Source organism: Trichoplax adhaerens, genomic scaffold (assembly GCF_000150275.1).
Source record: "Trichoplax adhaerens TRIADscaffold_3 genomic scaffold, whole genome shotgun sequence".
Taxonomy (NCBI): domain Eukaryota; kingdom Metazoa; phylum Placozoa; class Uniplacotomia; order Trichoplacea; family Trichoplacidae; genus Trichoplax; species Trichoplax adhaerens.
The window spans coordinates 4,440,935-4,720,635 of NW_002060945.1; the positions used below are offsets into that span (position 1 = coordinate 4,440,935).

The following is a 279,701-nucleotide window of genomic DNA, read 5'->3' on the forward strand; positions in this document are numbered from 1 at the left end:
TATTATTAAATTTACCCTTTATTTAACAATGTAACTTTTAAGTATCTATTCCGTACCCTTATATTATATTTCTTGTCAAGAATCGTTCATATAGCATGTTATTTGTAAGCATATCAGTAATCGATTTTCTTTTATTAGTACGTACTCATTATGTTAAAATTAAATATAGAAATGACATATGTTGGAATCTTAGTTCTAAAAACAGTTATTATGTTTATATCTATAGTCAACATAGGATCTGGAACAGCAATTAAAACAATAATAATGAAGTAGCATACACGTGTATTAGATTCTAATCCTAAACTACTTATTAATTATGAAGTAGTCAGGGCTGGTAATCTCAATTAACGGCGATAATTATAGTGTCCATGTCAGCTGAGATTCTGAAATTGTACTTGAGGCTATAGCGAATACAGTATATTTCATATTCTAGACCCAAAACTAATTTTCAACTTGAAATAGATAATTTCAGTCAGTAGAGGTAATCTTACGAGTTCGGATAGTCAAACAGAGGGTCTAGTATCGAGATTAAACTTCATAATCGTACTCGTACACGTACAACTGTAGACATTAATATAGTGAACGATTTAACTATTACGTAGTACTGCAACAACGCAATTAACAGTAAGTAGAGATATGTCGTATAGTAATTTGATGTAATGCATTGTTAACAGAATAGGCTTTCCCCTATGCTGATTCAATCATGTTTAAATCAGCTTTCAAATTTTAAATTTCTCTGCTTATTTCTAAATATAGTGCGGTAAATCTTTGAAGTCATTAGTTCACATTAAGAGTAAATTAATCGAATGACTTCTTAAGTAGCATAATGAGGACTGAGTCGGAATTGTCTAAATGTAAAATATACTGATCGAATATGTGGTTCGACTTACTAGTGGCAAACGTACAGCCACATGTACAAGATCGATTAATTAAAGGTTGGTTAGAGTGGGGAGGAAGGAAAAGACATGCATTGTTTTATTAGACATTTACTATCCTAAGCTACTGTTCCGTAGTAATAAGTAACCAAATCAGAAGTATTTGCTATTTCATCTAATGTGATACGAGTATATCTCCTTAAATCTCCTCTTTAAGTTATCCATTAAATATCGCATTCTTCAATAGATATCTGAATACTAATTTTCCACCAGGAGTAATAAATATTAATACTATGAAGTAAAGTATAAGAATATGACTTTACATTGAATATTATGGACGCTAAACTCGATCTTAATACTGGATAGCTATACTAGATAGCTAATAGGCTATGGTATCATAAATTACTGACAAGGCTACCAAACTACGGTAAATGTATTCATGAAATAATCATAATGTATTGCTTAACCAGTTCGCTATTACCAATAGCACGGTAATTGATATGTTGGGCAACTTTAACGTAGTAAATAAATAAACAAGTGCCGTAATAAAATGAAAGATAAAAGTCGAATTTTAGCTGATCAGCAGGACCTGAGATTCTATGTGTGTATCTATTTTCTTATAAGCGATACGTCATGCCCGGAGAAAATTTAATAAGGTTAATAATGATTTACATTATAATAATAAAAATATCTTTAAAATTTACCGTACAATATGCAACAAATCAACTTAATTGCCGTATTAATATTTATTATCTCAGTAATTGAAATGATGACATGATTACAAAATAACGATACTGAGACACGTTCCCCTCATGACGTCGAGATGGGTGAACTTTATTAATTGTCCCTGGAAAGCTATAAATACGGTCAATTTACATCCAAAATTTTAATAATTGTCCAAACGATACTAACGTTATCTGCTCACTAAGCAAACCGTATTACTTTTCCGATCTCTGTCAAGAAATTTTCTATTTACAATACAGAAATTTATTGGAATCTCAAATATGAGTGGATCAAAGCAAAACTTTTCAATTTTAAACGTCGTTTCTCAGCGTACATTTTTGGCTATGATGGTTAGCAAATACTTAGTAAATTATTTTATACTGTATCGTAAACGATATCACATTAATTTCAATATAAATGTTCAAATTTCGAGAGTAGCCGTAGCACTGTAAACTACATTAAGATATCATTTAAGTTGTAATTCCTTTAGCAATTCGCTTATGCAAAAATTTAGACGATATCTAACGTATAATTACTGTCGCTAGAACAAATACTACAATGATAATTAATCTAGAAATTAATAATATATCGTTTCCTGTCGCTAGAATAAATGCTGTAATAATCATCAATCTAGAAATTAATACATTAGTTTCAGTAGTATTCGAAAGGCTATAGAAGAGTTTACCGGATGTCAGAATATGATATGGTTAGAATTAAAATATTTGATCGAGAAAGTATATGAGTATAAGAAGCTATTGTAGAGATAACTACTCGTATTAGCGTAAGAGTATATTATAGTCCTTTTTGCAGTCCTTGTGATACGAGTACTGATTATATATTATCATATATTCTGTACGGTAATGCATCATAGCATGATTCTTCAGTTACAAAGAAAATTTTAGTAAGCTACGTATCAATAGTCCGAATCTACGGTATCCAATCACAATATTTCTTTTCTATAAAATCGGTACTTTATATAATTGTAATATTGGGTACATTACAATAGATGATTGGATTTTTAAGTAGTAAATTAAACTAATATAGTTATGTCTTATTTGCGGTAGTTACGTATTAGAATAAAGTACTATTAATTTATTTTAGGCGTACAGTCAGTAAACACTAATAATAATCTGCACGGTGAAGCGTGCTGAGCAAAGCTAGACTCGCCCGCGCGCGTTTTTCACGGGTATCACGAGGCTAGTTAAATTAATTAAATCATCATTTATAGAAAGGAAATCAAAATACATATGGTATCGTAGATCTCCTTACAATACTGCACCGACAGAGAAAACTAGACTATTTATTATGATTTTCTTTAAAAACTGTTTGTTAAGATCGAGAAAAGTCGAAATATCGAATATCAAGTTAAATCTAATTTCTAGTCTCATCTCTTAATTAAATTTGAATTGATAATCTGGGAGTAATTTTTATATCTTAACTATACAGTATTGCTATAAGTATCGATATTATATAGCGAATTACTGGTATTGATACGGTACAGTATTCTCTACGTGTCTAGATAACTACGAGAGAATTGTCGCTTTTTAGTTTAATTAATAGTTAATTTGATTCATTAAAAATTACGAGTTGCAAGAGCGAGCACACTTCTATTGCTATCAATGTATATCTAGGCTTGAAAAGATAAGTCTTACAAGCCAGCAGGTGTCTAAATCCAAAATTAATCTAACCTTACAAATATATCAAATTCTTTTATTATTTAGATGTTTATGCTATCGATCAATCTTTACGGAGTTCTTCACTGCCACGGCCGCTCTATTATTATTAAGAGAGATACTCCTGAGATGTTTCCTTTGGAGAATAAATTTATACAACCAGAAGTTTGTATCGATGGCGGAAATATTGCCAACGACTATCTTCACCAAATTAGACAACAAAATAAGTGTGCAATTATACAAGAAACAAAGTATTTTCGTATTCATTACGATGACTTCGGTTATCCTACACCGACTGGATTCATGGCGAAAACTTGCCTTCCTATTAACTGCGGAGATACTGAAGACGTCAGCAAAAATTGCAGAAACTATGTTAACATGACCAGTCATCCTCTTTATATCCGTTATTCAGATAATCAGGTTGGAGTAACGCAATATCTTAGTGTCGCCAATTGTATAATACCGCCAACAAATAAAACTGTTATATTTGGTACTTTACAATCTAACAAGACGATCGAATTTCTCGATAATGAAGTTAATACTATAAATACTTGGTAACTCAACACAATTTATTGTAATAATAATAATCACGATATACGAATATATCGAAGATAACAAGATGGTTATCTGTCATATTTATACCTCAAATTTCGATTATTTCGAGTAATTATAAAGTATTTACGTAATGTTCTTCACGAGGATAATATTAAGTATGAGATTTTATCTCAGTACTACATTACTAATCTAAGATATTATGCAACTACTAAATTATATTACTATCATCAACTAATTATTAATCAACTAATTATTAAGCTGCAAATGATAATTTAAATTAATCGAATCGAATAATGAAGTAGAAGTTAATTTTACTATTCTATTTGAACAATTCATTGGGCTATTTATATAGTTTATTAAGTACCCAAAGTGAATCCATAAATACAGTATTATTGTAGTCGAATACATATACTGTATTACGTATTACTGAATATTCTATAAGGTAATCGATAGTAAAATGTATTCCTTTTAAAGTACTTATTTTGGAGATATATTTATTGACGGTGTGTTGATAATGGAATTAGAAATCTATTGTTACTCAATATTTTTACCCTATTTATGTTGCACTATATATCTCGCACATCTAGCTTTTACAGTACTTATTTTGGAGATATATTTATTGACGGTGTGTTGATGATGGAATTAGAAATCTATTGTTACTCAATATTTTTACCCTGTTTATGTTGTACTATGTATCTCGCACATCTAGCTCTTTTGTATTACTAATAAATTTATATTTTACATAATATTACACTTGTCTATCTAAGTGATTTAAATCGTTTAGCGGTTCAACCGATAGAGTAGATATTATTTACGATCGCGTCTTAAGATGTAGATGATATGGATCATATCGAGTAATGCACCCACCTATTTAAGTGTTGAAATTACAGTAAACACGAATAAACAAGCTAACACATGCAGTACTATATGCTTAATTAATCTTGAATAAGAATACGGTTGGCCAGACTATCGATGCTAGTAATTATATTAAGCGTAATATAAGTGATCTTCTTATTTTATTAGCTTTCCTCATTTATACACCGTACAGATCTCAATAAATACTAGCATTCTACAGGGAATAGAGCGTTAGCATTAAGAGCTACATCAAAAATCCATACTAAAACCCTTTATTAAGCATAGAAATACGTACTTTCCCAAAACTTTTATTGCATTTACAGCTGGATACTTTCATTTTAGAGGTAGGAAACATTACAAGTAAACGTATTGAAAGTTTTCTTGAAAGCCCGTAGAGTACATTACATTCGAAGCTATTTAATTTCATCTACCATTTTTTCCTGAAAACGACTTAAAAGCTGATGATACGGGTTAAATTATGTTGAGCCGTTTCAGCTAACTTGAATGCACTACTAATAAATTAAAAAAATTATTAATGGGTATACTACAGGTAACTTTTATATTCATGAAACTAAAATATTAAAGCTGAAGTCTATAACATAACAACATTTGGTCAGCATACGTACGATATACCTTAGGGATATAACATTCCGAAGTTAAGCATTTATCCTTATGCAGCGATGGGTACTAGTTTGTGTTACTCGTATATTGCTAAATTTATTATAAAGAGAGTATTGGAGTAGTCCAAAAATCTTGACCGGCTTTCTCAATGCTGAGGTAAGCGTACAGTAGGCAGCGTGACAAAGGACAGAGGTAGTGTGAGCTCTCTTACGCATAGTACTGCTGGCTAAGAAATATTACAATCAGCTACAGTAATGCAAGTGCTTCCCATTACTTCCCATCTCTACATTTTCATTGGCAAAATTGCACTTCGTAGGCTTTGCAAGCTTTGCATTTGCAGGATACCTTTTTTATATAGCCTTCCCTCCTGCGCCATTGCCTGAAGCTGGCGGCGTCGTGTTGTCGGTCCATCTTGCCGCACCGGCAAGGTACAGTGTACATTGTACTGTAGCATAACTACAATACAATGTACAGTACAGTACAGTACTGTACTCGACGAAGTACAGTACTGCACATTACTGTATACCTTACAGTACAAAGATCTTACTGTATAGTGTGGACTGTGTCCACTGACTTACTAAAGCCATCCAAAATTGTCCCACCTGTAAAAGAATAATTTAATATCATCTACCCTTTAATCAGACTTAATTATTGTTATTCCTTCCATCGTATGGACTTTAGGGTTATGAAATGGAATCATTGATGAATTGTAGCTCTTTTTCATAACAGATCGTTGATAGGAAACTCTCACTTAATGTGCGGTAATCAGGGCATCTGAATAGCAAGAGAAAGAGACCATCACCAGCCTCTTGTCCTCATCAGCAAAATGCAAGACTTTGATGTCGATGCGGATCAGTTAAGGAAGCAGATTTTAACCATCAAGGAAGCAATATTCGATCGTGGAAAGTTATTGACATTGTATCAAGAGAAATGCAATCAAGTTCAAGCTATTCGAAAAGAATTAATCGATGATGCTGCAACACAACAGCGATTAATAAGTGAATTGAAGAACAGTCAGTCATTACAACCAAAGTTAACACATGCAGAAGAAACGATACAACAGTTGCAAGAGGACAAACGACAATTGACATCTTTGCTTGAACAGCAACAAAATGCAACTGCAGCTAGCCAAAAATATGCAGAACAATTACGCTTAGTCATTACAGAAAATGAATCCGCTAGATTCAACCTAAAGTCGGAAAGCAGTAACTTGAAAAATAATATTGACAAATGGAAAGTAGAAGATAAAAAAAATAAAGAAAAAATTGAAAAATACGCCAGTAAAATTGAATATTTAACTAAATTTAATAAAGGTTCGTTGAATAGCCTGACATTTTAAAAATGGATTATTTCAAGCCTATAGGCTGTACATAAGTGACTGTGACATAATGCTAAAATTAGTGTAGTATTCAATCAATAGATGAATAGACAAGTACACTGTACATTTAGCCGAGCACCATTTCTCTTTTGATAATGTATAATTACAATATAATTTATTTCTACGATATTATAATACTCGTAAGCATAGTAAAATAATTACATCAAAATTTATATTTCAATTTATTTACATATGACGTAGTCTTGAAAGAAGAGAAGCAACAGCAAGCTAAGAAAATTAAAGAACTAGAGAAAGAACTTTCCAGGCTAGAAAAATCATCTGCAAACTATAACAATAATAGCAGTAGGAAGAGGCAGCATAAAAGGAATAGCGTCTCTGTTACCAAATGCCACAAATTAGGCAGTCCTAATTTGGTTAATGATAAAGTATCGGATGTACCAGAACCTGAAATTGGCGACTTTACATCATCAGATTCTGATTCTTCTGCAGAGTCTAGAATTGAAAAAGCCTTGGCTGATCCTTCGCAGCAATACTCCGGTGAACAGACATTGAACAGTCCTTGCAAATCAAATAAAGAGGAAGGAGAAATTTCGGACGCTACAGAGGATGGATCACAAAGTGGTCTCGTTGAAGGTCAAAACCATCATATAGAATATGACAACAACGAAATAGACATGGATAATGATCTCGCATCATTTGATCAAACCAAATCCATTGAATTTCCGATACGAAAAGACTCTCCTAAATATATTGCCAACCAAGAAAGTGAACAACACGACATTAAGCAAGATTCAGAGCCATGCACTGTTCGGCATAATCACCGTAAACTATTGACCGATACTAAACATTCTCGTAGACAAAAGCTAACCCGGAGTTGTAAACCAGTTGCAAAGCTGCCAAGTGCTAATCAAATAATTGATTCACTGCCTAATCAAATCACTGATACCTCATCAAGTGCTGCTGGAGTCGATATCATCGATAAAAATAAAAAAGATCAAACGAATGATCAGAATACGAAACTGGTAGGAGATCATGGGTTAAAAAGAAAAAGAGTAGATAAGACTGCTATCGATAAATCACCTAGCAAAATTTTTTCTAACACCAATATAATAGCTGATGCAACACCACCAGTGCCATTAGCGTATCATAAGAATGAAAATTATACGGATATTTTAATGAAGGTGCAAGAAGAGATTGATACAATTGATAATCTTGCATTATCACCGCTATCATTTAATTCTGATCGTGAAGATGATCGCACTGCAAGAGTCTTACAAGATTTTTCAGAATTCTGTTCTGTAATCCTTGACGATACTATCTCACCCATTTCTTCATCATCCAATGAAGAATATCAGGACGGTAACCGAGCAAACTTAGACGCTTGTTCAAACAAGGATCATGCTCAACAAACAAGTAAAATTCATGGCAATTTCAACGTAGATGCAACTAACACCATAGACACTGATGACACTTGTATCAGTAAGGAAGTAGGTTTATCTTCGCTAATTTAATTGAATTATTTATATCATAATACTATATTAAAATATTATTAAGTTTTTCATCGAAATCGATTGCAGGTGTCTTAATAAGAGACCTTACGGAGATTTTATTCGTAGTATTAATAACAAGATTCTTTACTTCGTGTATATATTTAGAATGCGAATGATATAGATAAAGGAACGAATGTAACAAAAGTAGCTAAATTTATAGGAGTATGCCAACAATCAAGAAACTCTTCAGAATCCTCCGAGAGTGATAAACCAAATCGCACTAAACCTGCTTTGCCTAATGAAAATGAACAAATAAACAAAACACCACAGCAACGAAAAAAAAATTTGAAAAATACACGTACGAGTGTAATAGAATACAATAATAATAGTATTATTAATTTTGTATCCTATCTTTTCATCATTTTCTAAAAATTGTGTGGCTATGCTACTTCAATTAACTTTTATAGGCTATAATACTAGACAGCGAACCCGTTATAAAGACACCGACAATGTAGTAAAGTCTTCATCTCATCGCAGTACTAGAATGAACATTAAATCGAATAAACGACAAGTCATAAGTTGCAAGGATCACGAGTCTTCTGATAGTGAAGACGATTTCCAGCCAAAATATTGGAATGACTTATTTTTAGCTCTATACAGTAACAGAGTATCTGTCAGCGCAATAACTGAAAGAATGATACATGATAATGTTTCAACAACTAGGATGGTTTATGTCCTTTTATCAAATTTACCGTCGCTTCTTGATTCAAAAACTGATAGCGAACTGGACCCACTTGAACATTTAATTAACGATGATTACTCTAAATCTATTTTATGTGCACAAGAAAATCGATTTGTTGATGCTGTAATCAAGCTTGAAAGCAAATATGTAAGTCCAGATTAACATTTACTGCGGCTTTTAAAATCTGTGTAACAGAATGCTGATGTCGTACCTTAATGGCATGCTTATGAGGATTGTTTTATCACGAACTATGCATTGTTATCCTTACAGAAACCAGACTCTTCATTTCTATCTCAGTTCTTGCACATCATCTCAAGCTCTGCTTTCAGCCAAAATGACGAATGCAACCAATTACAATTATCCAAATGGTAGGATTACCCGGCAGACAATCATTATTTTTTTATTTTCAATATTAACTGTTCTATAATTTAATACTTCTTGCTTCTATTTCATACAGTCGCTTAATGGTTGATATCTGTAAAAGATTAGGTAAGTAATGCAGCTATGATGTAGATAGCGGTCATGGATTAATAGGTGCATCTAGTAGTCCTTGATAATGACATACTTGTTACCATAAATGTTATCCCATACAGGTTTGATATCACAGTGTATGGATTTTAACTTCTTTTCTATATAGGATTAGCTAAGCCAATTATTGATTTCCTGACAAAAATTGTTAACGAAGGCCATAAATGTAATAGAATTTATTTACAGCAAGTTTTCCTAACAGTATTTATTGTTTGGCCGGATTGTCTTAAGGAGGTGTGTCATTATTGATACAGAGACTGTAATCTAACTTTAGCAGCATGGCAGCAAATACGCGTATACATGGTTTTCATTGTCTTCAATTTTATTATATCGGTCAATCATCAATATACAATATACTTAACGAAATTTCGAAATTTTTTTATTTGACTAAACAAGGATTTACACGTACGTAATGAACACCCATACCTATGGAAAGGTACGTCATTTTTTATACTCGTATAATCTTGTACAAAATTCTTACCTAATACAAGATAATTCTTTGGTAAAAATCACCTTTTTTTACGCTTCGTACTGTAGATCTGTTTGATCCACAATTGGCCACTATCGAAATTATATTAATCTACCTTATCAGTTGCACTGGTAATTTTACTATTCAAGTTAAGGAAAAGGTATGGCTTCTCTTGAGATAAATATTCAGTACTTGAATTCAACTCTTATAATTACCACTGAAATGAAAAATTTTAATTTCTAGATGAAGAAAATACTAAATGTTACACAGACATGGAAAGAGGTTGATTCGTTATCTTCGTTGCTTACCGAGTTATATTATACTGTTATTATAATTCTCATTTATTTATAACCTCATTATTCTACCGAAGGTGATACAGTGTTTGTTCTCGATTTTTTAGTTACACAACCACCGAGATTTGATAATTTTGGTCGTTATGAAATTCTTAGATTTGTTAAATGATCTAAATTTTGGCTCATCTAATGCCTTAACTGGTAAATACGTATTTCTTCTGTTGTTTAATACACCTTAATAGAACCAGGTCATTTAATGATTTTAGTTGTTTATCGACTAAGATTCTTTTTTTAAAGGTGACAAATCTGACCAACAAATAAAGTTATTGGACGATCGTACGCTTGTACTATGCCATTGTATTGAGATTCTATGTTTATATGAAGAACCGCATAAAGTTTTTACGAAAATTATCTCGACTAAGATGTTCCCGACAATAACTCGATGGAAAAGTCATGCCCTAACACAGCGGTGGGTCAGAAGTCAAGCTTCATCACTTATCACAGTTGTATCTATTGTATGGATATTAGGTAAGTATATCTGCTATCATTACAATGTAATAATGATTATGTACAAATGAAATTAATATTTTGAAAATGATTACTACTCTGTGTCATTTAAAGGGAAAATTGGTAAGCAGTGGATTCACGATAACGCAACCACTGTAGACAAAATTGCCGAATTGTTAATTTCTTTACTGTTGGAAGTAGAATTATCCAAAGGTATAGCTCATAATGTTTATACTTTAATTAAATAGTATAACTTGAATAAGCAGCTCTCAATTGCTAACGTCAATGGACTTATGCTCATCGTTAGGTACTTATTCTATTCAAGCAGCAGCCGCTAGATCTTTGTTAGAGTTGCAATTGATGAGAAAAACATCCATCGAGAGGGTAGTAACAACTTGGCTTGATCGTGTGAATAGTCATGTTGACTTTTCTTTTTCTACGCCCTTGAGTATTTCAACCTTTTGTAGTTTAGTCAATTTCAACTGAGCCATAAGGTTAACAGCATCGATTAAAGACATAATACTTCAATCTTGTTATCCTTTTATTATAGTATTTTTAATTAGTGAAAGTGTACAAATTGTAAATGATGTACTTTAACAGGCTTATTTCTGGCATATCTACAAGATACTATCCGTAATTACTTCCAGAATGTGTGTATGCCTTAAGAGATTTTAAATCTTGCTTTTGTGTCATTTGATATTTTTATGTATAATAAACGATCGTATAACTAAACTGCTGCTTCTCTATTAAAAGTGTTGCAATGGCGTCTAAAATACGTCCTTTGTAAAAGTTGATAAAGTACAAAGTTATTTTGTAAAATTCAATCGTACCAAAGCATTACTGTATATCTTTTCTACCTTTTAAAGTGACTAGTGTGCGCAATTCAACTATTATTGTATCACCTTAGGACAGAGTCACATTCTAAATATTACTTTTTGATATATTTATACGATGACCTTAAATCAGTCTATTAAAATAAAATGATAAATGTGTACTGTTGCAATACGGCTTACATCTAATGGAAAGATTCTAAAGTTTTTCTGTTATCAAGCGTCTGTTACAGTTCACAATAGTGTGGTTTATCGGGTGTTGTACTACGGTACAACCTAACAGTTATTATTAATAGTATAATGATGCAGCTTGATAATAGTTTAATGGCTTAACCAAAGCCAAAGTAGTGAATCTGAACATGCTAATAAATATAAATTTTTGAATGTGATTATATTTAAAAGCTAGTTAAATACTTTACTAGAGGCTTTTGCAATTTACTTGACATCATCGACATAAAATGAAATGTGTATTTCATATTAAGTGATGTTATTAAAGGGTATTTAAAGTATTTCATCGAAACAGTAGTCATTTTTGTCGCCTGCGAGTACGATATAATGATCACTTTAACTGTCGAGTTTCTTCCATTAATGATATTATCTATGTTATAAACATCAGATATATCAGTTATACTTCAATAACTAGGAGAAAGGTAAAATTAATTTCAAACGTCACTGAACAAATATCAATTTATTATTCGTCTGCCTTAATAAATGGGCTTGTTGATTGGTAAAAATCATTACATTTGATCAAGTATAGTAAAGAAACAATTTCATAAATGAAATTGTAGGTCTACTCCTTGAGAAGTAAAATATACGAACTACAGTGCATATACAAAAGAGTACGATATTCGTCCATACAAAGGAGGAAATAAACTTATTATAATTATTATAATTATTACTATTATGACTTGTATTAATATTATTAATATTATAGTTGTTATATCATTTCATAAGAACATTTTAAGGCTTAAATGAGGCTCACATAGCAATAGAGAACCATAGTGTATTGTAGGAAAGAGAAAATACGCCAAAATAGATGATAGCACTGTAGTATGGGCTCGAAAATTTATCCTAAAATATTCAGTAATCATATAGTTGTAAACACGAGTTCAAGAGTAATTATTCCTGGCCAAAACTTTTTGCTAACATTACAATATTTAATGGCTTAAGTAACATCATATACAGCTAAAATGGAATACAATAAATAACCACAATATCAAATTTTGAAAAGTTATTGGCGTTAATGACAGATATTATATCAATAATTACAAAAATGTTTCATTTCTAAGACATTGCATTGCAAACGAGAACCATTTATATAACATACAGGGATGTTACTTTTAACTCATGTAAAATTACATGTTAAATTGATTATTGAGCTAAAATGTATTATATGAGTGAAAAGCAGAGTATTCAACATTGCAAATTAATTGCGACAACATCCTTTTATTATAGTACCTATAATGATATATTAGTATAAAAAGGGTTTGATATAGCAATAGTAATTCATACCATCCCATCACGCAAAGTTACTGTACAAGTTAATAATTACTAAAATGTCAATTTATTTTGATCTCGTATGTTTCACACCATACTTTCAAATTACTGCAATATATCAAATATTATTAATAGTAAATGGGTAATAATTGAAGTTCATGATCATGTACTTATGATCATGTCATTATTCTTTTCCAATGATGCAGGTTCATGCCTTGCATTATAATCATCATTTTGGTTTATATACAAGAAATTGATTAAATAATCACGTACAAAAATATGAACCAGATGCGATGAGATTTCACCAATCTTCGCTGCAGAATTTCATCCCATTTACTATTCAATTAAAAAATGACAAAAAAATTATAAATAATTACGCATTATATCAAAGCATCCTATGAGAAATTAAGAGTTATAAAAATAGATTATGAATGTAAAAATGTAAGGGTTAGGACAAGGGATGAAATGAGATTATATTTTCAAGGTCAAGTCTATTTGGAATATTAGTTGAATAGTAACGTTTTTCTGTTATGGAGACCAAAGATGTCAAGGTCGCTATTTCTTAGTTGGGCCCTTTTGGGGCGTGTACAATATGTATAGTAATAAGCGTTTAATGAAAAGAGAAAACTTTTTTTCTTGTTAACAAAATTAGTTAGGGTGAATATGTTGATGAACGTTAAAATTGCTATTGAATTAAATATTGTTGATTATAAAACATCAACATTTATCTTTATTCTTTCAAACGTTAATAATTAATGGGTATGAAACTATTCTTGTTCAACAACATCTTTACAATAGGAAATTAAAACCATCAGCGCTAATTTATATCTATAGTAGCAAATAGAAGCTAAAACTCACTTAATCATTACTTCTTAATCATCAATCGCTTGTTAGTATAATACTTATCCATAACTATAATTAGTTTTCGTTCTGTTTAATTTTTGAATAATTAGTCTGAAGCATTGGAATATTACTAACTCAACTTTGTCACCTCATTTTACGAGATGATACATTATAGAAAAGTTTATTCAAAAAGAGAACATTTATATCTGTCATTTCATAGTAATTCCTAATAAGTGATCATAATCGTAAGACGAATTAAACTTAGATTCCTCTATCAAATCATGATAATTGATTCATTAGCTAATTTAATGAATTGTCTTATAAATTGGATTCACTTAGATTTGATTTTTTCTTATTTTTAGTTTTACTTTCATTTTACTGGCGTTACCAGATCTTTATGCTATGCTATAATTCTATTATAGATACTAGTATATTAGGTAAAGTCACAAATTATAAAAGTTAGGTTAGATTAATATACCACTTCCTTTACTACTTTAAAGACATTACAATCTATAGCTCTCTATTCGCATAAACCATCTGATTGGGCAGTTAGATGTTTATTATTTTATATGATCGAAGATCGATTCAATTTTAAGAATCGATATCTAGTGAAACTATTTTTAGCCTTTCGAAAATGCTACGTGACTTGATAGCGCAGTGCAAGGATAATTAATTAATTTGTAGACTTCAAAACGACAAAACTTATTTTCTATCATTAAAACAATATAAATCAACTAATATTTTAAGCCTTACGTGAGTCTAGAGTACATTGACTACAATAACTTTATCTTTGCAGGATACTGTACGAGCAAGGTTACCCCTAGGTTGTTCCCTAATAATTGACGATGTAAAATGGCACGCATATAGTCAACGCTTGAACTGCGAAGGTCTTCAGCAATGTGTGAATGGGCTTTACAACATAGTATTAATTTACTAGGTTAAATTAATAACGTTCTATTACTCCCTCACTCTTTTATGAATTTGTTATTTAGTTTCATATCTATTTTGAAGGTAAATAATCATTTCCTATCAAGATTAACTAAAAAGAAGTACATGGTATATTGAAAGGAGTTGAAAAATTAAATAAATAAAGTTCCCTTAGTTATTATATTACATGCCATTATATCGAAATAATTTTTTCAGTGTCCAGAATGCGAGAAATCGGATGGAAAACTCTAGCTGCAGTTACCGTATAAATCATTATCATGTCCCAATTACGTTAATGTAAATTAGTAACGACATAGTCAAAATTCTCTTTAGTACTAGAAATATGGTCTTCAACTACCATGTATCTATTTGCATTTGAAGTTTTTTGGAGTCTGTTAATTCACGCTAGATAAATTTCAATCGTTCTAACGGTTGAGTACATATTATACATTAAAAAGTATTACATGTTAACTTAAAACCTGATAATTTATGTACAGTTGACTGGCTACATTTCTACTAATCGTTAGGGATCGTCCGTCTATTGTTCAATTAATCTTTTCATTTCTATTTCTATCTCTACATTAGCATGAAGTAAAAGGGCGGCGGGCCGCTTTTACTTTTATTGACTTAACCAAGGTAATATTCATCGATCATGATTGTTTCAAGTATCTTATAGTAAATGATTTATTTTCTATCATGATTGAGTTTGGAATGAAAATATTGACATCAACATGATGTTTTACTTTTTGAATAGTCCCTCATGACCATGAAGTAGAACATAAATTTATGGAATAATTAAGTTCATCTGTTTAGTAATTTGATATCTTATTACGTTAACTCAATATCATAATGTTGCAATTTACAGCGTTACTATCAAAATTGACGAAAAGATTTCAACTTTTTCCTATTGTCGAATGATTTTAGTCAGTTCCGCTTTGTTGACTACATAAGCGCAATCCTACACTACATTATTTTACAAGAAAAATTGTCGTCTTCGAATACTAAATGAGTCACGATGAGTGATTCAATTATCCCAAGTCATTTTATGTTCTACTGTATGTTGGGCATAGCTAGAGATAAGATTAGATCTTGAAAAAAAATTACGCCATTGTTTGAGAATATCATGGTCAAATAGACTAAGTCTTATGATACAAATCATACAGAATTTGGTTGTATTTTAAAGTAATGCCTACTGGATGATAGTTTAATGAAAGAGCTTTTAAAAAGTGGATAGTACACTGGTCCTTACAGTGCAAACAAGATAAGTTTGGGAGGGGGCACAATTATTATACTGTGTTCAAATTTCATGCAATGTTGTAAGGTATGACGTCGACATAAGCAAAAAATGAGATTTACTTTATACCCATCTTAATTGGATGATAAATAGACTGTATGTAGGTTATAGAGAAAATCATAGTAAATGAATCTTTAGTTCGGATATAAAAATAAAATTCCAACAGGCCGTTAATTAGTGCAAATAAAACATACTCTTTTCCTTTTTATAATAATATAATAGTACTATAGATTTAAAGAGGCTATTGTAAGTTAGCAATTACTCACGAGGCTGATTTTAGGATTTTTTTACGACAGGTGTAAGGGGAAAAAGAAATTACCAAAAATTAAAATTAAAATAATTACTAGTTGTAATCATTAGGAGGACCTAATTGGTATTGACAATCAATTATTGATAACTTCATTACTCATCTACTGTACAATTTGGTGAACTTACGATTTTTCTGGCTTGTGATGCTGTAACCGAATCTTGATCGCCTTCTCCACGGTTAACTGTAAGGCGACGATAGCATAATTTCCATGCAGTTACTGCTCGTTGCAAGCCGATCCAATAACTGCTAGCAATACCAAATGAGAATAAGGCGATATATTTGACAATAAATATTGCTAAATTAGGGGCATTAGCTGGTATACTAGTTGACGAACACGACATTGAGTATCGTCTACAATTTTGTTGTTGCCAATATGCTGTCCAACTGTTTTGATTACTAGCTTCATAGAGGTAGCAGGATATTACAATAATACCCGGGACAACATATAAGAAGGCAAAGATGCCAATTTTCTTTAACAGTTTCTCAAATTCGGCTGTTCCATCGCCTTGACGATGATCAGTTAGCATTTCACGGCGTATACGATAAAACGATATCAAGGTAGCAATTGAAAAGCCAAGCCCAATGAGTAGAAAGATACTTAACGGGGCAATTACAAAGCCATACAAATAATTACTGCGTGTATTAACAAAACAGATACCGCTAAGGACATCGCCTTCAATTTTACCCAAGGCCAAGACTACAATTGTCAATATCGCTGGTATTAACCACGCGGCTAAATGAAAGTAATGCGAGACAGCGTTAATGCCTTCTTCAACCCATTTTTTACCAGCAGCTAGATACCAACCGAGAGAGAAGACTACCCACCATACGCTGGAGGCAATAGTAAAGAAGTAATTGATTAGGAATAATACCGTACAACCTTCTTTACCCGAGCCTTGATGAACTGTTGAGTTAACCGATTGTGTTGATGGATTGCAAGCAATATTTCTTTGCGCCATAAATCCAACGATATAGGTTAATGATAAGACACAGTAACAAAAGACTAAGAATATTACTGAACGCTCAGGATATTCATAGCCTTGACGATCGATTAAAAATGTAATAAAGATCAACAGTGTGCAACAGAAAGCAAGAATAGCCACAATACCAACTACTGATGATGCTAGTTGGATTTGATTACTATTAAAGTAGAAGTCATGGCAAGGTTTTGCACATCCTGGGATATTTAAAAATGTATATTCCGATTTTTGATTTTGTAGAATACCACAAGCACGAGTAGACGGTGATGTAGAAGTGTTGACGCTAGGTGGTCTACTGGATACACTTTGGACAATTGTAAAATTTTCATTAATGCACACTAATGCATTAACAGGGGGAAAATTTTCACATTTAAAGCTATCGGACCATGTTAAGCCAAAGTTACTATTGGACAGAAATTTCTTGCAATCATCTCGAGCTCGTATACATAACGGTCGACACGGTGGTATTGGTTTGGTTTGCGATGTTGGCGATATACACTTAGGCATGTATAACGAGCATAAGAACTGGCGTATAACCGGTGAACAGTTATTGACAATCATTGGTCTATAAACATCCATTTCAGTCTGACTGATACTTTGATCTTTATGATTGAAATAATTGGGGAAAAAGGTTTGGTTGTATTGCAATCCAGAGCACAAATTACTTTGTAAAATTTGACAATTTCCTTTCACAGTTAGGCACCAAGTAAGTAGGTGGAATAAACCTACTACTAGATAATTGCTTGAGTTCAATTTCATCTTGACTACTTTGAATGCAAATAGAATTGAGGATTTTAAATAGCTTGCCAATAAGAATCAGGTACAGATGGAATCTGTTCGACGTTTGGATCGTGTTAGCTTGGCAGAAATACACACACACACACACACACTACGCGCGCGCCCCCCAAAAGTAAAACTAAAGTGGATAAATTCAACGTTGGAACATCAACGGAATCAACTGTGTCAAATAAGCACTGCAATTTCAACTGGATCGTCGTTGAAATCTGTCGTCTCTTCTTGTATTTGTTGATTTTTAGATTGAACAGTCAACATGTAAATTAAACAACGCCTTTTGCATGCAATCAGTTGTGACACGATGCTATCTTCAGTTAGGATATTCTTGTTTGATTCTCTCTATCTATCATGATGTATGGGGAAAAAAAAAAAAGAATAATTAGCAATCAATCACGCCTTGTAGTGTAAAAAAAAGTTTGCTTGTTATCATCCATTGAAAGTGTCTCTTGTCTAATCAATTAACATTGTATGTAATCGGACGTTGCGGTAGTTAAGTGTATACTGACTACCATTGGACTACTTGAGGCGAGAGTGCACTCTAGTCTGCTACCCTGACGTAACTACTGGATCGATTTGAACTGATATATTGGGTTGTATAATATTATGATTATTAAATAAAACGGATAGTTTGAGTTGTAATAACAATATAATAACAAACTTCTCCTCGCTCCCAGTGAGGTAGGGAGAAAAAATGAAAAATCATGAATATACGTTCAGTACTGTGGCTTGTATAAAGAAATACGATCGCTTTGGTGGCATTTTGTTGAAAAGTATTGAATAAAATCAAGACTACCAAGTGGTTGATAGACTTGCGATGATTTCGTCGACGACGCGATGTTACAAAGAGTACAGTATAGGAAAGAGGGTATTGGTGTAGTTTTTGTTGGAGGTATTTTTGGGGGGGGGGGGGAATGTCTAGCATTGGAGATCATTACTGTTCATGATTGAAACATCATGCATGCCATCAAAATGGAGTGTTTGACGGTTACTATCGCTATCAACAACTAGAAAATTGGCCTTCAATAACGGTAAAGATAAAGTTGCGATTAGATAAAAAAAAAATAATAATGTTATCCAATCGGATCAATGTCAGTAAAACAATAAGTTGATCATGGCGTTCATCTGTACTTACTTGATATCGAGTACATGTCAATGGTTGTTGTATCGTTGAAAAAGATACCTTGAAGGATAGTTTTACTCGATCGTTGGATGGAATAGTTAAGACGTTGGATCCACATAGGAAAATAGCTTTCTTGAGATGGCTTGTTCAATAGGGTTTTGACGTTATTGCATTCTATTGCAGCCTTTTTCTACTCGACGTCTTCAATACTCTCTATTATTTTACTCGACTTGTCCTACTGTATGCGATCTCATGATGGCCCACACTACTGGTCGTAACTTGTCAATGGCCCCCTCAAATCACCTAAAGGCATCCAATGGATGTTTGTTATGTAAACTGCAATGACTAGCCACCACTAGATTGCGTTACTGTCGTATAGTCTTGACAAACAAAAGAAGAAGAATGATGCGCAATAGAATTGGGAAATTTCTCACAAATCTTTGTCTATCTATTCTCTACTAGCCAATTAGAATGGTCGCTGCATACAGTTCACGGCATATGATTGACGTATCGGTCTAGTCTGGCGCCGTCGACTGCACCACTTTGTCTTGTAAATGACTCACGGAGAGGTACGATCGCCTCAACTTGAGTTGATAAGCATAGCGATTGAAACAAAAAGGGATGATGTAGCATACCTACAGTGCTGTAGTGTGTGTACACTGTACAGTATACTGTACAGTGTACAGTACGGTAGAGTGCAGAAGGTAAAGGGCTGAAGGTACTGTATACAGTACTGTACAGTTCTGTACAGTACACTGAGTACAGGAGTACAGTACTTTATTGCCTCGTTGTTCTGTACAGTACTGTACTGTACTGAAAGTATGTACTGTAGCGAGTTGGATTGCTCTGTACTGTACTGTACTGTACAGTGTACAGTATATTGATATACTGTACTATACCAATAATGACAATACAGTATCAGATGTGTAAAACAGATGTACATAAAATCGTCAATCTTGAGGATAATATATTACAATACTGTAAGCTGCAACTGTGACATCGATTTTGCAGCAAACGAAAGCCCCTCAAAAATAAAGAATACTGTAGGTAAACTAGTGCTGTACAGAATTGACGATACTGTATCAAATGTGCAAAATAGATATGCATCCATCCTAAAATCGTCAATGTAGAGGATAATACAGTATATTAATATAATGTACGCTGCAACTGTGACATCTATTTTGAACCAAACTAAAAATGTACAGCACAGACTGTACAGTATTGTACCCTGCCACTCTGCCGTTGTACTGTACACTGTACAGTACTATATGACAAAAGGAAGCAAGGTGATAGCTATATAGATATATAGCCATCTCAGCGATGTTTAGTAACTTTGTAGAACTTAGCGTACGATATAACGGTAGATATTCCCTTTTAATGGGGCATACCAATTGAGTAAAAAAAAATAGGCAAAGAATATTAGGAACAGCTTCAAATGTACTATGCCGTTAGATTACACCCTAATCAATAATTACAGTTAATAAACTCCAATTTTCGAAAAAATTGACATTGCTTCCTTTTGTCATAAAACGGCAGCAGTAGTGACTCTACTCTACAGTACTGTACTGCAGATGACAGTATGGACTGCAGAGTACAGTATGAGTGTACTGTACAATACAGTACATCAAGTACGCGTAAATAATAAACACTGTGACAAAATTGAGCTGACTCCATTAAGGTTAACTTAAAGAAACATTTCTCACTTTGAATGCTTCTTCGTATGAAAAATAATCAATAGATAGATCAATTAATCAATAAGTCTCCTCCATACTTGTCCTAGTTCAAATAGCTGATTCTATTATTTTAAGAATAGTCAATAGTTTCCATACCCTAAATTATGATGCAATTTTAATTTGTTTAATCCCAATTTTTTCCCCCATTGCTGAAGATATTAGCACTACTTCAACTCTGTAGTCCCATATTGAACTGTAATTAAAATATGGGAATGAAAATCTCGATCACTTTTGATTTTCCAAAATTGAATATTGTATGGATGTATTATCCATCCATTCAAAAGAAAATAAAAATATTTCAATTCCTTCTTCCATGTTATTGATATTAGTAAAACAGATTCCCCTTGCTGCAGACTGGAGTGCTAAAAGACCGTACGCACAGACAGTACAGCAATTGTACTGTACACTCAACTGTATGAGTCATGATGTCAAGATCGAAACTACTGTACTGTACAGTACTGCAGTTTAAACTGGAAGCCAACTGCAGAACGATAGTATAAAACTTGGGAAAGCTGAACTGCAGCATCATGATGGAGGTGGCAAATGAAATCGTCGTTTCAAGTTGTTGAGAGCCAGTGAGTTCAAGAGAACGGCGTAACTACTTTCCGTGCACCAATTTCATTAATCGAAAGCTGACAGTAAGTAGAAATAGGAAGAATGTACCGAGAATGACGTACTGTACTGATATCTTGCTATGATAAGATGCGAGTATTCTATCCTTGAGCTTACAGTAAAATAAGCGACCAAGTGGAAAGGGCAGTCTTGGAGAAAAGAGACCGTTCAAAAATGAATTTTACCTACTGCCTGCAGTAATGATAGCGGTATACCAACAGGAGTGGCTTGATTAAGCAATGGTAGTGGGGGTAGATGAGTTTATCAGTAGAAATACTCGCATGCTAAATAAGTTGCTTTAAGTTTTTTTTGTATTAACTTCCTTTGTTCATCTTCTTGTTTGTTATTCCTGTCGTATGTTATTGTTCGTTGGGCTTTCATTTTTCTATTCGTTCTTATACCAATAACTTTACCTTCTGCACTGTAAACTTTTCCAAATAATGTTCATCAACTTCTCAAAATTGCGTCGCTCAATTCTATTTTGCTATACTTTTTTGGTAGTCTTGAATTCATATACTGTACAGTATACTGTATATATATTTCTCGTACAGATGCGTACTGTATGTAATGTAGATTAGAGTGTTCGTTATCATTTGAAATATTTCTTAGCCACATGAAATTATTTGCATGAATTTTTTAAACCAGAGTAGACGATGGAGAAAATTTTTTAATTTAGATCAGCGTATTGCACTCGAGCTACAGCTTTGCCATGGGTTCAGTATGTGGAATGATCGCTTTCGATTTGTTTCATTCCTGCATTCCTCAAGGATAACAGTTTTGATCAAGAAGTAGCAGCCTTATTGATTACTACTTAATTCAACCATCTAATTATACCGTTGCAGTATTTTTATTCTGTTCTTACTCCATGCTCACTGAAAGTAGGAGTTCCTATTTTCCATCTGCTCTATGTAGCTTACGGTTGATGGAACAGGTGACGACGTAAAAGCACTGTAGAACGAATACAGTGCAGCACAAGGAGTAAATTCTAGAATAAAATTTACCAATCGATAACACGAGTTCACTACTGTGATTCATTGGTAGCATAGTGGTCTACCGATCGGTGTTTGCTATACTGTAACAAGAAAGTAAGATAGCACGTAGCACTAAACCGCAGTGGACACAGGACAACTACCTACTGTGGCGAGAATTCCCTACCCTTAAGTCCATTTATTGCTGCGTTAGTAGGAATGTACCGCAGACTGCGGTCTTGAAGAGTTGTCATTTAGCAATGAATTAATTAATTTATTTATTTATCGCATTAACTCGATTTAAACATCTTAAGCGTGATTGCATGAGCATCAATTCAATAGCTCACACGTTTAAGTCGCTAGCTTTTATGATGCGGTGTAATGTATTACGATAACTAAATTTGAAAGTTAAAAACTGCGCTCATATTTCGGATCTAATACCGTTTATGGTAGTCATTTAGCCACAGAATTCACAAATTACTAAAAGCTTTGAATTCATTGAAGATTCTCGCGAGAGCATTTTAAAGGTATACTTAATATACTGTACACTGTGCCTTGTACATGATTTAATACGATATACTGTATCTAGTTATTAGTTTTCATTAAACCGACGTACAGTAGTAAAGCACTGGCATTATTTTATTAGTTTTTACTGTCTTTATTATAATATTATTATTATTGTTACCTTATTATTTCTGTAAGTAATTATTAATTAGAATATTGTATATTGTTGTTAATAGTAAGGTTAATACGGTATATTGATCCAGCAAATGGGGGTAAAAAAAAACCTTTCTACCTTTAGAAATCTACCTTGCACTACAGTAGTCACGACTGATGGAGAAAATAAATAAATTGGGTGTGCTCATTTTTTCTATCCAGTCCGCTCATATTGTAACATGGCAATAAAATGGATGGGGCGATTGCGATACTTACATGCATACGTATTAGAAAGACTACATATTTTATTCTTACTAAAAGCCGACAGAACTCTACCACTTTTAGAGTACTGTATCGCACTCTATTATACAGTAATTAGCTAATGTCGGTGTCCTATATCAGCATAAGTTAAACTCGAAATTTTATTGATTTACCCGTATGTGGTATTTGGTTGATAAAATTGTTAATGCAGTACAATGCTCTGATATAAATTGCATCCAACTCTACATCAGTACTGTATAGAATCAACACGACTTTGTAACTTATCTTGGAATCGCAACTTATATAAAGTAAACTTTTCGGCTGATTTTTGTAGGAATACTTTAGTAGAGTACTTGAAATGTTTTATTTATTATAATTATTATTTCTTACATTACTGCATAAGGGGAAGGAAATGAAAAGAAATAATTATGTGCTATGTCCTATATGCTTCTAATTACATTATATAATTGACGTCCCTAAAAAGTTAGTGATAAATGACCGCTAGTAAATTATAACTTAACTCTTATAGTACTACTCAGTTGAATGTAGATTTTAATTTTTACCCAAATTTTTGTACTCTCTAGCTATGCCATAAAGGTACGTGAAATCTATTTTGTACCTATATGCTATACTTCTAGTCAAGATTTTATCCTCTTTTTTTTTTTTTTGTCATCGATCACCTCGAATCTTCTAGTAATTGCAATAGCAGTGGGAAGATAGGATACCAGATTGATAATTTAAAAAAAAAATAGTATCAAGATAATACTAGCCCTTAGAACTTATAGGTAAAGTAGAAAGCACTCAAGAATCGAGCCATCTTGACCGATAAGTGTGTACTTGCTCACTAGATTGATGATGAAACGTGGATTTTAAAGCGCTTACAGTAGTGGGATAATAAAAATAAATAATAAAATAGCGAGCATATCAATGCTATCAAACGCGTAGCCGACGAGATTCCTAACCAATTCTTCTCGTACTGTCTGTACTGTACTGTATAGTATGGAATAAACTGCTTTTATTGGAGACTATTTTTAGGTGGGAAATTAACAGATGATAGTAGTGAATCTATCAATAAGAATAGAGTATCTTGCATACTTTTTCCCCTAATGTCGAATCAGTATGATTAATTATCAATATTATTATCATCGTTCAAGTTAGCTTCAAGTATTGCAATACCGCCTATTAAAAATCGAGTTGAAATTTATGGTGTGTGATAGCCTATTTCAGCAGCAATAACTACCAAATATCTACTACAGTGGAAGAAATGCTTACAAAAATTTCTACTTTTCCAAGTACATTGTACAGTAGAGAGTACAAGTGCAATAGCACTGTGTGCTGAGTAGTAGTGTTTTTATAGGGTAGATAATGAAGAGGAAAGTTGACCATATTTGTTATGTTAGTGTGTAAAATGAAAAGTCCCAACGCCATTGGATTTCTACTTGTTCTACGTAGGATAATAGGATACTCAATAACTAACAAATATCTACTACTGTACAGTGGAAGAAATGCTTACAAGAATTTCTACTTTTCCATATGCATTGGACAGGAGAGAGTACAAGTACAATAGCACTGTGTGCAGAATAGTGACAATATTTTTATAGGGTAGATAATGAAGAAGAAAGTTGACCATCTTTGTTGTGTATTTAGTGTGCAAATGAAAAGTCCCAACGCCATTGGATTTCTACTTATTCTCCGTAGGATAATAGGATACTCAATAACTAACAAGTATCTACTACAGTGGAAGAAATGCTTATAAGAATTTCTACTTTTCCTTATGCATTGTACAGTAGAGAGTACAAGTACAATAGCACTGTGTGTGTGCTGAGTAGTGAAAATATTTTTATAGGGTAGATAATGAAGAAGAAAGTGAACCATCTTTGTTGTGTGTCGAGTGTACAAATGAAAAGTCCCAACGCCATAGGATTTCTACTTGTTCTCCGTAGGATAATACATTATACAGGAGAGAGAGTACAAGTGCAATAGCACTGTGTGCTGAGTAGTGAAAATATTTTTATAGGGTAGATAATGAAGAAGAAAGTGAACCATCTTTGTTGTGTGTCGAGTGTGCAAATGAAAAGTCCCAACGCCATTGGATTTCTACTTGTTCTCCGTAGGATAATAGGATACTCAATAACCAACAAATATCTACTTACAGTGGAAGAAATGCTTACAAGAATTTCTACTTTTCCATATGCATTGTACAGTAGAGAATACAAGTGGAATAGCACTGTGTGCTGAGTAGTGAAAATATTTTTATAGGGTAGATAATGAAGAAGAAAGTGAACCATCTTTGTTGTGTGTTGAGTGTGCAAATGAAAAGTCCCAACGCCATTGGATTTCTACTTGTTCTCCGTAGGATAATAGGATACTGTGGAGAGAGAAGATTGAGCGGGTGACAGTTCATTTTGCGCACGATGAAGCTGTTAATTACTGCAAGTATTCAATTGTAATGAACCAACAATAACAATGGAGGGGTGGCGAGTCACTTATTGTGTTGTACCGTACTGTAGTGTGTCCACTACTTTGCTGGGCAGGGTACAATGTTTGCTGTTCCAAAGTGATGTCACCCTTGTATCCAAGCAGTATCATCAATCGGAAGCAAAACGAATGTCACCATACTACAGTATGAAGTGGTCGCTAATCGGTACACTGCCACACCTACTCTACTCCAATATACAATCCAACACCTGTACCTGTTCACTTTGTTTTCTACTACTTCAGTAGGCTGTATAGAGGGTGTTAGTAAGCAAGCAAGTCCAACGACAATTTACAATTATCCCCCCAAAAACGACAGGCATTGCACACAGACCACCAGCCAATCTCAACAGGCAAAAAAAAATCCCACATTACAATATAGTTTATCTTTATTATTGGTTTTACTGTTTGTAGTCGATCTGTAAATTATCTTGCCTTTGATTGAGCGTATCCATTCTTTTTCCTGGCTTACTGCTTCTTCTGTCCATACAGATTGTCGCTATTATTATTGGACTGTCGTTGACAGACTCAAGGCAGCACTACGTAAGTAAAATGCGATATCCAATGCAAGACTAGGATGATTTCAGTAATGGACTTTTCCATTCCAACTACTCCATTCCTTTCCACTACTGTAGAATAGCTTAAAATCTACCATGGTTTAATTACCAGCAATGATGGTCATAATAATTCTATCTAACGTCATTTAAAAGACCAACTTTAATGTCGTATCGGATGACTAATGTAATATTGAACTACGTTGGATAGGATACGAGCTCTCCATCTTTTGTGCTCTCAACGACACCTCTTTATTAACCACAACTTAAACAAATAATGACAGCATTTTTTCCACATTGGAAAATACTCCATCACTACTTTGAATAATATCGATCTTTTACTCATTTCGTCCTATCTTAACGGAAGTGTGATAGAGAGTTGATGAATTATTGATTCACTCCATTATTTCGAAACTGGCAGAACTGGAGTACCATTTATTATTTTGCTGGTTTTTTTTCCTTTATTCCTTTTTTGCGATCTTTTTTTACACTCTACATATATTGACAATCTTTCGTCATCAATGTTTGAAGATGGCCATAAGTAGAATACTACAGTGTGTGTACTAGATATATCATACACACGTGCATGATATCATCATCATCATCATAGTACTGTACTAACAGCTTTAAATTATCATTCTTTTATTCTAGTCGCCATGAAGAAACTAAGACGTCGACTTTCGGCCACCTTATTAGGATTGAATAGTAAGTAAAAGCGATTGATATCTCCTTCAATTAACCGATTGATTGATTTATTTTCATTATCTTCAACGAGCTGTCCCCAATTGCATTGGCTATAGATTTATCATTAGTTCTACTAATATGTATTGCCTATCAATGCGAAGGGATAAGAAAGCACAATCACAGATCGCCATATTCCCATTTTTCCACATGCTACGATAACATTGATACAGTACTACTACTTATTGGAAGTAACTCTAGCATAACTACCAACTGTGATCGACGGCAATACAAGCTGCTGTTACTTTGCTACGATCCAATCGACGTAAAAATTCTCAATCTTGATTCTGTCTCTTGTTAAATTTAGTTGATAAAATCGTATCATGACTATTTCCAACATATAACGTCATAAGTAGACTGTAGAAATGATCAATCTAGTCTAAAAAAATTAGATTGCAGTAGTTTACTTTATTGATTTAGTATACGAGTATACTAAAATGTACTATTATTGAGTTAATATTTTCCATTAACGTTGACTCTGATAAAAAGTGAAAATATAATTATAAATGTAGATAAAATTACTAGAAAATTTTTATCCGATATACAATATACTGACTTGGACGATACCAATTATTTTTTTTTTCATTGCTCTTGAACACCACTACTAATTAATTTACTATTGCAGTGCTTCGAAGATTTTGGATCAATTTTTCTTTCCTTAATCACCTATTTTTTATTAAATAATTTTTTCTCCTAGCTAGTGGAACTAGCCCCGATGATGATGATCAAGCCAAACCGGAGAATTTAAATCATGACGAAACTAAAGATCGACAAGTAAATAGAATAAAATAGCCTTCACTAATTTAATACAAGTGTATATTTTACAATAGTACAGTACAAATTCAACCTATCTTGGACGTCATGGAATACAGATATCTATCAGTCTGCATTGCACTGCAAGTCAATTCGACCAACTTGTTACAAACTTGGATTTTATGATAATAAATTTTAGCCGTCAATGTATTAATACTATCTAATTTATCCCCCAAAATGAAAACAATAATTTCAACCCTCTTTTCTATCAAGTTAAATGACACCTAATACTACCTATACTTATAATTTACCTCTTTTCAATCCAACTTTTACTACTTAACTATTTTACAAGGAGGACGAACAAACAGTCAATAGGAAAGAAAAAAAAGGAAATAGTTTTAAAATAAAATATCATCGCAATAATGTTTCTAGCCAAGATGATGGATCAGCGACAGGATCCGCCTTTGGTACAAATACCACTTTTAGACCTAAATTATTTCCGTTTCGTCGCTATTCTTCCATGTATGAATCAGAAACAGTTCGCCAAAAAATAAATGCAGCTAAGGAAACTATTGAAAATAGTGGTAATAGTAAGCAGATTTCAAATCAACGGCGACACTCTGCTGCCATCGAATCACCGGTATTGGTTTATTATTATTATTATTTAATAAGATATTTATAATTAGTCGGCGCTAATATACGTTGTGTTATATTGGTATTACAGTTGAAATTACACATTTTTAGGTAGAAGGAATATTTAATGTAATTAATTAATGTATTTTATGTATCATATTAGTCTACTAGTAACGTGTGGATAGACTGACTGTACGCATTGGTACCATTTATAAATTATTGTAATGGTGTGCGTCAGTAATTCACATCTTGTTCCATTTTATGAAATGTTGTAAAAAATAGCTTGAATCCTTATCGTTTCTGCTATTTTCTGTACAGTCTAAAGTGTAATATCTTCACCGAAATGTGCTATTGTCTAATCGAATTGTCTGTTAATGTTATGTATGTATACTACCTATATATTTCGCCACCTGGAATGAAACTTAGTGTAACAGCAATTGCTTATAGTATTTTTATGATTCTAAAGGCCTCAGTCTAGACATCATAATTCCTAGACTAATTTATAATTTATGATGATCTAAGATTAAAGTTTTAAATTAGTCAGTCTTCCTTTAACCAAGTTACCTGAGCACTTGTTAAATAAATTAGCAGGATTGTTATCGAGAAATGAAGACTTTAAATTCAGTGTTTAAGATAAATCAAAAAAATTTTATTTTTTACAATGCTTAGAGCATACCATTTGGTACTGAAGATGCTTATGAAAAGTTAGAACCTTTAGGCGAAGGATCATATGCTACTGTTTATAAGGGATATAGTATGTAAGTCTATTTAATACACTTTTAATCATAGAGAACTCTTATACAAGCATAGAGCATCATTTTTTTACTGATCTATTACATGACAATACGACAAATGCGGTTTTTATTCAGTTCTATTTATAATTACGGTGTACATTTGTCCACCATATATCGCTTACTGACGACGTCGGTAATTTTGCTTTTCTATCAAAAAAACTGTTTACCTAGAGGCCATCAAAAATTGGTAGCCTTAAAAGAAATCACTTTAAATGAAGAGGAAGGAACACCATTTACAGCTATACGTGAAGGTAAACTAATTATTTTCTCATTTCAGCAGTTATTTAGACCTAATTAAGAATTTTCTTTGTTTCATTGTAATCATTGAAAGTATCCTTTTTTGTTTCAGCTTCTTTGCTAAAACAATTAAAGCACGCTAATATCGTAGTTCTTCACGATATTATACAAACTCCAACGAAATTAACCTTTGTTTTTGAATATGTTGTATGTTAGAGCTTCATTACACTATTCATTTGCTACAATCCTGACTTCTTTTATAGATAGATTTTACTAATCTTTACACATGACTATTTTAACAGACAACAGATCTTAGTCAATATTTAAATCTTCATCCAGGCGGTTTAAATATGAAAAATGTAAAAGTAAGCTTTCTGTGTTATTAATTTTAATTCATTCTTTATGATATTCGTAGCGATTAAAAAGAATTGTACTGTATTTTTATCGCATAGCTTTTTCTTTACCAACTTCTAAGAGGCCTTTCGTACTGTCATCAACGAAGGATATTACATAGGTAGTGTAAAAATCTAGCAATCACCTAGGCTATTTACAATAAAATCCAAGGAAAGGACTTATTTCTGTTAATAAATTGATCTTCACCTTTTGCTTTGCCTTTACCTACTATTAGGGATATTAAGCCACAAAATATACTTGTCAGTGAAATTGGTGAAATTAAGTTAGCTGATTTTGGTAATGAATAAAGAAGCAGTGACGGATTTTCACATCATTTTATTACGTTTTAATCATTGGTATCATTACTAAATAAAAGTACATATTTTATTAGGATTAGCTAGAGCAAAATCTGTTCCTAGTAAAACTTACTCACCCGATGTTGTGACTTTATGGTAGGTTAATTGACCCAATTTTTATATAATCCCACGGTATCTGGATTTTAAAAAAATGATGAATTATACTTCAGGTATCGCCCACCGGATGTTCTGCTCGGATCAACAAATTATTCAACTTCATTGGATATATGGTACACTTACTATATCTCTTATTGTGTCAATTGTTGTAGAAAACCTGAATCTCGATATAGTATCAGTATCCAATTGTAATAGCATCTTCTACAACATTAAAGGGGAGTTGGCTGTATATTTACTGAAATGGTATCTGGCATTGCAACATTCCCAGGCGTAAGAAACATTAGTGACCAGTTAGATAAAATCTGGCATAAGCTGGGTACGCCCACTGAAGAAACATGGCCTGGAGTTACAAGTTACCCTGAGTATTGTGCTGGTATTGAAAGATTACTTTGAATAAGCATTTTTATTAGTAATTTTCTTTAGACTTTTAGGTCTTTAGCATCATTCTTAATGTTTCATGTTGCTCATGCGATGTTATTCGAACACATGTGGTAATTTCTACTGTTGTGTAATTATTTTCTGTAGCTGAAACCATGTTTTATGAGTCACGAACCATCGCTGAAGTTATACCAAGGTTACAACTGCTCATATTTTACGGATTTTTATATTTTGAAAGGTATACAATGTTAACAGGCTATTTATCAATTCCATATAAAAATTTAGACTTATGAAGGACCCGGGTGCTGCTGACTTAGCTACTAAGATGCTGCAGGTAAATATAGCTTTAATTAAGTAGTTAAATCACGATAAGTACTTATATGATGTGAATTTCTCTAGTATCAACCATTTAAACGAATATTTTGCCAAGCCGCAATGAATCATCAATACTTTACTGACATACCTGAAGGAATCATAAAGTTACCTCCTAGTAAGAATTAGATTCCATGTAATAATATTTTAAAGCATTTTCTATCTATCTTATATTGAATTACGTATGTTGTTCTTACCTTTTACAGCTGTTTCCATATTCTGTAATGGTTTGGTTAAATTGGCTCCAGAAGAAAATGAATTTGAGGGAGATTCGTTAACCTCTGTGATATCGTAATAATTTATCTACCCATCTATAAATTCCAAAGTTATTCAATAATTATTATTAATAATTGACCAAGCGATTGACATAAACGTTAGTACCAACGTTGGACTTAATGCAAAAGTTTTAAATTACAGCTATAAAAATTGTACATGGTGAGCTGTAGGCTCGTGTTCCCCGAAATACAGTATTTGTATGGGCAAGAAATAACTAATATCTTAAAAATTTCTTATTCTGTTTCAATTTCGTAAAGCTGATATTTTATAATTAACTGATTTGGGCTTACTTCTGCTATGTAACCGACATATCACACGTTACCAATATAAATTAATGGACAAAGATACCATTATGATTAAGTGTTGTATATCATTGTTCTGTTCAATTTTTGTATAAGAAATATTTAACATGTAATAATCCTTTAAGGAAGAACAACCTATTTAAGACTCGGTATATTTCCTTTCACCTAAAAATATTGTTGTTTTACTCAAGTAAGTGGCAATATTTAAAATTCTGACGCTATATTAATTGACGTCATTTAAATATCGGCTATGTATTTTACTTGCTTACGAAATACGCTGTCATAAAATATAGTCGTTATTTTTTACGAGAGAATGATAAAATATAGCTTATCCTAACATTAGCGGTTACTTTTAATAACTAAAGCTGACGTTTCTGTATACAAGATAATGGTCTAATGAAAACATAACGATATTGTACGCATTAACACTCGTGCTAATCATTTCCTTTTACATTTCATGCACGACATTACGTATCGGTGTAAGAGGACGGCTGCTGTAAAATAAATCTATCTCTTTATTTTAATTGCAATTCTAAAGGCGTATTTATATCTTGTTTCTTGAGATAAACAACAGGTGTATCAATCTCAAAATTGTAAGCTCTGCTATTCAGAACATAATCGTTACAATGCGATGATATTTTTTATATTATCAAGTGAGTTTATTGCTCTTAACTTTTTAGGTTGAAATACCTAAATAGTATAGTCCACTTTACTTACAGCTATGTACGCGTGCTTCATCAGAGTATCCTGATGAAAGAAGCCTATACTTACTATTAAAATTGATCATCACCAGTCTATACTATTTAGTACATGATATTTTCATCAAGAATAACCTATAATATTGTTTAATATTGATACTGTATCTACTTCAAGTTTTTACTACCATATACGCATACATATACATACATGCTTACATACGTACCAATCACCTGCAAAACAATACTTAATTCTAGTTGAAAAGGTATATAGATAAATAACATAATTAGATGATACAAAATATTATCTATACACGGTATTATCATTTAATTCAGCTGATAAGCAAATATTTTAGTGTGTGTAAATTATAAATATTAATACTGATTTCAAAAGCCTGCTTCTATCTTAAAAGTGTGAAAATGACCGGATGATCCCCAAAACAGTATTTCAAGTATACGATACTTTCATATAATTTACTAGTCAGATAGACATTTGAATAATGTAAATTGTCAATGTCAATACTGATTTTAAACCTATTTCTAATTAAAAATTTACGAAGACGACCGATATTATTTCGTATAGAAATACCTTGTGGAAGTATCAACGAATATCTAGGGAATTTTATTAGACGTGGCAATGTGTTACCCAGCTGAGAAGCAAAGAATACATAGCCATACTATAAGAGAATATGATACAGCATTAAAAATTATTTGGTCCTACATTTTCCTATCAGTATTAAGCACTGTATATATGAATTATTTATCTGCCAACGTTTAAATGCGATTATGTGACATACATCAGATATGTGCAACTCAGATACTTGTACACAAGAGAGAACTTTTCTATGTCTATATATACGCCAGCATTCAATTCCATCAAAGGTATTCTTTCTTCAGCTCACTTAACTACGTACACGTATGAACATTAAAATGATGTGTAAGTTTTGATATCTAAATTATAATAGACATTCTTTCTTGCAATTTGTATCTGCTATAGCGCTACAATATCAAGCCTATAAATTGATACAATACTTTAGAGGCACGTAGCCTCCAATTATGTAACAGATTTCTTTACGGTAATTGATCTAATATATTTGTAGTATAGTAGTTGAGACCTGATAACACTCACAATACGAGAAAAGTAAAGCTAAATTGAAATTAATATGTACGATAATTCACTTGTACTCTAGATTGATCAGATGTCTACGAAGTTATAATTAAACATGCATCAGCAGAAAATGATATTTTATTTTTTATACTATCAAAAATAGACGCAAATGCATAGTAGATTATTTAAAGAGGAAACCATACAAAATAATGAAATGAAAATATTCAAGCGACGATTAGAATATAGACTAAATATAAAGTTAAATAAGAATGAAATACATGCTAGTTTTTCACTATTGGAAATTGTATTTTGTACTTGTATATAACACGTACAAAATCCAAAACAAAGTAAATCCAACAATGATGTATAGGATCATATTACAATCTTATAACTATAAGCAATTTTTTACTAGCATAAAATAGACCCAAATCAGTTACTACTTAACTTTACCCCTATATATATTTGGAGTAATATATGATATCAACTAATGACATCACTGTCTTATATTCAACTGCGAATTTCTAGTAACTACCTAGATATTTACCGGATATTTTACATATATGTAAGTGAATTATGTAATCACTATTTCAATTTTTAATCGAATACGAGTAAGCCCGTATCATTAAGATATAATATAGTTATGAAAAAGAAGGTAATATGTTACCCAAAAAATATAGAAATGAGGAATACAAAGCTATATCATAATAAAAGTAGTCTACTGTTAATAGCTAATTTAGTTGAATATGAGAACATCCAGAGTACTGCATGAAGAAACATTCGACACAATGCGATCATATCGATGATACGAAGTACAGTCTAGACATGTAAATGAATACATTACTGTAACATCAATTAAAGAGATTATACGAAAGATTCGAATATATGGCATGTGTTAGTAATAGAAATACTATCGCGATATCATGATTTGATGTTCATAGCAACTAATACATATTTCAAAAAATACTTCTAAATGGCATTTCGTAATAACATTACAATAGCCAGTTTGATTGCAATTAAATGGACTCACAAATATCCGGTAGCTTTAGGATATTAATGATAGTAGTATATAGCTAATACATCAACAATGTTGTAAAAAATATACCCTTATTTTGTTAGCCGTTTAGATATAATATTGTTTCACAGATCTGATCATAGGAAAGTCAACGAATTATGAAATAGTAGAGGCAATTGCAAGAGTTTAGAAATAGAGAGCTATTTAGCAGCTGATTAAATTGGTATGATGCGAAATGTTACGTCATTCAATTAAGCAATTCTCAAATTCTCCTGTTATGTTTATCGATAAAAAATACACAAGTTATTTTTAGGTTACAAAGATATGATCACTGCGTTATTTGACATGAAGTTGGTGTTATTTTAAATTCCAGCATGTAGCCAGCTATACGCTTAAAGATTAAAAATTTTATCAGACCATGGAATAATAACTAATGGTAGTATGATGTGGTAAATTGATGGGATACAATTAATTAATGATATATTATAAAGGAATACACTAATGAAAATCGAAATATGAATGCTGGAGTAACTTATATTTGATTTCGTTGCGACAACTCATGTCCATTTTCAAAGCTTTGCATTCAGTACAATAGTTTATAGATATCTTGTTACTGCTTATCGGTTGTACTAACTATCCAATATAGTGTCTTTCAATCTCACTAAAACATAGTTATAGGACATACATCGAATTGATGAAACGGTAACAACTAATTTTATATTTAGGTTATAGTTCATCGTATTTCAAAAATCTCTAAAAGAATGCAGGACTTGATTCTTATTCGGTATCCTGACCTCAAATTATGATTTTAATCCATTTTAGAAGTCTTCACAGTAGTTTTAATTAAAAGACTTGCCTACTGTTTTCGCCATGATTTCTGTTACGTCAATTAATTAGTAACTTTGATTATTAAATCAATAAACTAAATCATTGCTTGACGTATTTGAGTTTTGGCTAGAGTTAGCATTATTGATACTATTTTCAACTTCCAATACCATAGGGCTCGTGACTGAAAGAGTAGATTCGTCAAAGTTGACGGTAACCGTCTTCACTGATTGGCCATTGCCATTACTTACGATATTGGCATCATGATTTCTGTGTTGATTATCAATTTGAGTACTATCGGGCGTTGTCAGATTTGTCTCTTGGAAAGCTGTTTCAGCATTTTCTTGTGCTATATTCTCAACTATAATGTTATTTACCACAGACACTTCTTCATCTGTTGCGTTCTCGCTGTATTCCATCTCATGATTTTCAGAGTGATCTTGATTTATGTCACCATTATGATTTGCTTGTTTAGTAATAATCGTTTGAGCATTTTGTGGAGTTTGTGGAAGTGAAGTAATTAAAAGGTTAGGATTACACCTAGGCGATTGACTCAAGTAATGTCGAACGTCATCAGCTTGAGCTAATCCTTCAAAAAATGGAATGAGATCCAATAATTCATTGTCAGCAGGATCATCGAACCACGAGCGTATAGGAACCTTTACAATAAATTAAATAATATTAAGAAGCAAGTTTAAAAATTAAGTAAGATTAGTTTATTTATTTCTCTCGTCGATTGAAAATAGGTTATTTATTTTAGAAGTGATTTAATCGCTATCTTAATATTTTAGCAGCTATGTACAAATATAAATTTCTTCTTGTTTATCTCATTATTTATTGACTATAAAATAAGTTTCGCCGACGATTGCATAGCTCCGTTAAATGGCAGATTATTAGCTGTGATCAGGTAGATATACATTACTGTGCTATTCAATTTTCTGTTTTCGGATAAAACTCTAATAAAACTATTATCCTATATATCTTTTTAGACTCGTTTTTACGCAAAGACCTACCGCATTCTCGGGATGAAAAGCGTAGGAAGTCGGAGAGTTATCGAGTATCACGGTTGATTTTAAATCGCGACCAAGTTTACTTAAATCCTAGTTGCCATTAAAGAACCAGATGATAAACTTAAATTACAGAAACATAAGTTATAGAATATATGTATGCGTTTAAAAAGGTTCAATCTCTATGGGTAACATTCTTCATAGCGAAAGACTTTCATAAGTAATATTTCGATTATCTATAGATTACTAAAAACGCTACGGTATAATTATTGATTTTCGAACTATTGAGAGCTTGTTACTGTAAATATCGCTTCACTATAACGCAATAGTTAGTTAACTTTATAAATAAAGGAAAATATAAAATGTTACCTTAACATAAAATCCACGATTATAAACGCAAGATTCTCGATATAACTTGTTATCAAAGACGTTCCATTTGTCGAGTAACTTCGATACGGGTTCGGCATACTGAATAAAATATAATGAATTTCAAATTTTTATACCTAGAAAAATCTATAATTATTGTATGAAATATGTCGGACCAAGAGTAAAGCTAGCCACAAAAGATTATAATATCAAAATTATAGGGGTATTACTTTCAATAGTAGTTTTGTTTACATAAACGAGATAGATAAATCTGATAAAGGACTGCAAAATTTATACGATTGTCATCATTCTTCTGCTTCGTACCTTAGAAACACTAGCTGTAAATAAAACACATTCAAACAGCTGACCCATCCGCTCTAAAAACTTGTCAATGTGTGGTCTCTTCAAGACGTAGACCTATTAATTAAAAATAAATCAATACCATTGGAAAGGTGAATTTTATACCAGAAATTGACACAAGTACAGTAGTATCGTGTTATTTATGATACTATAAAATCGCAACTAGATTAAAGAATCATTCATCATATTATAAATCGTATCTGACCAAATATTTTCCAGCAATATACTATCCCAATCATTACCGTGTGAACGATATTGTCAATCTCTACCGGTACGATATAGTCCGCATTTTTAACCGGCTAATTTTTCGATAAAGGAGGCAATGGTATTGGCATTAGTTCAAGAGTAAACATGTATACAACTGATATATTATTAACAAATCGTAGTTTAAACTTCAAAATCGTATTGAATAAGTGGTAGAAATATCAATTCTATCAGCGTTAATAGAACGAGAAATATTGTACTATTCAAATTAAGCTACTTTACTGGTATAATTTATTATAACTTTGGCCTAATATTCGCTTAGTAAATCAATCCATAAGCCGATTGCGTAATAGCTGATCGAAAAAATTATAGTATATAGCAAAAAACGAGTACTGACTCTAATGACTGATTATGATAACTTACAATATTACTAAATTTTTAACCTCCAAACTAATTAAACAACCTTTGTTCTTGACAACGTAAAATATTACTCTTTGCTACTATTAGCCAATACCGCTACTGATTGAACCTCTCTATCGCTAGATAAAATGACTTACTTTAAAAGAGCTATGGACTAATGTTTCATCTAAATCAATTATAACACATTTCTTCTTGTTGGCCAAATCTTGCTGTGGAGGCAGAAGATATCTCTGTTCACCCTAAGTCAATAAATGTCGAGAGAGGGTACCATTTAGAACAATTACTTTATCTAAAGTTCAGCTGTATTCCACTTTTTGACTATACAAATTTATAACGGTTCGTTCCCTTCGGTGTACAATATAGAAATTTAATTTAATTAACAGCCTTTCAATTAGTCAAATACCACCGTGGTACTGGGAGAAGATTTTAAGCTATCTTATTTATCTTATCGTACTAATAATAACTCCGTGTAATCAATTTGAAGTTCATCTGTGTCGAAATTTTCAAGTTCATCTAGGTCGAGATTTTCAAGTTCCTCCCAAAAGGATGTAGGTACATTGCTTGTATTGGCCTCCATCTACGGTAATAATAGCTACATAGTCGTAATCCGCAGGAAAACTTAAAGTTTGGATGGTTAAGGACGCCGTCAGTTATAACAATCGTTTTCAAATATTTTCAAATATTTTTTGCCCGTTTTCAGGATTTCCCTATACAATACTTGCTCGTGTTATGATGCAAATTTGAAGCAACCGTTCCATTTAAATACTTGACCATGGCCAAAATAGACAGGTAATGATCATAATTAGCTATCGCACTTTAAATTGCTTTAAATAGTCATGAATAATGATCTATTTAGTAGCCGGTATAATTGGTATCATTGACGTACGATACTGGCCTTAACGTTTAATGGACACTGCCTAGGATTGTAGACCCATTTTGATGGTAAGAATTAAAGGAATAAACTAGAAATATAATTCTTTTTAATAATCTGTAAGTGGTTCTACTATGATGACTTAGAAACCCCATTCTTCTGAATATTTTACTGGAAAGAGTTTCATATAAGGCAAAAATTGTGATAACATAAGATGGTTATCCTAACCTATGTTATCAATCGAAATGCTCTATTCCTTTTCTATATTTTCGTCAATGTTAGTGTTAAAACTCATTTTAATAAAGTACATCTGCGTCAAGTAACCGGTTAATTTAATTGAGAAATTGACATTGAATGGGAAAATTTCCGATTTGACGCTGGCATATACGCAAGTGTGTATACTGTTCTATAATGATTGATTTTCTAATATACTGTACACATATAGATTCCAAACAATTTTTTATTCTATTCGGGCTATTTATCATTTTCAGCTCTAGAACACCATAGATTATTTTGAAAAAATACAAAGAAGTTTTAGTAGTACATTAAAAATGTTAAAATAGTTGTTTCCAGTAACTTGTACTTGAAAATGGATGAAAAAAACATACAATAACTTTCTGTTCCTGTTATTCAAATAACATAAGGAAATTTTGATACCTCAATATTCCACTGTACTTCAGTAAAAGTGAAATTTTACGACCCTTATTTTTTAGCAAATAGTTTAACATGGCTGTAAATGCTAAATATGGTAGTTTTTATTCGTGCTGAGACAAATCAGAACGGGAACAGGAACAAAGAATATTTTAGAATCTTGTTTCCCTCTTATGTTAATCAATATTTTAGTTACAGTAGAACATTTTTATTCTTGAGAAACGTTATTAATTTCATTAAATTTATTCGTTAAGGATAATAAAAGTAACAGTGACAGATAGTCAACTAATTAGGCTAGTGTATTTCTAAAGTCCAGATAACTGCTATACTGTAAGGTAGATCTGTGCAAACATACAGTACAGTGAAGAGAAAGTTCTATTTATTGTTGAAGATATGTTACCATCATTAGCCTTAATTTAATTTGTTCTTTTTCTGTATTGCTATCGTGAATTTTTGACTTATTTCCTTTGGTGTAGTGACGAAGAATATATTGTTAAAATATAGATAACCGTCTTATATTGTAATAAGGGAAATAACACAAATTCATCATTGAAGACATTACTTCAGATAGTCTTGATCGCTATACAGTACATTAAAAATTGGTTATTTTTATGCATTGCTGCAGTCAACTTGATCCATTTCCTTTATTTTAGTGACTTAGAGTAGATAATACGAAGAATAATTACACTAGAGTATGAATTGACTATCTTATGAACTATAGTAGAGCTGATTTGGATTGCTTGACATGTTAAATTGGTTACTTTTCGTGTATTGCTATCATAAGTTTGATACATTTCTTTTGACAGTGATGACTAAGAGTGACGGATAACTACAGTCCTGTAGCCATCATTAGGGACAGTCATTCAGTTTGCATTGCTCGTCATATATGATTACAGGACGGTAATAGCTTAGCAAAATCAAAATATGGATAGAGTCTACACAACTATCTATATGAATAAATATTGAATCTTTCGAATATTATTAAGGTTATGATTAATTTACATAATTTTTCGAGATATTTTATATAAATTTGATGCAGTTTTTATAGCATAAATAATTAAAGGTAAGTGATGTTTAACAGATTTTTTTACAGTGAATAACACTCAACCGGCTGCAATAATGTTTAGCGTCTAGATAACTTTAATGAAAATTGCATGATGAAACAAATAACTCCATACGTAAATATTATTTTTCCCTTTTTTCTATCAGACGTAACTTTTGACGTATTTTCTATAGCATCCGTAAATAATCGTGACCGATGACGAATAAGTAATCAAAAATAATATCAAAGTGATTGTTCGTCATTGTTATTGAATATCAATTTCTTTGACTTTTATTGTCTTACTACTTCAAATTTCTATTCGTTTCCTATGGTATTATTAACCAATGACGACTGATTGGCATTAAAAATTTATTATATTGAACTTGTTGTTAATCTTTCTAACTTTTTAGAGGTATTTTTTATTTTTTACGTTCTTATTTTAAATTGAATTCAATTTTCATGCTGGTGGCAAATAACGAGTATTAGAAAATCACGCTCACTGTTAGATCTGAGTTTAAACTACTTCTGAATTGTAAAGGGATTGGAAATACCCAACCAATACGTAACTTAGCCAATTAATATCGTAACCATGACAAACAATTGGCAATGCATAACTACATGCCTACTAGCTAGCTAGCAAACCATCAATAAATTACATCGAACTCGATACATAGTATAATATTGGTTTATCGCTCATAAAAATAACCAATAATGAATTTCGATGGTATTAACAGTAAATCAATTCTGACGTCCAAGTATTGAACGATTCCGAACCGCTGATTCTCTTCTGTAACTGTAATACTTAACATAAATTCACTTTTTCCTTCAAATTGTTAAATCAGTGTTTAGAATATGAAAAAAATAGATACTATATTCTGAAAGTAATCCCTACTAGAAATCTTTTGTCACCCTTTTAACTTTCAATGATTGAGAAACACTATAGGATGCACTTTTGAAGGTAAAGTGTCGAAATTGATCGGAAAATTTTCGTACGATCTGCGCGTTTTATAGTAACCTATTTGACAGTAATGAGAGCGAATGGAGCGAATTTACAATTCCCTTTTCAAGATTAAAGTCTTAATATATGAGAATCTTCACTGCCATTTTTTAAATAGCTCTTAATTTAATTTTAAATGACTTATGAGTACAATAATTAATTTAATCTCCAATTTATCCATCCAGTAGCTTTCACTTTATCTTATAATGCGGGAACAACTAAGAGTAATTTTTTAAATAGCGTCAAATTTAGAAATCGTAAGGCATCTTTCTTATCATTTATTCTTTAAGATATTCATATGCCAATGCAACGTATTGAAACAACCCTTGTTTTGGTGCCTGTATGAATACTGTATTGCCTTAGATTGGGCATGTTTTAGTTCTTAATATTATTTTGTCCTTGTTACGAGAAAGACTACATTAGTAGTATACAAAAAGTTTCGATAAAATGCTTCCAGCCGAGCGATATTTTAAGTAGTTTTATTGTACAAATATCTTGATCCTCAAATTAGGGAGCCCTATTCTACCCTATCGGAACTGATTTCGCTGCATGAAATAACTTTAATTTCTTTCATTATCTCCAGATATCATATTATCAATCACAGATGTGGCATTGAAGTCATAAACTTTGATTGAACTAAGTGCTTTGGGGCATCATTGAAAGCATTTGCAAATAGCGCTGACTGGAAGATTAAATGCAGTTACTGTGCTATGAGACTATATGATGCCTTCATCAAGTGCATAACGTAGAATAACATTGGAAGTGAAATTTGCAGGCCATTTTAATCGTAGAATTCAGCTGTTATATTGGCAATAAATCACTCATCATTTTCATCGATAATTTAGCCAAGAGGATTCTTAAGTATAGCACATTCTTAATTAGTAAAGTGGAACAGTAATTGCATTTTATTAACATTAATATGGTAAATAGTTTTAAGATTGGGAGTAATGTTGGCCTATTATTCAATAAGATTATGTGGTGTAATTTTATCTATATGGGGCTATGAATCATTAACTTCGAAGGGTTTTACAAATGTTTTGATTGCTACTTGTGTATTACTATTATCGGTTGATTGATTTATTTAACTTATTACAGATATCCAGTTCAGTGTAAGACTAATAATTTTCGTTAGCCTATTCATTATACTACCGATACTTACATTAGATGGCGGAGGTCTGTCTTCACCAAATTCGTTACGTGGACGTCGCGTAAAAGCACCAGTAAAGCAGCAGAAGATCGAAGCCAATAATTTATGATGTTGCTGTTTTTTCTTTCGATTGGTTTGCTCTGAAGGAAACATGATGAATTAAAATAAAATCCTTAACCAATTTATGTGATAATGCATATATATATTTTTTTCAATCATGAATACTGGTAAAGAATACATTAACCTATTAATGTGGTTATACTGGTATGATTGATGTGAGATATAGACATAATTCTTCCTGACAGTTAGTTTGGATATATAATTGTATACTGAACAATGAAATGGTGACCTTTCGAAGAAATGCTATTTTGATATTAAGTTCAATTTTTGAAAGGACTTTTACTAAGTTAACGTCACTTCCGTACGGTACTAAAATGCTGAAGTCAATGTATAAGATGGGAGTCATCAATAACATCCAAATTGTAAACACCTATGATGTCAGTAATTTTGACCACTTTCTTTTTAACAACTATAAAATTTTCCCATTTCTCTATTTAATTTGGGATTAAATTACTAATGAAGTTGACCATTAGATACATTTAGTAAATTGTATTAGCGTATTAACTTAAAACGGAGATAAATATTTAAGTAGAGTATCATTGGATAGTTAGCCCATCTACAAATTGTTTTACAAGAGAAGGTTATCGCAGCTGCGGACAATTTGTACATTTATTATTTAACACGCAATCTGTTAATAGTATAATGAAATATGCGAATGTTATCTATCGGTGGTATACCGTATACGTATATACCTTCATATTTTGTAATTTTTTTGTTTGTCCCTGATAGCCTTAATACGTAGCAACAATAGATGGAGAGATATTATTTTACTTTTTTCAATTCTATAGTAACCAAATGAATACTCAGCATTGATGTAAGAAGGAACGATTACTACTGTTAAGGCTGGATTATGCTATGAAATAGAAGCTTATTCGATTTCTTTAGTCACGTCGAATGATAAGATAAGTCTGTTTCGTTGAGATTTCTCGTAACCGTGACCCGTAATATACTATCTTGCATATCTGCATCGTTTACGCAATGAAAGCTTCTATTTTTAAAACTGATAATGCTATCCGGATAACGGAAACTGTAGAATTATACTGACACAGAATAATATTGATATAGAAAATGTAATAACCAACATATATACAATGACAGATAAATACCTTTTCAATTTTTTAATATATATAACATATGTCTTAAACAATTTCATACGATACATCGTAGTGGCCTTAAGCTAAATTAACTTCTGAAAGATGGATAGAGTGTAGAATACTCTTTTCACTCTAGGTAAAGAGTTTGATCTCTTACTATCTTTTAATATCATGTATTTTATCTCGCTGCTAAAAAATTTTCATGAAGATATTTTTATAATTCTGTCTTGAAATTTATAATAAGAACGGGTAATGTATAACGTGTAGTATGGCTGTAATAATAGTTTAATCTAGTATTTATTTAAGGTTTTTTTGAGCAAGAAAAGAAATAAAATGATACAGGAAAAATTAAAACCGGATGAGGTCAAAATAGAATTTTAATATGTAAAAGGGTGCTATTAGTCAAAAGTAAAGAGACAGCGATCCATCAATCTACGATATAAGGGATTAGTCAAGAATGGAGGTTTATCGTCTATGTGAGGCATGATTGTATACTAGATTGGATTAGATATTTAAGAACAATAATAAAGTGTTTTGAGCATAGCACAGCCCATCAGTTAATTAAAAAATATACGGCAATCAGTATCAAGGATAAGATGGATAAAATGTTTATGCGTCTTACTGCAAACATGTAGTAGTCATAAAGGTCAGCAGTAGATCATTGACTTCAAGAAATCTAAGATAGCATAATGAATAAAATAGGCGAATTTCACCTGCTCTCTAAACTACGCTACGTATAACCATATATGGAGAATAATATATATATACTACGTATAACATTAATAAAGCCCTTTATTTTTTTTAGAATCAACGCATTAATGAGAATGTATTGGAGGGTACCGATCACTTCCAATATTACTTAGTGTTATTTTGTTTTTACTTCGATAAAAGTTATCTATTTATTAAGACAGTTATAAATATAAGTCGAAGTAGTACTAGACGTGTAATGACTAGCCAGAAAAAGTAGACACAAATATATTTTTATTCAGATAATGAGGGTGTAACTGAAAATAGTTTGTAAAGAATAGACTATAGATCTCGTCAAAAATTCACGGAATTCATAACTCTATTTTCTACATATTAAAGTACAGAAAATCTCTCTAAAATATAAAAGAAGTTGAATTAATTTCAATATTTTAATCTATAAACTGGTTAATGTGCTAAGTAATACTCGATTTTAAATCAATGCTGGTAAACTGATAATGAATAGAAAATCTAATAAACTGTAACAGTAAACAATTACTCTTTGCTGTGCTGAAGAAATAGCGAGAAAGGCATTGAAAATTAAAATCTATCAATTGTATTGTTAAGTAGTCAAATATCACTTTAAGGCGATTTCTACTGGGTCAACCTGAATGCAGAAAATACGATACGAGCGTATCTATTCGTATATAAAACTATTGCGAACATTGATGCAATAATTATTACCAATCATAGTCATACAATCCAATTTGCTATCGTAAGCATTTAGATTGCATCGACCGTAATAAGAGAAATTCACTGATATTAATAAGATCTACAGTAATTAGGATCCTTTTTGAATACTGTACTTGTTTAATTTCAAGATTTGAAGAAGAAAGTAGGAGGGCAGGAGCTAACTTAAAACTGAAAAGAATGCCGTATCTATTGAGCATAAATTATACATATACGAGTATAATTAAATCAATCGTTATCGATGCGAATATAACATACAAAGTATTTTTATTCTTGCTTGCAGCGCTAGAATTATCTCTTTTCATTTTTACTTTACTTAGTTCTAGGTCAAAGTAATGTCGTTCGTTAGTCTATTTCACGTTAGTAGCGATGGCACTGATTGTACAGTATTACAGTATAACAGTCAATTCCATCGATGAATAGTAACATAGTAATCGAATCAAGTATGCCATATAAAATGGGCAAATTAGATGAAAATTAATAAACAGAAAAGAAGTCATTTACAATCGCTTATTCAGGTGTTGCTAACGTTAAAGGTAGTTGTGGGTCTCTTTCTTAGAGTTCTCTAGTTATAAAGTTAATCACTCCTGATGTATAATAGTATAAAGTCATATCCTAAGTTGAAATCGACATGAGTAAGAGAGTAATAAATCAACGTTGAGATATTTATTCTTTCTTTCGCTTTGTCTGGATCAATAAACGTAGTAAGTAAAATGTAAAATTGCTCGCTATGTAAAATTTAAGTAGTGCCGCCGCCGACATTGCTTATACAGTAGAATAGCTCGTAGTTTAAATAAGCAATAAAGTAACCTTTCGTATTGTTCATTTATTCAAATTTTTTTTTGTTGTAACTTTCGCTCATTCTACTCCTTAGTAATTAGAACAAGTCATCAGTTAGTTTATCAATGTCCAAATAATTTTGAATAAAAAAATAAGCGGTGATAACTTTGCTAACGCGTACGAGGAGAGAAACATTTTCAAGACGATTGCTAATTAATGGTCATAAAATAATATCTAATAATACATAATTTTTACATTAGCGATAGACACACCTCATGATCAACGAGATAGAGAATACAGTATTGTGTCATCGAATAATAAAGTCAATGTTAGTATTTACAACGAGACGTTCATGATGTATTGTAAGATAAATTCACCGTGTAAGGGCAGAGAAATAGAAATGCAAAAGAGAAAAAATGACTCCATTACATAGTACTACCTATAAGTATCATTGTAGTTGAATGAAAAAGAAAGATACTATTCCAAAAGTCTACAGTAGATGGAAATAAGCTTGCAGTCCGTATATCGAATGGTTGTATGACCGCAATATAAATAGCTAGGATAAAGAAGTATTTAATCTTTAAAAATATAAATAGAGATTTGAACTTTCAGCAAGTAAATATAAATACTTACTATAAATTTATAGCAAGACGCTAAATGTTTATGCTAACGATATGCGTAAGTCATTAAGCAAAAAAAATTACCCACATGAGAAGAAATAGCTGCAAACTCTTACCAATGTGAAGTAAAACAGGAAACGTTGCTATCAATTTTATATATAGATAAACAATTCGTATTCCATTTTAAAGTGTAGGAAGAAGGCATGGTTACTAGAGGAAAAAATACTAACTAACTGTAGAACTTCAAAAGTTTCAGAGGAAAATAATACTAACTAACTGTAGAACTTCAACAGTTTCAAGTTTACATGACTACGTCGCAAAGTTATCAATAGTAGTTCCGTAATTATAGTCGTTTGTAAATTTAAAGAAACAGATACATGTCTATTTTAAGCAGTATCATTAGGCATTTGCCGAATGCATGACCTCTTTCGAATGGCTACTTCATTAATGCAATAACAGGCAGAGCATTTTCTCGAGTTCTTATTTTTTTGATTTTGCTTACTCGCTGGGTGTTCATTCTTATTAATAAGCAATTCTTAGGGCAAATTATAAAAATTCCATTCTAAAACGTTATTGTCAGTGATATCGGGTGTCATTAATACACGAACAGGAAAGATTGCAAATATTTAAAATCTTTCGCCCCTGACATTTGATTCTTAATCCGCCCTCAGGGCTTAGAAGATTTTGTGTACTGAGTAGTTTTAATGATGGTTTACAGATCTACAAAATAAAGTAAATAACTTTACGTAATTTAGCGCTAGTAACTGGAACGGATCTAAACCAACGTAGATGTTAATCGGTATCAAGGCGATCTCAGCAGAAGGTTATACCGTTATACTTGTATCGCTATACTATGATAAAAATAACGTTCATGTTCAACTTCGCTGTCTTACACATATCATGCAGTACATTGTAATTTAATAATTCATCAAGTGAGTAACGAGTTGGAGGTCATTTTTTTTACTTGATATTGTTAACATCTTGTCCGTGTAGAATAACTTGAGCACTCTATAAGATGGGACTGCATTGAGTGTAAAAGTATCGACTTGGCATACAAAGTCGTATCATGATAGGGATGAGATGGAGTTTGTAGTTCAAACAAATCAGTTTTTCAATGGTACGACATCGTGCCTTAATTGCTTCTCTATTACAATGATTTACGAAACGATGACGATATAAGCTTAGTACACATTGGACTACACCAATCTTAGCCTATCGTATAAGCTATTGATGGTACTTGCATACTGGCTAGAGTACCTTCAAGACGATGATAGCATGAATTTTTTTCTTCATTTCCAAAAAATAAAAAGTAAGATATAGATAGAGTAATATTTAGCAGCTCTTTACCTTCCCACTTGGCTACATTAATTAATTAATATTGATATGGCAATCATAACAACTTACCTCTTTGAAGATCAGAATTGGATTCGCTGCTCATATCTCGTAACGGTTGCTGGTCTTCATTTTCCTTGCTAACTTGTGCAATAATGGATGTTTCATCATCCATTATCTAGCATTAAAATGTTTCAAATAATTCTAGTTTATTCTTATCTACTGTAATAAGTAGAGAGATAAATAGTGATTTTCAACGGACAATTTTTAGTGGGTGGAACGCAATCCAACAAGGTAAAGGTACCGTTCCGAACTGTAATTTTCTTTTGTACGATTGAATCTTATCTACACATTCACTCACTCCAACTTTGTTCAACGCCCCAAAACTGTAGACGTACTCTTCAAGCGGATCAAGAATTGTTGAATGTTGAAAAATCGATCCACTACGAGCTTAATGACTACTGTAAGCTACGACTTGAAGGAGCCAATTAAAAAAAATAATAATAATAGTGCGGGGATGCTTGGGAACTCTTCTACGTCGCGATCGCTAATATTGATTAATTTATTTATTATGCAGAATATTATAATCATGATGATATTGTAGTGCACTGTGGCGCGGTCCGTCGAGCACAGTGGTGCACAGTGGTGCACAATAGTGCGCAGTAGGTACACCACATTCGTTGTTACATTGCATTGCTCTTGGCTACTGTACTCTGGCAATTGCACGAGACTGTACACTAATACAATCACTATTGCAGCTAGCTGAATTCACTGTCAACAGTGACATTGTTTTTGGCCATGGATTAATGTTCTATTCACATTTTGAGAATTCCACCAGCTTCTAATGGTTGTAATATACCATCGTCGCCACTGTAGTGGCTAGCAAAATTAATGTCACTATTATTACCAAACAGTGGAAAGTCAGTCGCCGTGGCCATGGGGTGTAACTCTACCGTACGGACACTACAGTACTTATACTGTACGTTGTGTTACGCTGCAGTACTGTACTTTTAGCAGGCCTTCTTGGCAGAATCCTTGGCAAAATGGCTTAACTGGACATGGACTATTGGATGTTAATCCATGTGCTGCGTTACAAAACTCAATTTACGATACTTTTAGATTACTCTTTAGTCGACGATTGAACTTAGATTACTACTATACTGTACACTACAGTCATCACACAAGTCAACTGTCTTGGACCGTTGTGTACTGTACTGTACTATACTTATCACCGAATAGAATTAAATTCATTAAATAACTGGAAAAGATAATCCAGCAGCATCTATCAGCAATAAATAAGGTTCATCAACTGTAAATAAATACTAATCATCTACGTTGTAGTCATAGATTGTCTAAAATTGATGGCTAAATATTAACGAAACACACATTCTTCGTTGTATTGCAATACTTGCAATAACTGATCATGGTATTTAATAATAACATCATTGATCAAGCTTTTATCACTATGCGTCTTGCTGTGTACAGTCAGAAGCTTCTGTGCGTTAAAGCAGCAAAATTAAAGCCAAATGTTTTTATTTTCTAACAATTGCTAAAAGATTACAAAAAGCTGTATTACCGCAAATTGCAAAATTCTAAATTTTACTCTACTGTACTTTTAAAAATCCAATGAGAGTATCATGAAATACTCATATATCTGGTTAATGCTGTACTATTGGCATGTAATAATTTTGCAAAAGCATCCATCGAAGATGGATATCCAAGATATTTAGCCCAGCAAAGGATAAAGTACTGTACCTTTACTTTAGATTAAGTTTACTGTTGTGTCAAGTTGTACAACTTGGCGGAATGTAAATTATATTACAGTAAGCATAATAGATATATACGGCATTTTTTTATTTACTGTATATGTTTTAAGAACTTGTTTACGTAGCTGCATCTACCTACTCAAGAATATAACTTTTAAAATGTACAACAATTAGCAGCTGAAACTATTAGAATAATAAACATAGTTAAATTGGACTCATGAAAATAATACATACAGAGTGTAAAGAATTTACAAATCCACGAAAAGTGATGTTTTTAGTAAATGAGATAATGCCCTTCATTAGCCAATCTTACAGTCTCCATGAAACAAAGATCTTAAACGGCTATCATTCAAATAATAGGCTTCGGTTGCTTTAGACCTAACGCAATCTAGGCGGTGGCACTCATATCTTCAATATTAATCTCTTCGTAGGTTGTCCAGCCTATAGTTTAAGTTGATTATACAATCATATCAGTATGAACAGTACGTGTATCCGAATGAAGATCCGTCCAAAATAGTAGCAATCACAGTATTAACTAGAGAGCTAAAGAACGAAATTCAATTTAGACAGCCTGACATACCTGGCTTGTAGGTCTGCATCTAAATCACTATTGCCACCACCACCAGCAGCAGCAACCTGCGGTTGTTTTGCTGCATGGGATGCTGAGTTCAAGGAAGTGCTGCTTGCTGGAAGGTCAGCAAGCTAATAAAATCGAGGTAGAAAGGGTTAAAACTATAGCAGCATAATTTTTAGAGGGAGTGCATTGAATCATGTAATAGTAACACAATTACCTGATCGGTAAGCGTCAATCCCAGTTCGTCAAAAACTTGAGCCACTATAGCATCGCTAATAAAGCACAAATTTGACATTACATTTAAAGTTTTTACTCGTAAAAGTATTGAAACGCTAAAAATTTAAACTGCAGTTTTGATCACACCTTTCTTCATCATCCTCTTCATCGCCTATAACATCATCGATAGCGTCATTCATCATTTCTTCCTTCATATCCATTACTTCAGATTGCTTTTCAAATTCCATCATAATCTTTTGTATTTGTGGCAAGTTTAGCTGCTTATTCATTCTACCTAATGCTTTAGCTACGCCTTTCATAGCTTGCGCCATGGAATTGGTTGAACGAAGAGTCTATAAAATCGGTAAGTACAAAAGTCTTTTGTTAGGCCAGTTTAGAGTTGAGAAAGATTGCAATCTTTTTCATGAGAGTTGAGATGTCATCAACATACCTGTATTTTTAAAGAAACCGCCTGCAAATTGGCTTTCATCATTATAAATTTTTTAACATATCGACGTGTTCGAACTAAATCTTTGGCCATGATTTTGGTAGCGTCCTAAAAGATGGGTAATCAAATAAATTGGTTCAGTATGGCTGCATCTGTATGCGTGTCGACGTGAAAGGTACGTAACTGGGAAGTGTACGTCTATATTTGTCACATCGTTTGAATCATTGCATTTTAGCTTCAAATTTCACATATCGTAGCGAGCCAATAGAAATATAATCTATGTAAAGAAATTGATTACTCATAGTTACCATTTGTCCAGCCTTCGCCATCTTTTTAATATCAGCAATGACTTTCTTCTCTTGTTGTTCTAATTTTACTCTTTCCCGATCTAAATCCCTTTTAATATTAAAACAGAAACATTAACACATTGATAAAGGAGGCAATAAAGATATTATTTTGCACATACTAAAAGATACTTTCTGAAGCTATATTAGAGGTCCAAAAGACTAGAGTACGAGTTTACACTTTGCAGTACGGCGTAACTGTAGTCTATAGCTTGATATTTCAGTCGAGTACCATAAATACTATACATACTGCACATGTAAAGATTCATTGATATGAGCGAAACTAAAATTTACAATTGTTCCATGGCAACAACATCGGCTCATCAACTCCAAAGACTCTACCTCTACAATTCTTCGTTTTGTTTCAGTAATTTATCTGAATCTAGTATTGCATGTAGCACAATGTGATATTCGCCAACGAGTATTGTAGGTAGGCCATCGCTATCGATATTTACTGTCAATATAAGGTACTAGTGGGGGCTACGTAGTTCTTTACGTTTTGTTGATCAGATAAGGTTCCTAATTGGCCAAGAGGGAAGACTTTCAAGGCTAGTAGTAATAACTACATGAAAATTAAATTACAATTTGTGATTTATTATTCATCTATCGTTAGTACCTACATATGTATTGTAAATAGATCATGAATTCTTCGTTGGAGCATATTAAACATGACTCAACATCCATAATGCAAAATTTTAGCCTTGAGGGGTATTTCATTTACATGCTACAGCAGTCACATTGTTGATGAAAGTACAGATTTTGTCAGTGTCCTCACTAATGACTAATTTCAATAGCTTCGGGTAAAAATAACAAGAGACTGGTGTGACTAACCGGTGTACGCAATAGAACTGAAGATTCATCTTGATAATATTTTACTCTACTATACCTGCGCCTTGTACTGTTATACTGTCGTGAATCCGCATATGAAAGTTTATACAGATCAAAATCAAACAGCGTAGGTTGTAAATTATTGTATTTTATCAAATGTCGAACTGTGAACATTGGAAGAGGATCCCCAAGTTTCCCTGATTTTATGCGAAAGGGTGAGGTCGGAAAATCAATATTTCCCCATGAAATATTTCATAGTTAACTGTTAGCAATATCGATCTGGTTGTAGCCAGTGGACATTGCAGTATTTATTTGAATGCTAACTTTGCGCTATACGTAGTTGATATACTGTAGTTTTATTTGGTATTGGCTATTACGTTTCTTTGGAAAGTCGCTTCCTTGATGGACAACTATTGTACATTGCATCAAGCTTTCTATCTTGCTGTACAGTACATAAAATGTTGTTGCTATTACCGCACTGTTTAGTGATAAACCTACCGAATCGCTTTATTTAAAGCGCGCTGGTTTTGCTTCAATAACTCTTCGGGAGTTTTCTTTTTTCCAAATAAAAATTCCAGTGGCATGTCGTATTATTGTGGTAATGTTTTGTAGGATAGTTGAAATCAGCAGTAGAATGGAATCAGCCCAAGTTAGCAGTAATATTGGACGATCAAGTGAAGAACCTTTTAGCAAGAAATTGGCAACGACTTGGAAGTCAATATAGTCCAGTCCAGTCCAGTAGTTTGAGAAATGTGGCGATTGGTTTCAGTACCTGAAGTTATACGTACTGTACAGGTACGGATGGTTTGTTCGACTTCTGGTACTGTACAGTATAGTACTTTTGGAGGGTCTGTACAGCACCCTTTACTGTACTGTACAGTGTACAGTACAGTAAGTACAGTGTACAGTACTGTACAGTACTGTACAGTAAGTACAGTGTACAGTACAGTAAGTACAGTGTACAGTACTGTACAGTACTGTACAGTAAGTACAGTGTACAGTACAGTTCATTGTAGTCAATTGTCAGCATACTGTACACTGTACTGGATAAAACCTCTACTGTACTGGATGACTGCGAGCGCGATGACGACTGATTCTATTTTTAGGTCTATACGTCAGTTGTACCATCCCCACCTAGACCTGACCGAGCCCACCAGGCGGAGGACTTGGCCAAACCTAGTGAAAGTGTGCATTTTGTTGATACAGACTCATACAGTTCTTTCACGCCACGGACGGACCACTGGAAGAATGTGGACACTACACTATAGGACATGATTTACTTCTGGCGGTCTAAGGTATTACAAGTCTTGCGATGGCAACATGATGTTTGTTCTAAAATATCTGTATCACAAGTGATCAAGTTGTAGAGAATTACGATTGCATATATCGATATTGAGCACTGCAAAATTGGAGAGCAGAAATGCTGTAATGTCGCCCTCAACCATGGTTTGCAGTTTCTTAAGGTGGCTGTGAATGTCAAGGTTGACCCTGCACTGCAGCTAGGACTTGCAAATAGAGGATGACGAGGGTAATGGTTTTTCTTTGAGTAATGCCAAAGACTACTCAAACTTGCATTTTTCCACGTTTTTTTCATACAAAGTACTTTAACCTTAATTGGTATTCATGGTATATTCCTGGCCAAAGTTAGTCCCTTACTCTATAGAAACATGTTACGTCTCTGACTCATGCTATTATTGCTATCGTTGTACCGCATAGTGGGTCTAGGACAATTAGACGCCGACAATTGACTGCTGTACTGTACATTAAGTGTACAATGGAGTAGTATAGGATGCAAACAATATCAATCTCGATTTGATATAACGAGGATGAATTGATTACTTTGCAGCGTTCAATCCTATACGCCGTAAAATGAATGAATCGAATGGAGTAAAGTATCTCTTTTGATAGGATGAGGGTGGATTGACTATTTTACAGCATTCAATCCTATACAGGGTCCAATCAATTTAATGGAGTAAATAAATAAATTATCCCATTTGGTTGTAGATTGTACCATATTAGCTACATGTCGTATCTACACATTCAACTGGACCAAACTGAGTAGGTTTAATAGGGTGGTTTAGCATCGATTTCAGACAGTGACCTCATTCGAGGTCAAAGAACAGACATTCTACAGTACTAATGCTACAATACTAATTCCAATGAAGAAGACGCAGTACAGTACAGTACAGTACGTAATACAGTATACTGTACTAATAATAGGAATTCTACAGTACTTACTCTACAGTACTTTCGCTACTGTACAGTGTACAGTACGATCCTCAGCCCAGCAGAATGTTAACTTTTAACCGTACTGTACACTGTACAGTACAGTACTTTAACCGCTATCATTATTGTGTAAAGTCAACTGTAAATTAACAAATAAAAAATTGACAATATTCAAATTCTTATTTCCAGCTTAGTGTTATTAGAAAGCGACTAAAAAAAGGAAAATGAGTGGCTGTCTAGATGATATTAGATGTATTGAATGTGATATTGGCGAATATAGGAATCCCATCGCTGCTTCGATTGCAGGAGTTTTGGTAAGGATATAGAGTAGTTGCAACGATCAACATACTCGCTCGATTAGAAAATAGCTGTTGTACACTGTACGTAGTAAGTAGATGAGGTAATTTTATTCTCCATACTTTATACTCAGTACAAACATTGCTTTGGCCGTACCAACTACAGTCAATGAGTGCCTGGTACCAGATATGAAAAATTCTATTTCCAATTTTGTTAGTTTATAAATCTGAACCTTGACAACTTGATTCAAGTATATGACGATAACATATTATCAACATTGCCAATACTGTAGTCATTTTTCTCCTTTTTCCAACAAAAATACTCATCATACGGTCGAGTGGCAATAGTGTCGAAGATGATGCTATCAAAAATAGGATATTATGAAGCTATATTTACAGTATGTTAACCTTGCATGGATGATGACGGTGGACATATATGGACAATATATGGAATATGGTACCGTCTTGATAGTTCGTAGATGTTGACTTGGTACTTACTTAAATTAGAATTATCGGTCTTGTTTCTACGTGATATAACATTACATATTTTTATTCATTGGCCGTCAAGAGAATTCTTTATTTTTTGATACGTTTTGTCCTGATCAATGTACTGTAGACCGTATTGATGATAATGCAATTATTACAACTGGAAGGGCGAACCTACGAAATTGGATAGTCAGTTTGATGTAATCCGATAAAGTCTGGGACGCGGGCTCATAATTCACATTATTACAGTACTACAGTATACTGTATTGAATAGCAATTTTTCTGTTATCGACATTACCATAGAAATTAGGCCATTAAGTTCTGTCTAATAGATGCCCTTCAATTATCAATGTACTGTAATGTGAGGTTATACCATATACTGTACACTAATATAATCTTATCACGATTATTTTACTAATTATAAAGTCGATATAAATAAAAGCACGATATTGTACATTTTGGAGCCTAGAGAATTGGATAGAAATCTCTGATAATTAATTTACTACGACAATGCAACTGAACACGATATACCTGAGTCAGTACGAGTTGGATTGGAACTACAGGCAGTAGTGCATGGATATTATAATGCGGTAACACTGCACGAGTACATATACACGTATATCGTATTAGCTATAACTATAAAAATCCTCTATCAATCTCAACCTCTGTTTAACGAAAGTGTATAACCGGAAAGAACGAAAAACTTTATAAACAATCCAGAGTTTAACGTATACTCGTGTGCGTATCGCTTATTTACGTCAAGTTCTGGAATATAGGCCAATATGGGTTCATTCTTTATCCAATATGAAAAGTAGAACTTGAGTATGCGAAGCGTAAAATGATAGATACGATTTATTTTCATAAGATTAATCTTACGGTATTAAAATGTAGTCTATGCTTGTAGATGGAACAACTTTCCATATGAAACATTGCCTTTATTAAATTGAAGCTTTGCTGTGATAGTAATTTAGCTGTGATCACCAAGGCAGTAGTTTAACGTTTTATACACTACTTTAGATACTGAAATGTAGATAGCATCGAAATAATTATTATCAGTACCTTATGCAATTATCTATAATCTATACTGTGCAATTTACAGCTATTATCTAATTGTATGGATCATATAGGGAGCCGCCGGATGGTGGGTTTTTATTGACGCTGCCACCACAGACCAATTCAATCCAGCATTTTGTGTTTGTGGGATAGTTTCTATGGTCGGATTGCTTATGTAAGTTTCGGTATCCAATCTATAATGATATAATTAGAACAGAATGTGATGCTGCTTAAAATATGCTAGTATCATATACTGCAGTATTTAGGCGCTATTGATCTAAATTCTCGTATACGTGTATAATATCTAGGTATTTTTGATACGGCTAATGCAGTGTATTGCCATGTATAGTAGGATTACTGTTGCACGTTTTATATGTCCGTCTTGCACTTTAAATAGAAGTACTCAATTAGGATTTTCCCTAGTTTTCGATATTAGTTTATTATATGCGGAAGCAGAAATTGCAACCAAGACGATACGCGTCTAGATCATTTCTTTAGTCAGAACTCAGACATCTTAACTCTATTCTATATGATCTATACTGACTGTAGTATATGATTGAAGTCTTAAATGTAGTATGAAGCGATTAGCTATTATACTATATCACTTATTTAGTGAATTAGTCATTAAGCTAACTATATGATCTACTATTATATAAAATATCATAAAAGGATCAATGCTATTTCGACTGGACAGTTGCACGGAGATGCTTATTCTGGTGGATGTTTAGGACAGACGGGTAAGATTGCTAGCTCATAATTTGAAATCGCCAGAAAATTAATGCTTATCAAAAGCTATGTCCAACGGATTTGTTAACATGTGACCTATTTTAATACCTAGTATTGCGGTAGTACGCTATAAAGATAAATTTTCTGAATAGTGTCTCAGCTGTTGTATATTTTGCAATGCGATAGCTTTATAGTATCGTAGGTACAAGGAATTAAATAGTGTAAAACTATACGGCAACAAACAATTCAGAACTTACAGAAACTGCCTTTAACGCAATAAGTAGTACTGTTTTGCTAGATAAGTATTTGTTAGACCAAAAATTGGACTAAGCTCCCGTTGTAGATCTATGCCTATTCCTTTGAATATCATGCTTGCGAAACGCTATCAAAATACGTATATGTACACTGTACAGTAATCTTAAATTGACGTAATATACTCGTTCCTAAATTATCTAATTATATCTTAGGTTCACGTATATGGTTCATCTTTGGATTTGGATGCCTTTTTGGAGGTTTAATATCATCTGGATGGATTTTATTTGCCTCTTATGTTGTCCCCCGTAAGTCATAAATGTATTCATACTGTCAATATTACAGTACACGAGTTTCAAGATTGTATTCGTAGTTATGCTTTACGCGACGTGTCACATATTTCGGAATGTAAAAGTTGATCTTTAACTAGTATCACTTTTGTCATAGTCTGATACTAAATGCATCGTCTTACTCTTGTTAGATGCAAAAGATGTATGGCCCGGTGTTGCTGTCTTCCTCCAAAATGTTCTGCTGTTTTTCAGGTAATATGAAATTAAACACTTTCTGAACAATAATTAATGACACTATTTAAAGCAGTATCAAGAACTGACATTGGTATATTCTTATCTTATGTAGCGCTTTAACGTTTAAATTCGGCCGAACGGAAGATCCATATAGATTTTAGATGGTTGGTTTGGCAGTTAATTATTGTAAAGTAGTGCATTTTCCATTACCAAAAATGCTATTTCAAGGTAGCATGACTATTGCTTCTTCTAATGTACAGCAAGAATTAATATCTTGTACGTTTACGCATTTATTACTATACGTATACGATCTTCTTGTGTAAATCCGGTAAGATAGTATATGTTTGTGGAGTAAAATCTTAAGGGTACGCTACTCCATTCTATGAAAATTAGTTTTAAAGAATGTTCCATGTTGAACCGTCACCAGAAAGTAGAGACTCTTGAAAATAATTGATCGTCTCTTTTTGGAAATATAAATTGCGTATAGATTAAATTCACAAAGCGTTACGAATTAGGTTTATAATTAAACAAGAAGGAATCAGAAATACTGATCCTATTTCCTTTTATATAGATCTCTATTCTGTATGTTCTAAAGATTAAATATTCCTAACACATAAATTAGCGATTGGTAGAGTGTAGATTATCCATTGGGTTATTGTACAAGTTGCAATTTTTTGGTAATTTTTACGGTTATATTTCGCGCATAATATTGAACACTTCAACTGTTTATTATAGTATATCGTTAAGTTCTATTATAACTTCTTATCAACTTCTGTAATGTATAAAGAACTATAAATCTTTGTAGACTAGATAGAGATTGAGACCTTATGGTCAGTTATCTTACATTTTATCAAAAAAGCTATTACTGGAGTGCGGTAGCTTACGTATATAATCACGTCTATCTGTGTATTAGCTGGGAATTCAGGATAAATTATTTCATAACTTCGTATAAAACCGCAAATACAACTATTAAAAGTTTTCGATTTGCACACTTCATGACTTGCAGCGCTCACTGGTATAGAAGGAATTAATGCACTACTTATACATGTACAGTATATTATAATAATGATAGTTATCAATTCATTTATCTTTGGCTTGATATTAAAACTTGCAATTTGCGGCAAATTTTATATGCTTTCTTTGCAGCTGATACAGCAAGACTGACCTGTTAATTAGGGATAATCGACTTAATTGGAGTATGGTCGAACTGAATACTTTATCGAGCTGCTAATAACAAGTTGTAAAAATGTTTAGCTAACTACAGTACTATCTCTAGTAAACAATACTGTACGATCTACGAGTGACAACTATAGTCTTAAGTAATCTGTAAAATATCCGTAAGTATAAATCGACTGTTGTAATAAGAGGTTTATAAAACTATACAAACAGCATCCCAAAATCCTAAGATTTTGATATTTAATTGCATTCATGAATCTACTGTACTGTCGTAGATTCAATTTTGGTATCTATTTCATTACCGTCCACTTTTACAGTATTTAAGCTTCGTAACTTGAAATTATTGAATGTGCCTCATCAATCAGCCATCATGCAACCGGATAAAATGATACAAAGCCAGTAAAATATCATTGGCAAGCACATCATGATAACTATCACTAATTATTTTCATACAGTACAGTATATGATATCCTGCAAAGCATATTAACTGTACAGTAGTTCCACGATAATATCTTTAAGTGGGAACAAAAACTTGCATAAAAACACTATCTACAACTTACGTTTGAATTAGATACGCCTATCAGCAAATCTCAACTGTAATTACTTATAATGACAGCTACTTTATTTGTATAAAGCCAAGAAATAACTTCAAAAGTAGAGAAGATATTTTTGAAATTTTATTTGCAATATATTTTAGGTCAACAAAATCAGGGATCGCTTAAAATATCTACAATATTTCTTTTTAAGTAGAGATGATAGCAATATACAATACAATTGCACATCTTTAATAATTATTACTACATAAACATTCGATTTCATAGTCGCACGGTAAATAGCATCGCTGCATGATGGTTGTTAGTATGCGTTATTAATAATGTGAAAATTGCGAATTGTAGCATGTTTAGATAAGAGGGTAGCTAGCATTTGTAGCAATACCACAGTTGTTGCTTCTGTTACGAGACATTTTGATGTAACCATTCATTCCCCAATCGGTACCCCAGCTATTAGAAAATAAATTGGATCCAATTACTTAAGCATATTTTGACCCGTGTTGGTAATAAATTATAAAGTTGCAATTTGTGACAAACCTGTTCTTGACAAGCCAGTAATCTTCGCCATTTTCGGTACCGTATCCAACAACCAAGACACCGTGACTAAAGAACGAAAGAGAACGTCAATTGTTGTCGTCACCGTAAAAGTACATTAATAATACTACGAAGAGTATGTAATAATCATTTAATGCTAGTAGCTTATACATACTCTAATACAGTTTGGCTGCATTCAGGTTCGTGATAAACTCCAGTGTGATACATGTGGAATGATTTGTGGCTGGCATCAATAGCAACAGAGATAGGTCCGACAGTAGCAACGGCAGCTTTGAGATCGTCTTCACTATATTGTTTGATATCCATATAGCCAGTATCTATGGCGCCTTTGTTAGTTTTCTTATATCTGCAAATATCATCCTATGCGAGCACAGCAATGGAAAACGGTAGAGTTAGGCTAATTCAGGTTGCGATTTCAAGATAATAAGTTTACAATATCTGATCATAGGTAATATTCATAGCAGTTCTTACCCGGCCCTCATATGGGTAACTAGCCTCAGTATCGATACCGTTATTGAGCTTGATATATTCGAATGCGTCATCCATAAATCCACCTCCGCATCTGCGACATAACGTGAATAATGTTATTTATGCAGGACTGAAATATTGATACTGTATTGTGTTTGTTTTGAAGGTTCAGGAATTTTACAATTTACTTTCCGGGAAAATTATGGATTAGAAACGACACTACTATCTACATTAAGTCCGTTCAAATCAAATATATAGATACGATTTCAAACATAGTCATTTTAAGTAGGCGCATCAAACGATCTTCAAAGAAAATATCGCAACGGAGTGTAGCAAATCATAGCGAGCTACTTACCCATCATTTCCTTCAGCTGCAGAGCAATCGATAAGATTTTGTTCGCTAAGGGAGACCAATTTGCCTGTTTTCCTGAAATGTTGTCCTTCTAATGAGCCAGTAGTACTGAAAGCCCAGCACGAGCCACATCTACCTTGATTTTTAATAGGGGTAACATAGCCTTCTTTACGCCAATCGACTTCAGTTGGCATATTGGTATTTAATGGGGCCATAAAAGTGGATGGCTTATTTGTGGATTTCTTCATGCTTAAACGATAGCCATTGTAAGTTTTGACAAACTCTTTCCTCGTCTAAATAGAGAAGGTAATCGTAAGAATAATACTAACCCTGCTAGGTGAAAGTGATGTTCACATGTTATTATAAATACTACTAACCAAATCGGAAAATTCGTTGATAGCCATTTTAAATGTACTTTTGGCATTGTGAGCGGCAATGGTTTTGATGTTTTGCAAAAAGACGTAGTGACGGAAGTCATCTTCGCCTTGATTATGATATTTTTTTCCATGGAATGACTTCCAGGCTTCCCAAGATGGGTCTTTCAAAGGGATTGCAGAAACTACAGCCAAGCAGATGGCTAGGAAAACACTAAGAGTCTTCATGATTGGTACTGTATCAATTGTCCTATTTTTACGAGAGATGAAAAGTTGATGAGAAAAAATGGCCATGTAAAGTTTCTGGTAAAATTGCAGGCATACTGGTACTAATTTCAAATGATATTATATTCACTTTTCTACTTGTTTAGTTACTAAGCTTCATACAATGATGGCACTATAGCTATCTGACATGAAGAACTAGCAAATGATACAAAGTAATCCAAGTTAATTTTCACAACTACAGTATCCGCTCCACAAGGTAAAGGTGATCAACTGCTTGTATTGATATTGTCCACTACTGTAGCAATCGGGAGTCTTTTTCACCACAACAAAGACATTATTACAGTATGAAACTTTGCAATCAACGCTATACCACTTCTCCATTTCATCTTTATCGCATAAAATAGCAATAGCTTAAAGAAATTAAAGTCTAAATTGCCAATTATGTCAGTAAAAAGTTGTTTTGCATCCAGAACTACTTACGTGGAATGCGGGAAAGAGGACAAGCGACCGTATACCAGAATGACGCCAGCAATGGTCTGACTTCACTTTATATTGATCGTTGACGCCGCTGTAAACAATGCATTGGAGCACAAGTCATCCGCTTTTAGCATGACTTGCTTGTGGAGAATTGTTTCATCATCACGCTGTTCATTATTCAATTGCGTACTGTGTTTCTGCGCAGCATCCTCAAACCCATGAAAGTCACGAGTTTTTCACGCTTCTGTTGAAGTGCGAAGTGAGACTGTTAGCCGTGTTACTGTACGCATGTACAGTACTGTACATGCGTACAGTACAGTATGCATATTTGAACGGTACAGTACATTCATACAGTACATTCATACAGTACAGTGTACAGTAGTACTGTACTGTACTGTACTGTAGTAGAAATTCATGGAGTTTCTACAGTACTGTACTGTACTGTACGTAGAGTCTACGATATTCATACTGTACTGTATTCATATTACGAGTGCTGTACTGTACAGTACAGTATACTGTATGATAGGGTATGTACTGTACTGTACTGCATGACCTGTAAATCTGTAATTCTCCATAAAAAATATACTGTACAGTACAGTACAGTACAGTACTGTACTGTACTGTAAGAATTTTTTACGCTGGCAATATTCTTTCCATTGACTCAGCAAATATCCAGTACAGTACAGTACGTACAGTACAGAATGTCTCGTGTTGCATTGCACGCTGCAGTGAGTGTGTAAATAAGGTAAACAACTCTGGTCAGTCAGCCAGCTCGCGACATGCACAAGTTATTATTATCCAACATGAATGTCGTCATAACAACGACGATCAAGTAATACTATATTCAAGCTAGTGAAATCGGAGAGCCACCTCTCCCTTTCCTCTTGCCTTCCAAATTTATAATATATTCATCAAGCAATACATTACTGTACAAAAAATCGGAAATTAAAACAAGAGCGATCATCAGTTGAACTCATGACTTACACATGCATCTATCACAAATTTGCGAAGTAATGGGTGGATTGTTGCAGGAGGATCGACGCACAGGTTGTAACGAGATTAGATTAGCAATACTTTGCAATGCAGGCATTGTAAAGAAGAATTTCCAAACTACCTAAATAATAAAATCAAATCGAATAGCAGGAATATCAATCACTGCTAGAAACTGAGTAATACTTGTGAATTGTAATAACGTGACAGTTGAGGTATAGCCAGGCGCCAGGGCCTGAACAACTATAAATAAATCGACTCTCGATAAACCGATGCTACCAATAGATTGACGGTATGACAAGCCCATAAATATATATGTCACGATATACTGTATACAGAAAGTAGAAGCCGATTTTTATGTAATACCATCACGGCCAAACGAAGAATAGGAGGAGAAAACTATGCATACCTCTGAAATCAGCATTAAGCGTCGATATTCCTCGTCGACTTTAAAACGCCGAAAGAACTTTGATAAAAAAGTTTTAAAGCTCTAAACTGCTAACTCTATAGTCAAGCAGCGTGAAAAGCTACTTGAAAGTTTGGGCGATAATGCTCGGCTACGCGGGTTGTGAACATAAATGCCATATACATACTGTAGATATTTTTATGTCAAGTAATAGATTCACACGTTTTCTGCAAAAATACCCGGCTACCGGGCTTATACTGGCTAGTAAAGCATATCGTGGAAATTATGTTCCATACAAATAAGACATGCCGGTATTTCCCAAATCATGTCCATGGATCTATACGAAATTAAGATAGATTCGCGTAGTTTACAACGGATTTACCTCTAAACCCTGAAAAAAGCAGCCTTTTGAATGGTGGAAATAGAGGAAATTTCCTCGAATTCAGTTGAAATTAAATCAACAAGGAAAGCAATACTCGTATCTATGGTTGTGTGTGTATATTGCACAAGTGATGATTATAATTGTATACCAATATTAACCTTAATGTTGTGAATACGACTTCAAATTTATACTCGTAAAAGGCCCTACAAATACATTCATGTCGCAGCTAAATCGAACAATTTGCAATGTACTGCTAAGTTGACTGTATAAAAATAAATGATTGGCGTCATGTTTGAGTTGAATAATGCTTGCTAAAGGGTTGTAACATTATTTATTTTTATCCGCAAATGGAAACCTTAAGCCATAACTATACTGTCGTGGATACTTGAGCACAAATTTATTCCCTTATAATTATCCAAAATGCTCATTATCTCTTGTAACTAACTGTTCGATAAGCTATTGCAGAGATGGTACTAGTTCTCAAAGTAAGATTGCTTTTAAATTATTATAACACTTTGTTGTATGATGTGCTTCCTTAGCTTGCATTCTAAAGTACAATCTCTTGAGGATACTGCGCAAACTGAGGTAATTAAGTGACAGAGAGAAGCGATAATAATTATAAGAATAATGTGCTCATATGATCATTGCGAATAATGGAACAACTTCTATTTTCATTGTAATCTTTACGATTCGGTGCCATTTCGTTTTTGGCAAAATCTTCCGCAAGACGTTACAATTGCCTTTGCTCCTGGTTAGTCCAGACGAAGCTGTTATGTATGATAGACTGGTAATGTCTAGGAATTATTGCGTGATTGACCTAGTATCGCGATAGAGAACATAACGGAAGCTAGCGATTTGATTAAATCTGTTTTATTTTATATTGATGTAAAGAGCGTTGACTGTTCTACAGCGTATATTTGTAATATTGAGTACAGCCTTTGAGCATCTGTAGACATATACTGTACTAGTCAGCAACATATATCATGTAAATTGAGTAGTAATGCATCGATATCATGTTAGCCGAGTGACTGAGCGGGATGGGACAAGTTTATGAGTAGCTGGAAATTGAGTGGACCGATCATTTTATTGGTCATTTTACTAAACTGTCATCGTTCACGGTACATCGTACTGTGCACTAGCCCAGGGCAATTAAAATGTCCAGTCAAAAATAGTAGTTGGCGTATTAACTTAGTAGAATTTTCTCATTTACTTTTTGTGTGTACATTCCTGAATGACGAGTGGAAAAGGAAGGAAGTCATCGTTCACTGCCATGGTTTGTCTGTCCGTCAAGTTTTCGGCAGATACTATCAGGGAATCCTGAGACAAATACACTGTTTGAGAAGTCCTTGGTATTTGTACTGTACAGTACACCAAAGTCAATTATTTTGGATAGCAAAATCAAAAAATAAATTTGTATATGCTTGTACACCTAAATTCAATGGTATAAGTTTTATGAGGGAATTCCTGCAGATTTTATAATTAGATTGACGCTGTCATTTATCAAGGAAAATAATCACCCTAGTAGGTTATTGATTTTCCTTGCTGTACTGTACAATATAGTGACTGCGCACAGTGTACAGATTGAGGGTTCTGCTGTATTAGAATAAGGAAAGAGAAAGTCTCTTGTATTCGTTCTTGACAAATGAATGACAGTACTGTTGAAAGACAGTTGTACATTGTACAACCAGTGTGGACGGGAAATTTTCAGTGATTAATGTGAAAATATATACAACTGTTGTGCTTCTTGAACAAATTTTCTATCGAACGATAAGAAAGAATTAATTTAGACTGTACTGTAACAGACTCGCCAAGTGGGAGAACTTGGAATCGATATGGCACAGTTACTGTACATTTGAGTGTAGAACAGTAAGCAAAGATTTTGCGCACGAGTACACTGTACACGGAGTGTACAGTAGTCAGAAGAGGGGGATTTGCCGTACGCTAAATAAAGCAGACTATGATCCACACTAGAGATCCTTAGAGGAGGGTCTCTAATCCACATCACAAACAGTATAGTACAGTAGTCTGTTAGGCCCAAAGTAGATCAATTCTATATGTTCTACGGGTATATACAGTATAAATATTATACAGGAATTTGAAGGAAATCCTACTTTGATTTTTAAACGAAGAGTGCCATGGAAAATAGCGATTGATCAGAGTCAGTGTACTGTACAGTACAGTATAACAAGTAATACAAATTAGCTACAGTACAGTGTGGACGGGCTAATTTCTATGATTTTTGTGCAAATAGATGGATCTAAATTTATTTTTATTTTTTTGACAAATTTCATATCAGTCGATAGAGAAAGAGTTCATTTACACGAATCTATCATTAAAATTCACGTACGGCGTTTACTTTCGTCGTAATTATGAATTAAAGCACGCGAGACGCTACAGTACAAAGTAAAAATGAAGGTTTTGTAACCCTGTACAGTACAGTACTGTACTGTACTGTAGTAGTACTGTAGCTTTCTCCACGACAATTGTACTGTACTACAGCAAGGAAAACTTGCTGTCATTTTATTTAGGGACACTTAAATATCATCCAATAACGTTATTAAAACCGGAAAACATCCATTGCAACGAGATTGATCATATCCATAGTGCAAGTAATCTGCCCAGGTTGTAGTCGTGTCATTTCTAGGTATCATTAGTGACTAAAACGAGACTATTTGCAATGGTGAATTCATACTAATCGAGAAAAAGATTATAGCTGCTCCGATGAAAAGTTGAGATCCTCCTGATAACCTGTTGGCCTCTGTCAACCCAATGGAGAACGCAACCAGCAATGATCCTATTGAAGGCATTATTTGCCCGGAATGCTTGTCACGATTTGACACCATTGATCATTTACTTTGGCACTTTGAATCGATCCATCCAGAAATCCAAGTATCAGCAACACCTAGCGATAATGACGATGATTTAATCGATGTCACACACTCCTCTACAGGAGAAGAACAACAATCTCAGGTAATTGAAATAGCTTCCGCAAAGTACCCTTCCAACCAATTCCAAGTAGTATTCAACTAATGCATTAAAATCATCCTCTTTCAGTGTACTGTATGTATAGTCACCAGAATACAATCCAATCATAAGTTATAGTTTAGTTGGAGGCTTAGCCGTCGATTGTCCAAAGTACAGTGCTGTATTTAGCAGGATATTATAAAATACTTAGAAAGCGTCAGCGATCTTGCTATATCAATAATCGACTGGATATTTCCCTAGCTTTAGTTGCTACGATAGGCGTCTTTCAAATTCAATGCATCGTGCATAAACGTTATGTATATCGATTTTATTCTAAGTTTCATAGCGTTAAAACTTGGTAGTTATTCTGTGATCGTTAAGGAAGACATCAATCTGACATTGGATTCAGTTGGTGGGATATACTACTGTAGTTTTGTGACTATACTTGACCCAAAACAGCATGCCTTATTTTCGTAACGTCTCCGCCAAATAGCCATAGTTACATTATCCTGCAACTGCTTTGAATGCTTCTCACTGATTCTATTCTATTTCAATGACACCCAATTGCCATCTCTTTTATTTGGTGGTAATCATTTCCAACGATCTTATCCATGTGTTATCGTTTTATTACTTTGCAATGCTAAGGACCTAACATGAAATCACAGTTAGGATTTCAATCATGTCCCACTTCTCAAGTGCATGCCACGTTCATACAAGTGTTCACCACTATAAAAACGCTCTACTTGAGCCACGCGTGTTATATGAGTCTTACATCCATTTCCTTTTACTGCCTAATGAGGCTTAACATTTGAAGTCATCCAGTTTATCGGTATATCTTGAATTAGGCTTTACTTTACATTGTAATAATATTTTAAAAACCAATATTATTCCTTAACATCAATTAGCACAGTAGAATGAACGTTATCACAATAGAATAATTCAATCGTTGTAGGAAATAAAACACAGTTTTTACTGAACTGTGTTGCAATCATCGATAGAATAGAATCTGATTATGACTCTATACTCTACTCGTATTGATTTGCTATTATTTTACTGTCATCAATGCCCTTCGATGGGTGTTATTACTTTTTTGAGCTAGTACTGTACTTTAGCAAGAGCTTTTCAAAAGTTACAAGCATGCATTCAATTACAGTAGAATGTACGCGCCATTTTGCCATCCTGACTACGTTTACTCAATCCTTCAACATTTGTAGTATTCGTTCAAATTATTTGCAAATCTAGTAATGACGCACTACAGTAGATTGTTGCATACCCACTGCGTACAATGATGCAAACCTTCTTTGACTGATTCTGTGCAATTTACTTTGGATGCAATAGACGTACCCAAAATCAATCAATACTACCGGTAATCTTTGCTGTACCATCCATGCGATCCTTTAAGTTTAATTTATAAATTGAAATAATATTCCACTATGATTGCTCATTTGTTTTATTGTCAATAGATTACTGCATACGAACGATACAAATCGGTCGATCAATCTACAGATAACCTTTACTCTATATTGATAATTGCGAAAACTAACAATGTTATTTACTCGTATACAAGACTCTTCCTCCTCCGAAAAGTGTCTCAAATCTTATTAGACGCATTATAGCCAGGTAAGCAATGCTAAGCGTGAATTGCAGTAGCGTTGAGCGGATTGTAATTAAAAATAGAGTTATCTCAAATAATTTCACAATAAATAGTAAAAAAAAATAACTACAGTATTGCAATTTAGGTTGTATCGTATGATTTCGTAAGGATCAAATTTTATTATTGAATTAGGGGAAAATATAGATACATTGGTGATTCATATGACTTAGATTTAACTTATATTACGGACAGAATTATTGGTAAGTGACGAGATAATCCAATGTCTAAATTTACTGTACATCTTACCTCCAATAGTAACAACGAGTGTTTTTACGTGCTAGGCCTCTTATGAGTGCTTATTGATTTTAAATTTAAAATGATTAAAGCTATTATACAACCTAAATGCAGTTAGATGCCTAGTAATTAAAATTATATAACCTTGTACTTGTAAAACCAAAATAGTCATGTCAATACCTGGTGAAGGAATCCATGCCTTATATCGTAATAAAATTGAAGATGTTGTCGGATTACTTAATCACAAACATGGGAAGAAGTATATCGTATTCAATCTATCCACTGAAACTTATGATTTTAATAAGTTTGACAACCAAGTCTTAGAATTTGGTTGGCCTGATCATACAGCTCCGCCTTTAGAGAGATTATGCAGGTCAGCTCTTTATTGTTACTCATTAAGAATTACATACTTTTGACTCTTTACAGATCATAACAATAATGCTATTTATGTATAGCTTATTTTAGTACAATTAACGTAAGTTTGATGCTTTTTACAGCATTTGTAAATCCATGAAATCGTGGCTAGAATCTGATGATGAAAACGTGGTTGTTGTACATTGCAAAGTAATCTATTGTACTCATTATCCCGTCTATGTCTTGTACATATTTTGTAGCACAGCTATACATACATTTAGCATAAATCAAGCCATTTATGTTAAGTTAATGGATAAACATTTCATAGAATTTGGCATCGTTTGGCTTCGTAAAATACTGATGCTATACAATGTTAATATAAGTCGTTATTATATAACTATATTGAACAGGGTGGTAAAGGAAGAACTGGTGTCGTTATAGCTGCTTACTTGCAGTATTCCAAAGTTTGCTCAACGTAAGGATCAATTACGGCCTAGTAGTTAACATATTGTACTCAATAAATATAGCAAAATAATCACCTTAGATACAATCACTCTTTCTTTTATCGAATATGTCTACATTCCAACGATATCCATCTTTATTAATACAGGCCTGAAGCTGCTTTGGAAGTTTTCAAGATGAAACGATTCCATAATAAAAATGGTGGTGTAACTCAGCCGTCCCAAATTAGGTAAAATTTTTTCTATCTTTGGCGGTAAAGCAACTTTCAATAATGCATCCGGATTTATTGCCAAATATTTCTTTACATTAAAACTGTTAATTGTAATCTTTTCTCTTGCTTTATTCAAGATATGTTGGCTACTTTCATGATTTTATTTCTGGAAAAATGAACCTGCATAAAAGGTAAGTAAAAGCAAATTAAATCAAATGATACCATGGCTAACTAGCCTTGCTTAAAGAGAAACATTTTTGATTAGCTTTGAAAGTTTTTGTATAGCTTTTAGTATTGCGATGTTTTGTAAATTACAATTATCTCGCAGTATTAGGGTATCTTGCTGACTACTGTTGATGAGATACTATATAATCATACATTTTTATTGTTATGGCAGCCCTGTCTATTTGCGACAAGTAGTTATCCATGGTGTGCCAAATTACGAACATAAAGGTAGTAAACTTAATCAATAATTCATAAACTTACAGCTGGCAATTTTAATTCTTAACAATACTTACTCTAATATAGGCTGTCGCCCTTATGTTACTATCATGGACAACCATTCCGAACACCCGTACGAGACTGAAACTCAGTAAGGAAGATAATATTCTATATTCATAATTGCCACTGGTTTACTAACGACAATTTGGAATAAGTGACTTAGAACTTTAAGGCTGTGAATACTGCATTTCTTTAATAGGATTATTACAGAAAGGGATACGACAATTCGTTTTAACTTTCCTCATAATTTTAAACTGTTCGGTGATGTTATTGTAAGTGCTAGCATTGATTTAGTTCGCGCTACTGAGTACCGTATTAGTGGCCAGTTTAGACATAAGTACAAAGTATATAAAGTGGTTGTATTCTAATTTCTCGTTAATATGATTTCTTGGAATAACAGGTCCGCTGTTATCATCGAAAATCACGTGCAAGTCCAGAAATAATTTTTAGATGTCAATTCCACACTGCAATGCTTTCAAAATTTCCATTGGTGTTAGGAAAGCATGAATTAGACGATGCGCGCAAAGACAAAAGATTTGCCAGTAACATAAAAGTTGAATTTAATCTAGTCCCGTCAGATATCTCTGAAACTGGTGCTGAAATTTTTTACTTTTGGGAACGCCATTGCGTACCTAATCATGATCTATAACTTTTCTGCTTGCAAAATTCTTTACTATTTACGTATGGCTATTTTATAATAATTAACAATAGATGCACCCAATGATGACAGCAATAAAAGAAATTCGTTATTATATTCTCTCGGAATCTCTCACGAAGAAGGTACAGGTAAGCATAATAAAAATACAGTATATTTAAATATTAGAATATATTACACCTATGAAATGTGTTACTGAATTACACGTACGTTTGTTATTTCTGCTACGGTTTTTTGACTATAATATAAGATATCGACCAAAATTCGAAATCAGCTAATAGTGAAGGTAAGTTATTGCCATATTAGTTTTTACAATATAGGTACGGATTTATTATTATTAAGGTTCTGCTTAAATTTTCAGAAAATACCAACAGTGAAATTGCAATAAAGAATGAAATTGAGCGCTTAATCTCGTTCGAAGAGCCAAATATCGATTCGTTTTCAGAAACTGTTAGTCTTCAGAATAAAATCCAGAATAGTGGATCGTTACAATACTAACTAGATATACGAAGGATCTCACTACGGCTTACATTACCCTTAATAGCAGTGCAATATTTATAACCAGTTCCATAGCTTAAGTATTGAAAATGACCACGCAATCATGTTAAACTTGTCAATTATGCATGCAGGTTTAACAACTTAAATAAGATGATACTTTTGTCATGAAGAAAAAGGGATTTATTGTATAGACTTTACCCTAAATTTATCAAAAATATCAGCTGCCTTATATTCGTTACAATTTTCTGCAATAGTTGATATTCTTTATAGACAACTATTGATTTTAATTCGTATGGTAATCAAGTTCATATTAGACTAGTAATACGCATTATGTAACCTCTAAAATGTTGTTTTAAATGTTTGCAATTCTAGAGCGATGCTCACGTAGCTGCTGTTTTGCAATCGTGTTCAAGCGAGCCTTTGAAACCATCTCGGACTTCGATTAGCAATGACAATAATAACACTATTTCTGCGTCTACACATGTAAAAGATGTGAATTCAGATAATAGGTTATTTAATCATCGCCAATTCCAGTCTAATCTTTTGAACGAAACTGGATTGTCCATGATATCTGGATCGGTTACCAAACGAAATATTAACCCATTTCGCCGCAATTATGATAAAATAGAAGACACAGGCACACTCGATAGCACTAAGCCATTTTATTTTCCAGATGGCTTTTCCGCAGCCACGACGACGTACAACCCAAATAATCCTTTTCTGGTTGATGAAAGTGCTGACCAAAGTACTAGAAGTTCATCAAGTAGTTTTTCGCACGGACAACATTCACAATCAGATGCGATTTCAAGCGATGGCTACGATCACTTATACTCACTGCCAATTTGGAACTCTCCATATAGCCCGATAGCTCAAATAAATAGCAGCGATTCGAAAAGGTTAGTTAGAAAAGTTTTAATTTTAGTTCTTAATAATCTGGCCATCCTTTACGTCCAATTTTATCTTTGTATCAAATAGACACAGTGGTAGCTTTGTTTGTGGAGAGAACAGTTCAAATTGGAGCAATTCGCTATCAGAACCTGTTACTGAACTAGATAGATCTCTTTCCAATAATGATTTGGTGCGTTCTAAATCGGGTGATATAAATTATAACATCAGTGATGGAGTTGATAACTCCTATGGTAGTGAGCAATACAAGTTGGAGAAAATGATGACAGACGATAATAATAATAAAAAGGCATCAACAAAGAATGACAACCAACTAACCGAAGATCGGTCAATAAGATCGTCCGATAGATTTGATTATGAAATGAAAAATGATGTGCACAATAATAAGAATCAACTGAATACTTCGCAATTAAATGAACGAGATCATCGTGAAAATTCTTCACATAGTATGAATAATTTGCTAAGAGAACTCAATGTAGAATTTGTAGATCTTCCTAGGATAGAACAAGAAAATAATCGATCCAGATCTAGAGGTAAGTTTTCTAGCAGATTTCATTTGTTCTTAATCATTTCCTGAAACCACTATGCCAGGAATATTTTAAATGTTATTTCTGCTATTGCAGCAATTTCGTTACCAATTGTTTGGAGTCAGAAATCTAAAACTGATAATATACTGGATACACAAGATATGTCGATGCTCGTGAAAAATGCGTTGAACTGGTACAAACCAACGTTGAGCCAAAAAGAGGGTAGGAATGTTAATGAGCTCTTTTCCAGTTCACTTATGCAATTTAGTACTTATATGGATCGCTTAGCAATTAACCTTTAAAAACTTGTTTCATGATCAATTACTAACACCGGAAAAGTTGTTGTTTTCATATTTCATTTACATTCTGTATGTCTTGCCATTTTAGTCACGGATATCCTAGGTTCATCTTCGATAGGTTCGTTTGTTGTCCGTGATAGCACGAGTTTTAAGGATGCCTTTGACTTAGCGATAAAATCAGGTAATGATAAGATATATACTGTCTTTAAAGTAATTAAATCCAACAACTAGTAACTAAGTAATACACTTGTAAGGGCTCACATAAATGCACAAGTATATAATGTTTCATTTTATATGTTTCCAAATATATTACAACAGTTTTTGTATTATCTTGTTAGGTTTCAACAAAACAGAGCATTTCTTAATTGAGCCTGTGGAACTTGGTGTACAAATAAAAGGATACGACAACGAGCCTGCCTTCTGTTAGTAGTAGATAATGTCATTGAATTTCATTGTTTAATTTGAAAAGTAATAAAGAATTCATTAAATATTTATACATGAGATATATTTTGGATTTACCGTATAACTATAGGCAGCTTATCGGCTCTCATACAGCAGCATACACTGACCAGTTTAGCTCTTCCATGCAAATTATCAAGACCTGAATCAGGTACGGAATTTAGATTAGTAATATTCGATGACTGTAATTTGGAAACATATCATCATCTCTACGATTTAAGTTTTATTTTTAACTGTTCTACTTTGTAGCTAATAATGTGATAGAGTCGAAGTTCAAACATTATGGAAGTCCAAGTCACATAGAGCGGACGCCTGAAAGGCTCCATCAAGGAATCGGCACGTTTACTATTTATAAATACATTAAGAATAAATCGCATAAAATATATATTTGTGTTTCTAGTCATTTTTATTTTCTTAACTGTGCTATGTTTTTTTATACAGCATTTAATGTTATGTATCTGGGGTCAATAAATGTCGAACGTGTAAACGATTCAGAGACTTTAAACTTGTGTATAAGCAAATTTATGTCTTATTCATCACGTGATGAACCGATTCCTGTTAGTTTTAAAGCATCACTGGAGGGCGTAACTCTGACAGACGTCAACAAAATGTAAGTAGCATAAAGTAAAACATGGCAACGATGACAGATTTCTCATTTTACAATTGCAACCGTTATGAAATTTAGACAATTCCTTCGGTTATTCTTCCCGATACACTCAATAAGTTATTGTGCAGTTGATCCTAACGAGAAAAGGTATGAAGTAATATCGACACGAAGATAAAATTTTGTAATTTTTTGCAACACTTATATCTTTATACATACTTGATAATTTATCATTCCTTTGAATCATGCTGTAGGCAATCTGATGTCTTAAATCAAGCGACAAATAATATAAATCCAAAAAAATTACAAGCTTCGCAGCATTTTGGATTTGTTACAAAGGATGTATCACAACTTTTTGATACTTGTTGGTTATTTACGGATATAGATCCATCAGAATCCTCATCGACTATAGCTGAGCTTGTTAATTTCCTATTGCCTTTTCATACAAGTTGAAAAATAGCGTGTATAAAATGCTTGATTACTTTGCACTTTAGTAGCAAGCCTCCCGAGAATCCTTTATCACTGTTTTGCAAATTACTAGTTTCTGTTAGCTTAGATGAGATTTTGAAATAAGTTTAGATTGATAAGAAGGGCTTGTATTTACTCGTTATGTGGCCAAAAATATTGAAAAGTATATACATCCACATTGTATCAGTTATAGGATTCATTGTACAGAAATTCTCTAAGCATCGGAATCACTGGTTCACTTCATTGTTATTTCAAAAGTAATGAATGAACTTTATTAACAGTAAAAATATTCGACACAAGATCTAAGTATTTAGGTTTATAGCTCGTCTTTTTCAATTAGATCAAAAAGTTGATTATCTGCAATGCAATTATCACGTAATACTGTATTAGTATATTTGGTTGAAAATGCAAGTTGCGATGATATATTTACCATATATTCTTAAAAATATTAATTATTATCGTCTTTATCTGTATGATATGCAATAGATATTATCAGTTGTCAAGACGATAAAAGACAACATATATAGCCACATAAGCTGTATATGGTATAAACAAAAATGTATGTTTATAAATATAGCCTATATATATATACAATGCACAGCAATTTATTTAGTGTCTAGAACACAAGACAGTATATCGTATACGCCGTATTTTGTCTATAATGAACATTTCTACTTTGAAGTACAGTAAGTATCACCATGACATTATATCTTAACTTTCGTTAAAGTTCAATTTATATAGAATTTATATTTATTATTCCGACTACTATTCACATCACGTGCTGTCTTACCTGGTAGAATTATGAACAATAATGCGGAAATAAAATCGTTTTTAAAGCTGCAAAATAGTTTATCTTGTTTGCTTACGGATAGTTTTAAAATATAACCGATTGTTTAAGCTAATCTAAGTCAATGCTAAATATATAATGGATGGCAAATTTCATTTACTCATCTGGATAATTATTTACTATTTAAAAATGCTGCTACGTTATAAGTTGAGCTTTTATTGAGTTTCAGTTAATTTGTACAACTTATTCATGGCTACGCTGTATAATCTTTAATCTTTATTATAATTAGTTCACATCGAGAACAATTTAAGCCAACTTTTGTACTTAGAAGCAGGTAGTAGAGCATTTTAAGGCTAATAGTAGCGTCACAGAATGATACCGCTCCAAGTGATTTAAATATGTAATTTAAAAGTTACATAAAAGTCGAATTTAGAGTTGTCTTAACCAAATGCACATACTTAGTAAAAATTTCCTAAAATCAATAAAGCTTCACGTTATTTATACGGTACATACAACATAATTAAAGTATAATAAGTAATGGTAACGAGTCTTGCGTAGCAGGAAAGGATTTTAAAGATGTAACTACTATTTTAAAACCGTTACAGATAGCTAGATCGCAGAACTGATCCGATACAAAAATTCCAGTGATCCACTTTTGGCCATTTTTGCGTCGTCCTTATGATTATAATTACTTTAGCGCTATTACAGTGTAAGAATTTTATATTATAAAACAAAGTTACCTTCATCTCAAGTAATATACAAAATACTAGATTTTATGCGAACTTGATAGGCACTGCACTTTATAGCATTATATTAACAACGGTTGAAAAATCAAGTTTACTCCTGTACAAATGAATGCAGCATAATATATATACTTTGTTGTAAATAAGTGTAAATAGTTGATAAAAAAAATAACGAATCAGAGATTTGACGTTGTAATAATTTGCTATGATCATACAGCGTTTAGTCCAACTGAGAGTCAACAATTATATCATATTTAAGTGTTGGAGATGGCCCTAAGAAGTCATAGTCAGTTACCAAAAGAAATGATAAAAGAAAGAGCGTTAATATTGCTATTAATATTTTTGAATATTGGTATTGCATGCATAACACCGGTAAATCGATCGTTACATCTTTGTTCCAACTAAAAACTATACTATCACTATGGCAAATAATTCTATATGGATATAACATCAATCTTTACTTACCCCAGTGCCACACAAACAAAGAAAGCAATAAGAGCCGCGCCGAGATCCAGTCCAATCAGGTGCAGGATTTGTCGGATTGGCCAGATGGTAATTACTTCTAGTAGTAGCTATATGTTGCACATGATTTTCATCGCTTTGACGCTGGCACAGTCGCTTCTAAAAGCATAATAATCCAGTAAAATAATATATTGGTATTACTTTAATTCAAATACTGTACGTAGTCATTCAACATAGGATAAAATATCGTCAATTAGCAATATGAAAACGTAGTTTATCGAGATACGCGTAAATACAATTGGATTATGATTATTAAATCAAATAATAACCAGCCCTAGTCTTGGTGCTTAATAGTTATAGCTATATAACGTGATGTACAGCACATCTTATGAATATCAAACTGTCGAATCCAATTATTCTATACTGATTTATAACTGGTATTGATTCAACTATCAGTAGATACTATTGTGTCTTTCTATATCTGCGTAGCTGGACTCCAAAAGCTGTTTTGACTTTCAGCAACAACAGGGCATTTGTACTTAATCTCAATATACTATAGTATTCTTTTAGAACAATGATACAGAAAATCTATATGATATGGCGTCATTTTGATTCTTATAATTTTTATGTGCTAATAACTTTTAATGTACGGATATTACAGTATCGTGATAGTAGATATATTATATATAGAGATATATGGTTTGATTCAAAAACATCAAGCGTGCTTTTCGTTGAATTTACATAAATATGACGCCACTAAAATATTGATGAAAAATCATGTTAAAATGGCGTATGAGGTAAAAATAGGTAGAAACATAATGAACCCTTACAGTTATAGCCAGTAGGTGTAAGAATTCTATTAGGATGACATCGACACTGTTTAAAAATTCTAAAATCGAATAATTTCTGGATTGCATAATGACTCATGAGCTACCAATATCCTAGTATACAGTGACTGTGTAGTAGTAGCGTCAGTAACGACTGTGTAAACAAAATGACAGAAGTAAAGGAACTATCAATATTAGATAGTCTTAAGGGATAAAGTGCATAGAGTACTATCGTTCTAAATAGTTAATTATTGAATAAGTCTAATAGGACTAGTTTTGCTGCTATTGTGAGTGATACCCTTTAGTAAAATAGTCTTATTTCTTGATCTTGATATCAATATAGCCAATAACTACAGTACACTTGTCTATTTGCTGTACAGCCATGCCAACGGTACAATGGCGCGTTGTATACAGTACAGTAATTATGCATTTATCATTGATTCATCAAGTTCAAGCTATTCAATCACCTTTGGCAATCTCATTTTATAATGGTCAATAAAATACTGACTATCAAGTATAGTTAATGGGCTAAGTAAATAGGATTCTACCTCATGGTGTTATTAATGCTACTGATGTGTGTAATTAGTGAATTAATCGGATGTCAGTAAAGTGGGAGATTAACTCGTCCATGGCTGTTTCATCGGTCAATACTAATGTGTTAAATAATGCTTTAATCGTCTATCAACAATTCCTACACATCCAGTTAGCCACTAATATCAAAAGATAAGTAGTAAAATGGATTGGATCGAGAAAAAAAAAGCTAGGATGCGCCTGCATCTCAAGTTGGAGTGCTGCAGCTGTTTACCATGAATTCAATATTCACATGTGTAGACAATCATTTCCCATCATAGAAAAGTAGCGTATCATTATCATTTGGTGATGGTAAATACCATATCTATCAATCTATCTATATTTACATAGTACATACGCTATTTTGCAGAGGAATGTGTTCATTTATTTCAAATGATCTCTTATGTCTGCGAAGATTTTCGACCATCTTTTTCCAGGAAATGCTACTTGGCGCTCAAAGGCAGCAACGCTTTGTTTTGGAGCTTATCACTTACACTGCAGTCGGCAGGTCTCACGCCGCGTCGCATCAATCAATGGATTGTGCCCCCTGTGGACACGCGGACATACAGACAGAAGACTACAGTCCATGCCGTACAGTGTACAGTCTACAGTACAGTCTATTCGTACTGTACAGTACTATACACTGTACTGTACACCCTAATAATGGTGCGGAGGTCCGAGAATCAGGAACTTGAGGCTTCACAGTCCTTTTTTCAATGTAATTAGTAGTACAGTACTGGACATGGGTAATTCTAAATTTTATTTTATTTGAACTACTTCTTTTTTTTAAGTTGGGTAACAAGTTACTCAAAGCTACTGCCACCCGGTGAATGGAAGCCGCTGTTAACTAGTCCTACAGCATACTCGTAAACTATGACATGGACTACTGTACTTCACTGTACTAGAGTACGACCATGACTATGACTACTGTAGAGTACTGTACTGTACTTGCAACATTAATACTGTACTGGATCTCACGACATGGAGCCGTGACAGACATTTTTGGTTGAGTACAGTAGTCGCTGACCTGACAGGGTGAGTCTCAGCCCGACGTATTGATTGACGTCCAAGGTCATGAGATGATATCGATAATGATGGTTGCCAGTCAAGAGACTTGACGATGCGTAAACGCGCTCTTTTCACACTGCAGCACTATACTGAATGTATAAGTATTGCAACTTTTACAAGACACACATGATGTATGTATGTGTCCCTTTCTTTTTAGTAGTCTCTGCTTAGTGTACACTGTGTACAGTGTACATTATTATAATGTCACTGACAGTCTGCCATTATTACTGATGTACTTTTACCTTTCATCTTAACAACCGCTATGTACACACACTGGACAGACGGCCTATCCTATCCTGATGGCACATTTGCCAATGAATTACAGTACTGTACTGTACAGGAAAACTTTTCTCAAGACTTGATGTACTGTACAGTACTGTACGTCACATTGCTGACGACTGACCAGTGACCACCAACCAAGACTCAGACGCCTCTACCGTGTACAGTACACAGTATAGCAGTGTACACTGTACACTGTAGACTAGGACCGCCTGCAGTTATCATAACTTGGTACTAAAATAGGGTAACGCACAATACGAGTTCTTTCAACGAGTCATTCCTTTATATCAAAATTGTATAAAACCTATCAAAAAGCATCTAATGTTCATTTTTACTTTACAGTACTAACAGACAGCCAAGGAGGTTATCAAATCAACCAAATCACGGTAATAATGTTATTGCAGCCTTGTTTCACTTTAATAACTTGCCATTTCAATGGATAAAAGTCTATTTAATGACACTGTGGTTGATTCGTCCTTATTTTTATCAACTTAGCTTACAGAAATGAACGCATAGAAAGCTTACCAGCCTGCTGTATTACTCCAATGTCAACGGATTCAAAGGAAAACAACGCAATATTACTGCCATCTCAAGCAGCTTGTCCTATACTGTCGTACACCTACAATTTCATACTATTCAGCAAAAAAAGCCCTTTAGAAAGGAAAAAAGTTAATTAACTAACTGTTTTTCTAAAAAAAAAAGTTAATTAAAGTCCAATCGTTGGTGTATCTTCATTGACAATTTCAAGAAACGTCAATGCTTTCGATACAGTGAACATATGACTTGGGCGTGTTTATCGTACGCTTGGCACTCTCTTGCACTTCCATACTAATACTGTAATAGTATCACTAAACCGCGACGGTAGATTGCACCTCATAAACACACCCTGAAACGTATCGTACGTACAGCACAGTAGATGTCCCAAGTCGACGTACTACTGTACTACGCGGAATTCAATATACCCCCACCCAGAAAAATTCAAGAATAAATAAATACAACCGCCGAATAATTATTAATTTAGTGCTATCAAAACAGCATTCAATCTTCTAGTCATCCATTTATCAACTTGCAGCTTAAAGACGTAATGACATCTTTTCGTAATTTAGCAATGTCAGTCGGCGAAGACCAAGATCAAGAAGAAGAAAAGAGCATTTTCCATCATGGTACCGTCAACAATTTGGCCAAAATGTTTGGTCAAAGTACATCTAGTCAAAGTTATAATTCTCGACAACGTAAAGTGCCAAACGTTGGTGGGGAACAATCTCCAATGAACAGAAATGTAAAATCGAAGATCAATGCTACAAATTCCAATACTTATTCAAATCCGCCATTAAACCATTCTAATTCTAATGATGATGAAAACATCACCCGAGAAAACTTTAGACCATCTACTCGAGTTAAAAATGGAACTCAACTGTTGACCAAGAATAATCCTGATAGCGTAACCGACAACGTAGCAGGACGCAAAACAAACACTAATGTTAATGTAAAAGGGAAGAACAACCGTTTACCTACTAAAGTAATCAATCACTTATCCAATCAAGATAATTCTCCAAGTGTTTTTAAAGTCAAGTTAAAAAAAGTCGGTATTGAGAAATTATTACAAGAAGACGAAGAGAAAAGGAAAGCAAGTGTTCAAGATGAACAAATGAATCAATCGTCCTTCGATACTGTGAATGCCAAACTGAACTACCAAATACCGCAACGAACAAAAATGGATGATGATGATGACCATAATAGATATGTGATAGCAAGTAAACAATCACCAAATCAACTTGACCATGATATGAATTACAATTCAATCCGGACTAATCCAATTACGGATAATACCGATTCAAACATTGAGAATAAAATGATAGAAGAGAATAACACTATAAGTGAGGATAAAGAAAGTGCAAAAGATAATTCTCAGATAACCTCATTGCCTCCTTTGGAAAAGAAAACAGCAAAGCCTGATAATGTTGATATCACTTCAGGTCTATCAGTTTACACTAAAGGCAAGTATGTACCTCCTCCTTCAGTCAAAGAAAATTATGACCATAATCAATCCGTTAAACCCAACAGTAACGATTTTACCCCCTCGCTTGGTAAAAAATCCAACACTAGCGCCAGGTTAGCCTACAATTTTGCTAAAACTGGGAAAAAGAAAACTTCAAAAGACAATACACCAATTCTTCCAAAGTCGCAAAATTCAGCCTATCAATTTAGTAAAACTGCATCCAGTCCTAAAAATCAACCAACCAGAGATGATAACCAAGACGAAATAAGCTATAGCACTTCTAATATATCATCATCTAAATCTGTGACTGACGCGAATAATTTTGGCCATTTTATCAAAAAGAAGTCGAAAAGCGTGGATAAAAATCCACGCATAGTAGAACAAATTAATTCCAATTCAATAAATGAGCAAAACAGTGACCAACAGTTACCGGCATCTGGTAAATCGATTCTTAAATTATCATCTAATTCCGATAAAAAGGTTCCTTCTAGTGTCAAATTTTCCAATGATCAACCCCAAATTAATTTTACGCATTCTGCTGACGACTACGAACGAGTCATTGATATCGATGCTGCATTAAACGTAGCGCAAAATGAAATTGAAAAAAGCCTACGTAATATGGATTTAGTTCCCGTAGAATTGGCTAAATGTAAGTATTTTAAAATATTCATAGTGCAAGTCTGTTACCCTGTAAAAATTAATTAATTATGGATAGTACAAGTCAATAAATTCGACTTCGCTTCCCAAATTTAAAGAGGTCCTCTTTTTACTTTTTCTAATTTAGATTATAATTATCGATCTAGTCTATACATTCGAGTTATAGGCATTAATTAAATTATTATTCTTGGTAAAAAATAGGAATTTTAAAATACGTATAAACAATAAATTTTATTATTTACGGGTATATAGCTATTGTAATTAATTAGCGTTGTGGTTTAACTCAAAAGGTAGAGTGCGGCATACCCAATCTTGATAATATGTGAAGTATATTATAGTTAAATTTTTTATTTTATAAAATACAGTAGTTAAAAATCAATCACGTTATTTCACAAATAGAGATCGACCGAAATATATCTTCTGTTTTACACAATGATAATTAATCTATGAATCAATCATTAATCCTACGTGTGCGTATAAAAGTGTATATCTCTCTATTCTTTAGAGTGCAATAGCATTGTTATTCATATTCGATCTTTGACATAAATTATATTATCTTATCGATCTATTGTTAGACGATAAACCTTTAGGTGTAACAATCAAGAAAGTATGGGTTGGAGAAAATGGCGAAGGAGACGATTTATTATCTGTTTATATAGACTCAATTGTGCCTGGTGGAATCGCCGATCGAAGCAAAAAGTATAGTAATCTTTTTTAAGAGTTTAATTTTAAAACGCAACTATTATTCTGCTAAATGTAACTAATACAGTGGCCCGATTGATAAAATCTTAAATCTACTTATACAGTATAAACATTGTACTGTGCTGATAGGCGCATTTTTTTTATACGTACGAGACTAGGGACCGCTCAAGAAATATTTATAATCCCCATGTTATATAGGGAGTGTAACCGGGAGAAAAATTTCTTGAGAGGTCCCTGACAAAATATAGGATTGGAAATTTCTATGATACGCGTATATCATCTATAGTCATACAGTTAGCATAAATATATCCATTGAGAATGACGTCAGTTAGATTTTTATGCTGCTATACAATTATTTGTTATGTTAATTTAAATTTCCGCCAGTTACTTCCATCTACAAAGAATCATTTAATACCTGAATTTTTTTTATACAGAAATTCGATCTGATTTTATCCATAGTAGTCCTTTCTATATCTTGGCTTTAATGTTAGCAAGAGAGCGTAGTCAAATAACAGTCACTGTATCATGCGTGAAAATGATGTATACTTCACTACTGCTATTATTTTTACCATCAATAGACATACAACGCAAGCGTAATCATTTATATCCTGTAATATTTGTTTAAGATCAACTAGGCTTAGGGAAAACGAACTATTAAGTTCTATTCAATTCTACAATAATTGATGAATAGATATCATTTTTAATTATTAAAAGAGATTTATTTGATTTCATAAACCCCCTTACTTGTATTGAGTTATTATTGCTATTTACGGATATATCAGAATAGTATTCATATATGCTAATAATAGTATTGTATGATAATCGCTCACGATTCATTAAAAGTCTCATTTTTGACGAAATAATTTCATTTTTCCTCTATCAATGATTTCAAATCTGATGTATTTTCTTTCTTAATTTATAGTGTTCGTGTTGGCGATTTAATCGTTCAAATAGACCAAAATTCACTTATAGCTGCGACTGGTAGTGATATTGGTAAAGCTTTAGCAGGACTTAACGGCATAGTAAAGTAAGTCTATACTGACTATTATAGTCACAAAAACGATTCTGATTTGCACATAAAAATGTTACAAAATTTCCTTCTTTGCATGATCATCAATATACCAATATATCGGATTTGATGTACTGTACCTTCACAAATTAACTATTGCATGCTTATCTTGTACAATAATGAAAGAAAAGACGAAATAAGAAATCGTATTAGTGCTGGTTATAATGTTATCACTATGTACTTTCTCTCCCATAAAGTTACTTATGGGGGAGATAAAATGTAGGGAAATGAACAAAAATTTCATACCTATTTGGTTCATTTTTTCTTTTAATATATAAGTCAGTTAAATAAATATATAAAATAGTTTTGAGATAAGTATAATTCTGGAAAATTAATTCATTGTCCATTATATCTACAATAGATATATCATGTAACATTGTTAATGAAGCAAATTTTGCTCTTACTAAATTTATCAACGTTATCAACAGATTTGTTTTTGGTCGAGAAAAGCCGAAACAGAAAATTAGTGACACTTATTCTGTGGAAAAACAGACGATTAAGAATAGTCAAGAGGTTAAGCAGAATTCAAATACCGTACGCTCCGTGCCTACAAAGACAAAACCTATTCCTAATGTATCGGTACCTCCAGTTGATGAATCTTCAGATGAAGACGATGGAGACGAATCAGATAGTAGCGTTGAAGGTGCTTACCACTTTGGAAACGCTGACAGTGATGGTAGTGTAGATGGTGATAAAGAAGTTGGCAGAGTCCCACCTGTACAAATCACGGAAAATAAAAAGAATCTTAAGGCAGATCCTATCAAAGTAGCGGCATTGAAGCAAGTAAATAATACTAAACAGAATGCTACGATAGGTATCACTGCCAAGAAGGAAGAAGAGATCAAAATTAATGCACCTTTAATAAGTCAAAAAGAAAAGAATATAGAGAAGAATAACACCAGTGCAATGGTTAATACACCTAGTACGCCTGCCATTCCAATTTCCGAACAAACAGCAAAGTTAGAGCGAGTTAAATGTCTAGAAAAGGAACTGCAAGAGGTACCCTTAAATCCTATTAACCACACATATAAAACAGTGATGAAATCCATTGCAATAGCTATTTTTAGACAAGATTAAGTAATTTGATGTTTTACGATAGACCAAAGCGATGTTGAATGTTGCTCAAGATAAAGTTACCAAAAATACCACGAATGTTGAACAAATCAAATCACTAGAAAAAGAATTACAAGAGGTTAAATATGTTCTCATTATTTGCTATTACAATTTAAAAGTTATGTTTATTTAGCTGATCGTATTGTATGCTTACAAAAAAATGAAATATTGATATTCTCATCCAATAGACTAAAACGACATTGGATATTACTGAAAGCAAATTAACAGCTACTACTAATAAGGTCAGGACAGAATTAATGAACTTTACTCGATTGTAGCTCGTTCAAAGGCATTGTAGTATATTGCGGAAAGAAATTTAAGAGCGATTAATACATACAAAAATGATACATATCTAAAATTATCTTAATGCTGTACTTTTAGCAATTGATTAACGTTTGATTTTCATGTCATCACTTAACAGATCGCTGAATTTGAAAAATCGAGTAATCAAGTCCTAGCATTAGAAAAAAAATTATTAGAAGACCAAATAGATAGATGGAAAAATCGCGCAGAAACTGCTGAAAAACGCTTGTCTGTAGTTGAAATCCAATGTGATAATTTAAGATCTGACCTTCTCGAAACAAAACGACAAAGTACCTTACTGATGGAGCAATTCTCCTTATTGAAAGAGCAAGTCTTCAATACTAATAAGTGAGCTTAAATCTTCCAATTTTCGGGCGCTTTTATAAACGTTAAGCACTAGTGCCAACTCATTATTTGCAATGATTATTTTATTCATCAAGATATGATCCGAAAGATAAAGAATCAATACCTGATGATAGTGACGTTAGTCCTATTTAAGCAACATTTATAGTATTAAAAGCCGTACATTATTTGATCTTATAGCGTGATATTGTAATACTTTAACATTTCAACAGGAGAGTTCAGCAAATGGTTCTTCAGAAGAGAATTCTATAGGTCCACCAAAGCCTCCTCGAGGTAAACGTGCTGCTCCTCCAATACCGGTTTCGTCACTTGATAAGGATGATCCCGATGAAGGTTTGTATCTTGAAATAGCTTTTCGTTATTCGTAAATAATCTGTTAGTCAAATTAATTCAAATCCTTCACCTTCTAAAAACCCATAAAATTGAAGCAATCGATTCTGAATCAGAGTTGGCAGTAAATTCATCTGAAGAGCAACCTAACAATGTACCGGTATCCGCGCGTGCAAATCAAATTCAGGTTACTTTGACGGTTTAAACAAAACTGCATTCTCTTTTTTTCAGGATTAGTACAACACTTCTTAATTAATTATCTTTCAACTTCATTTTAGCAGCCAAGTTCTAGCACCGATTCATTTCAACACTATAGCAAGTCTCATCCCGATATGTTTGTAGAAAAGAAAAAGAATATTTTTCATAAACTTAAGTTTGGTCGTAAATCCAAGAAAACATACAACTTTGACGGAGGTAAAATGTAGTTTTGATCTTAAATGATCAAGTTAAGCTAATATTATAAGTAGCTGATTAATTACAAAGAAACTGTCGTAAAGCTTTATACTAGGTTTTAATGTTGTTTATAATTTGACGGAAATGATTTCTTTCTTTACAATAACTTATAGCTAATAGCGAGGTTGCTTATGTTAATGAAGATGCCCCAACGGTTGCTGTCGGGGAGATAACTGTGAGAAGAAGTAGAGATGACCTTTAGATTTTCTTCCTATCATGTACTTGCGTTGGCCATACGCTCAAGAATCGTTTATTTATACGATATAAGTTTTGAACCTAATCTTTCAAGACTGTGAAGAAAACATTTTATGACAATATTGAACTTTGTTTACTTTTTACTGAAACTAATGTTTGCGTTTTATGAACATGGTAGACAGTCAGCGATTGGCAGGATGGCAAAATTTATACCGTATAAACATTATTTAAATTAAATGTACGCATGATTCAAGGTTTTAGTTATAATTATGTAATGCTTATGTTGAGTAACCACCGAAATCTTTTTGCTGATACTATAAACACAGTACTACGCTATTATTATAAGAGAATTTCGGTTGTTTGATTGGAAATATGAAATATTTTTACCTATTGATATATACACTATGATATGATATTATATAGCTAAAGCTGTTTTCTTTAATAACTACGTTAACGCGTATAAATTGGACGACTGAAATTGCAAATTGATACTGTACAAGGTTGCGCAGTACGGCCTTTTTTGATATATTGTTGATTTGTATTACAGCTTTTGTACATTTATTCTAAATTTCAATTAAAATATTATTTCTGGTAATTATCAGAATAATTAACGAATGAGACGTTATACGTATTAAATGAAAAATTTTCTATTTCTACTTTGTTGTATTAGCTTAAGATTGAAATTCATGTACGAATGTTATATTTGGTATTTGCTCAAACATCAACAGTATAGCCAAAATTTATTAAGAATTTTCAATCGTATGTTACATAAATGGTTGTAATTATCCTGTAAGAATACTGGGAGTGATAAAAATTCTTGTAAGCGAAACGCATACAGCGAGCATTTTTTATTTCTGTTACGTAAAACAGCTACTTTAATTTTGATGGTAAACATGGATAGGTGAAAAATGCTTTAAACCTTAGCAATATTTAATAAAGAGATTGCCGTGAATTTATATTGCTAACAAATAAACGCAGTTCATTGATAATTATAGTAATACAACATCTTTATGTACTGTATGTCGTTTTCAGTATCAAAAATGTTTAAGCAATTAGTAATTAATTTTTGAATACGCGTAAAGAGATTAAATAATGCATTATTAAATCAATATTAAATCATCCTGTAGTTTACGCGTATATCTTAGTAGTCCCAGAAAAGTCAAATTTTCATTTCTATTCTGTTTTTCCATAATTAGTAGATTTGAAAGCTACTAAATGAGCCAGGAAGGATAAATCTTCACCTTGAATAAACCGAATTTGAACAGTTTTATAAAAATTTTAGTAAATTCTTTACAAAAAAGGGAATAGAACCGCACTACGCTAATTAGTTTTATATACCAACCTGTGTGAGAAACTGATAAATTAACCCAATCGCGAAGCCAATTACGCATTTCATCATCTGTTAAATTCGCTGCATTTAGGCCTCTATCAAAACATGCCTAGAGCATTTCGTTGCGACAAAAACAACATCATTACATACAGTCGATGAGAAGTTAAGCGTTCTTGCTATAAAATGCTATAAACTGATTTACTGTGTGTACTCCAAATAGTAAATGTTAATTGCATCTACTATACTACAACATCGTCTAAGGTAAGAGTGAATTGTACTGAACATGAATAGTACGGCAACATCCAAGTGAAAAAAATTGTTATGTATGAGTATAACAAAGTGTAGAAACCTTTTCCAGTTCTTTATGTGAAAGATCGGTAACGTTCTCTCTAGATAAGGCTTGATCATCCAATTTAATTTCTTTTAGTAAACCCTTTAAGCGCCAGGCAAGAAGCCCAGTAGGTAAATATTGTAAAAGGAACCAGGATTGGCTCAATACCGACTAGAATATAGAAAGTTCAATTATAAAAGCAGAAAATTAATATGGGATAAAAATTTGATTTCAGTAATTGACGCAATCCATTTTTATCCTTTCAAAAATGATAGGTTAAGCACACAGCCTACAGAGAACTGCTAACGTACTAAATGTTTATAAGGTAGCTTGGAAAGGCTTAATGATGAATCTTTGAATGACTGAGCTATCTCTTCGATTTCTTCATTTGTCGGATCATGTTTTTCTAAGATCTTGTTGAGATTACAGATAGATTAGACATTAAACATACAAAGATAACAATGAATATACAGAAAAATATAACCACTTAGCCAATTATGATAATACCTACAGCCATTCAAGACCTTTATTTGATAAGAATTGACAATGGTAATTTACCTTTTTGCAGATGGTAGTCAAACGATTAGAACTGATCTTTTCTCCAATTTCTGATAGATTTTCTAAAGTTTCTGGATAGCCTTTACGTCTGGACTTTATATCCAATTGAGGAAAGTCGACTCTCTGCCTTTCATTGTAGAATTGCGGCGATAGAGCAAGCCTGGGACTTATAATGCTAGAGAATCGTTGAAAATATCATCAGACATGACGCACTGCATGCTGGGCTTTATAGATGGATTAGTTCCATTAAGTAAGAGCTAATTACAAGTTGTAATGATTTACAACTTTAGTAGAAAGTAGATATACTGTAAGTACTGTACATACCGAAAGAAGGCGATAATACTAATTTCTATCAGATATTTCTACTAACATGAATAATGGTGCAAGGTAAGCTCCACTTGCAGGTAACATAAAGATAAATACTAGTGGGAAGGCTTTGCGAAGATCTCGGCTAGTCTGAAAATTAAAATTAATACAATTCATGCGTATTCCTTCTAGAATTACGGGTACTGTATATCAGTTCATTTATCTATCGATTACAATGACATGATGCCACCATACTGCAGTACATAAATAATAACTCTTAGTCGAATTTAAAAAAGCTGACTAGTAATTTCAGCAAGCAATATTAAATAACGTAAGGCCATTTCTAATACAAATAAGCGCCTATAATTATTGGTTAACATTTAAATGAAAAATAATTACGATTTTTCTTCTAAGAAATTATGGAAAGCTTCTGTAGAGTGAAAATATTGTATAGCTATTAAATGAAACTGCATATTCAAAATCTGTTTGCTTGATTTCGTAATTATACTCGTAAATATGATTGACCTATTGTAAAATAAATCGATGTATGAAACTATGATTTAAGTATAAATTTGCCTACTGTCAATTTTTCAGCGTATAACGCACGAAATAATTATGAGCAAAAGTACGAAAATGGCTTTGAAATATGATAACTATCCTAATAAGTTAAAAGTATATCATAAGTTATCATAAGTTATAAATTGACCCCTTCAGCAATAAGTAATATTTTAGCAGTATACTTATCTTTATCAATTACTGCATAATATCTACTTCATCTGTTAATTGGCTAATTAAATAACTGAGTTTTACAGCTGTACAATATCAGCTCACTGTTGCATGTTTCGAAATTCGAAGGCTGCTGACTAATTATTATTGCACAGGCTATAAATAATTGTTGCATTCAAGTATATGTAGTGTTTTGAATTGCAGACTACATACGAGTATGCACGTACTGTATATTAGGCGCAATGCTATCAACAGGAAATATTTATTTTTCATTTAACTTACACCTCTGAGTCAAATTTTTGTCTATAACGATGATGTTTAACATTTGATTATAGAATGATATAGGCTCATCATTGATTGATTATAACGCCTTTGTACAATAATGACAAAAAGAGGATAGTGTAATTCTAGTTGTTAAGTAATTCAATGTTGGAATGCTGAAGAAAGTATGTCTTCATTTTATAAGGTCTACTCTACAACGTTGTAGAATATGGATCGGTTACTAAGCTATATAATTGGTATTCGATTCTTTAGATAAAAACTCATGTAGTAACGTCCACATGATTGATTCACAATCGGTTCATCAAGACATTCAAAATGCAAATACTGAAAATAATTTAAGCAAATGGTGTGGACACATTGCTTTGAGCCTACCTGTACGATTTTGTAATACTCAGCTCTCGTCAATTTGGTATAATCATAGTTATTGGCTTTTAATTTCTTCTTATTAGCTCTGGAAGCTTTATAATCATACCACAATTCTTTACAGCCTGGTATTAAAACGTCTTTCACCATCGACTTGGCAGCACCAAAAAAACCTTTCTTTTTAGGTTCTGTCGGCTTATTCGTATCAGTTGGTTTTTCTTGACTAGCAGGTTTGCTTTCTGTGCTGTAATATTGTCTAGGCAAGGTTACAGCCAGAATTGGACTAGCATCCAAGAAGAATGCATTGGTGTTAGGACTGTGAATGGGTTTTGTCTTGGTATTTAGTCCAATAACAGTTAGAAAGCGTACTTGATTGATCTCTCCAATGTGCGATGTACATTGATAGGCTTGAGTTAAAGCAGCAGTTGACGGCAATCTTTGTGACTTTGCAATGTTTAAAATACGAAAAGCGCTCATTTTGCAACTTGTAGTAGGGCTATATCAAGAATAATGTAGTCTATTATAATTAAAACCTGACTTTGAAAGTGGTTCGAAGCAAGTGAAATCTGCAAGGACGTATATAATGTATACGAAGGAGAAAAAATTTGACAACTTTCGATTGCAACTGGTACTGTCGATTCAATGACGATTATATTTTAATCTTCAAGGTATCAATGGTAGAAAAGCTGGATAGAAGTAATGAGCGGTTAAATTCTAAAGGTGAATATCAAAGTATGCTATCGATTGCTGTATAAATCTTTCAACGTTCAAATTCGTACTTTGAGCTTTAAGTTGGCCTTCATTGTTTACATTGACCACATTGATTAAGGCATTGATTGGTTAGAACTTGTAGCAAGCGACAGAAGAGCTCGAAATGATTTTGCATACCGCAGAGACGCTACGTTGTTGTTTTTATAATCCTTTTTAAGCATAATAATATGTATGCATTGTAACTATACATACATGCAGCTTCAAATTTGCTACAGCAGTGCTCTCTTTTTAGATTTATAGCTTATATATTGTACATTATTAGAGACCCTTCAAGAGTCTCTACTGGACATCAATCCATCATTTCGCTGGATAGACAAATCTATCCAAGTGGCGAGAGTCCAAGTGTTCAAGGTCACGCCATCCGAACATCCATATACACTCAGGTCTAGACCCAATCATGAAGATCTTTTTACACAGTGTACAGTACAGTACAGTACAGTACAGTACAGTACAGTGTGAACCAGTTCGAATCAGAGTACTTTAAGGTATCCTAAAATCACGAGTGTGAATCAAAATGTAATAAGAATTATACGAATATAAAGCTGAATAACTTAGTGACGAGAGTCGAACTGTGAAAGGCCACGCCATCCGAACGTCCATATGCAGTAAGACCCAACCATGAAGATCTTTGTACACAGTGTACAGTACTAACACTCTGACAGTACAGTACCGTACTGTGCACTGTAGCGTTTTAGACAGTAACTGTACTGTACTGTACAGTACAGTATCACGAATCTGCGATAGAATGGGACGAAATGATCGAATGAGTTGAACTGTGAAAGGTCACGCCATCCGAACATCCATATGGGACCCAAACATGAAGATCTTTATACAGTACACAGTGTACAGTACTGTGCTACTGTACTGTACTGTACACTGTAGCATTTTGGACAGAAACTGTATCACACGACTCTGCGATACGCAGACGAAATGATCAAATCAGTTGAAGGTGAAAGGTCACGCCATCCGAACATCCATATAGGACCGTGAGTACACTCAGTACAGTACTGTAGGACTCTGCTACAGTGTATAGTACTGTGTTACTGTACTGTACTGTACACTGTAGCATTTGGGACAGGAACTGTATCACGACTCTGAGATAGAATGGGACGAAATGATCAATGGCAAAAGACGATAGAACCCGAATGGGATGGAAGGAGAAATAGCACACACTACTGTAGGTAATGTAGCTGTGTGCTGGTAGAGTCAGCTGGGCGAGTAAAAATAAACTGTCATCCGTTGTCCTCTGTGCTAGGAATATCTTTCTGTCCATGAGTAAAGAAGAAAAGGTCAAAAATGAACTGTCATTCCTTTTCATCTGTGCTTGGAAAAGAGCTCTCTGTCGGTTGGTAGAGAAGAGCAACAATGGCAATAACCTACTTTGCACGCTAGTGATTTAAGTACGTTTCATTTAAAAGTTCTTGCTTGCAAGGGATAATTTTTCCTCTTCACTTCTGACAGTACGCGTACTGTCCTATCACTACATATCATTGCACAGTCTGCACTATACCATGGACTACGAAATTAATCTTGCGAGATTCATTTCGTAGTCCATAGCCTGCCTGTACATCATGGAGAGAGAGCCTACAATACAATATATATTGTTCTCAGGCGGATGGACGGGCGGATAAAATGCACCTGTCACTTCTTCCATCCAGTTTTCGACTACTTTTTCATGGATAGGAGGGCCGCAATCGCAAGATTGAAATAATTATAATTGTTGAAATTATTCTACTATATGATTTATACTATACTAGTGAATCGAGCATTATACTATCTGTACTCTTTATCGAGTCACCAATCCACTCTTGGCAATAAGGATCGACTCAATAGTAGACGAATGGGTGGTATTGTATAGCTTTCGGCAGCTCAATCAATACCTGTATTTCTCCAGTATTTGATAATCCTTTTATAGCCTTTTCGTGGCCATTGATCTGACTATCCTCTTGCCATCATAACAAATAATATCCATTTCCACTTACTTGCTTCTTCTCTTGGCCCTACTATTAGCTATAAGCACATCGATGTTATTATGATGATCGAGTAGACGAAGAAAGACTACTGTACATATTGATCGGTTGAATAACATTTCCAGTCAAGAATCGAAAATTAATGACTACTATTATTATTGTTATTATTATGGATGAGTGAAATTCCTTTTTCCATCTTATCAATCCTTTTCATTTCTTCAAATTGCATCATTCCACTGCTGTTCATCGTAATCGAGTTTCCTTCCATTGCTTGGGAGAAATAATCATCTTATCCACTCTTCAATCCGTATACTATTGATTGTATTCAATATTCCAGTAGGCACTTGGATTAGCCAATCATCAAAATTGCCGACAGTTATTGATCGAGGCATCAAAATTACTGCCTAATTTTATCTTTATTGCAGTTCAATTTAGCAATCGCTTGGCATATTTAAAGTATTGATTATTATTCTAAAAAAATTATCAACAAGAAAATTGACAAATATAAAGTAAAAAGAAGCACTAGATAGGGATATTGTAGTTTACTTGTTACCTTGCTATTCAGTGTCAACAACTGGCGTGACTGTTGTTAGCCAATTTTGGGGGACGATCCATTATATATTATTATCATTCTACTCATTTAATAGGAATATTCATTTGGCGATGTAAATCCGTTATAAAGAAAAAAAATTATCGACAAGAAAATTGACAAATATTCAGTAAAACTAGATAGCTCCTCCATAGGAATATTGCAGTTGACTTGTTACCTTGCTAGTCAGTGTCAACAACTGGCGTAACTGTTGTCAGTCAATTTTGGCGACGATACATTTTATTCGTATGATATCAAATAGGAATATTCATTTGGTGATGTAAATCCGTTATAAAACAATTTATCGACAAGAAAATTGACAATTAATAAGTAAAAAGAAGCACTAAGTAGCTCCTGTATTGGAATATTTCAGTTGACTTGATACCTTGCTTGTCAGTGTCAACAACTGGCGTAACTGTTATCGCTTCATTTTTTGGACGATAGCTTGATTATATACTATCATTCTACTCATTAAATAGGAATGTTCATTGGGTGATGTAAATCCGTTATACATTAATCGAACACTTATACAGTTTCTTGTTGTAAGTTTATTGTGCCGCGCTTGAGTTAACATCGATCGATTTCTATTCGACTCAACAAAAACATCGTGGATAATCGCTTCAAATTGGTAAAAACTACACTCATCGATTGATGAAGTTCAAATTATAATCCATCATTATTCTATTGGCATAATTTCCCTTTTCACATCAAGCATTGGATAAGTTTGAAGTCAGTAAACCAATATCGTAGACACAAAGTTAGAAAAATAGCAACGTCTACGTCTAACCATTTTGGATATTATTTACAATTCAATCGATATCAACCATTTTTCCCCCTTGCCTATTCTAATGGTAATTGTATTGAAACAAGAAGGACAACAGTGATAGAAAATGCTTTCAAAAATTTGAGACAATAATATTCTTTATTATTTCATCAGATTCTACTATCAATACTATACACTTGGACAAGGACAGAAGAGTATTGATTATATTGGCTAAACCTCGGTACAAAGTATAGACAGCAATAGTAGCAATTATAGTACCGACTACGCAGTGATACTGTAGTAAAAAAGCGATTGTCAATCCTTTCTTGCATTTTCATCAATACGACAGCTACGAGAACACCAGTCCAATCAAGACTGTAGACTGATTCAACAATCATCCCCTTATCCAACTCTCCAACTGGTGTCCAACACTGTAGATTGAAAAGTAAACTGCAAACAATTTGGACAATAGATTTTGGACTCCCAACCGCCATCGTCTAACGTCTATATTTAAAAGATCTCATATAATCGGATAGCTATTCCATTCAAGAATAAATAGGACTGCATAATAAAATAATATAAAATGAAAGAAACTAATGGAAAGGAAAACGAGGCCAATAATAACGACAAGCAAGAAAATGTTTCGAGTGAATCTCATAGTTATTGTATTGAGCAAGGCACCAATGCTGGACATAATTATCAAACGTTTTTATTGCAAGAAATGAATGATGATCACGATGAAAGAGTAGAACTATTGCGAGAAGATCGATATTCATGTGTATCACATAACGACGATGGTAAGTACTTAATCCATATCGTAATACTGTATACCTAGACGAATGTAGCCAAGAAAAAAAGAAAGTAAAACTTGCTCTCTTAACTGAAAAATTGAATGAAATTCTTCCTTTAAATCCATGACTAGATCATACTTTACTTGAATACCGACCGTTAAATTCATTTTAATTAATATCGATGGTTACAATTTGTTTTATTGACTGCATCAAGACTTCATTAGTACATTATCGGAGTCTATTAGTTATAATAGCATAGTTTCTAGCCGACGATGAATTTATCATGTGTTACATGGTTGAAATAATCTAAAATACTTCTTTAACTTAAATTGAAATGAGAAAAAAGGATGGCAATGACTTGAATACTTCAATTTTTTCATACTAATCCTCAATACACACAACCACATACAGCAGACTAATAGCATTCAACTTTATTTGAAGTAAAATAGGGTTATAACGTGGAATAAAATTAATTCTATTATTTCTTACTCAACAATACCAAATACTTGTCGTAAAACAGTATCGGTTCTGGGTAAGAAGTGATCAGTCTGAGTTACCGGGTATTGGTCTTTCTTAATTTTATACAAGTAAAAATGAAATACTTCAACTCAATTTCAATAAGACTCTAGCCTCATTAACTTAGGCATTAGTAAATTACGACAGAGTTGTTATTGACTCCAAAAATGTAAGCTATAAATTAGAAGAAATATTCCAATACTGTTATAGAATACTTGAATGCTACTACAGAAAGAATAGATATTCAAACCTGATAACTTAGGTACTGGCTTCAGGAAGCTATAATATGCTAATGTTGTAGTGAAAAACGTAAATGCTACTTCAATACTTAATTTCGGGCAACTTCAGCATTGACTTCAGTACAGTAGCTTGTAATAGAAAATTCTACACTGATAAAGTAAGCAATTCTATAATTGAAAAACTGTAACGTTGTAGGTAGAACTTATTCAGCTAACAAAAATAGGATATATATCATTTCTCTCACAGCATTGACTTTTATCTTACTAGAACGAGTGCTCTGGCTTTTAAAACTCCTTCATCATCTCTACATATGTATAAATATACGTAGACAGTAGTAAAACATATTTCTTACTAACCCACGCTATTAATACTTTCTTGTTCATTCATTATACTGTACGACAATCAATATCCAATTGGGCGGTAGACTTTTTCCATAATAAAGGAAAACATCGATTACCCGCCAATCAGGCAAGAAGATGGCGTCGTGCGGCACTTGGTGTCTCAGCAATTTCTGCTATTGGTACCGTTATTGTTGGAATCATTTCTATTGGTAAGAGCACTCTTGAGCAATCATCACAGAGAACTTGATTATCTATTTAATGTACCCAATTTCCTACAGATGATCATCATTGCAACACTGACCAAGTATGATTCTTTAATTCAATTGTCCTATTTTCACTACCGGACAATATTCATAAATCCAACCGCTATTGACTAATCTAATTTCGTGATATCCATTCGACGTTCTAAATAGTTACGCTCATTATAAGCATGCGAGTACATTAATACCGAGTGCTTATAGTTTTGTTTTATTGTAGACTAAGACTTAAACCATAGTAATCTATAATAATTCTAATTACTGTCACGATAAACAAGAATCAATTAATTTACTCGCATTTTGCCAGTTGCGTAAAAATTATCATCAAACTATAAAAGTTTGCATCTTCTCGACGATAGATATTCCATCTTGGTTGACTATATACTGCATGAGGTTATTTTTTATGTTGCTTTACTATACATGTTAGTGTTGTAAGATACTCAAAAAATTTTTCTATTCTCTTTTAACGAGAAAGGAGATAAATATTCACTACATTAGTACTTTTTACTATACTATATACATCAAATATATCATTAAAAATTTATATTAAGTAATGATCTATTTATATAAGACATACATACGTATAAGCCTATGTGATAGTATTAGTATTATCCTTCTAGTAGATATCGATATATGCTTATGGTAAATAATAATGTAATAAAAATTTATGTACAGCCAAGGTGTTAGTCGAATTAAAATAAGAAACAAATTTATTATCCTTATTCATCGTTCAATTCGGCTTACTCCTACAATTCTCATTAAATCTGATATAATACAATTCGTATACGCTTAAGTCTGCACCTAGCAATTTTCTAGATTCATCAGGCTAGCAATATATCACATTGCTAATACCGTTCATACTTCTATAGTTTTACTATCTAGCCCCTTATAATTCCCCTTCAGGTTATAAAACGGTATAAATTTAATTATTAGTAATCGTTTATTTTTTGCCTTATCTAAATAATAAAGTCCATTTCGTAAGAAAATATGATAATTAATATATTATTGTAATAGCAATAACAACCTCTGATGATTCTCAATAAGTATGATGAGGTTGATAGAATACTTGAAATTGTTCAAAACTTCGGTTTCGTCAATTTCTTAATTTCTTAGTATCCTTATGTAACTGCTTTCTCTCGTATTTACTCCTTTTAGTTCTATCGACCTCTTTACATAGTCCTGCAGCTTTTGGATTTGCGGTGAGTTTTAGTTGAAAATTTTTACTGAATTAAAGCTTACCGGTATCATTAACCCTTTAACTAATCCTTGACATAGATGGCTAATCCTCATAATGATATTTAATAGCATTATCTTTCACAGTTTTCATATCTGTATCTTTCTTTTTAGTTTGATGCCTTTTTAGATGCTATCGCCGCTACTGTTGTCATATGGAGATTTTATGGAAAAGAAGGACAAAGTTATTCTTGGAACCGCGAGAGAAGGTATTAACACTGAATTGACATATAATAATTTTTGGCACAAGTAAAGTAAGAGAAAATTGGACACAATTTCAATTTTAATCATTATATTAGCAATTTAATCTCAAGTGTCACTTGCTGCTGCTATTTAAATAAATTCCACTAAATAAGATGATTAAAAATTTGCACTTAGTCCATTACGGGTAAAAAAAGTTACATCTCAAGCGAACACATACATGTTAATATATCAAAAATATGGTAGTTATGCAATATTTACAGTACAGCGTCAGCTTAATCTTTCATATTTTTATTCCTTTCTGGTAAAGGTAACCTTTATAAAAAACGATTTGACGTAGATGATTTCATGCAATAGCATTTTATAAATAGTTAAAAATTTTAAACCAGTTTGTGAATCATGAATTGATCATAAAGTAAAGGTATTATGCGTATATTGGAATATGAGACGTGTATACTCGTACGTACGTCAATAATGTTAAAACTTTTTTCCGTTCCTATTCTGCTAGGGCTTGCATTGTTATTGCTGTTCTTTTTCACATCTCAGCTCTCGTAATCTTGATCCGCGCAATTCTAAATGTATCTCACCATAACGGAAAAAAAATAGTAAAGGTAATTTTAAACAATAGTTATTGATTTTCTTGACATCACCTACTAGCAGACTATCCAAGACACTATTATATAATTATACTATAAATCACTCTAATATTCGATGTTGATATGACTGTTATTAACTATTCTAGCAAAATTTCTAGCGTTTGAAAATTTACTGTACGGATATTATATATTATACATCATTTTAAATAATCGTTTTTGCAATTATTCCGATTGCAACGATATTTAACTTGGTGTTATACAGCACCACCAACTTGAAAAGCTAACGATATGATATTGTACGTTTTTACTTATTTGTTAATACGAACTTCCTTACTATTAATAATAATATTTTCTAGTACGGTCTTACGAGAAATTACTACAGTATAAATAATGCTAAATTGCCATATGTATCGCCAATTTATATCACAGATTTTGTAACGGAATGATATCCTGCATGCACATGCAGACCTTTAAAATAATTCTTGGTTCTACTCTTTGTACGTAATAGGGTGAGCCATTAATAATTCTCGCTATAGTAAGCGCAGTCTTGTGTTTCGTTCTGGCTTGGTTAAAATTTGTTATTAGTAAGCGCCTAAGAAGCAGATCACTACGTACTGATGGTAAGATTGATGTAATGTACACTTATACTAATTTAGCCTTTTAATTCTGTGTTAAATATCCTTGTGAAGCAGATTCGGTAAAGTTACGAACCCACGAAAATTTTAATTTATACAGTACGATATGATATAGCATACGGTTATGCTTCATACAAATTTAAACAAATTCTTCCTAATGGGATGAGGAAGCATAAACGCTATACTTCACACAAGTGTAAATAAATTGTCCCTAATAGGATGAGGAAGTACAAATGCTATTTATTCACCTATATTATCTACCAAGGCTCTACTAATTCATTTATTAAAAATCTATCCTACTGTTCGGGAACATTGCTGATATATAATTAATCATCCAGAACTGATAAATCAAGCAATAATCGAAATTTTAATTCGAGAAGAAAAATCGTTGTATTCTAATATACGTTTACTCGTATACTACTTAGACAATATTTTGTTCTCGGATATTACTTTAAATTTGGTTATATTCATAGTATGGTAATAATTGTTTGATTGTTTTTTCAGCTATAAATTCGTTTCTAAGTGGTATTATGAGCATAACGATAGTTGTCAGCGAAATTATACAAAATACCTATAAGGAAGTGTGGTATCTGGATTCGATCGTTGCCATCTTCATAAGTCTGTTATTGTGCTATCTTGGCGCAAAGTAAGTTATAAAATTGTCATTAAGTATTTACATAGCATAAGATGATTTCTAGATACTTTCAGATATACTCATTGTGGCTTTAAGTACCGTATACGCGAATGTCAATGTTCTAATCACTCAATATGGTATTAATCCTGCTTAAATACTCATTTACTTTTAGGATCTTGTATGAATTGCTTTCTCAAGGCAATAGAGAACCACTTGAAGAAGAAGGCGACGAAGACTAAAATATTAACTTACTAGATACTGATCCACAACTAGTTCCATGTTATTTATCATTCTTCAATCATGAGCTATACAATTTTATAGAGTATAGTAAATTTGCTTACTGTATACGCTGCAATAAAATCATTACATTGCAGTTCAATTTTACTCCGATAGTAAATTTATTTATTAGATAAAATTGTCATCAAATCCTATTAAATTATTATTTAAACTGTTTGCGTGCAGAATTGCAGACATTAAGCCTTTAAAATTATTTACTACAGACTTGTATAATAGCTCGAACGAAAAACTTTTCTTTCCTCTATTCTTATGACTTTTACTAGAATTATTGATATAATAGAGTTCCTGTAGTAATTTACTTAAGCTTTGTTAGTTAGTTTAGTTTTACCATGAATAGCCCAAGTTACATTATAAATTACGTATGAATTAAGTATTTTTATATTGATGTTATATGCGGTACGACGTACAGAATACGCCTTATTACTCTTGATATAAAGCAATGTGTATAACTTGACTTTGTACCGTTGGAATTACCACCGTAGCCCGCTTTATTTATAATGAAAAATATTAAAAAGTGATGTCTTCATAACAATGTACAGTTATTCTTAAAAGTTTACGAAGGTCCAGACGAATATTTCGATGGTACAAATCTTTAGCTACTTTTGTGATGGGAGAAATGCAATTAGGTAATAACACCGTAATATTGTGTTATGCTGTGCAGTACTTGCACAAATACCGCAAGTGTGATAAATACGTAAGCTCATCAACTTGATAACGTTCCACAAAAATACATCCTAACAACATGTAGCGTTAGTAAAAAAAATACACTTGAAATAAAACTGCGGTACTTTCATACCACGAACTGTATCTCAGTTCTGTCTTGTGCCATATCAACACTACAACGTGTAATAACAATTGCTATAAATTGCAGTAATATTAACTGCGTAAAAATATGTGCACCATCATGCACTTAAATTCTTACTCAATAATAAACATAATTAAACACTTAAGAAAGATATTACAGTATACACATGTCTGGAGTAGAGCTGAGAAAGATTCGGTTATCGGAAGTTCATCAGACCATATCGCCCACATAGGCAGTTATTAAATTGCTAATTGACGCACTGTTTCAACTATGTTATCTCTACCAGCTTTAATAAACTCAATATTCTATGATAATAAGTACTGAACATAAATATTATTCTATAAAATAAGAAATTTTGGTATTTTTCTTACTCTATGAAGGAAAATTAAAGAGAGTTTTAAAATTAAGTCAATATATATATAAAGTCTGCAGATTATTAGGCACAAACTGAAAGCAAACCCAAGAGGAGACGTTACCTTTTTCATTTTGGTAGCAGTAACCTTTCCAATCTCTTTTAGAGATTTAACATGTGTGCCTCCACAGGGACATTTTACGCCAGCAATATTCACATACCGAAGACCTAAACGAAAAGATTGGTTATCGAAGTGCAAAAAAAAATCGCAGACCTTCATCAGCCAAACCTAAAATTATCATAGCCACACGCTGCACGTCTACTAACCTTCCTGATGCGATACTTCTACAGGAAGATTTTTCTAAAATAATATCATGAATAATTAATCCCATGATTAATATATCTATTAACAAACGTTATTAATTTTCTATATCATGCAAGCACTGATCTTACTGCTATAAGTTTAGTTGTTTCCTCATTTAACAATTTAACAATTTCTTCTCGTTTCTCTACAGGAATGTTGCCAATGTATTCTAATTAAATCATAATAGAATAATGTATGAATAATAAGAAAATGGCATAATAAATTAGAAGTAATAGGATCTTTTCTTGCATCCATAAAATTAGACCTACCGACATAGGGATTATCGGGAAAGTGGTAACCCTTCAAGAACAAATTAAAATTTTAATAAAAAACTAGAAAAGAAAACACTTTCTGACAATAATTATGTAATAGGGACTTGTAATATTTTTACTGTTAATACTAAAACCCTACATTAAATTGTCGTTATCGTTAGACAATTTTTGTAATCGTGGTAAGACTTGGTCTAACACTTACGTGTTTTATGCTATAATTTACATCCTACCTTACTACCAACAAGTTCAGTTATACCAAGATTTTGTAGAGCTCCATCTAGTAGGTGCCCAGCGCTATGAAGTCTAGATTTTTGTTGTATACGAAATAAAAAGCGAAAGCTATTATATTGCCAAGAAATAACATAGGATCACTGATAAAGAAATATCTATGCATGAACCTCGCATGTAATCGTCTTTTGGCTTCATCGATTTGCATGATAACTGGGTCACCAACATCAAACCTTAAAAATTAATAGGAGTTACGCATATTATTAAGAAAGGTGCATTTTCTTTACATGCAAGATGGAGCAGGATGATCCAATTTACCTTCTGATACTGCTTTGGCTGTATTTGCCAACGTGTTCGATAAACAAGGCTTCTTTTGATGGTTTCTGCACATGATGAACCTATTATTCAATTAAATAATTATCAAAAAGATGAAAATTTAAAGTCAATTGTAGAATGTATAAAGATTGACAGACTCGTAAAGGTACTAACATATTAGTAAATGCTAATGCTGTCCTGTAAGTGTATACCGGCAGTAGATTAATACAAATGTAAACATAGACATTATTCTGGATTAAGATCTTAAAATATAATTCAAAAATTGCAATGACACATTTCTTGCATAACATACATGAAATACAACATCTTCGCCTTGATTTTTTATTAAGCCCACGTCAGCAGGTTGCCCACCTGAGGTTAGTAAATAGTATATTAAATTCAATATGAAACCGAGTTTTTAGGAAATAATGGTTATTATTTTAATATTGAAATACTAATGATAGCAATCTAAATAAATACATAGATATACGATTATATGTATAGCGTTAAAATTCACGACCTCTAGTATACTGTACAGTGTACATCTGTTAATAATCGCAATAAGGTTATATGATTATTAGCAATACATAATAACCGAATGAAATGGGTACATAATGTGAATTTTTTTCAATCAATCATAGTCCCAACTCCTATAATCATCCTGAAAATAGGCATATACGTACAGTAGAAGAATCAATGTGATATTCGCTCAAGTAATACTGTAAAAGTAATAAATTCCTCTAGATCTGCAGCTCTTTTAAATAATATCGATTACGAAGTAGCATGAACCAATTGGAAAGGTCGCGCAATGTGCATTTTTTTTCAATCACGCATATATTGTAGAAGGATTAACGACATGATAATTCCTAAAATGATACCATAGTAACAGCAGGATCGTCCAGATCTGCAGCTCCTACATACGATTGCCAAGTATGGAAGAGCGTAATGTGTATTTCCTTTTAATCATATGCACAGCGTATAACTCATAAAGTGTATTAAAAAAAGGTTAATGATATAACATCCGTTTAAATGACTACGTCGTAAAGTATAGTAACAATCGAAGACTATAGTAACGATTAGAGGCAACAAGGTCCTATGGAATGAATATAGGAGAGATCTCTTATCCTGCTATTACATGTTACTACTGTAGAAGGATTTATTAACGATATGATAATTCTCTAAAACGTACCATAGTCATTCTTAGCTTTTAATAATCTCCTACATATGAGTAAAGTACCCTACTATAGTAAATAGCAGCAATGATCTGAAAAGGCACTTGTGCAATTTCATTCAATCTTATACTGTAGAAGAATGAATGATGCGATCGGGTATCCACTTGAATAATGTCGTCATAGCAATACGGCTTTTTGGAATTCCACCATTCCTATACGAATAATTCCCATTGCTAAGATGAATAGATTGAAAGCAGTAGGATCTATTAACGCTGTAATAATGGACGTCATTGGGCTAAAAATACTATATCGTAGTAGGAATAAGGTCTTTTAGGCAATGGGTCTCCAACTGTTCTACTACCCCTTACTACAGCAGTTCAACATAACACAGAGCATTTACTATTCGGAATAGTGTAGAGCAAAATTTATTTGCAGCCTTCTGATCATAGCCATTGGTATACTGGCAACGCTGGCCCAATTGCAACCATTGCTATAACATGGACTACTAAAATAAAACCGAGCAGTCCATAGCTATCGGCATGCTATAGCTATGCAACTTACCACCTTGCGGATGCATGACTGTATTATCGACAACGATGATATATTCCTCTTCATCGCCATCCTTTTTGGATCTAATATCCGTGATAGTACCATTACAGTTAAAGCTATAAGTATCGTCCCAAAATAAATGTTTAGTTTCCATTTTCAATCATCAACAGTAGATCAAAGCGCGATATTTATTGCCTTGCACTTCCATAGGCAGCTAGCAAGCCTCGAATAGAGAGCAAAAGTAGTATAGGAGTAGGCGAACGATAGTGGCTGTACCATACTGAGTCAGTAAGCCTCGGGCAGATTACGTCATACGCCATACGTTTTATTAGGCTTTGATACAATTTCCTATAACGGAAGTCCTTTCCTATCATCAATCCATGTACTACAGTTATACTAGGAAGGCCGACACAAGCAGAATATTATGGCTGGCGTAACCAATGTAGAAGAATTTCGGTAAGTTTTCTCCTTAATCAATGTCGTAGTCATCAGTCTTGGTCATGGCGAATCGTTTTGATTATAATATTTGCCTTCATGAAACGTACTAGTAGTATCCACGTACAATTTACTGTATACCAGTCGTATGTTTTGCTAAATTGTTACTGCTAGTGTTGACATGGTGATGGCTTTCCAGTTTTCCAGTTACTGGATTGCTAGAGTTATTGCAAGGTAGTCATGAAGGAAGAGTCGCGAATTCATGCGTTCTAAGAATGTTAGTAACTGACATAAAGTTGAATTGGATGTCGAACGCAAGTAAAATGGACTACTTTAGAAGGACGTTTACGTGTAAAGTACAGTAGGCTGCAGTCTTGCCCCATATTTCGACTTTCTCATCATACTGCACATCTCATTTTAAAAGTACTTTATAATTATAGAATACTAGCCTTCCTTGGTGGTCTTAGTTCAAGCTTGATAAAGGGCAAATAAACCTCTCTAATTTAGTGTTGAAACTAGCATTCGAAGCAAGCCGAATACTACTTTAAATACAATAAGATAATTGGCTAGAGTATATATTGAACATGTGTAAATCTGCATAGTTCAAAACGTTGAAACGAGTCTTCCAAGTCAAATCGAATACAGTACTACTTCAAATGCAAGAAGATAATTGACTAGAGTATGTATTGAACATGTGTAAATCTGCATAGTTCAAAACGTTGAAACGAGTCTTCCAAGTCAAATCGAATACAGTGCTACTTCAAATGCAAGAAGATGATATGGTAGAGTATACCCTCTACCTGGCCAATCTGTATGGTTTTAAAGGTTAAAGATGGTATTCAAGACGAATTGAATATACTACTTCGAATACAATAATCTAGATGATATGCCAAAGTATACATTAAGCATGATTAAATCTACATGATTTAAAATATTCAAATTAGCGCTCAGGCCATATCGAGTACTGTAAATGTAGCAACATAATATCCTTGATTGCACTTGAAAGATGAACTTAATTGACCTGGTTTAAAACGTTGAAGGTGGTATTCAAGGCGAATTAAACATCACTTTAAATACAGTAAGATGATACTCTAGAATATACCTTGAATATACGTAAATCTACACAACTTAAAATATTGAAACTAGTATTCGAGGAAAAATCAAATATTACTCAAATGCAGTAAGATATCGTACTAGTATTTGCATTAAGCACGAGTAAATTTGCATGATTAAAAACATTCAAACTAGTATTCAAGGCGAACCGAATACTACTACAAGTACAGTACAATACACATTAGTGGATCTACTAGAGTGTACATTCAACACGGGCAAATTTGCATTGGCTGGAACATTGACTCTAAGCCTAACATTGAAACATTCAAATGAAATGTGATAATGTACTAGAGATAGCGTCAGAATCGAATATTACTAATGCAAAAAGATGATAAGTTAAAGTATATGTTAAATACGAAACACTATCTATACCTAGACTACTCAATCCTTGATTATTATCTCAAGAGCGAATCGTATTATTGACTACTATTACTAATTCAGTTTTTTTCTTCAGTAAACTATTAAGAGACCCGGAAATACAACGTAATAAAGCAAAATATGGGTTAATCATCCGAAAAGTCATTGCCTGTATGACGCTAGGTATGGACGTTTCTTCCCTATTTGGCGAGATGACGATGGTAAGAACATACGTGTGTGCATTCAGTAACCTTAGTGTTAAGCCCTAGTAAATTTACTACCTAAATGATGTAATTTTCCTATGAAATAGCGACTACTTTAGTCAATTTAATACTAATACGTAATGAAAGCATACAATTCTCATCTGCAAAAGTGATACACCTTCTTCGTAGCACACTTTATAGCATATATACTAGTAAAACATAGCATATTAGCATCTTGATTATCGCATAGGCATACATAAACCAGTAATTATCTATGATTCACGACTTATATTGCAGTTTTAATGCCAATAATAATCTACTGTATATAATATATCAGTAATGGTTTATAGGATGCTTTGATTTTATAGTCCAAATTGATCAGCTGTTCAATGATTGAACGATTAATGTTCATTTTATATCAAAATCAAATTAAATTACCTATCGTATGCCTTTTAACTTTTCAGGCTGCAGCAACTGATGATTTAATCCAAAAAAAACTGGTTTACATGTACATTTGTCGTTACGTTGATCGCTTCCCAGATTTAGCAGTCTTAACAATTAATACTTTACAGAAAGACTGCAAGGATAACAGTGCCATTGTCAGAAGCTTAGCTCTTCGAAGTCTTTGCTCACTAAGGTAATGCCAATGATAATTATAATAATGGACAAGACCAAAGCTCCTATATTTATAGTAACGGATGACTATTTCCTACGCTAACATATAGGCTATCAAATTTAATTGAATATATACGAGAACCTTTATTAAATGGCTTGACTGATGACAACTACTACGTTAGAAAGACGGCTGTAATGGGCTGTGCTAGTATATCTCAATTTTCACCCAAATTGATTAAAGGTTATCATAAAACTTAATATACTTTATCAATATAAATTTTATATTTAACATTATGTACTCCCTTGCTAGATTTAGGAATAATAGATAAGTTATACGCAATGCTTAACGATCCTCATCCATTAGTAAGTACTTTCTGCTACATTACATGCCATAAATTATTTGTAAATTTATAGTTATCAATTTACCCTTTGAATAAGGTTATCTCTAATTGCGTTGTGGCGCTGGATGAAATTATGGTGGAGGAAGGCGGCATTGCAATCAATAGAAATATTGCAAATTATTTACTAAATAAGTAATTTTGATCTTTCTTACTAGTAAAATTTTTCAAGAATCTACAATAATAATGAAATATCTCACCTATGTTATTAAATAACTCTATTCAATTTATTGATATCATTAGTTTAAGGCACTTTAACGAATGGAGCCAATGTTATATCCTCGACATATTAAATCGTTATAAACCAAGCAGCGAAGAAGAAATTTGTGATATTTTAGTAAGATTACTAGTTGTAACATATGCTGATACAATCTTATAAAGCAACCAATTACAAAATGATATTTCTTACCTATTTCTTTTAGAATCTAATTGACGATCGGCTACAACAGGGCAATAGTGGAGTCGTATTTTCAGCAGCTAAACTATTTTTAACGTTAACAGAGTATTTTAAAGACATTCGTGATCATGTATTTCGTCGATTAAAAGGTATTGCAGTAATTTTAAGTAATAACAGCATCAAGACGAAATCTGTATGAATATATATACAATATTGCGAGCCATCTTTATAACTTACATAGTTTTAAATATTTTTTATGTGCCGTAGAACCTATCTTAACTGTAATATCAGCTGGTCGTCCAGAGCTCGCTCATGTCTGTTTAAAGCATATCGAACTTTTACTCAATCAATCCCCGCAGTTATTCAGCAATAATTGCGATAGCTTTTTCTTCAGGTAAGTATATCCGTAAAATATCATATGCTACCTTTACATATATATATGCATAGTGTTGAACTATTCTGCAATATCGTTAGGTATAACGATCCGAATTATATCAAATTACAAAAATTAAATATTTTAAGAAAGATTACTACACCGAATAATGCAAATAACGTCATCAACGAATTAAGGTATAAATTAAGCACATCAATACTGCTTTAACGTTAATAATGTGAAAAAAACTCTTTTTTAATGTCTTAGTAATTTCTATTTACTTCTTTATAGCTCCTATATTACCGACATTGATATTACAATTGCACGTGAAGCAATCATTTGCATGGGTCAAATTGCTTTACAAGTAACTGAATGCTGTGAATACTGCATACAAAAGTTGCTGTCTTTACTTTCACTAGAAATTGATTTTGTAACATCTCATACCTTACGAGTAATTAAAGGTATTGTTTAGATTTGAATTTCTTCAGCTTTATGAACTATAAATTTAAAAGTATCTTTACAACTATTTCGTCAATTATCGTACCAACCCATTAGATATACTAAGAAAATATCCATGGCTAGGCGATATGGTTGCCCCAGAAATAGATCAACTGGATGATATATCGCAAGATCCTGATGGAAAATGCGCTTTGATCTGGATGTTAGGTGAACTTGGAGAGGTTTGTAGCATTGAAACAAACACTATTACAGCATAAATTTCTAATTCATAACAATAGACAATAACATAAATTGCAGATAATAGAAAAGAGTCCGTATTTACTAGAAGAGATTATAGAAAATGTTGAAGAAGAAAGTTCCTCGGTAGTTAAGTTACACTTAATGACAGCAGCCATGAAATTGTTTTTTAAAAGACCGCCGGAATGTATTGCTTTGCTCGGTAGATTGCTCGAACATATTATAAGTAAGTTTTCTCTACTTTTAAAATTGTGCTACACGCACCGGCTTGCGAGCTTAATTATGAATTGATCCATAAACGTAAATTAATAATTATTTGATGACTAGACGAAGAATCTGACGTGGATGTTCGTGACCGAGGATTATTTTATTACAGGCTTCTAAACCATGACATCAACAAGGTTACATAAAATTGCTGTCGATTATTTGTTTTCACTATTCGTAACATAACTTAGCTTTTATTACTTTGTATAAAATGTAGGCTGAACAAGTTATTTCTACGTCAAGAAAAGAAATTTCAAGATTTACAGAGGATGATAATATTGATTCAAAGGTAGATCTGCGGCGTATATTTCAGTGCAAATTGCGCACTGTTGAATGCATCAACAGCGAATAAATGATAAATCTTCATTTTAAGGATATGAAGTCATCAAGCTTCAACACTCTAGCTGTTCTATTCAATAATAAAGATTTGCATAAGGAGCTGAATGCTCACAACCAAGCTGTGAATATTTCCTTACCAATTGAAAATATTGATCAATATCAAGTAATTATTGCAGAACTGTTACTCTAGTACGGCATTCCATCATATAACTAGCTCGTCACATCCTGATATCGACACTGAAAAATCTTTCACAGAAAAAGGAAGATCTACCGGATATATTTTCTCTGAACTTGCAAGCTAAACTATCGCCGGCCGAATTTGAAAAACAGTGGTTTTCTATATCTCATAGGTCTGTATTTTATATATTATATCAGTATCGTTTTACATCACCGGTTTATGATTACAATACGTACGTAATTACATTATTAAAAATTTCTTGGACATTATCCTCAATATACAGCATTACAATTACATATAACTTGAAAGAAAAGAAGACTCCACAGGAATTTGAACACTATTTTACATCTTTGGGAATATTCACCATTGCAGCCAGTAAGCCTGATCAATACCCAATAAAATATTTCTTTTTTGCACAGAAGGTAAAAACTCGTAAAGCAACTTGAAGAATGACTTAAACATTAAATGTGTATTGATCATCTTCATAATCCAGTTGCAAATCGTTTTTCAGGAACCAAGCGAAGAAAATATCCTGATAGAATGCAATGCTGACTTTACCAATCTAACTGTATCTATGAACGTGAAATGTCCGAATTCATCAACGATTAACGACCTCCAAATTTTTATAGAAAATAAGCTGCAGATAGCAAATTGGCTAGTAAATTGAAGAAAGCGTGAGTGATATTGTGATTTACTAAGAAATTAAACTATATTTGTCGAGTACATTTAGCATCGCGAGAGATCAAAACTTCCTTGTGGCATCGACTTTAATTTGAAGTCTTCGCTAATTAAGCGACTTTCATCAGAAAAACTTTCCACGCCATCTCTCGCTTTCGATAACTCAGCCAACATAGCTATCTGTGTTTGTAAAAGTGTTTTTACTTTATTATTTTGTAATATAGGGAATTGATCACTATCTAATATACTAAATTACTCTTAAATTATTGACCAAATCAATCCTATTTTAAGGTTTATAATTTATTCGTTACCTTTGATGAAGTTTTCGTTGTTCTAATAAAATGTTCATATTTTTTTAACTTCTGGTTGTCAACAGTATTGTGAAATGCTTCTGCTAATCCCTACATAATTCAACACTCATTTAGGCAATTTAATCAAGCCACTTACGAAAATGAATAAATTTTACACGCGCATGCATGAAATTGAAGATACTAACAAGGCTTTTAGAACTGCGTTTAGAATTGCTTTCAAATCCCACTGAATTCGTTGTAGATTGCTGACGACTTAGTGAAATACTGCCAGTACTAGTTGATCTTATTCCCGCACATAATATGCATACAAATTGCCTTGAGGGTAACGAAATTTCTAAACATTTGATATGGAACATGTGACCGCAGCTACATTTATGGTAATGGAATATTTGAAAAAAAAAAGAAGTCGTAAGATTACATATTATCTTACAATCATACAGTAATACCGTAAAAGCGATAACTCAAAGATTAAGCTTACTTAAAAACAGCCGCTTCATCATCAAGCCGTTCTTTATCAGATAAAAGTGTTCGCCTGCAAATCTCACAAAAAAATCGACCAGGTTGAATGCCTTTTTTGTTATTGACCTCAAAACTTCTCAATGAAGTATAGAGATCTTGCGACAATAGTTTAATAGTTGATGTCAACAATGTCTACAAGAATGTAATACAGATTTAAAAATTAAAAAATAACACTCAATCACTCAGTAGAAAATTGATAGATCTTACTTCCTCGTAAATATACGTATCCAACAATCCTAGTATTAAGGATTTAATGTCTCCAAATTTGCTATTATAAGAAGAGTCCTATACGTATTTTAAATCGGAATAATAAATTGTAAAATACTTGCTCTAAATGACAAATCAATGTAAATATATATTTATATAATGAGTTACCATCATAATTTTTCGAAGAACTTGCGGAATCGAAATAAAACCCATCATGTTATTTAAAACAATATTTGCCATATTCATAAAGACTTAAAATAAGAAATAGACAGATATCGACGTTAATAATTTTGTTAATAATGCTAACCATATATCACTAAATAATAAAAGATCGTATCCGACTTACCTTCAATAGAATCTTGGCTAAAATTTTCCTTTATTGCCTGGGGTACAAGCACAACATCCAGTAATTCAAACCAAATAGCCTAATACATTAGTGAAGGCAATATATAGCTTTTGACGGATATATTTCATATTATAAGTTTTGTAGCTTGGTATAAAACAATAGTCTTACCTCTCGTCGTGCTTGAACAATTTTATTAGAACCTCGTTTGCAGAATTTTACAATGGCATGTAACATGCTTTCCGTTTGAGTGATAGATTGATCTAATTTCAGTTCATCGAGAAATCATTATACTTCACGAAACCGTTTACTTATCTATTAAGGCTTCTTGTGTATAATCTTAATTAAAATCTCTCGTTCCCCTATTACAACAATCTTAATATCCATCTATTCGTCTAAATTACCCATATTTTCTCTTGAAAGATTGCCGACTCTGCAGGCTTTCGTTAATTCCGAAAACTTTTCGTTAAAATCCTAATATTCCAGAGGGCAATATAGTTGACATATTTATACATATCTAGTCTATACTGGTATTTTATTGACATAAATTTACTAAATACATACCTTAATAATTAAGTGAAATGCTTCTTCAATTTCTCCAATAAGTTCAAGTAAGTAAGCCGTAGCGTTCATTACCTTGAACTGACGACATATCTAGATATGAAATATAACACAGTCAATATAGTCATTATCAGGTTTTAAATCCCATTTAAATCGCTGTTACCTTTAGTGCAACTTCCGGTCGGTATCCTTCTATAGCTTTTAAATGTGGATAAACATCACCCGGATTATATCTACATAATAACTCGATATATTTTTCATGAGACTCAGGATCAGATACGATGTCGGATTTCGTAGCCAAAACACCCGTACTGAATATACCAAATAACATGTTAGAATAGAATTTAATGTGCTCAAATGTAAAGATCCTGCTATAAGATATAATACAATAACACTAACTTCCCATTATAAATACCATCCAATAAACTAAACAGAACTTTAGACTCTCCCTGAATAAGACGAATCGATGTGAGGATACTCGTGGATAATAACATACCAAAAAACATAACTTAAAATCGCTCTAAATACAAACCATTAATTGTATCATAAGAGTAGGTAAATCAATCTTAAAATCAACAGCAAGCAAGCGCGCTGCAGCTATATTGTCTACACTTAATAAATCCTAAAAAAGAAATTAACTTCAGTTATTTCTAGAGCTACTATAATGAAGAAGTAACATCATAAGTGTACCTCAATATGTGCAAGTACAATTTTTTTCATCTCAACTCTATCGAACTCGATAATTTTTTCATCTTGAAGAAAGCCATTGATATAATCAAATACTAAATCCTGGGTATTAAGATACATTTATATCAATTATATGTAATTAATGAAGATGACTAAATAAAAATCCTTTTGAAATAACTCTTACACCTCATAATCTTTTCATACCTTACGACTATCGTCTCTCCAATAGCATGATAATACATTAGCCAATTGTCCTTTTTGCTCATATATAACCTGACATACCTGATAGCTAATGGAATACAATTACAATATTTATGGTACACCATGCATTTCCCTACCTACTTATTTAATCAAATTTGCAGAATACGTACAATCTAGCACTCTCTGCCAGATAAAGCAATTTTTCTTCGTTATACTGCCGTAGACAACCACTAACTAGCAGATCCAGCAAAGCCTGTGAAGATACTATCGTAAGTACTTACAATTAATTACTAATAATAATTTGCTGAATAGATACCTGCTGACGTTCCTCCATTCTAGTCTTATCCATAGCATTACATAAATACTCTAAGACCTAAGATTTGTTCGAGATAAGTAGATTTAAATATCAGCTTCACTAAAGTTGTAAGTCCTCAATGTACTGTACTGTAATTTTTAATTACTCACCTGATCAATAAGATGGCTGCTTATTATAATGTTAGATTGTGGTTTTGCAACTTGTCGAGCTATAAATGTAAACAGATTCCTAATTTCTTCCACCTAGACAAATTTTAATTTAAAAGTACTGAATAAAAATTTGCAACACGTGCAGATGAATGTACAAGGTAAACAAGGTACTTACATTACTCTGCGTAGGCTCAAGCATCACTTCTAGTAAGATATCAATAACAAGTTGCCGTCCATCAATGGCTCTATGAAAATTCAATTAAGAAATGAGGTGTTAGTATACATCAAGCTATCAATCCCATAATTATCCTGCACTATCTCTGACATACACAAAACCACTCTCATTAATCCCAAAGTCCTCGTCTTCAAATGCCTGACAATTTTAATTAAAATCAACAATTAATACCACCTATTTATTATTAACCAGCAAACTTATGAAGAGTAAACTTACTAAAGCCAGAACGTTAAGAAATTCACGGGAATCGAACTTTAAGAAAGTACGAAAGCGTGGGTATGATTTCCTTTCTAGATAGTTTACGCGTATTGATAGTGACAAGATCAAGATTGACATCAAAATTGACATTATAATTTAGCTATAAAACACCGTACCGTTGCGATCATCTACTGTTTTCAAGATCAAAAAGTGAAAGACCTGAAAAATACATCAGCATTCAATTACTTACTTTCGAAAAGATCAAGTAGTATACTGTATATCTTACAACTCCCAATTAAACTTAAAATACCTGACTCTTCACAATCTTAGCCAGATCATCGTCAATTGTACCAACCGGATAGGCTCTACCAGCAAGGCATGAGCTTATTGTACCATAAGAAGTATTAGCAAGGATTAACCAATGTTAAGGGCATTAAATGAAATACTAAAACTACATCAATAATTATTAATTACCTAATAAAAACGAGCAATTTGTAGCCAATTTCACATTCTTTATCTAAAATGAAAGCTCCCAATAAATTTTACTCTAATAATAGAACATGATACAGTTGGTAAATAGTTTACCCGTTAAAATTGGTACTCCAGAATTCAATTTGTTCCGAATAATCTTGTATAATTCCTGAATATAAAATAAAAGTATAAAAGTGTGTCATAACTTTGAATCTAAACACCAAACTAAAATGTTAGATGTACCTCCACTGGTGTCATGTAATCCTTTAGTCCTTGAGCGTATACGTAGATGATTGCATCATATAAGCCGTACGTCCAACATAGATTCACAATCTGTGCCGAATAAATCAGGCAAGATTATTAGTTCACAGTGTCCGAAGTCACGATGAAAGCGTATATTAAGAAGTGAGTAATATAACCTGATGAAAATCCATTGATGTTACTTGTAGATGAAGTATACACTGCTCAACTCTATCCAGCATTTCTCTGTTTTGATAATATTCTATAAAAGGTAAAGAAAAAATTATTATAAATGTCACTTGAAGCTGAAAGAAAGTATCTAAAACTTGCCTACAAAATCTTTCATCACAATTGGACTAAGACAAACCAACCTGAATAAGAACGAAGGTAAAGATATTAGGAACAGCAAACTACAGTACTGTACGCACTATAAGCAGAATTTAGAACAATATTACTTATCAGCCAATATATAAGGTTCCATGCTTTCCAAAAATAATTCCTGATACTGAACGCTGCCAATAAACCTTCCATAGATCTCTCCAAATAGGAAATCACTGCAGAGCGAATAAAATCGAAATCAACTGAATATTAAACACTTGACTTTTCTGTCATGAAGATGTAGACATACGTTCGATTTATCATTATGCAGTAGTCGAGGCATGTTGGTAAAATATGATCCTATATAGTAATAAAAGGCACATTACCACTCTGTCAGTGCAATACGAATTTGAAATTGATATAACTCTATCTTACCGCAAAATACAACTCAGTATCTGTCCCTTCAACAGTTTCTTGATGAATAAACTGTAGTGCAGAATCGACAAACTGCGAGAGCAACTTGATTATCTGTAGTTAATAGTTGTCAAAATAGTTTGTATCATTTGTTATAATTAAATCGATGGTGATATGGCATTGTTATATCAATACTGTTGTTTAGAGCTACGAATAATCTAATTTATTAATGAGAATAATCGAATTATAGCATCCTTATACCTCATCGGCAATAATAGCCTGTCTTTGTTCATCATTACTTGGTAAGCCTGTAATTAATAGCGCAACATTTCGATAACAGTTTAGATCACTGCATAATGTTGAATACGCAAATTCTGAAATAGAAATTACTTTTCAACTTCCTACCTATAGTACATTTGGCTCTGTCGTCATAGAAAGCTAAAGCCTGTGCTAATGCCTCTGAATATTTATTTAGTTCTACGAAATAATCTATCCTCTATAGAGCAAATAATATCAGATTAAGTAAAATTGAATAACAAATCGTAATATAATTTCATTAATTACCTCTTTCCAAGTTCTCAATCGAAGAACGTAAATAGCCTGAGACAAGTGTTTTTTACAAAATCAATATAGCATTAACGTGAATATCTTTTAACACTATATATAACCATTAGTAGATTTTATTATATTCCATATTACCTTAGTGCCTGCAAGCGCGATCTCTCCCCGAAACGAAACGACAGTGCTAAAAAATGCTCGCCTATGACAGGCAATCTATGCAAATAAAATCAAAAATTTTACGCGAAATTAATCAACCAAAATCTTTCAAAAATACTAAATTTAATAAAAATATTATACCAATCTCTCACTGATCCCTTCTACTGACGTGGAAGATCGTAAATAACTCGGCGTAACTAACTCTATAGCAGCGGTGTCAATAATCTAAAAAAGTTTGATCGTATATAAATTATATTATTATATATATACATATATATTTCTATATTCGTGACAATCATCCCTACTATAAGTTACCCACCTCTAACTGCTCTTCTGATTTTATATAAATTACTCGAGCCTTACGATTAACATCAACTATTACTAATAAATGAGGCGTCATCCACTAAATTAGATGAAGAAGGCGCAATAAATGTGAGTAGCGGAGCAATCTACAATTACTAAAAATAAAGTTAATGAATTTAAATTAAAGTACATGGATAGTCGATAACTTGACGGGTAATCCAAGTTTCTTCAATTGGAATAATCTGATGTGATATCTGTCATCAAGAACAATCTATCGAAATAATAACATTATATCAAGCATAGTACGAGTACATCAATTACAGTATTGACCAAGCAATTAAACCACCTGATAAAATACTATCATTTGGCCCCTTCCGACGGCTAAGACCTATTATTTATTACAATCGATTAAAAATTAATTATTTTCTAATAATACTGAGCTGGTCTTAAGTGAATACTTAAACAATAAACTAAATTCATAATACAGTATACTGTAGATTGTAGAATGTTTACAATTTCTGTCAACATACCGGCTCCATAACTTCACTATTTCCATCAGTTTTAATTAAACTAAACTGCCAAGATAAAGCTGGTATATCATCCTCATTAGCTTTAATAGGAATTGTAAGCAACACTTTAGGCTCAGGCTTTAGAGCTACAAATACGATCTAAAAGAAAAATATAGCGTTAGCTACCTCCTATTTCCATGAAAATATCGTATCTGTTAATTTTTAGCTTATTCAATCAGAATAAATTAGCACCAAAAAAGAAACATTCGTACTCGCAATAATGTCGTCATAGCAACAATTTGTAGATTGCTAGCTCGGTGATTTTTTCTTTTCTCCTCTATGTGTAAGGGTTCCAGGGAACAAACAGTGGCATCACTGCGTGATATTTAAATTAGTCGCTTGTTAAAATCGAACGTGATCGAGAGATACTTTAATATATTCCGATAATTATCTAGTGCTATCATGGTGGAAACAATACCTTCCATCTACAATAATTCTTTTATTGTAACCACGAATCCCCATTTTACGGCTAAACATTAAGTACATGATCAGATAGTAGCAACAATATGAATTACGATCATCTAGGACAGCCTCTCAACTACTCACGTAAATGACAAGGTATATGCAGACCCGCTTGCATCACTAAATATGGCTAGAGTTGGGTCATCCGTAAACTAAAATCGAAAGAAGCAATGATGTGAGAGCAAATCTAACTTGAAATACTTACACAATAATAATAATAAATGCTATCAACCTTTAATTGTAAAACTGTTAGAGGAGGGTGAGCGCTTGTTAAATTTCTTATAATTTCCCCTTTTTGAGTATCCCACATAAAAATCTAAATGGTTTTAAAATAGTTTTCATGAATTTTTAGTATACGGTATTACTTATGCCCATAAGCGCTAAGAGAAGAACACTAATTAAAGCAAACCTGCCCATTCTGATAACCAGTTAACAACCTTGATCCATCAGTATTAAAATCAACGGCAGTAACTGACCCTAAATGTATTGCTAGAAAGTAACAGAAGAATTGGTATACGAGTACACAACAATGAAATGGAAGGATACGACTATTTAAATATACCAGATTTTTTCCCTCCTAGAACATGCTTTAAGTTTTCACGTAGATCAAAGACTAAAGTTAAACCATTCATTGTTCCAATTGCAACCAGAGATGACAACGCCTAAATAAGTTAATATTAAGAACAATCTATAGAACTTTACTCAGCTCAACACATTGCTCAGTTAACAATAGGTCAACAGTCATTGTTTTTATATACTGTACTCACGACGACAGTAGGTGCTCCAACTTTCTGTACTGACTATAAATTGAGAGAGTGTTGAATTCATGTTTAATCATGTAAAGCAATATGGTAATGAAGTGAAAACGATTTTGCAATAACGATATTTCAATTATATCTATATTACCGATTTTTTGCATATTTGAGCAGTTAAAGTCTGTAACTTAGACACTTTGACAATTGAACCAGAGACATCATGCTTGACCAATAACTTTTTTCCATGCCTTTTAATAACAATTTTTTAGTTATCATTTAATTCAATTTTAAAAGGCAAAAATCTTTAACCATTACTTTATCCAACAGAATATTGTATGCTGTCTACAAGTACATACGATTTATGTCTCCGACGCGAATCAAATGGAGCAGCAGATGTGCTTGCTCCAGATTCTGAATTGCTATGCCCAGATTTAGCAGACTGATTATCAGAAGTTTCTGATCGAATATCAAATCCTAACTCATCTGTAAGGAAAGGATCATCCACTGACTAATAATATAAAAGCTTCAATTAGACAACATTTATGCTTGTACTCCTTAGTAATAAAAACTATATTCAATTCCGTATTTACTAATACAGACTATCTAGTAATAGAATTAAAAGTATCATGAGAGTAATTATGAAATCTATAAGGAAATAATGTAGCCTACAATACAGATGGAGGGAAAGTTCTGATCATAGATCTGAGATGTTATCTCTATATTATTATAATACGAATAGAAGTCCAGAAAATACCTCATTTAGTATACTATCCAATGTAGGCAAATCTTGCATCGCCGGTAACTCAGCCTCAAAATCATCTGGAGCCTATATGAAAATAGTGGATATTCCTTTAGCATCATATACGAGTATTATTCTAAGCTTCTTCATTAAATTAATGATGTAATCAACTACGGTCGGTACAGCAATTACAAATACTTTCTCCGTAACAAACATCACATACGATTACTTCGATAATTATATTACTGTATCGGATATTTATTTCATACGTAAATAATATTATATTTGCAAGATCATTCATTCATTAAAAATAGTACTTTGGTAAGTCATCGATTTTTAATTATTAATAAACAATCACATGCGCAATAAGAATAATCCTGTAATACTGTACCTGTAAGATTGAATCTAAAGACGGCAAATTGTCAACCTGTTGTAAATCTGATTCAAAATCTTCTGGCTGTTTATAAAATGCATAAAAAAAAATTATCAAATTTCAATCTTAGCAAAACTTGCAACCTAGATCAATTCCTACTGGACTTTGAGCTAACTTACAATATCATCGTCTGCTTCCAATAAAGAGGTCAGGTCAGAAGCAGGGTCGTAAGTTGTCGTAGTTGTTCCTCCAGCTGAAATAGCTAAACTAGCCACATCGTTTTCAAGATCGATTAAAAATGGATCTGCTTCGTTAGACTCTTGAAGAATCTCATCAGCAGTCTGCAATTCTTCTTCTGAATTAAAGTAATCTTGACTGAAATCGGGCAAAGCAGTCATGGTGGCCGTCTTATTTCATTATTTTCACCTTCGATCAGCTGGCAATCCACTCCTCTGCCTCCTTGTACTCGGTACTGTACACTGTACAGTGTACAGTACTGTACAGTATGCAGTATACTGTACAGTACAGTACAGTACTGTAGTACAGAATCGGTAGATGGAGATCTTACTACAGTGTACAGTACAGACTAAGTACAGTACAATGTACATTCCAAATACTGTTCGGACAGATGGACTTTTCTTTACCAAATGAGGACGCAAATATCGAAAAATGGCTTGCTTAGTATGGATCTTTCGTGTTTGTTTTCTAAATCACTGGTACTAAATTTAGATACCATTTACAATCTTATGTAACTATTTCCGAGCAGAACTTAATAATGGATAATAGTAGTACTGTCATAAAGAAGTGTTTGAAACAATATTTTAACGAGATGAAGCGGAATAGGTCTGTCCGTCCAAGAGTGATCAGTCCAGGTCTTCTTCTAGTTTCCATGGTACAGTGTACTGAACTGTCGCTTCATAACACTGGACTGTATTGACTGAACACATTAATGCCGCCTCAACCAGTGTTATGCGACAACAACGTACAGTACTGTGCACTGTGCAGCAGTCCTGATACTTTACACTGTACAGTACAGTACTGTACTGTACTATACGGTGGACAGTACTGTACTGTCAGGGTTACAGAAATGTTATTTTAAAATACTCGCAAGTTTGAATTTACTACAATTATAAATTATATTATATATTGTACAGTATAGGCAGTCTAGAAATTAGCTAAATTACCAATATGCCGAAAAAGAAGAGTGGAGCTAGAAAAAAAGCGGAGAAACAAAGAGATAGACAGCGATTAATACGGGCTCAAGCAGGAGAACGCCAACTGACAGATTATCCATGTAATTTTACTATGGTGAGCTTGTATGTCGTACTGATGCAGCTTGCAGCTAGTGCTCTTGCTAATGCTTTGATCTCTTAAAATTTCATTCTTTTATCAAATATCCCTTTCTACAGTATGTACTCTATACTCTATTGCATAGCAATTATACCCAATATAGCATTACTTTGACCTTTGATAGTACTATATCACGACTGAATGAAAGTATACGCGTATGCGTACAGTATTTCCAACACAGTAATGAACAAATTACTTAAGAATGTTGTACTATAGTGCAATTGAATTCCATTAGGCTAGACATTACAACGTAGCAACTAATTTTATAGAAGTAAATATACCTCCTGTTGCTCTGCTTAATTTTAACATAGCATCAAGTTATTTATTACGCTTTTATGACAGATTACTCGTAAAGGGTACTAAATTTGTATATCTGTTGTTATTTGTAGGAATGCGATAAATGTCAAAGGTAAGTCCAAGTCTAAGGATGTCTACCTTATATTATATATATATATATATAAGTCAATATAAGCTAACTTGCTACTTATCGATCTACTAAGAGTAAATTATGTACCGTTAAGTATATTAATAACATCTTACGTATATAGGCGTCAAAAGAATAGAGGCTTTTGCTATTTTTGCCAATCACTGCAAAAATTACCCGTATGTGCACAATGCGGTAAGGAATTTCACTCAAAAAATTAGACTCAAACCTGGCAACAGTAATATTACTGTACTATACCGTTTCTTGACGTAGTGTTAAGCATTATTGTACGTAAGCATAAGGAATATATTCCTGTTTATATAGACCTTACTGTACAGTGTACATCCTAAACATTAGTAGGGTATGTTGAACACAAATCACATGACCAAATATCCAATTTTCTTACGCCTAGAAACATAACCTTACATTGTGCATTCCAGTTTTATCCACTTGTGGAACACATTGCTTAGTCATGAGAATATCTGAAGCTTAATATACTGTACTCTAATCTAGCAGCATGAAGAACTCAATAAACACTAATCAATATTTAATAAATATTTATAACATTAAAATTTACTAAATTGGATTGCACAAATGATTAATTCTTCACTCGTTGTAAGTCATGTAATTGACTACATATTTTAAATCTTCCATTTCCTAATTTCAGGAAAAACAAAATGCATGGCTAAAACTGGCGATTGCATGGTTAAGCATACCGGTATAAATGCAACTGGAATGGCAATGGTTGTAAGTAATCTTATACATTAGACCTTTAAATGTATCTAGAAAAGCAGTGAAGTAAATATGGAATACTTACATTACCAATTGCTAAGAGATTTTATATGATGATGACTAAGTAGCTATATTGAAAGAACGCACGTAAATGATAATTAGCCTTAAAATATAATCACTTTTCTTAAAGGGTGCAATTTGTGATTTTTGCGAAGTCTTCATTTGCCATAGTAGGAAATGTCTAACAACACACCCATGTGAATGCCCTTTACAAGATGTTGTGTGCATATCATGTAAAAGAGGTGTTTGGAATCAAGGTATTAAAATCTAAACGCTTTACAACTTATCAAATATTCGTACACATCAAGATATCCCCTTCTGTCACAATTTAATAGGTGGAAGAATATTCAAGTGTTCATTCTGTAACGAATATTTATGTGAAGATGATCAATTTGAACATCAAGCTAGCTGTCAATATTTAGAATCAGAATCATACAAATGTAAATCTTTTGTGCTTGAAATAATTTATCGAATTTCTTTACTTTATAATCATTGTCATTAATTGGTAATACGTTATATTGCAAACTTAGGTGTTTCATGTAATAGAATAGGACAGTATTCATGTCTTCGTTGTAAGGTATATAATATAATATCTTAATTTGGACTATTTTGGACGATATCAAATTTTATCTCTACGTTAGCATTTCGTTGTATACCATAACTTGTCTAGAACTTAATTTTTAAGCTTCAAATTATTAACAGGCTTGTTACTGTGAAGACCATGTTCGCCGTAAAGGAGTTAAATATGTTAAGAATCAAGCGATTCCGTGTCCAAAATGTGGACAAGAAACAAAGGAAACCAAAGATCTAAGTGTATCAGGTGATTTTTCGCGGGACTTTACTAGTACTACATTCTAAAATGATAATATAGTGTACTAATGTAGATAAATCTAATATCTTATATACATATTTTTATCTTAGTGAGGAGATATGACTACGGAAGACAAGAATATGACGACGATACCGGCTACGATGGAGTAGCAGATACTAGTTATTATGGGCAATACGGACTTGGATTACATGACGAAGAAGCAGATAATAATAGTGACGAAATTGAAGATGATACAGCAGCGCCTTTTTCCAATATGTCCCTTGATAATACTTATTCTTATGAAGACCACATAAATGATTTTGCTACGGATGATTAAATGAAAGAAAATAGATAACGTACTATATAAATTCGTTGTTTTATATATTCGTTATAAATAGTATGCGATTTTTATACGCCTTCTCTGCCAAGATATCTTACATTGGTAAGAATACACGAGAAAAATATATTCTAAAGCACCTAATAAAATTAATAACTCTTTTAAAATCTACAGAATAATTACAACTTATAGTGTATGTCGTATCGTATAGTAGCTACTGTAAGTATCTCTATTAACGTTATACAGCATATACTCGTAAGTGGCAACCTTATAGATCTGTAAATAGCGTTACATATAAGTAGCTTTCTCGCAAACCACAAGGCGAAGAAATCATGTCATATTCCTACAACTTATTAGTCCGTTGAGTCCTATCTTATTTTCAAATGCAGTAGCGTTATAGAAATACTTGCGGTAAAGAAAAAATTTTAGTCCTAATTGAGCTAAGCACTTAGCCTGCTAATTTGGCGCTATAATGTATAATCACGGATTTCAGAAATCTAACCCTAGCCCTAACATGTATAGAAACTAATTAAGTGAAATTAATTAGCCTAATTGACTCTTCGATTGAAGTACGAATATGACAACGTCTTACAGCCGTATTATTGGTGGGATTCTTATGTAATTATGGATTTCTTTGAGCTTGTGGCCAAGGTGATACTTAGACCTATAGTATCTGAAGTGTACTTGGTTGACAGTATACCTTACTGTCCGTACATTTTTGATATGCTGCTATGGTGCTAAGGTATTACCTACTGTAACTTTGATATAATGTAGAATTGCAGTTGTTTTATTTATTTGAATACATAATAGTATCAAGTATCAATATTTAAGAAAGGTAGAATAAACTTTAATGTAAGGAATTGCATGGAGACGCCCATGATTATCACCAGTGATATACTGGTGTTAGTATAACTTTATCTTCTATAACATTGCAAATGTGAAGCATTAGATCCAATATTAGTACTACTACTCTATATCTATAGACCGTTACTGGCACTTGACTGAGTTCCATTTTACCATCCTTATGTAAAAGCATACATTAATTAATTAATCAAGCATTTGCTAATCATGTAATCTACTGAACACGATTTATTGTCCATCAGCCGTAATTTGACAGTGTCATTGCAGTACAATAGTATATTCAATCTATTAAGAAACGACCCTACAGTGTTACAGGTAGTCCACCTAATCTTTACTGTACGGGCAAAATATGGAATAACCTTCTCTTTCTGTATACTGTTCATAATAAGTTGCGATACTATTACTGTTTGCCTACATTTCTGTCATTTTGATGTTTATACTATCCGATCAAAATAAAGATGACGTAACATTCCATTAGAAAAAATAGCTGTAAACAAGCCGTATTTCAAGGTCATTCTATTTGGAATAACATAGATGTTGCAAATAACTTAGCTACAAATAATGCTATAATTATACTACAGTGACTCAGCATTACTATGCTGTTGTAGTATTAAAAGTCTGAGCTAATCACGATCACCAAATATACAGAAAACAGTAACATCAAAATAACATACTATAAATTGTTATAAAGTGCAGAGAATGGAAGGGCTTTATAATTTACCTATATCTACTACCATATGCCTTATATAAGTTTATTTGTTGTTTTGATGCATATCAGTCGACATCAATCTAATGCAGTCCATCACATACAAAATTGAATAACTGCTAACGGTATACTGTAATTAATAAATTCTGAACCCGTTAAAATACATTAGGATATTTCAGTAATTATTGTAATATCCTTGATATGATAGGCTACATCTTTAAACTTTAGCTAATAGGAACAATTCAAATACACGTATTGATTAGTAGTCGGCGATAGAAACCAAAGTCACTTAATACGCGAATTTATTGCGCCGTAATACATTATAAGCAGTAATATTCACTCTTCTATTATAGAGCACGTCGAAAGTTGTACAATTATCACACTGTCAGATCACCGTGAAGTGTAAATTTATTGTTTTGATTATTATAAATAACTAGCAATTAAGGTTACAGACTAGTTCATATACTATAGAAATGTTTATAGGTAGAAATGGCTGCGATAAATCCGCAACCTTTGCATAGTAACATGTTTAGGTTATGTTGCTAATACATAATTTAGGAGATAGATTAGGACTTATTTTAGTTGTATTAAGACATATGGTTATAATTTCATATGCTCGCATGTGTTAATTAGCGCTATGTAACAGCAGTCACTTTAATTTAGATGCAGTAATGTATTATCAGCCTCTGATGGCATTACTCCGGTTTCATGATTTGTGCGGGTGATGTTGCATGAAAATATATAAATATTATTTAAGTTTAATGCACAAAGAAGTAAATTAAATTCAATACCGTAATTTATCGCTGATGTATAAGAGGTTAGAATTAATTAAAAGAAAGTAGCGTACGATTGTTACAATATGCTAATCTTAAGATGCGTAATTCAAATTTTAAAGAATACCAATATACCTCTTCTGCTCGTAATGTATTTTTGTCACAAAAATTGTACATCTATTGGTGATAGTAATACACTTGAGATTATACGAATAAATGTAGACTAAGAATTATAGCTTCAGAAATAATCATAGCATAGATGTGCTATAAGAAAAGAATAAATATAGAACAGAATTAATTACACACAAATTGTCTTCAATTAATTACTGAATAATTGATATACCATTTCTAAACAGAGCCAGATTAGGGTAGGTTCTAAATTAGATATAACATAGCAGAGACCTTTGCTAAGACTGTACAAAAACGAGGATAAGTGATAACGAAGTTACTTTTAATAAAGCTCTACGACACAGCTTTACATACACCTCATGCGAACAACAATCTGTCGTAAGGTTAAGTAGATGTATACGGAAATCTATTTATAGATTATCAATTTATAATAATTCAGATTATTAATTTCAATGATGGTCTGAAATAGGATAGAAACTAGGTTCGTTTTATATGATGACATGTTGTGATAGCTGCTGAGCGATTATATTTATAACTTTATCTGTATATACTGTATGCCTGATACTATTATCTCATAATAAAATCTTTCTGAAATTAAATTATATTACTTCTATTTTACTATTTTATCACCTATCCATTATGATTGTAGACCTAGAACTGTACGAAAGACATCACAGTAGCTTTACCCATTTGTTATGCAGACCGATGGGCGGTGACTACGTCATGTATTTTTATGCATATGTAATCCTTATATAATTAGAAAACTCGTATCTGCTAGTTGTATTGTATTAAATTCTCAAAAGCGATTGATTTATGAGACTGTCATTATAATACATACTTCAATTAACCTAGACTTCCTATGCAACAGTAAACAATATGTTTCTATGCATCTATACAAAAGGAAGGGCATATCACCTCAATAGTAAATGCTATCTATAGGCGAAAAACCCTAAAGCAAAATTTTAAAATTTCTTAACATACTGCATAATAAGATACAGTTTATGTCCTCGGAAGCAGTTGTAGAATGATAACCACCTTATTTATCCATAACAGTAATCCAATTGATCAATAGCTATTATAATTACAATGTAGCATACAGTACCATATCTTCACATCACCGTGCACAGAATAATATAAATTTTTATATTGTGTCCCATCAACAAGATGCATTACTACAGGGCGTCGACCCAGGGAGAGGTGATTAATCTGATGCATTTCTAAAACATGTATCGTACAACTGATAACGAAAATTAGATCAGTTCTATAGTAACTTAGCTTCATATTAAAAATACTTGGCAAACACAAGCTCCATCTACCGTAAGGCATATGAACGAAATTGCCTATAACTTATAAGCCAAGACAACGATACAGCAAAATCACTACATTGATGAAAAAGATAAACTACGAGAAATATAAGATTTGCGAATATAAGTGTTACAATTTACAAGTACTACTTTAGTAATCAGAGTTAAAAATAATAAATTACATGCCTTTCATAGCTAAAATTATAATTTAGCTGAAGAGCGGCGACTAATAATCACGTTCAATTGAAGAAAAATTAAGAATCTGTTAGCTTTTTAATTGCCCGGCGTCTAATCTAACGCGGGCTAACTTCTGTTAGGAAGCTATAATTACTTTATTGTTAAAAATTGTTTAGTAGCAACAGCCTATATAGAATCGATCCATTGAGAGTAATTTTAATTTCTACTTGTAATTTATTAATCAATCAAGGTGGCTTAATCAATTTAATATCAGCCCACGATACGCTCATTTTAAAGTACTAGAGCATCATCAAATATTTTCCTAACTCACAGTTAAATAAATAAAAACAACTAACAGTAATATCAATAATGATATTATGCGTCTTTAAATAAGAAGTGATCACTCGTAATTCTATACTGACATTAATCTAATGTATACCACTAACTCCACTGGTATCTGTAAAAAGTGTAATGAAAACTTTACTTTTCTGATCTATAATAATAATACTATGTCAATTTCAGTTTCGTATTCTAATTTAAATTACTATCGTTGTAAAACATAACATATTAAAGACTACAGTTTATTCGCTAAGACAATTAATGCTATTAATTAAACTAAAACCTTAACTGTCACAGTTATATACCATATCTCAATTAGAAAACTCGGAATAAATATGGAGAACTTGGAAGAATATTGAGATGGAAAATATACAAAAAATTTTTCTGAGCACTTAAACTACAATTTATTCCAATCTCCTATCTTACGAAATCAACGTAGAGGAAACAGAATCACTTTAATAGTTTTAAAAACTAATTTTAAAAGCTATCTAGAAGGAATAAGGCGATTTATGCTTATTTGACATTAATAATAGCTTTCACAACCAATGCTGCTGTCTTCAAATGTAACCTTAAAGCTAAGACTTTTCTAATTAATGAATTTTAGAACCGAAATAGCAATACTTCTCGCGGCACGGTATTCTTAATACCCATATCTTTCTCTAATCCTATTCTAGAACTTCTGAAGACGATAAAATACAGTACATTCTACGGTACGATCTAATAATTACAATTATTACCTCAAAGTAACGACTTTATCCTCTAGTATGATCCTCCAAACGTGTACAATAATAACTAATCAAAATACTTATGTTTATTTTTAGATGGATAGATAATGTCGTAAAATATTACAGAATTAGCGACTCACAGAAGCAGATAAAATTTTTTTAAGATAGTTAATAGTATATAATTAGCACAGGCATGAAATTGCACTTCTTGATTGGCTGCTATATTTTATAATCATCGATACAATTATCCCTTATTTTTACGATAGTAATTATATTTTTCTTTAATATTAGTCCGTTCAATTACATAATCAAATTATAACTATAGCTTATAGTTACATGAACAAGGCTAATCCTACAACAATTCACATATTAAAATTAAAATTATTACATCATTAATTAGCTCATAATTTTACTAGTCAATAGCTAACGATAGGAGAAATATAATAACTTTAATTTTAAGAACAGCGTATCACCGCAAGTGAATCATAAACGTAAGTAATGATATTTACATACATCACCTTTCAATTAATGCAGTGCTAATGCTATAAAGAACTAAAGATCCAATAGTTTATTATAAACACTTCAATATTGTAACAGAAATTTTTGTCTTTATTACATTTCATGTAAATTAAACTAATTGGTCATAATACAGTAATTCTAAACGTATCGATAAGCATCGTTAAAAAAATAACATTTTCCCATGTAGTTTACTTGTAGAATTAAAAAAATGATCAGAAACAAAGAAAGAGCCGTAATATACAGGGAAATTTTAATCATTGATGACCTTGAATTTACATTGTACAAGATCGATATGCGGTTTATTAAGAAAAAAATGGAACTGGTGGATGGAAAATTTGTTTAGGATATGACTTGATTAAATGATAATTAAGCAATTATCAACATCAAACTTAGCGATTACTAAAAAAATTCGTCAAAATTCATTATTTATTAAACGGTTTGACGGCTAATACAATATCTATTGAAAGTTTATGAACTTGAAAAGCGTTATATAATGGTTTAGATATCATATTGAATAATATTTTTTACGCACCTTCCCATCAAAATAAATAATATAAATAGTGAGTATGAGTGAACCCTCGTTGAGAAATGCTGCTGTTTAGATGGTAATGCATCTTGTTTCTTCGAAGACATCAGAATCTCTATTCCTTTTGAAACTATCGCAAATATTTGTTGTCATTTTGTTAAGTCACGTAACCAAGTATTACTCTGATTATTTATCTGTTGATATTATTGTTGACTTCAAAGAGAGTAAAAAAGTATAGTTTTCAAAGATGTTGTTAAATTAAGTTTCATTGATCAAATGTTTTAGAATAACAATGAACAGCGGAAGAGAAGGAACTATATTAAAGTATTACAAATTATTTAACTGACGATAACAGACTTGGATAGTATCAAAATTATAGTTATGATATGTTCGATTTTGATCAAGATAAACATATCAATTCTTCGATAGATACCGTATTTGTTAAAATAAATATCAATCGGTCACTACCGACAATTTTTGCTAGCATTGAAATCAATAATATGACACTCAATTAAAGATAACGCTGATACAACAAAGCCAAAAATTCTTGCTTAATATCGATGGGAAAATGATCATGGTAAGTAATTATATTTGCATTGAAATGCCAGCATTAACTTAGCTTGTTGACATTTCGATCAATTAATTAAACTGGTAATTTAAGGCTACGTTGATACTTCGTCAGCACGCGTTTGCGGCGCCACGCTACCAGGATTAAGGGAGTACGATGATGGTTCCACGCGAGATGAATTGCATCTTCGAGCAATACGGCGTATCCATTTTGGTGCATTATTTTTAAATGTTTTATTAAAGTAGCCGTAAATAATTGCGTTATATGCGATGCAAGTATAGTTTAAAATAATCAAAACGTTGATCACAGTGTAGATCAAGTAGAAATCTCGGATCACAATTAATTGAAAATCCACTAAGACAAAGATCAAGTAATAGGGTAAATTGGTAACGATAAATAAGACAAGGCAAGTAATAAAGATTTTAACTACTCGTCTTTTAGCTTTTAACCCATGATTCTCTTTAGTAAGTGTATCACGTCGTCCACCGGTCGTTGGTCTTGTACCAACTGGTGGTACCGTATGCTTATCGCCCGGTCCTGTTTGCCATAATTTTCTAACAATAATTGCGTACAAGGTTGTCATAATGATAGCCGGTAATAGAAAGACAAAGATGATAAAAAGTAACCATATTATCATTTTTGAGAATTGTAAATAATATACGGATTGGTTATGAGAATCAGTAATATTAATGTCCAATTGAGGATTTTGCGGCCAAGTTGGGACACAACGTTTAAAACCGCCGTTTAAATGGAGGATGTCAACAAAAACTCCATAAGGTGTCCAAAACAAGAATGATAATAACCAAGATGCCGGAAGAAATATATAAACTTTTACTAATGTCATTCGTAGATGGCGCTTTGTTGGATATATAACTGAAATAAAGCGATCGATGCAAATAGTCGTTAACGTAATAGATATGGACGTGATACATGATGCCGGTACAATTTGAGCCATTTTACATACGGAGGTGCTAAACGGGTAAAAGAATAGCGTCTGAGTAGGATAGATTAGTTCGTAAGTTTTAATCGGCATTCGTATACATGCTAACAGCAATCCGGCAAGAGCCAAGTTGCATACCAATAAATTGGTCGGTGTTCGCATTTTTTTGTTTGCCAATGTAATCCATAAAATCAAAAAATTACCAGGTATAGCTACAATCATAACCAAGATATATACAACAGTAATAACGATGAAAGCTGTTCGCATCGCTTGTTCACCAGGGCTGATAGTTGCAACAACCCCACCTGCGGTAGTTGCAATCGTGCTATTGATGGTATTATTAAAACTAGAATTCATATTGACGTTCTGTGATGTGCACCTACCGATAATTTGATAGACGATTTCAATTTCTAAAGCTATAAATTATGATTTAATGAATTTATTTGCGAGATTGGCGTTAAAGAGGAATACAGAATAATACGATAATTAAGCAATTAGCAATTTGAAGCTTATCAGGAAAGTGGTTTCTTAATCCTTCACTCTTACTGTACACTCTTCTTGTAGGATGCTATGATTTTTTTCAATTAATCAAGACGCTGCGGTCAAGTACAGTACCCTACCACGCGAAGTTCGATCACAAAATGTCGAAAATAACCTCTTTCACTACTATTTTGGTATAATTTAAGGCTATAGGATCATGATTTTAACTATAGGCCCGGTGGAACTAAAAAAATTTACTTGAAAAGGTAATTATACGTAATAAATAATATGATTTCAATAGATCTATTGAATTGACTGTCTCGAAATTGTATATTTATTTGCATTGTCATAGTTGTTTATGCCCGGCCATGATAATAAAATTATTAATTATGCAGAATACTATATTCTTCTGTAAGTTTATAATTGGTTGCCAGATATGTCAATACATGGAGTAAATTGTTTGGGAATACGAAGAATTATCATCCTTCAAAGAATTGACAATAATCGGATAACCGCAGTATTGTATATCAAATTCAATAGGATTCAGTCGTTTAAGAAACGAACCCTTTTACCCGACATCATAACAAGCTATAAAATATTATTTGAAGTCTGGACACACATTGTAGCCCACTTGTTGACAGTGCTTAGGAAGTAATTTTCGTATAAATGCATACATACTTGTTTATCTCTCATATCAATTAGTACGTAACACATACGTAATTACCATTGATATGTTATACGGGAAATTACATTTAATAAGCTACTCGATGTCTTGGCACATCCTTTAATATCGATCCGGCAAATTTTTTATTTCAGTAATGGCTTGTAACATCACGATTATCACAATAATTTAATATTATTCAATCTGTAGAATCAGTCGTGATGCTCAGTTTTATGAATTATCTAATCTACCTTTATCAAGTTTATCGACATGGTTATTGTAACTCTTAACTACGGCTGTCATACGATACAAAAACAACATAATAATAAGATTCGCATGATTTAGCTAATACAATGAGCTTATAAGATGGATAATGATTATCTTTTGGCGTAATTAACAGCCATCTTTTACGTCATCGCCTAGAATGGAGACTATCTATTGACAATAGTTGAATATCATGCCATAAGACTTTAATAATTCAATATTGTTGATTTAATGTTTATGACAATCATTTCATTCATTAAATAGGTTGTGATTTCATACTACATTTGATATAGCTAATTTTAATATACACCCTACTGTCTCAATAATCAATTACAAACCACATCACATAAATTTATTATAACAATAGCTTAGTACAAATTCCATGATCTAACTGAAATAATAATATTAGTTATTCTTATCATTTTATTTTAAGTATATCCGGTCTAGTTATGATTATTTAATTGCATTTTCTGATAAAATTGATCTCTATTTTTAGATAATCTATCATAATACTTTAATTAACAGTTAAATACCCCATCGTGTAATGATTTTGGTTCATAAAACTTGTTTGAGTGGTAGCTATGCCTGCTTTCAAAACAATCCCAGCAATTTATTTTCATTCTAGATGTTATCAGCTGATTCCATGAATTATAATAATGCATTATTGTACTGTAGAATCCTGCTACATACCTATACATTTTCTGTTTGACACTACCATTTAGATCACAAAAATCAAATGTATTGGGTATACGTGGTGAAAAATAAGCTATGCATCAATGTAAATGTATAACTGGAATATTAAAATAGTTTTTGTGAGCATTACGGATAAACAAGAGTTGTTCGTTATTAAATGTTAGCTTAATAGGAAGATGAACGTTTATATCATCAAAACAATGCTGTTTATAATCCTTAGTTACATAGATTGATCTCAAAAGGGGCCTTTTATTATAGCTGCTATCGATTACAAGAGACTATATAAAGAATTAATCAAATAGAAATGCGCAATTTCTATTTAATAATCTTGATGTGTATCATTCCCGTATTTCGTAATAGCAACTACTAACTGCTTTTTTATAAGATTTACGCAGCCCTAGAAAGTAAATGATCAACGTAGGTTTCCAAGACAATATAAAAATTGATTACACCATGATTGTGAATATCGATTTGGTCGGTAGTCTTACGCGACAATATCGACAGTACTTTTTCTTAATTTATATGATATAATTAGTGATTAACATATGTAATCAATAAGTAATGCTTTATCGCTGGCAAATTTTAAACAAGCTACTTGGTACATTGATGTCTTAGAAAATGCTTTCGAATTTTCAGCATCTGCTTTAATCCTTTGCAAACTTACACAACGTGATTTGAGAAATTTTTTCTTTCTCTTAACTATAAAATTAAAATATTTACAAAAATTGATCAAACAATTAATGATAGTGTAAATATTTGTAGGGTTAAAACCAAATTTTAGAAAGGATACACTTATCAAAGATTACCAATTTCTCGAAATATTTCAAAATCTTTGATGATATTCTAGCTAAAAATTCATTGGTTAAAAATAGAAATAAACGAAAACTATCAATTCACATCCATTGGAACTTAAGTTTGTAGTTACCAATATTTATACTAATAAGACTTCTTTAACCTTGATGAGGTTATGCTATTTTAAAATATTTTTCCAATTTAGCTTATTTTACTTCGTGATTTCTCTTCACTAATGTGTCATAAATGGTAAGTATTTTCTCAATAAAAAAGTATTCTGCCTGATAAAGTATGTAACTCGACCGGAAATTAGTTTCATAACGTGTACAACCTACTGTTCTTAAAAGTTCGCAATTTGAGATCAACAAAATCAACATTGGATAACTATTGTATAATTATACTACTTAACAACGATAATAAACAGTTTAAATCTCTAGCATTTTTGTGCATAAAACCCTATCCTGTCATTTCAAACATTAGTGTATCATCTTTGTATCATATTTATATGCATACAATTGGCTAATTTAGGGTATTAACTTTCACAGGTACAGGCTAATTCTCCATTATAGTTTTGCCGGCAGCAATTGTCGCCAGACATTTTTCACTATCATTCTTAACATCTTTATTGCACCTGCTACGTCCAATTTTGGATGTCTGTTAAGAGCTACCAATGCTTATCCTACCTGAAATCTTTCATCCAGAGATAATACCATAATACAAAATGATATTTACATGTTACTTGTTGTTAATAATTAGGACTACGACTAATATGATAGAAATGTTATCGCTGGTGCTTAAATAAAATAGTAATATACTGATAAAATGACTATGAGGGCATACATGCTACTATCACGATCAAATACCTTATAACTGAAATGCTGAATGAAGATGGAAAGTTCGTTATTAATATTAATGATGTAAAGTATAAAGTTTTTATAAAGACCGTCTGGATGACGCAATTTTTATTTTTATATATAAAGCAATCTTGTTGAAATGACAAACCATGCGTTTTAAAGAAAACCGCAGCTATGTATAGATTGTTCTTTTCTCTAAATTTTAGCCGAGGATCAATAGTCGTTCTTTAGATTTGTATTAATTAACTTTTTGCTTAGTAACTCTACTGTAAATGATGGGAAGACAGTAAATAAAAAACCCACAGATATTCAAGGGTATTGACGATCTAGGGGCCCTTCAGGCACATTTCTCCTTGTTAACTAGTACAGATAGACGATATTTTATGAGTATACAAATTGACATAGGAGTTTGTACTTAATGCAGAACCTATTATTATTTTAATAACAACCCAATCACCAACAAGAGCAGGTTTAGATATCAAAATCAGACAAAAACAGATTTCTTATCTAAATTATTATTAATTCAAGGAACTATGATCTACTACTTGGAAATATACAATTTATGGACAGAATTAATAAATAATGATATAGGCATCGAAGAAAGTAGTTCCGTTATACTTTAAGAAAATAACATGGTATTCTATCATGATTATTAATAATCTTTGTTAGTATATATTAAATTTTCAAAAGGTTTACATTTTTTATTAATGTTTTCAACTATGATCCTATAATTACAATGCAGTGCTTCGTCCACTATGTAAGAAAAATAGATTTTCCTATTTACTTCTATGACATCACCTGTGCTGCTTAATTATTATATTATGTAGAAGTGAGCGTAGTCAAAGCCCCTTTCAAACCGTATTAAGCTCCAATGATTGTATTTACCTCATTATGAGATCATTTCCTTTATTGATAAACTATTCATGAAGTCAATATCTCTTAGGATAAATATCTACCGTACATTATACTACACATGGCTAACAGTCTACAATCACAAATACTAAGTTACATTACATAGACCGTTACAGAAAATGAATACGAAAAATTTATTATACACTCGTATTCATATCAGACAACTATATCAAATTGTTATTCACATCTAGCACTGCAATAATCTTCCGTTGAATAGGAAAATGGAATCGGTAATAGTATTGCTCTCCATTGCATGACCGATTTCAGCTCTAATCTATACAATACTATACTGGGGCTTGGTAACGAAAAGACCTTGATTCAAAATTTCACTTCTAATTGGTATAGGTGTAGAACGAACCTCTTTCATGAAAGAAGTGACATTACAGGTGCGCGCACGCTGGCATATGGAATACGAGTATACTCGTATTTCCAGTAGTTGTGATGTAGATAGAGATACTACGGAACAGTCTAATGAATCTGATAAAAGAAAACCCGAAAAGATCTGGGTTTAAAACTCTACTTCCAGTTAGTATATACTGGAATACCATCATCTCATCACACGAGAAGCGCTATTACAGACTATGATTTACAGTTACGCGTACGTTGTTGTATGGAATACCTTCTCGAGTAGCGTTGTCTTGTAGATATACAGTACAGTAATATAATACCCACAATACCCAGAATACAGTATGTAGGGGAAATTGTTGTATTGAACTACCGTAATTATTAATTAATAAATACAGACAGTGCTGTACTGTAGAGCGAATAGCAATCATGTGGAAGTTTATTTTACCGGTGCGCTTCTACTGCACTGTACTGTACACTACAGTACTCTCAGTTAGTGCTTGATGCGGAACGCTACAGTGCGCTGCTACAGTAAAAATAATTGTACTGTATACTATGCACTGTACTAAAAAGAAAAGAGATACTGTACTGTACAGTACCAAAGAAACCCTACAGTACTATACTGTACAGTACTGTACACTATACACTGTACGGTACTTTGCACTACTGTACTGTACTGTATGCGCTACTGTACAGAGTACAGTATACTAAAAAGAAAAGAGATGCTGTACAGTGTACAGTACCAAAGAAACCGTACTATACTGTACACTGTACACTGTATAATGTATTGTACTGTACTGTACTGTACTGTACTAAATCAACTTAGCAGCATACTGTACCGTACTGTATTAGCAACTACTGTACTGTACAGTACGATACAGTTCTTTCTCTTCATTTTTTCTACTGTACTGTACTGTACTGTACTGTACAGTATGCAATCTAATGTACTGTACAGTACTGTACTGTACTGTACACTGTACAGTAATACTTGTAAGGTTTTTGCATTCTTGTCGATTTTTTATGTTGAGACTAAACCACAACAGTTCATACAACTTTCATTGATTTCGTTTGATTATCTTTACAGTTAAATAAAAAATGGGAAAGAAAGCAACTTATGAAGATAAACCGATCGAATTCATTAAAGACAACTTGAAGTGTTTATTTCCTTTAATTCCTGCTGAAAAATTTGAAAATTATGAGATCGTTTATAAATTCGATGAAAGCGACACCAACGCTTTATTCGGTGGTAAACAGTTCCTTATTCTATTCGATCGGGAGCTAACTGCTCCTGAAACGAAAAACGGGGGAAAAAAACAAATTATAATGCGTGATATCGATCTAAATTATATAAAGGAGAATCAGCAAGATAGTGAACTAAGTTTAAGGCTTAGCAACGAACAACATGAAGAATTAAGATCCTCATTAGATAAGACTCTGAAAGAAGTTGGCGTGGAAATGGAAACATCTACAGCAGATACCGATGATTACCTTTCTCTTATCGGTTTCTTCGAAGAAATTATCTTATATTTATATACTACTCCACGATCTGGTCAAAAAACTCTCAAAACTTGTCTGATTAACGCTCGTAATTTCTTATTCGTATATTATTCTCTTATGAGACACGATATAAAAAACAAGTATTACCTTGATGCGATATTGCAAATCATGGCCTTTGTGTCATATCGAAATCTCGGTGTTGAACGTATAAGAGATATACGTCATCTACTTGAGCCTGCTATTGATGAAGTTTGCGCCAAATTTGATATTTGTTTTGATATGATAGTTCAAGGTTCTTGGGTGCCTGGGTTAGTAATTGGTGCTAGCTTGATAGTTGGCTATACAATGGCAACTGCTGAACCATTAATTGGTCTTGCCGTCGGTGTAACAGGTGGTAGTATATTACACCGAGTATGTAATTCTAAATTTTCAGGTAAAGGGCAAGCAGGAAATACGAAGCTTACATGTTTCCCGGATGGTGAAAAAATATTTTTAATTAGACCGTCGAAGTTAGAGAAATCTGATAAGAAAAAGCAATAATAAAATGTACAATCTCATTGAATGCTTTTTTTTAGCCAACGGAAATTGATTTCCCTTATAATTGATTTAATATTGCACGGTGCTTACGTTAACGCGGATCATGGATTGCCTTAATTTTTTTATCCTATTTGCTACTGTTAAGATACAAACAATCAGTATTTTCAGTATTAAGGGTCCAGGATCCACAAATTATATAACTGAGGCGTTTTCTGATTGAGTATTTAATTAAGAAAGATGTTAAAATATCGACAATTCTAAAAAAATGACACATTGCTGAATTTTTGGAATACTGTACGTACTGTATGTCTATATTGTCTGCAATTACGTGTTTTTCAGAAGAAAAATGTCACCTTTTTGACATACTATACTTTTACACCAAATATCCGTAAAGGTCTAAGAAGGAGAGGTCTTCGTTGCAATTTTTGATATAAAGTTTACTCAAAGACCCATCAATTGAAGGTGATATGTACGGAAATTTAGATGAATACACAGTTGGGGTGGTTTATACGTATACAAGTATATTTGAATTTACTCTCCTAGTTTATTAAAATCATGGTACAATATAAATATAATTGGTGAATGATTCAGTAACTTACGCTGGGCTAAATCCAGTAACTTATGCGTCATCAAATAAAGCAATGATTCGGTAACCGTTTTAAATTTGGAAATAAAAAACACTTTGACCAAGTAATCTAGAAGTCCATGCTTGCTTGTATCTTCTGTGTAAAGTGTACTTTACGAATGTACGGTACTATTCTTTTTAAACTGTATTCACAAGAACTCCCTACAAGATCCAAGTCATACCCGTACGGTAGAATAAAATTATTGGTTCACAGATTTAAACACTTTAGAATCTTCATGTACTTACTGAGCTATCTATTAGTATCATACCATATCAGTGACAATTTTAGAACTAATTCTAAACTTTGTTACGATAGCTAATTCATCGCTTCATTCTTGTAGGGATTAATTATTAATTTATACGATCGGACTGTCCGAAGGGATAGCGATCTCGATTGAAAACATATTTAGGTTCTCACTCTAGTTTGTAATTGAGTGATACAGTATACGTATATCGACGATATTCGCTAATAATTATTGTTGATGATAATGATATCATTTTCTTTTATCATTTGTTTCATCATGAATCTTATCAGCTGAATTTACGACTTTTCGTTACATTTACCGATAGTTGAGATTACATAAATCGTCATTGCCGATTCCGTAATTTTTTTGATAGTATTCACGAATTATGTATTTAGTCACAAATACTCGTTGAAAATTTACACAGGTACATAGAATCATAAATCTAAAGTAATTCAAATCTTTATTACAGGTTCGTTAATAATATCAGTTCTTAATAAATTCTATTCTAAAACGTGTGAATGCACGCTAGGTATATAGCGTATTAAAAGAAACGATATTATGTCATTGACAGTAAGATAAATACGCATCGCCAATTACTTAAAATGATATTTAATGCTGTTAGGAACAAAAGATGAAGTATCTCATCATCCAAATTATAGGTCTTTTCGCGCATACGAACACGTCAATGCCAATATCTACATAATATTAACTAATCGCCCAAATCAGTACTGAACTAATGTTACGATTAGCAAGATATTTCATCACTTTTTAATGTTTTAAGATCAATATTCAGAGTCACTTGAATTATCTCGAGGCATTAATGGCTCATAATTTCTTTCACTTAATTGAGAAGCGGCATCAATCGAAGCTGTCACCCACTCTGAGCCGACGAAGTGACGTAATAACTTTCTGTTTTTGTCTAACTTTCGCAGTTTTTGCATTCGAGATAAATCGCTATCCAACATTAAACACATACCGTTAAAAATTAAATATGTACAAAATTGTAAGTTATGACCAGTTTAGCAACTTTAGCAACTTACCTTGGATCAAACACGATATGAGTAACATGACGATCTAAAATGCTAGATATAGTTCCTCCATAATATCTGAAATTAAGTCCAATCAAGTCTAGGGGACTATCTCGTATGCGCTAAATAGAACGGAAAACTTACTTAGCACATACTAGTTTTATATGAACTATAGGGTATAGTAACTGCATAATTGCTTACGGTCGCGTCATTGTCAACTTGACGATACCAATCGAAGTAAGCCCTACAAGATTTCAAATGTAAGTTGTTATTAATTAGCAATTCTACAGGTGTAGCTTTAAATTCGAGTTACAACAAAGTGTACACTTGATAAAATTTATTATTACCTGCATCTTCTAAAGAGTCCTAGGGGAGATTCGTCAGGGAAGTACCTCATCTCTACATCGCAAATTTCTTTTTGTGTTGCAGTACTTACTAAATCATCCTGAGAGAATATCATCAAGGTATACGTTGAGTAACAAATACTCCATTGACTGAAAGACATTATTGAACTATATGAAAGTATGTTCCTTTGACCTCATTGTTAATTTTATCGAAGATCGCTTTTAAAGCGACAGGGTTGTCAATATCTTTAGTGTAACTATCTCCGTATTTATCGTATTCTTTCGCGAAAACTTCTGCAGTTTTAGGCGAACTGTGAATTACTTGATTAGGTTGCCATTCTAGGCATCTACCTGCAGCCTATAGAGAAAATTTCCGACATAATAAAATTTATTTGGATGACTTAAATTGCTGCTAGATGACAATACTTGACTTACCAATGAATCTAACAGCCAATCAACTTTTACGACATCATAAATATTTTGGCTATTTTAAGGATAAGATGCAAGTAATTATGGGACAAAATAAAAATTAATCTTAAGCTTTATCTGTGGTATATGCGTACGAATAAATGCATCGTCTACCTAATGATATTTCGAGCACGTATCGTTTTACGATCAGTTATAACACAAAATGTTTCCATTCCTGGATTTTGCACAAATGTACCACCGTTTTCTACAATTCGCTTTTCAACTGAGGCTTTTGGATTGTGTTTCGGTCCACTCACTACACAAAATTCTTTACCCGAAAATACTTGTGAGACCTAGATTTCAATTATACGTATACTTAGAAATATGTAGTATGGAAATGGCTTAATTAGCAGTGAAAATTTTGTAAACAATGCTGATTAAATGCTTAGAGCTTGCCTGCTTTACGTCACTAATATCTGCCGTTCGAAATTGAGGAGCAATTGTGCAAACAGTTTCAGGTCGAATATTTGCTTTTTGCCTTTTTTTGGAAGGCCCAAACATTAATGTTTCGCTGGTTTCGTCTGCATGTTGGTACGCCAATCTTCCTTCTGCAATCTATAAAGTTGAAATGTTATATAAAGCATGCATCACAAATACAGGTTTCATAAAAAGCGTCATGATATGCTTCTAAATGAATAAATTACTTACAGATTTTAGTTGATCCAGTTCATCTAGATCCATGCATTCATACCAATATTTGTCTTCTCTAACAAGTTCTACCCTTGGGTACCGCAAGGTACAATTGCATTTAAATCTTTGGGAGAAATAGGAGAATTTCTTAGTTTGTACCTAATCTTATTCACACGTATTGAATAACCGTCAATACTTGTCAGTTGAAGGTACAATTTCGGCTGCTTTGATTTGTACAATCTTAGAATGAATCGGTTCTATCCATAAGTCTGGCTTTTCAGACATCAATTGAAAGTATGGTGGAAGTTTCTTAGGATTCATGGGTTTCCAATAGGGTTTTAATTTCTCTCCAAGCTCTTTTAATTCAGCAATAGTATATCCTGACCCCACCTATTTGTTTATCACAAATTAAACTGTTAATTGAATGAAATAATGAGAAAATTTGGATAGCATTGGATCTATTGCCATAAGCATTGACCAACCTTGCAGAAAGATTGAAATACTTTAGGGTGTTCACTAGGATTTTCCGGAGGTACAGCTACCCCAAGTAAAAAGTGAGAAATTAGGCCACCACGTCGGCCAACGCCAAAGTAGCCTCCAATTATTAATAGATCCAATTGATCGCTCAAGCTATCTACATATTCTGGCTTAATTTTAAACCATCCACTGCCTGTTGAGTAAAATGCATAAACTAGCTTATAAGTAAATGTGATTAAACAAAATTGAAACGCTTCATACTCGTATACTTTATTTCTTGTACCTTTTCTCTGATCCGGCTTGTAAGTGGAAATTGGGTTTTTTATGATGATGCCTTCTTCCCTAGTATCTATTGCTTCATTAAGTGAGTCTAAAACATCTTTTTTACTTGTAGCTTGCCGTTGTTTGACTACCATGATTCGACCAGGTATAGGAGTGAATACTTGCTTTAAGTATCCGAGTCGTTCATGCAAGGAATGGTTTGCTAATTTTTTACCGTTCAACATTAAAATATCAAATACCATATAGCATTGTTGTATAATAGCTGACGTTCTGCCTACTGCTTTGACATCGATATTCTCACCACGAGGACTACATATATCGAACCGGTTAAAGAATACGTTTAGGTATACTATTCTAACGACACTAGATCAAGTATTTCTACTTAAACTGCTCATATAATTTACTAGTCTCTAAAAGTAGACTACTTACACATAACAGTCATTTTCCATATCGTAACCAACCATCTCGCCATCTAGAATGGCAGATTGAACTTGACTACTAAAAACGTTTACGATAAATGGGGTAAAGGATCCTTCATCAGGCGTTGCTCCAAATGAAGAAGTGTATTCTTTAGAACTAAATGAATGGTTAAAAATTATCATACAATTACTTTACATAAATTTTTAAATTTGTCAAAGTACTGTCTGATAGATATTACTTCTAAAGCAAATATTTTTTCTTAGCTTTTAAAGAGTACTTTATTAGATGATAATAATTAAAAAGCGTATTCTACTAACCTTCTAGAAAAATACATGTATTTATTTCCGTCCTTATGCAGCTGCATTCTATCTCCATCTGCTTTGCATTCTATATAAAACATTTCATGGTTCATTAGTTTTTCAACTTGTTGCAAAGGGCATCTTTCAGCTAACATAGGACGAAATGGTACGAATAGCTCTATTGAGGTTTCATTAAGTCTCACGTCAGGATCCATAAGGTCGGAGCATACCTACGGTCAGAAAGTTTACGAAATTTGCTAAGAATATACCGCAAACATTGACACTATGAAATAGAATAGTACAGCATGAAGAAGATAAACAACACATAGGTCATATACTGTATTATGCTCCTTTAGTATTTTAGTGACATAATCAAGGACATAGCAGCATTTTTTTACTGTTGTTTTCCTTTGACGTACTGTATAAGCTCTCTATTATAATACATATGTGCAGCATAGGATAAAGAAAAGAAACTTTGGCGTATTTGTTGATTCTCATATCATAGTACATAGTTTAACAACAAGACTATCAAAATGTATACGTAGCTAGTATATGAGTATATAAACCAGCAACTTTTTATCGAATATTAACATTCTATCTGTAAGAGTCGCATTCAAAAGGAAACCTTTGATAAGCTGCTGCTAACGTTGAACAGATCGGAGGCGTCGGGATGAAAAACGCTGAAAATAGAATTCTCGCTAAGGCCTACTTTTAACTCTTTCATAATCATTCTAATAAGCCATTTTTGTTCCATAGCACATGTATTCCGTAACAACTTTCGTAGATTATTTCTGACATCATCTCGCTTTCTTTGTGAATTAGCCATAGCTATATTGTCTAAACACTCGTTTACATCGGCAATAGATAAAGTTCCTTTCTCTGGGCATCTTGTTCTCAGAACAAAGAAAGCGACGCTTGCAAAATCGCCTAGAAATCGTTACAAATTTTAAACTGTTTTTAATTTAACATTGGTAGGATGAAAAATTCCATATTACTTTACATTATTTAATTAAATATCTATATTTTGATCGTGGTTATATAATATTTAAGTAATAAATTGATAGCATTTATTATTGGGTATACCGTACGTGTAAACTATTGCATAGAGTCTTTCATATTAGAAATTGGTAGTTTAATTAGGGATACCTGCATCTTGCTTGGCAGCTGCTGGTGCACGATAATTCATCAGCTTTTGAGCAGCTGGGCTTTCCTTACTGATACTCAAGATATCAATGTAATATTTAGCTAAAGCAGTTTCCTTCATGCCGTATGCTAAGCGCTCTTTATCCATTTGTGGTAATAATAATCTCATTGCAGAAAAAAAGCTATCTTCCTACAAAGATAAGATGATATCGTTACAATGTTACACTAAGAATATATTATTATTTTACTGTATTGCAGAGCTTTCAGTAATTCACACCATAATAGTATCGTTACCGTGGATGACTTTCCATACAGTTTGAAATGAGCTGTCCTCCAAGAGCTAAGAAAATCGGAATAAATTTTTTTCTTTTTCTCCTTGCCGCTGGCTTGACTAATACGCTCCAGTAATGTGCACAGATCGAAGAAAGGAACTTCGTCTGCAACGGTTTTGGTAGCCATACCAAGAGTACTGAATAAACAGTAGAATATAATGTATGCTTTCATTAGATAAGCCGATTCATCAACGAATGAATTAGTTACGAAGGCAGCTAGACCTGTATAATATGTACTGTACACTACAGTAGCTGTGATCTTCAAATGATTAATTATCTACTGCTATTATTCATTTTGTGACTATCAACTTACTTTGTTTATATTCTGCTGTTTCTGTAGGAGAATTAACTTGCGAATAGCTGGATCGAATGAAACGCTGGATACTCTATCACGAAAGCACTTATCGCTGCAGTTCTAATGGATCGATTCTACAGGTGCAACGTAAGGTATGAAATTTATTTTCATCAAGGAGAGTTTATTTACAAGAAATCACTTTACTATAGCTGTTAATGCTCTATACAGTATGAAATTTAATCGTACAGTATTGGTAATAATTATTATTATTATTATTTATTTATAAGGGCTGAAGACTACTGGGCTAGTTGCAACTTGCCACTTGTGCTGTAGAATACTGTACTATCTACTAACCTCTAGTGATACTACTTAACTCGTACGCAGCAAGTTTCAACATGCACGACTACGATACTGAAGTGGCTGCATCTCTATGGCGACGTAAGCAATTGACTGAAATTGTAGAATGTACAGTACAGTACAGTGTACAGTGTACAGTACATTGTGCAACTTTGGCACTAAGCATACTGTAGTGTACTCTCAAATTTCTTACAATACACCCAACACGAAGTCGTCTTCACGAAGGGGCAGTGACGGTACATTGATAGCCTGCAACCTCGGGTTTCTAAAGCTGAGATTGTAGGAATGATAATAATAAATTAATAAATAAATTAATAATTGATTCATCATGAAAGCAGCGGTAGACACTTAACAGCAGAGTACTTTAGTTCTATTTCTTAAGTGCAAAACGCCGCAACTTTGTCGCATTATTTAAGTGTAGTAGCTTCTATACAATTCGTATACTATATTTCTTTCCGTCCTCTTGCAACTAGTCCATGATGATCAAGCTGCAATCTCGAATATACCAGGTATTAACAGGCATTCGATTTTCCTACAGTAACAGCTTCGCTGTATAGTAGTAGTATACAGATGGTGCTGAGGTGAGCTTTTCCATTGAATGAGTTTGCATCATACAGTACGATAGATTAGGCTAGCACTTTCCTTTTATTCTTTGAAATATCGATGGGATAAATCTGTTATTCTATCTTAAATGACTCAAGATGAATTTGGAATATGAGCATGATGCTAAAGCTATCGTGGTTAATTTTATAAACTGTATTATGATATAAATGTAAATGTTATATTGTAGTCCACTTTGCAGCATATACGCAGCTCTCGGTTGCACATGACAGCTCGGCTTTTAGGTAAGATAAACTATGCAATTGGAATTAATTTTCAATTAGTATAGCATAGAATAAGATAAGTTAGGCGATCAGATTAAGCCTGTTGTGCCATTACCGGATCTATTAACATTTTAGGCTCTAAAAAGCTAGTAAAGGAAGACTCGGAAATTCACAGGCAAGACCACAGATTGTAGAATATCTGCATTATCAGCTACAGTACTGTACATGTACATACAGTATATCCAGTAAACGTAAAATAAAATAAATTCTTGTTTTACATCTTGTGATAGGATTCGCAACATTGGAATTATCGCACATATTGATGCAGGAAAGACTACTGTAACCGAAAGGATGCTATTCTATTCTGGATTTACTAAAACCATTGGAGGTAACATTTACGAGTCTACTTGAATGAAGACATATTCAATACTGTACACAAAACCTGCATACTGTAAATATAATTAATTAATACTGTATAATCTGCAGCTAAGTACAGTACTATATATATATATATATATTCAATTCTGTACCATCTATAAAATTATCATTGTACGGGTTTAATGTAAATACTTTATTGCATTATAATGTGATTTCTTTTTACAGTATAATGTAATCTCTTACTTCTATAACAGAGGTCCATGATGGGGATACCGTAATGGATTATATGCAACAAGTACAGAATTAAGTTCTTATTTTTTCTATTTTTAATCAATTGATATGTTGTGTCTTGTACTGTTCGTTAAGATTTTTTAGCTGAAATTTGAAACGCATCACATCAAATCATCGTTCTGATTAGCTGTAAATTAATAAATTTGTGTTTAAAGGAACGTGATAGAGGGATAACCATACAGTCAGCTGCTATCTCATTCCAATGGAAGCAACATAGAATTAATTTAATCGATACACCAGGTTATATACTACAAGTTTATTTAAATACTACATTATGGTCAATGTAATATCTTTGCAAGGATGATTCAATTCTATAAAACTATCCATTTATTGTTTTAGGCCATATCGATTTTACAGTTGAAGTTGAGAGAGCATTAAGGGTGTTAGATGGTGCTGTAGCTGTATTTGATGCTGTTTCTGGAGTCCAGGTTTGTTCAGACTATATTTTTGTCACAATTTGGGATGCAGATGCATTGAACATGACTATATTCCCTATAAAAATATTTTGTTGATATCGATTAAATAGGCTCAAACGTTTTCAGTATGGCGTCAGGCAGATCGTTATCGTGTTCCTCGAATTGCTTTCATAAATAAAATGGATAGAAATGCTGCGGAGTAAGTAAATTAATGATGTAAATTAATATTTGTATTGAAATCTAATTTCTAAAATTGATAAAATTATCGACAATTATTTAGCTTTGAGATGACGCTGCAATCCATTAAAGAAAAACTTCGTGTACAGCCTCTAGTTACTCAGGTATCTAGAAGTTAATATTTATTGTATTTCCACCTGGTTAATGGCTCAATATATGTACAACATGCATACATTATGTATATCGTGCACTTTTTCTATTTATTTATTCATATTTATGCTATCACGATTATACTATATACTGTAGCTACCTGTTGGCCAGGGTGCTACCTTTTCAGGAATTGTAGATTTACCCACAATGCAACTAATCACATGGGATTCTAGCGACTGTGAGCATGGTTCTACGTTTAATAGCAGAGATATCAAAGAGACTGATGACTTATTGTGGGAAAATTCACAACAAGCGAGATCTGAATTGGTTGAGCAGGTAAAATACCGCTGTTATGCATTCCCTATGAAATTAAAAGAATCATAACATACAATTTTTAACTGTACACCTTTCAGTTAGCTGAATTGGATGACGATATTTTAAATGTACTATTACAAAATGATGATATGAACCATGAACTTCTTTCAAGCGAAGAGGTTTGAAAGTATTTGATTGATGCTAAAGAGATCTGTAGATAAATTTCATTAAGAGTTTCTTCGTTTCTTTCAGATTACTTCTGCTATAGCCAGAGTTACAAAAAATATTAAAGCAATTCCAGTTTTATGCGGTAGTGCTTTAAAGAACAAGGGCATTCAACCATTAATGAATAGGATTACTGAGTATTTACCATCGCCAGTTCCTGAGAATGATGAAATTAGGTAAAAATTTATCAAAATGAAATCGTTATAGAGTCCATTATGGAATATGCTCATCTTCACTATTGCTAAAAATATTTTATTTATGTAAACTAGTGCGGTCTTTGGAGACAATCTTTTCGCATACGCCTTTAAGGTTTAACATAATTTGATTGACTGATGCAGCGTGATGTACTGCATCTACCCTTTTAGTGATATTACTTAAACTGCAGTATTTTTTTATCTCTATTTGACTGTAGGTTATCTATGATCGTCAAAGGGGTCCATTAGTATTTTTAAGGATTTATTCCGGTAACCTTAAATCTCGTCAGTCGATCTTTAATGCTACGCGCAGCTGCCGGTAAGTCAGTTTTATAAAACCTATAAATATTCCTACTATTCAATAAATTAATTTTACAATTCTACATGTTAGAGAACAAGTTAATCGCTTGCTACTTGTTTTTGCTGATGATTATCAAGAAATTAAGTCAACATCTGTGGGGAACATAGCGGTGGCTGTTGGGCTTAAGCAGGTCATTTTAATCACCTTTCAACATGTGTATTATAATTGAGATATTGAATTATCATAGGCATGGATTCTTTTAATACGTTCGGTATCATCAATATTTTAAACAGACTGCAACAGGTGATATTCTTGTATCATCTGCATCTGCTGCCGCAACTACCTTAAAGAAAGCTGAATCTAAAGAAGATAGTGCAATTATACCTAGTATAAAAATTCCGGAACCGGTATTTTTCTGTACTATTGAACCACATACATCTGCTGAGCAAAAAGGTTAACAAGAGATATACGCATACTATATCTTATGATATGATGTTACAATAGTAGCTTTCAATAGAGTTTTTGATATAAAATTATTTATACTTGTATTTTTAGCTTTGGATCATGCCTTATCGTGCTTACAACTAGAAGATCCCAGTTTGAAGGTTACTGTAAATGAAGATACTGGACAGGTAGATTAGATAATGAAATTTAGATATTTTTATATGAAAGTGATATCGACTTTCGTTTACCGTAGACAGTTTTATCGGGAATGGGAGAACTCCATCTAGAAATAATCGGAATTCGAATCAAGGAAGAATTTAACGTAAATGTAGATTTAGGTCCTTTACAAGTATCGTACCGAGAAAAAATTACATCTAATCTAACGGAACAGTGTAAGGCATAATGAAGTATATTTTAATTCACCTTCTTTATGCCAAAACATTTCATATATACTAAAACTTTATATGCCATTTATGTTGTAGCGAAATTAGATCGAATTCTAAATGGCAAACGTCATACAGCAGCTGTTACGTTAGCTGTTGAATCACTAACTGAAGCAGAGCCTGTTATATGTACACGTGGGAGTAATTTACAGTTAAGCGATGAGTACTTTGAATCAATAAGAAACTCAATTATTGCTACATCGTCTCATGGTAATATTTGGAATACATTGTATACTTAAGTAAATTTTGTATTTGTAATTGACATTTTGGTTTTAAATATTAAAACTGAATTTGCTCACTATATAGGCCCTATTCTAAGCTTCCCTGTTATCGGAATCAAGGTCTCAGTAATAAATTGTGAAATACAAGTCGGAACGTTACCTTCTATTATAGCTGCTTGCGCATCTAATTGTTTGCAGCAGGTACAAATTTCTGTCTCATATGTGATATCAGTATTCTGTATTAAAGTTGCAACGACTCCTTTAATTGTAAGATTTTTTATCACTTAGATTTTCAGTAAGAGTGTCTGTCGTTTACTAGAACCAGTAATGAAGATTGAAGTAAGTGGAAATATCGATAATAATTTAGATTTTGTAATCACAGTAAGCTAATGACTGTTTCATAACCACTTAGGTTCAATGTTTTGATAAAGATCTGCAAAGTGTCTTAGCCGATTTGTCTAAGAATCGTAGAGCAAACATTAACGAAGTGAATAATAAAGATGAAATAAGAACAATCTTAGCGGAAGCACCTCTTGAAACTCTAGTTGTGAGTATTAGCGACGTCATGACACAAGTGAAAGCACAAAAATACCAATATTGATATTATGGCAGAAGCTTATATTACATTTTACATGTAATTATAGGGATATGCAACGGCTTTAAGAAGCATGACTTCAGGTACTGGCAGCTTCACTACGGAATATTCAAAATATTCGTTAGTACCGTCACAACAACAAGAGCTTTTACTGTCAAAAAGGAGATATTAGACAAATTTGTCAAAAGTATTTATCATAACTCAGGATAAACCTGACTGTAAATATTGGCTCATTGTCATAAACCGTAAAATAAAAAAATAATTCATAGCTGCTGCAATGAAGGATACAGGTTTACTACTGAAAACTCGTTAAGATTTAGAATCAATTAAAGAGGCCATTGAAATCTCGTAAAAGTTTTTCTTGAATTTTATTTAATGTTTAATGTCAAAAGTCAGAAAAGCACTGATGAACGAATTTCTGAAGTATAAGAGTGCATCAGTTAATTGGATAGATTCTATACTTAACTAGGCACAAATTATGATGTTATCCAAAGTATATGTAATTTCATAATTTGAATTCTGTGTCAGTAACAACTAATTCTATAATGGACATTTTAAGTGTGCACTAGCTGGCTGAATGCTTTAGTACAATAGTAATAAAGTTATTACGAAAACAATGCATATTACACTATTGAGCAGTCACTTCCGATAGTAATTTTTTAGCAACTTCGTATTCTTCACAACTGGCTAGGTTTGATTCGTTTTCCTTATGAAAGAAGGAAATATAGAAAAATGATTATTTATGACTTAAATCGCGAATATCTTCTATCGATACAAAAAAAATTACAAAATAGAACAATGCGCGATACTATAGCGATTATTGTATAGCTTAATAATAAATAAATAATACTGGCATGAGAACATGTTTAATTAGTACAGTATATAAATGGTAAAAAGTAAAGGTCGCTATAATTACCAGCAGTCTTTGTAAGTCAGCAATAGCAGCTTTGATTCGCTTCTGGCAATCAGGAATTATATTTTCGGATTCTTGCAATACCTCAATCTATTTTGGATGTATAATTATCATAAAATTATATTAAAACCGATAACCTCTTCAATGATTATGATAGCAAACTATCCAATTTATATATTAGACTGGTGTTATGTATAAGTGTTTGTACAAATGTTTATTGTTAAACTTACATGGATAACTTATTAAGTATAGGTTAAAGCTTTTAATTGATTGATCACATAGACATTTAAATTTTTAATTTAGCTGTTTCGTAGTGTGCAACTAGCAGGGCAATACTATAGAACTGTATCCGGTCTAGCACTACAGCACTACACTCATTGTGACGTAATGTACCCGAGCATTTTATAATTAGCTACTTTAAGAAGATATCAAGACATCATTTTTAAGTTTTGACTGATCCAGAATCGTACATATAAGTTGTGGTCAAAAGCCGAATTTGGCCAATCCTAGGATTGACTACAGTATCACATTGCTAGCGAATCCAATCGAGCTTCTAGGAATATATTCGCATATCTACAATTTTAAAGTGCTATACAATTATAACCTGTTTTTTGATCACATATTCATCTTCATTATTGGCTTTCAACTTATCAATCCTTGCTTGCTGATCAATCACTTCTTTCTCATACATTGCTTTTTCTTTTACTAACCTAAATAGTAACATATTCTTTTTAACGGAATAATTTTATATGTCCCATTAACTTTGCGAGTGACACCTTTCTCTATTTGAAAATAAACAACTGCTTTATTTTAGTTATAGTGCCAAAATTTTCAATTCGATCTACGAATATCTATGTTATTATTTCCATTTAAGACTGTAGTACGGTTTGTATCCAAAATTTCATAGCATACAGTATGCGTAGTCATATTATAATCATCTTTTAAGTAATTTTAGTTTCTCCTCTGTTTACAAATCGATTTCACTTTAATACGCGTATGATTGCTTCAAGATGTTGTGATGCATTCGGAGAATATATCTAAGGTACGATGGGCATCGAACATGGTGAGATATCGATGAGTCTACACTGACTTAGTATTGTAAAATTTGAACTCTGCAAGATTGTAAGTTGACTAGATTTGGTGTATAACATAGATTAGTGTATTTGAAAGTCCCAAGGCGTTGAAGCTTGCTTTAAATGGTTGTTTAACGTATGTAGATGTCGACATAGAGTATTAAGAAGTGTATAGCTATATTACCACCTTTCAAGCTTTCCTTTTGCCTTTCAACTGCATGCATTAGATACAGTATAATGTTAGATATATATAAAATGAATACAGTAGAAATAATGGATGCTAATATTCTCCAGTAAATCTTTTGCAAGCTAGCTAGAGCAATTTGCTAGCTGCCTAAGAGAAACTTTATGTCCAGGATTCCTTATACATAGTACTACATATACAGTTATGAATGAGTTAATACATTGCGGTACTATAAAGTACAACTTGTTTTGTCGCTAATCATAGCAATGTATCGTAAGAATCAAATTCCTAATATCAAATTAAATTGTTAAGAGATTGATAGTAAACATTTCCATCAAAATTATGCAATCTATCTACAGTCTCTACCTTCTTACTACGCCAGTTTTAATCTTTAACTGTCTCAAACTTGCAGCATTATCAGCCATTTTCCCTTCTTGATGTAACGTACTGTATATTACGATACTGTATTTGAAATTTCGAAAGCTGTCACTACGGTGTGCACTGTTGTGGTTCAGTCAGTACTGCCTATGGGTACTTGAAGTTCTCGTCTCGTCTGCCCGCCCTGAAGGTTAAAAAAGCCGCCACCGTCGTTGATTTGAGACGCTTTAATTTTCTCTATAGTAAAAGCTGTTAAAATTGGAATTTCTTATACTGTTCATTGGAAGAAATTTCAAATTTAACAGCTTTTACTATAGAGAAAATTGAAGGGGTCTAATTCGATGCACACAGTATACAGTAGACAGGTACAATACTTATTACTGTAGATCGCATTGTAGTACTGTACTAAGTGCACTGTACACTGTACCGTACAGTACAGATAAAAAGGGAAAACACAACCCGAACCCGATCAAATTGTTAATTTTCGAGCCCGAAATAAGTGCAATCGTTATACAAACACCGTATCACCACAAATTCTGAACCCTAATCTCGGGTTTCGAGTTGACTTTGTAGGACACTGAATTGTAATATCAGAACTACCGAAATGATACTTCATGGTCTGCAGCGTACTGCATACAGGGACTGGAACTACGCGTGATTATCTAGGATAGTACAATGTCCTTACAGCATATTACGTATTACAGTTTGTACAGTAAAATATTGATAACTTCAGAGCCATGATATTCTATTATAATTATCACCATGTTTCTGATATACCGGTATTGTTCATACTATAATTATCGGATTTAGAATGTGGTATATATACTGTAGATAGCTCGCGTAGGTCAGTAAGTAATCATTGTCAAGGCGAAGATAACATTATATTCATAGTGAAACAATAAGAAAACGCTTGATACATTCCGGCTTTATTACTGTAGCAGACACGCAATATTGGTGCTTAATCTTCAAAGTTGTTAATTTATATCTAACCAATATTAACTAGATAATTACAAGCTTTAGTGTATGAGTAAATCACAAACGATAGCTGATCATTACGTTCGTGCTATAACACTGATAATGCAAATTTACTTTAACAATACATAAATTAGAAAACTGAAACGTAATGATAGTGGCAACGGGTTATGATGGCATTAGCTTTGGAAAGATTTCATCGTTTTACTATTACCAATGTTAACATGAAATTGATCATCTTTACATCTGTTCCATAAATCTTAATCTTAAATACCATCGTAGTTTGATCAACATCTGTTCAACCAAAACTATCATCAAATTGCGTTACTTTTAGCATTACAGGTAATTTTACTTGATACCATATATATACTTTCATAAACCTAGAAAATATTATTGCTAGGACCTCAGGTGTGGTTGAGTCGTAATTCGTCACGTGATTTGCGGTAAAGTATTAAAGTGATAATGGTGTGGTTGTGATATGCAATTACCGTAGGAGCTGTTCAATAGCAGCGTTAATATCGCCGCCGGTTGCTGAAAGAACTGTAAAATTAAATTATCATTTCTTAGGATCTTAGTAGCCAATAAAGCAAAAGTAACTTTTCATTACAATACTACGACAGGTCTGACCTTGTAGATTTCTCGCTTGGTCTACAAATCCCATCGCATTTAATTGTTCCAGTTGCGTTCTGAACCGAACTTCGGGTTGTAGGTTAGACTAAAAACATCGAACGCATACATGTAAGCAATACTGGAAGTCAGTAACAACCGGTAATATTAGAATTAACCTGTTGCTGCTGATTATTTGCAGTCATTGCTTGCATCATTTGGGACATTAATTGATTAAATTGTTCTTGTTGTTGGGGCGAAGTGCTACTGGTAGTAGTGGTGGTAGCTAGACAAACATAGCAATTAACATTACTTTTTCATGAATGCAATTGTTTCGCAAAATTACTAAATATGAAAAGGTGTAAGAAATTTACTTGATCCAGTGCCACTACTAGTTGTAGTATTAGTACCAGTTGTAGTTGATGTGGTGGAGCCAGGCGTATTACTAACATTGTTACGAGCAGGATTAGTATAATACAATAAAAAATACTTTCAAACAAAAGATCGTCTTATTCAAGCTTATATAAACGCTATTCGACATATCCTGGTGGTTAACCTACCCCGTAGAAGGTACTGCATGAGAAAGTTGTTGAAATCCTTGCTGTATTTGGAGCATAGCCTGTACCGCTTGGGGATTTGATATGATTTGTTGCATTTGAGGGTTTTGCATCTAAGATTGTTAAGAATAAAATAAAATAAACCTTTATATTGCAGTCGCTGCTGCAAAAAATATTGTATAATCTGGTAAATTGATATAATGTACTTGTCGTAAGATATTCGGCATATTTTCGCGAATCTACGTAGAATAAATATATGAAAATTATGAATTCATTACGTCATTAGTATTTATGCAAAGGCTTCGTATTACCTGTTCTGATAGTTGTGGGTCGTTATTGAATAGCGGATTATTCGCGAGCATCTTTGAGGAAAGCATTTTTTTAAGTATTGATTAACATATAAGATAATATATAATTTACGATACGCAATTAATGTAACTTTTACCTGTTGCATAAGCTGTGGGTTGTTCATCATTTGCGTCATCATATTTTGAACGAAAGGAGACTACGATTTGCATGTTTGAATAGGTTAGTTTATCGTCACTTGGGCATATATGGAAAGAATTTACCTGTAATGTATCCTGCATTAGTTGTGGATTTTCTCTAAGTTGCTGCAGCATACTTTGCATACCGGGAGACTATGAAAGTAGGGCAAAAAAATAGCGACATATTCAAATTTATTATAACCTATAAGATTAAGTTGTTAATCGATGCCTATTTATACAAACTATCATTGCAACATACCTGAAACATTCCAGTAGACGTTGATCCAGGAGCAGTTGATCTATTCTCCCAAGGATTAGGAACAGGAGAAGTGCCAGCAGGTGTACTACTAGGTGAACTACTGGGTTGTTGAGATTGCGGTTGGGTCTGTGTTCCCGCACCTGATTTTGTGAAAAGAAAAGCTTTGAAAACTCAAGAAATTATCCATTTTTAATGTTATTAATGCACAATGAATATAGTTGTAAACCTCCGAGAAGAGAGCTAAATGGGTTTGATCCTGGATTTGTATAGGAAGATCGCATCTACAGGAATTCAGAGATCATCAGTAATATTGTATATGGAACAATCTAAAATCTCGTTTGGCTAACTTGTTCGTTCATTTCTTGTGCCGCGTTCATCATGGGCTCTTGGATATCAGAGTACATACGTCTTAGAGCATTAAAGCCTCCAGGTATACTCTTTTGTATATAGTATTACGCCAAATATGAAATAAAATGTCCACTTTAGTGATTAGGTAATCGTGTACACTTGTAGATTAGAAATTATAATAGTATTTACCTCCAAATTACTCATAGCTCTATCTTGACTACGCATCATTTCTTGTAACATTGATGGATTTCGGGCCATTTCTAGTGCCTACAGTATTATTATTGTTCAGTTAGTGAAGCAGCTATCATTTCATATGTTCTTTAAGATGCAATTATTGTACTGCTAACTAAAAAGCTAAGTAAACTGTTAAATACCTGACGCATCATTTCTGGATTGTTTAGCATATGCGAAAGCTCCGGATTCCTTTCCATTAATTGTTGCATTTGAGGGTTGCTGCCAATGAGTTGTTGCATAAGGTCAGGGTTATTCAACATACTCTGAAGTAAGCCAAGATAGAAAGTTAACAAATATTGTAGAGAAGCGTTATTACACCATTTACTACTGAAGAAGAATAACTGCCAAACCTGAACCATTGGATTGTCCATCATTTGACGAAGCATATCCGGGTTACTTGTCAACTATAATGTTCAGAACAGAATGTTACAATTCAGAATAAGAGATAATTATCATTCAATTTAACATTAATTATTATTCTAGTAAGAAAGTGTTAAGGATGGCTCCATATGCTTTTAAGTACTTTCATATAAAAACGACTACATAACACTAAATTTTTAACCTGCTGTTGCATATATTGATGCATATTTTGAAAGGTTGCTATAAGATAATAGAAATTAATATTTATGAGTCGCAGTTTATTAACTCATGGAGGAGGGTTGAAAAAATGACATATACTTACAAGGATCAATACCAAAATTTACTGGAAATTGCTGTTGAGTGCCTTCACTCTGCTGTTGCATGGGAGGAGTGTTTTGCTACAATAAAATTTAGCACATGTTGCTAAGACCGTACACGCGTAAATATCAACTTTCGATCCCATTAATTTAACAGTTGAGAATCGATCGAATTCACATGTTCAAATTACAAGCATGAGGGTAATATACTCGTATTAATATTAAGGCAGTTAAAAATATCCGTGAAAAACTCATGACATACAAAATCATCTCTACGAAAGGACTCTAATACCGTAATTGTTCTTACTCGAGAGATCGATAAAATTTTATCCCTGATTCGAGTGGCAAACTATATTCATTGTAAATCACGACGTTTAAAACTCGAACTATAATTATAACACTTGTTAGTTATTGTATTCATATATTTATAACTAGGCTAGAAATGATATCAATTACTCTGAATTGACCGGGTATTAAACCATCTATTGAATGTATAGTAACCCTATAGAACCTTTAAACAAAAGCGTAACAGATACATTGGTATACGGTATTTAAACATTTAGATATGATTCTCGAAGTGAGAAGTACAATCAGACGACAGTAGGTTTAATATTTGTAAAAAAGTATAGTAGTGAGGATGAAATTCTCGATAACGATTAAAGTAATAGTTGATTGAGGGTAAGAATAGGCATTCAAAGACTGTGGTCGAGATCTTTTAACCGCTAAGTAGTATGGCAAATTGCACTTTTGCGTAGTACATTTCTAAAGCATCGAGAATATGCGATGTGATTGCTACAAGTAAAGAATTTACGAAGGGAATCATATTTGCAGTATCACTGATTTATCGATCGATACGTAAAACTAAATTTCGTATTTGCATACAGTGTTAGGTTTAAGTTATAACTGGCAAGTGTATTGCCGAAACGAAAACAAAATTGAAATTTTTGGAGAAATGCTCCAATAATTTATATGTTATACTATTAGATTATCATTTTAGACATCGTTGTATTCCTGCCCCATGATAGTCAAAAAAATTGCTTAATTAAATAGCATATTTAAAATTAGCTATCAAGGAAGACTTCTATCTAGTAAGTGACCGTTATACAAGATCATCCATACAGCAATACTCGACCCTTCAAGTGAATATATACTGTACAGTAGTACACACTACATGAGGGACAATATGGTCAATTTACGGATGACGCTATAAAATGCATGCTCTATAATGACTCATAATGACACATATGGACAAACCTACCGTGGTAGTACCGGTGGTTTCACTCGGCGTTGCTGTTTGGGCCTACATAAAGTTGTATTTTCATATTTAATTAATTAATAAAAAATACAGGAACCAAAAACTGCAATGATAATTATATTGCAAAAGTTTACCTTCGTGCCGGACTTGATGACCAAATGAACAGCTAAACCATCCTTGATAGCTAAATGTTCAGATAGAGTAGAAGGTTACAATGGGAACTTTATAGTAAATTTTAAAAGGGGACTATAAATCTTAATACACTGTACAGAATATACGGCATGACGCAAGTAGAATTGTTATCTTGTATGCCAAAGTGTAATAACTTTGCGACATCTTTGATGGTGATTGTTCAAGTATTAAACTATAAAGTGAGGTGAAGATGTAAGCTAATGCTCTTAGGCTTACTCTAGAACGTTAATTTCATATTTTGCTATTGCACATTGTTGACATACGTATACAACAAGTATTATACTGTCAATAGCGAAGGATACAATGCACTGTATATGTAAATCCAGCGCGTGTTACTAGTTGTAGTTCAAGACCATTATCATTTTATAATTTTGGATATGTTATCTTATATTTACTGTTCATTATCCAATTTGGAATACGTACATGTAAGTACATTAATCACTGTATTTGTACTTTATCCTATCAGTACGTTTTAGCGATGAATCAATGTGAGCGCTTTGGTGAGAATGGATAGTCGATTTACAAGTAGATTAAGCGAGGAATAACATGGCTTTCCTAAGCGAATACAGTACAGTACAGTACTGTAATGCCATGGTATCGTTATAGGGCTTCCTACTAACTATAAGCGCATTGTTGTTATATAGAGTACAGGCGATTGTTACTATCTTTAAACATACATACAAGGGCTTAAGTTTTGTAGCTAAATCTTTTATGCATACAGCACTCGCCATACGACGAATGAAGAGATTTAAAAATGTTGCCCTAGTAGTACATTGATGGAATTCTACTCATATGCTAGTTTCATAAATGCGAGCCAGTCATTTATTCGTTACTCATTAATTAACTAACGGCAATCATCTAGAATTTGTAATTCAATAACTCATAAGATTGAAAAATATGGTTGCAATAAAGCCGAGATCTGGATCAATCAGGAAACAATGCACAACTGCGCTGTCTATAACAGGAAAAATTGAAGATTTTAATATAACTTATTTGCTAACGATCAGACTTACAATGTTGGGATAGAGTTTCGGAGTCTTTAAGGATGCGCCCAGCAAAAATCAAGCATAGCTGGTCGACAGGAGCGCCAAATTGTAAAGAGACCGCTTCCTTAAACTGAAAATTAACTTAAGCTTCAATAGAGCAATTATAAATTTTATGTTTCTCTAGCAATACTCGAGTAACAATTGGTTTCAATGATACTAACTCGAATAATGAAAATAACGTATACAAAAACAGATTATTTATCTTTGCAGTGAACTACTTATTATGTTATTATTATTGAAGATACTATATGAAAAGTACAATCCAAGCCAAATATGTATGTCAGACAGGTTTAATTTGTTACTACTCGTATTGCAGATGGCTTGTAGTAAAGTGTTAACACCAATGCTAATTCATATACAGTATAGTCGATGCTTCTTGTATTAAAATATTGTTACTAGTTCGACATTCTACTCGATCGATGATCATTTTTTTATTGTACAATACTAATTCATATACAGTACAGTCGATGCTTCTTGTATTAAAATATTGTTACTAGTTCGACATTCTACTCGATCGATGATCATTCTTTTATTGTACGAGTCAACGTGTACTTTAGAGTTTAGACTGCGTACATCATGCTGCGTGAATGCATATGATATGGACGGTAATGGGAGATGGTGTAGAAATAAGGGTAGTTATCGTGACGAAAAATAGAATGCATTTGTCGTATAAACGATAGCATTGATTTCATCAATCAAGCAATAAGGCTGGCTGGACTGGTGCATTTGTCTCCACCATTGACTAAAAATTTTTCTCCTCGACAAGGCAGTTTCACTCTTGACTTAGAGCGTACTGTATTGTGGTATACATAGAGACGTAATGTTTGGGTCATTCACCGTGAAGTAGATCGTACTGTAATCTAATTAACTCTATACAGTAGGCAGTAGAAGCACTAAATCAGGTCAACTAGCTGCAATGAAAAAAAATAGTGATTTCAGCAAACGCTTTCTAATCGTATAATATTGCAATTATCCCATTGAATGCAGTATTGAGTCATCAAAGTATACCTCTAAAATCAGTCAAAGTTACTACACTATCAAGTGACTCTATATACCAAAGCGTCTCAAGATAAAATATCGATTTGCCTGCCCATAGTAAAGTGATGGTATGGGCAAGTTCTCTCAAGACAAGAAGGTGAAGAAATTATCCTTCGCTTTCTACTCAACTCGTCATGTTTCATCGTCTATCGTATTGGCTATAATTTTTCAACTGAATTCTCATTTCAAATAATTCATCTACTTACCTCTAAAATGGTAGCATTCTCATGAATTGATATAGTTTGTTTCTCTTTAGGAGTTTTAACAATAACATCCAATATTTTATTGCCTTGCGAGGACATGTTGGATCTGTACAATAATGCGGTTGAAAGCAGCAAATTGTACAGTACTCATACCATTATATACTGTACAGTGTACAGTATATAAGCGATTTCTCATTTCTTTAATTAGCAACATCTTTGGCGTCAGATTTTGGATTCTGACATCTGCGCAGTGCATTGTACTATACATACGTGGTACTGTAAAAAGGGATATATATATATTACGTCAGACTTTGATGACTGTGGTCCAAGAGTTTTTCTTTTGCCTCGAGTATGTGTAGTAATACTCAATACAGTACCCTACCACTCCAGTACTATATACTGTAATCGACAGTGCTGTATTGTAGTCGATGTACTGTACACTGTACAGTAGTGTCGTGTCAACGTGGAACTCAGTGCTCAACACAGTGAAACACGACAATCTATTTATCATGACTCATGACATCGCCAGTCCCTATACGTTACCACTAGTTTTGCTTCGTCATTGATATTAATCTTTACTGTTCAGCCGCGCAAAGTGCATGGTACCGTCAACCGCGACACCCGGGATCGGAACGCTGAGTGGACAATACTGGACGTTCGACAGTCCACCTCATTTCATCAGAAATGACTACACCCATTGTACTCATGACTATATTTAGTCATTGCTGGCGATTTCTCCCTCCACCTGTACTGCACACTGCGACTGTACGAGTGTACGTACGCTACAAGTCAAGCCGAAGCCCGACTTGAACCGGAGTCCGAGGGAGGCGTTCAGCTGAAGGAATTCTGTGCCGATACAGTGTACACTGTACAGTATAGCGATGGCACTCATTTCGGGTTCGAAAATGAAGGGTTGAGGCCGTGCAATCTTACTCCACTGTGTCTGTGTTCAAAAGCAAATTGTCCCTGATGTTTTACGCAGCTATCATGAATATGTCGGACATCGTTTTGGGATGTCTCATCATGATTCATGATATATACGTATACAGTACAGCATCAATTATTTAAAATTTAAAATTTCTGGCAATTTCTACCTCCACCAGTACAGTACAGTGTATACTCAGTACAGTGTACAGTACTGTACATTGTACAAGTCAAGCCCAAACCGGACTTGAACCCGAGTCCGAGGGAGGCGTTCAGCTGAAGGAATTCTGTTGCCGATACAGTGTACACTGTACCGTATAGCGATGGCACTCATTTCGGGTTCGAAAATGAAGGGTTGAAGCCGTGCAATCTTACCCCACTGTGTCTGTGTTCAAAAGCAAATTGTCCCTGATGTTTTACGCAGCTATCATGAATATGTCGGACATCGTTTTGGGATGTCTCATCATGATTCATGATATATACGTATACAGTATCAATTATTTAAAATTTAAAATTTCTGGCAATTTCTACCTCCACCAGTACAGTACAGTGTACAGTACTGTACAAGTCAAGCCCAAACCCGACTTAAACCCGAGTCCGAGGGAGGCGTTCAGCTGAAGGAATTCTGTTACCGATACAGTGTACACTGTACAGTATAGCGATGGCACTCATTTCGGGTTCGAAAATGAAGGGTTGAAGCCGTGCAATCTTACCCCACTGTGTCTGTGTTCAAAAGCAAATTGTCCCTGATGTTATACGCAGCTATCGTGAATATGTCGGACATCGTTTTGGGATGTCTCATCATGATTCATGATATATACGTATACACTATACAGTATCAATTATTTAAAGTTTAAAATTTCTGGCAATTTCTACCTCCACCTGTACAGTGTACAGTACAGTGTACAGTACAGTGTACACTCAGTACGGTGTACTGTACTGTACAAGTCAAGCCTAAACCCGACTTGAACCAGAGTCCGAGGGAGGCATTCAGCTTAAGCAATTCTCTGTTGCCGATACAGTATTTGTATAGCGATTGCACTCATTTCGGGTTAGAAAATGAATTGGATCGGGTTGAGGCGGTGCAATCTTACCTCACTGCTCCACTGTGTCTGTGTTCAAAAGCAAATTGTCCCTGATGTTTTACGCAGCTATCATGAATATGTCGGACATCGTTTTGGGATGTCTCGTCATGATTCATGATATATACGTATACAGTATAAATTATTATTTAAAATTTAAAATTTCTGGCAATTTCTACCTCCACCTGTACTGTACAGTGTTCTTACAAGTCAAGCCGAAACCCAAGTCCGAGAGAGGCATTCAACTAAAGGAATTCTGCTGCTGATACAGTACAGTGTTTGCATTGCGATTGCACTCATTTCGGCTTAGAAAATGAACAATTGGATCGGGTTGAGGCGGTGCAATCTTACCCCACTATTCCACTGTGTCTGTGTTCAAAAGCAAATTGTCCCTGATGTTTTTACGCAGCTATCATGAATGTGTCGGACATCGTTTTGGGATGTCTCATCATGATTCATGATATATACGTATACAGCATATATATTATTTAAAGTTTAAAGTATCGTTAAATATTCCTTTTGCATTTCATCTACCCAAAAGGAGTCTTCGAATGAGACTTGACAGGAGTCAATATTGTACTATCTAACAGAAAGGCAGTATAACATCCATACGGTAATGCGATATTATTACGTATTGGACTTGATCAATTTCACTTCCTCATGCAATCATAAGTTATAGTACTGTAGCTAACTCGAATTAACCGAATGCTTCTTGGCGCAACCTTTTCAGTTCAATACAGCAGTGGGAAGAACAAATTTACAGTCGCAAGTACATAAGGAGATCAAAATTTATCTTTTATTATGTGGCAGTCGTATTTTACCGCATATCTCAACACATGCTTTTTTTACATTAGTACAATGTTAATGCTGAGCTTTTCTCATTTGTTGGAGGATACGTCCAAGTTCATCTCTCTTCCTCTTACTTCTAGTATGGTTACCAACCTTTAATATACAAGTCAATCAGAATTTAATGCTACAGTAATATGCTGTATCCACATAGCTATCATGCCCTAATGTTAATTGGCTGATTATAATAATAGTAAGTAAATACAACATTTTAGAATGAAACAGCTAATCAGGAAAATGTTTATATACTCAATTACAGATAAAGTATAAATCTATAGAGAATTTATATCTACAGTAGTCCAAGCTATAGTCATTAATCTAGACAGAGGCGAGTTAACAAAACTGTGCGACTTACGCATTACTAGCACTTGCTAGTGATTTTATGATGCATTAAGTTGCAAGGTGTAAGAATTCTAAGAACAACTCATCACTATCTACTGATATGCTGGTTCTCACACCGTAACCTGAGCTATATCTAGGAGTTATATAGATTTAAGCTATTTAAGTCTCTGTATTAATGTATCGACTCACCCTTTTCTTAATGAATTTCAGCGCTCTCTTATCCCTACCAACTTTGAGCAGTTCCATAACTCTTTTTTCATATGGAGCAAAGCCACTAACTTCACGGACCAGTTCGCGAACAAACCTTACGCGTTTAGAAGTCGTCTAGTTTAAATATAAAAGTAGTTAACTTAATGGTATTACAGATATGATTCACAGTATCTAATTTGTTATGTCTCCATGTTGAGTTCTTTTTAACTTTTGACAATCATCAAATCTAATACTACTATCTCTTTAAAATGTACATTTTATGTAGACATTGCAGTGTACAAGGTGCGTTATAAACTGTCTATTTTTTAGTACTCTATCTACGTCGTTGTAACCTATTGAGCCGGAGGTTTACACAAAGTATGAATAAGGCGTGCAAGTATTGATAGACTTACTCCCTTTCTTCTTGAAGGTCGACGCTTAACTGCTATTTTCGTGACACGATGGCCCTTATTAAGGCCTACAGCCATTTCTTCTACCATGTTTACTTATCTAAATATCAAGTATGAGGGCCAGCTTAATTAATAACGTTCAAACGCAATACACAAGTAATGGTTAAGAAATCAATATTTCAAAAGCCAAAATGAAAAGATTAGAAATCAATCTTAATTATCCGTCTGACAGAATGTATGAGTATACAACGTTCATAACTGTAATTAATTCTGAACAAAACACAGCAACAAATAATTCAGGCTGGTTGTCAATAAAAACATATCCTATAGGAGAATGCAATGCCGTAATATGTTCGAAGTATTCACTACTATCTGCAAACACAACTGCATTATTGATCATGATATGCCATTTAGACATCGAACGTAGCTTAGATCTGCAGAATTAGCCATGCAGACATGTTCAGCAAGTTCTAGAGTAAGATCTATGTACCATGACAGTTTCAACTGTTTCGATGTGTATCATTGTCGACATGGAATACAGTACAAAGTAATCGTTGACATGTAAAATCTATTTTCAGGCAATTCAACATTGTACAAAGTAGAGTACACGAAAAGTGGCTACATCATGGTATCATGTAGCTACCCAGTTTTGTCAGCTTTAGAAGAAATGCAATCCACCACAAGTAATCAATACGTATTTTCAATACTATTACTTCTATCGAGTATGATTCAGCATTACAAGTGCAACAAAAATATTCTCTCAATTTTCGTACGTTACTAATTCAAATATCTTTTTAAAAATCCAATATGATGTTGAATACTTGGCTAGGGAACTTAAATTCAATAAAAGTCGTCGTTAAGAACATAGGATTGAAAAGATAAATTACCGATTAAAGGGTAGATCAGGATCACCACAAATCTCAAATTAGCTGTTGTGATCTGGTAGCGTCACACAAGGTCAGAATAGGAAAAGGAAGAGCCAAAAGCTTGACGGGTAATAATATCGTGCATGTGCGCGGAGATACCGTAGCAGTGATGATCGATTTTTCTGTTCCAAGTCTGTCTCTATGACACTATGACCACCTTCGTGCAGTATAGTACTTTGAGTACTGACTACACTATACAGTACTGTACACTGTAACTTGAAGACCGGCAGTACGGCATACGCAGTCCGCTGTACTGTAGATATACAGTAGTACGGTACTGTACTTTGAGTACTGACTGAGTCTACTGACTACACTATACAGTACAGTACAGTACGGTACAGTGCAACTTAAAGACCGCCAGTACGCTACTGTACTATACTGTACACTGAGTGTACTGTACAGTGTACATGTGCAGTTGTGCACTGCCATTTGATTAATTTCGATAATTTCGATGGTACCCTGAAAAGATATAATTGTGTAAGCTAAATCAGGTCCAAACTAGATAAATTCTATATGTAGTTGTAGCCTAATAACTGTGGAGATATCCTTCTACGGGTATATATAAATATTATACAGGAAGTTCAACGGAATACACCTTCGATTTTTTAACGAAGGGATGCAGACTGCAGATACAGTATACTGTACTGTACACTGTACAGTGAGTGAGTGACAGTACAGTACACGTGCCGCTGGCGTCCGTGGTGTGATACTGTACTTTACTGCACTGTAGGAATGTCCATTGTACAGTATAGCACAGTAGGTATTGATCGCGCGTAGAACCTAACTTCACTACAATAGTACAGTACAAAGTCTCGACAGCACAGTACTTTCCTACAATACATTATACTGTGAAACACCTCGCCATAGACCCCACAAAATACACTGCTGCACACGCCTGCACTGTATGAAAGTCCGTGTTCGTGTGGTAACGAATATATCCTGCGCATACTGCGTCTCTCTCATATCCTCGCAACAAGTGTAAAAAGCGACAACGAACGTGGTGAACATGGCAGCTCCTGTCTTGGTTTTGAGTGAGTCTATGAAATGCTGTTTAATGAAATTTTACCTTTTATAATGGTTTAAATGATGCCAATTTCTACTTAGGTCAAGGTGCTAAAAGGGAAACCGGTAGAAAAGCACAAGCTGGTAATATTAGGGCTGCTAAAGTAAGTCACCATGTTGCATGGCGTAGATAGTGAGATAGCTTTTACAGAACAGTAATTGACAAGTGCCGCCGCGTTGCATCCCACTTGATGATGATCACGCTATATAAAAATCTACTCTTATAAAACATAAATGTTTTACAATTACAATGATACTATTATGGAATCGACTATGGTGTCTTATACCGCGATCTCTGATAAAATCTTTTCAACCTATGACTAGACTAATAGGGAGTCGTACTCTACTTTAACTTTAGTACAATTCATATACGCTGGAGTAATTGTAGAAAGGTTAACGCGTCTGTCATAGTTTAATGTCCAGCGCAAGCCTAAAAACCAAAATATACCGGTTTACGTTAGTATGAAGCATATATCTACTAAACAAAAATCTGCTAGTTTATACTTATATCAAATATAGACAGTACTAGGTTAATAAATTCCGCTATGAACTACATGCTTGTTTCGTCACCAAATACTGATGAATTTCTGGTGCAATACTCGCTTGAACCAATAATCGACTAGATGTTTAAAGGAGATACTATAGTTCAAAATTATTATCAGCCATACAGATATGTTAAAACCTATGGCTGTATTATAAACTTGTGATTGGTTTTATGCTTTTACCACTGACTAAAGTTGAACTATCAAATTACGAATGGTTCAATAAAGTTGTAACTTATTGTTCACATTGTATAAATATGATGTAAACGGCATGAAGAACGCAATTATTTCATCAAAATGTTAAACTCTGAATCTTATAAGTCATATCGTAAATGAAAAGTGATTAATACGTAAATTGCACTGCACTCTTTATCAATATTTTATAACACGTTAACAATACTGTAGTGCGTATCGTTTATAATGATTCTCTATTATCATTCACATAATTAGGCTGTTGCAGACGTTATTCGAACATGCTTAGGGCCAAGATCAATGTTAAAGGTATGATTACTAAGATAAACTTATTACATGGAGTAGTTATTACAATTTTGTGGTTATTGTATTATTTTCAAGACTACAAAATTATCCTATTTTATATCATGTTAGATGAAGTCAAAATAATATATTTATCCTAATTTATCACTTAATTAATTATCTCATGAAAGTTTTAAGGTAGCTATTGTCACCTGATATGTAGTAAAACAAGACATACGATAAAAACCACATCATTTATATGAGATAAAAAGTTCGAATAAATTACAAGAACCTCAATAGTAAAGTTATTTGTTATTTCTGAAATAGTTAAAGTTACGATGAAATGTTTGATATATATAAGTAATTGATGCATGAAGGATGGCGATTATGAACAATTCACCTGTATCCTTATTCTGCTGCAGTGTGTTAATGATTATGCTTTCGTAACTGTAAAATCTAGATGTTGATGGATCCAATGGGTGGAATTGTTATGACAAATGACGGAAATGCTATACTTCGCGAGGTGCGCTAACATTTAATTTAATTTCAAGGCTTATACCACAGAATGTAGCCGATGTTGATAGTTACGTTCTATCAGTTAAGGACTACTTGAAAATTACCAAAGTTGTACAGTGTATGGGGTAGCGCTTACCGTGTATTCAATACAGTATACCTTTATTAATTACTTGTAACCATCTCGATATACTTAACTCTTCAGATGCATGTACAACATCCTGCAGCCAAGTCGATGATCGAGATTAGCAGAACACAGGACGAAGAAGTAGGCGATGGTACAACTTCAGTAATTGTATTAAGTAAGTAAACTGCTTTATGGCAAGTCCCAATTTCTACATCTGTAGTATCTATATAGCGGTAATTTTTTAAGGTGTATCGTAGCCATTATCAGTGATAATATGATTGTTTTGGTTTATTTGATGATAGCTGGAGAGTTATTAGCCGTAGCTGAGCCCTTTCTAGAACAGAAAATACACCCTACTGTAATAATTAATGCTTTTCGTCGGGCTCTTGATGATATTATCAAACTAACTAAGGAAAAATTCAGGTAGGAAATACCTTAAAGTTGTAATTTATATACTTATATATATTTTTGATCTTGTTCTACGACATTAATTCTTCTTAATTCACTTGACGGAAATGACCGGATAGTGTCACTGTTGATACATCTAAAGATGCGGAACTAACTAAAATCGTTAGTAGCTCCCTGGGGACTAAATTTATTAAAAAATGGTATTTATTTACAAGAATTTGTATTAAATTGCTTTTATTATAACTGCTTATTAAGCCAATAACCATCACGGTTGATAATCTTAGGTCAGGTTTAGCCTGTAAGATTGCAATTGATGCTGTTCGTACAGTATTTTTAGAAGAGAATGGACGAAAAGAAATTGATATCAAAAGATATGCAAAAGTTGAAAAGGTATTGCTGCTTTGTTTGCGCTATGATAATTTGGATCTGATTGTAATTGATTCATAATTTAATTAATAGGTCCCAGGTGGAACTATGGAAGAATCATGTGTTCTTAACGGGATTATGATCAATAAAGATATAACTCACCCAAAGATGAGAAGGTAACAGCGTGCTGAAACTCTGATACTATATTTTCTCAAAATTTAAGTATACCTTTCGTCTAAGTTCTCATGTTATCGTTAACAGGAGGATAGAAAATCCCAGAATTCTTTTATTAGATTGTAACTTGGAATATAAGAAAGGGGAAAGTCAAGTACGAATATAAAAAACATTCTTTGCTACCTTACTCTTTACTGATTCGCTAATTTTAATAAATTATTCGCCTTGAAAATTTTATTTTCTGTAGACAAGCTTAGAAATTACAAAGGAAGAAGACTTTAGGTACCTTCCCTAGATCAACATTCTCAATGATTGTATAGGTGTAATAAAATTTTAATTTTATTCCTTTCTGTCTAACTATGCAGTCGTATATTGGAGCTGGAAGAAAATTACATCAAGCAAATCTGTGATGACATTATTGCTTTGAAACCAGATTTGGTTATCACTGAAAAAGGAGTTTCAGATCTCGCTCAGCATTATTTGGTAAAAAATAATATAACCGCTATTCGACGCGTTCGAAAGACGGATAACAACAGAATCGCTAGGTAACAGTTGTAAATCTTACCGAAAATGAGGATTAGATCTTCTGATGAAGATTTTCTTATAGACTTATGTATTATGATAATTCTTATGCGGGGTATTATTTAGGCATAGTTTTACACTGATATTTTAGTACGGTCATCATTTTCTGTTTATTGAAGATGAGATCTTCCAATACTAAGGAAGCATGACATTGAAATATATGTAATATTACCGATGTTAGAATAAAATAGATGATAGTCACTGATTTAATTGCTAATTAACCATAATTTAGGGCTTGTGGAGCGACTGTATGTCATCGAACAGATGAATTACAAGATCAAGATATTGGTACCGAAGCTGGGCTCTTCGAGATCAGGAAAATTGGAGACGAGTAACTAATTTTATTTTATACTTCAATTGCGATAGTACTCGTGTAAGTTATAAAACATACTGATTAAAAATTATTTTCTACTTGAAAGGTATTTCACCTTTATCGTTGAGTGCAAGGATCCAAAGGCTTGTACTATTCTTTTACGTGGTGCTAGTAAGGATATATTAATGGAAGTAAGTTAGGCTAGATCTTACACAAACCTTTCTTCAGAAAATCTTTGCAAAGGCCCTAATAACCTGGTTACTGTAATACTGTTTAGGTTGAGAGAAATTTGCAGGATGCTATGTGTGTCGCACGGAATATTATCATTGACCCTAAACTTGTTCCTGGTGGTGGAGCAATTGAAATGGCACTCTCACAGGTTTTTTACGACACTATCTTATTATGAGTATTGTAACTATCATTAATCCGTACGTCTAATCTGTTATGTAATGCATTGAAAGGCATTAGATCAGAAAGCGAGATCTGTTCCTGGAATTCAGCAGTGGCCTTATCAAGCTGTTGCACGTGCCTTAGAAATAATCCCAAAGACTCTTGTCCAGAATTGTGGTGGCAATTCAATTAGAACTTTAACTGCTTTAAGGGTTAGGGTGGAATGATAGCGTTTTTTTGGCTTTAAAATTTCATTTTTAACTCAACCGCTTGTTTTTAAGGCAAAACATGCTGCAGATTCTAATACTTGGGGTGTTGATGGAGAAAGTGGAAAAATAGTTGATATGAATGAATTTGATGTTTGGGATCCTGTATCTGTTAAGCTACAGACTTACAAAAGTTCAATTGAGGTAAATAAAGTTGTCGGTTCACATGTTCGTACAAGTATACTTAATTGTATATATCTAAGTGTGCGTTTCATTTTACTTTCGCTAGACTGCAATCCTACTATTACGGATTGACGATATCGTTTCAGGCATGAAGAAAAAAGATGAAAAAGCTCCGGGTAAACGCGAAGATTAGTTAAAACGTTTCCGAAATTTTTAATTTTATTATTTGACGCAGTAGCGATCCAGTCTTGAATGTTAATTAGTAAAGTAATCTAATAAATTAAGACCACGTTTAATAATTACTTTTCAATTAATTAATTAGTTATTTTGTAAACCTTTGAATTTATTTTGGATGTGGAGTAGTATATACAATCTAACGAAAAGTTAGATCCTTATTGTACCTGCTACTCCATCTCACCAAAAATCAACATTTGCTTCCTTTATCTAATAAATGATTTCGGTAATTGAAAATCAACAGTATTGTTTATTTGTTTTTATGTCATCACCCCTTCGGTTTATTGTTAATTTAATTAGTTAATTATACGAGTATTACGCAAGTAAGGTGAGCTCATACAATAGGGAATAAAAAGTAATTAAAAGTAACATACTGTGATTATAAATTTACTTTAACTTCATATACTGCATTAGTTATTGAGATCGAAGTTTGATGTATAACGATGGCAACTCAAATACAGTGTAAAAGTAATTAATCTTTCCATAGTACGCGTTTAGTAACTACTATTAATGTGTTATGCCTACGGGCTGTGAAAGTTACGAGTTGATTACAACTATTATATGGTGCGTGTAAATAGTAAATTAAAATTGGTGTGAAGACATGCGAAGTAAGCCTGTAAACTTAACAACATGGACTACCAGAAGAAGTCTTTTGTCAGTCAGTGGCTAACTTAATTGATTTAAGCCTACTTTTGTTGAAGAGGAATTAATAGCTAGAACTGGATATTCCTTTTCGCCTTGTTTGATTAAAATGCGCACAGACCAACAGGCAGTCTGAGTGCACAATCTAGATATGAAACTACGATATAATATTCCGCGAATTTACTCGGTAGTATGACTACATCCATGATACATTATGGACGGCTATAGGGTGGACACGGTATTTTTCTCATTTTTGTTTCTTTAACAAATTTTATATCCGTACATTGTAATTGCAGATACCGCCACGTGTGCCAATTTAATTGTCAAACTGCTCTAAAATTCTGCAATTACATTACAATTGTAAATAGTGTGCATGCCATATAAAGCCGTCATTATCAATCATTAAATTAAGATGATAAACAGAGGTAGTTAACTTCATAACACAATTTTATGTTTTTACATTAACTCTTTACCACGCATACAATTTTCTTGCCTTCTTCTGTATGTTAGTCAGAAGTAGTACGATGATATCGCATTAGCTCAAGATGTTGATACATACTAAGAAATTATAGCCATAGACTACTAGAAGAAGTCTTCTAATGTAGTTAGCTTTACGCGTATATTTCAACAACCCTAAATCAGCTTCGCTGAATTGTAGAGATAAAATGTGTATTATAGCAAAATCAATAAGAATTATTGTGTATTATGGAATTACTCTAGCAGGCAATGATTACATGCTTGTAATATTCTACAATTAATTAACCAATATTGAATTAATTGATGCAAGATCACATCATCGGTAGATGTGCTGTCATATCATGCTATGAATGATTAGTATTGAATAGCACATAATATCATAATCATCTAAAGGTACCGCATCGTGTTATGAACCTGGTAGAACATTGTTGACAATCAAACGAGTTATAATATATATATAATTATATATTATCAAATATTATAATTGTTAATTAATAAAGCTTGCGTAGAATTGTCATTCTTTATGGCCTTATTGATCATACTGTAGTTTGTAGATACAAATTATGTGCTGAACGGTTTGCTAGCATCGTGGAATACTGCAGTTATATTTAGTATTACTGGAATCTTAAATCTTTTTATCGATCTAATAAAACTTATTTATAGTTCAAATGAGTCGCTTTATCCCTAGACATGCATAGTCAAATCTATTCTTGGATTCACTTTGCTAATTTATTTACTGATGTTGTTAATTTAGTCCATTATTAATTAATTATGCCATATTGTGGGCTTGATACTTAATTTGACATGCGTTATAACACTACGGGTATGTTATCTGTAATATCTGAAACATAAGTAATTTCTACTAGACTACTAGGCACTACTCGGGCATGGGAGGAAGATGTTAGTTTCTCATGATTCTATTATATTATACGCGTATATTATCGAGATATTACCTAATAGTATATTTACTCTAATTTACTGAGACCACCATGGTTGAAAACTTTAGTCTAAAGGGTTAAATACCAGTATAAACAATATCGACTGGAATTGTTTCCCGATGATGTTGAGATTTACAGAATTTACGAATCTATGCCAATTCGAGCGAAAATGATTCGATGACAGCTTCTCTATCAGCCATTAGCCCTATCAGAGAGTCAACTTGAATATACGCGCTCGTAGACATAATTGGCCAGTTTCAATAATTTGTATGAAATTTATGAATTTGAATTCTCGAATTCAATCAGTGTATGCAGCACCCATAAGCATTAGCAGTAACCTGACTTTCACGTTTTAATTAAAGTCCCACCCGGTTATTGACTAAATCATATTTCCTATTATAAGGATTTATATCAAACTGTATAGAGTGGCATCCTGTAAAACAATTATACGCTTATATAAAATCATCTAAACTAGTCATTTATAATTCAAATAAGCTCCATTAATGATATTCGTCTTTTGCTGTACGTACAGTGTACAGTGTACACTAGATTGGGTTATTTAATTAACGATGCATTTTAACTATTGTCTGTAGTCATGGCTGCTTTGATATTTTTTGAATTTATAATATTTGGTAGTAGGCTGCAGCTTAAATTTCCAAAGCAGTTTAAATCACTTCAAGATGGTGAGTATATTCGTATACTATTGAACTGCTCTGATTGCTTTGTTGATGGTTGTGCACCTGTTTCAATATCAGCACGGTGTAATACTGCCGAAACGGTACTGACTATCAACTACAGTACCGTGTACTGTATGAGGTGCAGTACAGTATACTGTACACTGTAGTATACAGTAGTAACCCAATCTGCAGGCACAACTACGCCTGTTCACCACTTCCGTAGAATCTTCAATCTGCGCTACTGCAGAGGTTTCTTGATCTCAAGATTATCCTCATCTCGTGATTATTGGCTGCACCAGGCTAAAATGAACTTTAGGCAAAGCATCAACGTCTACTATATCTAGTCTAAGTTATAACTGTTAGTAAGAAATTGTTATTGAATTACAAATTTGATGATATGTTCATTATTAAATTATAATATTTACTAATGAAGTTGAAAGGAAAATGAATCCTCTTCATAAAATGACTATCGAACGATTTACAAACCGAAATTAAATTGCAACAATGTCCGAAGAGTCTAATTATCGTCTCCTCTCTGCTAATGATGAACGACGGAGTAAGCACTATGATGACGATGATGACCATTCTATACAAATTCAACATCATTCAAGAATGAAAAAAAAAAAGAAAAAACGAGTCCGTTTTACATCTGATAAAACGCCAACGATCGCAGAACGACTTTATTATGGCTATAATCGATTGACAATCAAGACACGACTAAAATTTAAAGTAACAATATTGGGTATAATGACCTTATTAAGTATAATCTTAATTCGTCGATATGTTCCACCGATCAATGATGATTTGTTTACTTATTTAAATATTCAATTCAATATCTCGACGCGAAACTTTCAATTATCCAATCTAACTCACCAGCATCAAATCTTATTATCGGGCAAGTTAGGGTGTAAGATCGGTTATGAAATACCTCGTATCACCACCAAAATTAACCAACTACACTTGCTATGGGAAGATAAAACTAGCTTAACTATGAGTAAAATATCCGAGGATTGTACCTCTTTTACATGGCAACCTACTAGTAACCAATGGACATCCTTGTGTGATTGTTTTCGTTTAGATCGTGGCTATTGGTATAGCGGATCGGAAATGCATGAACAATTTTGGCCACTGAAGGATGCCGAAATACCTAGTCAGCCCTATATTAGCAGTTATAAATTAATATCGTATGGTTCGGTCCTAGAGAAAATGTGGTTCAACTCTAATGGCTTGATTGTTATAGCCAATCAGACCAAACAATTATCTGTTCAGGTCACTAAAAACAACCTTTGCTTGCAATCATATGCAACTAATCATGCATTACAGTACCAAGTTTGTAGTCATCATGATTTAAAAAATGTTTATCAAATATATGCAAAAAGATTATTCGAGTTACCGACAACGGCTAAAGATGATGATCTATTTCGTACTATTATATGGACAATGTCCAACCAACATATGAGTATCAATCAATCCATGGTTGAATATTATGCTGATCAAATTGTTCGCTATCAATTTAATCAGAGTATAATAGAGTTAGGAGATGACTATTCCACTGCCCATGGTGACTTTGATTTCGATCAAAATCGATTTCCAAATGTGAGTAAAACAATTTTTCAATTACATCAGTGGGGTTTAAAAATATCACTATCTGTCAGTGTAATTGCAAGTATCAACTCTCAAACCTTTCAACAAGGTATCGAAAATAATTATTGGGTTAGAAGGAAAGATAAATACAGTCAAGATGTGCTAGCAATCATAAAATGGTCGAGAGGAAATGGAGTATTATTAGATGTTACCAATCCTCAAGCTAGACGTTGGTTTACATCTCGATTAATAAAATTTCAGCATGATTATCATATCGATTATTTTAATTTTTTACATGGAGAGGCTGACTATTTACCAGCTGATATGGTTACCTTCGGGACACTCGATGACCCAAATCATTATACTCGTCTATTTAATAAGATGGTATCAGATATTGCTTCAGTATCGTTTGTTGAAGCTGCATATCAAGCACAACAGCTCAATCCAATCATTCAGATGCAAAGAAAAGACTCAAGTTGGAGTAATGTCACTGGCTTACCGTCAATTATACCAAGTGCAATAACTTTAGGATTGATTGGTTATCCATTATTTACTCCTGCAACAATCAACAATTTCGATTTCACAACTTTATCAACAAAGTTAGACCGAGATTTGTATATTCGTTGGATACAATTATCAAGTTACTTACCCATACTAAAATTATCGACTGGCCCGTGGAATTTTGATGTACAAGCAATCGCATTTTTGCAAAAGTTAATACAATTTCGTAGGCAGTTTCTTGTACCAAAATTTATTCAGATTAATCAACAACTCACTTCAACTGGATTACCAATAGTACGTCCAATTTGGTGGTTAGCGCCAAAGGATACTACCGCTCAAAATATCTTTGATGAATTTCTTATTGGAGATGATATTCTGGTTGCACCTATTGTCCAAAAGAAAACTAACAGCAGAAAAATTTATTTACCTCGTGGTTATTGGTTTGACGCAATATCGAAAACGAATTTCAGTGTAGCTGTTGGTAGATGGCTTACTAATTACGTAACGCAGTACACGCAAGTTGCTTACTTTATCTATTCGCCTTGGAAATGAAAGTATTTAACATAAACTATGAAATAGTGGACGTTCAATGTTCCAAATTCAGATAGATTAAAGTACAGTAACAAGGGAATATTCCAATCAAAGTTTATTTAATAGCTTGCATCAAGTTTCAACCAGTAATTATTGTATAAAATAATAAATTCAGAACAATTTTATTTATATCATCAGAAACTCTTTTAAAAAATTTGACGGATCCTATTACTTATTTTTTTTCTAGTTGATTATATCTCTGTATTATCACTTCTCTAAGCTGCGGTTTAATTTAAAGTTGGGTAATGTAGTACGAGCGAAGTACACTTGATATCTTTCATTAGCCGATTTTACGTCAATGTTTGTACTAAATAGTGTTATCGTGATAAATTAATGTTAATCAACCCATGCGCAATATCCTTATACTATCTTTGAAATTATAAATTTATAATGGGCGAGATTTAACACGAATTTTAAATTAGTATATGAGTATGAATAATTTAAAACACCTTCCATAAAAAATTGGCATTTTCCCGCTTTAACGAGTTTATCTCACTACTTGCATAATTTACACTTAATGGTCGTAACAAAAAATGATATAGTAAGAACAGCGGTATCCCTACTATAAATCAGATTTTATATAACGTGTGTACAGTATAGATACGCGTATACGTATGTACGTAACGTGCATATTACAATTTGCAAAGGTTAAGGGGAACTTTGATTTGTTTTAGTATGGCTTTACATGCGCTTCCTTTGATATTATAGGGTATTTGCATACATTTCCGCTAAGTATCTACTGATTTCAAAATTGTTGGTTAAGAATTGTAGCTCGAACGCTGTATAAACATATAAAACGATGTTATTTTCGTATTATGCATATAATGTGTTTTTTCCGTTCCTATCAAATATTACAATGTTTGGTTGATTGTCAAGCTGCTAAATAAAACTACAATGAGCTGATATACTTGCCAATTTTAACCTACTATTCTTGTAATTTTGGTACAATTTCGCTCCAATCTTAACAAGTTGGAAATATTTGTACGCGTTTTAGAATTTTAGAAAAATTTTACTTATAATTTACTATTTCGAAACTTTTGAATGGATTAAACTATGGAAATACATCGCGGCAGTCCGAATTGCTAATCTTATTGTGAGTTCATAATTAGAGACAGCCATTATCATTTAAAAGCGATCATCGTAGATCGAATCATACATATTATGGCTCTTAAATATTGTAATTAGTACAGACCCGTTCACTGTTAGTAATATAATCTCGAATATTAGGGATCGCAAACAGACTTTTTGATTAGAGATATGATTATCTTAGTTCGTTATCCTAAATCTTGTAATCAGCAACGACATTATCTAATCACTTTTTGGTACCGATAATATTTTTGCCAGCACATAACCCCTTTAATTGTATAATAAATACGATCAGATAATAAGATACATCAACAATCGTGGCAGGTTTAGTATCAGTCTAAAAGCGATTCAATTTATTCACGTGGAAAGATTTACAGAGATAAATATTTAGCTATTGTCATTGTGGGATAGACAGCTAGCGGCTACAATAACTGCTAGCAGAAATTCTGTTCGTCATTAGGATTTTGTACTGTAGTATATTTAGTTTCCGGCATAGTAGACAGTTTTAAAATACATTCTAAATGATCCAACATTGGCATTTCTTGGATAACAGCGGATGGCCAAACAGTTACAGTAATAGCAAATATTGCCATAAAATTTACAAGATACATGAAAATCGCAACCGTCTTGTTGACGATGTGATCAATCAAAATCATATTTAGCAGTGAGAGAACTCTCATACTAATTAATGTGGTAAAATTATTTTACCTGATTTAATTGTACGAGTATGTAATGGTTGGCATAATTCACAAAAACAAAGAAAATTTTTAAACAAAAATTTTAATACTGGACCACTTATTAATTTATCTAATTCATTGTAAAGGAATCATAACTGAATAATCAGGTGATTGATTTTTTAACTTATTAAACATTCTCTTAACATAACTAAGTATATATAAAGCCTGCAGCGTATGCATAATATCTTCTAAATTTATTCCATACATTAGAATGTTTTTTATTAGTAGTCACTGGCGTACCAAATCAGCAAGGATTTTTTAAAATCCAACAATTCTGAGACCTTAAATAAGCTACCGTGGGACATAATAGCTGCCAGAAGTTTTGCTGATAGGGTGTTATATCGAAGGTTCAAACTTCACAGCAGGCAGTTATGTATATGAATACATACGAATTTCGAATATAAAAACTTATGAAGATTTCACGAGATTATGCTAGGAAAATGCGAAATTACGGAGATATTTGTTACATAGATTCAACAATTTCTCTGTCAATTGGTGTCTCAGAGTTTTCTAAACGGCTTCTTTTTCCAGGGATATTATCTTGAACTTTGTTCACCCCCTTTAACTTACGTTTTTCGTTACGAGCTTGGCCTTTTTTCTGTGGTGCAATTGGTTCAACATCTAGTATTTTGTGTAATTGGCGAAAAACTACTTGGCGCAGCATACACTAAAAATGAAGAAATAAACACACTTTATCATAAACTATATTTTATGTCAAATTTCTTAACTTGTATGCTATTACTTGTGCGGACGATGTGATATCTTCAGCCGTTTGAATATCTAGGTAACCAAACGCATTACACGGTTCCTTTTCGCACGGATCTTTGACACCTGGACCATCTGATGATAGATTTAGAACATTTAGGAAATTTTAGGTATAAATATTCGGTTGTAAAAAACCATAAAAGACTGAAGTTCCAGTGTTCTTTATATGATGGCTATACTTTTATACTAACAAAAATGGCCATAATTTATTACCCGGTAATAATATTCCAGATGCTATAACTTCAAGCAACCGTCGAAATGCTTTCGCTGGTCCAAGGCCAACATCCGAACTATTTATTGTATTATGTATCAATACTTCCATAGGCTGCAACGAAAAAGATTGTAAGTAAATAAAGTGTAATAAATTTCATAAACGATATCATGTATAAATACAAATATTTTACCCAAAATTTTAATGCCGACCAAGTTGAATTCCTTCTGCAGTAATCGTAAATTATCCGCATAACTATTAAACATGGTTCCAAATCGATTACGTTTTTCTACAGTTTAAACAAAGCAAAGCACCATTAGTACCGAAAAAATTTCATCACTTCAGAGTTATACATTGTAGTATTCATACTTTAAACCATTCGAATCGACGTAGTTCCATTAGAGCATTTAAACACGCTTTCCTATCGACAACTCCGATAGAATAATTATCAGCTGCATGTGCAAGAAAAAATTTCATAAGTATAACGGTAATGCTAATGCTACATTTTGTCATATTTATCACCAGAAATGAAACCAGCAATAATATCCTCCGCCATACAAATATTCGTACTTACAGTCATCCTGTGACTCCATCGTAGCTGAAGTAAGATATATTTTAACTTCTTCGTTGTGATCATGACTAATGGTTATTATACCTTCTTCAGTATCGCATTTAGTTTCATAGTTATCGCCCTATAAATATAATTGTAAGAATTACAATATACAAGTGTACATTAAAAAGGGGCTGTCATCGTGTTATTAAGTGATTCTTGTCTGACATTCGTGCTAACCGCTAATCTTTCTTTTATATTGGTTTCTACACCTTGCAAGAGCGATACCGTAGGTTCTTCTAGGATTAAGACGGTTTTAGTATTTAATCGCTATTAATACATATGACGTCAATGAGATAGCTGTTATCATACTGTATTGCACTGACAGTACTGCATCTATCTATCCAGCTTACCAGCACACAATACTACCAATTCCGCTTGCTTATCACCATTCAACATAAGACCTTTTGCAATTGTTCCTATTCTTCGTATGTCTTGCAAGAGCCCTAAAATAATACGTGTGTCAGCAGATAAAAGTCGGAATAGAAAAATTTTTAATCAACTTTTTCAAAAACGTACTAATATCAGATGACAACTGGTTGGGCTCCGTCGGTGTCCTATACAACCATAAAAATAAAATTAAGTATTATTATTTTTGAGTACAGAAAACTTTATTACCACTTAAGTACTATGAAATAATCTAATTAATAACTGTCTGAAGTTAGAGGTCAAAAATTAGCTACTAAATGCTTACGCTGTCTTATTATTAACGTCAGCACTATTACCGGCCGTTGCAACATCAATATTCGTCTGCTCATCATCAGATCTAAGCGTATTGACAACGGTTGTCTCTTCTACGGCTCCAATGTTAGTTTCGCTATAAGAAACAAACACAATGATATATTTATTTGGGATTTAGGTATCAAATTTAAGTATTATTTTAGTGCTAAAGGCTATACATATTTCTTAAACAAATACTTGCAATGAAGAAAAGACTTCTTTATTGCAATTGAAAAGACAGTACAAAAAGTATATATTGCCTTATGCTGGTTTATCTCCTGCAGCAATGTTAAAAACTTTCTACTGTAGTATTTAAATGCATCTTATGTAAAATACTCACGTCTTAATCATAACGTCAGAGATATCCTTTAAAGTACTCTCAATAATCATAATAATATCTTGCATAGTTTTGATCTAATTGATTGGATAAACAGTAATTAATAAAGTAAATACTCTGAGTAAGTAATTAAACTCTGAATGTGAGGAACAAGCTCTGTTACTTCAGATTGATTAGGAAAGATAATGTCATGTTTCTTCATGACAAGTCGATCTTCTATTGTCTCCACAATAGGAGTGCCTCGAATAAAGTAAGATGCTCCCTGAAATATAAAATGATGCATGTAAGAAATATTACGTTGTTATATTCAGGCAACCAAATTTCCACTTACACATACAGTATATACCGAAATTTAATTACCTTATGAGATTTAGATGAGGTGTTTTTTTTCTTATTATGAGATACATATATGGACATTAAAGATGGAGGCCGATCATTAATACCGGGAACGATTTTTGGCTCGCTTTCAGCATCAGATAGAACCTTTTGACGTTTCTTAGTCGGTGATGGGTAATAACCATCATTTCTAAGATCTTCCATCTCTTTACGTTCTATTTTACCAGAAAGAGGTGTTTTTTCGTGATTCGATTCGTTTTCATAGCCTTTAATCTATAAGAAAATACATGTAAATTTACTACTAGCTTGCACAAGAAATTAGGCACTCACTTAATGACAATGTTCAATCTGTACTAACATGATAATATGTCGCTTTATGTCGCTTGCCGCTCAAGTGAGAATGTCTATCAGCTTGATTAAAGCTGCAGTGACAGATTTTACATTCAAATCTAGGAACTTTAATATTATTATCAGGGGTTAAAACACAATATTCTTCACCTGTGACAAAAAATGATATAAGAGGACGGTTGTTAGGATATTAAATTAGCAATTATAATTACTGATTGTGGTATGTATTTCTATAATAGTGCGTCAAAATATGCAACATAATTATGATTACTTAAGATACTTCTTACCAATAATATTAGACGAAGGAGTGACTATTGAAGTCTTATCGCTGGCAATCGATTTTTGACTTGCTACATCTGGAAAAGTTGTTGGAAAGCTCATTACGAATTACAGCTTACTGAATTAAAAAGCTAAACATTCTGCACAGGCGTAGATTCTGTTTACGTATACTGATGTGCTAGTTAAATCATTTTGTATACCTCTTTCTGCAGAATTGAAGGACGAGTTTAAATGAACAGGCCGTGAATTAGGTGAAGCTGGCTGCACATTTGCATTAGTAGAGGTATCATTTGAAACAACGTTTGATAGGGTAGTAGAGGGACCACTTGTAATATTATCATTTTCTTCTGAGACATTAATTTCTTCTTTATTATCTAAATTTTGATCTGTTGTTTTCTTTTGAGCTAGTATTTCACTTTTGATACGGGCGATAGTTTCCGGGCTAGGAGCATCAGGAATCGGCTTTCCCAATTGTTTATGGAGTCGCACTACCTGCAGGTATCAATTTCAATAGACAGAGGAGAGTTATCATCCAGCTGCTAATATAATTAAATACTGAAAATCTATACGTGCAATATGCTATCAGTAAGAATATTAAATGATAAAGTTGTCGACATTTAAACACGACCTTTTGATGCTTGCTACCGTTAATATGTGCATCGTAGGATTCGCCTGTTAGGCAAACAATATCGCATAATTCGCATTTGATTCCTTTTTCACTAGTAGCTTTAGCTGACTGCTGTTCTCTTTTTTTATGTTTCTGTCCATCTGTGTGTTCCTTGTAAGTCTGTATAAATGTTGGTTATAGTTAATAATACTATTTAAACAAGAGGACTTTTAGTCATGTTCAGTATACCGTATGATCTTCACTTTCGTACATTAACATAAGAAAAAGCTTAGAACATCACTCGATAGTAAGACTCATCATTCTAGCGAAATTAAGTTATAAGAATCGTGACGGTAATTTTTCATTTCTGTCTTCATTTAGAGTAAATAATTAAAAGAACTTATCCTATTCTATGCAGTATATGCTAAATCCTCTATAAACTATTTTGTTCTTAATAAATATAACGTAAATTCGACGCAGGTAAGATTATTTTACCATAATATTACAAACAATAAATGAAAGAATACGATCGTATTTTACATGTATTTCGTTCGAAGGATATAAGAAAGAAATTAGTATTTTCTAAATCTAATTGGGTTTTCTAAGTCAAGGCTATTGAGCTATTCTCCTACCTGTTCGCTCATACAACTAATGCGGCATATCTCGCAATAAATCGGTTTCGATGGTGGCTTCTGAACTTTATTTCTATTGGAAATGTAGGATGATTGAATATTACCCCTTCTGCTACGATTCATCCCAGGGGTACTGCGCTGTCCACCGTAGGACGATGGCATAGATTGATAGCTACTATATTGAGACTGACGGTGTTGTAGTTGAGATGGATGATACTGTTGTCGATGGTGATGTGATGACATATTGACAGGGAGATCATAATCATAATGACTGCTATCGCCGCTATGAAGCATATTTGGAGGTTCATAATAATTGGATTCGTCATAGTGTTGATGACCTCCTCCAATTCGACCCATTTCGTTGTCCATTGCTTGAGGATGATGCATTGTCCTATTTCCAACTGTAGTACTTTCATGGCCACTGTGATAACTACCCATGCTGCTTCGAGTTGCAGCTGAATTAATACTTGTGCCGTAAGATATCGGACGATGCCCACTTTGATGACTATACATATTGCTAGAAGACGGCGAAGAATAATAAGATGTCCGTTTAGGATACGATGTGGGAGTTCTACTGTCGTAGTAGTGCTGTTGTGAATGCATTGATTGATATCCAACGCTTTTATAATCCATAGATTGATCGCTTGAGGAATAATAGCCGCTAGTTGGTGTATGTTGCAAGCCTGAATTATTACTAGAAGTCATCTGAGATTGTAGTAAGGAACTGTTAGAATTGTAAGAGTAACTGCTGTCGGTATAACTGGCTGCAGAAGTAGGAGGCCTGGATAGGTAATTGCCTTGATTGAAGGGCGTTAGTGACGTACTTTCCGGTACTAAAATCGTATAATCAGTCCAAGTAAGAAATTAAAGGTGAGATTTTACGTAACAGTGCAGCTGAAAATAATTACTATTCAGTACAGTACGATTTCGATTAGAGCATTCGATGAATGAATGAATAAATAAATAAAACGCGAGATTAAATAAAAGAGATTTCTATTTTGATATCATTATCCTAGTCTTCCTATCCATCATAAAATATATACTTCAAATTAAAGTTTTCCAAAGTGCGACATTTGTGAGATCAATTTACAGTACTTTATAAATACATTACAATATCTGCAATTTTGGTGTCATGACCACGGTACAATATATTAATTACTATATTGGTATTGGTATGGGTCATTCAGTTACACATCCATCCATACATCAGAGAACTATATGTGCAATTAATGGCGAATACTTGCCTATTGCATAGTAAACTAACAATGACCGGAATAATCCGATATCGATATGGAATAAATCATCTTATCTGTAGTCCTTATCCTTTCTTTCCTTTTACAGCGCTTTACGTGCACTGTAAGTGTTACGTCAATTAATTTAATAAAATACTATGAAATAACTGTGATAAGTAAAATTCATCAAGATATTGATAACCTGGATTGAAGAAGATTGCATTGGATTTATTCTCGCACTACAATGATTTCATTAAAGTTATAATTTTAGTCATTTAGATGTCGGTGAAAAAAGAAAAATATTTTCTTTCTACTTTTTGCCTATGCGAAGGCTACATTATAGCAGCGTCGAGTAAGCAGAAATTGTCCATTGCAAAAGGGCAACTTACCGTATACGCACGTCTAATTTAGAAGTTAGCATTACGTGTATGAATATAACCTGCAGTGATCTCATTATCGTATTTGCAACTGGCAAGACTATCTTATCCTTTAGCATTGGTAGTCTTGCATACTAAGTTCATTGGAAATGAATAATACAATTAAACAATTCTTAATTTGTATCAGATGATCCTATGCTGCTGAAAGATCGTACATAGCAGTTGCAACGTGTAATTTACAGGTAAACCATTATTGTCTCCACAACAACACTGTCTCCTATTGAGACCATACTGTAATCTCAAGTCTACCAATTCCATGTATAAACTAAAAATGGGATACAATTAGAGGTGTACCTTACTACAATTTATTTTAAAACACGCCAATTGTATGAGAAAACGCAGATATAAGGAATGATATTCTATTTTTATCCTAACATGCTTTATATCTAGCATGACCAGTATAACTCAAGTTATCCATTCTTACGTACACTGTTAATATCGACTATATCCTCGAACAACTGATACTGTACATTACTACTGTCCTTCTCCTAGCAGTATCCATATTCCACAGCTCTCGCTCTCAAATAGCTACGTTGAGATAGCATCATTTAAATGGATTCTCTAACATTGTAAAATATGTCAAGACGACAAGAAAAATAATAAAGTATTACCTGAGGAATAAGGATAATGATTATTGGCCATTGTTGCTTTGAAAATAAAAATTTGCTTGAAGAAAACCGAATAGCTTGAAAGTAGAGTGTAGGCCCGCAGGCAGGTGAATCGTCCTGATACTGTGACACTCAGCCGCACGATACTTTGACGCTCCTCTACCGCGCTGATTGATAAATAGTGTAGGATAACTGCACCAAATTGGATAGGCCGTAGGTACGGTACTGTACGCTAAGAACGTCGTTTGCTGTACTGTACTGTACACTTGAGTGTGCAGTACAGTTTACATCGCAAGTGAGGGGACACACGGTACAATGTACTGTATTTTACAGTGTGCAGTACGGTATAAACGTGCATTGTACTGTAGAGTCAACCGTGAACAGGAGTAACTGTACAGTACTGTACACGGAGTGTAACGTTACATCGCAAGTGAGGGGATATACAGTACAATGTACTGTAATTTACAGTTTACAGTACAGTACGGTACAAGCGTGCACTGTACTGTAGAGTCAAGGACAGAAGGACTCGCTGTAACTACACTGTACAGTACAGTACAGTACAGTGTACTGTAACCCACAGTATATAGTACGGTACGAACGTACTGTACACTGTGTAATATATTCTGTTGTACTGTATGCAGAGACGTACAACTCACAGTCAAGAAAACTATGTTTATTAAAGAAAGACAGAGAGGATAACAAGAGAGAGACGAGGTATAATCACTACTACCGTTAGCAAGAGATACGCTCATTTATATAGCGATCTCTGAGCCTGTTGACAGGTAAATAGTATAGCGTAAACAGGTTAGATCTTTGTACTGTAGAGTCAAGGACAGAAGGACTCGAACTCGAAGTTCTTCATGGTCTGGTCCAGACCTTGAGGACCGGACGCGGAAGGGTTTTTGCTCCGCGGAACGGAACGGACTCACTACTGTCCTGTATACAGTGTACAGTACAATGTACAGGACTGTACAGTATTTGCACTGTATCCGAGTCAAAAGTACTGTACAGTACAGCACAGTATTCTTGGTATGCGCACATGTGATTATTATTTTGCAGGATGCAGAAGGTTTCGACTGTGTAACCGCGTACTGTACACTGTAAGGGTTAGGCTTCGCGTACTGGACAGTACAGTGCTGTACTGGAGTCCCAGAAAACTCACTGACAACCAACACCAACAAGATCCATGCCAGAATATGACTGAATTGATGGAAACATGGACAAGAGAGCATTTCCACTACTGAGGTTGAAAGTCAATTTCAAATCTCATCGATTTGTGGTAGGTTGATAACAGCATCTTGCTGTCCTGTAGAGGTATACGGAGATTGGATAAGTGGTCATGATGAAATTTTACTATATGTTTCTACGCATTGAATGAGGTCTGAATAAAGGATCTATGTTACATTCTCGACCTCCAGCCAGTAATAATAATCATCAATCATGGGGAAGAATTTCCCTAGCAAAGAGATTGAGGTGTCGATAAAAAGAAGAAATTATCCTCATAGGGGTCTTGAAGTCTACATGAGATAATGACATGAAAATAATGGAGATCAAAGTGGATATAAATGCATTTTCCTTTACAACATGATGAGGAGAAATTTAGGACAATACTGCAATTGCAACCAATGAAAGTACATAGTGCACCTGTCGATTAGTTGTAGTGCTGTATCAACATGTAAAAGCGTGCTTACAAGCAGAAATAATCCACCAGTTTAGTGGAGTCATTAATTTATGATACAAAGTTCAGCTACATACAGTATAGCCAACATCAGAGTTACATCAGTTAGTGTCAATTGTATTCTGTCGGACATCGTCAATCGGACTGATAGACCTCAGCTTCACTGGAAGCCGTATGTATAGTGCGTTCTCCTATGTAAGAGCTCGCGTAGGATTGTCACTTGATGCTTCTTAGCACTTCCAAATCACTTATTAGTTTCTTATTCTTAAATTGGGATACAAAAAAGTCAATTTTACATCTAGTAGCTATCAGCGGATGTTATCATTTAGATCGAAGACTATAGTACTGCGGTAATCGCACGTTCAACATGATAGTGCTTAATCTTCGAATCTTTGTCACGGACATATCCTTCAAAATTAATCTCACTCGTACTACAATACGCGTACAAGTAAAAGATGTTGCTTTCTACGAATAGAATATTACACTAGCAATGGATTTTTACCTCGCTATACATATTTTACAACATATCCAGTAATGAACTCTTGATCTAACTATTGACCAAGTACTTATTTACAATCTATATATCTTAACCACATACGAGTATACAATATTGAAAAATGGCATTAACGTCATCATAGTTTCTTCGGTAATTACAAAATCAACATGTCTTACTATTGACCATTATTCGTTCTAGGTTCTCATTCCAGACGACACTTCGGTTAGCAATGCAGTGTTTGAAGCCAATGCCGTCTTTCACAGATTATATCCACTCGAAAGGTAATATCATATCATCTTTGATCTTAAGTAGCATGATATCTGTCCAATATATCACCCTGACATTGAATAATTAATCTAAACGCATCCATAGAGATTCTAATATTGTTCGACTCCAAGACGATACCGGTTGTGACTTAGAATCATCCTACCCTATTTCCTTAGCTGTTGGTAATTCCATGGAAGTGATGGGATATTCGAATGATTCCCGGCTTAATTATTCTAGTATACAAAGTATTGATAGGTATTATATAGCTAATAATTGAAATCATTGTCCCCCAAAATTACTGCTTTTTTGATTCAATACTTGAAGTAATTGTATGTATTTAAATACTAGCAGTAAAGTACGGGATGATGACTCGTCTGGATATCATGCATCATCAATTGTAAGCTCTATGTAAAATTGATTACTAATTTAGTCTTTGTATAGAATATCATACATACATTTATTATTCATAATCGCTGTTTGACGATATATTTTTTTCATTAAAATCTATAGACAAGTTTTCTATCTCCAGAAGGCAACAGCTTTATGTCTAAGACTCCCGCACACATTACAAGTAAGGGTAAATAATGTTTATTCACTTTTAATAGCTGTACAAAATGAACAGCGTGTGTTTATATCACCTCTATGATTGCTTAGGCAACTCTAGGAGCAATAAAGATAGAGATGGTTATGGAACGCACTCTACACCTTTTATTCAAAGATTCCTAAGTCATAATCACCCATACAACAGAACACTTCCACTGGCACAATCCTCAAAGGGAACAACTACAGCAATAACTCAAGTTAATCAAACGGAAGCTGCTCGATCTCACGACGGAAATTCAAATCAACACAGCTCTGAAATACCTTTAGGAGCCTTTAATCTTTTTGGAGAGACTACAACAGGCTTGGGTAATTATAATGATAACAATGACAGTATTTGTAACGACATAATTAGTTGAAACTGACACGAATTAAAGACCTTATGTAAATACACTTCTCATTAATTTCTATTTTATCTTACTTCAATTATAGTGATAAATCAGCAAACATCAACTGAACGTGAAAATCCCGATATCAGTAACATAAACCAACGTGAAATTTCTAACTCAGATAGCGAAATTGCAGTTCCAGAGGCCCGAAATGGTACGACACGCGATATACCAGTTGAAAACGTAGCTGATGCTGTTAATCAAAATAACGCATTGCTAAATCTCGAAATTTCAACGCAGAAATCTATTAGCTCGAAACCCCATAATACTAGCAAGTTGTCGAATACAAGTATTGATAAAGTTACGACATCGACAGCTGAAACTGTTACTAGCAATGCTATAAAGACTGCAAATATTGAAAATATAAATGAAGATTGTAATAATGTTAGTTCTCCAGCTTCCAAAAATTTAATCAAAATGCAAGATAACGCTATCACTGATCATTGTAAGGCTACCGACAAAAGTGATGTCAGTGGAATTACTGACAGGGAACTACAAAGTGGTAAAGGATATAATGGAAACAGCGCCAGTATATTAACCGAAGATGAAAGTTCCCGAAAGAATGAGCAGAAAAATCTTACTGGTGGCAATATTAATATTGGTATTGGTGATGACAGCAATTCTAGAGACATTTTAAACAAAGAATTATCTGCCGATGTTAGTGATGGTGAAAGCAGCTCTGTTAAAAAAGCAAATGGTGAACCCAATAATACTGATAATATTAACAGAAGCGATGGTTCTAGTGACAAAATATCAATTAGCCACGACCAAAGTTGTAGCTCTATTTACAGCAGTGGCAGTGATGATGGCGAAACCGATACCAGCGATGATAGCGAAACCGATGCCAGTGATGAATCTGGTAATGTTGCGAATAAAGACAATATTGTTAAGCAATCGAAGGATGGAACTAACATTAGAGTTGTTAAAAGTGTAAACCATAAAAATTTGAAATCAAACGAAGAGAATCAATCTACGGACACTGAAGAAAGTAGTGAAAGCACCGACAGTGAAAATAGTAGCAGCAGTAGCGCCAGCGAAAGTTCCTCATCACCAATTGTTAATACTGATAAGAAGTCTCTGTCAAACAATAATAGTAATCGTAAGAAGAACTTTATCCCTATTGCAGATAATAAGAGACCTAGCGATACCTTAAATCCTGAAACCGCATCACCGAGAAAAAATTTGAACAAAGAATTGGCGAAGTCAACGAAAAGGAAGGCAAAATTTATAAATGAAAATAAAAATGACTCGAAGAAGTTGAAGCTACAACACAGCCTAGAAGATGTACAAAAAACTAAGATTACGGAGGATAATTTAATTGAATCTGATAAAAAATCAGATTCAGGTAAGTTAATACTAATTCTCTACAAGATTATTTAACATATACGTGTATTTTAACAAACTTGCTATTATTGCAAGGTTAATGCTTATGCACTTTATGATATTAGTGCAATATTCTTTCAGTATGATCATTATTGCTTTTTTTCTTAATCGTATACAGATAGTATTAATTCTAGTGAAAGTTCGTCTGAAAGCGACTCAGAAGTTGAAAGGACTAAAAAAATGGTGGAAGATTGTAAGCACTAGTTATCTAGCATTATACCAAAGTTTAACATATTCAATATAACTGGCCTTGAGTACAATTTCTTTACAACACGAATTAATTGCTAACAATATTACTCTTTCGTATAACAATCAGATGAGAAGAGAACTAAAACACTCAGTGTAACTGCATCAACCACTACTTCTACGAAGAAAAGACCATCAGAAGCGTCGTTGCAACGATTAAAAACTCAGCAAACCCTTGTTCAATCATTAAGTAGCAGTAAATCGATGAAACAAGCTACAAATAGACGAGGGAAGAAATCAGTTAACTTTATTCATGATCTTCCAAAGGAAATGTTGTCAACAGCGGCTAAGAACGATTTCGATATTAGTGAATCGAAAGGTATACAAGTAAAGGAATCTGATGATTTAAGCGGCCATTTACAGCGTGTACTACGAGATGAATCAGCTTGGCATAAAAAAAAGAAACGTCGTAGTCAAAAAGCTACATAAATCTGTTCACTGTATTTCATTAATGCATTACGACTAATACGAGCTAGCTTTCTACACTCCTTAATAGGAATACAGTTCACTAATATAAGCATATAATAAGGATTAACATCAATAATTATAAGTAATATCTTCATGAGTAATCTCAGCGATTGAGGTTTTACTTTTAAATTCATGGTGTAATTAATGACACCACCATCTATTCTTATTTTCTTCATTGTGTAGATAGTTTACGCAAGCTGTTACGAGAAATTTGAGGATTGGATATAAGTATAAATTGTAAATATAAATGGAGCAGGCATAGGAATTGCAGCATTACACTACATACTGCATATTATTGGCCATCAATACAGTATTACAAATATATAAAAACTTTCGCATTCAATGCGAACGATCGTCTGGAATGTTCTGTTTGGGGTATCAAAGCATAGATTGTTCATTTATTATCTCAAACGCATGTTATTGTATTGTCTTCTCTTACATATTTAAGATCGATATATATAAAGCCAAGACTCGAAATGGTCGAAAAGAGCATTTCAATTTACCGTCTTAATTATCGCTCAATACATAAATCTACATCGACTTTGTGCAATTTTAGTAATTAAGAATTTCTAATCGGATAAACTAACCCAATATCAATTATCTAACAGAAATTACTTCACTCATAAACAAAACCGATACCTTGATTTTCAAGAAGATAAAATAAATACTTGCAAAAATCTCTAATATTATGATGTAATGCTGTAGAAATGTAGTGTCATCAATATAAATTTAGATAACATCAAGAACAACTGAAGCTTCAAATCTTGCACCGGCAGACAAAGAACGAGGCTTAGCTACATATCCAGCTTCGACACAAATCATTTCTTTATACTATTAAATACAGAAGTTATTCCAAAGTTAGGTTATATTACTGTATAACAACTATAGCGACTTTAAAGTTACTTTAATTACAACAAATCATGCATACTACATAATATTTATATTGATGACTTACCTCTTCATCACCAAAGTCTGACATTACTTTAGCTTTTTCTTGCCAAGGATTCCACACAACTACTCCATTTCATTGATCAACAAGCATGATATAGACAAAGCATACAGTAGTATTCATACAGGGTAAACAAATTTTTATTTTATTATATTACTAAAATTGCGATAAATAATACCCTATTACACTATTATTACTGACCAACATCGGGCAGATTTACGCGCGTCATAACAACGTTCTGATTGCCATTCAAATTAGTAACTTCATTTCTATCTACTGAACCTATATACAATCTTAACGAATTACATATTAAATATTAGTTCTGTAGTTGTCAATAATGATCAGTTAAGTTAAAGTGTAGTTAAGTGTAGTAATATATGATCATATTAACGGTATAGCAATACATAATGTAAATAGAAAATTTACACTAAACGGGATAAAGATAAACTCGAGAAAGCAACTCGTACCGATCAACAAATTCTTTAACTGTAACCAAGTCATTTTCCTCTACAAATTTCTTGGATTGCCTTACCTGCAGGTACAAGAATTACAAGAAATACCTTAATACGTAACCAATTCTCATCAAATACAAGGACTAATGATGATCTTATGACGGTCTTACAACCTGTTTAATTCTAAAGAGTGTAAGGAAAATAAATTACCTTGTCAATATATTTTAATGACTTTAAGCCAGAAATTGTAACTTTGTTTACATCCAATGTCTTAAAGTATGTATGTAGAAGTGTGGTAAATTCAAAGGAGTCATTGCCTATAGAATGAAGTTGCAAGTCATACATCTACAGTATTTATAATTTTATCAAAATCTATCTAATTCAACAGTAACAGCAAATTTGGATAGTTTACCTTCATTTCTAACGTCTAATTTGAGCTTCAGTTGACGCTTACCGATGATGACAGTGTAAAACAAGTTAAAGCTAAAGCAAAAGAATAGATAATTAAAGGGGTTTAAGTGTAAAGTCGAGTTTGTAAATTGGTTAGAAATCAACTAAACTTAATATCAGAATTGTTTCGTGTGATAGTATCATACCGATTATCTTGCCACATTTGTCTTGTGTTCTCATTATCCTGTAGTAAAAACGTTGCAGAAACAGTATCCCCATCCTGAAATAAAATCAGCTTTAATCTATGGCAGCTACTGTAACAGCTATTGTTTCGTAATGTGCTCGAATATCATTTACTATTTTGTCCTACGTCTCATAATAATAAGAGCAATCGTTGAAGATTGCAATATACAGAATACTAACAAGCACTTGTACAAAGTAGCTTAATCACGTTACGCTCGTACTTCTATTTCCTATTCGAATATATTACGCATGATTTGTGTCTTTACTGCTCTACATCGCTATATAATGACCACGAATTATCAGTTGAATCATACTAATTTTCTGTTTTTAATTAAAAGAATTTGCAGCAAAGAATGATCCATGCTCTGCACATTTTAGATACCTTTGCTGGTGGTTTTTCCAAAGTCCAGCGACTTATCCGAGCAAATCCATGTTGTGGTCCAAGCTCCCAAGGGCCAAAATGAGCTACGATATTAGAGTTACGTAATTATCATGCGACTTATTTCCATTCAATATAATCAACATACGCAAGATAACTAGGTAGCTCTTAATACCGCATGATGAGCACACTGATTTGCTCCATCTCACTAAAAGCCTAACAATGCATCTATTATGAAATTTAATTCGAGCTGACGATAGAACTTACGATAAACGATGGGTATACCACCACGAATAGCTTTAACATTATTAAAAACTGCTTGCTGGCTGTGGATTGTAACAGTCAACAATAATTCGTTAAACGTACGTAAGTTCGCTAAACGATACAAATGTATACAATGTTTTGATGTAATGATTTCAATAAGAAATCGATACTGAGGCACAATACCTTACAAATAGCATTTCCGTGCCATCGCAAAGCCAAGATGTTAACGTTGCACCTGAAATAGTGCCATTAACGTAAAACTTTTAAAAAACCTTGTTTATTAAAAGTAAATCAACAAAACACTTTGGCCCTAGTTGTCACATCTGGTACCCGCGTGAACATTCAATTAGCGAGTATTGAGACAATTGATGACCAGATATGAATTGATGGTTCTTACTTGTTAGAGTAACATATATAATAGGATCTGTTGATACTATATCACTAAATGATTGCGGTATAAGTGTAGATGATAAATATGATAAAGTGATGTGAAGTTCCTTACTAGGTCATTTAAATTTCTTTGCAACAGGAAATTCCATCATACAAATAACAGTAAGATTTTATAACCATCAATGGGATTGCGGTATTCCAGTACTGTACAGTACAGTGCAATATAAATGAACTTATGATTAGATAATGTATAATCTAACTTACTGCGTTGATATTACTACATTTTAACAACATTATGTGAGAATGATACTCTGATGTTTATGATTTGGGATCAAATGCTACCTACAATATTAGATCTTGAGTTCGATACCGTATTTCTAATAGCTAATTAATAACTATACGTATAGTCGACGTTTTACGTCCACGTATGCACGAATTTATTTACCAATATACAGTAATCAGTTAATATTTCATCTGAAGTTTGGAACAATACTAAATTTTAATCCAGTGTTGGCAGCGTCAATGCTAAGGGTTTTTATGCTAACAGCTGATAACAAATTATATACTAAGGCTCTCGCGTAAACTGTGGGAATATTGTTAGCATGCATGAGTAACTTACGTGTATTTACTTACTGATACAAGGGATTTGCTAAATCATGCAAAAGTGCAGCAAAATCGACCGTATTGCAATTTATTTATTTATTTATTTATTATCATTCATGTAAGTGTGTACTTGCATTAAAGTTTCTTACACCTGACATTTTGCTTACCATGGAGGTTAACCTTGCATATATTTTCTTGGTCTAGATTTAATTCCACCACGTCGTCAGCGGCCGCCATCTTACCTTACCTAGTCTATCTCTGACCAGATACTGTACTTGCTAATTTTTTGCCCCTCAATAAAATAAACAGAATGCAGTCTAGACTCTAGACCAGTTGTACAGTACAGTATGAGTGTTGTACAATGTACAGTACAGTACCATCACGAACACGCTTGGCTGTGCAAATTCTACAGTATTTACAGATGTCTGTCTGTACTGTAAATCTGAGGCTGCTTTTCTTTTCTTTTACCGCACATATTGCTGTACTGTACTCTGACTATACGGTACTGTATGCCCGCCTGTGATATACCGTACAGTATAGAAATCCGCGAAGTCATGTAGTCCAGGTACAAATGTACATGATACTGGATGTCTGGAGTTGAAAATTTAATAGCTTTTACTATGGAAAAATTAAAGAAAGTTATACAGTACAGTGTTTGCATATTTATTCACATCACTATACTGTACAATAACTAGAACAGCACATATTATAGACTTATCGTGCAATGGCAAAGATATCTCCTACATAAAAGATTCTCATTTCTTCAAAATGACCATCGGAGTTTACCCTTAGTACGCTACAATGATATATTTCGTTTCGCGGCTGATCGGCAGGGTCGCAGCATATTTTACGAGCTATATTAATGTAAACAAACTCAACTTCTTTTATAATGCTGTAAGTTACTATGGTATCGCAGGTCATGACACTGCAATCAACAGCTGGAACTACTAAATGAAAGCACTGTAGCGCTCCCTGTAAACAGTACTGTACGAATGCATTCGGTATAGTGTATGAGTATATGTATAAATATGTTATACACCGTTGATAAACATACCCCGTAAAGTAGTACCATGAATTACTAGATAGTCGGATATTATCTAGTAGTCCATGGTACAGTAATGCCAATCTAGCTCAAAACACTGTGGCTTAATTTTAAGATCATATTCGATGCATACTACGGTAGCATGTTAACAGCTATCACAGCAAGCTAACGAAATAAATACCGTACTGTATAATATGCAGCATAACATACTCGTACTAGTGCATATGTATAACAATCGAGACATTGAAATACCCTTCCAAAAATTTTAATATAAACGTACATCTTCTCAAGTTTATTTCCAGCAATTGAATTGCTAGACAATAACAAAGTAAATAGAACCATAATATCATAGGAGAAAAGTAATAAAATATTAAAATAGAAGGCTAGTAAAATAACGATGACTTGAAATTTAATCGGAGCGTATTAATACGAACTGTAATGATAAATAAATTAAATTTAATTGTCCCTGCAAAAAATGTTTGACTTTAAATCGAGCATTAATATTGTACATTGATTGTTTACATCCAAAGGCATTCAGATAACTTTGTTGAGCAAATTTAGATATTCAAATGTAATCGTATTTACAAAAAAAGTCCACTCTTATCACTGTAGATAGTGTATAGTTAGTCCTATTTATAATAGATTTGAACTTGCTAATATCTGTTATTCTAGTGTACAGCGAAATTTTTTTAATACACTAATTACTTTATGTAATATAGTCATCTAGTCAGTCTCAACATTTAGCCAAATTCCATGGAGATGCAAACGCGTTGATCTCACCAAGGTGGTATAAAGATCGATACCAATTCTTACAGGGCGCATCATATATCCTGTAAATATAGATATAAATTTTATTTTATATTATTTCATATACTACTGCACTGCTATTATGGGTTTGATAAATAGCCAAAATTGTATCTGTCACCAACATATCCACAACAGTAATACATAACAAAAAGTACAATCTGTATAATCTTAATATAGCATTAGATTAATCCTTACTCTATTAGCCGTAACACATCTACGGTATGAGATAGGTATAATAATTTTATATGTAGCAGTCTTACCTTTGGCAGCGAACGGCATATTTTCGGTATCTGTCTGACTCCGGCTGCAATCAGCCGATGACTGAGTGTTTTGTTGGCTACTAATAATATCTTCAATAGGACACATCCTACTTAAAATAGAGCTTTTACTGTTATGAATCCTATTACAATATAGCGTAATCGGACATCCTTCAACCGCAGGAGATTGGCAATAATTTTTTAATTGTGACTTGGCGTACAATTTCTGGCTAGAACCAACGTTTGAATGGTCACGCTAAAATGTGGTAAACAAAAATTACATACGTTACTATACTATAGTGTATTATTGTAATAGTAATAAATAAACCAATGGTAAGATTAATAATGCAATTTTATTACCTGCCAATCAGAACCCCCTCTCTCCTGTTCATAAATCAGCTCTCCAGTTCGTAATGCTAATTTAATAAGTACAGAAATAGTTAAACCTGACACTTGCAGTAATTTTAACACTGGATTACCACGTATATGCATAACAGCAGTTGCTGTACCATCCTCCACAGTACACCTGTAATATAAGATTTAGTTAATAACCATAATTTAAATATACAAAGAGGAAAATTAAAAGCTATCTAATGCCGTACCATTGAAAGAAAGAATTTTAAGTATATTTTGTACATGTACATGCACTCACTGCCTATTATTTTAGATTTTATAATATACCACTTACCTTGCTTCCGTTCTTAACTGCCAATTATCAGATTTACATAATGCTGGGCACTTATCGATCACGATACTATCACAATATAAACAATGTAAGCGTAAGTGTAATTTCTCGATATCCACTAATCGACATTCGATACGTGCCGTGCCGCAACATAATCTACGCTCGCTATCATCTTGATAATAGTCAATTAAGTAGCGTTTAGGTACATTTTGCAAGGAAGACCTAGAAAGTACGACAGCCAAAGTTAATTCAGGTACCCTGCATGCAATAAGAGCAACTGTATAAAATGATGCTACTTCATACCTTGCATGAAAATCAGATTTATTAAAATAGCTATCATAATAATTCTCTGATATCGAGTTCAATGTAACACTACTATTAGCCAAATATTCGCAGTAGATTGTACCATGCTGCGAAACTTTGCATAATATAGAATGAAAAGTGACAATTGAGCCAGGCAATAATCCAAGGCAGTGATGAAGATGAGCATTGTTTCCATAGATTTTGATACAATTAGGTGAAGTTAAATCGATAGCTTTGATTACTATTGTCTGCTCAACGGGTCCATGTAAATTTATATCGGAACTAAAAGATAATACAGATACTAAACTTTCACCATATTCATCGCTACCAAATACTGAGTTACTTGCGTCGCAATAATGCTTCGATAATATAATACACTGAAAGGATACCAACTTACTAAAACCATAAATAAAAAAAGATACGATTAATGTTGTACGAGTATGTAAAGAATGACTATAAATTCATATCCCTCTATTTTTCAATCTTACATATTTACCTGAAGTTAGATACAGATAACTCTTCTGCTTTAGTCCGATCTGATATAGTACAATTTAGAGCATCTTTAATATTTATAAAATTTTCATATTTACCATTAATTTCCCGAAATTGTTTAATATATTGAGCATCATTCTTAGGGAAGCATTCGAGTATACTGTCAAGCTCATGATCATAATGTTCTAACCACATTGTATTACAATTAAAATTGACTACTGATGAACTTATTGCGTAACTTTGATTTCCCGAGTAGCGTTGATTCTCAGAGTTGCCATTACTATGACATGAATTAACAACATTTTGTAGATATGTCTGATTTAATTGAGATTCCAATTTCCTCTTACGATTACTTAAATTTATTGAATTATTTGTAGTCGATCTATCAGATTTAGAAGTTGCTTCACAAAGGTAACAAAACATCCCAGGCTCTAAAAATGGGTACCAAGAAAGTGATTCTTCATCATCAAAGATAATAACAGCACTACTATTACTTGATAAATCTATATCAACACTAAATTGCTGCCCATAATTGGTTGGATTAATTTTCCCAGATCGAACAACATCAGTAATTTCTTTTAAGCCATTTAAATTACATTTTTCAACAGTTGCTAACATTTTCTTGGTGCTTTCTTCAATAATAGCAATTTTACGACCATAGAATAACTGAACACCAACAGAAAATCTCTTAATTTGATTTAAATCAAAAGAGTTGCTAGCATGTTTGTGCTTTACGTATAACAGTCGCTTCTTATAAGAAACTAATTTAACTGTAACTCCAGATGATTCGCTTGCCTGACAGTCTTTTTGAGTCACAATTTTTGTAATTTGAATAGGTGCGAATAACGATGCTTTCTTTGACGATCTGAAATTTGACAATAATCTATCGATACTGTATGGCCGGCTGACAAAACGACAAGCATCATTAATTGAAAATTGAATGTATTTCATATAACGAAATTCATTTCCTACACTGTACATATTTGGAATTCGTAATCTTTCTATGATGAGCTGGTATTTCCTAATGATCCATAGTTGATCAACTTCATTAAATTTAATATTCATATTAGTTAGTTGATCTAAATCGTCATTTCTTACGCCACTATATCGCGATGAGACAATACAGTTTATTTCACCGGTATTATCAACCAGTTTGAGGTGTCCATCTTTTTTGCTGCTTAACAAACAACCGACGATAACCTAAGAGGGGAATAAATAGTGATGTGGGTATTAACGATTGTATTATAAAAATAATGTACAGGTGAAGTACAGCATTCTTGTAAAATGACAATTACGATTTTATAACTTTTATCCTCACTTTCGGGGCTCGATCTTTTCCAGAAGGAGAGATAATTTGATAGTTCCATGATACCCTATCTCTGTTAACGTTAATCCAACCATATCCATCTTCTTCAGTCATAGAATGCCAATGGTCTTTCCGCCAGTTACTGCTATTACTCATACTGTTACTGGTATCGTTTATTGCTTCATCAAATATATGTAACACATCTGATACAGAAGCAATTGATGGAAGAAGTATGGGCCAATAAGGGTGAGTCGTAACATGACATCGATGAGGCCAATTGAAAAATTCGTCGTAGAAATTACGCGAAATATTTGGATACGGTATTTCCTTTAAGTTAGACAACAGATGGATAAATCTATCGATCGCACCCTGATTGCCTTTGAGAATTTTGCCTCCCCTAAATATTAATAAATATAAATAACGCTATTAGTAGAACTAAAAATATCCGAATACAATAGATTGAGGAAATAAAATCACACTTGGTGTAAATATAAACTTACTCCTGCCAATCATCGCACGTCCCAAATAACATCTTTCGGCTGTTGTAAACATAGAAATGCCAGTAATAATGAGAAAACAACATAGATTATATCCATATCTAATCATTGCTGTAGTACTTATAAATCGAAGAAATTAAATATAGACCACAGTTAAGATCTTTTATGAAGATACGGTATTAACTTTAGGATAAAGTGAATGTGATCTTTTCATATGAACCTTTAGTGAATTAAAATCTTTAAAACTAAATAAAATGAGCAAGTAAAATTTAGACGAGCTATACTAACTGCCATGAGAACTCAACTATAACAATCTAACGTTTACTACAGTAACGTCAAAGCTATGCATTAATCTCGGAAATCTCTTAGCTAGAAATGTTCTAAATTTAGACTGAGTATAGGAATATCACGAAAAATGAAACCCTTGCAAAAGAAACGAAATATTAAGCAAGTGTGCGCTAATCAGTTAGTTTGCAAATTTATAGCATGTTTATCAAACTTACGAAAACCAATGTGAAAACATTCCAGATAACTTTTCACAAGCACTCAAAAACCAATCATATAACATCACTGGCATCATTCCAGCATGCCTACCAAATACACTACAACAGGATACAAAGGGCTACATAGATAGAAGAAAAATAACAACAGTAAGGATAAATTATAGTGAAAGTACGTATAAAATGTTATCATGTTTTACCACATATGGAGAGTCTTGATCTGTAAATCTTACAACCTCAACTGAACTTTGAGAACAAAGGCAAAATCCGATAACATGCTTCATAAACACAAAAATAAAAATAGATCGTGTTAGTATAGACAAGGTTTGTCGATAATTTTATAAGTTATGTTAGTATAATTACCTTATTGACATGAATTAAATGTGCATGATACATTTTGATACAAGCTCCAATTCTCATTCCACGACAACAATTTAAACACGGAGAATAACACATATAAAGCCTGCGGTAAAGGAGAAATAGCTGCATGTACAGTATGATTTAAACCGTAAACAATCTCTTCAAGCTATAAATAGTTAATAAACTATCCTTGCAGAAAAGAGATAGATTTAAATACCCAGCGTACTTGTATTTATTGTCTATTTCATAGATGCCAGCTTCAACATTAGTATAACTGGATATAACACCCTATAATAATAATATATACGTAAGAAAACTAGCATTCCATGACAATAATAGGTTGAAATTAAAATTAGGAACTGCGGTGGTGCATTACATTTTACCTGGTATGAAATGCACTTGCTTCTGACGCATAAACCTAACTTTGCCGCTTTACCAACTTCTTCGTAGGTACTACATGGATGGTTATTCTTTTCACTAGATTCCACATTATCCGTAGCTGGATAATCTGTATTAATCCTTTCTTTTAGTGTGGCGCTTAAAGATAAATCATTACTTTCACTTTCTGATATTTTTATGTCTTGATTATCTTTCAATGGAGGTACCGATTGCTTATCACCTTTGGAGATCCATATTAAACGATTATATAATGTCATCACATTAGATTATATATACATACCTTATGTCAATTGGTAATATCTTTATATTAAATTAAGCATTAGTATAATCTAATCAGTAGGAGTATAGTGTTACACTCAGGTGACAAGGTAAGACGATCATATAGTAGACTATACCAGCAAAATTGATGATATAGCAATTAATAGACAAAGCTAGTTCTTCATTTTACGGTCTTATACTCTGATAACAATACGAAAAGTACAGTATCAGCTTTATGATATACAGTATAAATGATTATGTACTGCAAACATTGCTCATAAGCTCAAAAAACAATTATAGCGCGATTAATAATGTTTACAGTTAATTACTGGTAAGGATGAATCAAATAAACATTTCTGGAGTAAAAATCAGACTTACTAGTTGTACACTTAGTAAAAACTTGCTTTTCATCAATATCCGTTGCTTCTGTTTTACATACTTCAGATTTAATGTTATAAGGAAAGAAAGTTGATTGTGCTGTAGCAATTAACAAAAATCTTTCATTTTTATCTCCCTGTAATTCAAATAAAATAAAATTTAATTAAATCTTGATATCAGCCACAGATACTATAATATATATACAACATACCTTATTCTTTACAACGTTAATCATATGAGTAAAGACATAAACGCGCCCAATTATTAAAAAGCTATGCCAATGTAAGAAGCTTTTTCCCTGTAAAGAAAGTTAGTGCAAATTAATAGTTATTATCTGACGACACCAACATAATTTTTTGATTATACAATACATCAAAGATAATTTTAATAACACACCTTGAAAAGACATGGCGTATAAACTGAGTTTTGACTGCACATTAACTGTATCATGAAATAGCCTTTACCATGGGTGCTACAGAAAGCCATCAAATTGAAATTTATAACTCAACTCGCACTTAAATACTCGTATGTTACAACTTGAATAAATCTTTTTCCGGGCAGCACATTACCTAAAAATCTGACTTTTGGATGTAATTTTACCAAAAACGTGTGAAACATTTCTGCCTTGATTACACTTTTTTCTATGGCAGCAAAATATCATTACTATGTATGTTTTTTTGATATTCATCTTTATTATTTACTGAAATTATCAATAAAAGGAATAGGGAAAATATTCTTAACTAACTTTACTATTTCCTGTAACCCGGATACCGACATTAAACGATCGTTAGGTAACTGAACTTCCATACCAAATGTTCCATAATTTGATAATGGTATACAATCATCTATTATTTCTAAGTAGCATTGTGATGGATATTGATTGATTCCTAGGATAGTTTTAAAGTTTAAGTAAGTAGGATAATTTAATACAGTAGTATTTACTGATAATTGATAAAAAAATGAAACCTTATATTAACAATTAAGTCTTTGCTAGCGCAATATTCCACAATAGCATATTATACACGAAGTCTCCTTTAAATATGTCTTACTAAATCTTTCTATGTTAGTTGTATTGCTGTCCTTTGCTACTACAAACGTCCATGAGGGCACTAATATTAAATTCCTCAGCCAATTTGGATTGGGATGCACGATCTAGCAAAAAGACTGTTATAGATTCTACACGCTATTAAAAATCGATAGCAAATTAATCAAAGTTTACCGTCACAATTACCTCAGATATGACGGCACCCGTATTATCTTGTAGATATAAACACCCGAAATTTAAATGATGAGTGGAGGCTGCAGAGGAATCTGTCAAGTAACCAAGCAATAACAATCGACGCCGCAATAACGGACTATTACCTGTGAAATATAATACAAATTTCAGCCTAAAACGTAATAGTAGACGTATTCTAAACTATAATTCAGAGCTGTAAGATGAAATTTTTACAATTTTAAGTCATAAATACACGTATGCATGATAACACTGTAGTGGCATTAGTTCGTCGAAAGTAGCTCTAGTATTATAATTACAGTTTACCATTTTTATTTGTTGATACGAGCCCTAAAGGCTACATCTATTCCATTCTGTATGCGAAAACAATCTAGATTTCTCAATAATGACTATTATAGGCATACCCACTACCCAGTGAGTTAATATACTAAGACAGTAATATCTTAACATCGATCACTTACTCCTAAATTTAGATAAGACTACAACTCGTACAACACCGGTAGTTACCCAACTTTAGTTGGCAATTAGATTCAATTTTGCAAACATTCTAGTCGTGATTAGCATATTTAAATTGCAATTTCAATAATGCAATAGAGGTTGTTCATTGCAATATATTGATATCCTTCTAAATTATGAGTTCTAATATGTTGTTAATTATAGCATACACTATGGGTGCACTCTGTTCTGCAATGCAGAATGTGCGATACTATTCATTCTCACCTCGATAAATCTGCAAGCCATCTTGGTTAGTCAACAATTCATGAATACTAATGGCATGAAATAGCTGCATTTCCGTATTGACATTTTGATCATCTCTTGCAATCCAATCTCGAACTATTGATATAATTCTTTTACATATATCCAGAATATTTAAGCTAATGCTGTCAATAATGACGTTTGTACGAACATGAATGATTAAATCTTGAAGCCATTCTCGTTGCTAAATGAAAAATTGCAAAGAAACATGACAAAAATAATGCACGTATTACCATCAATTTCAAGCAGTTTTACTCGTCATCTCGCATAAATCACTCTTTAAGATATTGATCGGCAATGATCTACAGATCGTACCTGACATTGATGGCCAAAGTCGAAATGATGGATGCAATAGGAGACAAGTCCGAGCTCGTCCTCATCATCGCCGCTTGCCATGTTTTGTTTTGAATATCGTTGGACCCTTTTCCCATTGACCGTACAGTAGATTACTGTCCACAGTGCCAAGTGCACAGTGCTGTACTGTATAGGGCCCACTGTAATGTACTGTACAGTACTGTACAGTACTGTACTGAACTGTATTACTTTACAGTACAGTACAGTAGGACTCTACAGTACATTGTACAAGGGTGTCTCATACTGTACTGTACAGTATAGTACAGTCGCAAGAAGAAGCAAATGAATCCTTGGAGGGAAAATGGCTAGCAATCGTCATGGTAATAAAAAATCATCGTTAGTCCGATTAGAAGCTGTTGGAGATCAGCTTAAATCTCAGGTAAAATCCAGTGATATTATTTAAAGAGATCGTAGTAGGTAGCACTATTTGTCGTAAAACAAGATCAAATTAATAATAGCGTGAGTTTGATAAGAATTAATTAATATAGTGAAAGATTGAATCTAAATTAAATGTAAATTAAACGTATCTAGAATGCGAACAAGCCTTTCTTACTTGTCTCTCGATAGGTCGATAGCTTTAGAAATGACAGTCTTATTAGTATCAAAGAAGCTGCAACAAGAGAGGAAGAAGAAGCTATTATTAAGGACCTATTAAAGAAGTAATATATGTACAGTATATACATTTAGCTGATAAAAATCGCATTAAGTGATTTCGAAAATACGCGTTTTCCATACATTATATATATATATATATATATATATATATACTGTCTACTCTATATTATACAAGTACACACATATACGCGATGAGTGTGGCATACTCATTGGTAAAGCAAGGTATATATTAACGATATAAGATTCGGGTCAGATATAATATACGAATCTATATACATAATATATATATATAATACCTTTATTGCAACTCATAGCGATGTATTCATATCATCCTGATCAGATAAATTCATTATTATACGCGTATTTTCTACTCTACGCTGGATATAGTGTGCGTGCATCAAGGTAACGTTTGGTCTTCAGTTTAATGAAAATTATATTATGGAAACTTTCATTTCAAAATTAGCTAGTGACTTATTTGTATCATCGCAATCGGTTCACTGTATTTTCACCGAATATAAGTTGGATTTTAACAAAAGTCTTAATTTCCTCGTCTTATTTACGTTTAGTATGAGAAGAAATAGTCATAAAAGTAGTACAATACGATTTTAATTCCGCATTGCAATATTTATATTTCATACTGCATTCCTAAGGTAGGGTACTAATTAGTTTCTGAATGGATACATAAGCAATGGAGCCCACATTCCGCTCTAGAGAATTCTAGGTTTTGGTTTAAACTAGGCCTTAGTGAAAATTTTATTGACTATATCGCAAACTTGAAATACATCACGATTTTTTATTAGGTATATCGTACCGAATTCGTGCTACTGCTTCATGGAATACAGCTTTAGTATAATTTGATTGATATCTGCCTAATCCATATTTGTCACTGTCGTATTAGATATTCTTGATGGAGACAAGGCAAAATGTTTAAGGGTAGATAGCTTTTATTTACAGTTAGAATTAGGAGACGTTACAGAGATAAGTTAGCCTCGTGGCGGAGAGATTAATGACTAGTAGAGAGAGCAATGTAATCTAAACATGTTTATACGTTATTCGTCCACAGTCTAGTCTTAAGAATGAGCCTTGTACCAATAAGTACTGTAAATCTACGGTAACATTACTACTACAGGTTCAACAAATGAACGTACAGTAATTGACTAATGATATCACACAACAAACACGTTCGGAACACTTAATACGTATAATTTGTAGAACTTTAGATAGATTGAATAGTAAAGCTGACGGTTTTTTACAGCTCATGTTATATTAATTACCGTTATTTATACACAGACTTCAACTATGAAAATGCATAATAATGAATGCAGTTCGTCTAGAGATGAAAACCACTTTCACCCTTCACATTGTTTTACTTAATATTTTAGACGCTTGTATAATTTAATTGATTCTATAGAAGCACTATAAGTCATCTATGGGCCTGTACCTTATTAGTAACGAAACGTTTTAATAGTATAAATAAATCAAGCTTTGATGTCGTTTAGTCTTGAAATCTTGTCATTCTAATCTAAATTGTGATAATCATCTTCAGATATATAAGCTTAACATCTTCTGTTGAAGAGGCTATGGAAAAAATAAGTAGTTTGAAAAGAGTGAGTATTGTATAATAACTTTAACTTTATTTAGCTTTATTTAACTAAAAAATAATCTTATTCTCATTAATAATATAATAACATTTCAATAAAGGACGATGGCAAAGTTAGAATGACCGATTTTAATAAGAGAAAATCGCAAGAAATAAATCGGTTACAAAATTTACAGGTAAGGATTTAATCATAATTTTATAAATCTATGTTTACGAAGCTAGAGAACAGTCGAATATCAGCATTAATTCAGCACTTTTCGAATGCCATTTCCTGTACATGAAATGCAGATATACTGCTCGAAATTTCATCTACGATTGTTAAAAGTTCGCATTGTTGCTTTTAGGAACAACTTGATGAAATTGCTGATAAGATTGACCCTGAGGAGTCTGAAAGGTACGAATAACTTTTATTCGTAAGGTATAATGTCTAAATTAAATCCTTACGGTGGATACCAAAGCTCCTTCCTTAATAGGCCTTAATGTAACATAACTCTAGGTCCTTTCAGAATCTTAGCATGGATGATTCATTAGATGACGATTATGAGGAATCACCAGGAAAAGATTCTCGGTCAAAAGTACCTAAACGAAAAGGGTAAAATAATTAACATAATTGCAATATAAGAGCTTTCCATACGAAATCTACTTGGTTTAAAAAGAGTGTTTGGTTTACTTTAGGGACTATCAGAATCAAGATAACACATCTGAGGATGAAGATGATGATTTTGATGAAGAAGAAGATGATATAGACGAAGAAGAAGAAGAAGAGGAAGACCAAGATCAAGAAGATGACGAGGAGGGGGAAGATATGTCTGTAGTGCGTATCTTATCAGCTGTTACATTCTTTATAATAAATCAATTAGCATTAATGTGATGCTTTAAGGAGCTTCCCATTGCTAAACTAATATTTAGCCTAGATACGTCGAAGCTATTTGCGATTTTGAAGGTGAAGAACCGGGTGACTTAGAGTTTGTTGCTGGTGAAGTGTTAACAATCATTTCTACGAGGTGATAAGTAGTAATCAATCACAGCGATAGGCGGTAAAGAGGGCTGCTTGCTATCATATTTTATCTATTCGTTCGTGTTCCTACAGGGAGGATGGCTGGTGGGAAGCTGAAAATCGATCAGGCGACCGTGGATTAGTACCAACCACATACTTAAAAGTATATAGAGTAGCGATTACTATTGCATATGAAACTAGCACATTGCTTTTGCTATTAAACGTTCTCGCTAAAACTATCCACCATTTATTGATTGAAAATTTTAGGAAATTGATAATGAAAATGATGATTCTTTCGAAAAACAAGTAGAAGGTTTGCAAAATGAATTTTATTTTAATAATCCGCACCTTTACATATGGATAACATTTAACAGTATTCCTTTGGCTTATATATTTAGAGGAGGATGGTCGACCCAGCCCTTCGTAAGATGTAGCCTATTATTGATTGTGTTATTGAAATAATAACAAATTAAACAGTTTGTACTGCATTCGTTCAACGACTGTATAGCAATTATTCGTTGCTTTGATTGCAATCTTTTTTATACAATATTAGTGGTAAAGAGTTATGGGCTAAAGTAAGGGAAGCAGCATCAATTGTAAGTTAAAAATTATTTATTGATAACATATTAAGTGCATCCATATGTCAGTGCATATATTTTAATTAACATGAATAGCCATGTTCATCGTGATAAACTGCCCTAATTTTGTAGTCACAGGAAATTACCCCAGTAAGTAAAGCTTTATCAGCCTTAGGGGCTATGCCTTCGTGCTTTAGAGAAACAACACTTGGTAGATTGGCTGCCAAAGGAGGTCTGAGAAGTTATCGTAATAGTACCATTATAACCTACTTCGATCATTAATTCTTGATCTGGTGCAATTACGTAATTAAGTAGCTCTCATTCTTATTATTTTTTCATTAAGCTAAATATATTTTTACTTTTACCAATCATCGTATGCAGGAGTACACAATCTACAATTGTATCTATCCCCAAGATTAAGTGAATCAAATTTATCATATCGTGATTTGCAATGGAATTCTAAATCAAACACGGTTATAATCCGGACTTTATAAGGCCTTAAAATTATGATGCACTTGTTACTTTAAACAAATGTTCAATAAGAAATGGCTAAAATTTTACATTTAACAATTATTTCTTTAGATTGAACCTTATAACTGTAAAGTTACACGATTATTCAACTTGGTTACAGCAAAACATGCTCCATTACCTGGCGCAGGTTAGTTAGATTTAATTCTAAATTTGTATTATTTGCTACGATGCAATACCTACGTTCTGTTATCAATTTAGGAGTTAATGTTCTCAGTCGACATGTTAGAATCGCGTTCTCTAATAGAGCAAAAGTAAGTATTTCGCTATTTTAGGTATTTTAGAGCCATTTGATGCTAATCATATTTTCATACTTTAAAAATTTAATCTCAATAATTTTACCAGATCTTGAGCAATGTTCATACAGTGCGAGCTGTTTGCTTGAAAGATAATTTGGTTACCTGGAAATTTTCACCCGTTGTGAGTTTGCTATAGATATATCCGTTGTATAACCAAAAACGGTGATATTGTTCAATTACTAATACAATCTATTTCAGGTCAAAGGAACTCTTCCTAGTTTATTTGATGGTAATTCTGTAGCAAGAATCGACTTTACTGATTCCTCTCTTGGTAATGACTTGATAATTCTCATTTTCTTGGCTTATTCATTCTTGATGTTTCACAGTATATGCTTATCAGCAAGGTTCGCTTTCTTCTATTTCCTTGATTAAATCGACTATCTATCGTTTTCTAGGACTCATTTTTGAGATGTGCTATACATTTGAAAGAAACGTAAGGCGTTGTACAATATTAAAAGATCTGATCAATCTTTCTAAAGGAGTTTTACTTCCAACTCTAAGTTCCATTTGATCATCATTATCTGATCCAATGATATTCTGTACGTGATTTGCTAGAGTACCGGAGAAAGAGGAGAATTAAGTTGTGGCTGGTGCTTCTTGCCACTTTTTGGAACAAATGGTGCCCCCGTCGTCAATAAGTATGAGTGCTATATTTAAAGCGTCCAATATGCTTACATCTTGTAAAAATATTTTTAATTAATAAGCTAACCGGTTACAATTTTTAGAACGTATGAACTAAAATTGCAAGGTGGATCGATATACGAACCAGGAGTAGAGATAGATAACTCACAAAAATCAGGTAAATATTATATCACGTAGCAACGAATCTAGCTATTTTAAATGTTGAAATTAATCGAGAATATTAATCTGCATGACAATTTTAGTACAGCATTCGAATGTTAAGACTTTGCTTCTGAGTATAAATACTGCATACTCTTAATTCAACATCTGAATTGTATTCTCTGCTTAAAATAAATATTTTATCACTTGGTAACATCTCCACTGAAAAGTGTAGTGTAAATTAATTGAGAGTTTTAAATATTGCTATAAGATACCTCGTTAGTGTATTGCGATTCCACAAGTAACATTTTCGCTATTGTCCATGACTTTATAATGATTTAAAACTAGGCAAACGTGGACAAAATCCGTTTTCTTCCAAGAAACATCCACGTCTGTTAGTCCGTTTAATAAACCCTAAACGTGCGGATCTGGAAATTCTCGAGTATGCAATCCAATATTCTAGCTATCAATAATACTGCATACCTCATTGCTATCCATGTCTACTATATTTATTACATTGTTTATTTTATTTATATTTGTTTCTGCTATCCTCCTAGTTTTCTACCGAATACGATAATTACGTGTCAATCTTACGCTCCCTTTATCAAGTATTACAGAGAAATTTTAGGCAAAGTTATATTGCACGATTCCCCAGATGAACAGAGTACAGGTACAGTTATATAGCAACTGCTCAATATTCGAATTACTAAACTAACATCTAATGAAAATGAAATGATGAATTGTCCTACTATCATATTTTACATAGATCTGATCCATCACCCTGTTTTAGCATCATTTTCCAAAGTTATTCAGCATACCGATCTAATGGATGCGCTAAAGGTAACATGTACGAATTACTTCGTTGACAACAAAACTAAAATTCATACATCCTAAAATATGTAATTTTGCTCGGATTATAAATCGTTTTTGAAATTCATAACCTTGTAAGCTACATAACGAATATGAAGCAATTATAACCGTAACTATTCCATATGTTATTATACTAGACATGTTGGGAAGATAATATTAAATCTGCCACACGATCTGAAAGGGTAACGGATATTTTCTGTTAAAATAGCAATGTAGCCAAAGAGTTTCCGTTAGACTTTGTTGCCGATCCTTTTGATTAATGGATCAGTTTAATTATGTAATTTATAGTAGTATTTGAAAACTTTCTCTGTTTTTAATGATGCTAGGCTTTATATTAGAGCTCTAGTAATAAATATTAGTTTTCAAGAAGCAGAAATTTAAATATCACAAGGCGAAAAGGAAATTTATTTTTTAGTTCAAAAAAATCACACTTAACCTTTAGCTTATAATCATACCATATGGTAATTACGAGTTACTAGTTCGGGTTGTTATTGGATAACGAATGTCATAAAAATGAAACTGTTTCGTAAATTTTATTACTGAAGTCTTAAGACGTATCGGAGTACTCCGATAAATAAAGCATTTAATATATTTTATACTCTTGGTATGAAGCTAAAAACTATACACGATATATTGAGTAACTCTTTATCATTCCACTATATATAGAAAGATCGGGATTTTATGAGAAATTTCTTTATCAAGATATTCATGCGAAGCGCTTATCCATTACTTCATTCCGCAGAATTACAGCCAGCGGCTCCATTAGCTGATAATGATGTATATCAGGTATTATTAATATTAAACTACATGATATAAACAACTTTACAGATGCGATTCTAGCGATTTTATAGATTGTTGACAATATATATACACTCCTATAAATCTAGTGTAACTCACTCAATACTTGTAAATAACTGCGTTATATACTGTAATTTTTAATATTATAAAAATTTTAAGCTCAATTTACGTACATTTTTATCACACAAGAATTTTGATGATACATATATACGTATACAATTAGCAACAACAGTACGATAACAACCAGTAGTTTTACTTTTCAATTTATTTTCTGTTATATCAAGTGTTGATAGTCACCTGGCCGTATGTCAGTGTTACATCATAGTACTTGCGGTGTAAATATTGCTCTATCAAAGAAGATTATTTAGTGCTGTAATATATGATTGCTAAATAAAGACTGCCTTGTTGCTGTTTAATGATATGTTATTAATATTTCCAATCGCACTGTTTTCACTGCTATCATTACAGGCAAGGTATGCCGTCATCGAAAATTTTCTAAAGCAGTCCAATATCCTCTCCAATTTATTATCTCCTAACGTTATTCATAATCCCTTCGATTCATCTGAAATGTCTTATGATATTACTGGAGCATCAACAAATTTATTACATTGATAAATAAGAATGCTATTATTTTTACTGTATAATTTTAAAAATCTGTATTGACCATGACCTTGATACCCAGTTGACGTCAATGTCATTTGAATTATTGTGTTTACAGTATGGTGAATGCATCCTCATATTTAGTGTATATACTATGTAGCTAGTTTAAACGATGACGTCAATGATACCACATGCTGAGTATTGACTTAGTTCGGGAGGAAAATAAGTTCTATGCCATTTTTTGAAATTTCGTCTGTTCGAGTTATCGCTACAAAGTAATTATTGAATTTTGACTATGACTCAGACTTTGACCTTCTACTAGTTAACTTTTATGTAGTATTATGCGATCAAATGTTACTTACTGTATGTCCTAATTTAAGAGACAATAATAAAAATACCTTGAGTACATTGTACATAAAATATCTTGTATTTTAGACTTAAACAAAATCACATATTTACTATCGGGATTGTTTCGTATTAGTCGTACGCTTGCTAGTATACATAAATAAAATGCAATTAACTATTAAAAAATAATTGGATGAAAATCGAAGGTCATGTTTTCTTGCGGAAGTAAATAAATTTTTTATCGAGATCTTAATTCTAAAGTAATCATTGTGTGATGGTAAAGATATACAGAGCATTTTAATTTGCTTCTATCAAGTTCTGCTTCTACCTCTCGAATAATAAGAATTTGAATTCAGTATGGGAGCTTTAATCAAACTGAATAATGAATTCTTACTAAAACCTTAAAAGCAAATAATCGTTCGATTATTATGATGATGATGCTATATTACTATATTGATTTAATTTTACTATTAGCTAGATATACTAACCACTACTAGCTTTAATAAGAATATTTTTCTGCTATAATATTATAATGCTATCTAAACTAATTTGATAAAGTAGGCTTAATATAATTGATTCTGAAGCGAATTACATAAAGTCTCATTGATATAACTTTAATATGATTAGCGTTGCTATTATTGTGTATTTTTTTCTGATTTTTTTTATACTGTATTTTACGACTATTAATTATGGTGCATACAATAAAGCTCTCCATCGTAATTAAAATATTCGAATTTGGTAACAATTTGTACTCACAAATAAACTATACTGTAAATACAATGCTTTACGTATTAATTAATTATCATGACAGAGCAAAATACCATATGAAAGTAACAGCTGATCATATTTGAACATTTTACTTACTATAAGCAAAATGTACACAACCGCCACGAAATAGAGTAAAAATTGGTGAACCGAACATTACTATCAACTACTAATTCTACTTAAGTAAACACTGTGAATCAATTGAGGAATTTTATACTGAATCATATAATTTAGGAATTACGTTAATGATCTAATATTAGATAATAACTCATTTTTATCAGAAATTTTACTTTCAATGGATGTGTATTTAATTCGATCAAATTTACAGCCTAATGATGATTAAAATAATTGGTAAATACAAAATAATCTCATTGTTTACGAAAAATACTCATCAACTGAATAATTTTCCAGCTTATACTCTGACTGTCACAAGTCAAAGAGAGACAAGAAAGAAATGTGAGACCAATGCTAACTGGATTTGATATGAAGTTAAATTACTATATATCGTATCATTTGATTTAATATCAATAATATCCCATAATTTGATCATTCAATACAACTTATATCACGACATATTGCAAACCTATTGCAAACAAATAATAACACATCATAGAAAGTGGATTAACATCAATAATGCAACATCATAAAGTGCATTTTTATTACTATCTAATTTTATTCGACGAACGAGAGAACAATAGAGTGCATTTATATTATTCCTATAAATGAATTAACTCTTCTAGGAAACAACCTGTTCAATAGCACCATCTTCGTTAAGCCTATAATTTAATCAACATCTTAAGATCCATTATTGTTTTAGTTCATGATGATACAATATTTCAGTAATGCGATTGATAAAACGATTAAGATCTCGTTCTAGATGATAATACGACATCATGAGTCCTACAGATGCTAGTCGGCATACAGTATTGCTCTTCATGGTTTATCTCCAAAGATTAGAAGTGTATTTAGTTGACTACCAACAGATATAATAAATAATAATACAATTCGCTAAGAAATAGCCAATTGATTCTCAATATGACTGACAGCTTCCTCTAAGACACCGTACTTGTGCAAATAAATTATGACAATGTTTAAGAGCAAATGATGATGAGCAAGCGAGGGAGAAATTCGTATACCGGTTCATCCTTGACTTTTAAATTTATTTTAACTTAATTAAATTGAACCTGTATTACTTGCATATCTAATATACAGTATAGCCAATACATAGTTTTAATTTAATAAAGCTTTTGATCTTTTTAATAAAAGGGAATAATCAATCACATTGGTTGACCAAAAAACTATAAAGGGATTTAAAATGTTAATCCATGTTATCTTATAATAATTACAGTAATAAAATATCGCATTAGAGATAAGTAGTAAATGTTAAATGTCAATTGCTAAACAATTTTAATATGGAATTGAAGTACTTACTATAATATGATATCAGTAGTATAATTAACAAAAAAGTGTCTGTCATGTGTGGTACTTATATTAGAAGGATAATGACATCACCATAGTTTCTGATTTCATATCTTGATAGCTTGTAGTCAAAGGTGGCATTAGAACATTTTCAATATTACTCCATACGACCGTTACGATCTCAAATTAGAGCATACAATATTTCTTGTAACCACCTAATTAGAGTTCCACGCACGGTTGTAAAATGAGCTATACCTTTAGTATTGTATATATATATATAGTGTTACTATAGCTATAGATAAATGCTAAATTTATATAATTATCAGTCTCCGATAACCATCAGTATCATAAATAAAACTGTAAAAGTAATCCAAAACTATGGATATTTGTATCTTCATTGCTTAATCAAAGCCAACTAAAGCTTGATTACAGTTACGGTTAATCATGATAAATTTCGATTCGCTAAAAACTGGTAAAGCCTGAATTATTTCCGCCCAGGCGATTATTCGGATGTCATATCATGCCGCAATTTTAGTCCAGCATGGCTTAAGTATCACTAGAAGTGCACTAATATAATCAATTAGCTAATAAAAGTATTTATTCTTGATTTATCATGTAACTTTATTATTAATAAACTATTCCATAACAGCAATGCTATCTTTAAATACCTTTGATCTGTTCAGGCCTAGTTATGTAAGTTAAGTACGTATAACCGGTTTTTAGTTCCGTTATGATTTCGATTATTTCAACTATAAGTGTTATGACAATTTTTTTGATGACTCATACCATCATGAGAAGCAATATTTTCATACTAACAAGTAATCAGTAAAATTTTTTAAGTTTCTTAATTACTGTCTCTATATAACTTTATATCAAATATTGAATATTTATTGTTATTCGTGTCAGCAGACTTTTATTTATACTGTACAGATGCGTATTGATATATTTTTCTGTAATGCGAGGATTTAAGCTTATAACAATATAAATGTTATATACAATTAAATGCACTCATGTTTATATTTTTTATTTATGCTTAAATCCTGTTTATCATTCTTACACGAACTGATTACGGTAAATATATGCCTATAATTGACTGCCATAATACAGTAGTTAATACCTTTGCACAGCCAGACAAGATTTACAACTAACTAATAAGCAAAATAGTGCATCTTAATTGCACAAATATAAAACTGAAATTTATTGTCAAAGATGACGTCATAATAATTTTTATTAAGCGTCGAGATTTATCCATGACAGCGCACCTTTGAAAATGATTGTAAGCCAAATTCTACCTATCGAAATTTAAAGTAATGACCGAGGATTTCTAGCATAATGTCAACGGTATGATATATCGATTGCTTTAAAGAGTAGTAGTTTTATTACCACTCTATATCATAGGCGGATAAGATTTCCGAGATTTAACAATGGGCTTCTAGTGAGCTGTAAGATAAATCGATCAATAAATCTTTAATAAGATGACTATGCAAGTACAAAGGTTATCAATTTAGGGGCAAACTTCAAGTTAAGAAGTTTTCTTTTTATTTACAGAAGCAAATAAACTTGTACCTGGTTGAATCTAATATTGATGAGCTCACGACGATGTAAAAAGTAATTATCTAGCTCTGATGATGCAAAAATGATAGCTGGATAATCAATTTTTTGTATCATCGTGGTCAGTTCCATGACTAGTCTAGTTATATCAAGAAAATTATAAAAATGTTGTTATAAAATATTCTCAGATTGAGGTCATTGAGACAGACGATTTGTGCATGTGTGCAACGCGTACATTATGCATGCATAATTGCATGGTAACTTTTAACGTAAACGTTTATCGAGTAATATTCAAACATTTTCTATGTATTGCAGTCATCTGAGATGAATCTAGCTAATACAGCTAAGGCATTGCCTGGAGAAAAATACGATGCCGTATCAGTAGCAATGAATTGCACAAGATGCATTATATTGCAGTTCACTACATACTGTAAGATATTGTACATAAAAGGCAGCTCAAGTTTTGCTTTAAATAAGCGAACTTAAAATTTTAACACTTGTACATCATATTATTTTAAACAAATTTCAGACGTTATCTAGCTATGCGTCGTTTCCATCCTAAAGCCGCAATCCAACAGCTAAAAACATTATGGCTGTTGTTATGTTTGTACATGTAGCCTGATGCTGAACACGTTCAGATAGATACTACTCGTAATTTCTGACTCATCCCTCTTTCTCCCAACACTCACGTTCTGTGCCAACTTTATGATTTAAACGGCGTCATTACATCCTTACATTAGTTACCTACTAAATTACAATGTTTTTATCACTATGATTCACAATAGAAATCATGTTCCGTTGGCTGTTACAATAGTTTAGTATTATCACAAACAGACAACGGAAATTAAGTAGACAAAAGCAGCCGAATAATTGCTATTTTGTTTCCTTTACTTCATGTACGTAATATTGCTCCATAGCAGGCATTCTATACATCCCGTAACTGGTAAACAGGAAAGATTTAACGCTTTAATGCTAAGGTATAGTCCAAAATATCGCTGATGTAAATGATTCATAAATATATACTGGTATTATTGTATTTTTTCTGAAATTGCAACATTGCATAAGAATTTTCGAAAGTGTAAAAACGAAAATAAAATCATAGATATAGTACTTTCTCCCTATTTTTCTTAAAAACTATTAAGTACATGATATATATTACCACTTTTATTCCCTTATTTATTCTGCTGACAGTCTTAATCATGCTAACGCTGCATATTGCATTGAAAAGGATACTACGGAAATAATAAATAAATCTAGCGTAATAAATAATAACATGATGTAACCCATTCATGTTATTTAGAAAATATCTAAGAGCTAAATAATGAGCGAGTTTATTATTGATAATGACCATTGTAAAAAAGGGTAGACCAACCAAACACTTGGTGACATTCACCAGACACAACATTATATTGACTTAATGTTTACGGCGCCTTTGCTTGTCAAAGTCAAATGTCGTCATTACAACTTTTGAAGGTCGACAATATGTATCAAAAAATATTATATTACATTACGTCAGGTTTCACCTCCGGAATCCCCCGATTGAATATTTCAGTTATTAATGTACTCTGACCTTACGCTGTACTTATTAGTCTGTACAAATATTGCTTTTCTTTTGCCTTTCTGCTGTACTTGTTAAACGTAATAACTCTGAAATACGCGTAGAATACTGAAGGCGTATTCATACGAGGTCGCTGTCCAAAAAAATATTTTTAGGCTGCACGGACACTATACTGTACTGTCGCCGAGTTTTGCAAAAGGATATGCTGCAGACAACCTGCATGAAAACTGACAAGCATCAAAGTTCTTCCTTTTTGCGGAACTCTGCACTATACAGTAAATACTATTTGTAGAGTGTTCAGTACAGTATAGTGCTACCGTTATAGTGTACTTTCCCAATGTACAGTACAGTCCAATTTGCTATTATGAACCTGAATAATCGTGATTTTGGATTCGTGATTCTCACAAGGGAAAGAAATTCCTAGAGATGTAAATTATTCTCGCTAAAAATCCATATTCAGGGGAATTTCAATTGAAAGTGAAATCGCTACACTTACTATAGCCATATTTAGTAACTACTATACGCTGTACAGTACGTACATACACTGACCGCTACGCGCTCAACTTGGGAACAAGTCACATTAGTCGTCGCCAAATCAAGTTGAACGACGTGAAATAACGCTAGAGCACTGTACAGTACTGTAATTTAACACCGCTAGGATACAGTACACTGTACTGTACACTACTGTACAGTACTGATCTGAGGGGCTGATGACGTTAGTGCTATGGGAATGAGTAACAAGTATAAAGGGAAGTCCTTAGCATTGCGCACGCGTCGTTACATAACTGGTTGCGAAATCCGGTTCATGCTAGTACTGTCTGGAAGTACCCATATACGCGTCTAGTACTGTATTCTCAATATAGTATACAGAACGTATTCCGACTGGTTTTGGGCCATTATTGAATAGGTAATGTAATTATGTTATAACCATTTTCTCGTAAACCGATGACCATCATAATGCACATCAGTTAATATCATTATAAGGACATTATCATGATAATTCAAAGGTTTTCATTGAAGCATTGTACTGTACTTATTTTGAAAACTATTGGCTAAGAAAACTAAGTAAATACATTCCATAGATATTTCTCTGCTGACAAAACTGTACAAGTGATAACTCTTGATAGAGACCAGAATCAAGGTACTGTATTATAATTTATAGTGTAGCTCTGTACAATGCGATTAACGTCAGGAGGTATTAGTCTGAACTGGACACTAACTGTAGTGTACAGTACAGTACTATATCAGTGCCGTTGGGATAGATATCTTGCTTTCATCGATATTTGTGCTTTGATGCACTGTTCAGTGTTTTTTCTTGATAATATTTTCACTGTTCGGCTTCCGTATGCTACGCAGCCTACGCTAATGCCCAAGGTACAGTATGTCCCTATTAGTGTCAACAAAAGATAAAAGTCTAAAATAATTTTATAGTCAAATTGTTTACTGTATGACCCAAAATTTTGTTTTGACTACGTACAGTACAGTACGTGCTGTTTGTACTGTAGCGATCAACACTGGATGCAGTACAATATGAACATTCCTCATTTGGATGAAGTTCAAAACAATTGTAGTGCATCACAATCAAAACTATCCATATATTAATAATTAATTATTCATTAATTATATCAAACTATACAGTACATACAGTACAGTCTGTACTGTACACTGTACAGTTTGATATGGTGCAGTACTGCTGTTAATAGTAATAATAATAATAATAATAATAAATACGGTCATTATACTGTACTAAAATGAACAGAGAGGATCTAAAAATAGTCTAAGCGGTAAACACCCTTACCAACGCTGTACTGCGCATAAAGTATATAAGATAAAGTGTCGCTAAAATTCAGGCATTTTGCTCACAGTGGACCTACTGATTCTTCGGAAAGAAGTACTACTGTACCGTCAATTGATTCTACTTGTAAGTGTTTCTATGTACAACATACTCATTAATAGACAGTTACTAGCGTTTTCTTCGTTACGCAGTGAAAATTGAAATAAATGGTTCTATAGATCTCTGCGACTATAAAAATTAAGGATCGCCCAATTCGATATGTTAACGCTATTTCATATCGAGCAATCCTGCCGTTGGTGTATTATACTGTACAGTCAATAATTTCATTTTCTAGCGATAACGTTTGTATTAATTTTTGGATTATATACGATCTTTGAACTGAAGGTTAACGTATAAAGAAGGAAATTGGAAATTACATTACTAAGAAGGCAAGGAATGTCTCCTGAACGCGAAAAAATGGTAGAAACTAACATAGCAAACTCAGAAAGTACGGAAAATTACGCTAACGGTACGTCCTATTTGCAACCCGTAAATGACGAAGAAATGTGTCGAGAATCGAGACAGTTAGCGTATGATTTTGTCTATGAAGTCGTTGGTGAGAAGAACCCTGTATCTTATATTCGTAAAAGATCTTCTAGTCGCTGTATCAAGAAATTAAATCGCATGACAAAGGTCATGTTAGAGCGTCACGATATCCCATTTAAAAGTGCTTGTACGAAGATGAAACTAAGTAAAGATGCTCCAGTAAGAAGAATGCTGCAATCGATTGCTGCTGAAATGTTCCGTAATGGCTGCAACTGGGGACGTATAACTGCATTATTTGCCTTATGTCGAAAACTTGCAATCAATAGTAAAGAGCTTGGATATTACGACATCATATACAAAATAGCAGGATGTTTGGCTGATATATTAACTGGACAACTACATAGTTGGATCGCTGCCAAGGGAGGCTGGGTATGTGTAATTAGAGCTATTATATTCACTTTTTACGTTACATTTTTAACATTTTTAACATTTTCAAATCGCCTTGAGGACTACGGTAGACGGAAAAATGATTATCGTACGGATTTATACTTTATAATTTGGCTATTCTTTACTTCATACAGTATCCCACTTTCAGTCAAACGTTATTTCATTTAATATAAAAATTTTAACATTTTTATCTTTACGTATCTTTACGAGTAATATTATCGGTAAATCTGGGCATTAGTGCAGATGTAAAATCTGTACTTTAAGTATATTCCTTATTCAAGACTTTTTACACACACGGCGCCCGCCTTTTAATAAGAAGAGATAATCTTTCTGATTTTCGGTTGCGTAATAAATGCCTTGGATTCTCCGTTAATTAATAAACTGCAGTTTGACAGACAGTATTAAACAGCATACGATAAAAGCTATTCTTGGATAATTTTCGGTTCGTGGGGAACAGAAAATTAACCAAATTAACTTTCGTTTATATTGCACTTGGATCTATCAACGTAAACCGAACGTGTTTGACCCTTCGAATGATTCAAACATGATGGAGACTTGTACGATCGATATAGACACTTTTATGAATTTGTTATTTTATATTCGGTAGCGTATATTTATAAGATTAAAATTGGAACTGTCTAAGGTAGAAAAGTGAGCAAACAAAAAATTGTTACGATTCAAATTTTTCACTGAGACTAGTGTTGTACGTCGGTCTTCCAAGAGAATCAATATTTTTTTAAACTCAACTTCATTTTCTCGGTTTTTAATATACACCCACAATAGTTTCGAGCGTTGGAGCGCATTTATATATATGCTTTACTACAAACGAGTGATTAATGACGTTTAAAATGAAGATCGCATCTGAGCTAGTTTGTGATCATAATTTACGTATGTTATGTCCGCTCGTTTCATTAATACATTATATACAGTACTGAACAGAATATTATTTTAAATCGAGATATTCCTAAATTTATTGCTCAACCTCCTTAGTTTGGCTTTTCACCATCTTGCGTTTAGGATTATTGTACAAAAACCCTCATACCGTTTATTTCTTCGGTTGACCGTTATTTTCCACAATGTCTTTTAGTCGCTTTTTAGTAAGCTAGATGTCATGTTTAGTGCACACAAAGGCAACGCATTTAGCTATTGTTACGGCGTATAATAGTTGAAAGGATTTTGTAGACATGCTATTATGGTCTTGATTAACGCTAACGCTTTAGGCTGACGGCTATATTAGGCTATGTACTGTACAGTACGTTCATATTTATTACGCTACAGTACTTGCTGGCGGTCACGAGTGTCTCACGACTGTACGAATATTTATTTGCCTAATATAGAAATAACGACAGAGTATAGCAAGTACTATACATGCATGTAGTAGTATGATCCTGTTTACGTCTTCAATTTTTTAACTGTAAGTCGACTTAATTTATGTTGATCATTTAGTAATGATTATTGCATTGTTGCATGTGATCATCCGTTTATTTTCGGTACATCGCGCTCTGATACTTTTCCGTGATTTGAATCGGAAAACTTCGGCTCCGATTGTATAGCAGCTTACCTTAGTGAAAGCGTTAATCTAACATGAAACCTCGAGTTCACGGGCCATGATATGATGCAATATGAAAAACTAAGGAATGATTTTTAATTTAACTGAATACAGTACTGTACAGTATAATTTCTTTGAAGTTACCGAAAATAAAAATTAATTTATAGTTAAATTGAATCTTAAGAAATTTCCTTGAGAGATTCAAGCGACCATACAGTAGTACATTAATTATATCACTGCATTGGAATAACAGAATACGAAGCAGGTTGACGGGTCTCATTTTTTGCAGCAGTTCTAATTCTAGCCACTACTGTCACTATTTTTATCATAGGGCGCTAGTAATATAGAACATATTAAATAGCTCTTGATATAGTAAAGTACTTTGATAACTTATATATATGTATATTTTTATTGATTTTCCAGGATGAGTACGTGAGCTACTTTAGAGATACAGAAGATGTACAAGAAGATGCAAAAAAATTTCTTATGTATACTACTTTAGCCCTCACGGCTTCTTTTGCAGTGGCGCTTGCAGTGTGGGAAAGATGGTGATTGTGAATGGGCTTGACTATGTTACATAACAATTGCTATTTAAAGGTGGTTTCAAGAGACTATATGAATTATCTACAGCTGGATTACCTTGTGCAATGCAGCCGAAATTTATTTTAATTTTATAAATGATTAACAATTTTCATTTTACCGGATGAACTCAAGTTAAATCGCTCCAAGTGTGGTACAACGATAGATTATCCGATGAACTCTTATTAATGATTTAGATTTCGTACTGACGTTTTAAAGAGTCCAATACGAAATCTAAATCATAGTTATAGGCATGTCGAAAATGATCATTGACTGTCTATGGATCTATACTGGTGAAAGTCATGTCACCAGCTGTTCACAAGAATTTACAATAATACAACGATGGACAGTTAATTTCTGTATGTTTTTGATAATAACCGTATTAGAGAGTCTTTACTTGAATCCGTATAATAATTAAAAGGTTGCTAATGTATCATACTCTCAACGGTAATATCGCATCGGCAGTTTAACTGTATGCGAATTTTTTCCGTGATAAAAGTGTACAATATAACGTCCAGTTTCTTCGTTCTTAAACCAAATTTAACCTTAACTTATTATAAATTATAGCATGGTTGTTAATTATCATTTGCTATCAAGCCATACAATAGCGGCCTCTCAAGAGAAATTTGATTCATTGCTAACTATTATTAGCACTGAATTACTTACTCTAAATCATATAGATATATCTATCTATATGTACCTGGTATAGGCTAGCAGATACTGCCTATGTAGCGTTTAACGAAGGCAGGCAGTGTGGTGATAAGCTATATTGTATCACCTGTACTGTAGATGAGAATTTAATCACGCATTGTACAAATTGTAATGCTGTTACACAAATCTTCACGAGCATTCTAAAAAGGTGTAAGCTTCAACTCAAAAACTAATGAAATAAATAAAATTAAAAATTTAAGATTGGTGTTGTAGTGTTAATTGGTACTAAAATGTCTTAAACTCGTTCGCTACCCTTTAATCGTCATTAGAGATAATCAAATGACGTATGAACTATACTGTACACGTGTACAGTAGTCTCCGGCATTTTGTAGTTCTATTTTACTACCTATTATTGAAACTGCTCTCTGCGTTCAAAAACCTAGGCAGTAACATATAATTACAAAATGTTGAAGACTACTGTACACAGTACAGTATATATGATTACAAGCAGTTTTTCATTTAGCTCTTGTACTCGTACATTTATGCTGAATGTCAGTCCTAGCTGAATTACATACATTACAGTACTCGTGTGTTGCATCGTTATGTTACGTTTATTACTCAATTACTATACCGTACAGTACAATGTACAGTACACGCACACTGCACGCGTACAGCATACTGTACAGTACAGTATAAAGCACTGTGGTACGGTACAGTACAGTACTGTAAGTTTCGTGCTAAAATTAGCTATGACAACGGAGTTTGCGGTGATAACCGACGTGTCGCTTCTGGTTTAATATTATAATTTTAAAACTTAAAGGAAATATCATTGAGGCTTTCCTTTATCAGAGACTGATCCCTGATTTTACCAGACGGGAAAATCGATAATGGGTTTTTGCTGTCGTCTAATTACTACGGCGACTTAGAAAAAGACTCCGCTTTTCAGTTTTAATTTAGGATCTTTTTATCAGTATTGGAAAAACACGGGTTATTCGTGATTCCTAGTTGCTGACTTGGGTTATAACCCTTTGTTACAGCCTGTTATTTGATTTAGGTTGTACTTTTGTAGTGAATTCTTGGGTTATTTGACCGAGGTTATAACACTCGCTTTTTATACCTTTATAAATTCGGCTCACTGGGCTTGGTTAAGTGCCCATACGCAGCTTGCATGTACAGTACAGTACTGTACAGTATCAAAGCCAAAAGCTACACTACATGTACAGTACTGTACTGTACTGTACAGTACTATACACTGTACACATTGTATTGTAGTGTACAGTACAGTACAGTACAGTAGATAAAATTTTTTACCCCCAAAGTCAATAAAAGTCCGTAGTACTGTAGAAGTCGCATTATAATCTTGGAAATAGTTATCCGCGCGATCAATCTGATGTCAATTGATGATATAACATGATTGTGTTTTAGATTATATTTTGAGAAATCTAGTTAAATTTTTTCTCCAGCTGTTTTAACCTAGTATATAATACTTAGGTTCTTACCGTAAACTAATTACTACATTATCATCAATTATAATATCTATCAAAAATGGCAACTAACGAATTCAGCGGTGTGGCGGATACAGTGAAACCAACCCGTATCCATGGCTCAGTAATAATATCCAAAGTAATTTTCGTCGTCATTTTGTTTATCCTAAGCTTCCTATTCGCTATTCTACCGCTGAAATTTAAAAATTATTCAGCAAAAGCTAACCGCATTATTATCCACTATGGAAGTTGCGTATCATCTGGCGTCTTTCTAGGTACATGTTTACTTGTACTATTGCCGAATGTGGAGAATATATTAATGAACCGTTTCCATACACGATATCCATTGACTCACTTATTTGTTACTAGTGGTTTTCTATTGGCCATGTTCATCGAGCATTCAACTACAAGCTGTATTGAAAAAATCATGTATCGCTACAAGTCTTATAGTCCTGCAAAGAGTGATCTAAATACTAAGAGAAAGCAAAAAACACTCCGAAACCCGGATTCTCCTATCAACTATTCCGACGAATCGGATATGGAAGATAACTGGGATACGAAGCAACAGAACCGTCAATACAGGGGTCACCGTACTATAGGCATCATATTAAATATTATCTTATCATTTCATGGAATTTTCGAAGGTTTTACTATTGGATTATTCAATGATCGTGCTAACTTAACTACGCTGTATGTGGCTATCATGATTCACAAGTTATTAGTCTCACTTGGATTGGGTATCAAGTTAGTACGAGAGTCTTTTCAATTGCGAGAAATTGTGATCTGTTCGTTGATTTTCTCGGCTACGTCACCAATTGGAGCCGCTATTGCTATAAGTGCGAATACACATCAAAACATTCAAGGCAATATTGTAAGCGGTATCTGTATTGCAATTGCAACCGGAACATTTCTTTACATCACCTTCGTTGAGATGATACCTAAAGATCTAAATGAATCGAAATGGCAGAAGAATGCTAAACGTATTTTGTATAATCATGGGATTTGCATTTATTGGTTGCATTACTTTATTCCTTATATAGAACTATTCCAAGACTTTTCTTGTATATTTGAGATAACCATTGATATTGAGACGATATCCTATAATTGTGACTTCGTGTATTAATGATAATATATTATCAAAACTTTACCTTCTGTTAATTTCATTCGTATTTAATTGATCAAAATTCATTTATTATGTACTAGATATGTAATATACTGTACAGTGCGTAAGCTCATACATTTCATTATGTTCACTGTTAAATATGGACATAATTCATAACTGACTGAAATTATAGTGGCAAAATATACGTAGCATTATATGTAAATTGTACGATAAAACTAATATATTACGCTGTATCGTATAACATCTTTTACTGTTACAAAGTACTACAAAATTTTATTTGTTGTCATCTAATATCATTGAAATCAAATTTGACTGAAAATAGTTTAATAATTATGCATTCTCATTACATGAAATTTATTTAGTGGTACTCTGTTAGTTCTACTACCAGATTTCTACACCATTTAAGATTATAATTATATGAATTTTAAAGCCTTCGACATAAAAATAATGTTGGTAAGGAAATAATTATATATATAATAGAGCAGATGTTGTCCATAACAATTTATTGACTGTGAGTAAAACAAAAGACTAAATACTTTCCAATTCCGCTCGAAGACCTACGCAAACGAAATGTAAAATTTGCAGATAATACTTATTGTCTGTTGCAGATTATTATAATCATTCGCTATTAATAATCTTGTTCGATTGTACTTAAATAAAGTCCACATATAATCGTCCTCAATTTGACATCATTTCAATATTTATAATTTCAATCGTTCAACCTTCGTGAACTGTTTCAGTTTATCAGCAGTTACATTAAATGTTGTAATCTATTACTTATTATGAAATTCGTTGCGAGACTCACAAAAAACTTCATATTTTACATTAACCTTTAAATAATCAATAAGCAGCTATTATTGTCAGACAAGCCAAATTTGTTAAATTATTCAACTGATGAAAGTAAAACTAAACTTTCACCATCGCTAATTTTGTAGAATATACAGCAATTACAACTGTAATAATATCATCTATTGAAGATGAACTAATTGATCCTTTATTCCCATTTATCCGATCTGAGCCGTATTGAACACAATTTAAAATCTCTTATTCCCAAGGCTAATTATAACCAATATCATGATCAATCATACAGCAGGATGTTTGTTTCATCGATCAGTCCATAATGGTTTAGAAAGATACAGACACTGAAAATAATATCTTTTGCACAAATAAACTTACTTTTAAGGCGTTTTGCTTATTATTTGTATTCATTAAATATGTATCGAAATCCCAATTATAATTCATTCAATTTTATATTTTTAGTGCATCATGTCGAACAGACTGTCAATGAATGCAAATACACCGTAAAATGCTAATAAAATCTTTACTTATAATAGTAATCACTGGAATTCGATTAATTCATCCAAGGCAAAATAATTTATGAAGTACATCCAGCTATTTTCTTTTTTTGATCATATTTTTCATTGGTATCCCTACTCGAATATTAAGAAACTTTCAATCCATGTTAATTTCTAATTCATAGTAATATTTTTCTATCAATCTCTTAGCTCTCATAAGATTCAATTTACTACAGTATTAAATGAGGTTATTTTCAGAATGCTGAATGGATGTATATATTGTAGTAGGTATAATAAAACTTCTCTTTGTGTTCGAACATACTTTTAACAATAAATTTAATACAGGTAATATAGTACTGTATATTGCGGGTTATGTCAGCAGCGTAAGATAATACTTTATTTAGATTTTGTGGAATAAATCATGTTAATCTACGTATTTAAGAACGATAAATCAACAGTACTAACTCTAATACCAGTTTAGTAATTGTGAAATATACTTGCCATTGCTCATATATGTATCGTAGCAATTTAGCGTCAACAACTCGAAAGGATAACCATTTATATTTACTAAAGATAAATAAAAATGTAGTTATTATATGTATACAAGTATCGTATATTTTATGAAGTCAAATGTGCATAATGCTATGTAATAATCATAATATAGTAACGTTGGCAGGGAGTACCGGATTTTAATAAACTGAGTAAATTATAATATACGAGTACGGTAATTGAGAGTATGTACAGTATCAGTCGGATAATGTATGGATGAAATGTGGCCATTCTACGTAACACATTTCTATCAAGTATCTTGCATATTTACGACTTACGAGACAATATATATGTATGGTAACATACAACACAGAATATGTTGATATTTGATCCACAGTGTAAATACGCCAAATTATCCAACATTTATTTACAATTCTTTAAATGCGATTATTACATCTTAATAAAAATAATAATCTATTATTTTACTTACTTTTGGCCAGTCTCTGAATGCAACAGACCGTCTACTCTTTCGATAACTGAAAATTTTGACTTCTGCTATTGACGTCTAACAAACTATTGATAATTATAATTATGATTGTAGTCATTTCCTTTTATTAAGTTATTGATCATGAAGGCAACTTTGAATAAAAAATAATAATATATTATTTATGGAATATTAGATAGTACAATATTTCAAGGTTCGCTTTCATGTGGAATAATTTTCTTATGAGTTGATAATTACGATTTACATCATATTCATACTAGTGTCATCGAGTATTTATTAGGAGTGTTAAACACTGATGTAATTTTTAAAATGAATATAGCTTATTGTGTACAGTATACAGAAATTCGTATATAGAACATATTTGTAGTATTAGTGTTTCATATGAACGAATACTTCAACAATGATACTGCACACTATTTAAAATTCTACGCTACTTCATTCGAATCATTCGGTAGATCTGCATCAGATAGAAAAGATAGCAATCTACAATGGCATGAAATAGTTACCAAGGATAATTTACATTTAGCCATCAATAAAAAGCATTTCAGCTCATTTATTACAAATACATTTGATAGCAATGTACAATATGTACGTTACGTATATTAAGCGTACACTGAGTTATAAAGTTGTACTTCTATCCAATAGTGCCTTATATATATTATATACTGTATTGATTACAACTCGAATATAAAAGTACCTCTCGTTGGATACCATCTTAAAATAATCTGTGAAAAATGATAATGTCGTAGACTTTGAGCTTTAAGAAGCGAAGTCTATTGCCAATGATACAGCAACACCATCGCTCTTTTATTCATCATATTTTACGTTACAGGACAATCATTTCGAGACATACATAAGTCCCGCGTTACCACACAACAAATATGTATATTTATTTTAAAAACGTGATATCTAGGGGTAAATAGTATACGATATGGTACGTATTAATATAAATATATAGCTACGTCTAAAATGAATTTAACTGGTAGACGCACTCAAAAAATACTATCATAATCTTATTTATTAAATAAAATGCGCATATGCGATACAAATATTATCAAGTATTACCTTTATTTGTGATGCTAAAAGCATCAAAGAATTTAAATAAGTCAGATTGATGAATTTACTATATTATCCACGGGACGATATCGCTATGCTTACATATATTTATATTATCATTTTTAAAGGCAAAAATGAAATTCATTCATTCACCGGTCAAACATGATGATATTTAGATCAGTCAACAAGTTAATCTGCCTTCGTATGGTGCGGAACATTTCCATTTGCTGTACCGTTAGCTATTACTTTTCCATTGGCAGTATCAACATTCGTTTGCTTCTATAAAAAGGTATAAAAGTAAAGTGACAATTATTTATAGCGCTTATGTTTAATGTCAAATTATTATCATTATTATATCCGCAAAGTCGAATATCTAAACACTTCTTTACATATATTCCACGTACAATACCCAAATTTATGCATTCTTAATACTTTAAATCAAAAATTTTAATTTATGCATTATTCTTTTACTAGCATCAATAACTATAGAGCTATTGAAATAAAATTCGATATATTACAAATTGATGAATTTAGTAATTTGTTGATGGCAGGGCTAGCAAGCAATATTAATTTTGGCCTTATTACTGTGGATAGCATAGCCTATCTTAGTAATCTAATGGAAATGACCATAGCTACAAAATATAAGTATTAATACAGTTTGAGAGCAGACCTGACCACATTATTATTATTAGACATTAATGCTTAAATGAATATTAGCACTCATGTCTTCGTGCACTGTTCATTTATAACACTGCTAAGAACTTACTACCAAGTTGCTGTAGGAAAATAGCAGCAGCGATATAACTACTAGTTATACATTGTCGACAGTAATATTTTCTTGTGTGATATTTAATTTATTTTGGTAATACAGTCCTGAAGTTATTAACATGCTATTTCTCATTTTAAAATTTCTATTAATTCCAGGAAATGGGATATTATCCTTTCCTTGAAAAGACTCTTGAAATTTTGAAATAATCAAATATTTATATTCAAGCACATCAATAGTAACAACAATGTATATCGTGTCATATACAGTTGTACTAGAAAAGCTTCTGTAGCATGCCATACAACATTTTACAAAGTAGCGTAATTACTGTGTTAGAGTGAGCGATATACAGGTGACATGGCGGCATGATAGCAGTGTTACCATTATAAACATCTATTATTCTAAGTTGTTCACTGATGTCACTCTTGATTAAAACCTCATTAAAATAAGGAGTTTCTTAAATTTATCGTTTACTAATAAATGATAATGATTCGTGCGTACGTATAGAAGCTGGTTGATCAAAATGAGAATGTATTCAGTGACTACCCGAAAAACAACACCAATTATTATACTAGCAGAATTTTACTACAAATAACAAGAAATAGAAGAAGCTTTACGATTACTTTACAACGGTGTACATGTTACATCACCATGATCAGGCTAATCTACTATATATATATATATAGTATACGTATTCTATATAGATTTACTGTACTCGTATGAGCAAGTTGAAATGTTGAAGTAGTTGTAAAGTAACATCCTCGTGCTATACAACGAGTAGACATACACTTGTATAGTACAGTACATAACACAATAGAATACAGTAGTCAAGTGCTTAAGTTAATCGAGAAATGGTACAAAATGAGTGCAGTCCAATGTAATTTAGCTTGAAATTATTTATACAAAGTAACATAAAATATATATATAATCAACTATCCATTATTGTGTAATGTAAAAGTATCGTATACACACACTACACTGTCAATGGGAAATTATTTATTGGAAGTGGAAATGTACAATTTTTCATACCTTTCATATAGTAACAGTTGTAATCATTGATCATACTTATAGTTTAGTATAAATTACAAACTTTTACGTACGAATACGTTAAAAAGTAGTTTCTCTATTGTGCGGTTGTGTCTCTTAAATTGCATTAGACTATAGATGTAGTTACAGAAGTATAGTAGTATTAAAAAACCCGAACCGAATCCTTGCTCTCTTCTATTTTTTCCACTTTCGGTCCGAAAAATCGTTTATACAGTTTAGTAATCACCGTCCATATCGCTATTAAAATCGGCATTACCAAGCACGGGACACAAACCATTTTGAACCTTTATGAATCGGCAAGAACGGATCAAGTTACTACTGTATGTACTGCAATAATGGTTGGAATACCAGGTATCAAGATGTTGTAGAATGAAGCAAAGGCTGATGCGATACTTCCCTTTTTATACTGTACTGTACTTAGCAGCGGCAGTATACTGTACTGTACAGTATATTGCACCCTGTACCTGTGTACCGTACTGTATGTACAGTTTCAAGTTTTGACTGACTCTACACTCTACAGTAGATCGGTACTGGATTGATACTGTAGAAGAAATTTTCCGAGAAAACCAGAAGATTTTCTATGGGCGTGTTAATTCCTACAGTACAGTACCGACCATACTGTACAGTGTAATGACTCATCAATTGTACTGTACTGTACAGTATTGGGGTGGACAACTTAAGCACAATGAGCATGAGCATTGAACAATATTATTGTTTGTTTCTGTACTGTACTGTACAGTATGTAAAGAAAAAATGCAGTACAGTACTGTACTGTACAGTAATAGTAAAGTACGAGTATGCGTGGCAAATTATCGCTAGGTCCCATCGAATCGATAAATAGTGCCATAAATTACTGTACTGTATGTCTGTATGTATTAATTATTTAAATACAAAACTATTCATTCTTGCCTTATTAATTTTCCCTAAATTATACACCTACTGTAGTACAGTACAGTAGTCCACTGTTCTGTAATATTATTCCCCACTTATCTGCTAATCATGTACACTACTATAGATCATGATGATAATTAATGCGTACAAAACTGTAGCAATAACGTAATATAACTAGAATCCTACTAGGTCACAATCTATTATTAGATAGATACAGTATACAGTATACAGTACAGTAATGCATGTTAGCGTATTGGATTCAGAATCCTTTCGATGAGTAGTGGTATATCTCTGTGTCTAGCTTGGACCTGACGGACTTCGAGTAATAAAGTTCTCTTCTCTGAAACAGCTCTCTCTCTCGTCTCAGTCTATACTGTAAGTAGAAAGACATACAGTATTATTGCACTTGCCAGGATTGTACTGTACACTGTACAGTGTCATGGCCTACTAAATACGTACATGACAGTCAACACTTTGAAATCTATTCTGTATATTAAATCATCTAGCAAATCTAGCAAATTTACTGTACTGTACACGATATATCCAACTCGATTTGCCTACTGATGCTGAACATAGACAAGGACTACTTGACATAGACTGTACTGTAATACCTTATTGGATTTCATACGTTACTCTATGTACTGTATACTATGTATACTCTTGAATACATCTGTATCTAGTAGTCCATACCCTAGTACACTGGTACGTGAACTGCAACGTCGAGCTGTCCTGTGTTGTTAAAAGTGGGAAGAATTTATTTCATGAGAAATAAAACTGCGAAATTATTAAATTAAAATATAATTGGGAAAAGTTAAGGATGGGAACTTGAGAGTGAGTGAAAGAGTGAATCTTGGTACTGTAGCAACATGTAAGGACAGTATGAATGGAATAAGGGTCTTGATACGGGATATAGTGTGAATATTAGTGTATATGTTAACATATATGTACTATATATATATAGTCATATACAACTTGACTTAATATCCTATGTTTACAAATGAATTTTATCATTATTTTTTACTTACAGTATATTCCTCTGGTAACCCTTCCATAATTAAATCCTGAGTATGAACATTAATTACGAAAAAAGAGGAAATTTATTTGAAATTTTCAATTCTTCTAGTTAAATTATAATTGAAAGATTGTACTACATTCTATAATAATGTTTTCGTTATTTTAATACTAATCAGTGTATTACACTACGTGCTGCAATACCGTACTGTAAACCTACCGGCCAAGTACAGTACAGTATTTCCTTCTAAAATACAATATATCTAGTCTAGGTTTTCTTTCTAGTAGTCCTTGGTACTGAGCAGCAAAGATCTTTATTTGTAATTTTTTGTTTACAAATCTATTACTATGTATAGATGCTAAAACGGTTAACAAATATACGCCAAATGTATGATAAGGAACTTTAAAGAAAACCGTAACCGATATGGAGGAGATAGATATTGGTAACAAGCACTGTATCCATTTTAGAATCAGATTTAATGACAATCAGGTAAGGACAACACCTTATATAAATATCACAAAATGGCACTAGACACTAGTAAATAAATTACAGTGTAATAGTTTTGATGGATCTGCAAGAGCCTGATACCTTATATATCATACAAGTAGCAGCTCATTGGCTTTACAAGCTAGGATAAACAGTACTGTATTGCACTAATCTGTACAGTATATCGTGCAGCATGAGTAATAAGTATTCGTGTAGCCTATGCAAGACATCGATGAGAGACTTAAATTAGGTTAAATACGTAGATACGATAGAATGAAATATTTAGTTTTCGCAATAGCTAATTATATTTAGAATTGATAGTGATTATTTGGTTTGCGTCAGCGAATTGGCTTTCTTAGGAACAATGTATTTGTGACGTTATGAACTAGGTAATTGTACCAAAAATTAGCTATCAACAAATTGATATTACTGTAAATGTACTGTATCACAGGGTAAATGGAGTAACTCGGTTGTTTTACCAGTAAGCCTCTGATCTTAAAGTATCTCGATAGCCCATACAAAGTCAGATAATAGGAAGGATCTTCATAAATTGTTATTTGACCACTTTATCAATTTGCGTTACACACTGTAGGTATGCTGCGTTTCTTGCAATGCTGGTGATGCCATAGATGATTTATACAGGTAGGATTGCTGAAGCAATGTGTGCTATACGTGTAGTTTATCGCCGATAGTACGTACATTGCTGTAGTGCTGCTCCAGTAAATTTAAATGTGCCTATAATAGCATTTATAATATTCTATTTGAAATATCCTCTATCAAAAATATATGATGTACGTATATTCAATTCTATACTTGCTATTTGCTTTATAAAAGCGATAATAGCAATCGTACCATAAATTTGTTGTTACCTAATAATGACAGTTGTTTTATTTATTTACTATATGGTAGAGAAAAAATTATGTCTGTTCTTTCGCAAGATAAATAGTTTTTTGTACCGATTTTATAATATTTCAAGTTTTGTTTGGAAATAGTGACAATGTACGAATACATATCTGATGATATAAGTAGTGATCAGTCAATTATACGAGTACAAACCACTGGTAATAAATTAAATTATAATTATAATTCATACGTATATGTGTATCACATCAAATATTTACTTGTAAGATATAATAGATTTGCATTAAAGAGGAATTGACTAAATTCTGGTATGATATAATTGGAGAGTAATTCAGACAATGTTAGTCGTTAAATCGAAGTATATGTACTGTTAGTATTAGTATTTGAAGACTAAATCATGCTCCTAAGCATTTAGTACGTACAATAAGCTCAATCATGTTTAGATGTACGAGTTTTATTTCACTTCATTTATTGACTATTTCTCGATAGTAAAATATATCAAGTATCTAACCGGAAAATCGAATTGCTAGCACTTGTGGGGTCATATCCTCAACTTAAGATACCTCCTTCATCTTTAAAAGTAAAACAAGCCGGTAAATTAGGTTATTTAAGCCATTTAACAGAATTATAATAAAAAACGAATTCATTACAGATATACGTGTATTTATATCTGTGTAATGAAATAATACGTTCTGCTGCCACTCCAACTATATGCTGTTGCAGTACTGTCAATTTGATGCTTTGCTATATAATAATATCGTAATTTAACGGATTTTTTAAGGTCTTACAAATAACTCTGTATTAGTGGCGTTATCTGAAATTAAATCAACTACGACTTTGACACAGGGACATGGAAGTTGTTAGTTTTAATATCAAAAATTATATTTCTTACTATAGCATCCTGTTTGTAAGGTATTGCTATATGTCAAGTCTTCGATACTACTTTTTGAAGCAAATTTATTTCTCTTTTATAGTTACTCCTATTAGAGAAATTAATGACCCATTGGCATGGCAGCAATTGCTCAAAGATACTAATAAAGATTACCTTATAATGTGCCTCTTTTATACATCAAAGTATGTTTATCGTCTTGCATTTAAACGTACCACAGTTATATTAATACATGTATAACAGTCTATGCAAAGCTATTGATTGTATATTGAATTTAATTATAATTATCTGTAATTAATTCAATATTCAATAATTAAATTATCAAACGGTTATTTGGACATCTTACAGGGTAAATTGTGTAGCTCTTGTCGACCAATATGAAAGCCTTAGTAGAGACAGTAATTACAACTCTAGGGTGTTATTTTACAAGATTAATGCTGACAAGGTACTAATCTAAAATCAGTAAATTTGCCATTATATATTACGTACCATTTAGGCATTAGGCTTTTAAGGGCAGTAAAAGAAACAAAAATAGCAGTTAACATTTTATTATTATTATTATTATTAAATGTTATAGAATCCTAGTTGTGTATATACAGATGGATCGATGACTTTACCGAAATTCGCTTTTTATCGTAATCAACAGGTTCAATTAATTAGATAAAAAATGAACATTACCATATACTATATCTACCATTACTCAGCTGCCTATTATTTCGACTCACAAGAGTGTATTGCTGGTAGTCATACTAGATTTATAAAATAAAATTTTACTTTTTTTAATCTAATTTTAGGTGATAGATGTCCACATTGGTAATAATTTCGAGCAATTAAAATCAAGTCTGCGATGGAATGCATTTCATCTACCATTATCAACTAATCAAATGGTAGTATCTGAGAAATATGATCGCTCATTGTGGACTTACAAGAACATCGACGACTATTATGACCCAAGGTAGCCGGTTGCCTTATTGACGCTTTCAAATCTGTATGATACACTAACTATTATTATATTCAATAGCCAGTGTTGCTCTAGGATCGGGAATGTAATTTCAAATTTTCGATAAATAGCAGAGCATAGTAATTATTGCTGTATAATATGTTAATGGCATCTTTTATACTCCATTAAGTACTTACATGTTTACTTGAGCGATAGCAAGACTATTAATTAACGAAATAAAAATCTACACAATATATAGCGATTAAATTTGCTCAACGGTGGCGTTCGTTGATCTTAACTCTTGATATAATACTATAAGAAGTTTTTATATTTTGCTACACCGCACAAATTTTTTATTTTGATATTGGATATTTATTATATTATATCAGCATCACTTGGCAATTTTATATACTGCATTAATTAAAGCATCACTTTATAATCTAACTCTGATGATTTGTATTTGTATTATTACGTAAATATCATATTATTACTTTTTATTAACACCTAAATGAATTAATTCATGAGATGTAGCATATCCACTTACAGATTTTGCCTAGTCAACAAAATACGATATTTTTAATTAATTTAATCACCAAATAACTAAAGATAACCCATACATATTGCGCTTATGTCTTTAGTGATTCATAACACTGGTTGAAGCAGATTGCACTATGTATACTGTACATCAGTACTGCATATATTATACTTTTGCATATTGTATCTACTTTAATATCTATAATAAAATAAATTCATCGAGTATATGCATGTTAGAGTAATTTTTTGATATTATTGTAGGAGATAAATATCGACATAGAATGAATACTTTACAACGCTGCTATAGATTTAGCTAGGATAATTAAGTTTCAGTTATTTCATATAGTTAAAGAGGTAATTAAATACTATAATTTCTACAGGACCGGTAAACAAAAATTCAACAGTTTCCCATAAAGCCCATAAAATATCAACGATAGCAGTAAATCGATCTAAATTCAGATTCAGTTTAACCTACAGTATATTATCTAAATACAGTTACGTGGACAGAGTTACAAGAATAACAACTTCGGTATTTGCATGCGAATATAAATTGGTTAAATAACTGTGATGTGTAACTAGCTCCGACACCTACTTAAGCTCATTTAAAAGTCATAGATTTATTAAGTAATCAAAATCATTCCTATATCTTATTACGAGAGTTGTAGTTCTACATCGTTGATAAATACTTAACATGCGGGTAGCAAAAGAAAAGAATTATTATTCAGGATAATATATGATATCCAAAAACTACAATGTACAGATCATTATATATAATATTTAGGAGACAGTACCAAGTTGTAATGATATTTATTAATTCCATTAAAAAAACCTATAGATAATTATGATTTTCTAAAGTCAGATAAATGTCTATTTATGTAGCTGATTAACATTACTAGTACGTCATACATGCATATATATGTACAATTGAAGCACATTAATAGGAACGATATTAACCGTTATATTAATTGCAGCTTTGACCAGCATATATGAAATTCCAGTGATTGATATCTCTGGCGATTTTGTGAGGATCATAATGAGTATGAGCTACTACTTCAAACTCTCTACCAAAGCTAGTCCTAAAATAAAAATTCATTAAAATTGCGTTATGTCTCAATCTCCAAACTTCATCTCTCTTTCTCTGTTCAGATTATTAAAATATGAATTAACGTCACCTGTGAGTATATTCGGGCAATGAAGCAAGACATTGATTTGATTTACAATGATTAATTAAAAGTTTCTGGCCAATTGGAACTGGCATGCCTTCCATAATCAATCTTTGTTTAGGCTCTAAAACAAGCAATTTCCTATGGATCGTCAAAAGAACAAAATTTGTATAGATTTCAATCCGTAATTGTATAATGATTATATTTTTCTGGTTGAAGACTGGAATTGCTACAAATAGTACGTATTCGAATTACCATTCGCACTGATAATTGGATTCAGCAGAAAGGGTAGCGTCTTGCAAGCGAGAGTATTTGGCATATTTTATGAAAGTAGCTCTGTCACTATATAATTTTAACTAAAAGAAAGAGGAAATTCACTTTAACAATAATCGCATCCAGAATTTTTACGCGTTTTAAAAATTAGTTACCTGTCCACCAATCCCAGATAGAGTAGATAAACAAAAGTGCTGCTCGAAGTGTAAGATTTCTCCAGTACGATCAACATTATCAGCACTGTTTATAATAAAAATTCTATTAGATTTTTCTTAACGACATTTGTGGGTACAAACAACGTTCGTTAAATATTGGGAGCAAAGTAACTAACCTGACAATTTGAAAAGCGTTTCTAATACAAGGCTCAAAGTTTTTTGATGAAGTAAGAGGGCATGGACCCTCTAACTGCTGAGCGTTATGCATCTGAATATCGGACATGTTCGCAGAAGCAATTGAACTCGTACCAACATTATATAGGCAAACAATGTCACCAAAATGGATGTAGCCATCATCTGCAGGAGAGCTTAAATCGATCTAGATAAATGCGTACATCATTGTTGGAGTTAAGATTAATTAATGCATTCTTATATAATACTATACTCTAAGACTATCTACAATCATTGCAGTCAAGCAGATATATAAATCAATAATTCCATAGCTGTACATCAATGAATCATCGTAATACGTATAGAAGAAAAAGTTATCTAAAATTAAATTCTACATACCTTTTGTAAAATATGATGCCGCAAATTATAAGCTCGATCTGTCAAAAGTTCACCTCTTTCCTTTTTCTCAAGAAAATCCTTCAATTTTTCCTATATAAATCAAATCAAGTTAAGTATATGTCAATCTTAAATAACGTCTGCGGACAATATATGAAATGGCATAGGAGGTTCAATTTAATGTTAAGTGTATGTTTGATATCTTGCAAACTTTCATTAATAATAATATTCGCACTTGCGTAAGTACTAGACTATACGAGACTGCGAGTACTCTACTAGATACAAAGCACCCTGAATACAAAATCGTGATAAATTATAGAAAAGTATATTTTATTTTATTTCACTCGGCATCATACCTCTTCGAGACAAACATCTTCCTGCCAATTTCCAATCCTTACAGCTGGATTATACGTACGATAGCTCATTATGTCCTTTACAGATACAATCTAAAATAATTTTTATCTTTCAAATGCAAAGAACTGTTTCTGTTTAATGTGATCCAATGTCCACTCCAATAGTCAGAAAGCTCAAATTGGTCTACTCAGACCAGCTTAGCTATATACCCCTAACCCTTATACCCAGTTGCGTACCTTTCTGTGTCTACAAATATTGTATATGGTGACTAGTGATTACAAACTGAAATAACAAATCTTGGTTTCTATGACAACTGAAAGATACCATATTATAAAAGTACAGTACATGCTATCCAGTACCGTACAGTACTGTACTGTACTGTACAGTACATTGCACATTACGTACAGACTGTACTGTACTCTACAGTACTGTATATCAAAGATACAGACATACAGTACAGTACAGTACTGTACTGTACTGCACTGTCCTGCGAAGTCGCGATCTCATTATCGTCCCAGTCAATTGATCAACCTAATAATAATGATGTCCGGTGGACAGTACGCCTATGCAAAACTATAGTAACTACAAATGCACAGTATTGTAAGTACAGTTTTTCGACTGAATGTCGATCAGCATCTTATCGGCGAACAGAATTAACGTCAGTGTTCTGTTTTTCCAAGTTTTCCACTTACTTAGTACATCTCTGCATGCAGTGATCATCAAGTTTGGCTCAACTACTTAGCCTGTTAAGTATGAAGATATATTGAGGTCAAACCCTGACGTTCAATCCGTAATGCAAGCTTCAGCATGAAAGAGTAAGCGGTGACGTACTATCAATAAACTTACTCATAACAATCTGATACTTTAACAGTACGAAAGAAACTGCCGAGAGTATGTAATATATCATTTAGAATACAGCATTTAGTGTACCTTGTACTGAACTACATTGTGACTGTATCAAGAACTAGTAACCAACCCAGGCCAAACAGCAAATTCGTCGCTATAGCGAATTTAAATGATGGACAGACATCAATAGTGACTAATCGACAAATTCGAGGCCATAACTTTATGCCATATACGTACTTTAGATGTTATCCAAAAAATTCAAAGAAACATCTCTGATAGTTATGATTAAATATATGAGTACCAATACTCCATTTTAAGCATCAATCTTCCAACAAATATATCTGAAGATGAGCTTAATCCTCGTAACCAACAACGTAATTCGGAGCAATATATTCAAGTGCTATTTTTTATTTTACATACAACAGTTAGGTAGTTTCAGACTTGCTAAGAAACTAAATACACCGAAAGATTTACATTAATCCTCAGCTTTTAAAGATTGCAAAAATCTCCTCACAATATGATGTCATATAGAGCCGTACTATGTACCATTACCAGCGCTCCCGTTGGTCCTACTATCGACTTCTGTGATGCCCAATCAGACTATGTACAAATGGCAAACACGATAGCAGTTATACCACGAACGTAAAACAAAGTACCGTCCATGAATTAGAAGCTTTCGCTAAGCAAATATCCTAAGAATCGTTCCCATAAAACAATATCCATTATTTCAGTAATAAAATTAGTGGTGGTGAATAATTCTTAATATTTCATATCTGGTGTAAAGAAATAACTTGATATTTTTAAAGGTATTTATACCCTCCAAGACCGAAAATATAACTGTAATTCAATATACTATAAATTTAATATGAAATAAAAATATGCTGCTAGGCGTATGACTAAATATGAGTTCATAAATAAATTAAATAACTAATAAACCATACAGCTCCTTCAAAATGTTTTATCATCTTTTTTACATTTCCCTAATTCTTTCCATTAGGGACTGGAACTGCATTTCCAGTTCGTGCTGATTACCATCATTTCGAATAATGATATTATGAGCATAATCATCTAAATTGCATTCAGATTCTGCATCATCAACGTTTGCAGTGAATACCCAACCGCGCTGGATTCTGATAGTGTCATCACAAACAACACGGACGGATAGGACTTTGTTGAAGTGCTTATTGAAATAGTCCATATCAGTTTTACGTCTAGCATCAGTTATAACCCATACTGAAGCCGAGGTGCTAGCATCCGCAATCGCTAAGTTGCAAAAGTATGCCGGGTTCGCTAATCTCATATCTTCTCCCCATTTAATCATTGCAGCTCTGTACTTTTCCTTGTATTCGCTAGCATCTAATAACTTGTCATAATCCAGCTGGTGATCCTACAATACCACATGCATTCAATAACGATACAAGAATATTAACTTTCAATAAATACAGCATTACCTTTTTCTACAGAATATCGCTAACATGCACATTGTGAAATTGTGATGAAAAAAATTAAAATAATTCACGTCACTGTGTACTACAGTACGAATACACTCCCCCAAATTTTGTATATGGTTATACTATTTACCTTAGCAAACTGCTTTTTCAATGGGCCTGACAATCGCAGCAAATCGCAATTTGCCTTACCTAATCTATCAGCATAAAGTAAAGCTCAGGTTTGAAAACTATTAAGAGGATAACTTAGTTCAGCCATTTAATTTTGGTGTTACCTTTCCTGTAATAGCCCAGTTACATAATCTTTTCCTGATTTCCTTTTTCCGCTAAAAACTAAGATGACCTTATCCGACATTTCTGTTGGGAAGTTGAAAAATTTTAGCTTCAGCAGCCAACCTTTTACGGACTACAGTATCTCTATCGCCGATCAAGAAAGCAGAAAGCGACTGTCTCTACAGTACACCATACACACAACCACGGACCACTGAAACTGAACCGTGACACAGTAAATATGCTCAGTGTGAAGTTACTGTACTATACTTTACTACTGTAATCCGATTGCGTAATTACAGCACACTGTACTGCAGAGTAAATTATCTGCAGGTTGACTGCACCTGTTTGTTATGGGTCTGAATCATCCTGGGAAAGGCAAAGTGGCTTACAGTATAGTACTGTAAATACTATACAGTACTGTACACTGTATACTTTGCACTTTGACGATTGCGAGCATGCGCGGTGCGCAGGTTTGAATTTTGTGTGGTTACCATAGAAATGACCAAAGAAAAGATTCCTTCTTGTGGCTTGCCGATCATTGAAATTAATGTAGTAGAAACTCAGTAGTCGCTACTTGAGTATAAGGCAGTGATGTACAGTATATGTAATAACGGTACCTTACTATACAGTATATGACATTAAAAAGCACGGTCCACAGTCCTATTAAGTTTTTATATAACTTGTATAGCATCTCCAGCAATCATATGGTAAATAATAATAAACTGTGATTATTATTACACAAACTTTTGTACGAGTTCCAAATTTCAAATTAGCAGTTAAAATCTCATTTATTCACCGACTATACAATTAATAACGCGTAAGTGATGACAAAATTAATATTATTTGTAATTATAAAGTATAATCCATAAAAAGTATAATGTTATCATGATATTGTTGCTAATCAAAGGCAACGAATTTCAATTTAAAGAAAAATCATCAACCAAATCTGTTACAGCTCTGTGGCTATAGTAGATTATCAATTTCATATATATTTCTTACATCATATAAAGTTACCTTTGTCTAAAATTTTACCATTAACCAATATTTTTATACTGTATAATTGTGATTTTGTTTTGTACTTAGCAAACATGGCAACTACATCAGCCGAAAATGTTGGAGAAATCCTCGTAAGGGTAGGTACTTGTTGTTACAAGTATTTCTTTTGGATTTGTTAATTGGAAGATTACAATTACTCTGGAAATTACCTTGCTTAACGATGAGAATGTTTATAATAAGGGTAATCTCCAAGTACATACTAACATCTTTTAGGTACAAGACGATCTGCATCGCTTGAAAGAACAATTAGCAAATGCTGGAGCATCAAAAGGAAAGCAAGCTATTGATTTAAAATCTTTAGAACAAGCAATAGAAAGAACTGAAGAAGGATTAAGGGTACATAATGATCTAACTAAGCTAAAACTATGACTACTTATGATTAAAATCATAATATCTTACCCTCCAATATTAGCAAAATGCCGACAAGGTCATGCATTCTATACAAAATCGTGTTCAAATTTTACCAGCACTAAATTCTTCTGTAAAGAACGTTCCAGACTTTGAGTAAGTTGCTGTGATACCTTAGATCTATTTCTGAACTACCATTTCTTCTAATTTATAAATTTTGAGATACATCTATTTAATGTTAATAGCTGATTTAACCCTTAAATTATTTTTACTATTAGTGGAGCTGACTTGATGATCAGCAATCGAAAAATGAATCAAAACAGAATTCGGTATAAATACATATTTTCGCTCTTCCTTGTTATTCATACAGTGTGGCGTTAAATTTTATTTAATAACACTATCTATATCACTTACCTTCCAATATAGACCAAATGATAGCTATCAACAATATGCTGAATACTATTCAATGAGTCCGGGAGAGCAGGTCAAAAATAATATCAGATAATGGCGATTAAATTTAACTTCGTTTAATTTAATGAACAAAAATAAGAAAACTTTTTTATCTTAACTAATTTTTGGAACCCTTTCTTTGTTATCTACATGAAAGGTGAAAGAGCTGCATAAAAGACGAACTATGGTCAAGCCAGATACAAATAATGCAAGACAACTATTAGAAAATGAATTTGACTTACCTAAACAAGCTAATACAATTCAGAAAGAATCGGTAATTACTTTTAAAATAGTAGATTAGTGGCAAAAGATTGTATTGATTTTAACTATAAACAACTTATTCTCTAATTTATTGAAGCATAAACTTACTGGAAGAGTCTCAGTAGGCTCAAATGTTAAATCCTTGACGAAGCTACCAGCTAGAAATAGACGGGACCCTCAGGTAAATATCGTAAGCGTAGAAATCGAAATCAATTTAACTAGGGAAACTAAGAATTAACATCAAATTTCTAACTTTGTGCTATTCTCAGTTAACACCCCCTCAAATTAAAGAAGAAGATGCAAGAAAGGGAATTTTGAGCTTATTAGAAAGAGGATTAATTCCTGTACGTACATAGTATTCCAATATCCTGACAATATTGCATGTTAATTATGCGGCTTTTTACCTAAATACTATTTCCAACAGGCAGCAGCACAATTAACACTACAACCTGACCCAGTTAAAAGCAAATCAGCTCCGGTATGAAGTTACAATCATTGTTAAATTATATATTCATATGTATGTTAATTATTATGTAACAGTATTATCCTAGTTTTATTTAATATCTTACTGATATTAAATACTTATAAATCTATAATTATAGCTGCATCATATCTCCGAACAATATTCCATGAGTTCAAAATATCTATCTGGTCATATCGGTAATTTAAATCTTAATTAAGGAAGAAAATTATTTAAAGGTATTCGCATCTTAACATATTTTTTACTAATAAAAATATTTTCGATTATGATTAGATATCGGTTTTAATATGGCAGGAGTCAAGGTAGCCAATGTTATCTTAATTAAAATGTTAAACTATCCATCTGCCAATATCAGCAATAGTTGATTTGACGAAGTCAATCATTATTTAGCTACAATTAAAATATATGCATCAACTATTTACTTAGCTTGATAGTAGTAAGCAAACACAGAATGAATTGACAGCTGTAGCAACCGCTCAAAGCATCGACAGAGAGAGCTTGCTAAAGCATGGCGAAAGGGATGAAGTAAGAGCTCTACTTGTAATTTATGTACCAGACCTTATAGCATTAGTAATATATAGGAAAAATGAAATCAATATCACTAGCTAGCTATACTAAGGTATTCATTATAACTATTTAGGCTAGGACGTCTACATTACGATCGAAGCAATACGAACTGCCGACATCATTATCTAAGGTAAACAAAGCAATAGTCCAAAAGTTTCTTATCTATAAATATCAAATTCTCTCTATAGACTTGGTAAAATTTCTTCATTTTTCTCAGTCACTAAGCAAAAAACCTCCTACAGGACCCCCACCATCATCTCCTACAACTGCTAGAACTCTACGATTCGTAATTAGTGGTGGGAAAGTAAAAGAAGATTCCGAAGTAGGCAACTACTGTAGTAATAATAATAAGATTAAAAATCTTATGACAAAATGAAATATTTTAAAACAAATTTTCTTTTTACTTTTAGGAATTTAAGGCATTTAAAAAAACATACATATTAAATTGGGGAAAGTAAGCGCAATACTATTTCAAACCTCTATTTAAGTAACTGATTAATAATTGTTTAGTGAATTTAAAATTAGATATACCACTTCTAACATTTAACACCGATATATCAACAGTATCGTAACAGTTTTGGGTGCCATGGAGCAATTCGCAAGAAACTATCGATTACCGGTTCTGTTTATCAATGGTGCAAAGTAAGCGTTATTAGTATTTATCTTTAGGTTTATGATAGATTAAAATTATCAAATTTCACATAATGGTCAGGCCACACCGTAGAATGATACGAAGTAGCAATAAAGCTAAAATCTTAAAAATTTCTACTTCGTTACAATCAAAGAAACGATAAATATTTGAGATAGATTACAATGTAAAATAAATATCGAAATGAGAATAATTTTGCTTAGCATAGTATTTACGGATTAAAATCAACAGTCTAGATCAATTAGCCACGGATACAGAGTTACAAGAAAGAATTACTAAAGATGTGAGTATGATAAATGTAACTTTTTTTAATCTGACACACTCGAATTCTCACTGTTAATCTATTTTTCTTAATTAATACAGATGCTGTTAGACTGTGTAGAAAATATTGCAGACGTAATGAAATTAATCAGCATACCTGTAAGTGTATTATTAAATTATATTCTTGAGATAGTAACTAAAATAATCGAAGATTTGCTTATTATCAATTTAAATTGCGATCTCTTTTTGTAGTTGCGCTACAATTACAGTAACAAATATATGGAAATATCAATATTTATGCTTTAGGGTAGACGATTTAAAGGTGCAGATGGAAGTAATATCGCTGCTATCAAAATTCAGGTAAAAATGATATCTTAGTTATAGTAAAATATTTATTATACTTTCATGCGCCCTTAAGTATGATCTTCATGATGAATATTTTGGCTCCAACCTCTGTAATAATAGGCATATTGGCGCCGTCATAAAGACCGTAAAGTTTATCTTGCGCTACGAAGACAAAAATGGGCTGCAGGAATTATTGCCATGTCATGGCTAATGTCCCTTAAACTTTCCGTGATACGAAAACAATTGAAGCAACGTAGACTTGAAGAGTTGGAAAAGTTTCGAGATTTATCAAATGTAAAGATAATTCTATAAATAGGCCATTTATTAATCATAAATTCATTCCAAACGAGGTCAACTTTTACTACTCTGATTCTCAATTATTTGTTATGTCTATTCGCTTCATATACTATATAGGATTTGAAGAATAATTGGAAGAAGATTAAAGGGTCGTCCCATGTTGTCATCCATATTCCAAGTTTAGGTACAAATCACTGCTGTACTATTGACGGTTACTATATTAACTTGCAGGCTTTAATGTTATCATAAAATGTCAATATTACACAAGATTCGTATTTACTTCGTATAAAAAGTGGATATTTGGGATGTAATATATTTTTCTTACGTGAATGCACGTATTTCATGCAACAGGTTATTCCGAAAATATTCGTGAAAACTTACACGACATACCTTTGCTCCAAAATTTGCAAATGGCACGATTATGTGAGATTACAGGTAACTATCCTATCTCGTAACTATCAATAATAAGTTTTCCACTACAAAGCATAACTCATTTAATACTTTAAAGTTTAGTTTATATCTAAATCAATGAAAGACTAGTACACAGCCTATGCATTAATAAGCGTCGGAAATTATTTTCAATGTTTGCACTAAATTTATTATCCGTTATTAAACTTGATATGATTGTGAGAAAGTTAATAAGATTGACTCTTTTCTAATTCTATAGACCCAAATGTGGATATCATTTTGATCTCACCTATGACACTAAGTGACGAAACGGTGGATTATTATAAGAAATTATTGGCTGTATCTATGCCTAATAGTGATAAAAAATCAATTAATGATCGAATTAAGATTATCATGCCGGATGCATTAACGCAATTTAAGGTCAGTGACATGATCCATTGATAGAGTTCGTATGATACATACACAATTTAGCTACCCTGTAAAATTGTAGAATAAACAGCAAAAAAATAGGAAACAGCTAACAATTTATATTCTATCAAAACGCTTAGCATTCTTTATTGCATTTATACATTCATATCTACAGAGGCATAATATGTGCTTATCAACAAGACTGAAATACAGTCCTAAAGCAATGAAAAGGTGACTTTTAATTATAATTAGCAGTCTAAGTGAAAATAATAAATTCGGACACTACATTTAGCAATAGATCAGAATTTTATTATTTTCTGCAGATAATGTTATTCATATTTATTATTTATAGATTAAAAAATTTAACATACGGACGAAGTGGATACATAGTCCCTGGATTAATAAGTAAAGATGATTTGCATATTGCAGATCAACTAGGTATGTTCTCTACATTTAATTATAATATATTGGTGATTAGCTAATTAATTATTATCTCGAAATCTCTACATCGAATCGAGGGTAGATTTACCTATTCTTGGAACCGAACCAGATATAGCCCAACTATTTAGTACTAAATCAGGATCACGAAGGATCTTTTTAGACACAAATGTAGCTATTCCTCCTTCAACATGCGATATTTTCACATTTCAAGAGGTATTAGTATGGTTCTATACCATTTAACCACGTTAAAATTAAATTCACATCTTATTATTACTAGCCTTATAGCAAGTTATATGTACGCGTATATCATTAAAGCAGTATACATAATAAGACTTTTTGAAAAATAACCTATATTCCTAGCTTATATCGTTGGTGAAAATTTATTACTTTCGTTTTATGAAGATATTATGACAGAATATGATTTAATATCGTCACTACTTACTTATACTTATAGTTCTATGATGAATTGACTGACCTGATTATAAATCATGTTAATATACGAAGATGGTTATTTAAAATCGACAATGAATTTGACGGTAGAGGCACAGGTACAATGAATTCAATGGTTAACTGGTATAATCAGTGGAAATCTTATTCTCCATTTAAGAGTTATAGATTCTAAATGTTTTTTTTATAAAATCTTATATTCATGATTTTGTAGCATATTGTGAAATTGCTCAATATTTAAAGTGCTATAAGTGGTTGCGCAAAGAAGCTCATCGATATGGTGCTGAATGGCAACAGAAATGGGCCCAGGTAACGTTCTGAAGTGTCTTCATAATCTCGCTCTACCAATAGGCGCAGCATTTCTATTTACTTTAACAAAATAAGAATTTGAAAATCTTGTATCAATTTTTTACTATCATAGTGCTTCGCGGTAACGTAAAAATAATCTAAAAGTTAACGACAACCATAATAACTAAGAACAACGCGGAGATTTTTGATAGTATCGCACACATTGTAACTAAATGCGTGACAATAATTCAATACCTGTAATATAATAGGAGTTTAAAACTTCATAGATATTTCATCTGTATCTATTTTAAATAGTATACCATTCAATATTAAAATTTAAATCCTTGAAAATATATAGACCAGTAACGTATTTAACGAGCATTTTGTGATCTGGTGTTGCTAATTTCGTAACAAGTTTTATGGTGGGCCGTTTAATTGAAATGATTGAACTCGACTGAATCCTAATATTGTAGCGTAATCATTTCATCGCTAGGAATCTGCAAGGACAAAAATTTTAGGTGAATTACCTGATATTCTTGATAATTATTGCCATATTGTTAACAAGCGAGGCTATCAGACATGGGAGAGATTCTGCAATGTTTATTTGGAAAGAGGTAATAGTAATTATTAAGTAAAATTAACTACGGTGGCACTGCCACTAGCTAAGTAGATATTGTATAGCAAGCATATTGCACTAACTTTATAACTTAGTGTTGAACTCTGGTAGCGTAAAAATACTATAAATATTAATAAACAGAAATTCAAGTACTTTTACTTGAAAATTTTCATGAGATGATACATTGAAATTACGGTATTTTGTCGGTAAATATTTATCTACTGCTTTTGTTAATGGTTATAGGAGGAGTTATTCAAGCTTGTCCACCTAGTGATAGCGTAACTGGTGTAACAGTTGATGCTTTAGTTGATCCAACTGGTCAAGTGAATATTATGTCATTAGGTGATCAGGTAATAATCTTAACAGAAGCATAATAACTTTTTGGCTCTTACTATATACGGTATTATGTATAATATGCAAGGGAAAGTGCACTCAATAAATTATAAATTGTCAATAACAGAATAATGTATGAACGTATGACTTCAGAATTAAATTTGCAGTATCGATAGTCAGTACTATAGGTATTGGCAATTTCAGTCTATTAACGCATTATATAGTTAAAATTATTAACATAACACAATTAACTTGACTACTAATAGTTTATCACAGATATTTAATACTTGTTCATAACTGATAGAATGATAAGTGTATTCATCTCGCCCAACCTTGTAATCGTTGCTTCAAGGCGAAAATTAAATCAAATGCCTTTCTCTATACGTCCTAATTATATAGCCTTAAATAAATTCATTTTAAAATTGTATACTAAAGGATTTTACATGTACTCATTTTTTTAAGATTCACGCCGAAAGTCAGTACAGAATGTGGGGTCTATCCGTTCCTCAATCATCAGTTGATCCCAATCTAATCTGCGAAACTATTCAAAAAATTGGCAAAAGTTGTTATTCTAGGGGGATAATTGGACATATTTGCATTGATTTCGTGACTTTCATTGACGGCATAACGGTAAATGCTAACTGTATTTCATAATTCAGATGTAAAATTATTCCTCCTGTTAATACTTGATAACTGAGGAAAAGCAAATACTTTTAGTCTATTCAGATGATACATACGCGTATGTTGTATTTGAAATGTATCTTTAGCGACATGCGTTATTGCTATGCGTGCACTACTTGCATCAGGTACTTAATCGATTTTTTTAATTCTTCGTATTTTCAGTAGAATCTATATATACAGTTGGTATTGTTACGATAATAAGATAAATATTATACGGTACCCTTTCTAAATAGCAGTATATCAATGAAGGAGTGCTATATCTCATCTAACGAATTCTCATATCAATCAGCCTTTTGCTTATATACTTTATTACCGTTCCATAAATCTTTAGATGTTAGAATCGAAAGAGTAGAAATTTATTTTAACTAGAAACGATTGCACACAATACAGTGATACTATACGTAGCGTAGCTATCTTCTCTATGTTTAAAAGAACTTCTAATTACCTTACAACTTATTTACCAGTTTAAGAATTTAATCTATCCATTTCTTTTAGTCGTATTTTTTGGTTAATATATATGAACAAAATCGTCTCTAGTACTACAAGAAGACGCTGACTTTGACTGTATTATGGATAACTAGCATACCTTATATATACACGTATCAGTAACGTCTTAGCATAGAACTTATAGTATCACCTGCTTAGCAAGGACCTATATCGGAGATTTCTTAAAACCGGTTAAATTTGGATAATTTTTACGGTTTATAACTGTAGTTAACAATATTTATGTTGTTAATGTACCAGATGGAACAAGAATTATGGGCTACAGATTTAAAGATATGGTATAGCGATACTATGGCCATGTCGCGGCTTATGCGTTTTATGACCAATGGAAGCCTTGATCCTCTCCAATCGACATTTAAAATATCAGTACCAAAGAAAGAAGAGAAAAAATGGCGAAAGAAGAGAAATGAACCTCCAGTAAGGAAAACACTTTCATATCATATAAAGCCAGGCTGTGATAGCATTTCCTATCAATTCTTCATTTGATGGAGTGAATGTGACTAGAATAATTACATGTTAATAGGCACCGCTAGAAGAAGAACGATTTGGGGTTGTAAGTACGAAGCTATTTCATTCCAATATGCAAATTGTCCACTATGGTGTTTTCTTTCAAATGTGCAAAGCTCAAGGTATTGGGTTTGATATCAAGGTAAGTAGTAAATTAATATTTACTATCGGTCAATTGTAAAATATTTATAAATTTCATAATACTAATGCTTTCCATATTTACTAGGAGAAATCTGGAACTGTGTTTACTATTGCAGATGATGTCAAAAGAAAGCATATGGGAATGTTGTAAGTACTGAAGTAAAATTTCGAAAAATTATCATGTAGCCATGTGCAGCTATCTAAATGAAACTGTACTAAATCCCTATCTTCAAAAGCGAACTACTTTACTTTACTTTCTTTGCATGAGGACATTAAGTGCCAAGTTAAATTATGTTTTTCATACTTCTTGTCATTATCAATAGGTCCATTTCAGACAGTTTACAAGGTGCACTAACCAGTTTTGCAAAAGCATTAAGTACAATTCATCAAGAAATTTCATCTCCTGAAATGAATGGAGTGACTAATTTTAAGGTATGCCATTCATTAAACAATGTAGTTTATTATAATCAATATATTGCTTGCTATTAGTGGAAGATTCAGCGAGTAAATGTAGAAATAATACGCAATTGACATAAGTGTCTATTTATTCAAACCTGTTTTTAGGCAGCAATCGATGATATCGAATCGATATTAGGAATAACGATTGAAAATGAAAGCGAACATACCAATAGCGAAAAAGATACTTAAAATATATAGTTATACAATTTATAAAATTATCAACCGAAAATAGCACTTTTATATTAGTGTGCTCGTATGTGTATAAGTTTAATTTTGTGGTTTTGGTGAAATCTAATTATGACTTATCGTGTTTGTAATGTATATATATCCATACAACGCATACAAATGTTAGCATACTTGCACATGTGAGGAATTGGAAACATACGAACTATTAAAACTACTACGTGATCTTATTCTCCGCATGTGATCAGTCTTATAAAATCAATTGATCATAAGTCATTGCAAACTGTATATAGATAATGAAAAGTTATTTTTCTCGATTTATTTATTCAGATATTGCTGTATAATTATTTGATTTATTGTTGCATTCTACTGAACCTTCTTTACAATGTATAATGTACATCCTACTTTGATTTATCGTATAATATATAAATATATATATATATATTTTATAAAGAAAACTCTTCTGTTATCGATGAGTTCATTACTAATGTAAGAAATAACCGTATCATCACAGGCATCATCCTCATTTAAATAACATACAATGATTAAAGTAAGTTAATCCTCTTAATTAAAGTAATCCTAAATGACCATGATGATAAGATGAGAATTTATGACTCTCCTCAATTCTTGCTATCTCTTCCAATGCTTCGTATCGATCTTTTATCAATACAAAACTTCATTATCAGAACTGATTGCCAGTAGTATGATACCATTAATTATAGGAGTATTCGTATATATTATATTATTCGGTATGATTCCATGAACTTAATTAAATGACGATATCATCAACTGTATTACTGTGATCACTATTATTAGTACAGTACAGTAGCATGTCCCTGCTTATGATACTTTTATTACGGTACTATTTTTTAATACTGGGTAAATGTAACACCTATACTCGTATGTATTTGACAGACTGAACAAATTGATCTCCTTTGATAGAATAAAAATACCGAAACAATAACATAGCAGCCAATCGTAACTCGTAGATAGTATTAAATTTATAGTACTTGTACAGTTTATTTGTTAAGACAGGATTGCTCAATTGCAGATTAATTTCTGTATAAAGTTGAATTATTCAAATAATATTGCTAACATTATTTTAGTTCTCAAATATTACACTGAGTTCGGGATAATGATCATTGATTTCATTATAATCAAAGATCGAGTTATATCTATTCTCTTGATTACAGTGTCTTCATCGAATAGTCTATACGAACAAACTGGGTAATCTTAAAAGATCTGAAAAAGGACTAACAGTGAAGATAAGTTTTGTTTACTAAAACGATATCAAACGGCTATTGGACGATATACAGTACCAGTCGCATGAGAAGCAATAAACTTACGACGACTTAACCTATCGCTACCATATATGACATCATATAAATTGGCATCTTAAGAAAACGTCACAGGAAGGAACTGAAAAGGCATTCTTGATAAATGATATACGGGTATTCATCTAGTGGTATTAATTTTATAGCACTTGCAACGTTGAAGACGTTAGACATTACACTTTGAGACCGCCAGCAGACAAGCCGTAAATATAATGTACTATACTATTGCGTTTTGTTAAATTGCTTTACAAGGAGATTGACGTATATCATTACAGATAAGTCTATAAAGTTTACATATTTCACTATGGTAAAAAGTAGCCATTTGTATTAAATGTTATTGTTGAGTTTCTCAATTTTAAAAAATTTTTTTACTGGGTATATTAACTTGTTTTCTAAAACGATCAATAATCTTATTGACATGAAAATTGCAATAAAACAAATCTGGAAACGCGTATATTCACAGTCAACTCTATACACATAACTCAACAGCATAATAACAAAAGAACCAAATATTAGTTTCCTTTAGCTAATAATAAGTTATTTATCACGGTAACATAACGTACCTAGTGACGTAGGGCAAAAAATGCTTACATAAATGTAGTAGGTACACTATGTGTAACACATACAATAAAAGTACGATGCTATTTCTGCGCACAGTAGGCATAAGATTATTGGACATTAATTTTTTCATCCTTTACTTTCTTGTATTAACTCCTTATCCGGTAGGAAACTGCACCAAAATTTTACTTCTATTCGAAAATGTGATTGATTCTTCGATAGTAATCATATTAGCATTCTAATCCTTCCCAAGTGCTGACAACAATAATCTAAAATAGATGATAGTTCTCGGTATTAGAACACTATCAGTATTATGGATATAGAAATACAGTATTATTACGAATTATGAATATAAAAATACGGTATTACAAATTTACTAACGTTATACGATTATGTCACCTATTACATAATTATACAAAAATGCTGTATTACTATTGCAGTTAGTGTCTAGCAAAGGCTGTATTACTACATACCGAAGTAATGTACATATAACGAGTCTAATTTTATTCAAATTAAAAACGAGACAAGGAAAACAAATATTAGTAAATATTATCAGCACAGATATTTACATATAGAGTGTGGCAGAAATAACTTCTTGAAAGTAGGCACAACAATTATTTAAGCTCAACAACGTAGACGGATAAAAGAAATTAAATGATCAAAATTTAATTTACTTACAAGTTTTAGCATTACTATCAATTGTTGGAGATTTAAGGATACTAATAACATTAACAACACAATGATACTAAAGGCATAATTTTCCTTCATTGTTTAACACAGGCTGCTATTGTTACGACGAAAGCTATTTCGCAGTAGAGATAACGTAATCTGCTGAAACTCTTACATTTTTTTTTGTTCTGCTCTAAGATTTATAGTAACTTTGTAGTAACATGTAAACCCTAATCGACAGGACTATAGTCCGTATTTCATGTGTGTTAGCATATCGAATAAATATAACACTAATACAGGTAACGTTATTTGCAAATACACCGAAGCCCGAGAATTCTTGAAAAATTATGTGCGATAGATAGTTTACGTAATATCTGTATGAACTATTTCTTTAGACAATTATTGCTTAATTAAGGTCAAAATACTGTAATCCTTCAGGCAAAAAGTGATGTCACCCATAAAAAATTGCACTGTTTATTAATTCCAGGAAAAGTAATGACTGGACGCACTTTAAATCAATCAATTTTTATACATGTAATGTGATATTCAGTAAGTAGTTTAAAGATTCCGTGCTACAGTAATGTCATTGGGTGACGTGGTTAACGATACTACAGTACGTACCGCATTAAGGCACTTTTAACCTTTCATATTATTCATGCGTTGACGCCAATTTACTTGGCGCTACCGGCTTCTTACGTGGCAAATTATCCGGAGTTGGATGTGCTTTTCCAACAGGTACTTGACTTGGATTTGCTGTTTTTGACATATTATAATCGCCAGAATCAAAATATTTGACCTATAAGATGGCAAATTCAAGTAACACAAAGTTATAAAAAATCCTTGATTGATCTATATATGTATCGGTAGAATGACATATAGCGAAAAAGCTGCAGTATTTGACTATAATTAACATGAATACTTGCAATAAAAATTTCAGAATTGCTACCAACATCATTATCTCCAAATAAGTTCAAGTTAGAAGGCAATTTACCGAATACTAGTTACTCTTACAGTATCTTATGGATTTAGTACAGCTTATTAGCGTGGTAAGAATTCAATATTATCTAGTCATAACTGTACAAAAGTTGAAAGCGGATAACAAATATTGTATGTATTACGATATATTGTTTCGACCGAGCGCTAAGTCCATGCTTTAATTCCATAATTTTAAAATTTAGGGATTTGTTGGCGGTTCAGTGAGGAAAGGTAAGGTTTTCGTTAAATTAAAAAGTTAGTCTGAATTGTTTTTCATTCAAAAGTTGACTTGTGGTGCCTTTAGGGTTAGGGATCGAGTTCGGGGGAAGGTGGGGGACGGTTAGGGTTTAGTTTTATCAAATAAAATAATCCTTCGTTAGCGATTCCATCACGTTGCCAGCATAAAAACTCTGGTATGTTACGAAGGACCTTACTTGATAAATTACTACAAATATTACACTTTTAGTTTCTATCACGTACTACGCAGTACTCCAGAGTATACTAAGTATAGTATGTTATACAAGCAAACAGTGAAATATTGTATCTATACACAGTCGGTAATTCATTAATCAAAAGCGTAAAATGAGGGCGAAAACTATAAATGGATACCACCACAAGCTACTGTAACTAAATCAATATTTTCTACCACAGTCTATCTATTTCAGATAATAAAGACTTTCTAAAATTCTGTTATAGTAATCGAGGTGCTTGCTTATGGTGAACTGCAAGTAAGCTACCAGGAGCAGGAAAAGTAATACATTACAAGTAATTTAGCTCAAATTAATACAGTTGCTAAATATAATTGTAACCTAAAATAATCTACTTAATATAAATTATGTGAAAGTAAATAATGTAAATATATACACTCGTAGAAGTTGTAGGTAAGTCGCAATCTTTTATAGCTTGCAGTACGATGTATGCAGACCAGCAGTGTTACATGTATTATACGTCGATACAGACAGAAATATACAGTACATGCAAATACACCGTATAGCATATAAATTATCAATGCCTACATATAATAAAATATAAAGTATTATTTATGTATAAGGCATAATAGATACTTGAAAAATAGGGCTAGTCATGATTAAAGATTCAGTTAAACTGTAAATACTTATCTACCGATGTTGTGAGTGCTACAAGACAAGCACCAAATTTGTTGGAAGGAGCTTACAATAATAGAGTTCAAACCATGACGAAGGTTATTGTATTGATTATCTACAGTGTAGATCTCCTTTATAGAAACATCTCCTTTCTTGTAAATGATTTACATGTACTACCTACTAAAACTCTTATACTAAGTTCATGCTATAGTCTAATGTTATTCAAGATACAATCTTTTATACTGGCTGCTGGCATGCAAGATAAAACGAATAGCTTGTAATTAGTGACAAATTACAGTAGCAACACACCGCTCATATAAACGTAGCATTAAGTAACTACTCCAGTTTTAAAGTGAAAATGTAGCACTAAGCGAAGATCGTCTTTTAATATTACCACTTGAAAAAAATTTCTTTATAAATTTTCTTACCTTTCTTTGTAATCTTTGTTGTAAGAAATCGGTTGTTTTTGGCTTCATATTACCAAATTTAGCCCTAACTTTGGCTTCTTGCTCGCTCTGCAATAAAATTAATTGTACAGAAAAATCAATCATAATAATAGCAATCAGCAATTGTAAGAGCGTAACTAGACCAAGTATCGCATTCAAACGTACTTCTTAAGATGGTTCAATAGTGTGATATACAGTAGTAGATTATAGCAAAAGTGATATTTTAAATTACTAAATTAAATTATTTTAAAGTACAGTTCACTCAGCTGTATGATGAGATGTTGTATACGAGTATATACGTATGCTGATCAGACTGGTTTGAGTTCTTTTTATAATTATAATTATTAATCTGTCGAAGGTCTTAATATAACATTAGAAATTACTTTTAAATCAAGATTTTCATTCGTACTCATTCGTATAAGCATACGAACAATCATTAACCGTATGTAAATCCACTGGATAGTACAGAGTGTATACAATAGCGTACAGCTACTAAACTTAAAAATTGATATCAAAATTAAAAATCTTGTCTAGTGTAATACCGAACAGCGTGGAGGATTAGAGCACGCAAAGGATGATCCAATAAACTGTACATAGCTATTCTACAAACTACCGTCCATTGGACTATTGTATTACCAGATATAGCTTAATACCTGGATTCATTTTCATTACTTTACTTGCAATATGTCTAGGACTTGATGAAGCGAGACTACAGACAGTATCTTTTGTGTTATGCATATAGTATTGGGCTTTTCATTCGTCATGCCATTTAGAGAAAAGCACGTTTCTAAAGTAATTGTTAGCATAGGATAATACTACCCCGTGGGATAATTCCGTATTTTTATACTAGCCAAAAGCGAACTGTGACCACTATCATGTAACAAGAGGCTTCAAAAATGGCTGTACTGTATATCCTATTACCAACTGTGAGGGAATTTATCTTCAATGATATGTGTCTTTGTCCTACAGAAAGTTAATTTGAAGTATTGCCAATTTAAATTACCAGTACATTTTGATCCTTAATTAAAATAATAACAATAACATTATGCTGTAGTGAAATGTCTTAACTCGCAAGTGAGGTCTTGTAGAAGCTGTGGATCAATTTACCACAACACTACATAATATAGCAGTCTAGTGTACATATATGCTCTACATATATGGTTTTCCTTCCCTGATGAAGACTACGATCTCTTGATCTGCCGGCGTTGGCGTATACCGGTAGATAATAACAGCGTTATTCTCGGTCTATCTTAAATGAAAGTCTTTGCAAATTTTACTCATTTTTCTAAGTGAGTGTAGAAACATCGAGTACCGATACGATACAGATAGCTAATTTTTATAATCAAGTCTACAATAGTGGTACAATCGAGCCACATTCAAAAAATGAAAGTGGAAAGGGAATGTATATCCTATCTGCTGACGCAGATAGGAAGACTACGGACTTGACACTGTTATAAATTGAGAGTGGTAGTCCAAACTCTCAGCAATCAAGTTATTCAACATTCCTATCGATAGAATTACAGTATGACTCGTCGATTGCTCAATATCATGCCATTTACTGCTGATCCAGTTAAAATAAAATAGAAGGGAGTAAGGAAATTATCCACATTATAAGTAAGATACTTACAATTTCCTCTTTGGGCAGCGTTTCTGAATCGCCGGATGACATTTTGAAAATTTGAGAAACGGTCAGTCTTCAGTATACTGAGCACTGAGTAAGATCTTGCAGGGTTTTGTATAGAAATACGATGGCAAATCGCAAGTCAATGCACAACAGCATGTACAGTACAATGGATCGTGCGCGGGATCTCTTGTGCTGCTCTGCAGTACTGTACACTGTAAAGTACTGTACTGTACGTACAGTACAGTATTTGCATGGACTTCTCTCAGTCAGTACAGTACAGTGTGAGCCAGTTCTCTTTACAGTGCTATTAGGCAAAATAAATTGTAGTAAAGTTGCAAAATTTGCCTAAAATTCTATACCTACAGATAGATGAAGTTATTCAGCTTTATATTCGTATAATTCTTTTTACATTTTGATTCACACTCGTGATTTTAGGGTACCTTAAAGTACTCTGATTCGCACTGGTTCACACTGTACTGTACAGTACCAGTAGATAATATCAAGGACGCCTGAGAAGTCCGTGCGTCACCCTGTAGTACAGTACTTATAAACTTGAACTCTATAGTACCGGGGTATAGGACTGTACAGTACAGCATAGTAAACGTCTTCAAGCACAGTACTGTACTGTAGTCAATGGTCGGTCCAAAACTGGAGCACAGTACTGTACACTGTACACTGTACACTGTACAGAATCTGCCTCCGCAGTCGTCATACGGTGAATCTGCGATGGTGGTCGATGAACTTGACTATACTGTACAACACAAAGTGCACAGTATACTAATTTAGAATGGATAGAGATGCTGTATAGTACAGATATCTGTAATTTCAAACTGGGCAAATCTTACGAGTCCCTGACACAACATACATTTTGACATTTTTAAAAGTCCTGGGAGATAATAAGATTCATTTAAGCTTAATTTAGAAAAAATTAGTCAATTCAAAATCCAACGTCAGCGTAGTACAGTGGTTAGTTCATTCATTTACTACCATCACGAACTGTCTGCACAGTGTGTTGACGAGATGAGGCCGAAAATAGCTGTCCGTCCAAGAGGGATCAGTCTGGGTTTTCTTCCAGTAGTCCATGTAGTGTAACCTCGCTAATGTTATGAACAGGAAGTAAAATAACTTCGGGTGGGCCTCTGTAAATGATGCCAAAATTAATACAAGTTCATAGACTTGCATGCTAGTGCAGTACAGTACAATAGTCACTTTTGCAAACGTGCAGTGCGCTGATGACGCCTTAATACTGTATGATTTAATGCCTGCCCAAAAGTACGAGTACAGTAAATAGCAATGCGTGTCAAATTTATCTTTACAGATTACAACATTCCACTCTTTTAAAGTATAACCGTCATATGGTCATATTAAAGCCTTCTATAACCAAGTATCTAAAAACAATGATGTGACAGATTATTTTTATTTACTAACTGTACCAGTAAGAGAAAAATTGGTGAATTACTTAATGTAATTTACAGTTAATATATAAGATTAGAAATATATGAGCAAACAAACAACAATTTCAACCATATCAACGATCAGTAATCAGTCAATGCAATTCTATTAAATTAACCGAAAAGAAGACAAGTAAATCAGTTGATTCGGTCGTAGATGCCCGTATAATGACAATATATGATTTCATAGTACGTACCGATACTGAAAGGTGACATAACATTGTAGAGTTACATCCATATTGTGTTTAATTAAACCGAGCTAAGGGTCTCTAAAAAGCATAACTCAAAAAATAGTATCATCTAAATATTTCCTTAAACTGATTCTTCTATTTTCGTACCGTTTCATAATTTTTCGAAAACCATTCACATGTTTCCGCCAAAGCTAAAAATAGTTCCCATAATGTATTCGTAACTTTAATGACAATCAATAACGGTGATATTGCTATATCTGAAGTACATACCTTGCTTGATAGGTGTAAAGGCAAAATCTGGCAAGTATTTCCTTAACTTTGCGTTGCTGGCAGTCTTCTTAAATTGTCCATCGGATTTGGAAGTATCGTACTGTTGATTATTTTATCGAAAGTGAAGGAAATCTTACAAATAGCACATTCTAATGCCTAGTTAATATAATAAATCTACTATATATGCGTAATTAGGATACAACGATCTGTCCTTTAAATTCCATAGCTTCAACAACCATATCGACGACCTCCTTTATCGATACCTCTTCTTCCTCTCCAACTATATCGAATAAATTACATAAAGCAACAGAAATTTGAGCTAACTGAGAAAATGAACAGATTTTATATACAATAGTAATATTAATACGATTGTTAAACATCATCTATAGATTATAAGTATCAATGTGATATAGCTATTAAAAGAACCTATGAGCGGGTTCTTTTCGTGTTAAAGCGCATTGAACAACGTGCATGATGTTTAGGTAATAGATTTTAAACGATCAATCAAAACAAGAAAACGATTTCTTATCCAATGTCAATTATCTAAATACATATTACGTATTACTATAACAATTTCCTAAAAGGACAATCTACCCAAAATACAGTACAAACTCTGAAATTCTACGGAACTATATCATACCAGAAAGAATTATCGGTTCCGTCTCTTCATACTCTCGAAGGACCCAGATAAAAAGTCTCGCTAGATCCAAGGCATAAATAAACTGACGACGCGGACTGCCACTTCCCCAAACAGGAAAAGGTTCGTTATTTTCTTTAAATAGAGCAATCAGATCATTGTAGATATATTACTTATTACCTTTTGTAAATTTTATCACATGTAATATGTTCTCGTAACGCATTACAGAGCTACTATATAGCACTGTAGTAAAGCATCCCAGGTTTAACAAAATTTTATGTTATCAAGTTACGATTACTGTATTTTCAGTACCATTAATTATAGATATAATTTTCTACATAGAGTGGCGCGCCTACAATCATTTGCTTTACTACAAGGCTAGATTAACAGTATCTAAGTAGAAAATACTGATTTAAGTACAAAACAATAAATGTTGAATATGAGGTATTGCCTGCAGACCAAAAGACAATAATGGCAATGCTATAGCGAGATAGAGACATACACGTACACGTAAATACTCACTCTAGAGACAGACTGATGTAAGTCATAACGAAGAAGTACTATAAAATGATACCGCTAAGCTTATAATTTTACTAAAATGTAACCGAAGGAAATACTCTCCATTATGTATCACAATGACATAATGGCCATATATACAGCGTATACTGTATAGAGTACGTGTAACAATTTAGGTTTACGTAAAATATGCTCAAGTTCGCTATCTCCTGTCTTACTTTTTGCTAAATACATTTTGTGTATTAATCCTGGAATTACATGACCATCTTCTATATTGAAATTATCATATTTTCCGAAAATGTTCGTTGGGATAACACACGTAAATTTGCATCCATATTGTTGGCTATATCCCCTGTTAATAATTAGAAAAAATTAAAATTTGCATACTTCTAACTCTACGTCTCAGAGATACAAGTGCATCAATCTGTAACGAAAGAATAGAGTGACTTGGCAATTTATTATTCTTATTATAGTAAGATTGTCGATTATAATGATCTAAGAAAGATTCAAATTCCTAAATTTATAATTACAATTAAAACAAATACTTCATGTAGTTATAAAATTTCTGGTCTATAGTACGCATGTACGTGCTCGATTATGGATGTAATCGAGCACGTATAGCTAGTATTCGGGATTGAATGCAAAATTTATTTATTCAATAAAAAGTCTAAGACATCCAAAGGCATAGAATAATCTACACATACTACACACATGAAACGATCTATAATAGTGGTCAAGTATACCTATTCTAGCTATCATAGCGATTATTCTGAATAACGATTCCAAATTCAGGAAGATGAAATTTAATTACATAATTCCATAAAAATACCTGTTTAAAGTGTCAATCATTCTCTTAGAGTACGCATATCCATAGTTAGAGTCATGTGGAGGCCCATTATGTATCATGGTCTCATCAATAGGATAAGTCGTCTTGTCCGGGAAAATGCAGGTAGACATGCAAGAAACACATTTTTCGACCTGATTGTATTTAAATTTCGTGATATAAATTAGTTTCTAATACTTTCTTAAATACAGTATTCTTACTCGAATCGCATGTTCGTAGTATGTAGCATGACATCGGAGCAGACAATTCAATTTTACCAGTTGTAATTGTGTTTTCAGTAGCTTAAGTTAATCGCTATCCTATTACCGTAATACTATCCAGTTATGAATATTTACAGGGATATAACTGGTGAATAAATATGAACTTTAGAACTTTGTTGTAAAGATTTGTCTTAGTCATAACGATTGTTTCAAATTTTAATTAAATGTAAATAATAGATGGGAGAGTACTTGTAGGTACAGTATATTGTGGGAGTGTTTAGCTAAATACTAAATGCCCTGGAAATGCTAATGTTCTTTATAATGAAAAATGGGAATCCGTGCGTCAAGGACTACTAACTAACTCCATTCAGTGTACGGGTATCTTGTGATCTATGGTGCACTACTATTATTCTTTATACGCTTATTAGGTAATCAACTTGCAAATTTTATACTAAAAAGGCCTATATTTTCATCAAAATTGCGAATAAATGAATAATTAAATAACAATATTCCGCTGAGCAGATTATATCACCTCCAAGAATCTTTAACTAATTTTCATTACCTGATATTTATAACTGTAGTAAAGAACGTTATCATTGATCTGCATGTTCTTTCTCTGTAAATTAGAGTGTTTAATAATTAAACAATTTTATAAGGGAACACAAAACCAAAATAATGAAAGAGAAATGATTCAAACGAATAGTTATAATAACTTACGAAAAATTCTAGATTATAGTTTAGATTTTTAAACAATCCCCCGACCATAGCAGCTAGATGAACCACATGTGTTGGCTTATATTTTTCAAAGACTGCAGCAGTGGCATTAGCGTCGGTAAGGTCTGCATCTTTAGAAGAGAGAAATACCCAGTTCTCTTCTGGATTGCTTTCTTTCTTTATTTGTTCTGCAATGGCACAACCTACTAGACCAGTTCCACCGGTCACTAGAATAGTCTTTCGCGGTGACATTGAGTATTATGATTCAAGATCTGATCAATTTATCCCCTTTAAAAGCTAATTTTGAACTATCTTTAAATACGCACAAGAAATTTTTTCGCTTTTGGCCACTTAAGTACAGTCGTGTTTCTTTTTAGTAGCTCAGTACGTACGGTAGTGCTGAAATAAAATAATGGCCTTGGGGTGGTTAATCTTCCCCAGGCAATCCCAGCTGGGGCCTAGCGGACCATTTACTCAAGGTTATAAATGAGCTTGCGTACTCAAGTTTTGTGGATTGTGCAATTACTACGCATGCTCGATTTTTACCCTTGTGGTTCTAGAATCTGCTGTACTATGCTGTACTGTATTCGGGCAGTGGCCAAAGAGTCATGGCAATTAATTTTGCAACATTGTCATATAGTAGCTTGGTAGCGTGTAAAATTAGTTGTCATCCCCGTCCTTCTCAGATAACCAACCAGTACCACAACCTGTCCATTGTCCAAGTGTCCATAAGGTACAGATATGCAGACAGAAGTACGATACTAATGACATTATTAATATCCTACAGTACATCAGTAGGCTTGCAGTCCCCCTCAGCTAAAAATTGCTCCAATTTCTAATATTTTTAATCATAACTTCCATAATTTTTTAATCCACATCAATTAAGTCAGTAATCATATGAGAAAAGGCAAAATGGTGAAAGACGGGTCAAATAATGTACCTAGCCTACGCCCAACTTCTATTTGGGGCCAAGATAGAAAATTCATTTATTTAACCTTGAATCTGACAGACGCGAAAGTAAGTCAATGTGTGCAAGACCTTTAATAATTCCGCAAGTACAGTAGTTTGTTATGGAAAGTATTGATAATCAAGTCTTTATACATGCATTTATAATATTTTGCAGATACTTAGTTGATTTAGTCAGTTTGAGTTACTGTACCGTAATTTAAAATATAGTGAAAGTTATTACCATGTTTCTAATTCAAACTTTATTGTATATGCACGATCTATGCAGTATGCAACAGTCAGAATAAGGCCGGACTCGTTATTTTTTAAAGGTTTGCTAACTGTGCAATTAATTTCTAAGCTTTTACCATTTTGGACGCTGCCTGTACTGTGTAATTGATAGTATCTATTTCAGATTGACAATAAGTTTCTATTCGGACTTTTACCTCTTATTGTTAAATTACTCTAAATAAGTTTCATAACTTACTTGGATAGATAGAACAATCATTTGTCTATTAATTATATTAATTATAATTATTACTCCGATATACAGTACGTAGAATAACGAAGCAGCTAAGCACTATATACGAGTTCGTATTAAATTGATGTTAATTCTTAATTGTATTGGAAGTGAATAGAAATTGTAGCCCCTGTTGTAGGTGATCTCTTTCTGTAAATAATTCGTAAATGATACTTGAACTCAATGAACTGTGGTACTCTATTCCTTGTAATGCTATGGATGTTGGCATTAAATCTATGAATCTGAGGTTGATCTACTACAACGTTTGTAAACATGCTAACCGCGCATGCAATCCCCCCATATACCATTCAAATTATTAAATTCACTTATCGCAACTTAGTAACTCTGATTATACTGTTGTTATGCATTTTTTATTTCGATTTTGTATCTATGACCATAAAATTCAATTTTTCATTCTTATTGATGTACAGCTAATGGTATCGGTGCTAATGGTAAACATGATTATTGTCTCGATTTTGAATTCTACAAGCCTTTGCAGCCAACTGTAAGTAATGTCCTTGGTTTGTGCGATCGTTAGTCTTTACTCAATTTTGTAAAGTCTTTTTTAATCGTATAGGTTTCTCTCTGATAGTATACATATCAACTTACTATACTATATCTTATCAATATTTGCATTATTTAAAGTTGTGAAATCTCACTTACACAGAAATCAACTTAAATATGTACAGTATACTATTTGCTATAACGTTACTTGTAAGAGTATTATGAGGTCATACTGTAGTATTGCATCATTTAGGGAAATACTTACAAAATTTTGGGCAGAACGGTTGAATTCAAACTTTTGAAGGATAAAGTCGGTAAGGGTTTAAATCTCTTTGCTTGAAAGAGCATTCACTGTACTAGTAAATGTGACTAAATTACTCAGTAATTGAGACGATTGAGATATAATCAATTTACCTTATTACTACGGTATTTTGTACTTGAAACGCGGCCCAATTTTTCTTTTTATGTAATTTTTATCCTCACAAATCCCAAAGTAGTATAGATGTGAACAGTATATACTCATCCATAAAACAGTGTAATTATTTTAATAGGGGAACATTGGCAGCAGTTGTGCAAGGACCAACCAAAGCCAAGCTGGCTAAAAGTCGACTTTGACAAATTTTTTGTTGAAGATGAAGAAGATGAAGAAGAAACTGATAATGTAGGCTTTAAGGGTAGCTATTTCTGTGATGGAGATTTTATCTACTAATATTCATCATATATACACGTATATACCTATACACGCTAGGCAAAAAGCGAAGTTGATAAAGTCATTCCTCAACTAGTTGACGCTGAAGTTCAAAAACTTCAGCAACAAGGTTTTGTATTATTTTTTGCACTTCAGTTTATGGCCATTAATGGTGCTGTTACTAATCTGATAATGTAATAGCATATGTAAACTGATGTAGCAATTACTTTATTACTATATTAATTTTTTATAATTCACAGTTCTAGGTCAAATTAAAGTTGGTTATCTAGTCTTTTATAATCTGCTTCAGGCAGTTTGCTTTTCCATTATCACGGGCACAATCTTAAGCAGAATAATTGCGGATCCCTATGGTATAATTACAATTTGATTTAATGATTTTATTTGCGTTCTAAACGTTAAATACCTAACTAAAGTGCAGTTAATTAAATATTACATACACTTAAGATATTTACATATTTATAACTGTATATACTGAAAGTCTACTTCTTCAATTCGGTATCTAGATTTTCATGTTGGAACATACGATATTACTGGATCATATATGAAATTTTGTCAAGCACTTGCGGTACTTGAAGTCATTCATCCTCTCCTTGGTATCGTGAAATCAGGCGTACTAACACCTGCTATACAAGTATGCTAATGGTCTATTTAAATTGTAATCTTTAACCTTTTCTTAACGGAATGAATTAGTGATATTATTGCTCATTACTTATACGAGGTTTTCGGTCGCAATATGGTATTGTTCATGATAATTTCACCGCAAGAAAGTATTCATGGTGAAAAGATTGTGATACTTCTATTTTTGGCATGGTCGCTAATCGAAGTTATTAGGTAATTCACCTGATTTGCTCAAAATAATTTAATAATATTACTCATCAAAAGGCCAATACTTGCAATCAAAGTAAATTTATTTTAAAAATACGAATAGATATCCCCAGTATGCCCTTAGCGTTATCAACTATCCAATCCGTATTATTACATGGTTACGATATACGGCTTGGATACCACTGTACCCGGTTGGATTTTATCTCGAAGGTTAGTTAAGCACAATGTATCTGAAGCTTTTTAAGGACACATCAGTAATAGTCCGAATATGTACTATTCCTGACTTTAATACATTTGATATTTGAAGGAGCCGTAATATGGCGGTCTATACCATTTTACCGTGAAACTGGTTATTTTTCTCTTTCACTTCCTAATCCCTACAATTTTATCTTTAACTTCTCGACTTATCTTATATTTCATCTCTCCATGCTAATAATTGGTACAGTATATCTTCTATGAATAATATTTAATTGAATGTGTTACTTTTTAGATTTAAAATACCCTAATATATCAGCGTCGATATAATAGTATATGGTTTTACCGATGCATTATCTAATCAGCATTTCATATCGGTTGATATAGGAGGTATGTACATGTACAAACATATGTTCAAGCAGCGAACTAAACATCTCAAGAATATTTCTGGTACCTCTACGTCAAAAAAGAAATCTTAATTTATTATACTATACAATTAATTATCAAGAATTATCTTCAGTTTTCAGTAGTGAAATCTCTCCCCTTAACTAGATATTTCACTCTGCTGTTCATAATTGCATAGTATCGACTGATGATAATAACCGATAGTATAACACTATCTTACATAAGCAATATTCATCCATATTAATTAAGTAGGTTTATTATTATTTCCAAACAACTTGCTGATATGCTTCTTTGTTAAGGTGAATTGCTTTTTTATGGCATATAAATTTACGAAAGTTAAAGGATGGCGTGAATGAAACGATTATGCCCTTATTAGTGCTAAATTTATTGTAGTTCCTATTATCATTGATCTGAGATATCATAGAGTATTCTCAATTTTGTTATATGTAGTGCATTGGATTATGTATGTTGTTCTAAGATATGGTTGTAATAGATGATTTATTAAAGTTCTTTGCGAATTAAACCATATAAGTAAAAATTTCGCTAAAAGATATACTAGATATTAGTACTATTTGTTAAGCGGAATTTTAGCATCAATAAAGATGGTTAGCATTTTAAGATATAAATACAGTACTATAGGAGCTTAATTCGAATAGTGTATAGTAATTACATATTTTAGAGCTAAATTTTAAGTTATTCGGATTATACAGTACTGTAAATCGCGTTGTTGTCCAGTCAGCCTGTATTGGCTGATCACACAGACTGACCGGGAGTCTTGGACACTATCATACATTACATGGTTACTTATTCGAAACCTATTGGTCACTAAGATAAAATGATCCAGTCTGATTTCCAATTAAATGGACGTTGCAGTAAATTTTCATTAACTTCAAATCCATTATCTCTTGACCAGCTCAAGATACCCGAGTATCATCGGGGCGCGGCGATGGATCTCTTCTAGCTTCCTTCAAATCAGATGAGTAATGTAAGGACGTTCTTGCCAAATTTTGCATAAAGAGGAAGCTTTTTTTTACATCAAAATTTTCAACTGTCCTGAAAAGTGACAGTTAATGCAGTATTGACAATCAATCATTTCGATATGTAAAAGATAGAAAAAGCAATCATTAATATCGTCATTTAACTTACTGCAGTGCGTAGTCGGCATCGAAAGATTTGCCTTCTATGCTGCGTTCTATGGTTGTAACTTCAATCTGCAGTATATAAATTACTGTTATTAAAATTTCTCTTAAATCAGTAATATTCGCACTTACATACGCTCATACTACTTATTGCAATTAAACAGTTCTATTTATTACATTACTAATGCAATGTGCAAATGTAGGCGTACTGGGCATACAGTACTCGAATGCCATCATATACTCTAGACAAAATTGCGACCGGAGTTTTAGGATTACAAACCTTCACTTCAATCAAAATAGGTAAAGTCTTCCTGACATGTTCTTGTAATCGGAACATCCCCAGACTAGGTTCGTTTGCCAATATGTGGAGGCACTCAGAAAATTTGTCTGTCACTTGAAATTGGGATTAAAATAAAAATTATTAATTAATTATATGACCACCAAACCTTACGGGATTGGTGTCTGTTAACTGTTGAGGGATTCTTGCTATGTAAGACAGGCGAACATGATTTGCAAATGCATAACGTGCTGTACTTTCATATTGATAGTTCGAGACCACAATGGAGGTATAACTCTGCTACAGTTTTATTAAGGAAACTTCTACTAGAGAATGAATTCTTGAACTTGGATATTTACGAATAAGAATAAACTTACTATACTGTACCTTTTTTTGTTTTTGATGACGTATCACCGTCAGTATCGTTCATTTGAACAGGCTGTAATAAGATACCACACGGTATTAGAATGAAATTCACAAATCTCCGATAATAAATAAATAATAATAATAATATAATTACTGTGGAGTCAATGCTAGACCACCATTACTAAGCGATTTACGAGCTGGTTTAATCAGCCGTAGAAGAGTTTGTAACTTGTAGTAAAGCATAAAATGTATGTTTCTATCAACGTATTTAATTACTGTATATTCTACAGAGTCCACGCACGAGAATACTGTACAAGTATTCAAAGCAGTGCAACCCTCAATCAAATTGTATCCTCGCTAATGTTGAAACTATAATAATGTCAAGTATTATATGCTTTCCTATCAATCATTAATCATCCTCAAGGCTAGTTTCAATTGATGATAATTCATCTACCTGGACCTATATGACCTAAGCTCATTTAGGCTCGGACCGAAGCTAATCATCTTTGCAATATTTATTTAGGCAAAGTCAGCTACGATATGTTACATTCAGTAGCTATTGCATTAATTACGTTTATTGCACTGTAAATACAGGTTTTACTAGCTACTTACTGTAATTTACCACAAAGGTAGTTGTAGCAGCAGCACCCAAATACGTTTACAAACGATACTTTACCTCCAACAAAGTACAGTATTCGTAAAGTACTTGTCAAAGTAATTCAACAATTTTAATCGGAAATTTTGTTGTAAAAACATTAAACTGATTCCACTGTGCACGCTTGTAATATTGGTAGTGGACCGTACTTTATGTGCAATACTAATAATAATAATCATTACATGATAAGTGCAATTATAAAATCAAATTTCAAATTGTAAACGAGGAAAGAAATTGTAATACAAACTTATCCTTACATCAACCGGGGCCATTTCTGACAATTTTAAGCCAGGTATAAGTTATTATAAATCGATCAGCTTTGCACTGTTTACCATTCCAAAAATATAATATACAGTAGAAATTGCAATTTTAATTTGATCCAGTTGTCATTTTTATCACCTTTATACCGTACTGACAGACGTTTAATCTTGTATTATACTGTACTGTACAGTACTGTAGCTTGCAATGATGTAAAATACTGTACAGTACAGCAGAGACCCTCAGAGACTCTACTTGTACTGTACTGAACAGTATTATCTACGATATACTGTATACAGTATATATATATATTTTATTTTATAGTCTGTCTATCCGCACGCCTGTATGATCAAAAGAAACTCTCTAGTCTATACTCTCTAATGCAGGCTGACACGGTTCAGGTACCTATAAATCTTCTATTGGAACTTAATGTTGCAAAAGCTACTAACCAAAACAGCAGCAATTTTAGAATCATGCATAGAAAGCTTTATATCTGATAATGTAACGATAAAATCTAAGAATACTGCTATGAAATAGGGTAGAGTATATGAATTAAAGTGTAATATTTGTAACAACTTTACGTATGATCTCTCGGAAGTTTTACCCTTACGTACAATAAGACTAATACATCAATATTTAATAAAGATACATAAATTTTATACGAAAATTTGTATTCATCGCAAAAACTGTGTGAAACTCGCTTATCATCATATCACAGTTATCAACCAAATTTAATTTTGTTTTACTTTAGCACACCTGTATTTAGCAGACATGCTAAGTGTGTAAATAATTTACACCTGATTTAATAATATTACTGTATAATTTATTACAGTACTATAATTTATTTCGCTATGCTATACAGTCTGAATAGGACAGCGTAATTTGCGAAACGAATTGATTTAGCTAATATTCTGCATGTAGACGATGCCATTAACCATTTCATGACTTGGTAATAGCTAACTAACATAAAATAATAAGTACATCACGAAAATAGCTTACAGAAGTATCTTTACAAATTATACATTAAAAGTAATCATAGGACCATAAATAGTCGTCCAATATCAAAATAAAATACTGAAGTGAAACAGTTAGTGGTTCTATTTAATATATGTACTAGATGCTCGTGTATATTACAGTGTCATTTCTAATCCTCAGCAGGTAGAATTCTCTCTTGCAGTCTTTTATGGATAAATGAACATAAATAATTACTGTCAGGTGACACTTCACAATTCGTTAAAGCGGGTAACACATGTCAACTAATCGTAATCCTCTTCATATGGGTCATCTCCGTAATAATCTGACATAGAAAAGATTTATTGACTACGTGAAGACTGTGTAATCGAATTTACAAGTAGGAAAATCTTAAATTAGTCAAACCTTCTTGATTGCCGTTATAAGTTTTGGTCCGCTTCCTACGGTAGCTACCCCTGGAACCCCTAGATCCTCTAGGACCTCTACCACGACGACCCCGATATGATCTTTTCGTTCCGTTTTCATTCCAGTTCGAAGTAGTGGCTGCAGATGTATCATCGACCCATTTGAAAAACGTACACTGATTCCCTTGTGGTTTAGAGCAACAATAAAATTGTCGGCCTTTATTTGCACCCTCTTTTTGCACTGTACGGCTAATGAAAAAGTATTCGTAATTACAGATTTTTATTAATGAAAGGATGTAATCTTTGACAATCCTAGCGCAGAACACGATATGAGAACTGTTTAATTTCATCTTACAAACCTAACCGCAGGAATATCACATAAACACTTGACGCAGCTATTATCTCCACTGATAGCAATAGATAGATGATAAAAGAGAGTTAGTAATACGACCTAAAAATTATTAATTTTTTCACATAAAGACCTAGTGTTTCCATCATGAAGGCCGCTTGAACCAGGAAAAGCATTATTGGACGAAAAGGTACGACTGCCACTACTACCTCGTTGAGCTACATATTTTTTACAAAATTAATCTAATGTTTAGAATAACATTTTAATATCTACCTAAAAATTAGGCCGAAGTACTTGTATTTGAAAATCTTTGAAGGTTGTAAAGTGTAGAGGCTAAATGATCTCTTACCTTGGTTTTGCGGTTCATCCGCCCATAAAAAGAAACCACATGCAGAGCTATCACGCTTATTGCATTTGTAGAATTGTCGACCTTACCAAAACGTATAAAAATAATTAGCTAATGTTCAAATTTTTCATAAAGGGAAAATTATTTTCGTCATACGTATACTATACAAATCCACCAATTATACGTTATAAGCTCGGCGTACCACAATTTGGTCCTTGTTTCTTGACCGTTAGCAAAATAGCTTCCTCTTCACAGTTGCACACAATTTCATTGCCAGCTTAACCAACACAAGAGGAAAATACAAGTATAGTTACAGTACCGCAAGGTCAATATTTACAATTTCTTTGCAATTATGGTGTCTATACCTTGTCCGTCATTGTTTCGATAAGTTGAAAAACCTGTGGAAGAATTTGATTTTCTATTTCTGCTATTATCTCTGTTACCACCAAAATTAGATCTGTTTCTAGGATATCTACTATTTGATCGATTATTATTATCTCCAATGTGATCAACGGTAGGCCGTGAAAATGTATTATGAGTGTTTGTTTGAGTTGGTCCATCACTTGGTGGATCATCTAATAAACAAGTACTGCTATATAAGTTCGTAAATCTAAGATCAATTTACGAATTTACGAATTTACTGTATATGGTTTTACCCTGAAAATTATCCATGATTTGGTCAGATTCGTTAATTAAGTATTTTGAAAGAGCCACATCAAGTTTAGTGGCCTATGAAAAAAATTTTATGCGATCCGTTCATGTAAACAATTAAATATGTATTAGAGATTGCTATATTTCATAAAAGGTAACTACTGCTACTACATAGCAAGTACATGATTGTAGTTTACCTCAGCAGCAGCTTTAACAAATACTTCCTTATATTTTGTTATCTGCTCTTGGAGGACTTCTAGATTTTTAAAAATAATTGTGCAGTAATAATATTTTAGTATAAGAAACAACTAAAAGGTGATATAAAAATATAAGTAAAGCACCTGTTTTATTTCTCGTTCCTTCACATATTCTGTTAAAATTAAGTATTAAATACAGGGTTTTAAAGCCTTTATTCATCACGTTAACTTATTTTATTGATAAACTAAACACCTTTTCAGGCCAGCTTCTAGTTCTGCCCTCAGTTTGGGTTTTGACATCTCGAACCCCATGGAGTCATAACCTGAATAAACGTTAATGAAAACTAAAATAAATATGATTTCCGAATGAATTTCTTCACTAGAATCATCACCTTCCACTAATCCTATACCAAGTTCGCCCGGTACAAAGCGGCCGTTTTGTACCGCCACGTATTTACGTGCTTTTATCGTTTCAATATGTTCGGCATGTGTTGCATCAGTCCCTTATAATGTTGAAATAGTATCTTAGAAGATTGATACGCCTATAGTAGCCACAACCTTAAGTGGATATCCTTACCAATTCCGTTTTTATCCATAAGGTCAATCAAATTTGATTCCGTAAGAAGGGGAGGAGGTTCTGTGCGACCTTCTACCATCTGTAAGGGAAGAAACTATATTAATAAAAGTGGCCTTGCTTACAATATCTTTGGGGTATATTAAAATTGAGAATTACCGATATGTTAGTTGGTTGAAATTGTTGGCCTTCAACGAACGCCGGCAGGGGCTGTTAAAATTGTTAACGTATAATCAAGCCTGACATAGAACAGATCTTATAGCAATTGATAATTTTTTATTTATTCCACCTTATCTGACCAACGATCATATGGGTAAACTTCCAAATAATTTTTAGCAATTATGATCAAACCCTGTACAGCAAACTGCAAATTGGATAGTTATCAACATTTTAATAAGCGCTTAAATTTCAGTCTATACTCTACTTTTTCAACTGTGGATTAGCATCCATTAAAAAATCCTATATTGCTTAACTACCGGCTGCATACGAATGTACAAATCTTATGTAAGGTAAAACTCACTAGTTCGCGGGCGATTGTAATTTCAACTATAGTTTCTGATCCTTCAGCATCCTAAGAAAATGATAGACAATGAGATAAATACCTACTAAAAATATACAATATTAGTAATAAACGAAATAAAGCCATTGTTCACCTGAGAGCAGCACGCTAAGAAGTGTCTGACTACTAGTTCGTAAATTCGCTTTTCATTTCCCTGTAATTAAAATCATATATCCAGTATGCTTAAAAGCAAAAATATCATTCAGCTTACGCATATCACCTGTAAAGTATTAGTAAATTTAGTAGGATGAATAGGTGGATGGGCGTTATCAGTTTTCTTCCCCCATCTTGGAGTTGGTCCTCTCTCGACTAGACTTTTAGCAAAATCTAAGAACACTTTATTAGAATTAAGTTGCAATATTGAGAAAACCTATTCAGCTGTACCTCCCCATTCGCTACTTTCAGTCTGATATTCAATAAGCTGTCTCAGATTCATCGATGATGGAAACTGGTTTGTTTCAGTTCTTGGGTAACTGATAAATCTGAATTTAATGTCATGGAGATAGTTGGCCATTACTTACTCAGAATCTTAAAGAATACAAGAATATAAGTGTGGTCCAAACTTACCCTCGATTATATAATTTTTCTGCAATTTTCATAGCTTCTTTAGCACCGATTTTTAACTTCCGTGAAACCAATTTCTCAAACTCCTAAAGAATCATGTGTTCAAATATTGTACGCGACTCTTATAATTAATTAGATTAGAACTATTGCCTAACCACAGTATCCAGCGGTAATGGTCTCCATTTGCTTTTTGGCTTACTAACAACACTTGTAACCGTTGCTAAAGGATTCTGAATAAAAAAATTAACATAGCAAGTTACAGGTTAACCTTTGTAATTATAATACAGTACTGCCACGATGAGAAAATATTGTACCTCTAAACAGATTTGATGGATAACTTCACATGCGTGACGATAGAATAATCGAACTCTAATCATAAGTTTGGTTTAATCAGAAAATTTGCTGTGAACAAAACGAAGCTACGCATACATAACGTAATGTAGATATGCAATTCTAGCAGATTGTACCGCTATGGCCATACAATCACTGTGTATACCTCTTCCAATTAAAATCAATGACTCCATCCTCAGTATCAAGGGTAACTAAAATTAAAAAAGGTAACAATGGAGCCCACACATTTTACAGCCAAATTTAACTTAGAATGGATCATGATATCAAAGATGGGTAGGATGAACCATGACAAACCTTTAATCTTATAGAAATCTTCAGATATAAAAGCATCGATTTCCTTGAACTAAATTTTTATAGATTCCGAAATTAGTAATTGTTGTTTTCTTGCTATTGGTGTGATACATAATGATTCCGAATTTTTACCCGTGAGACTACAAAACCAAGCGTGGGAAATTGACAACTTCCTACAATATGGCAATACCAGTATGGTTAGTAAAAAATACTTTTTAGTTTTAGGTTAAATCTAAAACTTTTTTAATATATATTGCCTAACCATAACTAATCAGTTGATCTTTTAGATGAGCTGCAAATATTCTCTGTAAGCGTAAAGTTTGAAACCTCGTGAAAGCAGCTCCTAAAAATTAATAGAAATAGTAAATGCTATCAATATTATAATACTTAATGAATATCAGCTAATTAGAATATACAGTAGAACATGGTATAAAAACTAAGCCTACATTATTGAACATTTGCTTTACTGTATTTTATAATATTATGCAATACAAATTATACAAAGCTACTATTAGTAGTTGACATACCAATTCTTAAATCCAATTCCTGTCTAACATCAACTGCGTCTGATTGCAAATTATCTGGGCGCGTTAAATTTTCACATGCCCTCATGATTGATCTTGTTTTCAAATTAAATTTAGATAAATCTTTTATTACTTCAGATTATTTTAATTTGTATAGTAGTAAATGCTAAGGAAACTGAGATACCTATAGGTAATTTCCGAAAATCTTGCACGATGTATTTCGATTCTCGGCTTAACTGTTGTAAAAATCCCCCAAAAATAAATTGTTTAACACCGAATCAACTTAAAATTTTATAACGTTGTATCTACGTATGTGATTAGATACTGACAGTAATTCGCATCACTTGCAGTTATATACAGTATTAGCTATTGCGAGCACAATATTCAATAAATCGTAATCTTTATGGATATACCTGCCTTACAAACACTGATAATCTCATGTCCAATATTTTCTCCTTCTCTATCTCCATCAGTCCAAATAATTAAAGTATTACAATTACGGATCTCGCGTTCAAGTGTTTTCTACAGGTAAGACAAATTAAGAAAGCCGGTATATACGTACACTATATATATAGCAAGCTCGGAATATCATAAAGGGTACATTGACATATTGGTGGGCCAAATATAAATGAACAGATCTGCTCGTATTCTAAAAAACGGTAGTTCTTGCTCAATATAGTAATGATATTACTTGCTATCCATTAGCTACTTAAAACAAAATCTCAAGTCGGATAAGTGCCTGAAATACCTACTTATCGAGGATGATATACATGATATCGCCACATGAATACTGATTAATTAATGATTTTAACCAAGAATTAGAGAAACACTATGTACTGTATATGATTGAATCCGTATATCCGATATGCGTACTTTATGATGTTAATACTGTGTAAATGTAGGCAAATCAAGTCTATTATATGCACGCAAATTACTGATTGTACAATGGAAGAGAGCATTATAGAGATACATGCAGGCAACAGATCTAAATTGTCTTATATGTGAAGAGGTTATAGAATTAAAGCGAATGTTCTACTGTTACGTGTTTACGGTATATCATGTTACTTTTTTTATCTTTCTACATTTTTTAATGTCCTTTATTGAAAAGTACATTATCCAACCTTAATAGGGATGTTAGTACCAGTGCAGAATTTTTGGACTTGGGCTTCGAATAACTCCACAGGTAAACAACTATTCCTAAGCAGATACTCATAAATCAGAAAGTATGCTCACACTGCAAATCGTGCGCGCTTACGATTTAAAAAAATTCTGCTATACTCGTATGCATGAAATTAATTAGGAAATATCTATTCACTCTGTAAACTAGCTTTCAATTCGTTATCATACCACTTTTGAAAGTTGCTCAGAAAATCCATTGATAATAGATGACCAGATACAGAGGTCATGACCATGCGGCAGCTCTATAATTTAGCATTATAAATGTAAAAATCAAGCTGAACGTTACTGATATTACAATATCACACAATCTAATGCAAATAATTCATTGTAGATTTATCATTGCATACATAATGTTATACAGCATCTGCATTTAAAACAGTATAAAATTAGCTTTAATGCATTGAATGTAGAGTCTAAAAACTGCAATATTCGATCCAAACATGCATAAACTTACAGAATTGAGAATGTTGAAGTCAAACTCAAAGATTTTATTATATTTGGAAAGTCCTTCTTTCTAGAATTAGGCATTACAATAATAATATAAGTTAACACAATAAATTTCATACTCATACTCATAAACATCTGCATATCGAGCAGCATTATAACACTAAGCCAATTCTACAGTACCAATGCACTGATATCTAGCAGTTACAGCAATTGGATGACATAAGCAATGCAGCTTTAAATCGATTTTATTCGATTGACTAGTATATTATTATTTATTTATTTGTTGAAAGGCTTTATGTGACCGCAGCAAATTAAAGACTGATAAGTGCTACTGCTCCCGTATGAACCGTTGCTATCGAATATTGCGGTATAGTTATAGTAGAATTCAGCGTTCATGTTTGCAATTTCTAGTCATCTATCACACCTTAGTTAAATTGCCACGCGACATAATCCTGGAAAGTGACTTAGCTGCGTCATTTTTCTCAGCAACATTTAGTATTCGGCGATGCATGACACTGTTGATACTGCGAGAGAAGAAATGGATCCTCTGACAGACAGTAGAATGCCTTCAATAAAAGTATCACAAGACAAAAATAAGCCAAATTTTTTTTAATTAGCTCTCTTATGGGTCTCTACATGTGGATAATTAATTAGTGAAACACTAATATGACTGATTACAGCATGACTTTGACTTTAGCAGTTCTGCTGCTTATTGTCGACTTGTTGATTTTCGCACTGTTATCTTGTTTAACTATTACAATATTGTGACCCAGTGTACAATGTACAGTGTACAGTACAGTATATCAATATGTACTGTACTGTACTGTAGCTACACGTGACGTGTGAAACGTACTGTACTGTACTGTACGGTACTGACAGTGTACAGTACAGTACTGTACTGTACAGTACAGTACACTAGCATTACACACCGTACTGAGTCTACTGTCTACAATGTACAGTACAATACTGTACAGTACTGTATAGTGCACACTTCAGCTGCAGGCCAACGAGTATTGCCATGTCGCGAGAAATTCTCATTGAATCGTAGCCATGTCTAAAAAAAATAGTCCAAAAAATTCATTTAAGGAATCAGAGATAATTTACGCACACTCAAAAATTAAGAGAAAATGTAGGCAAAATTTTATACTGATACATGTCTCCATTGCTAAATGGTTGTACAACACTGTATAATTGGTGCAAAATACGTGCTGAAGCTTAAAAATTGCCGACAATATTAATTAAAAGGACAAGGAATGCCGGTCGGTACTCAATGCACGACGTATCGACAGTGATGTTCTACATCATGATTACAATTGGTATGCAGTATACGAGTTGTATTCAATTAAGAAATTAGAGATCCACATAAAGAGAGTCAATTTTAGCCAAAGCTAACTGGCTGTACAATATCCGTACATTGGATGGTCAGTGAAAAATATAACAATACTTCGTTCGGACAACTTGAAGCTTAAAATAGCTTATATGTCATACATTGACAGTAAATTTAAAAAGAGTATTCATAGGCATTATGCGATGATGTGCTGCATCATCGCTAACATTATACCATCATCTAGTAATGTAGTGTATCGAAGGATTCAAGGACTAATTACAAAAGAAAGAAAGAATAAATTTTGACAAAACTGTGCTGATATACGTCTCTATTGCTGACTTTTTACGGTATACAGTACTTTGAGTGAAAAATTCGCTATTCTGTTAACAAAATGATCAATACCAGGAACCGTATCTGTTACGATAACCTCTACCTTCTGAATTTTCTTTTAATTTATTCTTTTGTACGGATTATATTCCCGTTCAAATATTTAAACTGGTAATTTTACTACTAATATTAAATTACTATTTACAAATAGGCTTGACAGACGGCAATTTAATATTACCTTGATACATACGATAAGCCTACAGAATAGTATAATATTTGTATACTCGTAGAAGGCCGTTAACCGATTTACTGTATACTACGCGTATATGAAATTAGCGTTTGTGAGAAGACTTGTACCTAAGTATAATGTTGCTCTATTGAACTTTACAAACGAACTACAAGCACAATGTAATAGTTTCAGCTTCAATATTACGGTAACGGAAAGACACAGTCATCAAGTAGGAAAAAATGAATAAAAAACAGATAACTACTTCTAATACGGCAGTGCCATCTTCTTAGCAAGTCGGGATTGAAGTATTTACTTACGGTTAATTACGCCTACACTTATACAAGTACAGTATACCTTTTCTAATAAAGCCTATCTCATGTGAACGATCAAACTCTAGGAAAGCACTACAGTCTAATTTATCTTTGAGATATCAACATTGCAGTATCATTTAATCATTACGGCTATGGAATCACAAATATGTAAATAATTAATTTAGAGGCCTAACTCCTTCAGATTGAGAGGATGTTTATATCAGGTTTCGGAGTAAAAGAAATTGAAATTTCGTAGATCTTACTTCACACCCTTGACGAGCATTACAGTATTTATTATAGTGTGAAAGAGTGCCAAGTGCCAACCTTTACTAATATAACTTGTAACAGCCCCAGGTTACTGGACGTGGGCATAAATATTAACATTAAAAAAATAATGATGCACTTATGATTTAATCTTTTAAAAAGTGGCCTTCTTATACACTTCCCTGACATTTCTGCAGAGTACTGATTATTAAAATAGTATTCGTTATATCGCTAAAGGTGGCCACTGGGCCTTTAAATTTTGATTTCATGTAATATTCTGATGAAAATTGAATAAACATAGAATCTTTATAGAGTTTTCTACACAGCCATTTTGATAGTTACATTTTCTTATAACGGTTGTTATCGACAGAGCAAGCTTTGCTTGCATACGACAGCGATCCTTAGACACATTATAATGATTGGTATAGAATTGACTACAGTACTAAGGACATTCTACCGCACTGTAGATATCTTACAGTACCTGCTAATCTTAACTTGGTATGTCCATCACCATACATTAGTTATCATAATGTGCTCTGGACCATTAACTAATCTTAATATAGCATAGTATATTACTATTACTGGGATATATATAATATCGAATGATAATACTATCTGTTAATTTTATTAACAAATTGACCATAA

The 279,701-nt window shown here is 32.8% G+C and overlaps 39 protein-coding genes across 39 annotated transcripts; 20 read left to right on the top strand and 19 right to left on the bottom strand.

Annotated features, from left to right (window-relative positions):
- Positions 1 to 1,879: 1,879 nt before the first annotated feature.
- TRIADDRAFT_54497 (uncharacterized protein) lies at positions 1,880 to 3,829 on the top strand (the record flags this gene model as incomplete). The annotated part of the gene is made up of 2 exons (XM_002110426.1): positions 1,880 to 1,948; positions 3,320 to 3,829. 2 exons carry the CDS (start codon positions 1,880 to 1,882, stop codon positions 3,827 to 3,829), a joined length of 579 nt encoding a protein of 192 aa, XP_002110462.1.
- A 2,299-nt stretch (positions 3,830 to 6,128) lies between these two features.
- Positions 6,129 to 11,335, top strand: TRIADDRAFT_54498 (uncharacterized protein; the record flags this gene model as incomplete). Its single annotated transcript, XM_002110427.1, has 12 exons — positions 6,129 to 6,615; positions 6,882 to 8,128; positions 8,297 to 8,489; positions 8,599 to 9,020; positions 9,144 to 9,241; positions 9,331 to 9,362; positions 9,511 to 9,635; positions 9,798 to 9,837; positions 9,939 to 10,030; positions 10,271 to 10,364; positions 10,785 to 10,883; positions 11,271 to 11,335. 12 exons carry the CDS (start codon positions 6,129 to 6,131, stop codon positions 11,333 to 11,335), a joined length of 2,994 nt encoding a protein of 997 aa, XP_002110463.1.
- A 5,242-nt stretch (positions 11,336 to 16,577) lies between these two features.
- On the bottom strand, positions 16,578 to 18,032 carry TRIADDRAFT_12196 (uncharacterized protein; the record flags this gene model as incomplete). Its single annotated transcript, XM_002110966.1, has 1 exon — positions 16,578 to 18,032. A coding segment is annotated over one exon (1,455 nt), but the record flags the coding sequence as incomplete, so codon positions are not given.
- A 9,150-nt stretch (positions 18,033 to 27,182) lies between these two features.
- Positions 27,183 to 31,595, top strand: TRIADDRAFT_50028 (uncharacterized protein; the record flags this gene model as incomplete). Its single annotated transcript, XM_002110428.1, has 15 exons — positions 27,183 to 27,231; positions 28,458 to 28,660; positions 29,323 to 29,411; positions 29,619 to 29,698; positions 29,797 to 29,891; positions 29,987 to 30,049; positions 30,137 to 30,198; positions 30,313 to 30,374; positions 30,469 to 30,529; positions 30,604 to 30,663; positions 30,766 to 30,923; positions 31,076 to 31,124; positions 31,214 to 31,262; positions 31,328 to 31,418; positions 31,507 to 31,595. The coding sequence occupies 15 exons, from the start codon at positions 27,183 to 27,185 to the stop codon at positions 31,593 to 31,595; spliced, it is 1,260 nt and encodes a 419-aa protein (XP_002110464.1).
- Positions 31,596 to 36,084: 4,489 nt separating this feature from the next.
- TRIADDRAFT_15923 (uncharacterized protein) lies at positions 36,085 to 38,105 on the bottom strand (the record flags this gene model as incomplete). Its single annotated transcript, XM_002110967.1, has 6 exons — positions 36,085 to 36,177; positions 36,532 to 36,618; positions 36,895 to 36,993; positions 37,216 to 37,308; positions 37,494 to 37,550; positions 38,013 to 38,105. Coding segments are annotated over 6 exons (522 nt in total), but the record flags the coding sequence as incomplete, so codon positions are not given.
- Positions 38,106 to 50,145: 12,040 nt separating this feature from the next.
- Positions 50,146 to 52,723, bottom strand: TRIADDRAFT_50029 (uncharacterized protein; the record flags this gene model as incomplete). The annotated part of the gene is made up of 7 exons (XM_002110968.1): positions 50,146 to 50,170; positions 50,310 to 50,431; positions 50,521 to 50,575; positions 50,667 to 50,872; positions 50,971 to 51,075; positions 51,276 to 51,363; positions 52,638 to 52,723. The coding sequence occupies 7 exons, from the start codon at positions 52,721 to 52,723 to the stop codon at positions 50,146 to 50,148; spliced, it is 687 nt and encodes a 228-aa protein (XP_002111004.1).
- Positions 52,724 to 54,589: 1,866 nt separating this feature from the next.
- On the top strand, positions 54,590 to 57,863 carry TRIADDRAFT_54503 (uncharacterized protein; the record flags this gene model as incomplete). Its single annotated transcript, XM_002110429.1, has 6 exons — positions 54,590 to 54,679; positions 56,275 to 56,375; positions 56,870 to 56,937; positions 57,394 to 57,486; positions 57,660 to 57,720; positions 57,815 to 57,863. The coding sequence occupies 6 exons, from the start codon at positions 54,590 to 54,592 to the stop codon at positions 57,861 to 57,863; spliced, it is 462 nt and encodes a 153-aa protein (XP_002110465.1).
- A 1,670-nt stretch (positions 57,864 to 59,533) lies between these two features.
- TRIADDRAFT_35658 (expressed hypothetical protein) lies at positions 59,534 to 61,415 on the bottom strand. Its single transcript, XM_002110969.1, has 6 exons — positions 61,182 to 61,415; positions 60,808 to 61,097; positions 60,456 to 60,546; positions 60,139 to 60,344; positions 59,967 to 60,032; positions 59,534 to 59,879 (listed from the first exon to the last, which is right to left on the bottom strand). The coding sequence occupies exons 1-6, from the start codon at positions 61,404 to 61,406 to the stop codon at positions 59,780 to 59,782; spliced, it is 978 nt and encodes a 325-aa protein (XP_002111005.1). The 5' UTR covers positions 61,407 to 61,415; the 3' UTR covers positions 59,534 to 59,779.
- Positions 61,416 to 66,427: 5,012 nt separating this feature from the next.
- TRIADDRAFT_54505 (uncharacterized protein) lies at positions 66,428 to 74,439 on the top strand (the record flags this gene model as incomplete). Its single annotated transcript, XM_002110430.1, has 23 exons — positions 66,428 to 66,628; positions 68,190 to 68,242; positions 68,409 to 68,476; positions 68,679 to 68,883; positions 69,008 to 69,074; positions 69,275 to 69,339; positions 69,475 to 69,555; positions 69,675 to 69,728; positions 69,935 to 69,990; positions 70,066 to 70,129; positions 70,238 to 70,310; positions 70,439 to 70,631; positions 70,750 to 70,824; positions 70,944 to 70,979; positions 71,055 to 71,143; positions 71,564 to 72,087; positions 72,167 to 72,630; positions 72,721 to 72,846; positions 73,012 to 73,104; positions 73,262 to 73,345; positions 73,456 to 73,533; positions 73,824 to 73,992; positions 74,241 to 74,439. The coding sequence occupies 23 exons, from the start codon at positions 66,428 to 66,430 to the stop codon at positions 74,437 to 74,439; spliced, it is 3,117 nt and encodes a 1,038-aa protein (XP_002110466.1).
- A 5,835-nt stretch (positions 74,440 to 80,274) lies between these two features.
- TRIADDRAFT_54506 (uncharacterized protein) lies at positions 80,275 to 86,381 on the top strand (the record flags this gene model as incomplete). The annotated part of the gene is made up of 12 exons (XM_002110431.1): positions 80,275 to 81,838; positions 82,422 to 82,545; positions 83,471 to 83,575; positions 84,046 to 84,616; positions 84,717 to 84,809; positions 84,919 to 84,972; positions 85,152 to 85,381; positions 85,474 to 85,516; positions 85,609 to 85,729; positions 85,777 to 85,913; positions 86,005 to 86,140; positions 86,293 to 86,381. 12 exons carry the CDS (start codon positions 80,275 to 80,277, stop codon positions 86,379 to 86,381), a joined length of 3,267 nt encoding a protein of 1,088 aa, XP_002110467.1.
- Positions 86,382 to 87,547: 1,166 nt separating this feature from the next.
- On the bottom strand, positions 87,548 to 90,747 carry TRIADDRAFT_63756 (uncharacterized protein; the record flags this gene model as incomplete). Its single annotated transcript, XM_002110970.1, has 7 exons — positions 87,548 to 87,615; positions 87,717 to 87,813; positions 88,054 to 88,206; positions 88,347 to 88,448; positions 88,594 to 88,768; positions 88,964 to 89,049; positions 90,280 to 90,747. The coding sequence occupies 7 exons, from the start codon at positions 90,745 to 90,747 to the stop codon at positions 87,548 to 87,550; spliced, it is 1,149 nt and encodes a 382-aa protein (XP_002111006.1).
- A 4,199-nt stretch (positions 90,748 to 94,946) lies between these two features.
- TRIADDRAFT_54508 (uncharacterized protein) lies at positions 94,947 to 100,046 on the top strand (the record flags this gene model as incomplete). Its single annotated transcript, XM_002110432.1, has 8 exons — positions 94,947 to 95,160; positions 96,353 to 96,460; positions 97,664 to 97,707; positions 97,856 to 97,950; positions 98,451 to 98,553; positions 99,047 to 99,158; positions 99,678 to 99,819; positions 99,980 to 100,046. 8 exons carry the CDS (start codon positions 94,947 to 94,949, stop codon positions 100,044 to 100,046), a joined length of 885 nt encoding a protein of 294 aa, XP_002110468.1.
- Positions 100,047 to 101,242: 1,196 nt separating this feature from the next.
- On the bottom strand, positions 101,243 to 104,315 carry TRIADDRAFT_54509 (uncharacterized protein; the record flags this gene model as incomplete). The annotated part of the gene is made up of 10 exons (XM_002110971.1): positions 101,243 to 101,281; positions 101,386 to 101,489; positions 101,589 to 101,622; positions 101,715 to 101,794; positions 101,895 to 101,925; positions 102,128 to 102,200; positions 102,296 to 102,358; positions 102,444 to 102,523; positions 102,754 to 102,812; positions 104,174 to 104,315. The coding sequence occupies 10 exons, from the start codon at positions 104,313 to 104,315 to the stop codon at positions 101,243 to 101,245; spliced, it is 705 nt and encodes a 234-aa protein (XP_002111007.1).
- Positions 104,316 to 106,164: 1,849 nt separating this feature from the next.
- Positions 106,165 to 109,158, top strand: TRIADDRAFT_22316 (uncharacterized protein; the record flags this gene model as incomplete). Its single annotated transcript, XM_002110433.1, has 13 exons — positions 106,165 to 106,287; positions 106,734 to 106,906; positions 106,995 to 107,125; positions 107,195 to 107,247; positions 107,323 to 107,417; positions 107,526 to 107,619; positions 107,705 to 107,828; positions 107,947 to 108,073; positions 108,154 to 108,249; positions 108,344 to 108,513; positions 108,608 to 108,732; positions 108,809 to 108,974; positions 109,076 to 109,158. Coding segments are annotated over 13 exons (1,560 nt in total), but the record flags the coding sequence as incomplete, so codon positions are not given.
- Positions 109,159 to 110,255: 1,097 nt separating this feature from the next.
- TRIADDRAFT_54511 (uncharacterized protein) lies at positions 110,256 to 119,693 on the bottom strand (the record flags this gene model as incomplete). Its single annotated transcript, XM_002110972.1, has 44 exons — positions 110,256 to 110,387; positions 110,519 to 110,608; positions 110,704 to 110,884; positions 110,997 to 111,169; positions 111,245 to 111,322; positions 111,413 to 111,495; positions 111,591 to 111,669; positions 111,759 to 111,850; positions 111,992 to 112,061; positions 112,152 to 112,241; positions 112,312 to 112,459; positions 112,548 to 112,597; positions 112,681 to 112,770; positions 112,839 to 112,937; positions 113,040 to 113,117; positions 113,353 to 113,409; positions 113,502 to 113,594; positions 113,677 to 113,746; positions 113,831 to 113,874; positions 113,953 to 114,026; positions 114,520 to 114,574; positions 114,649 to 114,738; positions 114,825 to 114,907; positions 115,013 to 115,016; positions 115,399 to 115,491; positions 115,639 to 115,685; positions 115,783 to 115,873; positions 115,942 to 115,977; positions 116,077 to 116,151; positions 116,236 to 116,319; positions 116,414 to 116,497; positions 116,744 to 116,785; positions 116,928 to 117,065; positions 117,179 to 117,281; positions 117,385 to 117,435; positions 117,513 to 117,580; positions 117,634 to 117,744; positions 117,838 to 117,917; positions 117,991 to 118,090; positions 118,335 to 118,431; positions 118,540 to 118,691; positions 118,938 to 119,009; positions 119,314 to 119,379; positions 119,475 to 119,693. 44 exons carry the CDS (start codon positions 119,691 to 119,693, stop codon positions 110,256 to 110,258), a joined length of 3,912 nt encoding a protein of 1,303 aa, XP_002111008.1.
- Positions 119,694 to 120,483: 790 nt separating this feature from the next.
- TRIADDRAFT_22842 (uncharacterized protein) lies at positions 120,484 to 123,009 on the top strand (the record flags this gene model as incomplete). Its single annotated transcript, XM_002110434.1, has 9 exons — positions 120,484 to 120,603; positions 121,035 to 121,054; positions 121,194 to 121,264; positions 121,737 to 121,816; positions 121,992 to 122,118; positions 122,197 to 122,301; positions 122,392 to 122,438; positions 122,564 to 122,681; positions 122,783 to 123,009. 9 exons carry the CDS (start codon positions 120,484 to 120,486, stop codon positions 123,007 to 123,009), a joined length of 915 nt encoding a protein of 304 aa, XP_002110470.1.
- A 6,721-nt stretch (positions 123,010 to 129,730) lies between these two features.
- On the bottom strand, positions 129,731 to 130,933 carry TRIADDRAFT_54513 (uncharacterized protein; the record flags this gene model as incomplete). The annotated part of the gene is made up of 1 exon (XM_002110973.1): positions 129,731 to 130,933. The coding sequence occupies one exon, from the start codon at positions 130,931 to 130,933 to the stop codon at positions 129,731 to 129,733; it is 1,203 nt and encodes a 400-aa protein (XP_002111009.1).
- A 5,739-nt stretch (positions 130,934 to 136,672) lies between these two features.
- On the top strand, positions 136,673 to 137,570 carry TRIADDRAFT_54514 (uncharacterized protein; the record flags this gene model as incomplete). Its single annotated transcript, XM_002110435.1, has 2 exons — positions 136,673 to 137,458; positions 137,508 to 137,570. The coding sequence occupies 2 exons, from the start codon at positions 136,673 to 136,675 to the stop codon at positions 137,568 to 137,570; spliced, it is 849 nt and encodes a 282-aa protein (XP_002110471.1).
- A 1,693-nt stretch (positions 137,571 to 139,263) lies between these two features.
- Positions 139,264 to 144,031, bottom strand: TRIADDRAFT_50031 (uncharacterized protein; the record flags this gene model as incomplete). Its single annotated transcript, XM_002110974.1, has 17 exons — positions 139,264 to 139,435; positions 139,522 to 139,631; positions 139,711 to 139,753; positions 139,857 to 139,954; positions 140,047 to 140,211; positions 140,289 to 140,337; positions 140,436 to 140,614; positions 140,727 to 140,876; positions 140,970 to 141,075; positions 141,148 to 141,341; positions 141,434 to 141,621; positions 141,712 to 142,019; positions 142,140 to 142,286; positions 142,448 to 142,659; positions 143,055 to 143,356; positions 143,576 to 143,762; positions 143,867 to 144,031. The coding sequence occupies 17 exons, from the start codon at positions 144,029 to 144,031 to the stop codon at positions 139,264 to 139,266; spliced, it is 2,775 nt and encodes a 924-aa protein (XP_002111010.1).
- A 1,637-nt stretch (positions 144,032 to 145,668) lies between these two features.
- On the top strand, positions 145,669 to 149,702 carry TRIADDRAFT_22097 (uncharacterized protein; the record flags this gene model as incomplete). The annotated part of the gene is made up of 20 exons (XM_002110436.1): positions 145,669 to 145,768; positions 146,013 to 146,053; positions 146,205 to 146,289; positions 146,389 to 146,477; positions 146,576 to 146,664; positions 146,746 to 146,806; positions 146,949 to 147,128; positions 147,206 to 147,286; positions 147,360 to 147,508; positions 147,602 to 147,641; positions 147,745 to 147,845; positions 147,918 to 148,017; positions 148,121 to 148,280; positions 148,383 to 148,459; positions 148,525 to 148,663; positions 148,754 to 148,924; positions 149,021 to 149,136; positions 149,224 to 149,274; positions 149,348 to 149,482; positions 149,580 to 149,702. Coding segments are annotated over 20 exons (2,088 nt in total), but the record flags the coding sequence as incomplete, so codon positions are not given.
- A 456-nt stretch (positions 149,703 to 150,158) lies between these two features.
- TRIADDRAFT_54517 (uncharacterized protein) lies at positions 150,159 to 152,125 on the bottom strand (the record flags this gene model as incomplete). The annotated part of the gene is made up of 4 exons (XM_002110975.1): positions 150,159 to 150,236; positions 150,447 to 150,533; positions 151,048 to 151,153; positions 152,067 to 152,125. 4 exons carry the CDS (start codon positions 152,123 to 152,125, stop codon positions 150,159 to 150,161), a joined length of 330 nt encoding a protein of 109 aa, XP_002111011.1.
- Positions 152,126 to 153,150: 1,025 nt separating this feature from the next.
- TRIADDRAFT_63757 (uncharacterized protein) lies at positions 153,151 to 160,049 on the bottom strand (the record flags this gene model as incomplete). Its single annotated transcript, XM_002110976.1, has 21 exons — positions 153,151 to 153,590; positions 153,678 to 153,765; positions 153,836 to 153,942; positions 154,031 to 154,101; positions 154,217 to 154,326; positions 154,420 to 154,452; positions 154,525 to 154,575; positions 154,659 to 154,718; positions 154,783 to 154,851; positions 154,958 to 155,097; positions 155,184 to 155,238; positions 155,305 to 155,394; positions 155,495 to 155,572; positions 155,680 to 155,802; positions 155,890 to 155,943; positions 156,102 to 156,139; positions 156,222 to 156,297; positions 157,475 to 157,516; positions 157,606 to 157,655; positions 158,677 to 158,779; positions 159,954 to 160,049. The coding sequence occupies 21 exons, from the start codon at positions 160,047 to 160,049 to the stop codon at positions 153,535 to 153,537; spliced, it is 1,590 nt and encodes a 529-aa protein (XP_002111012.1). The 3' UTR covers positions 153,151 to 153,534.
- A 2,712-nt stretch (positions 160,050 to 162,761) lies between these two features.
- On the bottom strand, positions 162,762 to 164,716 carry TRIADDRAFT_37369 (expressed hypothetical protein). Its single transcript, XM_002110977.1, has 4 exons — positions 164,631 to 164,716; positions 163,747 to 163,843; positions 163,334 to 163,468; positions 162,762 to 162,898 (listed from the first exon to the last, which is right to left on the bottom strand). The coding sequence occupies exons 2-4, from the start codon at positions 163,831 to 163,833 to the stop codon at positions 162,818 to 162,820; spliced, it is 303 nt and encodes a 100-aa protein (XP_002111013.1). The 5' UTR covers positions 163,834 to 163,843; positions 164,631 to 164,716; the 3' UTR covers positions 162,762 to 162,817.
- A 959-nt stretch (positions 164,717 to 165,675) lies between these two features.
- On the top strand, positions 165,676 to 170,202 carry TRIADDRAFT_50033 (uncharacterized protein; the record flags this gene model as incomplete). Its single annotated transcript, XM_002110437.1, has 18 exons — positions 165,676 to 165,700; positions 165,774 to 165,835; positions 166,724 to 166,774; positions 167,208 to 167,270; positions 167,466 to 167,562; positions 167,690 to 167,810; positions 167,915 to 167,995; positions 168,080 to 168,185; positions 168,255 to 168,337; positions 168,423 to 168,489; positions 168,583 to 168,617; positions 168,701 to 168,880; positions 169,150 to 169,248; positions 169,337 to 169,421; positions 169,508 to 169,609; positions 169,692 to 169,832; positions 169,902 to 170,030; positions 170,116 to 170,202. 18 exons carry the CDS (start codon positions 165,676 to 165,678, stop codon positions 170,200 to 170,202), a joined length of 1,614 nt encoding a protein of 537 aa, XP_002110473.1.
- A 3,765-nt stretch (positions 170,203 to 173,967) lies between these two features.
- TRIADDRAFT_22473 (uncharacterized protein) lies at positions 173,968 to 175,614 on the top strand (the record flags this gene model as incomplete). Its single annotated transcript, XM_002110438.1, has 1 exon — positions 173,968 to 175,614. The coding sequence occupies one exon, from the start codon at positions 173,968 to 173,970 to the stop codon at positions 175,612 to 175,614; it is 1,647 nt and encodes a 548-aa protein (XP_002110474.1).
- Positions 175,615 to 177,939: 2,325 nt separating this feature from the next.
- On the bottom strand, positions 177,940 to 182,834 carry TRIADDRAFT_54522 (uncharacterized protein; the record flags this gene model as incomplete). Its single annotated transcript, XM_002110978.1, has 17 exons — positions 177,940 to 178,143; positions 178,219 to 178,316; positions 178,455 to 178,566; positions 178,822 to 178,904; positions 179,027 to 179,144; positions 179,243 to 179,301; positions 179,416 to 179,508; positions 179,582 to 179,619; positions 179,757 to 179,879; positions 180,123 to 180,196; positions 180,283 to 180,381; positions 180,480 to 180,728; positions 180,814 to 180,953; positions 181,091 to 181,159; positions 181,283 to 181,574; positions 181,711 to 181,869; positions 182,322 to 182,834. The coding sequence occupies 17 exons, from the start codon at positions 182,832 to 182,834 to the stop codon at positions 177,940 to 177,942; spliced, it is 2,523 nt and encodes an 840-aa protein (XP_002111014.1).
- Positions 182,835 to 185,814: 2,980 nt separating this feature from the next.
- On the top strand, positions 185,815 to 190,086 carry TRIADDRAFT_54523 (uncharacterized protein; the record flags this gene model as incomplete). The annotated part of the gene is made up of 9 exons (XM_002110439.1): positions 185,815 to 185,877; positions 186,971 to 187,053; positions 187,145 to 187,294; positions 187,388 to 187,436; positions 187,550 to 187,610; positions 187,694 to 187,948; positions 188,072 to 189,373; positions 189,530 to 189,604; positions 189,728 to 190,086. 9 exons carry the CDS (start codon positions 185,815 to 185,817, stop codon positions 190,084 to 190,086), a joined length of 2,397 nt encoding a protein of 798 aa, XP_002110475.1.
- A 768-nt stretch (positions 190,087 to 190,854) lies between these two features.
- Positions 190,855 to 194,032, bottom strand: TRIADDRAFT_54524 (uncharacterized protein; the record flags this gene model as incomplete). Its single annotated transcript, XM_002110979.1, has 11 exons — positions 190,855 to 190,956; positions 191,081 to 191,139; positions 191,276 to 191,367; positions 191,542 to 191,606; positions 191,737 to 191,843; positions 191,939 to 192,009; positions 192,123 to 192,196; positions 192,542 to 192,624; positions 192,806 to 192,864; positions 192,986 to 193,037; positions 193,963 to 194,032. 11 exons carry the CDS (start codon positions 194,030 to 194,032, stop codon positions 190,855 to 190,857), a joined length of 834 nt encoding a protein of 277 aa, XP_002111015.1.
- Positions 194,033 to 195,560: 1,528 nt separating this feature from the next.
- TRIADDRAFT_54525 (uncharacterized protein) lies at positions 195,561 to 203,465 on the bottom strand (the record flags this gene model as incomplete). Its single annotated transcript, XM_002110980.1, has 21 exons — positions 195,561 to 195,667; positions 195,905 to 196,157; positions 196,262 to 196,427; positions 196,590 to 197,285; positions 197,386 to 198,581; positions 198,700 to 199,084; positions 199,188 to 199,226; positions 199,688 to 199,806; positions 199,885 to 199,962; positions 200,048 to 200,147; positions 200,271 to 200,332; positions 200,428 to 200,663; positions 201,080 to 201,215; positions 201,291 to 201,377; positions 201,476 to 201,551; positions 201,649 to 201,720; positions 201,825 to 201,966; positions 202,169 to 202,262; positions 202,311 to 202,441; positions 203,034 to 203,253; positions 203,385 to 203,465. The coding sequence occupies 21 exons, from the start codon at positions 203,463 to 203,465 to the stop codon at positions 195,561 to 195,563; spliced, it is 4,476 nt and encodes a 1,491-aa protein (XP_002111016.1).
- Positions 203,466 to 203,724: 259 nt separating this feature from the next.
- Positions 203,725 to 211,100, top strand: TRIADDRAFT_54526 (uncharacterized protein; the record flags this gene model as incomplete). The annotated part of the gene is made up of 25 exons (XM_002110440.1): positions 203,725 to 203,802; positions 203,991 to 204,082; positions 205,585 to 205,645; positions 205,740 to 205,814; positions 205,983 to 206,032; positions 206,135 to 206,230; positions 206,314 to 206,452; positions 206,548 to 206,642; positions 206,729 to 206,798; positions 206,903 to 206,948; positions 207,034 to 207,058; positions 207,189 to 207,231; positions 207,346 to 207,445; positions 207,595 to 207,686; positions 207,796 to 207,871; positions 207,943 to 207,995; positions 208,087 to 208,161; positions 208,239 to 208,384; positions 208,766 to 208,839; positions 209,169 to 209,262; positions 209,378 to 209,490; positions 209,587 to 209,660; positions 209,828 to 209,872; positions 210,357 to 210,476; positions 210,957 to 211,100. The coding sequence occupies 25 exons, from the start codon at positions 203,725 to 203,727 to the stop codon at positions 211,098 to 211,100; spliced, it is 2,076 nt and encodes a 691-aa protein (XP_002110476.1).
- A 7,856-nt stretch (positions 211,101 to 218,956) lies between these two features.
- On the top strand, positions 218,957 to 221,594 carry TRIADDRAFT_63759 (expressed hypothetical protein; the record flags this gene model as incomplete). Its single annotated transcript, XM_002110441.1, has 2 exons — positions 218,957 to 219,475; positions 221,466 to 221,594. 2 exons carry the CDS (start codon positions 218,957 to 218,959, stop codon positions 221,592 to 221,594), a joined length of 648 nt encoding a protein of 215 aa, XP_002110477.1.
- Positions 221,595 to 223,817: 2,223 nt separating this feature from the next.
- On the top strand, positions 223,818 to 224,879 carry TRIADDRAFT_54528 (uncharacterized protein; the record flags this gene model as incomplete). Its single annotated transcript, XM_002110442.1, has 1 exon — positions 223,818 to 224,879. One exon carries the CDS (start codon positions 223,818 to 223,820, stop codon positions 224,877 to 224,879), a length of 1,062 nt encoding a protein of 353 aa, XP_002110478.1.
- A 7,484-nt stretch (positions 224,880 to 232,363) lies between these two features.
- Positions 232,364 to 235,135, top strand: TRIADDRAFT_54529 (uncharacterized protein; the record flags this gene model as incomplete). The annotated part of the gene is made up of 8 exons (XM_002110443.1): positions 232,364 to 232,429; positions 233,019 to 233,068; positions 233,777 to 233,880; positions 234,069 to 234,146; positions 234,262 to 234,361; positions 234,525 to 234,621; positions 234,754 to 234,822; positions 234,971 to 235,135. The coding sequence occupies 8 exons, from the start codon at positions 232,364 to 232,366 to the stop codon at positions 235,133 to 235,135; spliced, it is 729 nt and encodes a 242-aa protein (XP_002110479.1).
- A 1,476-nt stretch (positions 235,136 to 236,611) lies between these two features.
- On the bottom strand, positions 236,612 to 238,233 carry TRIADDRAFT_54530 (uncharacterized protein; the record flags this gene model as incomplete). Its single annotated transcript, XM_002110981.1, has 7 exons — positions 236,612 to 236,726; positions 236,823 to 236,954; positions 237,069 to 237,169; positions 237,242 to 237,326; positions 237,418 to 237,620; positions 237,812 to 237,901; positions 238,165 to 238,233. 7 exons carry the CDS (start codon positions 238,231 to 238,233, stop codon positions 236,612 to 236,614), a joined length of 795 nt encoding a protein of 264 aa, XP_002111017.1.
- Positions 238,234 to 239,978: 1,745 nt separating this feature from the next.
- On the bottom strand, positions 239,979 to 240,811 carry TRIADDRAFT_22239 (uncharacterized protein; the record flags this gene model as incomplete). Its single annotated transcript, XM_002110982.1, has 3 exons — positions 239,979 to 240,395; positions 240,590 to 240,653; positions 240,732 to 240,811. The coding sequence occupies 3 exons, from the start codon at positions 240,809 to 240,811 to the stop codon at positions 239,979 to 239,981; spliced, it is 561 nt and encodes a 186-aa protein (XP_002111018.1).
- A 1,006-nt stretch (positions 240,812 to 241,817) lies between these two features.
- TRIADDRAFT_63760 (uncharacterized protein) lies at positions 241,818 to 250,866 on the top strand (the record flags this gene model as incomplete). Its single annotated transcript, XM_002110444.1, has 34 exons — positions 241,818 to 241,862; positions 241,999 to 242,121; positions 242,198 to 242,289; positions 242,560 to 242,617; positions 242,741 to 242,857; positions 242,942 to 243,025; positions 243,114 to 243,188; positions 243,269 to 243,322; positions 243,447 to 243,504; positions 243,599 to 243,627; positions 243,752 to 243,850; positions 243,966 to 244,022; positions 244,110 to 244,196; positions 244,303 to 244,346; positions 244,773 to 244,824; positions 244,905 to 244,961; positions 245,109 to 245,162; positions 245,268 to 245,441; positions 245,562 to 245,628; positions 245,796 to 245,879; positions 246,112 to 246,272; positions 246,436 to 246,491; positions 246,613 to 246,698; positions 246,784 to 246,914; positions 247,156 to 247,249; positions 247,363 to 247,457; positions 247,930 to 248,050; positions 248,296 to 248,402; positions 248,848 to 249,015; positions 249,811 to 249,987; positions 250,094 to 250,219; positions 250,304 to 250,365; positions 250,542 to 250,650; positions 250,783 to 250,866. The coding sequence occupies 34 exons, from the start codon at positions 241,818 to 241,820 to the stop codon at positions 250,864 to 250,866; spliced, it is 3,087 nt and encodes a 1,028-aa protein (XP_002110480.1).
- Positions 250,867 to 259,346: 8,480 nt separating this feature from the next.
- On the bottom strand, positions 259,347 to 262,626 carry TRIADDRAFT_14880 (uncharacterized protein; the record flags this gene model as incomplete). Its single annotated transcript, XM_002110983.2, has 8 exons — positions 259,347 to 259,402; positions 259,482 to 259,581; positions 259,682 to 259,761; positions 260,122 to 260,253; positions 260,853 to 260,986; positions 261,464 to 261,612; positions 262,241 to 262,294; positions 262,396 to 262,626. Coding segments are annotated over 8 exons (936 nt in total), but the record flags the coding sequence as incomplete, so codon positions are not given.
- Positions 262,627 to 262,804: 178 nt separating this feature from the next.
- Positions 262,805 to 266,569, top strand: TRIADDRAFT_54534 (uncharacterized protein; the record flags this gene model as incomplete). Its single annotated transcript, XM_002110445.1, has 11 exons — positions 262,805 to 262,871; positions 263,279 to 263,409; positions 263,627 to 263,669; positions 264,289 to 264,362; positions 264,615 to 264,675; positions 264,913 to 265,022; positions 265,110 to 265,179; positions 265,574 to 265,701; positions 265,789 to 265,901; positions 265,999 to 266,105; positions 266,478 to 266,569. 11 exons carry the CDS (start codon positions 262,805 to 262,807, stop codon positions 266,567 to 266,569), a joined length of 996 nt encoding a protein of 331 aa, XP_002110481.1.
- Positions 266,570 to 271,882: 5,313 nt separating this feature from the next.
- On the bottom strand, positions 271,883 to 277,109 carry TRIADDRAFT_22834 (uncharacterized protein; the record flags this gene model as incomplete). The annotated part of the gene is made up of 26 exons (XM_002110984.1): positions 271,883 to 271,990; positions 272,110 to 272,168; positions 272,254 to 272,282; positions 272,363 to 272,432; positions 272,502 to 272,612; positions 272,687 to 272,765; positions 272,843 to 272,893; positions 272,973 to 273,047; positions 273,204 to 273,254; positions 273,337 to 273,396; positions 273,463 to 273,569; positions 273,627 to 273,724; positions 273,810 to 273,892; positions 273,962 to 274,036; positions 274,121 to 274,175; positions 274,303 to 274,348; positions 274,452 to 274,500; positions 274,581 to 274,621; positions 274,711 to 274,791; positions 274,976 to 275,067; positions 275,157 to 275,208; positions 275,386 to 275,494; positions 276,094 to 276,169; positions 276,320 to 276,393; positions 276,606 to 276,665; positions 277,023 to 277,109. 26 exons carry the CDS (start codon positions 277,107 to 277,109, stop codon positions 271,883 to 271,885), a joined length of 1,878 nt encoding a protein of 625 aa, XP_002111020.1.
- Positions 277,110 to 279,701: the final 2,592 nt, after the last annotated feature.

What these genes read in the sequence shown, in the direction of transcription:
- TRIADDRAFT_37369 (XM_002110977.1), bottom strand. Translation starts at nt 163,833, where the DNA reads ATGGTAGAAGAAATGGCTGTAGGCCTTAATAAGGGCCATCGTGTCACG. An exon ending in GACCTTCAAGAAGAAAGGGA is followed by an intron (nt 163,469 to 163,746) that starts GTAAGTCTATCA and finishes TATTTAAACTAG; the next exon opens with ACGACTTCTAAACGCGTAAG. An exon ending in TGAAATTCATTAAGAAAAGG is followed by an intron (nt 162,899 to 163,333) that starts GTGAGTCGATAC and finishes TGTATATTAAAG; the next exon opens with GTTGGTAACCATACTAGAAG.
- TRIADDRAFT_35658 (XM_002110969.1), bottom strand. Translation starts at nt 61,406, where the DNA reads ATGAAGACTCTTAGTGTTTTCCTAGCCATCTGCTTGGCTGTAGTTTCT. An exon ending in TCAACGAATTTTCCGATTTG is followed by an intron (nt 61,098 to 61,181) that starts GTTAGTAGTATT and finishes TTCTCTATTTAG; the next exon opens with ACGAGGAAAGAGTTTGTCAA. An exon ending in TGCAGCCAAACTGTATTAGA is followed by an intron (nt 60,033 to 60,138) that starts GTATGTATAAGC and finishes TTCGTTCTTTAG; the next exon opens with TCACGGTGTCTTGGTTGTTG.